Source organism: Amblyomma mixtum, chromosome 2 (genome assembly GCF_055824585.1).
Source record: "Amblyomma mixtum isolate Tamu chromosome 2, ASM5582458v1, whole genome shotgun sequence".
Classification (NCBI taxonomy): domain Eukaryota; kingdom Metazoa; phylum Arthropoda; class Arachnida; order Ixodida; family Ixodidae; genus Amblyomma; species Amblyomma mixtum.
In genome coordinates this window covers 307463276-307697221 of record NC_143013.1, presented here as the reverse complement: position 1 = coordinate 307697221, position 233946 = coordinate 307463276, and the positions used below count along the sequence as shown (strand labels likewise).

The following is a 233946-nucleotide window of genomic DNA, read 5'->3' as shown; positions in this document are numbered from 1 at the left end:
AATGGTGATGATGATGATGATGAATTTCGCCCGCTTCGGGTTCTTTATCGCGCACTGGCATCGCATAGCACGCGCGTATTTCTCTATTTCGCCTGCACCGAAATGCGGACCCGGCCGGGCTCCGCGGTCGTATGCCGCAACCACTAAATCAGTATCACGAACAAAAGCAATGAGGAAGAATCAAAGTTGAGAGGGGACATGACTCTGGAGATGCAAGAAGTACAAATTTATACAATACAAAAATTGGATAAGCCTAGAAGGTCGCTATGGAGTACGGGAGTAATTCCAAAATTAATTGGACATAAAGGTTAGGAACTCACAAAGCGCTATGTGGTAAAACGAAACAATGCAAGAGTGAGAGAGAGGCTGCAAAACAGTGCAGTGCAAAGTGGTCTGTGAGGAGGTACGCGACAATACAAACGGTTTGTGAAAGCGCAAAAGCTGAGGGTTGGCTGTACGGGTGCCAGAGACACGGTCTGAGGCCCGCTGCTCGCTGCGGGGCTGCGCCTGTATTGAGGGGAGTGTGGATGACTTTGTGACCTTGTGGGCTTTTCGGAAATGCACGGTCACCTTGATCGGCGTGACAGGCTACGGCAGAAATCTCTCTAACAGAAAACTCCTTGGTTGACGCTTGTTCGCGTCTGCATGCTATAGGTATTGTCGATTGCCTGCCCATCAGACCTAATATATTCCCTGCAGGTACTGGCGAAAAGATTATCATCAATAGCCTACTATGTATTTATTTTATACTTTTGCTCTATTGGTGAACATAAAATTTCTTCCTAATATTTCGAACTCAGTTTCATCAACGAGAGCTCCTTTAGGTGTAGCACTGTTAGCTGTCTTCTCGCCATGTTCTGTTCATTTTGTAATATGTTGCTATAAAACAATATCTCTCGGGGAAGAGATAAGCTGGAAGTCGGTGACCGTACGTACTGTAATCTAGTTTAGTTGTCCGACGTTTTTTGCCTTGGAACTTTGCTCCCTTAGCCAGGATGTACCTGAAACGTCATGCAGCCTAACGCATGCTTACACGCACAATACCACCAAGTGATGACATTTTCCGACCATTCGCAGATAGCGCGCTTTACTGCAGTGAAGCTAGGCACGCTACCCTGTCGGTTTCCGCACATGGGACCAGCAGCTACACTCATATGTAAGCTTCGTGTGCTGGCTGTAACATATGATACTTCATACCAAAGCATAACCATGACCCGTGATCATGCCTGGGCGTTCTAACTCTAATTGAACCACTGGTGTGTTCTATCATAATCTCACGACGGCGCAAATATGTCAGTGACGCGGATTCTTTATATAAATGAACATTTGAAACATTGGTTACGTCCCTTTAGCACCTCCATCCCCCTTTCTCCGTCTAATGAGGCTGGGCGTCGCTGTTGGGAGGAATGGATGTATGAAGCGGCCATGACTTCATTCGGTACCGGCCGCGGGAATATGCTCTGAAAGACGAAACGTGCGTTTGCGAGACGATCACACGATCTGGCAACCCTAGGAGAAAGGGAGAGAAAAAACTTCAATGAGTGGAAAGGTAGAGACCCTGACCTGATTCGCTACACTGATGGAAAGGGGAAGGGAAGTAAAGACAGAGTTAGCGTGCAAATGTAAGCTGATGACGTCAGAATACAATGGAATGTACAGAGAGGCCCATATGAATGTAAACTCGTTGCTGTTGTTGGAGCTGCCTGATGAGGATAAGTTGTTTTCTTTAATACTAGCTTCTGTTTCTACTCTTCGTTGGTAGTTCCACTTCAGTTGAAGTATTCACCTGCTTCCTTTTTTTGACCTAGTTGATGTAGGCTGAAAAACTGCATTTTCGGTGCAAGCTTTTCTTCAAACCCAGACCAATCGCACCAGGGGTGTTAGTACTATTGGCAGAGAATCAATGCGAGTGCACTGCCCTCGATGCATTCAGCGCTGCCCGCTGCCTGCTAATGGGATTTTCACACACACAAAAAAATATTCAGATTAATAGCGTAATAGTATTTGAGCAAGTGGCGTGATTTTTTTTTTTTTCAAACGTTGCCTAGAGCACTTGCGCTTCATAGGACGCATAATTTACCGCCGTGCTTGCCCTCGCTTTCAATGTTTCATTCGTTGCGTTTTTGTGTGAGCAGCAACAGCTTTTAATCATGAGCAAATAATAAACGCGTTCGGGACAGAGTGGAAGTGATAAAGACAATGATGGTGGTGATTATAATGATAATGACAGTGCTCACAATCGTCATTGAATCGGCGATGTGTGAAAGTGTTATACCTTTCGCTTCACGAAAGATGCCGCTTTGCGGGACTCCGTCATCGATGCTGTCTGCCTTTCAGCGCAAGGTTTATTCCTTCTCGCACGCACGCGAGCACTTCGCGCTAACTTTCACTTTCGGTTTGAAAACACACCGCGGTGGTTTTGCTTTCCTGACGATAGACGACATGCGAAACTGATTGGAGATCCGGCAAAACCTTGTACGTAACTTCCGCTTGCCACCTTGGTTCGGTCGTACAAATGCGTCGTTTGCTTAACGTGCTTTTTTGATGTCGGTGAAGCTATCGTAAATCTCACATGCAGAATTTTAAAATCCAGGCTCCAACAACTTCACTGCATACACCGCTGATCATTTACCAAATGTCGATCCTTTCTTGTTGTTTTGTCAGCGCTAGCATGCTTCTAGCGTCGTCTGCTTCGATTGAAGTTTCACCGTTAGGCGATGGAGATGGCAAGAATCGGCACCATGAACTGCGTAGAAAAGGCAGGCGAATGCTGTGCAGTTGTCCTTTTAATGAGCTTTACGTATCGGTTCAAGCATCGTGCACTATTAGCGCTGTTTTATTTTTAAGAGGGCGAAAATTGGCCTGGCAAGATGGCGAGCGGCTATTTTGGAACAACATAAGGAATCTTTTGAACCAACATTAGAGGGGATATTTTTCGCGTGCTATCTAAAGAAAGAAGGTTAAGGCTGCCTTTAGTTTGAGATATGCTGGAGCTAGGTGAATATTGTCGGCAGATGAACCGGGCAGCCTTATTTTGTGGGGACTACGGCGTCTCTCATAGCCTGAATTGCTTTGGGACGATAAACCCCAATAAAACCAAACCAATCTCTTGTTGATAAGATATAACTGATATGGACTTCATATGAATGAAGCATAATCTAATCTAGAGCGGGATAATGAAGCATAAGCAAGAAGCTTTGTGTCTTTGTTTGCTTGATCAAGTGCGCGACGAATGAAACCGAGTGTTCTCTAGGTTCTGGTTAGTATGTTTTCAGTGTGGACAGTCCACAATAAGTCATGAGTTAGGCAGACACCCAAGTGCTTATAAGAAGCTACAGATTCCGACAGTTTGTTTTTAATTACGCAATTAAAAAGCAAAACTTCGATGCGTTTTGTCAATCTAACGCACTTAGCTTTTTTTTTTGGTGTTAGCAATCATCTGCCAAGCTCGGCACCATCCTTTCAGTGCATGTAGATTGGAGTGCAAGTTCATGCAGTTAGGATAATTATCTAAGGGCGATAACAAGGTCATCAGCAAAGGCGTTGAGGGTAGACGTGAAACGAGCAGAAATGTCATTTATATATATTAAAAATAGTGGAGGTCTTAAAAACGGAGCACTGGGGGACTGCCGAGTTCACATGACCAAGCGAAGATACAAAGCAATCGATAACAGCATATTGGCGTCTCTTGCTTAAGTTATCTTAAGTCCAGGAAATAATATGTCTTTATTGTATCAAGTACATTTGATATATCAGCCATTTAAGAGGGACGCGATCGAAAGGCTTCGCAAAATCTACGAAAATAGCATCAGTTTCTTCACGTTCATGTGCCATGGTGACAACTCGCGGTTATTGCAGTGAGTTGATATTCTGATATTCCCAAGAGCGCCCACGTTGGAATACATGCTGGCTGGGTAAGAGGATCTTGTCTTTTGAAAGCTATTTCACGACTTACATGGATAAAATATATTCCAACAGTTTACAAACAACTGATCTTAACGAGACGGGCCTATAATTATTGAGTTGGTTTTTGTCACCTGATGTGAATATTCACACTACGTGCGCAAGTTTTTGATCATCAGGGATATCGGCATTCTCAAGAAACCACTGAAAAATTATGGTAAATGTAAGGGATCGTTAGTGTACTCCGGGTCATCGGGACGCGGCTGGGAGCGCTCAAAGCGAAGCGTCTCCTTTCTCGGAACGCGGCCGCTCGCGAACGCGCCGGCATGTACGGGTGTCCCCCCACCCGCGGTACCGATTCGCACACGTGCTGGCGCGAATGTGTATTTGTGTTTGTTTTTATTTTTATTTTGTGGTGGAGAGAACGTTCTACTCCGCACATGCTGGCACGACCGTGCGTTTGTTTTTCTGGAAAGGGTGTTACCCTACGGTAGTTGGAGGGCTGACCATGCTCTCGATTAGCCAATGATATGAAGAATGTAGAATGATTGGGTGCTACGGAATGTGGGCCGGGCCTTTAGGGCTTTAAAACTGGGCGCCGGAGCCGGAAGAGGGGTTCTGCGCTAAGGTGAGATGCAACGCATCTTCGGCAACGCCGAGTAGGGTCCTCCCCTAGTGTTGGTCAAATGTTTAGGGGAATCCCCCAAGGTGGAGTAATTTTCTAATAAGGGAGTAATTACTCATTGGCCCTACCATAAGCTCGCCCTACCATAAGCTTGCCGTCCCGGTTAGCTCAATTGGTAGAGCGACTGCTCCGGTGTGGCGGTGGTTCCGGGTTCGAACCCCGGACCAGGACGAATTTTTCTTTAACTACGAAGTTTCTGAGAAAGCTGTATAGCTTTCCTTTGTAGCCGTATGGCTGCGCTTGGGTGGATGCCAATGAGTAATTACTCCCTTATTGGCCTCCCCTAGTATTAGCCAGATCCACCTTTTGGTTGTTTGTCTTTTTGCCGTTGTGCCTGAACTTGTATATTCTGTGTATATTTGTATATAAATCTTCAGTTATTGCCTTTTTCATCCCTGCGTCTGTACTCATCGAGAGACCGTCTCTGACGGAGCACCCCTGGTGCGAAGAGCTTCAGTCCGACTTACCAACCGTCTCTGGCGGTGCACCTGTGGTGCAAGGAGAGTAGAAGAACCTGTGAAATTTACTGTAAATATTAGTGAGATGTAGTGCTATGTTATCTTCATAATTTTAGCAGTGCTGCCATCGAGGCCTAGACTAGGTAAACGCTCAATTGCTTTAGAGATACCTTCAGAGTTGTTGCGTTCACAATTTATAGGTTATGCTGCAAATAAATCTGGAAATAAACAAGAAATACATGCAGGCTCTTCGCATTCAAAGACGCAGCAATAATAAAAGGAGTTGAACTGGTCACAAATTTCAGTTGTATTTGGGTGTCCAGACTCAGACGCTAAATCAGGCAGCTGTTTTATGGGTGCAGCAGAGATCACCTTCTTCTAAAATTTCTCTGGGTTCAACTTCAGGAAATTCGGCAAATCAAGGTTGAAGAATTTTTCTTTCATCCTCGATTTTTTTGCAAATTGTTTAGAATACCTGGTACTACTTTTGGGCAATTTCTGTATTTGCGCGCTTAGCATTCAAATACAGGCGCTTCTTCTTGTTGAGGAAACGTCATGTGTCCTTCGTATAGCATCGTTGATCGCTTTTTTTCTTAGATCATTTTTTTTTTCAATTTATCTCACCAGCCACCTTCTAGGCTCGTCACGATAGTGTACCCAGTTGTTTGAGGCAGATCTATTATGGCAGCGTTTCAAAATAGAACATAAAATTTGTCTAGGTCAGGGGTCTAACCTGTAATATTTGCTCTTTCGCAATCATAGATAGTTTTTGTCTGGGAAGGCTGATTTGGTGTAATAATACGTTAAAAACAATGCGCAACGTGGTGGTTGCCGATAGTACATACACCCATGCTCGGTTTAGAATGCGTTGTAACAGCCAAATCAAGAACCGCATCACCATATGTCGGTGTCATAACAAGTTACGACAGCTTGAAAAATGATAATAAATGCAGATATTGTGATTGGTCTGTCCTCACTGAAAGCGCAGCATCGTTTGTTACGAAGACACATGTAGACACCTTTGATCGCTTCTAGGCTTCATTCAATGCGCAACCTTCTTATATATGCATTTCATCCCCTTTTATTCCTTGAAGCAAGAAACGTCCTAATATATAAAAACACTAATACGTAATTGCCTAAAATATCGATTCAAGCAAGAAGAAAAGAAAAAAAAGTAAAAAAGTGCTTGCCAAGTGCTTGTCACGCCTACAGGAAGCTACGCACCTTTGAAGGAAGAAAAAAAGGACTTTTTTTTTCCCCTCAACGTTTAAAGTCCTAATGCGCGTAGTCAAGTCCTCGGCAGAGGTATACCGCCAAGAAAGGAGGTCAAGGACAATCCTTGCGGAGTAGCTCCGAGGGAGGGACACGCGAAAAGAACAAAAAGGGAAGAGAGAAAGAAAGGAATGGATGCCGCCCCAATGCACGCCCGGCGTCGAGTCAGCGGGGCAGCAGTCAAGACGCAAGAGAGAAGGGCGGAGAAGCAAGGTAGTCTTCGCGAAGGCGACTTCTCTGTGCACTCAGCGATCCGGGTCCCCCCTAATTGACGTGCGACGATCGATACGTCCGGCTGAGAATGGGACCGGGACCGCTTCCCTCCCCTCCACGTTGCTGCTGCAGCTTACGGACACAAGTGCCCTCTCTGCTGTCTGAGTCCGTGTGCCCTGTTCTTGAACACAAGAAAAAATAACAACAAAAAAACGAGTGATAACCTTGCAGGGAGTGCCTATAATAGGGCCGAGTAGCCCACAACAATGCGCTCGGTGGAGACGTCGATCCAGCGCGACCTTCTTTCGTTTTTGTGTCTTCGGTCGTGGTTGCTTGGAGGCCGGCCGTCCTTGGCATACGTATATAGCTGGATTTTTGAAATGAAATTTTTCGGTTTAATGAGCTGGCCATTTGCAACGCCAGAAGGAAGAAATCTGAGGGCAAAACTTGTATAACGCAATGATATAATAGGGCCTTCACCGAGAATTTCTTGATACTCAGTGAGCATAAATTTCTTGGCACTCATTTAGTCGTGCCTTTGGTCGTTCTGATTGTTAATAAATTTCATTCTTAGTGAGCATTGCAAAATGGTCGGCCGCAGGCGCTGCTGCCGTTTTGTAGTACTGTTATTTGTTGTTGTTGTTGTTGTTGTTGTTGTTGTTGTTGTTGTTGTTGTTGTTGTTGTTGTTGTTGTTGTTGTTGTTGTTGTTGTTGTTGTTGTTGTCGTTGTCGTCGTCGTCGTCGTCGTCGTCGTCGTCGTCGCCGTTGCTGTTGTTGTTGAACAGGCATGGTGGTTACTTGAGTTCAAAGGTCTGATGCTGACCGCTGCGTCGGTGGCAGTTTGATGGACGCGAAATATTTGCACATCTGTGTACCGAGCCCTTTAGTGCGCGTGAAATACTACTTGGTGATAAAAATTAATCTGGAACCCTCCATTACAACTTTCTTCATAGCCTTTAAGGTATATATATAAGCCTTGACACATAAAAGCCCATCACCTGTGCACAAGGGAAGTATTGTAATTTCCTCACCACATTCTGCAAGCTGTCTACAAACCACGGGGCTCAATCGCTCCTCAGGAAAAAAAATGGTAAAGATTGTCCGCATATAAGAGCCGACAATATGTATAAAACTCGCAAAGCCCACCTCTCGAAAACTGTTAATCGTGTCAGTAAACAGGGCAGAGTGCGCCGAACACTCTTCTTTTCGAAGGCACCGCGACTAATTCTCTGCAAGCATTTACTTTCCTACCTTTCTATCTGCGAAAAAAAAAAACTCTCAGCAGATCATGCTTTATAGAAGTCAGGCGCCTATGAACAGCAACAGGCATTATTTTCATTTTAACGACAAGTCAAGCGAACGATCCACCTTCCATCACTCACGTCTTGCCGCATCATATTTCGCCTCTGTCTTCTTCGCACTCTTTATTACCACCCCCACCTGAGAAGCGCGAAACAACGACCACAGCATTGCACGCATTAACAACCGCACGTCAGTCCTAAACTCTTCATTTTTTCCAGGCGCAGTAGCGCTGTGAAACTCTCTGCCAAATACCACTACGTCTTGCACTGACCATAAATCATTCCTATACAAACTGAACGCCCACTTTTCATGACGTCAACCTTTTCCGCCTACGTTGCTACCCTTTAGCCAAGAGAATGTCATTTACGTTTCTATATGACATTCATTTTGGGCTAAACTTTCCTCTTTTGGCATTCCGTGTTCTTATATTTATCTTGTTGTCATTTTTTTTCTTTTATAAAATTAACACGTGCGCTTTACATAGCTGTGTTTATTAGATGTGACATTTGGTCAACTAGTGCTTTTCACTCTTTTTTCGTTTTGCTTTTCTTGTTCTGGTCTTTCCTCGCTTTCGGTGTGTTTTTCGTCCGCAGTTAAGTTTTGTTCTTGCTCCTTTATAATGCAATGTCCTCATACATTTAAGGACACTATAAAAGAAATAAATGAAGCAATTCTCGATATCAACATGCCAGTAAGTGCCTGTAAACACATGTGTATAAATTTGTGTCAAATGTGCCAGTAAAAAGGCTTAAAACAGTCAACTCAACTCTGCGATCGTAACGGAAGCACATTGAAATCCTGACGTAAAAATACATCGGGATAGTGAGAATCATGGTGGCTAACTTTAAAAAAAAAAACTGCATTTTCTGCACATAGAGATAGTCTACAAAGCACAAATTTTTAAGTCTCAAACAAGTTAAGCCTATGTATTGTATGCCGGAAACTACGGTGGATGTATTGGGTAAGGACAGCGGGGTGTGCCTGACGGAAGCAATTGTAGAAGAACAATTTTTCAGCATGCCTCTGGCGAATTTCACAAAAGCAGCGTGGCCTTGTCATGCAGCGAACATCACGCGTCTTGAACACGATACTCTGGCTCCGAACAACGGTCTTGTTACGTCGAAGCTAGAGAGTAGCGCTTGTACTCCCACTCTGGAGAATGTCATCCATCACTGAGTTCCCCTTCCACGCAGCCTCTTCCGTCTCGGGGCCTAGGACTAACAAAGGAACTCCCTATTTGCTGTCCAAAGGCTTCGTCGAGTATGTAAACAACCGTCCAGAGACTTTGCAATGGGCAACAATGAGCATTTTTCTGAACGGTGGATTGGTGGGCAACACACAGCGGGGGGGGGGGGGGGGGGGGGGGAGGCTTGAGGGCACACTTAAGTTCCACCTTAAGGGTACGACGCGATAGTGTCAAAGGGTCCTCTTGCCGCATCACCTCGCAGACACGGATGCTGTTCTTTATTTCACCATCACATAACGCTTAACCTACCCTTAAGACTATAGCCAAAGGATCCCTCCAGCGCAAGTACTCTTTCTCTGTCGCCTAGGCTCTGCTTACATGGCCATATATGCGGAATATGTCGTTCTCTGCTTTACATTAATAGATCGCTGGGATTCCTCATACGACTGCAGGCGCAGTGGTGCAGCGGTTATGCTATGCGCCACTTCCCTGCGATGGCAGGTGCTGACTCCGGTGGGGTTTGTGAAACCCAGGTTGCTCTTCCCGAGGAACCTCTCACGACCAATCATTAATAGAGCTGCCACGGTGGGCAGGTTGTCACTTGCAACAGTAGGCAGGTTGCGATGACGTCACAAGGTTTTATCGCCTAGGTGGCGGGCGAGTCACCTGCTTTTCCGCTCACAGCGCCGCTGAAGACAACGCCGGCAACGCCGGATTTTTTCGCAGAACGCGAGCCTTAAAAAAAAGGCACAAGCAGTAACCGTATTCTACTAAGCCTATCATTTGATTCTCATACAGTCAGCGTAAGCGCAACATTGCTTCTTAAGATGCAAACTTTGAGTCGAATTTTGAGCGCAGGAGGTAAAACCAGGAAAAAGAAGACCTACCAGTAAAGCGGCATCGCTCCCAGCCGAGGAAGTCCCAACGAAAGATTGCCCTCGTCAAGAAGGAAGGAAGTCGTTGGTTTCCTTATTTTTCGCGCTAAAGGAGTCGCTAACGACCTTGGTAAAGCTGCGTGAAAATGCAGTTGGCCAAAGCAAGCTTGGGCTCCCACGAAAGTCGAAGGGAGGACCCAATAAAAACAGGAAAAGAAGCGAGTAGAGTTTGCAGGGGTTTCATGGGTGACTTGGATTTACTTCCGGTCTTCGTTTTGCACTTTGGTCATCAACTCCTGACTTTTTCAAGAAGCCTGACTACATGTCGGGCTTTAAGGAGGGAAGCAAAAAAAGAAAGAAATATCTGGAGTGTAGTATGAAGTTTCTTTGCGTGTGACGCGGATATTTTTTTTTTCTGACCCTTTCTACTTAATGATAGAAACGACGAGAGTGGTTGCGCGCAGGATAGCTAGAAAGAAAAAAAAAACAAAAAAAAACTTAAGGGTTGTCTAACCGGGCGTACTAGTACGGCTAAGCTTGCCCATCGCAAAGTATTTGTTAGAAAGAAGCGGAATTTTTCTTTATACAGTTGATGAAAATGCGTGAACGTAATACACCGCTTCGAACGATTAAAATTTTCAAACAGTGCAATAGAGAAATAAAAACAATATTTTATGAACATTTCGTGCCTTTCTATGCAGGTGCATCGTCGATTTCAAAAGTTTTTTTTATTTTTGCATAGCCCGTCTATATCAGCACTTGAAAACGTAATAATACGCTGATTATTTGTCTGTACGTTAATGGCAGCGAACTCGTTAGCTAATTTCATCGCCTGCCGAAATCCGACTGCGTTCTGTAAATTGTTGTAATGCTTTCTGTATTTCTTGCAGTTACTGTTCTGAGCTGCTTTTGTTGCGTCTTTGCTGGCAAACCGTTTCGTTTTTTTTTTTTTGTTCTTAATCAATGCCAAATTAGTCCCGAGTGGAGTGCGCTGATAATTTTAAAAAGATATATTTATGTAATTGATGTTCTCATAGTTGTTATTCACAACCTCGGCTCATTAGTAAACCGCCGATAGTTTTTTGCCCCATGAAAGCCAATTTATAATCAGGTCTTTCGTAAACTTGGTGAATAGGACATTTACAAACTTGCACGCGTGTTCTCACTGTTTAACGAGATTGCGTGAAAGCTCGATTGTCGTTGTTACGAAACAAACATCAGCGAGTTAATGCATGCAGTGCGGCTGGTGACACTGAATGATGTTGGTAAAGAACCGTCTCTCGGCAGCCAGTGTTTTTCAGAATTCGTCCTCGCAGCGCCTACGCTGTTCTTCCGTAAACAAAGAGGTAGACTCAGACCAATTATGCCTAACAGACTACAAATGTGCGACTCTGAAGTAGACTGGCAGCCAGCCTGTACTTGATCAGACAGTATATGTTTGCAGTACTGTGCTCGCTTGCAACACCTAATTCACCATGACATAATTAGTCTAACCTGCCTGGTTCGGGCCGGAAAAAGGGCATCCGGAAGAGTGGATTACAATGGCCACCATCGGCGCTTTGGCAGCCAAAACAGCAATATTAAAATGACTCAGTTAACTGGTGTAGCTATATAGCCGGAAGTTATGAACGCATACCAGAAACTCTTCACAATTCAGTGGCTCTTGGAATGGGTAATTGGTTTCGAAAGTACTTGTATCATTGTACTTTTTTGCGTCAATCAGCGTAAACTCGTTTCGTTGGTTTGTGTGGGCAAAGCGTTATAAAATTTTATGATTCAAGATCTATCATTCTGATGTTTCAACGTAACGGAGGATTGGACATGGTTGTTCACAACAAAACTGTGAAGAGAGCTGGAAAGATGAGCAAGTTGGTAGACCACCGTAAGCGAAATTCAAAGGTTGCGAGTTCGGATCCTATTGGAGGCATGTGGTTGTTTTTCTTCTACCTTCTAATAATTATCGTTCAGCCATAAATAGCAATAATAAAAAAAATATATAAAAACATTATCCTTGCTTGTCTTGGTTTTCTATTAAAGTTAGCTTCCTTCATATGTATGAACAAGTAAAGGGAACACAGGCGTGCCCCGTGTTTCTTCGTCTCACGTGCGCTGTTCTAGCGGTCTTCAAGTTTCAAGCTCTCTCAACACCAGCGATTACAACGTTCAGCATATTCGAAACGTTTCATGCTATTGTCAGTAGAGGGGGGGGGGGGGGGGGGGGGGGCAGTCAACATTGCTGAAGATTTATTTCTACGCCACTGCGTCTTTCCATGAAAGGGGTGGGGGGTCAATATAGGGACAGATCATAGGCCTATATATCTTGGCAATGAATTGTTTTGCGCCACACTAGGAGCGGTGGAAACAAATATCTAACACGATGCGCCGATAGAACGGACCCGTCGTCATTCAGCTCGAAACGCACACTGCCTTAATGCTGGAAAGGTTCACTATTCTTCTACAAAATACGCTCTGTCATCGTTAGCATTTCAGCGAGTCACTAATATATTTGCGGCATTCGCTCGTACAGGCTACAATTAACGCAGTGATTTGTGAGGATCGGAACGATCAATACGGCCTGTCCAGTTTCAGAGTGGTAGCAGGACGTAGTAAAACTTTAATCTCCTGTCTCAAACGACGCCGAACATTAGGGACATTCAAATGATGCGTGCAGAAATGACGTCGCCACAAGTCTGCAAGCTTTATCTCGATGCATTGGCGGCCATTTGAAGCACACATATATATTGGAGTGCTAGAAGATGGAGATGGCTTTCAAAGCATCGAACGGTTATATCTCAACACGCAAAAAGGCATTACGCGCCTTAGGCGCGTCCTCGGTATGAATGTAAGCGCTGAAGTTATTTGCTGCACGAAGATCCCTGGAGACAAAGCTGAAACATCGATTGCCGGGGAAAGCGTTGTATTCGGCACAAAGCAAGTACTTCATTCCTCGTGGTGCACAAATAGGCAGGCAGGCTCTGGGAGAAAGAGTGAAAGTATACGATGTCGCATTTCACCTTTTTTTTTTTCTTTTTCTGAAACTGTATACAAAGTTTTGCACCATGGCAAAATGAAGACTGGCAGGCCCACAATCAGAGCTTGTTATAGCTAGAGACGAATGATGATATTCCTCGCGGAGGCCGCGAATTTCGCTCTGCCGATGACGATGGAGCCCGCACTCGCTATAGTCTTTCTTGAAAAGAATTGCGATCGACTGTCTAGCTCATTTTGTAGCTGTAACGGTTGATTGCCTCCAGTCCAGCGTATCGTTCCTGTAACTCGCTCGCGCTTCTCGTTATACTGTCAGGTCCGCTAAAGGCCACTCGTGCTTGCTTGCTGCTCAGTTACTCGTTCCAGCAAATCCGTGAGAACCCATGACAGCTGTAGCCATTGTCAGCTAATTAGAAGGCGTGATACATCAAGCTGTCCATGCGCAAAAACGCCGCCTCGTGATTTGGTATGGCGCCCATACCCCGTCCAACAAGCAAAAACCGTACACGCGTTTGACAGGGCCAGTTGCAAACCGTCTATACGGCATTCCAAATTCGTACCCTGATTGGCCGATGCAGTCATCAACTTCCACGGCGCTGCGCTGTTTTAGAGAAACGGTTACGGACATCGGGCCTGATATTCTGCCGCGCCAGGAAGCTGCATATATAATGCATGCATGGTGCTCACATGTTTTCATCTCTCGTGAAAAGCGAACCCAGAATGTCTGAATATTTAATGTGAGCAGAAAATAAAAAGCAATGGGCATGGATACGTCAGAAAAAAGAAAGTACAGAGGTCAAAACACATGTCTAGAATGACCGAACTAAGTATGAATGCTGGAGGACTTGAACTAATAATTCACAGTAAGCTCGCTTTGTAGCTTGCTATGAAACGAAAATTGCGTATGGTGGCATGTGCTGCAGCGGCTAAATGCTGGTCACTCCACACAAAACAGAGCTACGCTAACAAACTGATGCTCTTATAACACAACTCGAGCATGAACCCTGCGGGCTGTCATGACTGTTTTAATGAAACTGTAGCAATAAATAGTCGCTGCAAAACTGGAATCTTATTTCCAGTTGCGGTAATCTTACTGTTAACAAAGCAGAAAAAAATGCATATGTGGCGTATAGCTACAGCGTACATTGATGTCTAGCTTGAAGAGCCATTGACTACGCCGCCATTGGACCAAGGAATCTGTCTCACGACTCAAATTGAAAGGAGTAAGGCTTTTTTTTAATCGCGAAAACGCATAACACATTTAATTGTTTTAGTATTTTTTTCTTGAAATGGCAACGAATCATCGCTTCTTGGCTTATCTGCGCTTTTATTATGCACTGAATGTAGAATGCACGGCATATATTTAGATTACTTAGGTTTCATCGGTGTGGCTTAGTTGTAGGAAATGTTTATTGACCAAATGCAAGTTCAGGATTCGTGAACATCAGTTTTGATTGTGAGGCAACTGTGGAATATTGTAAGGTACTTTTATAGAAATACTACTGGTTCTACGGATTCGTAGCAACTTTTTTTTCATCCTTGCTTCGAGCAGTAAAAACTGCCATAGAAAAACAATGGGGAACGTTTTTGACGGCAAAAAAAAACATTAATAGCAAAAAAAAATGGAATCCTGCCGGGGAGATAACTGCGCATATATTGCTCGTTATCGTATAGCCTTGGAATTTTAAAAAAAATTGCGTTCATAAACAATTTCCTTTTCAACATGCACTTGTCCATAATTTCTGGGTATGTGATGTGAACCTCGTGGTTGGAGTCCCTTATTTCTGGATTCCATTGGCCAAAGCAGCAAGTATTAAGATAACTGGTGCGGCTTAGAAAAAAATCTCTGCCTCTCCCGTAAACGAGAGTAGAGTAAGCATGAAATGTTTACGGGCCTAATGTCATCTCGGTGGACACCCGAACCGCACCGTACAGGAAGGGAGGAACGCCAGCACCCGTTCAGCGCGATGCCTTGCCATTTGAACGCAAGGTTTTTTGAGGAAAGGAAATGGCGCAGTAATTCTCTGCCATCTCGGTGGACACCCGAACCGCACCGTAAAGGAAGGGAGGAACGCCACCACCCGTTCGGCGCGATGCCTTGCCCTTTGAACGCAGCGCTTGTCCCCCGGATCACGTATGACAACGAAGTGTAACGTGGCATTTATGTGCTTTTTGCACGCGTTATTAGAAATCGGAAATTATAATTCCGTGCATTATCAAACGCACAGCGACTGATATCTTGATAAACATTGAGAACACTGGCAGCAGTTATTTTTTGTGACTCCTTTGGAGTCCAACCGGCGCTTGCATGCCGGTCGCGTAGGAGGGCTTACAGAGTCTCGTTAAATCTCGTTAAGTCTCGTACGGTGCCCGGATGTTCTCGTTTCAGAGCCCGGATGACGAATTCAGTGCCCGGATGACTGGATTTCAGTGCCCGGATGACTGGATTTCAGTGCCCGGATGATGGCTCTCGGTCTCGGCGTGACGTCACCACACTGCCGACAACGGGGGCTAAAAGCATTTCATGCTTAAAATTCAGTGGGCACTTTGACTGTCTAAAGTACGTAGAGGCGAAAGCGTTTTCCGCACCACTTTGACTGCCTCCGTGGCATTGTTGACGTCACCACCGAATGACGTCACACTTAATTAAGTACTAATTGCTGATTAGTGGTTAATAATTGTTTACGGACTAAATACTAATTTACCGCTAATTAATTATGCTTAAGCTTCGCCTTTAGGAGTGGAACGCGACAGCGTGTTGTAGCGCTGCCAGGGAGTACACGGAACGCCACCACCAGTTCGGTGCGATGCCTTGCCCTTTGAACGCAGCGCTTTTTGAGAAAAGGAACTGGCGCAGTAATTCTCTGTCATCTCGGTGGACACCTGAACCACACCGTACAGGAAGGGAGCAAGTAGGAGTGAAAGAAGAAAAAGAAATATGGACCGTAATGAAGAAAATGAAAATTGCATTCGAGGAAAGGAAATTATGCAGTAACTGTATCACATACTTCGGGGGACACCCGTCAAAACCGTGACGACACTGCTGGCAAGCTTCTGCTGACAACCTTCTGTCGGCAACGATGAGGCATTAAAGGCCTTCGCCTTAATACCGCACATCTGCGGATTTTAGCCTATCTTCTTCATGGTGGAGCGCCAGCGCACGTGATGTGTGCAAGGCTCGCGCAGGCGGCGCAGAGCTTTGGGTTTTCTTCCCCATCTCGCAGCCATCAGCAGAAGCAGCAGAAGCAGGTCTCGCGCATCACCTAAGCCACCGCAGGGCAAGCAACGTTCCGTTTGAGATTGTGGATCGCTCAACTGGACATTACCAGGCATGAGTGAGGGCAAGCGCTCGCCACCTTCGCGGTACCCGCAGTGGAGCCGCCGCATCTTCACCACCGACCGGGAAGAGCCCTCACGCGCCCGCAGAGCTGCCCGAGAAGACGCCCCTTCGCGTCCCCTGATTCAGCTCTCACCTGGCGACACGGAGCTGGATGAAGACCCTGGCACGAGCTCCGGCCCTGCCAGCCGCCACAGCCGCCAAGCTACGCCTCACCAACGCCATTCCCCACTGCTTGGCGACGCTGAGTCGCAGCAATTTCTGTGCAAGCGGTACGAGCAAGGAGATGAAGACCTGGGCTATTTCAACGCCGTGTCGCCGACAGCGGACGCTTTCCGAGAGCCACCAGCACCACGACGTGCGCAGGACCTGGCCGGACTCGGAGACGACTTGGGAGATTCCCCATGCTTCGTGGCTATGGTGTCGCAGCAGCGCCGCCCCAAGTCGAGCATGGATCTTGTGCTGCGGGCACGAGGCGACGAAGTTCCCGACAGGCAGACCGAAGACTTCACGCAGGTGGGAACCGATGCCTTCAGAAGTGGAGCACAGGCGATACCTACTTCCCCATCTATATCAGTCAGCGTGCACAGGCAAATTCATCACGGCAAGCGGCAGCACACGGCCGACTCGCAGCAGGCTGTGCCGGTGGTCGCAGCGCAGAGAAGAACCCTCTCCCCTGGCGGCGGCCCCAAGACAGATGACACTGCGTTCAACGTGCAGTCAACGAGCACTCGAAAGCCTGGTGCGGATGCGAAGGATCAAGCTGTGCCCCGTGGTAAAAGACAAGGCCTCACAATCGACATATCGTTTGCGAGGTCAGTTGGGGTGGACAAGGAAGGCAAGCTGCTCAAGTCCATTTCGACAAACGTCGAAAAAATTGTGGCAAATATCTTGCAACGTCACAGCGAAGACCGGCAGCCTTTTTCGCAATGCGACAGCGAAGGAGCTGTCATCGAAGTTGGCAGCGAAGCACGCGTCTCTGTGGGCGTGACGCTGAATGAAGCTCGCCAAAGACAGCCGCCGTTGGCCACTTCCGCAACCATGCCACCTGACTTAGGCTCACGTGGAGGGATTCCGGCGCCGCAGGACGCCGTAACCAGGCCTGCGGATGAAGAAGGTGCGGAAACAGGTGCTCGCAGTTACGACCTGCAGCCGGTGTCGACACCATCATCGGTCATACATTTAACCGTTGGACCAATACAGCGTAAGGGAGTGCCGCGAGCAGAGGGCACAAGGACACAGAAAGAAGGACCCCCATATGCGAAAACCGACGTGACTCCCGTACCGGCGCCCCGACCGCTGGCAATGAGACCCCCTCCGGAAATCTCCGCAAGAAAGCAACCATTGCCAGGGCAGCCTCCAACAGAACGAAGGGCTAAACCAGGCAAAGAAGCTGCTGACATAATCGCCGTTGACAAGGATTCTTCCGCTAAAGAAGACACTTCGGACATTGCCAAAAAAAGGCGCCCTTCAGCAGAAGGGGAGCCAGAAGAGAGCAAATTTCCAGTTCAGAAACCGGTTCCAGAGGAAAAGGCTCACAAGGATGATGAGATGGAAAAATCAATGTTGAAAACAGAGAAGAGAAAAAGCATACAAGAGGGTAAGAAGGCAAAGCGCGAAAAAAGGCGCCCTTCCGCAGAAGGGGAGCCAGAAGAGAGCAAATTTCCGGTTCAGAAACCGGTTCCAGAGGAAAAGGCTCACAAGGATGATGAGATGGAAAAATCAATGTTGAAAACAGAGAAGAGAAAAAGCATCCAAGAGGATAAGAAGGCAAAGCGCGAAAAAAGGCGCCCTTCAGCAGAAGGGGAGCCAGAAGAGAGCAAATTTCCGGTTCAGAAACCGGTTCCAGAGGAAAAGGCTCACAAGGACGATGAGATGGAAAAATCAATGTTGAAAACAGAGAAGAGAAAAAGCATCCAAGAGGGCAAGAAGGCAAAGCGCGAAAAAAGAGGTCGCAAAGCAAGCAAGGCGTCATCTTCTGAGACAGGAGAACCGATTTCTGGTAGGAAGCAATCACTGATGGCAAAGAAACAAGTTCCTGTAGAACCACCAAAGGACAGTCCCAAGGAGACCGATGGCTTACCTGAGGACGCCGCCGCGATGGAAGCACCGGTCGAAAGAAAAACAGCCACCCAGGAGTCAGCTGCAAAAGGTGCCGACAACATTCAAGAGCACCAGAAAATGGCTTCAAAAGCTGCGGCCGTGAAGGAAGTGGACACTTCGGACATTGCCAAAAAAAGACCCCCTCCAGAAAAAGGGGCGCCAGCAGAGATCGAATTTCCAATTGAGAAACCGGTTCTAGAGGAAAAGGGTGACAAGGATGATGAGAAGGAAAAATCAATGTTGAAAACAGAGAAGAGAAAAAGCATCCAACAAGAGGGCAAGAAGGCAAAGCGCGGAAAAAAAGGTAGGAAAGCTAGCAAGGCGTCATCATCTGAGACAGGACAACTGATTTCGGGTAGGAAGCCATCCCTGATGGCAAAGAAAGAACTCCCTGCAGAACCACCAAAGGACAGTGCCAAGGAGACCGATGGCTTACCTGAGGACGAAGCCGCGATGGCTCTTGCCCACAAAACAGATCAGGCGGCAAAGGCGGCTATGGAAACAAAAGTATCCTCACACGAGCCAGATGCAAAAGACGCTGAAATCGCTCAAGAGCATCGGAAAATCGCTTCAGAAGCTGCGACTGTCAAGAAAACTCGGAAAAAGCCGAAGGGGCTGCAAAAGACAAAAGAGGAGAGTCTCGTGCATGAAGAACTGAAAGGCCAAGAACCAGAGAAGGCTTCCAAGGAATCGGGTGAACCATCCCACAAGTTAATTGAATCATCTGATCGAAAGGATCGGAAAGACCGCAAGATGGGATCGGAAGGGGCCCCTCCTTCTAAAGAGAGCCAGAAAGACGAGGAAACAAAGACCTTATCTACGCACAGCATATTGAAACGCAAAACAAAGAAAAAATCGAAGAAAGGTGACAAAACCTCCAGAGAAACAACTGTTGGTACAGATGAAAAAAAGGCCGTTTCACCATCTTTATCCCCTCTGCCTGCTGCCGTTGAAGAGAAAGGACAAGCTAAAGAGAAGGCATCGCCTGGCGCTGCGGGCCTAAAGGACGTTCAGTCGGAAACAGGTGAACAAACTTCGAAGCGTGCTCAAAAAAAGAAATCTCGCAAAAAACCGGGAAGTCTCGGGATTGATTCTGACGTTGGCCCGCAGCCCGGAAAGAGAGGTCTCAAGTCAGCCGCTGCTAGCAAAGACCTCGACGATTTTCTGGAGGGTTTCGAGCGGGCGCTAGACCCTTACCTGGCGTTGGTAGACATTGAACCGAGCCCACCGCCCGAAGAAGACAGAAAAAAAGGTAAAGGAAAGCGAAAAAGAAGTGTCGTCAGAATGTCGCAACCCGACGTGGACCGCAAAAGGGGAAAAAAGGGTCAGAGTGGAGAAACTTCGCCTGTGAAACCTGAAGACGAAGGCGCAGACGATATTTATGGTGGCGTGCGTATATCGAAGAAAGATATTGAAGCTCTCGAGTTGGAAGCGGAGGAGGAAGCAAAGAGGCTGAAAAAAGAAAGAAAGAAGGAAAAGCGGAAAAAGAAAAAGCGCTCGAAGCGAACGGACAAGCGGGAGCAGTCTATCGACTATCGCTCAGGCAGCAACCCATGCCGCTTCGCCTGCCCCTTACTAATCGGCCTGCTCCTTGCCGGGCTCCTCGTGTTTATCATCTTAAAGCTTCTCTCGTCGCCTGCTACCACCACGAGCATCCCAACTCCGCCACTTACAATACCTCCCAGAACTCCCAGCACGCTGAAACCGGGGCCACCCGGTCCTCCGACTGCCGCTTCACCGCCTACTGGGTCGCCACGTCCCACGTCGTCGCCTACCGCGTCCCCATCGTCACGCGTGCCGCCTGCAACAACCGGGTCGACGGCTCGCACGGCGCCGCCTCCCCCGCAGGGCGTCTACGTCTGCGAAACCGAACAGTGCAAGAGAGAGGGCGCTTACATCGCTACCCTGCTGAGCCGCGACTCAAAGCCCTGCGACAATTTCTACGGATACGTGTGCGACGCCTGGTCGCGACAGAACCCAGCTGGTCCGCAAGGCGTCGGATCGGTCGTTTCTCGAGACACGATGATTCATGACGCGCTTGCTGAGCAGCTCCTGGCTGTCATCAAAAGTGCGCCCAGTGGAGACTTGAAAATCGCGGCTTCTCTGCACGCTTCGTGCTCAGCGCGCCCTGCGCCCGATTCGAACGTCGCCTTTGCTCGGGAGTTGTTCGGCCAGTGGGCCATCAAGGCATGGCCTCTTGGTTCAAGTGCAGACGTGGACGTCAGGAACTTGTGGCAGTTTGCAGGCCAACTCATCCGCGACCTGGACATCAGTGCGCTGTTTACGTTGACAGTGGGCGTGAACCCCACGGGCGCACCCGACGCTGCCATCGAACTCGGTTGCCCTCACTTCCTGTTCGACAAAAGCGAAGAGTCATCCACTGAGGTAGACGAGATGTTCAAGGGGGCAATCGAAGAAACCGTCACGATGTTTGGGGGAGATAACCCCGATCGCCTCGCAAACGAGGTCAAGAACGTGTTTGTTGAGCTTGGCAGGTTGTCTGATGCAAGTCAGTGCCATGGCGCCGCTGGCGCCCACGAACAGTGGACACATGTACAGCACGCTGAACTATATGATGGATTCAAGATGGCCGTCTCTATAGTGTTCAAAGGCATCATTCCGTCAGAAAAAGGGGCGCCGCATATAGTTTTGAAATCGCCTACCTACATTCAGAAGGATCTTGTCAGCTTCGTCAGCAAGCATCCTCCGTACCAAGTGTTCAACTACATGGGCTTCCTAGTGTTCGTACGGCTGGCTCCATTTTTTGCCGATCGGCTAACGTACCTGAGAGGCTTATTTGCCAGAGCCATGCTAGGGAGGACGGTGCCCGACGTAGCGAATTCTAGCTCACTATGCATCCTAGCGGTCGAGTCTCTTCTTCCCAGCTGTTTTTCAAAGGCGTCTGCGATCCTCCGCAACAAGACTAATTCCGGCATTGGCGCGAGGAATGTGTTATCCAGACTTGAAACCATTTTCGGCGCCGAGATCAAGCACCTGTCCTGGGTAGGGGAGTTGTCGGCGCTCTTCGTACGTTACGGCATGCAAACGCGGCCGGTCGTTCAGTTTGGTCCGCGTGCTGGCGCCTGCGCCTCGGAAGAAGGCGTCGACAAGAGCGTCCCTCTCAAGCACTACTACCAGATATCGCTGCTGCAGCAGCAGAAGAAGCTGCAGGCGTTCCTTAACGCTACTGTGGCAGCAAAAGCCCGCGCCTTCGAGTCGGAGCTTGACACCACCGCCGAGTACGACCCTACGCGCCGTGCCATCCACGTGCCCGCGGCCATCATGAATGGGTCGGTGCGCACCAATGAGTCCCTGTTCGCCTTCCACCTGTCGCGCGTCGCAACTCGTCTGTACAGAGCCATGGCGAAGATGTTGATGGACTACAACTACGGCTCCATCCCGGTGCCGGACCTCACAGAGAGCTCTATTCAGCGCCTGGAGGCTCTGCTGGACTGCATCGGAAACGAGTCCACCGTCGCCAAACTTAAAGCGCAGCGGAGGGCGGCGCTGGAGCAAGCGGTGGCCATCCACCTGGCGTTCCAGGCATTCCACGAGCTTCTGCACGTCCGTCGAATCTGGAACCTCGACTTTCGCCTCGCCGGCTTGCGCGACACTTCGGCCGACCAATTGTTCTTCGTCTACCTGGCCCTGGATAACTGCGATACAGCAGACGCCGTCTACCGCAAGAGGCAGCCTGTGGAAGCCTCGAGCGAATTCAGGATCAATATTCCTTTGCGACAAGTAGAGGCGTTCTCGAATGCGTTCCAGTGCAAAAAGCAGCCCAGCTGCAAAATCCTTGGATAAATCAAACTGGAACGCTTTTCATTGTTCGGCTGTATGCACTTAAACAGTCCCAATTTGCTATGAGGATAACGCCCGATCTCTAAGGATCTGAAAAAATAAAACACCTTCCAAAGCGCGGAGAACATGGCGTGATTTGTATGCTAATTTATTTAAACGTTATTCTTGACAAATCTCTCACAATCTGTTCATGACAGCGGCGTCATAATTCTAGTCATGCTATAAAAGAAAAGTCAGAGCTAGGGCACTGAACTGTGTTTTATCACAGCTTGCTCCTTGTGGTCTCAAACGGGAAGACTACGCTGTCTCGTTTGTGTAGACTCTATTTGCCGGTCTTTAGTCGAGTGCGGAGGGGCACCTGGCGAGTACTGATGGGTGGGTAGGCAAGATTACACAGTGAACATAAATGCGTCCCGAAAATGGGGGGTTAGTATGACTCAATCGCGGCACTTTTACACTGAAAATGCCCTCTGCAGTACATGTATGCTGCGAACAACGCCGGAAAGCGAGCTTAGCATATCAAAAATTTGCAACACAAGCAAAGTGAAGCAAAACCTTGATGACGGAAGGGTATAGTCTGCGTTGCAACAATTAAGAAGCAGATATTTACTGCCACCTCCCGGCAAAGCGCGCTGCTTTAGTCTAGGTTTGATGTCCCTAGGCCGACTCCTGAACTGGGAAGTATTTGTGCCGCTTTCATTGTTTTATTTTTACTGTGCTGACATTCATTTGTTTTAAAACAAAGAAAAGCGCAGCAAGTTTTTTCTTCACTTTTTATTGCGTCGCCTAGCGATGGTTCAATCGCTTAATGCCACTGTCACTGAAACGGCTGCACTTATAATTGGCTAGGACGACGGCGTGTGGCTATGACGCTCGCACCTCGTTTTTCGTGTAATGCTTTCAAGGGCTGCCGTATACAAGGATGACATTACTATATGGATCACGACAGGCTCGCTTGGAGAGGAGGAGAATGCGTTCCCCAGTAGGCAACTGACTCTATTCTATGCGCACCGCGTGTGCGTGACATGCTGTGGAGAGAAGTCGGAACTGCACACTGTATACACTCACTCCCGCACGACCCACCACGCCACATGATTCGCCTCAAAGGTCAACGCATCTCCTATATTGACAGGATACGCACCCGAAGGCTCTACATCCGTCACAACCGCAGAGCGGACTTCATGGCACAGCTGCTTCATCATCAAATCCAGACGGTCAGGAACATGCTACAGCGCGTGTCTCGCAGACGACGCGGACTAGGAGAGGCAGAAGTCCTCCTACTGACACAAGCCGTAGCCAATTCGCACCTCTGACCTAGTGGATAGTGGAGTAAAGTGGGGAACGCGAACTTGGAAAAGCTTTTGCCCAGGCATTGAGGCTTCTGTATACAGCTGGCATGGAAAAGAGGAAGCCAGGTAGTCCTTAAAAAGCTACCCCCCCCCCCCCCCTCCCCGGTGAACAAAGCATGCGCTACACATGACGCTGGGACCTTGGCCTCAGTGGTTCCAGTCGTTGTTGTTGTTGTTGTTGTTGTTGTAGCCTACGACAGAATGGCACATACCCACTCTGAGGGATCGGCCAAGAATCGGATGGTAAAGGTTGGTATTCACCTGTACGTAGTAAAGGCAAAAGGAAAGCACACGGGAGAGGAACACCGGGGGGTCTACCACAAGAAGGGCACGGAGAGGATGAAAAAAAAAATCAACAAAACTAAAACAAATAATAATGATAATAATAATCAGTCATTCTGTCGACGAAAGCTTATAGCACGCGCTGGCTACATCTTTTTCTTTTCGGCATGTTACCAACGATGGTCTCGCGGGTCGCTCCAGAGGCTAAGTGTCGCGGCGTTCAGGCACTTTTGTCTTGCGTATTGGACAGGGCGTCCAACGTTAATTACAGCATTCGTAAGGCCCCTTTCGGTGTTTCGAGCGCCATAGCACTCGCTCGCACAGAATGAATGAATGATGGATGGTGAGGAGGAGGGCGATGTCGGACGCACAGTGCGAGTGGCTGCTAGTTACAACCCGCAGCGGGGGAGGCCGAGGCGATGACCTGGTTGTCTTCGTCCAGGTAGCCTCGAGCATTAAATAATGTTATAAGATTGTTGTGTAAGTTTAATAACGTTACAACCCACATTGGAAAGTTATGCAAAAGCTAAAAAGTAACAAATAACGCGTTCCATGTAAACTATTAGTATAACTTTAGAACTAAACATTATGCTATTGCTGTGTTCGAAATTTTATTTTAATGTTCAGTTCGCCATTACAGAATAACATTCTCAATTCTGTTACTATAACTTTCAAGTCGAACCATAAAACAACATTCGCAGTATTTTCAAGCATCGTGTCTCACAACTTTTCCAACTGTTCGTGAAGAAATTATTTATTTTCAACTAGCAGAACTTTACAGTTAAACATCTGAAATGATGCCTGAAATGATTCCATGCGGAACCCAAAAATTTTATGGGACAATTTTGTATGTTGCCAATCCACCCATATAACTTATGGCACCCTTCATGGTTGGCTAAATAAGCTTCATGTCATGATATTTGTTAGGGTGAGTGTGTGAGTTGCATGAATTAGCTGGGGTGTAGTGTAGCACTCGATTGATTGAGTGTCGATCGTGTTCACTGTTGAGAGTTGATTGAAATTTCGGCGGGTCTTGCAGGTTTACGGTTTCATTTCAGCGAAAGTTTCATATATATTGTTGAAATTTTTACTTAGGGTTAGAAACATGTTATTCCAAAGCCCTTTTTTAACGCTTTACAAAGCTAAAAAAAGGGGCTTTAACACCAATGTGAACAAGGGTTCAGGGAGAGCCTCGGTCCGCTAGCAAACGTTTCGACAAAAGAACTTCGACAAGTTCTTTCGTTTTGTTTTGCGTTATGAAGAATCCCGTCTTCCTGCCCTCTCTATACTGTGGATTGACAGTAATGGCATAACGCTGCACCAAAATAAAAAAATAACATCGTTGTAAAATTGTGTTGCTAACCCGAAGGTATCGGGAAACTATGCTGCTCTGCGCTGCCGCTGGTTCAAATCCCTCACGAGGCTGAGGTTTTGTTCTGCAGAATGTGATTTCCCACTGAAAGATTCAGAATATTACGGATAAGTTCGCTCTCATGTTGGCTTGAGATTCGGACGATGTTCGCCCGAGTTTCCCGAATATGGGAGCGAAAACCATTTCAGACTAAATAACATCATCCTGCCTTTCTTCTACCATGCAACGTCACATACGCGGCACTCATGCGAACTGTTCAATGCTGCTAATAATATGGGGAAGAAAATTGGAAGTGCCTCGCCGCTAGAAAACTGTATTGATAAAAGATGGCGCCACCATTTAATAACTTGCAGAAAGTAGCCGCGCGCGACATGTACGGGTGTTGATTCGGAATTTCGTAACTGGTATTATTACAAAACTATGGCGCAACTCCCACTGCACTCCCACTGCGTTATTCATGTCCAGCGATTTTTCTAACTAGGCTTATGTTCGGTTTTCTCTCTCTCAATGGCGATTCGGCGCAGGCTCTCAGGGCATCATCCTCGAAACTCGACAGAGGCTCAATTCGAGTGTCTGCGCGTACTCGAGCGAAGGGTTTTCCCGCTTTGTGTACTTTCGCACGCGTCCCTGTCGACATTCATCCTTGGCACGTTTCTCGTCGCCGCCGCGGCAGCAGCAGTTGTTGAGCAATTCGAGTGGTTAGAGAGGAGACCGCGTCCGACTCGCGTGCGTCCCGACCGGCGCTCCAGAGAGAGGCTCGACAGCCATTGTAGTATAGCACGCGGCCAGCACACTTGCGCCAGCATCGGCCCCTCGCTCCAAGCGCTTGGGCAGAACGTTATTGGGCCGCGCGCGGAGGGGAACGGTCTCTAGCGTGGGCCTCGCTAATTGACGACGAGCTCTCGGTCTGACGCTGCGGCTGCCATTCACCGACAAGATCTTTACGTTTACCTCGCCGCCGGTCAAGCATTAATTCTGTAGTGCAATCGAGTCAGATGGATGGGATGGAGAAATGGCATTCAACACAAACTTGCGCAACCACGTCCGGCTTTCAGATGCGGTGCGCGAGTTTTCAAGGAGGACTCCGAAAAGGACCGCTGTAGTGGGTGCAGCGTTTTAGTTACGGTCTGTCTTTCAGAAGAGACGAGGCTTGGGCATGTTGGTATGACATACTTAAGGAAAATAAATAGCGCACAAGAGAAGACGGGACAAGCGAGGAGACACAGACAAGCGCTAACTTTCAACAGACGGTTTATTGCAAAATCGGGAGCATATATACACATGTCCAGATAGGCAACAAAGAACAGGATCGAAGATAACATCAAAAAGACACACACCCCCTCGACAGCCATCTGGTTATCGTGCCAGATATGCAAGCTCTTTTTTCGACAAATTAACGGAAGGTTCGCTGACACAATCCGGTCCAAAGCGCACGATGTTCGACGCTTCAACAATCTCCCTGGTGAGTTGGTCGCGGTGATGATACAAGATCACAGTATCTTCAAAAATTGGACGGCAAGGAGGGTCGCAGTCACATGTCTTACAATGCAAAGCCAAATGCCCGTCGACACCACCTCTGACTTTCTTCGCGTGCTCTTTTAGGCGTACGTTGAGGCATCTGCCCGTTTGCCCGATGTAGAATCTACCGCAGGACAAGGGGATCTTGTAGACTACCCCCAGCCGACAATGGACGTAGGACTGCCTATGTCTGATATTACAGTCGGGTCTACGCGTTTTGATCGGGCAACTCATTCTGCACAATCTCCCCAGCCTCTCAGGAGCCGTGAACACGACCTTCACATGAGACCGTTGACCCACCTTCTTGAGGTTGTGTGATACCTTATGCATGTAAGGTATCACCGCCAACTTTTCTTTCTCACTTCTATCCTTTTTCTTTTTCCTGTCCTCTGCTCTTTGTTCATGACTCAGGCGAGAAGCTTCCTTCCTTTTGCGATGCAAGCATTCAGCTACCGAAGCTATCACGTGAGTCGGATAGCCCGCGCCCTGCAAACGTGCAACTTGCATGTTTAAACCCTCCTCGAACGTATGCCGGCATGACTTGTCAAGAGCATTGGACAGGAACGAAAGAACGATATTTCTTTTGACAAGTTTAGAATGCGCTGAACTGTACGGCAAAGGGGGCTTGTTAGCTCTGGGCTCGTACATCCAACAGGCATGGTCCTTTCGAAACCGCAGCCGCAGGTCTAAGAACCTAATGCTGTCATGATCAGGCATTCCAGACGTGAAAGTCAACGGGTAAAAACAATCAACAAAAGAATTTAAAATGCGCGTGACAATAGGGTGACTACTAACGAGAAGATTAGAACGTCCGACAAGAGGGTCAGTAAAAACAGACAGGTCAAAAAGAATTAAAAAGTCATCCACATAACGAAAGATCTTTAAAATCTTTAGATCAGTTAGACGCTCAAAAAGAGCCTTGTCACAACGAGCTAAAAACAAGTCACTCAAAATCGGTGCGATGCAGGATCCGATGCAAACACCTTGCTTTTGCAGGAAAACGTTGTTGTCAAAGGTAACAAAAGTAGAAGTAAGGTAAACAGATAAAAGCTCTAAAAAACCATCCGTGCTCACGCCACAAGCATTTTGAAAGTCGACAGCGCCGCTATTGTCGATAGCATCCTCGACGCAAGACAGCAGCCCTTCATGGGGCAACGAGTAAAACAAATCTTTTATGTCTACTGAAAAAGCTGCAATGTTCTTCTGGTCATTTGCTTTGAGGAAGTCAATAACGGCTGCGGAATCCTTGGTTAGGAAAGGATCAATCACAGTGAGGAGTTTCAAATTGGATTGCAGATAGTCCGCAACGCACTTCTGCCACGAACCAGACTCTGAGATAATGACGCGAAATGGGCATTCTATCTTATGCGTCTTAGCCGAGAAAAACATCTCCAGTGTATCTTTGTCGCTATTATCTATGCCCTTAACAACGTTCGTCAGGCTAAGCTTATCGCAGAGCTTTTTTGCCCGCGCCTTCACCTTTGTTAGCGGTACGCGTTTCATCTGCTTGAACACAGTCTGTACAGCCTCAGACGCCTTAACACGAAACAAATCGTGTCCAAGCACAGCAAGGTGTCGCAAGGTGTCTGTGTGCTAGAGCGCTGTAAACTGGAGCGTCCTAAAGTTCGGTTTCAACGTTTGTCGACCCTCCTCAAAGACAACTCGTTATGTGTGCTCCCCGCCGACAAGGAAGGGGGTTTTGCTGTGCTTGGACACGATTTGTTTCGTGTTAAGGCGTCTGAGGCTGTACAGACTGTGTTCAAGCAGATGAAACGCGTACCGCTAACAAAGGTGAAGGCGCGGGCAAAAAAGCTCTGCGATAAGCTTAGCCTGACGAACGTTGTTAAGGGCATAGATAATAGCGACAAAGATACACTGGAGATGTTTTTCTCGGCTAAGACGCATAAGATAGAATGCCCATTTCGCGTCATTATCTCAGAGTCTGGTTCGTGGCAGAAGTGCGTTGCGGACTATCTGCAATCCAATTTGAAACTCCTCACTGTGATTGATCCTTTCCTAACCAAGGATTCCGCAGCCGTTATTGACTTCCTCAAAGCAAATGACCAGAAGAACATTGCAGCTTTTTCAGTAGACATAAAAGATTTGTTTTACTCGTTGCCCCATGAAGGGCTGCTGTCTTGCGTCGAGGATGCTATCGACAATAGCGGCGCTGTCGACTTTCAAAATGCTTGTGGCGTGAGCACGGATGGTTTTTTAGAGCTTTTATCTGTTTACCTTACTTCTACTTTTGTTACCTTTGACAACAACGTTTTCCTGCAAAAGCAAGGTGTTTGCATCGGATCCTGCATCGCACCGATTTTGAGTGACTTGTTTTTAGCTCGTTGTGACAAGGCTCTTTTTGAGCGTCTAACTGATCTAAAGATTTTAAAGATCTTTCGTTATGTGGATGACTTTTTAATTCTTTTTGACCTGTCTGTTTTTACTGACCCTCTTGTCGGACGTTCTAATCTTCTCGTTAGTAGTCACCCTATTGTCACGCGCATTTTAAATTCTTTTGTTGATTGTTTTTACCCGTTGACATTCACGTCTGAAATGCCTGATCATGACAGCATTAGGTTCTTAGACCTGCGGCTGCGGTTTCGAAAGGACCATGCCTGTTGGATGTACGAGCCCAGAGCTAACAAGCCCCCTTTGCCGTACAGTTCAGCGCATTCTAAACTTGTCAAAAGAAATATCGTTCTTTCGTTCCTGTCCAATGCTCTTGACAAGTCATGCCGGCATACGTTCGAGGAGGGTTTAAACATGCAAGTTGCACGTTTGCAGGGCGCGGGCTATCCGACTCACGTGATAGCTTCGGTAGCTGAATGCTTGCATCGCAAAAGGAAGGAAGCTTCTCGCCTGAGTCATGAACAAAGAGCAGAGGACAGGAAAAAGAAAAAGGATAGAAGTGAGAAAGAAAAGTTGGCGGTGATACCTTACATGCATAAGGTATCACACAACCTCAAGAAGGTGGGTCAACGGTCTCATGTGAAGGTCGTGTTCACGGCTCCTGAGAGGCTGGGGAGATTGTGCAGAATGAGTTGCCCGATCAAAACGCGTAGACCCGACTGTAATATCAGACATAGGCAGTCCTACGTCCATTGTCGGCTGGGGGTAGTCTACAAGATCCCCTTGTCCTGCGGTAGATTCTACATCGGGCAAACGGGCAGATGCCTCAACGTACGCCTAAAAGAGCACGCGAAGAAAGTCAGAGGTGGTGTCGACGGGCATTTGGCTTTGCATTGTAAGACATGTGACTGCGACCCTCCTTGCCGTCCAATTTTTGAAGATACTGTGATCTTGTATCATCACCGCGACCAACTCACCAGGGAGATTGTTGAAGCGTCGAACATCGTGCGCTTTGGACCGGATTGTGTCAGCGAACCTTCCGTTAATTTGTCGAAAAAAGAGCTTGCATATCTGGCACGATAACCAGATGGCTGTCGAGGGGGTGTGTGTCTTTTTGATGTTATCTTCGATCCTGTTCTTTGTTGCCTATCTGGACATGTGTATATATGCTCCCGATTTTGCAATAAACCGTCTGTTGAAAGTTAGCGCTTGTCTGTGTCTCCTCGCTTGTCCCGTCTTCTCTTGTGCGCTATTTATTTTCCTTAGGTCTGTCTTTGTACCCGTGTACTGAGCGTACCGGGCAAAACTTCACCGGGCATTCGGACAAAGCTTCACTTGAAAGGTCAGGTGATGTCCTATCAAGAGCTGTAGAATATGCAAAGCCTCGTTAAGTAGGGAGGCGCGGCAAAAATAATGCCTCTCTGGAACGCACGAGGAGCGCAAGTAAAGACACAAAATACAAGATCGATTGCAAGAGAAATGCTTTTTTTCAATTTCCTTTCACTGGACAGAATATCGGCGGTTATAAACAAGCGAAATAGGAAACAGGAAGGATGCATTCTTCACTCTGGTCATAAACATAATCAAGAGTATAATCTGTAACAAACATTAAGCGCACGTGAAAGAAAAAATGCTGCACAATATCAGCGCTACAAAGGAACCTGCACAAATGTCTTGCTTCTTACACTTGACACAGACGCCTTGCCTTTAAGAAAACCAAAAGTTATTTTGAGTTAAAATCTAGTAACAATTGGAAACAATACGCTGAAGTGCCTGCCGAGAGAGAGAGAGAGAGAGAGAAAGGAATTTTAATGTGGAAAAGGTGGCAAAAAGTGCCTGCCGGGTTATGAAGCACCAGCAGACCTCTGTGCTTGAGAAAATGCCGTAAGGCAGAAATCATCTCTTAATGCGGCACGGAGTAAAATAAACCTTCAAGGCATCGACGTCTGCGGGAAACGCAAAGCCTGCCTTGCTTTTGCTTTGGTTCTGTTTACTTTCTTCGAACGTTCGCCACACGTGTCAACTATACCAACATCGCACCCTGCTAATGCGTCACCTTTTCTGAGACAAAGGGATATGCAGGGAATTTCGACACGAGCTGCGCCTTGCACAGACCACATATAAGCTTCCCTTTTCGACCTGTGTGGATGTGTCGCACGCATGCTCGAGCCGCAACCCGCCCATTTTGCAGACCTCCCTCACGTTCGTATTTAAAAGCCCGCTGGCGTCACTGTAGGCAAACACTGGCAATTCTTGCACAGACAGTGCGCGTAGCACTCGCTCGCATTCGTTTCCGGGTTGAGTGTTGTGGTAGGATGCTCGTCAGCTTTCACGTCCCTTTGATTGTAGGCATGCTGGAAAGCACGTTATTGACGCAGGCACTGCTCCATATTTGTGCAACGGAGCATGAAATATTATTGTATACCTCTTCAGGAAGTGTAAACACTGTATATGCTGTTTGTAAGTTTCATGTTCATATTCATCTTGATATCTGTTGTGTGTGTAATTCTTTAGGAAATGTAAGCACTGCATTTCCATGTTCATATTCATTTTTATAGTGCTGTGAGGTCCACTGCATGATGCTGCCTGTAGGCCCCCAGGGCCCAGTCAAGCTGTCTGAGACAGCTTTTTGCCTGGGGGACCCCCAACTTGTAGGTTGGAAATAAAGTGGATTTGGATTTGGATTTGGATAAAAGAAGTCGACAGAGCCAGCATGATGAAATAGCTTTGTACAAAAAGCGCATTCGTTAATGATCATTGCCGAATTCGTTCAGCTGTTATGGTCTGTGCGGTCTAAGCAGTCACTCGAAAAATAGCGCCTCTGTTCTTGTCTTCCGTCATCCGCGCTTATTTTCTGATGGAAAGAGCCTACTGCAAAACTAAAAATAAAAAAATCTTCGCAAATCCTACAAAGTACAGTTAGTGAAAGTTCGCTTTCCGATAGCTAACATTATTTCACTTGCAAAGAAAAATGGCAACAATTCGCAACGCTGTATGAAATGGGGACACGAAAATTTGAATAGAAAATAGCCACGACTTTTACCATGAAAAGTGTGATGTTTAAATGCGGCAGCTTCCCAGACTGACTAAAAGTAACCATTTGTTCGTTACTGGTCAGGGAATTTGTGTACATGTACACCAGTTTTTTTTTTTTCGATAATGTTCTACTTCTTTGTATCTGTCAATCACCACGGATATGCTCTTTCTATAGCCATTAACAGGGCATTCTTATCTGCAACTATGCATAAATAAACGATTATGAAGTCTATACAGACTTCTCCCGGTAAAATTCAGTGCTCTTTCGCCCCTTCATTGTACCTTGAAATTTTCAGCACAAACCGAAGCCAATACAACTGAGCCAACTTTCCTGGAGCGCATTTGCAGACGATGCAGCGCCTGCTGCACACTTCTACATGAATGGCTCGCAAAACGCATCCCAATCCACAAGCTTTAGGATACCATCCACCCCAAAACCAACTTGGTGAAGCCGGGGCACACCTCGGGATGCCGCAGTACTTGATTCTTTGCGATAGGCATCTTTTGCTTTTACTCGGCACCAGCAGGCCAGTGATTGAATGACGCGTACCAGCTTATGGTTGGCTCTGGAAAACATTCAGCCGAGCAAGTTAAAACAACTATTATTAATAGCTTTAAGCGACAACATATTCAGTAATATTATAAATTGATCAACACCACAAAATAAATAAATAAATTGAAAATTCCCTGTGCCCCTTGGTTTCTGTGGTTGTTGGCTTCTCTCATATTTATAACGAGCCCCTCATTCCCCTTTCCTTGTCTGCTTAATTTCTTAACGAGGGCCTCGGTTCTGGCAGCCTTGATGCCTTAGGAAGTATACGAGGGGGTACCCAAAAGAAACCGGACTTATTTTTGTTTGAATTTATTTGTTCACATTTTAAGCACAGACCTTCAGTCTCCTTCAAAGTATTCCCCACTTGCAATGATACGCTTGTCGAATCTTTCATTCCATTTTTCAAAACATTGTTTAAATTCATCTTTTGTGATGCTTGACAGTGCCTCCGTCGTTTTTTTCTTCACCTCAGCAACATCAGCGAAACGCTTTCCATTCACCTATATTTTCATTCTAGGAAACAAAGAAACTAGGACGGGGCAAGGTCGGGAGAGTATGAGGGTTGAGGAATAGGGGTCATGCCATTTTTGGTCCAAAATTGTCGTAGAAACAGGGCTGTGGGAGCAGGGGCATTGCCATCATGGAAAAACCAGTCACCCGACCGCCACAAATCTGGCCGCTTCCACCGCACACTCTTGCCCAATCTTTTCAAAACATCCAAGTAGAAAGCCTGGCTAACTGTCTGACCCTGCGGAACAAATTCTCAATGGACGACTCCTCTCACGTCGAAAAAACAAATCAGCATTGTTTTGAGGTTTGGTTACACCTGACGAGCTTTCTTGAGGCGAGGTGAATTTGAAGTTTTCCATTGGCATGATTGTTGCTTTGATTCAGGATTCGATTCAGGAACACTTCAGTTGTCCCCATAGCATCGTCCTTGTACGTCTTTCCTAATATTTCAAGAGTTTCCATTCAACTTTTTCCGAGCAAAAATCAGAATTTCTCCGGCGCGCGCTGTTCACGAAAATCATCCATTGCAAAAACGACGTTCACACAAAACAGTCGTCACTTTAAAACTCTGCCTAAACTAGTCTGACCTCCTTCAACGACGGCACTCGGCTTACTGACTCTGGAATGTTCGTTCTATGCGCCCCTAGTGGCAAAACGCGGTACCATAGAAGCTTTGCCGACCAAAAAATTTAGTCCGGTTTCTTTTGGGTACCCCCTCGTATGAGGGTTCTCACACAGCTTCCACCCTCGCCGTTCGATGACGTTCTACGTCACATCAGCGGTAACTCAGGACGTGCTACGTCCGCCGCTTAAGAACGTGGGTGGCGCTGGTGAACACTCCCAAGGCTCGGTTATTTGTAAACATAAATACCCCCAAAAGCAGAAGGTTTGACAGCCGTCGCCGTAGCTCAGAGGTAGAGCACCGGACGCGTAATTCGGAGGTCGTGGGTTCGGATCCCACCGGCGGCATGTGGTTGTTTTTTTTCTGCTTTTCTAATCAATTAGCTTTAGGCGATAACATATTCAGTAATATTATAAATTGATCAACACCACAAAATAAATAATTAAATTGAAAATCGCCTGTGCCCCTTGGTTTCTGTGGTTGTTGGCTTCTCTCCTCTTCTGGAAAGTTATCCCGAAATTTAATGCGAAGTCTAAACTCCGCAAGCAAACTTAATGATTTAAAGTTCGATTTAAATGGGCTATATTTTTTTCATTCGCACAATGCTATCTAGGCTGCTGTTCACTTCCAAAACTTTCAATTATCTGTTTGAACTACCTACTAGATGTTAGGAGAAGGTAAGTGACGCCAACCAAGTAAAATACAGGAAAAAACACGACGTTTCGGGACCGGCTCGGCCCCTTCTTCACGGTGTGACTACGGGCGAGCGCAGCTTGGCTTTTTAAGCCCCTGTGTGGAGGACCTGCGGGTCAATGGCCGCAGCCCATGGACGTAGGATGAGGGGAGAGTCCCCAGGGAACGATTAACATTTTCTCGTGTTTGCTGTATGTGCCACGACTCGAGTAGAAGCCTCCTGCGTGGGTTAGCTTCCGTTTCCAATACAATGGTGCTGTCGAAGTCAATTGGGTGGTCACACCCTTCACAGTGTTCGGCCACGGCGCTGCGTTGACGATTCATGTGACGGACGTCCGCTTTGTGTTGGTTCATCCTTTCCGCGAAGTTCTTCGTTTCCCCTATGTACGACGCCGGGCAGACGGAACACGGAATTTTGTACACGACGCCCTGGGCCTTTTCTCTGGGCTGCCGGTTATTTGGGCGGGGGAGAAGGCGACCGATAGTGCTGGTCGGTTTGTGCGTTGTCAGCACCCCTTCTTTTCCGAGAATGCGACCGAGCGTCTCGCTCACGCCTCTCACGTAGGGGATGCAAACACGTTTCCGCTTCTGGCATGCGTCTGAGGAAATAATAGACCGGATTTTGTTTTGCCTTTCTTGTTTCCTGATAATGCGCCGGATGAATGAGCTTGGGTAGCCGTTCTTTTGGAGGTCAGAAATGACTCGGTTCTTCTCCTTCCTTTTTTCTTCACTTGAGGAACATATGGAGTCGGCTCTCTTCAGTAATGACGTCACGACAGATGCTTTGTGCGGGATGGGATGGTTCGAATCGAAATGTAGGTACCGTCCTGTGTGGGTTGGCTTCCTGTGCACCGAGGACTGCAGGCCTTTGTCGTGCCTTGTAAGTAGGACATCCAGAAAAGGCAGGCTGCCCTGCTGTTCATGCTCAACAGTAAATTGTATGGCCGGTTCAACTGAATTTAGATGACTCTGGAGGTTTTCTATCTCTGAGGTTTTCACCACACAAAAGCAGTCGTCTACATAACGGAGGAATAACTTTGGCTTGGGATTAAAGGAGGAGAGGGCCCGGCTTTCGACGTCTTCCATGGTTAGGTTAGCCACTGTGACTGAAATTGATGCCCCCATAGCAGTTCCCGTTGTTTGCTTGAAAAATTCTCCGTTGTAGGTGAAAAAGGTACTGCGCAGACAGAGGTCGAGAAGGCGACATACCTCATCGACGTTGAGTGGAGTTCTCTCGTGCAGCGTTTGGTCGTTTTCGAGTGCGCGGCGAGCAACGGACACAGCAAGGGGAACCGGTACGCAGGTAAATAGCGACACCACGTCAAACGAGACTAGGCTTTCGTCTTCCTCCACGGTAAGGTTCGAGACAAGTTGAAGGAGAAGGAAGGAGAAGAACCGAGTCATTTCTGACCTCCAAAAGAACGGCTACCCAAGCTCATTCATCCGGCGCATTATCAGGAAACAAGAAAGGCAAAACAAAATCCGGTCTATTATTTCCTCAGACGCATGCCAGAAGCGGAAACGTGTTTGCATCCCCTACGTGAGAGGCGTGAGCGAGACGCTCGGTCGCATTCTCGGAAAAGAAGGGGTGCTGACAACGCACAAACCGACCAGCACTATCGGTCGCCTTCTCCCCCGCCCAAAAAACCGGCAGCCCAGAGAAAAGGCCCAGGGCGTCGTGTACAAAATTCCGTGTTCCGTCTGCCCGGCGTCGTACATAGGGGAAACGAAGAACTTCGCGGAAAGGATGAACCAACACAAAGCGGACGTCCGTCACATGAATCGTCAACGCAGCGCCGTGGCCGAACACTGTGAAGGGTGTGACCACCCAATTGACTTCGACAGCACCATTGTATTGGAAACGGAAGCTAACCCACGCAGGAGGCTTCTACTCGAGTCGTGGCACATACAGCAAACACGAGAGAATGTTAATCGTTCCCTGGGGACTCTCCCCTCATCCTACGTCCATGGGCTGCGGCCATTGACCCGCAGGTCCTCCACACAGGGGCTTAAAAAGCCAAGCTGCGCTCGCCCGTAGTCACACCGTGAAGAAGGGGCCGAGCCGGTCCCGAAACGTCGTGTTTTTTCCTGTATTTTACTTGGTTGGCGTCACTTACCTTCTCCTAACATTAAATTTCCCAACCAGACAGACTTCTGTCGAATGTTTTCTTTTGTACCTACTAGATGTACTGTACATGCTTTTTTAATGTTGAAAAGCTTAGTGAATTTGTTTCTTCGCACCTAAGCGCCGAGAAGTAGGCGTCCCTTTTCCCACTTGTATCATTTTTCTCTTCACATTCATAGACGTAAATATACTGAATACCTGAAACGTGCATCCACTAGATTTTTATTTAACGACAAGACATTGTCCGAAATATTATATTCTTGTATGATTGATCGGTGTCTCGCTGCCATACTGTTGGTTCACGTAAGTGGCGCTCCTGCATGCACATATTGTTGTAATGAGGGGCAGCTACGTGAATTCAGTGCTTGACGAGCACACGCTGTTACATCACTGTAGACTTCAGAATATCAGTTTTATGAACTTTTTTCGAACGTTTAACGAAATAATTAACTTTTCCTTCACTTCTCGCTTTCTGAAGAGGTAGAATAATAAGGGAGTTTAGTAAAGAAAGAAGTCAGCCTCTTTCCGCAAGGCCTTTGTATCGAACAAGGAGACGCCAATTATACTTTGAAATACAATGGCGGAGGGACAAAACAATGTTTGAAACCAAAACAGAGTGAGGTGAAGTACAGGGGAGGAGATAGAGAATGGTAAAAGAAATAGTAGAAATTGTCAGAACAAAGAGGAGGAAAATGGCAAGAAAATGAAGAACAAAATTCCCATAGCCAGCACCCCCCCCCCCCCCCCAGCGTAGTTAATATTCATATTCGGATGATCCACACTCCATCTCATTGAAAATCATACTCTGCTTTTCATATCCTGCATTTGTACATAGTGCATACTGCCGCCCTACCCCTATCCTTTCTTCTATCGCTCCCCCCTTTCTTTCTTTCTCCTTGTCCTTTTATTCCCGCTAGCCGCAGCTCAGGTGCTTCAGGTTTCGATGGCAGATGCCGCGGCTAGCACCATCTTTTCCCTCTATATTTATTGTTATTAATAATAAATAGCAACTAACAACAATAACTGTACAAGCTGGCTTTCACCAGCCATGGTCATTCCGCAAGACCGTCCTCAAGTAAGGACGGTAAGCACGATTGATCGGCTACTCACCTGTCGTACCATTAGCTGACGCAACTGGCGCTCTTACGAGCATTGTTATAATGAAGGGGCAGATCAATTAATTCAGGGCTTTAGGTGCACACGATGACTATTAAAGCACTGCATAGGCTGTAGACAGAGATTAAGCACACTAGTAACGCCTTTTATGGTTTCGTACTTGAAAGGAACTCCGAGTAAAGAAGAGCCACACATGAAAGACGACACACACGGGCCTCCGCTGGCGTTTGTTTACATTGCGCTGTTTCTCCGCTGTACACAAAAAGTAAGCACGCTTGCGTCTGGTGGGACGATGAAGGTAAACACTGCCTGTGCTGTACAGCAAACATGCCGCGTCTTAGCGCATGCAAGCACGCATTCCACACAGACAGTAGCCCCGCCTCCAGTGTCTGCCTTTATGGATATTCTCATAACATGCAAGCAAGGAAAGCATGCACCTACCGCCACCCCTCCCCTCTTCTTTCTTTTATGCGAAGCATACTACTTTAGCTACCACTTCAGCCCTTCACCGTGGTTATGCGCCTCCAAATCACGTGATACATGACGTCACAACACGTGACACGATGACGTCACGACAGTAGAGAAACGGGGGCCCACCTCGCGCCGTCGCTGTGGTTGTGCGCCTCCAAATCACGTGATACATGACGTCACACTACGTGACTTGATGACGTCACGACAGTGGAGAAACGGGGGCCCACCTCGCGCCTTCGCTGTGGTTGTGCGCCTCCAAATTACGCGACACGATGATGCTTCGCATTCTCCAGGCTTAACCAAGTTAAGCCTCAGCCTTTTGCTTTTGTTTCTCCCTGACAAATAGTCGGTAGTGCGGTGCATAACATCAATGTATAACACAGGTAGAATTGAGGGAAGTGCGCAGCTGGTACAGGCAGCGGAAACAGAGGAAGAAACACTAAAAGAGCTATAGGGCGCGAAAAAAAATCTGATCCCTCAGGTACTAAAAGCTACAGCGTAAAAATGTTCATTACAGTTAAAACAAATTAGTGCGAATTTTACCAATCGCAGCAGCAAAACGAAGAAAGGTTTTTAAATTTTTGTGGCGTTCCTCCATGCAAACCTCACCTGTTCTGTTTTGGACAATCGCCTGTCACTTTCCTACGCTTAATAACTTGCACCCGTTCCTGCCGGGCCCCTCAGTATAGCCTTTTTGCATAAAACTTAAGAATTCCGGGGATTATTAGTATTGTGCCTTTCGAACCGGTCTTCGACAAATAGAAAGTGGATCCATTTCCAGATATTATGGTCTGCTCTCATATTCAGGTAAAAACAAAAAAAAAAAGGTTTTTTTTAAAACTTGGCCCTAATGCCAATGCATTCGACTTCAAAAAACTGAAGTCAAAGAAACAAATCCGACTGAAAAGCAATGACATTCGTGACATAATATCATAGTACCAAGAAATGTACGAACACGTTGAAAATAAAACGGAGCGCAAAAAAAAAAGTGGGCAATTGACGTTGGCTGGCTGCAGGGAATTATTACTTTGAGGTGGCCAGAGATCAGCCGGCGAGAGAAAGTTGGAACGCAGGCAAGCGGAACGTTCGGAAAGACGCTATGCACTTCAATGCTTGCCAGCAGACAAACCGGGGGAGGAAGAGTGCCGGCGAGAAGTTTGCGGCATGAAAAGAAAAAGTACGCAATGAAACTCAAGAAATGGCTGCTGGGAGAAGACTTCGCCGAACCTTTCCTTTGCAGCATGAAATCAAATCCTTAAAAAAGCTAACTTGGGAGTCTGCAAGGTCAGAGTAAAAGTCACCTCTCCAAATTTCTCCCAAGACCGTGACAAATGACGAAAAAGTAGAACGAAAAACTCCTCTCGGTTTCATATATCATCCGGTTGTCTTTTTTCTTTTTGTCCACTGCCAGAAAAAAGAAAAAGAAAACTTTGCGAACGGATACTTTTAATCCAGTTTGGCCCAAGGGCAAATGGAGAATTGAAGCTGGTTGGTGTTTCAGCCTGCGATCTCTCCTCTCTGCGGGCAAGTCAGTTTATGCAAGTTGATAAAGCTGTTTGCGCTGGTATTGAGGGGCGTATCGATTGACTGTAGAGATAAGTGGAATGATAAACAAAGCCACGGTTCGACGAAGAGTGGTTCATTTCATCTTGTCACCCCAGAGCCAAAAAAATAAAAATAAGTGAAGACTGAGGTACATCTTCGATGTTTGCCTAAACAACTGAAATTTAGCGTTAAAAAATTGTAGTAAATATACGTCATAATATAGAAATGTATTATGACGTAAATGTAAATCTAATATAACTTGAACGTGCTGATATCGCTCTTGTTTACAGACTTGCCAGTCTCTCAAGCAAGCTTAGCTGCATTGTCTCGATAATTCGTTTATTTTTCCGGCGCAATATTTTATCACATATAAACGCTATAGAAAGAACGCATAAGTTGCAAAATATGCAGCAAAAATAAAATGGCTATCAAAATGTGAGCGATGTTTCCTATCACTAGACAAGCGTGGCACTGATACTAACTATATATTTCAAGGCATAATGAGATAATTGTTTCACGTGCATTTCTTTCTGGAGTGGCGTGAGCGGTCGGTACTGCACGATTTGAATTACCTTTGATGTATACGCTGCACAGAAATAAGGAAGGTCCGGCAGAAAATACAAATAAGAGCTAGCCTTTTGTATACAATAAAGAGAGCGGGTCGCATTCCAATAATGTCAGTGCAAATGCACAGCTGTTGTTCATTAGGACTGCAACGATATGACAGCACCGACCTCACAAAGAGTATGAAACTAGGGGCTCTCGAAACACGGACACGGCGATAATTTGGAGTCTTTTTTAATGTGCACTGTTATCTTGGATTTCCGTGTTTTATATCAACTTATGTTCGGAGAGAAGTGGCTCTGGCAATAATTAAAAACAAAATGCCGACCAATCGCAGGGCACCACATAGGCATGACTGGCGTACGGACAACTTATGCCGCTGCCCTCATAATATACTCTTCCAATGAAGTGTGTCGGTACTCTTTACTGTAGGATTTCAAGTAAACATCAAATAATTCCAGATGCTTTATTCGTATCGAGAGTTCGGCACTGTTACATTAGTGTATGTTCCATCGAGCTTTCCGCGCGCATTGATCTTGAACAGCGCCTTCGCTCGACTACTGTTGCAGTCATTTTGACTCAAGTGGTGGTGACGTACCCTTCACTGGTCATTTAAACGGTGCTTAAAGCTTAGCGCACTCGGGAGCATTAGTTAGTTCACTGGCCTTATCGAGAGAGCTAAGTACTCCACGATTCGAACAATATTCAAATATTTTCAGGTATTACTTCACATCTTCAAATATTTGGCGATACCCAATATTACAAATACAAATACAAATACAAATACAAATACCTTTATTTAAACATCAGGGATGTTAGGGGGTACACCCAAAAAGCCTATATGACTGGCTTGACAGAGGGGCGCACCCCCGTACATAAAAACCGGCAGCAACAGAACACGGACAGAACAATAATAAAGACTACAGTGCATAGGTAAATATCATTCAATAAAGATTAGTGAACATCCTCTTGAAATTATAGATAGTTGAAGTCGGCAAGATTAACGCGCAACGCTCAAAGACACTAAAAATGAACTAAGGATAACAATCACAAAAGAAAACGGGATAAAGGAGGAAAAAACTTGCAGTAAGAAAAAAACCGTACCGTTAGGTCCTCAGGGCTCATTGCGCCGATTAAGAAGAATTGGAATTATATGTCGCAGCATTTGACGACCATAATTAGTACGGAAGGATGGCACATACCAGACGTCATTGTTACGCGTTGGGTAGTAATTAGCTTTGGGCCGTAAGTTAGCTGTGATATCAAAGAATGCGTCTTGATTTTTCCGTTTTCTTTCATATCGTTTACTTAGCAATAGATTATATAGGTCGTTAATAGGAGTTACTTTTAATGATGCGAAAAGAGGTTGAGTGTGAGCAGTAAACGGGGCATTTGCAGTGATACGAATGACCTTTTTCTGTATTTTCTGTAGCCTATATGTATTTGACCATGTTGTTGTACCCCACACCAGATGACAATATGAAAGGTTAGATAGAAATAGTGCATTATAAACTAACAGTCTGACACTCAGAGGTAGTAAAGAGCGGACTTTGTATAACATGCCTGTGCATTTTGCAAGTTTCTTAACCAGATTGTCGATGTGTATGTCCCATGAAAGATTGCACTGCAGTGTCACACCTACACACTTTACTGACGGCGCTACTTCAATGTTTTGAGAACCAAGCGTTAGTGCAGGTAAATGTTCTAGTGGTTTGTTCTTAGGTCTAAAAAGTAGAGCTTTAGTTTTGGTAGTGTTAATTTTAAACAAAGATTCAGTACTCCATTCGACCAGTTTGCGCAGAGTTTCATTAGCGTTTAATGTCAAGTCACTAAGTGTTTTAGCCCTAAAAAATATGCTGACATCATCTGCATACATTATATATTTAGCGCTGTTGTCAATGTTCACAATGTCGTTAATGTAGATGTTAAACAGTGTAGGTGCAAGAATACTGCCTTGCGGCACGCCAGAATGAATGGATCTAAAGTGCGATGAAGAATTGTTAATTACAACCCGTTGCTGGCGGTGCTCTAAATATGTTATTAAAAGCTGAAGGAATGTGCCGCGAAATCCATAGTGCTCAAGTTTATGAAATAATATTTGGTGATTTATGGAGTCGAATGCTTTGGAAAAATCCACGAAAACACCGAGAGTTAGTTCTTTTTCTTCAAATGGCTGTGTTGGATAAGTTGAGGCCAAACTGATAAACTGTTGATACCAGCTACCTTGGTAATGAAATATATTTGCCGGGACAGCGAAACATGTGCTGGGTGCTCAATTAAAATATTGTAAAATTACAACAATAGTAAACAGAATATAAACATTACGGGCGGAGTGAAATTACTGCCGAGACTCATTTTTAAGCTACGATGCTTCCAGAAAGCATCAAAGCTTTCTCGTTTAGCCGCACACACTGCGCGCAGACGAAAATCGATTGCAACCCTTTCTGTCGTTTGAAATCTACTCCGTGTTCGGAATTCCTCTAAATACGTGGCACTACGTGCGCGTCAGTCTGTCGCCCTATGCGGATCGCTTGCCGCGGAGGTGGTATTGATTGCGGCTGCCTAAATATAAACCTCGGAGGCTGCGAACGTGCGCGTCCGCCTAACGAGAGTAGCGCGGACCGGTCGGAGGTCAATTTGCCCCCGCATTGCCCGAGGCTGCAGCGGCCGGACGTGACGCTGCGCCGACGGCGAACACGCGCTTTTCTGAGCCTCGGCGCTCCGGACTCCATCCTTGGTCAGCACGCCCCGTTCCAAGTGGATCGAGCGAGAGAGGAAAAAGGAACTATGCCTCACGGGAAAACTCTGGGGAATGAAAATGAATGGGCCGCACGCATAACTGTGTACAAGACACCGTGCACCCCACCTCCCCGCCTCGTCGTCTTCTCTCGTTCCCTTTCGAAAGGTTACGCGGGCGGCTCGCCTTCACATGTTGACAAAGGGGACAACCTGTGACTTTGCATGCTTTGCTAACAGTATATATATATATAAGCCGATGACCTTTCAGTCCTTGACCGTTAGGAGTGGTTGGTTGGTATTCGTTACTGGTGTCGTTATTATTTTATAGTGTTCGTTGTGTGCGTGCGTGCGTGTGTGTGTGTGTGTGTGTGTGTGTGTGTGTGTGTGTGTGTGTGTGTGTGTGTGTGTGTGTGTGTGTGTGTGTGTGTGTGTGTGTGTGTGTGTGTGTGTGTGTGTGTGTGTGCGCGCGTGCGTGTGCGTGCGTGTGCGTGCGTGCGTGCGCGCGCGCGCGCCGCGAGCTGACTGATGCGGGCATAACTTTGGTTTTTTTTAGGTTTAGCCACGGAGCCCAAGAATGTCTTGGTAGAAGGTCTTGGTATAATCAATAAAAACCCATCAGGCGCAAGAATGGCACAGACGGGATGCAAGGCACACCACAGGTGGTAGACTGGCATTATTTATTTATTTATTTGAACATACTGTTGGTCCCTTCTTGGGACTGTTACAGGAGTGGATTTATAAATAACAAGATGCAAGTTAACAACACAATAAAACAAAAGCCAGTAATCAGGTTTAAAAGACAAGAAATCAGCATTCATATGCGGAATCACATCAAATGAAAAACAGAAAACGGAAGAAAGCCAACTCTGGCCTTCAGAACATGTGTTCAAACACGTATCAAAGTATTCATTAATACAATCATACATTTGGTACATAATCGAGTGAGCAAAAAAAGCAACATAAAACCAATACAGACTATGGATGGTTATCAATTCTGGCTTGATGACAAAACTGATGAGACTGCAAGCTCCATGAATTTTTCTAAGGAATTCTGCGCAGTTATAGATTTATCTAGGGCGTTCCATTCCCTTACTGCTCGGGGAAAGAAAGAAAAATAATATGTGTTGTTAGCACAGAAGTATTCATTAATCGTAAAATCATGCTTGTGACGTGTGCCTCTAGAACGGTTAAAACTAATGTAAGTAGCAGGATCCATGTTGAATGCATTATGAGTTTGTTGTGACCCCTTATTGCTTTTGTGTGTCTGCGCCCCCTCCTAACGACCACTCGCATTCCCCTCCTAACGACAGTTCGCATCCTCCTCCTAACGACCACTCAATCCTCCTCCTAACGACCACCGCGTCCTCCTCCTAACGACCACGACAGTTGCCCCTCGTCGCACGCGGTCGCCAGAGGCCCCCCCACGGTGCGCCCCCGCACCCTCCTCCTGTTCTGGGAAGCCACTCCCTCCCGTGGACGCTTCTCCCCTCCCTCCTTTCTTCGGGCGGCCAGCTCGGCTCCTGCCTCGGTCGACGCTGGTCGCACCCTCATCGGCTTTAAATAAACGAAGTCTAAAAGTACCGTGTGCGTCTTTCGCTGCATTCAACACAGCGACCGGACACGACAGTGGCGACGAGAAAGTGGATTCGACCCGCGCTACGCAACGCTATTGACAAGCCATGGCTACGCGAGGGTTTCCCAATCGGATACCAGAATTCAACGGCTCATCGTGGTCATCGTGGGTTGGACGCCTTCAGTTCTACTTTGAAGCTAACAACATCACAGACCCAGCCTTGAAGAGGGCCAACCTGCTGACGCTGTGCGGGGAGCAGACCTACGATACTGTCTGCGCCCTTATTCAGCCAAGCACACCAGCGGCAGTGTCTTACGACGACATCGTAAAAGCGCTGCAAAAGCACTACGACCCAAGGCCATCCGAGGTCTACAGCCGGGCTCGCTTCCAACGACGAGATCAACTGGGAGGAGAAACTGTGAGCGCCTACGTAGCCGCGCTCAAGAAGCTCGCTGCCGACTGCAATTTTGGAACGCTGTCGACAACAGCTACCGGGCAGGAGGGAGACGCAGCTTCTTCTGCTAACACCACCATGCTTCCCTTGGACGTGATGTTACGCGACAGATTTGTGTGCGGACTGAGTGACGAGTCACTGCAGCAGCGCCTGTTCGCTGAGAAGGACCTCACATTCAGCAAAGCTTACGACATCGCCGTTCGAGCGGAGAGCGCCGGTCACCAGCAGAGAGGGATTCGCCGGAACACCGAGCCGGTACACCAGACAAGCAACCAGGTGCGCAAGCCTTCTGTTGTTGTAAAATCGGTCAAAAAGGCACAACGCTGCTGGCGGTGTGACGACCAACACAACCCCCAGGGATGTCGATTCCAGTCAGCCACGTGTAATTTTTGCCACAAGCGAGGGCATATCGAAAGAGCATGCATTACGAAACGGAGACTTGCCAAGATAAAGTCACCTTCCCAGCCTAATCACAGCGTCAACGCCTCAGAGAATACGCCGCTATCTGATCTCCATGGAACAACATCAGCAACACCATCTGTGTTGTACGACCTGAACACCATGAATCTCGGCACGCGACCGAAGATTTTTACAGAAGTAAGCGTACATCACCAGCTGATTAAGTTCGAGGTGGACTCCGGCGCAGCCTGTACTCTGATCAGTGAGGACACGTTCCGAACTTCATGGCCATCTGACGCACCCGCCCTGCAACAAGACGACACGCACCTGCGAACGTGGTCAGGACAGAATCTGCCACTATTGGGCTCTGCCAACGTGCAGGTTAACTACAACGGCCAGACCCATACGCTACCTCTGCTTGTTGTGAAGGGCACAGGATCAAGCCTTCTAGGAAGAAACTGGTTTTCTCCACTAGGCGTGATGATATGCGGTAAACATCAAAACGCCGATGCGCTAAGCCGTCTGCCACTAGACGCAACTGTTGACGAACCATTTCCACCAGGAGACGTTCTGATGTTCGAAGCACTGCCAGAACCTCCGCTTACAGCAGGCACAGTTGCAGCATCTACGCAGAAGTGCGCAGCTCTCCGGCTAGTTTACACAGCTGTTCAACAAGGCAACGTGCATAAACTCAAAGGGGACAACTTCGACGCTTACCGCAGGCGAGCTACAGAGTTGAGCACCCATCGCGGCTGCATCATATTTGGGTCCCGAGTTGTGATGCCGAGAGAACTACGCGCACAAGCTATGTCTCTCATCCACGCCGGACATCGGGGCATCGTTGCAATGAAAAAGTGTGCCAGAAGCTACATGTGGTGGCCTGGCATTGACAACGACATCGAAACAGTGGTGCGAGAATGAAAGCCTTGCCAGAGCAGCCGGAGCGCCCCGCCGAAAGCTCCTGTCCCAGAATGGGAAAAGCCAGACACACCATGGCACACACTGCACATTGATTTTGCAGGACCAATTGAGGGCTGCACTTTCCTTGTGGTCGTAGATGCCTACACAAAGTGGCTTGAGATAAGGCAAATGGGACAGACGACTTCGGCAGCAGTCATTGACAACCTCCGATCACTATTTACAACGTTCGGCCTGCCGCGCAAGGTAGTGTCGGACAACGGAACACCGTTTGTGTCTGCGGAGATCCTCAAGTTTTATCGCGACAACGGGATCTCATCAGTTACATCGGCCCCCTACCACCCAGCGACAAACGGACAAGCCGAGCGCTACGTAGCCGAGCTAAAACGCGCCCTTGAAAGAGATCAGACAGGCTCGCTGCAGCGCCGCCTTGCGCGCTTTCTCTTCAAGCAGCACACGACGGTTCAGAGCACAACAGGCGAGACCCCCTCGAAAATGATGTTCGAGCGTGAAATGCGAACCCAGCTCACAGCCATCCTCCCCGAGCCAAAGGCAGAGACGTTCCGGGAAGAAAAAGCAATTCCGCGCTGCGGCACGCTTAATGAGGGGCAGCGCGTCCTCGCCCGACAGTTTCTGAAAAAGCCACGCTGGGAGGAAGCTACAATTGTCAGACGCATAGGCCTGCGCTCTTGGCTCGTCAACATACATGGCACAGTAGCACGCCGACATCTCAACCAGCTGCGTAGATTTACGACGCCGTCTGAGAGCTGTCCGCCAGCGGAGAGAACACGTGCACCATCTTCCCACATAGCCTGGCACCCCTTCCCGGAAGAAGAGACTTCGCCCAGGACAGACCTAGGAGACACAGCGAACAACAGCCAGCCTACAAGTGTTTCTCCCCCGAGCGCACAAAGCCAGCGCGCCTCCACGCGTGAGCGCCGACCCCCTGCACGATACCAGGCAACTTTCTAAGGGGGAAGGAAGTGTTGTGACCCCTTATTGCTTTTGTGTGTGTGCGCCCCCTCCTAACGACCACTCGCATTCCCCTCCTAACGACAGTTCGCATCCTCCTCCTAACGACCACTCAATCCTCCTCCTAACGACCACCGCGTCCTCCTCCTAACGACCACGACAGTTGCCCCTCGTCGCACGCGGTCGCCAGAGGCCCCCCCACGGTGCGCCCCCGCACCCTCCTCCTGTTCTGGGAAGCCACTCCCTCCCGTGGACGCTTCTCCCCTCCCTCCTTTCTTCGGGCGGCCAGCTCGGCTCCTGCCTCGGTCGACGCTGGTCGCACCCTCTTCAGCTTTAAATAAACGAAGTCTAAAAGTACCGTGTGCGTCTTTCGCTGCATTCAACACAGCGACCGGACACGACAGAGTTAATTGATATAAAAACTTGAGTCTATGAAGTGTTACGCGACTTGATAATGTGTCGAGGCCTGCGCGGGAAAGCAGCTCCGTGGGAGAGTCAGTCCGCCGGTATCTGTGGTAGATAAAGCGAACCGCTTTTCGTTGAACTGATTCGAGCATGTGTACATCTTTTTGCATATACGGAAACCAGACGACGTTTGCATATTCTAAGATTGGGCGGATAAGGACCTTATACGCGAGTAACTTCGTATCTGATGTTGCAAAGCGCAAGGCGCGTTTAAGGAAGTATAAACTACTCATGGCTTTTTTGCTAATATTTTGTACTTGGGCTTTGGAGCTGAGATCGTCAGAAATAATCACACCAAGGTATTTCTTTTCAGTTACTGTTTTAAGAACTTCGTTGCCTGCGCCATAAGGGAAGCTAAGTTTTGTTTTCTTATTTGTGACTGACATCACTACAGTCTTTTCCATGTTGATCACCATTTGCCATGTATTACACCACTGTACGACGTTGCTTAGAGCTGTGTTTAACTTTTCTTGGTCTGCTTGACTGTTTATTTTTTGATATAGCACGCAATCATCAGCAAAGAGACGCACCTTTACATCCACGTGATATGTTATGTCATTTATGTATAGAATAAATAAAAATGGTGCAAGCACAGAGCCCTGCGGCACACCAGAAATAACCGGAACAATGTCAGAGGCATGGTCATTGTATTGCACGTATTGTTGGCGTTCCGATAAGTAGCTGGCTATCCACCTCGTAACGGGACCGTCGCCAAGTATCTTATTTAACTTGAAGTTCAGTTTGGTATGCGTTACACGATCAAAAGCTTTCGAGTAATCAAGGAATATTATGTCGGTTTGGCTTTGGTCGTTGATTCCCTGCGCGAGGTCATGAAAAATTTCTGTGAGCTGGGTAACAGTGGACAAGCCTGCTCTGAAGCCATGCTGGTTATGATGAATGATGTTCTTGGTCTCGGTGTGTTCTTTAAGAAATTTTAATAAAATATGCTCAAGTATTTTGCAACAGGTACATGTGAGGGATATAGGCCGATAATTAGACGGGGACGTTATAGTTTATCGCAAACACTCGCGGCAGTATACACGCCGGTAATCAATTAATTTAAGCATGTACAAGCAAAAAATAGCGAAGACGCGTCGTGGACAGTATATCCCGTGTTTTAATGCAGCTCATCGATCAAATCAGGAACGATTCTTGGGATATTGCCCAAAGTGTTACTCTGTGTTCGGAGTTCCTTCATCATCGCACGGTTCATTCAGTGCGTCTCACCCGCAACTGTGTTTCTGCGCTTGTTTAGCTTTTCAATGTCACAAAGCAACGCACGATTTTCTCCCTTATAGGGAGATCACATCACGCTATACATGTAAGCATAAGCTATATTCCTGACTGAGAGATCGCTTTTATGTGCAAGCGCTACTATGGGCGCATAACCTTGTTTGTGTTGTGCAGTTCATGGCACACGGTGCTTCGATCTCATGAACACCGAGATAGAGACGTCCTTGGGTGTTGAGGACGTCCCATGCGGTAACAGTCCTCCTGAGGAGTCAAGGCGCAGCTGATATAGATGAAGAGGTTCCTGGAGCTTTGAACTGACTGCTTTGTCCCCATTTCAGGTCCCTTCCGTTTGCTGGGAAGCAGACGTCAGCCTTTTTGTGCCTGTGTTCAATAAAAGAGCAAAGAAAGTCATACACGCCGGCAGCTCACCACACTAATGTAACCCCTGCAGGAAAGAGGGCGCTCACATATCTGGACAAGCGGTTGGAGTTCAGAAACAACACAGCCAAAAGAACCCTGGCTATGCAATGTCATAGTACAAAAAGCAAATACACGCTTATAAAACAACAACAGCAGTCTATTTCTATTCTTTTAAAGCACCGGAGACACACACAAGAGTTTTGCTGTTTCGATTGGTTTCAGAATTAGTTTTACCGTGTGAAAGAACTACGAGTCATGCATTCAATTGGAGTACACTGGTTTGTATACCAGCTTTCTCACTAGTTAAAAGGAAAGAACGAAGGAAGGAAGGTGGGAGGAAAGAACGCAAAGAAGAAGAAGGGAGAAGGAGAGAGAAGGATGAAGTAAGGTAGGCTGAAGGGGACCTAGAAATTGTATACGATATTAATTTCTTTTGAACGCTGCGGACAGCTTTTGTATTCGGCTGTACGTAGGCACAAACGGAAAAGGGGTATATGCATGCAATATAAAATGAAAGGACTAATGAAAAAAAAACGCGCTTTCGAAATTCTCAGTACTGTAGTTGTTGCTTTTGTTTGTTTCGTTCTGTTTTTAGCTGCTGTAGTTTGTTCTCGCACCCTGTGCAGTCACGTCCTTTGTCTTTCTCTCCGTTTCCGTCCCTCGCTCTCGGCAATAAGCGTTAAATTTAAAATATGCGCTCGTCCGTATCTCTCACTGCGCCCTGCCTCGCCACGCCTTTTTGAATGAATGAATGAATGAATGAATGAATGAATGAATGAATGAATGAATGAATCAATCAATCAGTCAATCAATCAATCAATCAATCAATCAGTCAGTGAACGAAAGAATTAGCTTTATTTCCCGTCAGAACAAGGGAAGACTGGGACTAAAGGCACAAACGCCTGACAAAGGTACCAGCCCCCTGTCAAAAACAGCTACAACAGCGGTGATAATGAAATCAAACGCATACATATAAGGCACTTACATCTCACACAAAACATTTTTTTCCAGTCATGCCACCTGGCCCAGCGCGTCACTTTAGTGAGTCCTACAGTGCCTGTTAGCGAAAGATGACAAACATGTATTGTTACGCAGCCTATAGGGGGCATTTTATATGATTCCCGAACATATACGCGTTTGATGGATCTTTCCTCAGCAGGCGAACGAGCGTACAGCCAAGCCCACCTAGTCAGCACCACCCAGGGAAGAGTGAAACCTAGCAACAAACCAGATACAACCGGCGATCTTCGCGTGTTCATTCGGAAGCAAAAACCAAGACACGAACGGCAGCTACACGACCTGTCACCGCCAGGATGGACCGGCGTTGGTTCGATCGCGCTCAGCAGAAAGAACTAGCACTGCGGTCTCAGTCCTCGAATGTATCAAACTGTGCGTCGTTTCGGTGGTCGACAACCCATGTTTCGGTGGTCGACAACCCATAAAAGCACCTGGGCCAGATAAGAAAGGCAAAAAAGAGATGCAGGAACACAACATAATACTCGGAGCGGGATGGACAGGCGGAACCAAATAAGAAAGCTGAGATGCCAAGCGAATGCGGCTTAGTTCGGGAAAAATGCTGTCCAAGTACGCAAGGCATCGCAGTGAAGTGCCCGTCGGGACAATCCGGAAGCGAAAGCGATGCTAAGGAACCCGGAATACGTAAGGAAGCCGGAAGGGGTCCGCCACAGGCCATAACCATAACCAGTGGAGGCGCCGCGGAAAAGGACGCACTCGATGCCGTGCGGGGGTGGTGCCCGGGACTCGGCTTTTATTATGCCAGCCGCCGTAATGAAAGCTGATGTCAGCAGGCGGACGCGCACAAGCACTCAAAGCGGTGTAAACACCGTGTCGTGCTTTCGCCACTAAGAGCAGAGTTTGGTGGGCTTTCAGTGCGATGCGCCCACACAGCCTGGCCGGCTTCGGAGCTTTCAAACCCGAGCTTGGCGAACGCGCGTCTCGGCAAAGATTTAAAAGCTGATGAACAGGAGAAAAAAATAAACGCATGGACACGCTTTTTGCTTTAGAAACCGAGGTCTGATGGAGCTCAGACTCTTTCTTGCAACAAGTCCAAGCTTCTGTTCGGACACCGTCTGCGCAGTGGACACAGGTTCAGACCTGAGGAGGCGCGCCCGACAGAATAGAGCTGCTTTGCCGCTGTCGCATATGCAGTTTTATTTCATCTCTTTTTACACATTTTTACTGCGTTAGCAGTATAACGCTCACTGGGCGAAAATACTGCTGTCTGCGCGTCCAGCCCCGACCAACCACCCGCATGCCCACTTCCACAATCCAGTCTTACAAAAATTTTTAAACAGGCTATAGGCTGTCCATAGACTTCTGTCTATAAAGTCTATAGACTCTCTATAGACAAATCCTACAGCGCAGTCTATAGGCAACGAAAATGCTATAGACAGTCTATAGACAATGTATAGATTTATGGCCATACACTGTTAGCAGACTTGTCTACAGACAGTCTATAGACTGTGAATAGGCAAACTATAGGAAGACAACAGAGTCTGTAGACTGTCTATATACCATGTGTATAAGGGCACCCACCAGAAGCCCAAGCAGCAGGAAAAAAGAAGGCGACGGGAATTGAAAGACGCAATGGCAAAGAGATTACTGCAAAAGCAAAAATCTAGAAATTAAACGAAAAAGAACGCTCTTAACGCAGATATGTCGCATCACATCGTATGATCGCTAGTCAGTTTTTATTCTTAGCTGCATACATACATACATACATACATACATACATACATACATACATACATACATACATACATACATACATACATACATACATACATACATACATACATACATACATACATACATACATACATACATACATACATACATACATACATACATACACATATTCTTTATTTCTCTAAAAGAGAAATAACGGCGCTTTTATGAGCAAAATATCATAAACCAGAGAAAGCTTGAGGAGCAGCCATAGACGTAAGCGAGGTATACGTTGTCGATATGTGAAGCGGGGAAGGGGGGGGGGATTTTTTTCTAGGCGTGGACTGCCAGTACAAGACAAGGCAGTGGCTCAAAAAGCCCGAAAGTTTATTGCAGCCTATCCTGTGGCGGCCATGAAAATTTCACGTACAGCATTAATCTCTTTTTTTATTTCCAACTCGCTTAATTTTATCTTATTCCAACTAGAGTTTTAGCATCTTGAAATGAAGTACATGAAGGGAAGCCTAGTCTTGCTTTCCTTGATTGGAACTCTGGATCATTTTAAGAAACCTTTGGTCCTCTTAAAATTCGGGTTAATGGCCTTTCTGGAATATTACGCGTATTTTTCTCGCTAACCGACGTCCGCCATGTTGTTGATTGAGTTAAGCTTCCAGTACGGTATACTGATTGCTTATGATAAATGTTCACATTTTATTTCCTGATTCTCGTGCCGATTATAAAAAATTGCTTCGGCGGGGCAACAATTAATAGGTACGATAGAGAAATACGCTGCTGTGACTTCACGCACGCGCTGCTGAATTTTATTTCAAACAATTTCCCTTATATATACATATATATATATATATGTGTGTGTGTGTGTGTGTGTGTGTGTGTGTGTGTGTGTGTGTGTGTGTGTGTGTGTGTGTGTGTGTGTGTGTGTGTGTGTGTGTGTGTGTGTGTGTGTGTGTGTGTGTGTGTGTGTGTGTGTGTGTGTGTGTGCGCGCGCGCGCGCCTGCATGTGGCACGCGCAAAAACAGGTAATAGTCGATGCAGAATGTAATAAAATTAGTTGCAAGTGGCGCTCTGTCTTGAGTACTTCTGTGCCATGTCTTCTGTTGTTGGGCCGAAGGACCTTTGAAAATGGATCAACAACTGACCTGCAGCACAACCTTACCTTACCTGGGCTGTGTTGCAGCGTTCGTCCGGTCCCTTCTTTCATGCTTGTCCGCGCGTTGCACTATCTATCCTGAATATGCAACAACATGCCGAGCTACAAGTAGCACTCAGTTTCATTTATTCATTCGTGCGATAAAGCGCGAAAGAAGCGTGGGCTCTCTGCGACGCTATTATGGTACCCTCATAGTTGCCCGCGGAAGTATGGTCAGCAGCGTTTGTTCTTTAATAGCGTTTGCAGAAGAAGAAAGGTTAACAATTAGATCAGTCGCAGAAAGCGCTGAACTATGTTAAAAAATGATATCTTCTTACTTTTAAGCGTCTTTACCTCGAAAACGATGCGGGCTGAGGTGTTTGTACACAAGCATATAGTGCATGATGCAGTGCCATTTTCACGGCTATAGCGGCCTTGATGGTGCCATTTGGAATAACGTGGCTGAGAGATCTACATTATGACGGATTAGAACTCCGTGAATTTGCTCCGCACAAAGGAGTGAACTTTTTATCCAGTTTGTTCCTTCCTTTTCCTACTCCCCTGTGCAATGCTACGGCTCTCGGTGGCCTGCAAAAAAATAATAATAATAATTGTTGAAAGGCAGTAATCGTTGCCGCTCTAGCCACAATAATGGAGCGCAGCGTACTTATTGCGTAATGGCTTGCTGTATGCCATGCTCCCCGCTATACTCGGGGACAGCTTTCTGTGGCTATGTAGTGGAAGCTACGAGGGCGAGGCGCAAGGCTTTCGCAAGAGCGCTCTTACCATGCGCGCACTAGCGTCCACTGCATAGCAGCATAGCCACAGAAAGGTGTCCCCGAGTGTAGCAACGATATCCGCGCTTAGAACAAGATGTAGAAACGGCCTCCCTGAAGAAACTCGGAGCAGCACCGCTGCTGCCCTCTCGGGACGCCCTTCACGCCCAGGGAACAGGTAGTTCCGCCGTTCTCCGTTAGGCGACACTGGCGCTGAGGCACGTGGAAACAATTGAACACCTCATAATCAAATGTGATGGTATGCATCCGGATGTCGATGCAGGCACAGTCACTCTTTCTGAGGCCCTAGGGTTTAAATATAACAATGGTCATGTAAATAAATCTGCAGTGGAAGTTAGCAAAAAGCGATTGGAGGATTGGTGGCTGAAAAGCAGAGATGTGGCATAAGGTTAGAATTGTAGGAAACCGTAGGCAAAGGTGATGGAGAATCTTAATGAGAATTGCCAACACAGTAAACAAAAAAAAATAATAAATAAAGAAAAGCTGAGCATGGTGGCAATTGCCACCACCCCGTTTCAAAGGGGGCGCTCCTATCCATCCATCCATCCATCCATCGTCGTACGCGCGCGAACTTTCTTCGCGGAAGCAGCTGACGCATGAACCACAGTGACATACTCTTCCCACTGCAGGTGGGCATTTAACCTCAACGAACTCAATCTCAGCTCAGCCTCAAATAAAGTTTGGTGGACTCACTCAAACTCGACCTCACCATGCGCCCTCACCTCAGTTTTCCATAGGTCAGTCGCGACCTCACTCAACCTATCTCGACCTAATGCAAAAATTGAAGTGATAAATTAGTTAATCACTTGAACGGCGATTGAAAATTCTTCCGACGAGAATCCAGCGACATAAGCAACCTAAATTGAAAGCGAACCCGTTATGATGACTAGACAGAACAATAATTACATTTACATGTGTTTAATTATTCAATATGAAGTGTACCATTGCGCTCAATAATAGCTGCAACGCATGAGCTGTGGCAGAAGCTCAGTTCGCGAGTGCAAGGTCACTTGTTCAGAAAACTGCAGCATTTAACCGTCGCTGCTACAAGGACACTGAATGGTTGTGCAAGCCGGTAGCTCTGCATGAAGGCGCACCGATTTGCTATAAAGCGAAAACATCACTTGCCTCATTTCAGGTGCGTTAGGAAAAACACGTATTCTTAATGAGAACCCAGAAGGTTTATAATGATTTCTACGTTGAAGAGCCTTGCTTACCTACGTCTCAAGCGATTTCTCGAAGGCTCCATGTGAACTTTGCCCGGTCATGAGCACTTGGCCCACGGCCTTTTTTGAAATGAATCGCGGACCAGGAAGTGGGTGCGTGGCGGCCGCTAGTACATGGTAAGGCGCTTTGGTGTTTACGCTTGTTTCCGGATATATATTCGCAAACATATTAGCTTCAATATTTGGCAACTTGCCTCGCTTCTACTACCTCGTATTGGACGCCGCTCTTATCCACTAACCACCTACAGGCGGCTAACTCTGACCTTCAACACCGTAGACTATAGTAGGGTACAACTTAAAACAGTTGGTAACAGTGAGCCACGGTCTAACGGCGTCCTGTATACACCATTTTACGAAGAGCGCGTAGGGGAGGGAGAAATACTCTCAAACACGTGCGCCGCGCGGAACCCCACTGTTGCCGTCCTCCCCTGGGCTGATAATCCGGCGCGCGTAGCGACGTCCGGCCGCTTAGCCACTGGTCAAGCGCGTGTTTGCGTCTGTACAACAAAAGCAGCAATGTTGTACGGAACGCCAACGTCCTCTAGACATCATTGTTTTATTGCCGGTTGCGACATTTGTCAACGAAAGTAGAAAAAAAAGAAACGCCCCCAGTGTGTACGCGCAGCATGTTATGCGAAGGAAAGGTCTCAGCGCGTCTGCGATGTCCATTTCTTCACCGCTTTCTCGCCGGTCTCAGGTTGCATTGGCAGTGGGCGTAGTTGAACAAAAAATACCTGCGCCAACAACAAGCTTACACATCAGCGCTCTTTGTGAATGAAATGCACACAGAAACAAACTCACTGTCTGTGCTTAATAGCGGGCGCGGAACGAAGCGCAGAGCCTGGCTTACCATAACTATACTCTGTGCATAATTTTAAGAGATGAAGCTTTTTGACGTTCTTGGCAAAGCTGTTTTAATTCAACAGTACACGATGCAAAGACAGCACAAATATCCCACAACTTCGTTTTGCCACCCCACATGATCGCCAATATCGGGAGCATGTGGGCATCGGCACCTGAAAAAAAAAAAACAAAAAAGACATTCGTTAGTACACAAATACTAATTTAATTTGCACAGCATGGCATGAATGGAAGCGGCGACACGAATTTTTACCCAACTGCAAAGTGAGCAAAAATGCAGCTACGGCAACGTAAGAAGAAAAAAAAAACACGGTATGTACGTGACGGTAAACTCTGTCATGCATTGTACTAGATTATTCGACTGAAATCAAATCGAATGCACAGTAAAAAAGTCCACTATGCATAACCGCACCAGAGATACATCAAACGCAGCGACTTGAGCAGTGCCCCTACCCGATTGAGATCGGAACTCTCAACACAGGTGCGGCGATTCGGCCTGTCGGTAAGCGGTAATAGCGTTCCATCAGCGTACCAACCTATCGACAGTATAACTAAACATTTTCTGGTATTTGTAAACCAGCGAGTACTGGCGGGAGCGGAGTAGGCAAGAATGCTAATTGCTTTCAGTGAATTGGCTTGTATCGCTCGTAGTACGGACAGTCCACCGCGCGCGAGCGACAGGGGGACCAAATTTCAATTTCATCGCGCGTTTCTCCGAAAACAAACATTGGAGTGATCAGGCGTGGACTCGTCTCGGTCATGTACTCGATGTTGTTTCCGTAATGTTCAATTTGTGAGCGGGGCACTCTGTCGCAAGCTCTGCATCTAAATTGTCACACTCACCATGGCCAAGCAGACAGCGAAAGCGTTCATAATAAACTACTTCACGAAAAACTAGATATTCGATTGCTCTCCGCGATCTTGAGTTTCAACACATTTTTCTTTCGTTTTTCCAACATGCAACATCATACCACATTCGCCCTAGAGGCAACCGGCGACAGAAACTACACGCGTGAACTGCGAGCATGGCACTCACCGATGCTCATCGCTCCGTCGAAGAATGGCCGCCTGCTCCCGGTTGGTTGTTGTCTCTAATAGCATAGCACACACGTGGATGAACACGAGGCGAACCCCCACACACAATTTCTATGCTTGGAAGGAATAAAACGGGCGAAATGACACTACCAGAGATCACACGCTGCTTCGTCTGCAGCCCACCGGCTGCAAATTATCAGCCCACGATGGCGTCGGCGGTAGGCGGCACTCGAGTACAACCAACATGGCGGCGCCCAGGTACCGAAACTAAAATCATGTATAACTCCGCTGGGCAGTCACAAGAGGAAACAAAGCCTGCTTTTCAATGTCTGAATATAAACCAAGGCAGAGACATCAAAATTATGGAGCTGATAATTTCGTCTCGTGATTAGCTTCTTGATTAGGTGACAAGAAAAGCCTTGCTTTACTAGCGGCCTACTTTTTGTCACGGAGGAATCATATTCGGCGATCGTGAATGTGGGCGGAGTTTCGCAGCAGAGTTGATTATATCCAACTACAGAAATTACTGAGGGTGACGGGGGGGGGGGGGGGGGGGTGTAATGTGGATGCCATACACTTCTTTGATTAAGGTTAAGCCGAGAATGCAGCATAATTAATCACCGAAGTATTTGTGAATGAGATACACGCAAACATATCACCTGTATATTTAAAATTTCTAGCTCTATCCGGCATAGGGAGAAGAGGCAGCGCAGATGGAAATTTTACTGCCTTGCAACAACCCTTTTCAGTCGTCTGCGTTCTCCCTCGTTCTTAATACTCCGCGACCATAACGCACTGACCGAGGAGGGTTGTCTTTTTTTTTTCTAATATACAGTAAGCGAATAGCTTCGTTTTGGACGAGTGGCTGTAATTTTTTGTCGTTTCTTGTACCACTCGATCAACGCCCGCCTCTTTGAAAGGACTTTAATGCCCAAGCGTTCAGTAGCGCTTAGCTCGGAAAGCCGGTGGCGATCCGGACACAGATGAGGTATACCGGCGGTCCTGCGAGTAAGCAAGTGTTTGTGCCACGGGACGATGAGCCTCTGGAAAACAACGCACCATCAGCTAACGTTACAAATGCCGAAATTCTAGTATAATTTCCTGTCAGGGCTAGCGTTTTCATCAATTTATTTTTCACCAGGAATCCTGCGATTCTGGAAGCTGACCGTGTGACCGTGTTTTGATAAATATGCTGAAAAAAAATCTTCTTGACGTCCCTTAAGAACCCATGCAGCTCTGAAAACAGGAAGGAAAATACTTCACATTTTCAAACTCTCTATGGTAGGTGATACGGCGGCCATTACATGGTTAAGTAGAAGTGTGGAATCAGACGCCGAAAAACTCCCCCACAAAACGAGCATTCTTCCGACAGTCATCGCGAACACCCAAGACCTCCCGTTCCAGCTCATATCGAGGCAGCTATCCAGGTATCATCCGAAAACGGACCAGCCGGCCCGCCACATTGGCACCTGACACGGATGAAGCTGCAATATTGTGCACCCAATAGCAAAAAAAAAAAAAATATCTTGCTCGCAATACGTGTCCACGAGGGCAGTTGACTCGGGTCATTGCTAAGAGTCATATCTATGCAGGTTATCGCGCCTCTTCTTTTCTTTTTGTGAACAGTGGTTGGCATTCCGCAGTAAACATTGCCTTATCTCTGGCGAGCGAAGAGACTGAGTGAAATAGGTCACCTTCCAGGGTTCTCTTTTCCACTGCGGTGAAGGTTAAACACAAGGGCACTGTCTCATGTCATACGAAACTTGCCATGCGTCTACGTTGCGGTCACCCCGAACGAAGTCATTGATTTTCTTAAAACAAACAAGGACGCCTCTTTTATTGCCCTATTTGATGCCGTGTCTGCATACTGACATTTCTGACATAGTACATCCTTCCGGTCTTTTAATATTTTCGGGCGCCTGTTAATGCCAGCGCCTTATGTCGGCGCCTTATGTCGGCGCCATAGGGAACATAGTAACGGCATTCGCACTTGAGAGGACTTGTACGCTTGCCTGAACATTCGGCAATTTCCCCGGTCATCGCGAAAACCTGAAACACTACATGGACACGACGTGCTCGTCAAGAGACGGTAATGTCCTTTTCCTGGTAGTTTGGACTTGGCCTTATTATTTGTAATGAAGTGGTTCTCTCTTTCTGCCATACATGAACGAATCCGGCAAAATTGTGTGCTCTATAACGAGGCTGAATGACCCCCAGCGCCATTTTACAGATCTGAACCAGTCTGTGAGTACAGAGATTGAGATGCATGACAGCAACAAAAAATTATAGCGTTTTGCAGCGCTAAGCGCTTGCGCCCCCTTTTTATTTTCAAAATGGACTCTCATTAAAATGCGTTCCGTGCCTATTATACCATTTATAACATTTATATATTATACCATTAAACCATTTATAACCGGATTTTGTGTTTCTCCACAAGCAAACGCAGGTGAGGCGTATCCTGTAATGGCGGACAGAAAAATCTGAGAAATTTTTGACCAACGGCAGCGTCATGTCAATAATTCATGTCACGTGTCATTGCGAACGGCAGCATATACTATTCGAAAAACACAACACTATAGTTTATCTGGTAGCAACAGATTTTCTGCGGTGTTTTTGACCAAAAACTTATAGTAAGAATAGAAATTTTTCTAGTATCAACAGGATTATTAGTACTTACTACAGAAAAGTACTACAAACAACTACTACAGAAAAATATTGTGTTACGACGAAACTACAAACTATTTTTTGTGGTGTTTCTAACAGGGTCCTGTCGTTTGTTTTCTTTCGACTGCGTTTTGTAAGGATTACACACGCACTACAAGCGCAAGCCTGCAGGCACCTGTAGAGAGGCTACTATAGTTGTTTCTCTACTGCATGGGACGTGACGCAGCAAACGCACATCGTCTTCCTACCTCCTCGCGCCCCGGTACGTCTTCAGAAGTGTGCCATAAGCCGCTGCGATCACGACAAGGTTACTTCTAAAGTGGCGAGAAGTTTGGAGCTGTACCAGCCGGCCTTCCTTCCACAGAATATTGTTTGTGTCCGCTTCGCTAGAAATCTTTGTTAAAAAAGACAGTTCGATTGTTTAACAGGAAAGTGAAGACTTTTTAAAAGTGGCTGGTGCTCGCTACATCCGGTATTTCATATCATATTTGTTTTTGTTGCGAAAGCAACACTGCTCGAGTCGCCGAGCCATTTCGCGGAGCTCAGGAAAGGCCATACTGCGCGTGCGCGAGAAGCAGTGACGTCACACGGCGCACAGCTGGCGCGCCGCCGCCGCCGCACTCGCGCAGTTGCGCATGCGCAGTAGCGGCGCATAGCTAGCGTTCCGGGGCCAACGCCGCTGCCGCACGCTGTAATCCTCCAGGTTTAACCAGAGCTAAACCACTGCCAATTTTCGTTTTTTTTTTTTAATTAGTGCAACAGTGCCCCTCGCTCTTGTAAACAGGACGTTGCTCTGAAGTGTTGCAAGAGCAACCTAATTCCTTCTTTCTATTGACGATTAATAATAAATACTTGCTAGACAGTTATGTCCGATGACCTTTTAGTTCTTGATCGATCGATTGACTAGAATAAAACTGATGAAACATTGTCTGTCAAGAGTGTAACGGATTTTAGCACTGAATTTCTAAAACGAAAAGCCGCCGCGGTGGTTCAGTGCTATGGTGCTCGGCTGCTGACCCGAAATACGCGGGTTCGATCCCGGCCGCGGCGGTTGAATTTCTTTGGAGGAGAAATTCTAGAGGCCCGTTTACTGTGCGATGTCAGTGCACGTTAAAGAACCCCAGGTGGTCGAAATTTCCGGAGCCCTCCACTACGGCGGCTCTCATAGCCTTAGTCGCTTTGGGACCTTAAACCCCATAAACCAAACCAAACCATCTAAAACGAAAACAACATAAGAGTGGGAAAAAGCGTAAAGGGGTTTGACTAAAACTGAGCATTTCCACAAAATGGCTCACAATAAGGCTGTTTATAATCATCAAGCCACCCAGCTCATCAAAACAAAGGGAAATGCCAAAAATAAAGACAATAGAAATGAACAGCCACATTGTTTTCTCCGGGCTTATCTCTCAGTACGCTCCCGATAATCCACGCTGCCACAAATCATCTGTCAGGGCCACTTGCGCTCCGGCACATTTCACGTCTCACTCGCTTCAGGTAACGCACGGAGCGTTAGTCGAATGCAAGTGGAGCCAGATGCAGCAGCGAAGAGTACGCGACGGGAAGAGCTCTTCAGCGGTATAATCTTCTGCTTAGCAACTATCTACAAATTAGTCAACAAGGACAAACCCCAGCTAAATTACTGTCGTGCCCTTCATCTGTTGGTTACTACAACACAACGTGCGCTACGACACCTCGGGACCTCGGAGGCTCCAAAACATATGCGGAGTTTTCTGCTGCCGTGAGTAGCGGCGACATCCCCGGCGACACTAGAAGGAGTCACCGACCGGGAGCTCTTGTTCATTAAAGGTGAGCCCTTCGCCTGCATGAGTTACATGTGTACGGAAGCAAATTTACAGCGAAAGCTCTATCGGCTACGTTTTCTGGTGTTTATAGCGCCGTTGTCGTTACAGTAGTAGCGTAGTATATCAGACGTAGCAGGCAGGCATAGAAGGGGGTGGCGAAAAGTCAGGTGGGCGGATCAGATTAGGAAGTTTGGGCGGTTAAGGTGGCTGCAAGAGGCACAGGATAGGTTTAATCGGAGGGATATGCGAAAGGCCGTTGTCCTGCAGCGGATGTAGCTAGGCTAATGATGAGGATGTCAGAGGCAAACCGAGAAAGCAAATGACATCAGTATTTCCGGGCCACATGATCATGTTCTCGTCAATGAATAAAGCCCAGGTTGGCGGTCATTTATAAAAGTGAGGAGAATGGTTAGGCTCAACTGTCGATGTCACTTCAGCCTTGGAGTATTATATGTTGATAGGCACAGCCAGCTCGGGAACTTAGAATGTATATGTTAAAAAATAACAAATCTAACTTCTGTTCTCTGTGGCGCTAACTTAAAAGTCCTGTGCAAGTCAAAAAATTCTTTCTGACATCTCTGCTGCTTGCAGACTGGCCGCAGCAATATTCATTGGGTGGCACAGCGCCAAATATTTCGACTCTGCCCATTAAATTATGGCGTCGCTTTTGCGACCTACGCTTACGTTTCAGTTAGTGCACTGCAGAACTCACTACTGCTCTACAATGCAACGTCATAGCACGGGCACGGCGGTGGTGGTGGCGCTGCTGGTCTACCTGTGCGCGGTGCAGCAGGTGTATGGCCAGCATGGCGCACCCGCATCAGAACTCCGAGATGGTCTCAACTACTACAATCACGAAGATATGACTGCTTTTCTGAGGAAAGTTAGCGCAAGCTATCCAAATTTCACCAGGCTTTACACCATCGGAAAGTCCGTACAGGGTGGGTACAACCTACTTTCGTAAGCGATGGACCGTAAAGAAATAAATAAAGAAAACAACGGCTGGCCTCGATGCTCCTTTTCGAACGGTTGTTATATTTTACGACGATATTTAGGTATTTTCGCTGTTCATGCAGGTCAAGGAACCGTTCATATCAGGGCTGCAAATTTGGAGTAAAGGTGAAATGATGTGGTAGTTAGCCTGCCTTGGCCATGTCTGCGTTATACCGTCTTGCCCCCCCCCCCCCCCCCCCCCCCTTCCCCCTCTCCTCCCATTCACCCTTGGGAAACTTCGCATGAGGTAGCAGCACAATAGTAGTATTTCTGCTGCGACGAAAACTTTTTAACATTCCGCCATCAACATGACATACTTATCACGGTAACTTTTTTCCCGCCGGAGGACGGCGGAAATTGTGGGAATTCTTTAAAATTTCATCAAGTTTCATACTTTCCTCTCGCCATGAGCAACAAACGTAATTCGCCGTTCTCGAGCTAACAAAATTGATTGCCTTTCTGAGTGAAATTGACTGTCAACGTAGTGTTGCTTCGTTTCACTACTGCCGCGTAAACTGTAGGGCGTGACCTGTGGGTTCTGCTGGTGACCAAGGACCCCCAGGATGAGCCGCTGCTCAAGCCCAACGTCAAGTACGTGGCCAACATGCACGGAAACGAGGTGACTGCACTTGTGCACCCTTCTCGCTCCGCGCAGCCCTGTGGCATGATATACACGTGAAGATGTACAAATGAGTCAGAACATTTTTTTATGAATAACTACCCTTTATCTGGGACATGTCATCAAAGGACTACGAATTGTCTATCGGCATATGCCCTGACGCTACCCCTTCTAACCACGACCTTTGTCATGTTCCCGAAGCTGCTTTCGCGAAAAGGCAAGAAACGTGGGCCTAAATGACAGTACTATTCTTGTCGGTTATGTTCCCCTGCTTTAGTGACAAGTAGTAGGATGAGAGTAAAGGATGAGAGCTACTCGGCGCCACTAATGTATTGCTGGTAAAGGCAAAAATAAAATAAAAAGAATTAAAATATTGAGGTATTGTTCTGAATAGTTTGAAATGCTGCGAAAAAAAATTGAAAAAGGGAGGGTGGTGAGATGAGGTTAGACATTCCATGACTACAGCGCAACGAACGAGACAAAAAGAAGAAGGACACAGGCAGAGACACAACACAGCGCTGTGTTGTGTCTCTGCCTGTGTCCTTCCTCTTCTTGTCTCGTTCGTTGCGCTGTATTCATGGAATATCGGAACCAACTCGCCCAGCAACTTACCTTGAGGTTAGACAAAACAGAAGGGAGCTATACTCATACTTCAACGTCCATCAGCCGAGGGAACGAGCCCGAAATGGGAACTTGCGAGTTACCGTTGCGTCCGACGCATGCGTAAAATGCTGCGTGCGTAAACTGCATTGCTGCTGCTTTGCTGAGTTGCACCTGGAAGGGAATGAATGAAGTGGACAGAATGTGCTACCTTTACTGCTGGTTTCCAATTGTATCGCTCATAGCTGACGGTCATGTGCAAGCAAGGCAGCAACAAACTCAGTGAGCGCTGATAGAGAAGGGACGAAACAAATAGCCACTATACATACCTCAACGCCATAGCCTCTAGGTTCACTTGTATATAAGGGCCAAGGTCTTGGGTTGCACGTCGAGTTGAACCGTGCTAAAAATTATAATTGCAAGTCATGCGCTTGCTATGAAAGGCGATGGTTACCGGGAACAAATGCAACACGGTTTTGTTGTTTTGTTTCACTACGGTAGTGGAATAACATGACCCCGTCACTCTATGTTGATGTCGCCACAGTGCTACTTGTGCAGTTTTTCGGCCCAAAGGTGCGACGTCTTTGCCCTATGTTCTTATGTTCCTCCTATAGTTCTTCCTGAAACAAAGCACACTGACAACACACAAAACTGACAGACACAGACAAGGCCACGGGGCTAATAGCAACTGTTAGTAGAGCCGTGTCCTTGCCTGTGTCTGACCATGCTGTGTTCCGCTCGTGCGCTTTGGTTCAAGAATTACGTCCAACTCGATAACCAGCCAAGCCTTTCTTCCGTTCAGTGTCGAGGTAGGAGAGCAACATGGCAGTACAATGAGGATCTGCGAAAATTACTGTTCGGCCCACTAGCGGCTTGCTTGTGTTTTGATACACGTATGGAGGGGTTAGGAAACTCGTTTGGAAGAATGCACCCGCTCCCCCGCGTGAGTAACAGCATAGCTGATTCAAGTGCCGACGCTCAGCCGTTTTCTAGCTGCGCGCCGTTATGTCAGCGACATGCACACTGCAGATCTTTGGACCACATAGCTTCATGCAGTTACCTAGAGGGAAAAGAGACGCTGCGAGCCCGACCAACTGTTTTGTTCGCACTTCTCGACATTTCCGCAGTGAACGAAGCGCACTTCAAACAACTTGCACAGTTGGCGGCGCCTCTTTTTCTCGCTATGATAGTTTTATATTGACTAGACCGAACGGGGCATGCGCAGGCGGTGGGCCGACAACGTGGACCCGTACGTGCGCTACCTGCTGGACAGCACGCGAATCCACATCATGCCCAGCATGAACCCGGACGGATACGAGATCGCCAAGGAGGGAGACTGCACCGGAACCCTGGGACGGTACGCGCACCGTGCATGTCTGCTGAATCCATGTGTGCAGTGAACAGGGAGTTAGCTCCCCGTTATGAACGTGTCCACATGTATTAGGTTGAAAAAACTTGCGTCATCGACTGGTTTACTGCACATGTTTGGCTTCCGTTTGGCTTGTCGGGCGGCGCACGAAGGCAATGACCCGAAGGGAGTGACTTCAGTTCCATAGACCTGCGCGCATATCTTCCGTCTTCGTGCGCAGATACAACGCTCGTGGCGTGGACTTGAACCGCAACTTCCCGAACCGCTACAACAAGCAGAGCGGGCAAGAACAGCCGGAGACCGAGGCAGTGAGGCTCTGGAGTCACCGCATTCCATTTGTGCTCGCCGCAAACCTACACGGGGGCGCGCTGGTCGCCAACTACCCATACGACGAATCCCTGAAAGCTGGTACAGATACACGCTCTTTACCACGTTTCTGCTGAACTAGTACTCTGGCCATGAACAGAAGACTGCCGTTTCCGTCGAGGCTTTTTACTATTTTCAATGTGTGCTTCAGCGAAGAGGGCGTTCTGGGCGTGCTTTCGACGTGGCCATGCAGTGCTGTGGCCTATTTGTTGGGCGTGGAGTTGACAATGCCGCTTGTTGCTAATACTCAGTTCTTCGCCACTGTAAAAGTTTGATTACCAACGTCCAGTATTCAGTCTGACGGGTAGCGCTTGCCGTTAACTATCATAATTGTTATCATCATCAGCATTGGTGCTAAGTCCACTGCGGCGCAAAGGCTGATGTCGACTGATCTCAAAACTGTCCTCTCTTGGGCCAGCCGTGGTCCACCAATTCCAGCTTATTTATTGACCTGATCTGCCCCTCTTACTTACTTCCACCCACAACTACGTTTCCATTTAATTAAAATCTATAATTTACTCTAGCAGACCATCGGCTGCCTGCTCGCTGTCTTGACACTGTTTCGCTGCAATGGTGTCGCGCAGGCTGGATGTTCAGCCGCGAGCCAGCGGTGACGCCAGACGACGACGTGTTCAGGCACGTCGCCAGCGTGTATTCCTTCAACCATGCCACTATGCACCGGGGTCTCTCCTGTTCCGCACTCCGGCGCCAGGTGTTCCCCAACGGCACCACCAATGGTGCCGCTTGGTACGCCTTCCCAGGTACACCGTTTGTCAGAAGTAAACGGGCCGCCACGCGCACACGGTCGGAGCTGACTATGAACAGTGCCACCGCATAGCATTGGCCAGTGCCACTGCCACTGCATCCCCTGCATGTGGATGTGCTTTTCTCCGAGAGTTAACTGCATCGACAAAAGACCGCTGCCAACGCTAGTGTATACCGTAGCACAAACAAAAACAAAAATTAAAAAGTTGGCACAATTCAATGACATAAAACTACACGAAACAAATACGTCCAAAATACTGTGAAATCGATCTAAAGAGTTTGATGTAACACGCGCACGCATTCCCACTACCTGCGAAAACGCCAACGCTGCCGCAAAGGTAGTTATGAGTTCCGCGGAGGAGGATAAAGTCAAACTATTGTTTTCACAGCGCTCAAGTGTGCGATGCACATAACTGCCTTTTGTGTCGACAACAGTATTTTTTTGCCCAGGCGGCATGCAGGACTACAGTTACGTTTGGAAAGGCTGCATGGAAGTGACCCTGGAGGTATCGTGCTGCAAGTTCCCGCACCGCCGTGAACTGGCGCGATTCTGGGAAGAAAATAAGAGGGCACTCCTCGCCTACTTGGGGGAAGTGCACAGAGGCGAGTGGCACGACAGGCTGTTGTTGTTGTTTTTGTTGTTGTTGTTTTTCTCGTACAATGGTACATGCCAACACAGGGGGATCGGCCAAGGTTTCTTGCACAGCGACGTGCACTTCATTTTCTTCTCACAGGCCATATGACAGGGGGCGCTTGGAGCTCACGGTGCGAAACAGACTTAAAAGAATTGCAAGAACAAACACATGAATGGCGGGCGCTAAACTGAATACCAAAACGCTAAATGCACGTACATCTCTTGCATCTGATCACCTTAACCGAGGCGGTAACTTTAGGACGTCACTGTGGTCGACAACTATACGAGCATTTCAATTCGAGAAAACCCAGCACGTTTAAATGGTCCTACTTATTTTTTTTTTGTCGCTCAATGCGGCTTGTCTTGCCGACTGGAATGGACAAGCTTGTCAGTTGGGTTTGGTGCATGGATGCCTCACTAGCATTGTTAGTTCTGCGCCTGTCTACTTCTTGTCACCTGTCTACTTCTCTTCTGTGCCCTGTCCCCTGCGTAGGTTGTTTTTACAATCTCGAGTTCTTTATCGCATGCAGAGCGCCTACATACCACGCAATTGATGAATTTTAGCGCTAAATTTCAATGTGTGAGCAAGAATACCCGCGAATGTTGCCTGTGTTCAACGCTGAATCTTGATCTTGTACACAAACTGGCCTCACTCAACACACGCCTGTTACTGAATTTTTTGCAGGACCCCAAGGGTTGTCTAGGAGAAAGTTCTAATCCAGTTCGAATTATGCTATTTTTCTCTTTAAAGACTCTAGGATTGCATGACTGGTGGTATCAAGCATGTAGTGCCAATATTTGAGCAAAAATTGTTGCTTGTAAAGAGTGCAAAAGGAAGGGAAGGGTAAATTACAAACGTCTAGGAGGAGAGCCGACTATGAGACCAAGAGAGAGTGAGCAGATCAGAGAGAAAGCCGACAATCGTTTTACATTAAGTTAAAGAAAAATACAATAACTGGAAAAAAATTTATCCTACTTTGGAATGAAGGCTAGCCATGTTGAGCCCTTGAAGCTTTCGAAATTCTAGTCTGAGTTTCGAGTCGTAGTTATCATTTGTTTCAAGAAGTTTTGCGATAACTCGTGCGGAACTGCTAGGACTAGCTTGTTTATCTCTTCTGGTGTGGTTCCGGGAATTCAGAATGATCCGGAACCTTTCTTCTCTGCGTTCTTTTCACAGGTTAAAATACGGAGAACATAGCGTTTGGGCATTTTCATCTTCAGTCTGGTATGTAGCTCGTGTTTGGGCGTCTCATTTTAATTTTCCTTCATCAGGTGTACGCGGCATTGTGACAGACAGAAAGGGCAAACATGTTGCCGGGGCCTCTCTACGTATCTCGAACCGCGAGATCGGCTTCAAGACGACATCAAGGGGAGAGTACTGGAGGATCCTCAGGCCCGGCCACTACATGCTGGAGGTACAAATACCTCCGCGCCGCTTTGAGCAGATTCACAAGAGAAAACTAGTCGCGAATTCAGGAGTTTATTTTATAGTTTGACGTCGCAGATTTACACATCTTATTTTTTGGCAGGTCTCTGCGCGGGGATTCCACGCGGCTAAACTGGACTTTGACGTGGTCGAACGGCAGATCTCCACTGTCAATGTGACGCTCAAGACCCTACAAGAAGAGCTCGATGAAACCGGACCAGACTCGGAAAACGCAGTCTAGGTCACGAGTTTCAAACAAGCGGTCACGACGTGGCTTTCTGAGCTGCGCCTCTTTGCTGAGGCTGAAAACAGCTCCCTTCGAAGAGGCTGGTTATGGCCATTCTCTTCACTGTCTGTGTGCAGATTTCATTTCTTAATCATGGTCATCATCACCATGACCGGCACAGGTGTAACCCACTGAACAAGGAATGCTTCTCCCAATGGCCTCCAGTTACTTCTGCTTTGAGTTCTGTGTTCCAGTGAAATTCCTCACCTCATCTTACTATCTGACCCACACCCAACCTCGACTTAATTTTCACTCGCTTGAAAGTCACTCTAATAAACCATCTTTTTCTTTTCTGTGTGTTACATCTCTTGCCAATATCTGTTAATGTCACAAATTCGATCTAATTCACTACAGCTGCTGCTGCGAGAAGGAGCAACATCAACATTTCTATGTATTGTTTAGAGACACCGACCTAAAGCTCTTTCCTGCTGTACTATACGAACTTACCTGTAATCGACAAAACGTTTTCTTTTGGCATACTATTGGCGAGAAAACGGTTAGGCTCAGCTTCTGGCCCTCGGGCACTGTGATTACTGGCGGAACAGCTTGCTTTCCAACCTGGGCGCTGCCATATTGTTTCCGGATTACGCTCTCGCTTAGCTTCTGTAGCCGGCCGGCGACGAGAAAACAAAACTTGAGCAGCTGCGTTGTTCACACCAGTGAAAACAAGAAGAAAGCGATGAGCTCATCTGCTGTCGCTGGACACGACCATCGAAGTTCACGTCGCCAAAGCAACCATTTGTCTGTCATTCTCCAAGATTTTTTTGTCGCTCACTTCTAACAGCCAAAAGCAGACGTTTGTAATAAAAACACAGTGGCACCAGATAAATGAACAGATGAAATAACACGCCTTCGGTTTTTTGTGATAGCAGACTTTTGATTTCCAGCATCGCGTGAATGGCAAGATGGCAAGTTGCTGAAGCAAGGGTGCAGCGTCAGAAAATGTTTCAATCATCGAATAATGTCCCCAGCATACGCACCAATAGAGGCTGCGCGCAGGTATGCAGATTTAAATCGGGGTATTCGTTGTACAACAGAAGACAGCGCGCCGTCGGTGGTGACTCTTTATTGTAACAAGGGGGCTCACTATTATAAGAACTCTGACACACAGCGCTGGCATCGTGGCCTACAAGCAAAAAAAAAAAAAAAAAAGCTGGCAAAGATAAAAACCACTAACAGAATACTAACGTCACAAAACCTAGCACTGTGCGACCCGTTCGCTAAGTTTGACTCAGATTTCACTCTGTAGGGACACACGCAAACTGAACCAGCTCTCTCGGCTGTCACGCGATTTCTTATTATCGAGCGTCGAGAGTAACGCGTGATGAGCTCGCAGACAACCTTAGAGGTTCTGCTGGCTAAATGAAAGGCCGAAGATTACCATTACACATGGGCGTCCTCAGAGACGGGGAATTCAAGCGCTTCACAACGCATCACTGTTCCTACCGGGACAACCAGAGCTTTTTATCCATACCAGAGTCAAAAATACAGAAGACTACGTTCCGAAATACGGCCAGCTGATTGGCCAAAATTTGGATACTCCCAGTTTTTCTTGTGGCACATATATCGGTGATATAAATTGCTGAACACCCCGTAGGAATTGCCAGACGCCACCGACAGCAGTGCTTCTCAGCATGCTAGTCTCCCAAGCGTGGCCACAGGAAACGCCCTTATTTGAAGCCGTATTTTCGTAAATGGTAGGCTAAAAGAACTCCATAGTTGAAAACGAAAGCCTCCTACATCGGCGTCTCCCCGGTAGAGAAGTACGTGGGCGGTACCAGCGGCGTCGCTACATACGCCGGGACTCCTAAAACAGCTTGTTTCCAAACACGTCGCACAACGCACGCCTTCTTCGAGCACTGCTGAAGGGAGGCACGACAACGTCGACGAACACAACTTTCAGAGACTGTCCTCGCATTCCACTCATCGATCGCGGTTCGTCGTCAATGCGCCGTGCATTGCCGCAAGGCTGCTTGGTTGTCGTCCTGGAGGTTTGTGTGTCTGCGCGCACTCGTCAGCCGAAGTTGCCGAAGAGGTTCCCGAAGCCGGACTTTATGGAGTTCCACATGGAAGGCGTCCTCTGAAGCGACGATGGCCCCAGGAATACGCTTAATGCCGAAGAGTCCGGGTGCAGGAAGTCTTCCTCGGAGAATAACTGGAAAAATAAGAGAACAAAGCATTTGCAGGAGGGACTTATAGGGGGCTAGCTGTGAACAAGAACTTCAAAAAGTCAGAGCGGGGGATTGAAAGGAGGTCTGTTTAGTTTCCACGTGATACAGAAACAAGTGCAGTACATAGCCAGAATTTGACCTGCTGGAGGAAGACACTCTTGAAACTTTCATGGAAGAGGAAGAATAGGAAGGAAGCTTTGTTTTGTTCGTCTGGACTGTACGAATGCCCTTGATATTTATGTGGGCTTTAAAACTAGCTACTGTAGTGTGCACATTCATTTTTGCAAAATGTTTTCGTTGCCCATTTCTCTGCGTCTTTTCTTCTATGTCTGCCGCCGGTTCCACGATGCGGAAGCCGAGATGGACGCTTCTCTAGGAGGCATCCATTGCTTTCCTTCTTTGGTGACACTATAAGAGGGTGTGTGCACTAAGGCCGAAAACAATACATTCTCTTCTCTCCTATTCTATTATATTATATTATGTTGCAGCCTGTTGTTCTATTCTATACTGTTCCATCTGTGCTTACAAGTAGAGAAAAAAAAACGGTTGCCTGTGCCACAAAACAGATTGCGTGTTTTATAAGCCACAGCAAACCTGCAGCTCGCGCCGTACCCGCGACACACTAGCTCATCTGGGTTAGCCCAAATGCCATTCCTGTCGAGAGGATAATACCCGTTCTTCTGCGACCAAAGCAAACTGTAGTTTGTTCATTTTCCAGTTCGAGACGGGACACAATAGCTTTTTCGACAATGCTGTGGGATCTTTTCAAAATAAAAGCTCGCTACATAGCTCGCACTCACTGAGAAGCAACATGGCGTGTCACTACACCTCATCTCACATTACTGCAAAGCCGAACCGCCTCTTTGGTTCACTAGAAAAAATTACGAACATTTATGAACCTCAAGGAATAAATGCTAATAATTTCTTTATGGCTTAGTACTTTCACCAGTCGTTCCTGCAGCGATGTCACATTCGCCCCTAACTTGTTTTGCAGCGGGGCGCTGTAAAGAATGCGCGCATCAGCGATTTTATTTTCACGAGAATACTATTCGCATGATAGGAAAGTCGTGTGAAAAATGCATACGCCAGACGAAATGTTTTGGTGGTGGCCATCTTCGGGTAAATAGAAATTGTTTTACGAGTCCATTTTTTTGCCGTGTGGGCGTGTGAAACCAGTGGGGCCTCGGTACAGTCAAGCACATCACGCGTCCGACCATACCTCGAAACCGGACACTAAACTGCACATGGAACCAGAGAAGCAGAGGGCGCTCGCAACGTGTGCAGAGAGGAGGTTGGAAAACGGGGGATCTGGAATTTGGAACAAGTGTTGGGCGCCGTTGCAAACTACTGCACTCAGAGCAAAATGGACAGCGGAGTTCATTGAAGGTTCGGTAGAAGCCGTAGGAAAATATTACTTCCTGAAATCGCTATTTCCTCGTTATATTCATTACTTCGTAGTAAACTGTTTCGCTACTGCGAAGTTCGAATGTAATCGCTGTTCCGTAAAGTCTCCGCGTTTCTCCGCGTTAGCGGTTAGCGTAATATCAGTACAAGACACTACTCCCGGTAGAAACTTTATTACCTATACACATTGAAACCAGCTTATAACAAAACGTAGGACAGGCGCAGATTTGTTCGATATATGCAGAAGTTCGATATAGCCGATCCCGCATGTAGAGAACTTTTGATAATAGACCTTTCGTTGGAAGAAAAGTTGGAGGGAAGTAAACAATGGCCCTCTTAGTGCTAAGAACATGAACTTATTGCCAAAGGTGTGACATATCACGATAAAGAAGAAAACAAATTTTTCAAGTTGCTCTAAAGCGATGAATGGTAACTGCACTCTGCGGTGACAAATTAGTAAGAGGTTTACACACTACTGCGCATTTGCACGATCTCAGACTTCCTTTGAAAACACAACGAGGCGAGGCGAGGTATTCTTTAGCGCCAAAGTCAAGGCCATGAAGAGTATATCCCTAGGTCTGCCCCGCTCGCAATCTGTCGATGTTCCTTCCTTACGTCATACCCTTGCCAGACGGGCTCCTTAAATGTCTCCGAAAACCACGTTGATTTGTTCAAAAGCGCATTTGTGCTGCAACGCGGCAAGACTGTTACCGCCTTCGCTAAAAGTGAGCCCCGAATGTGAACAAATCCACCCGAGAGACCTTAGAAACACCGCAGCACCGCTCGAAAAAGTGCCCATCGCAGCGCCATCTAGTGCAGAAAGCTAAAAGCAAACGAAATCAAATCTAAGAGGCTTGTACTTTTCACGGACATTTCAGATGATATAATAGAAGGTTAATACCCCTGTCAAGCGAACAAGTTAAGTGCACTTACGGGGAGTGCGCTCCGGCATCCCGAGTGACACTTTGAGCTTCGCGGTGCTAAACGGGAAAGCAAAGTGCACTCGTAGTAAAAAGAAATGGCGGCACGAAATGAACGGAATTTCTGAAGAGGTCGATGGAAAAGAAACAGGACTCATAATAATTGATTGCTTAACTTAATAGCGCAAATAAAACGAGGTTCAACAGTTTTTAACGTTGAAAAAAAAAATAGAAATAGAAGAAAAGCCAAGACCAGCCAAGACTATCCGGAATTTCGGCAACAAACAAGATGGCGGCGGGTATCAATCACGGTGTCAGTCATAGAGGGTGCGTTCCAATTCTCTAGACGTCTGACAAGAGGTCTAGTGTGACGTCTAGGAAGCCGTCTACATGTCTACATATTGGAACGTGTCTACTTCACGCGACGCCTTGCGCATATAAACTGAACTAACATTTGCGAATAGTTGCACTCCTATGTTCTTAAAAAATCTTAATAAAACAAGATAAAAACGCGCTGTTAGTAGTTTGCTAGTTCTTATTTTATTTTTTTTTTCTGCAATAATGGTGCGTTCATCGCTACCGCCTCAGCAGACGATCTCACCCGCACGATTTCCTCTCGCGCGATTCACAAATATAATCGTAGGTCCACAAAGACGGCTTTATTTGCCGCTAGTTCCTATAAAAATCAACTTAACGGAATGACTGACACTTGAAAGATGGTGCGTCTCCGGGCTCCAGTGCCCGCGAAGATCACGGCTCACTCAGCTCTGACCAAAGTAACGTTGGCTCTGACTGCACCAACTGCTCCGCCATCTTTAGACAGGAAGTTAGCCTGCATCGATGTGGACTTCGGCGAAGCAGTCTTGTTGGACGGCTTCGTGAAAATTGGAACGCGTCTAAAAATGGCGGCTGTCCGGCAAGACGTCTAAGTAGACGTCTACTCGGGAGTATTGGAACGCAGCCAGAGTTTCTTACTACTACCTAGAGGGAAAGCTGGCGGCGCTGCACTTCAGCCAACATGGACGCCCAAAGCATCATGGGGCGGTGAGCTACTTGTTGCGGCACAGTCGTAGTTTTTCGGGAACACAGAGTGGCAGTACTAAGGCGTTTCATTCCGAAAACGTAGTTCGTGTGTGCGCAGACGACTTTCGCGCGAACGCAGTGTGTAAAAGCCATAGTAGTGAAGACGCGACGACACACGACGCCAATAAAAGGTTTTACTCTTCCGAAATGCCATTAAAAAAACCTCTTAAAGTATCTAAACAACAACATTTTTTTTAAAAACATATTTACTTTTAAAAGTGCGCCTGTTAATTACGAAATATTAGTTTTTTTAGTGTTCATCACTTGGCCAATAGGAAAGCTAGTCATGTCTTATTTTAGGCAAACTTTGCACTTAAATGCTTTTCTGCTCGTTTGTTGCAATCATTAGACAAGATATTGAATTTCAGGACGTTTGTAGCTATCAAACAGCTTTATTTTTTTTATTAATTTTTGGCCAAAAGTTACAGTTCCGCAACAAGTAGCTCACCGCCCCATGATGCTTTGAGCGCCCATGGTGGCTGAGGTGGTCACGTAGGGTCTCCATGCAAACTCCCATAGACGGCTTGCCAGCTTTCCCTCTAGGTAATAGTAAGAAACTCTATGGTGTCAGTATTCTAGGCACTATAACTGTGTAGTATCAATGTTGCACCTACAGTCATGGAGGAAAAAAAAACTAAGGAGGGAGCATGACGTCACGCGGCGAGCGTTCGCAAGCCGAGTGTTTTGAAGTGGTTTTCTCCCTCAGTTTTTCGCTCTCCGAGCCGGTCCTTTATGTTTTGATTCCGGTATGTTTTAGTGCGCGTGTATGCGCGACCCGCGGCGCGGGCGTCTACAGCAAGGAAGTTGATCTACAGTTATCTGCCGCGCTAATCGGCGCATGCGCGCGCGCATCGGGGCTAGACTTTACCGCACGCTAACACGTGGTGCGATCACGGGGGGGGACACTCTTTTTTTTTGCTATATCTTTACTTGTTAAGACTAGGCTTCAAGGTTGTCGCCGGACGCTCCCTCCTCAGTTTTTTTTCCTCCATGCCTACAGTGCACCCGTTGCACCTGATCGTTTCCTTGTTTTGTTACTTCGCTTGTAGCTATAACGAACGAATTTTCTCCTGAGAACAGTGTTATAGCATGGAAAATAAAGCTGTAAGTACTTTTTATGCACTATACATATTTTGCTTTTGAAGTCGCTGCTGGCGAGGGTACGCACTCACCCCTCACAGCCCTCAAAGTGTGGTCAGTAAACGCACGCCTAGCGGAGTGCGCTCTTCCGCGAGTGACACTCCACTTAATTGCGTCGTTTAGATGTGGCGAAGTGTACTTACAGCGAGTGACACTCTCCGTAAGGACACTTAACTTGCCCGCTTGACAGGGGTATAATTTTACTTTCTGGGCATAGGCTGAAATTTCTCGCTTAGGCCTCAAGACTAAAATTTTTGCAGCAAAAGCTGCGGCTAGTGCACATGGTGGCCAGAGCGGCAAACGCAGTCTGCGGCCACCAGTCACGAAGTGCAAGGAAACCAGACGCTGGGACAAGAGAAGTCTTATCTTGATGGAGTGGCGGTTAGCTACAAGTCTGACGCATTTAATGTTCAGTCTCAAGCAATGAATGTAATGTTATAATAATGACTCTCCCAAACTGGAGACCTTTCGATTTACACGACTCCCCTGTGCCATCGCTATAAGCTGATCCTACTGTACTCAAGAACCTTTTCGAGGCTTAGACCTATAGCTTTCACGGCATCACGATTTTGTGCAACAGTTTAATTACCAGCCAAATGGGCATAATTAAGACATCAGTGTCGTCTGTAACCACAATTTTAATGTATAATTTGCTAGCTTAGCGCGACAGATGTAATTACCACGCGTACTGGGTCTAATATTCTCGTTTCAATACTTACAGATCACGACATTCGGGAGAACCTATTCTTTCGACGAGAAGCCTGCGGAGAAAAAAACCAGAAGAGAAGGTACAAGCCGTTCTTTCTTAATTACTCCTGATAGGGTTTCCTCCTTATTTGCTTCAAATTAAAAAAACTGAAGACATTTAGTTACTAATTTCACTCAGTGGAAGGTAAAAGTTTGAATTACGATGAACGGCTTCAATGCACCCGTTAAAAAGTTGGCAGACGCTAGATAGTCTGATGCTATAAACTGCGTAAGCAAATGCGCTTGTAGGATGAAGCTTTTTCATCTGACGTTTTTACCTTTGGCCGTATCCCATTGACTAAAGTTGCGGCATTTAATTTCGCTTTACTCTGGCTGGTTTTATGGCTCGCTAATGTTTTTTATATGGTACATACACACGTCGTTACATTTGCTGCATTACACACATTTCGCTTTATTGGCGTGTCGAGTTAGACCGGCTGATAACGCGCGCTCGCTTGGGGGCGTCACTGCGCCCACCTCTCCACCTCCGCCGATGAAGATTTCCTCTCTCGCCTCTCATCACAGGCTTCAGTGTCACAGCCTGCTCCTTCATGACACAGGCACCGTCGCTGGATGCTCTGTTCAAACTATTTCGCATGTAGAACAGATATTTGGCACTGGTGGTAGCGAGAGTATGAGCTGTGTGTTAAATGCTCTCGTTCCCTCACCAACCCTCATTACGTGATACTCAGCAAGAGTACTTAGCTATGATGATCTAGGTCGTTGGTTCATCCGCAATATCCACCTCCCGCGCTGACGTGGTCATTCTACGGAAATAAGTAGGCTGCATTTACCGTGGTTCGTCCAGTTTACACGGATAACAGAAGGGAAACATAAAATTCCTGAAACTCCCCATCGAACATGAGAGCTTGGCTTTTCCAACACAGAGTGACAGGGTGTGAACAGTGGACAATTAGTGAGAGAAGGCGATTATGACAGACATAAGTGGCTCCCACCTTCACCGGAGGACGTCTGCTTGTAGTCATTGGAAGTCCAGTGAAAGTCCAACCCACATAGGCTTGGTGTTACCACCAGCTGTCGGCGATGTTCCGTGTGAAGTGCTGGAGTGTGTGTTAGTGCCGAAAGACCCGTAGCCTTGGCAAGTGGTTGGTGTGCGATGTGCCAAAAGCGGCAACGGCAGAAGCACTTGAACGACGAGGTCAAGCCTTAGCTTCCCAGTCAGACAGGCAAGGCTGGGAACAATCAATTCTTACTTGAGTAAAGCTCGCGCACGGGGCATGATGATTTTAGTAGTATAGTAAGCGCTCTACTTCGGCAGTGGCCAGTCACTGCTTGCTATTCTGTCGTTACCATTTTTTTATTTGCTCTGAGCGCTTAATATGAGCATGGTTACCTATACACTTGCTACAAATTTCTGTGCCACTTTCACGGAAAATGTTCTGAAACCACCAGCAAAATGAGGGCGCGAAAATAATTCAGGTAACAGATGAGAGCGACTAGTTAGTCTCGTATTTACTAGGCAAGATTGTCATGGTTGCATCAACGTATATTTTTCTTCTTTTCAGTCAACTTAGAGCTAAGCGCAAAGTGCGCGCGCTTTAAGCTTCAGCCTTATTTCCAGCATGCTTGGTGTTTCAGTCAAACCGGCAATAAAGCCGGTACCGTCACCCCTGCATCATGGGTGAGTATGGCAATGACCCAGCGCCGCAGCGGTGTAATTGGCACTACAAAGGTCATTGCCGTTCCCTAGGCGTCACACAAACTCCGCTGCGCTCACTCCTCGTGTCAAGTGCTTCTCTCGTTTTCCGGAAGGTTGCTGGTGCCCTTAAGTAAAGGCCACGTAGGAAAGAGACGAAACAGTGGAACAGAGCGTGCGAAGTTTATTAGTGCGACGAAAGTGGAGAACGAAGAGGAGAGGAACAAAGGTGTGCAGAGAAAAACCGACACCGTGTTAATGAGTGCGCCAAAAAAAAATAGAAGACAGTAAGAAGAGGCCCTGTGCCAATGATGTGCCGCTCTTCACTATCGAGCGTGTAAGCGGGAATGACAGTACAATATAGAAAAAGTGAGTATATAAGGGGTGATAAAAAGTGTCTGTAAAAACTTGCGCGCTGCGCCCTTCCATGTCACTTCACCTCCTCCCCCGGCAAACATCGTGGGGGAGGCAGGGAGGAAACGCGAAGTGCATTGCTATGCCCTAAAACGCAGTCAGACATAATAATAATAGACAGAAATAAAAATGGGTGTAGGTCGCTTCAGATGATGATAATGACAATGATGCAGATGAGTTGATGAAGGTGAAGATGCACATGCGAACATCTGGGTATTATTGTGCGTCTCGAAACCAGCGGTATCGGGTCGCATGTAAGCTACTCTTGCAAGGAAAGTTGTACTCCTGCGAGTTGTCCTACTGCGAGTTGTACTCCTGCGAGTCGTACTCCTGCGAGTCGTACTCCTGCGAGTCGTACTCCTGCGAGTCGTACTCCTGCGAGTCGTACTCCTGCGAGTCGTACTCCTGCGAGTCGTACTCCTGCGAGTTGTACTCCTGCGAGTTGTACTCCTGCGAGTTGTACTCCTGCGAGTTGTACTCCTGCGAGTTGTACTCCTGCGAGCTGTACTCCTGCGAGCTGTACTCCTGCGAGTCGTACTCCTGCGAGTCGTACTCCTGCGAGTCGTACTCCTGCGAGTCGTACTCCTGCGAGTCGTACTCCTAGGAGCGAGTCGTACTCCTGCGAGTCGTACTCCTAGGAGCGAGTCGTACCCTTACGAGTCGTACCCTTGCGAGTCGTACCCTTGCGAGTCGTACCCTTGCGAGTCGTACCCTTGCGAGTCGTACCCTTGCGAGTCGTACCCTTGCGAGTCGTACTCCTACGAGTTGTACACTAGCGAGTTGTACTGCTCAAGTTGTACACCTGTGAAGTTCACGTTAGCCTTTGATCGCGCTGGTCGACCATATTTATTAGTCTGAATGACACTCTACATGTCCTATGACCGCAGTAACTTCAAGAATACTGACCAGTTTCCTCAGATCCGTACTTCCGAGAGCTGCGAATATCGTAATCTCATGGAGATTTTCCGCATTTCAAAATATCTACGAACGAAAGTATCACTTCGGTTTAACTTGGAACGAAAGCTCCTACTTCTGAGCTATAGTTGCGGATGTGACCATAAATGCTACCTTATGTCACACATTTCAATATGCATAACTTTTGTACGCAATATTTCTGCGGTTGCGTGACCAGTTTAGGAGGCGAATAACGCACTGAACAAGAAGCCATAACGACTGCTTTCTTGTTACAACATTAAAATCATAATTGTTCTCATGCGCCAAGCAGGATTGCAGCCTCGTTAATATATTTCTCCGCACTTCGATACAATTCGAAATCCCTTACTTTTAGCGAAAAAAAAGCCAACAACGTAACGAGAATTCGCCATGTGGTGTGATTCAGCTTTAAAAAAATACTGTGGGCTGCACGCCTACTAGACGCAGCGTACAAAACGTGAGGTGAGGAGATGAAGTCGGGTGAAAATGAATGCGATGTGGCACATTTGAAGCGCGCTTCGCGTTGACATAGAGAAAGAAAAAAAAGCACAAAATAAAAAAAAGCAGCCCGGTCAGTGGCGCAGATTTGGTGGAAACTCGAACGGGTTGTTATTGGGCAGCGGTAGCGTTTTGAAGCCGTTAAAGTAGAAGCGAGGTGGTAAAGGCTGCGGCGGCGGCGGAATTTGCCTTAGTGCTTCTATTTTATTTTCCTGGGGCGCCACCTGTGATCAGGGTGAAGAAACAGAGAAACAGGGAGAGAGAAAAAAACAAGAAAGACAAGTGTTGAGAAAAGACACAAATAATAGGTTGTTACCCCAGTACAAATATACAAGGTGGGATGACCCAAAGTTCAGCAATTACAAATGAAATGCTTGAAAGCAAGGTGCTGTGGATTTACTTTGCATCTGCATCTTTTTTCAACTCTTTGTTTTTTTTTAATAATTTACAAGTAAGTATAATCAAGTATAATCAAGTATAAGTATCAAGTATAATCTGTCAGAATTTGCCCGATTCTCTTAAATACAAAAACTGACAAGATTTTCTGGGGAAAATCTAAATTTCAAGCCACCACAATAACCTGCTTTCAGGCATCAAACCCCCAGACACTTCGCATCACGTACAAGCATTAAAGGAAGACAAACCCACTGGGCATGCCATGCATGATAACACAGTCGATTATAGCGTATCCAGCATGCTGACATATGCTGTGCTTTTAGTCCATTATTTTCATGCCAGTCCTTGTCCCAAAGTTTGTTGTGCACTTGAGATCAAAGTGCCTTGCGTTGGTGCCAACGCATTGACGTAATCTAAGCTCACGATTGCAGCAACAACCGGTTCAAACAGTACATGTCGTTAAATATCGCATCTGACATCTCCTTCTCCAAATTAAGTACTTGGCTGGTTTCTCTTTCTTTCACTATGTAACACCTTATCATACATGTACACTAATACTGGCGGCATTAAGTATGTGTTCAGGTACACAGACAAAAGCTGAAAACCATGCATGTCCATCGCCTGTGTTCCTGGGCGAGAGTCTGCATTGGCAGCTACCCTGAGTAATGGAAGACTAGGAGCCAGACAAATCCATCGTTCATTAATACGACAACAAAGTATTTACAACAGGCAGCCACGGATCTTAGACGAGAAATATTGCTGCCTAAGGTCTCTTTGGCTCATGTTGTTTCACTGAAGAAACACTGACGAAATAACTCACTGAAGAAATAACAGAGCTGGTTTATAAATCGTACCTCAGCACGTTCGTAATACTGATATCCTCATGAACCAAAAATGAAAGAAATGGGACACTCTCTTTGGTACTTACAAAACGAGCAAAGTTTTAAAGGCAGTGACCAAGCGCGCGCGCATATCAACGCTGCAACCACAGTTGACAGCATTAAGCTCAATAATAAATGGTGTCTAAGAAAAACATTCTAAAGGGCAGCGACGCTTTGCAAAAACAAAACTTAAGGAAATCGCAATTTCACAAGAAAAGACGAAGCCAGCGCAAACAACTTCGCACACCTAGTCACACTTGTTAAAACTATTTCTAGTAGCACTTCTTAGTCCGACCGACTTGGAACAGTCTGCTCATGAAAACAAAGTCTCTGGTGCCGTCTTTCTGAGAAAGCTCGATTTGAAAGTCGCGTTCTTTCTCAACTTTACGCCTTCTCTAGGCGTCGGTGGTGTCAACGTCACTGCGATCTCCAACGCACTGTTTCGCTTTCTGGTTTCTCGCTTAGACACACCATTTCAGTCACTCGTAATACTGAGCTGGTCTACATCGACCGCCTTGGGTTGCGCCAAGACGGCTAATCTCTGGCTGATTGCCGGTCACCCAAACTAGTGACCATGAAGTAGTCGGTATCTAACACACCGTCTTATCCAACGCCCATGCCGTGTCAACGGCCACCGAGGAAGCCGGCCAGTACGAAGGCCAACATTGAGATAGCCAGCAGTTGCGCTTCCACTGAGTACGCTAACGCGCCACAAGCTCCCGATCTGACTTCCATCACAAACACGTTCGCGTGGTACTCCCAGCCAGGACCGGGACCAGGTCGCTCATCGCGACGCCCGTGGTTGCGATACCCTCCCGCCTCCCTGACGTCACCGGCCTCCCTGACGTCGGAGCCACTGCGGCCCTCGACGGGGTCCACGTGGGGCGATGACGTGCCGGTGACGTCACCCGCGGTGACAGCGGGCGAAGAAGGGCGCGGGCTGCTAGCAGCCGTGGTGTTAGTAGTGGAATGACGTGAGGTTCCGTTGCCCGGAGCAGGCGTTACCGTAGGGGGCGGCCCGGCGCTCTGTGCCGAGTCGGCCTCAGGCTGTAGCTGCTCGGGCTCTTCGGGTACCTCGTGCAGCGACTTGAGCGTGACGTTGAGGATGGAGATCTGCTGCTCCAGGACGATGAAGTCCTGCTTAGCCGTGTGGAATCCTGGCGCCGAAACCTGAGTTGTCGTAGAGAACATAGGTACAACTTTCAGTCTTTCGTCGCATGTGTGGCCAGTCGCGGATGGCGTTAAAGGCTAATTCAGAAGCCTAGATCTGAGCTCTAAATGATCAAAATTTTATGCCCCAGAACCATAGACGCCCTAGGTGCTGTCTTAGGAGAGCGTAGTTACGCTGTCTGAGACTGACACTCATTCGATCTCTGGTTTCATTGAGAGGGAAGCCTACCTTACCGCTTTTCATCTACATTACTGACTCGGTCGCGCAAGTAGATCGACAATAATCTATAGTCTACTGGACACTAAATTAGTGCCACTGTAACTGTAGCAACTCTCCCTGACAACTGACACAGTAGAGCACACTGTAGTTCGATATCTTGCCTTTAGTCTGGACATTATGGGCTAAGTACGATGTACACTGCGCAATAGTTCATGGAGAAAATGCAACTGCGAAAACTTGTATTAAATATGTTAAAAAAAAAGCTGAAAGATCGCCTGCGTTTTTAGAAGTGACAATGCTGACATTACAGAAACAGACGAATAAATGAAGGAAATATAAATCTTGCATAAACGAGAAGTGCATTTAAAAAAAAGGACACATTGAACCACATGTTAAATGACAGACAGGCAAAAGAAAATAAACAACCGTTGCGCTTACCGCGTCGCGTCGACTTGCACTTACCATCCGCAACTCCGGCATACGCACTAACACTAGCACCCTGCTGCAGAGCTATAGCAGAGTTCTTCAACAGCACTCCGGCTATAACTCAATGGGTATGCATCGTCCTGAAGGAGCACACTACCGGCTGATATTATTTTGTAGCACTCAGAATCTTGGCGAACCGACTTTTTAAAATTCGTTCACGTCCTTCAACCTCCCGGTTGCCACTTTCGAAACACGTACGAGGTCTCACCAGTTTATGCCTCTACAAAAGCATCTGAGATAGCCCTCCCTCCACAAGACAGCAAAAACCGGGAAGTAGTTGTGGCTGAATCCGCCTTTTTCACAAGATGTGGCGCCCTCTGCTGGGGAGTGGCGAAAACTCGTCTGCTATTGGTTGAAAACAAATGCACGTGGGACACATAGGCGCGATTTGGTTCCACGAGGAGACAGCTGCGCCTGCGAAGTGGCAAGTGCGTGGTTGACACCTACCGCCATCTTTCGCATGTGCCTGGCACTAACGTGAACTGCGCATGCGCAGTAGAAGCTGGCAGATTATTATTTTTTTTTTAACCGGAGGATAAGAGGCGGGCACGCTCAAAGCGACCTTGTGAAAAGGGCGTATTGCAGCGCGAAGTGCAGTTACCTCAAGTGTGTAGCGACCGGGCCTGAGGATCCTCCAGTACTCTCCTCGGGACGTCGTCTTGAAGCCGATCGTGCGGTTGGAGACGCGCAGGAAAGCCTTGACCACTGCGTTTCCTTGTTCGTCCATCACGATGCCTCGCACGCCTGTCCGGTCGCAAGAAAATTACGACGAAAGGAAGATTCAGTTATCTGTCAGTCATAGCGTATACTGCTCAGTGCGTCTATTGGAGGCGGCCACTATTAGTGTTCCACGTCCCGGCTAAATAGCTGAACTTGGATTCGCAAGATGTGGACTGCATTTATTTTCAAGCTGCGAATCGTACTAATGCGATGGCTGGCTGGAGTTCCTGCAATCAAATGCGTTGAATTGAAAGACTCTCTTCATAAAAATGCCCTTTTGACATATAATAATGAACGCTTATTTCTAAATTACATTAGTAATAAACAGATATATGTGAGTTAGCGCACGTCCCATTTACTTCCCTGCGTTGTCTTTTCTGTTACGCTAAAAATTCGGACTTGAGCCATTAGCCAACTAGCCCAGAAGCAAACGTTGCTAACATTAATAATGCTTAACAATGCGGGCCTAACTCCTCACGAAGACATTAGTTCTCAAGCAATAGCTCACTAAGGAATGAACACGTACAGCGGCGATCATGGCTACTGCGCTGACAAAGGAGAAATACAAACATTATTTTGCTTACTGTTCTCCTGCACCTTATTGTTATTCATTCCTTGAGGCGATGCGCAAACTCTCTACAAATGCAAACTCCAGATCTCTATCGCCATCGCCAGATTTTTAAAACGACCTTGTTTTGTGTTGGTTTTTATGAATAACTCTTTTTTTTTTCATTGCGAAGGGGGGAAGTCGCACCGCCCACCTTTGTGCACCTCTCCAAGGTAGGCGAGCAGCGACTGCTTGTTGTCGTCCCAGAATCGCGGCAGCTCACGGCGGTGCGGGAACTTGCAGCAGGAAATCTCGAAGGTGACCTCCATGCAGCCTTCCCAGATGTAGTTGTAGTCCTGCATGCCGCCTGCACAACGCACATGGGCGCATTGTACGCTACTAGTCAATAATGTGCATCACCTGCGCGCTAGACGAACAGTGAGTAACAATCTGGTGAGAGTTGCAAAGCAGTTAGCGCGAGATAAACTTCTAATGTTGGACTTGGCCGTTTTTTTTTCTTTCAGGAAGCGTTTTCTTCAGCCTTTAAGCTGTACCCATCGTGGTGGCTCAGTGGCTACATCTGAGCATAATGACGTGAGACCCAATCCTAGGAGCGGCGGCCGCTTTTCGACGAAGGCGAAATGCAAAAGACGCTCGTGTGCTGTGCTATATCAGTGCACAATAAAGAACCTCAGCTGGTTGAAATTAATCCGGAGTTCTCCACCCTGCCGCCTCTTTCTACACACCTTATTTAACTCCCTCCTTGATACCTTCCCTCACGGCGCTGTTGAGGTGTCTACCTATACTGGTCAATCCCCGGGAAATTTCGTCTTTCCTCAACCATTTTTTTAAGCATAGGGTTTTTCACATGGACTGCTAGAAAAAAAGAGTAATAAAAAGACGTTACTCAATAAATCTTCCCTAACACCGGTTTTGCCACTTTTTCACTGGTCTTTTTAGTGATTAAAACCCTTCGCAGCGAACATCCACAATGCCATCTTTTCCTAGGGGAAGGCAGAGGATATGAGGGGGCTCAGTCCTCTTACTCTCCAAAGCAGCTCCAGTTAGCTGATCAGCTGAGAGCTCCCACTCACTCAACACGGATCTCCACAGTCGTCGCTGTCACTAATATCCCCGTCATTAGATGCCACCGCAATGGCCGGACGGCTCCTCTGGAGTTTCAAGTCATGTTGGTACGTACACGCCTTGCGGACGCCGCTACGAATAGAAAGCACGCAGCGAAAGCGCAAAGTGCGCATTGCCGCGAGGCAGAGCGCACGTACCTGCCAGCGGGTACCAGGCCGCGCCGTTGGTGGTGCCGTTGGGGAACGCCTGCCGGTCCGACGAGCAGGGTGCGCCCAGGTACATGTTGGCGTGGTTGAAGGAGTACACGCTGGCGATGTGTTGGAACACGTCGTCGTCGGGCGTCACCGACGGCTTGTTGTACGTGTGGAACACTGCGGAAGATCGCGAAAGCCGGTCATCACGAGCAGCACAATGCGCGTCGAGAACGCAGACGGGAGTAACGAGTTTTGAGTGCGTCCGAACAACATCGAAGTGGTGTACGGCCAGCAAGCTTTGTTACATAACGCATCGACGTTGCAGCACGTGCAGTGACGTCAGACTGTCGTGCGATTCGTTCTGTTCGCTTAAAGTTCGATAGTAGAAGTAAAACAATTCCGAAAATCGCTAAAGCTGCTTAAAAATCTGGTAAAGGAATGTATCTTTGAGTTTATGACTGAGTGAATGAGTGAAAGCGCAAAAATCCATCAGCACGATGACCGAACCAGTTACAGTGTCTGAGCAATTTAGTAATCAAGTGACAGTGTCTGCGTGAGTAATTTAGTGACTGAGTGTCAGTGTCTGTGTGATCTAGTGAGTTTGGTTTGGTTTATGGGGTTTAACGTCCCAAAGCGACTAAGGCTATGAGAGACGCCGTAGTGGAGGGCTCCGGAAATTTCGACCACCTGGGGTTCTTTAACGTGCACTGACATCGCACAGTACACGGGCCTCTAGAATTTCTCCCCCAAAGAAATTCTAGCCGCCGCGGCCGGGATCGAACCCGCGTCTTTTGGGTCAGCAGCCGAGCACCATAGCCGCTGAGCCACCGCAGCGGCTGATCTAGTGAGTGAATGAGTGGCAGCCTGTGTGATTTAGTGGCTGACTGAGTGGCATTGTTTGTGTGATTTAGTGCGTTACGGAGTGACAGTGTCTGTATGATTTAGTGAGTGAGCGTCTGTGAGATTTAGCGAGTCATATTGTTTGTATAATTTAGTGAGTGACAGGGTGACAGTGTCTGTTTGATTTAGTGAGCGAGCGAGTGACTGAGAATGAGATTGCGTGGGTGCCTATAGTTGTTGCCTGAGCGACTGAGTGGGCTAACTGAGCGAATGAGTGGAGGACTAAGTGGGTAACTGAATCAGCGACTGGTCAGTGACTGAGTGAGTGGCTCAATGATTCAACGAATGACTCAGATTGGCTAGAGGAGCGGTGGCTACAGAAAGCCCGTCAACCAAGTGACGCTTCGCATACCAGCGTTGGGCGAGTTGTCGAACGGGTAGGAGGCCACAACGGCCCCGCCGTGGATGTTCCCGGAGAGCACGAACGGTATCTGGTGGATCCAGCGCCGCACAGCTTCGGTCTCTGGCTGCTGCTGCTGTGTCTGCGTCTTGAAGTGATCCGGGAAATTCCGGTTCAGATCCACGCCGCGGGCGTTGTACCTGCGCGCACAAAGGCATCAGCACCTCAGCCCTCCCGAGAATGCAGTGTTGTGTCGCATACTCTACTTCTTCGTGTCTCGAGGCACCGAGAGCCTTGCCACACAGTTTCAGTGCTACCACACACTTTTGCAGAACGGTGAGGGCAAACAGCAGTTGCGGCCAGGATAGCAACGTCGACTCGTACTGTCGTTTCGATGAATCACGGTCAAAGCTCTTAAGTGTTGCTAATTAGTTTGCAATCAGAACTGAAGGAATTCGTTACTTCCTCCAATCCTCCAAGTATCAGGTCGCATTTCTATTTTCGTTTCATCAGGGCGAAGACCAGTCTCAAATAACTTCAGGGCTGCCTGCGCCCACATCCACAAAAACTGGCAGTAGTTTTATACTATAACAGCAATGTTTTCAATGTACGACAGCTGAAACCCATCAAGGTGAACGAAAGAATAAAATTCATCGGACGCATGTGTCATACCCATGGAGAATAAATTTTACGAGAGGTACATTTTCTTTTTTCTTCGGCGCACGTGAGAATCTTAGTCCCAAGTGACGCTTTAAAGATGAGAAAGTCGTTCTTGAATGCAGCACATTTATCCGCCTTAGATGAGTTTTTACGCTGTTGGTTCTTATGAAGGCGTGAGTATATATGACTCGTCTTTGGCATGACGAAACAAGTTAAGCCACGTGATAAATATGTGGCCCTAAAGCGGAGCCCACAGTGGTCGCGTACCGTCCCAGGGTTCCGGTGCAGGCTCCCTCCTTGGCGATCTCGTACCCGTCCGGGTTCATGCTGGGCATGATGTGGATTCGCGTGTTGTCCAGCAGGTAGCGCACGTACGGGTCCACGTTGTAGCGCGTCAGCAGGTGCGCTATGAGGTACACCATCAGCTGACGGCCCACCGCCTGCGCATGCGCCGTTCGGGCACATGAGGCCGTCCCCAAAGAAAGGGCGGATCAGTGATGTGTTTGTTTGAGTGACACAGTCACTCAAACACTCAATGCTACGCGCGCAATGCTACAGTCACTCAATGCTACAGTCACTCAATGCTACGCGCGCTACACAACTCAGGGTGCTGGCAACCTGACTCAGCATGTCTATGAGCGATCAGTTTTTCAGAGTCAAGACTCAAGTTGGCCTGGATGGTATTTTTGGTTTCATTTTTATGGTCCTTCTGGGTTATACACGGTGTTTATCTGTTTTCGGTACGTAATAATAAAAACGTAAATTGGTATGAGTTATGTAATCATTAAACTAAACTAATGCCACAAATATGCCTGAACGATGTATCCACCCGGCGAAAGAACTCAGCTTGAAAGTGCTGCTCTGTGGTTGTCATGGTATTTTATGAAATCAATGTATCGAACAAAACGGAACACATCGTATAAACAGGAACACGGGCACAAGGATAGCAGATGATGCGCTTAAGGTCACCGTAAAACAATACAACGGAAGAAAAACTATGAAGCATTATTTTAATTTGTAAGTGAGCAACGTGGCTGGCTCTTACACTGCTGGTTTTGTGAAGAAAACTGAACATGAAAACATAAGATTTGTACAAGGGTATTTAGTGCAACATTATGTTGGCAGAGAAGTTTATGAGCTGCTTAGAAATTTACAAGACAACGTAAAGGAGAGGACGAGGTACACACATGCGCTTAGCTGTGTGTACCTCGTCCTCTCCTTTATGTTGGCCTGTAAATTTCTAAGCAACACAAACTTCTTAATCAATGTAAGAAAATGTACACCTATTACACTTCACACGGCCACTTTCAGTGTAATGACCTGGCTTCTCAAAATAAACAGATTCGAAAGTTTTTAGTAGGATCTCCATTCTACGGAGGTATCCATATGTAGTATGGCGAGACAGTTTTGCAGTCGACACTTTCGGAGCTTATATAGCGCAACAACCAAGCCCTCAGGCAGGGACATTTTTTTTTTTTTTTTTTATCGGGAGGGGCCCAATGTAAATTCTTGAGTCGAGCTGAGGAGGAAGATGAAAGGGAGGGTGGCTCCTCTCGGACCCTTGGTTACAAAGCGCCTGACTTAAGCGATTCAGGTGCTCCTCTACGATTGCGCAGTAGCCTTCTTTATTTAACTGTCGTAGGATTTGTTCAAGCCTTCCCAACCAAAGACACTAAACACTATTTACAAATTTCGGAGCAATAGCGCAAACAGGACAAGGGACCAAGAACGAGTAGACACACACTATGAACCAACAAGCCCGAATTTCAACGTTGTTAGAACTATTTACAAACTACAGATGATTACGCCGCAGTGTAGTCATTCGTTCGGTTCTCGGGAGCCAGTATCCTAAAGGCGCTGACTGCGAGGCAGAAAACGGCTTTCGCAGAACTCGGGATTCGGCACAACGAGGCAACGAAAGCTGCGTCCCCCCCAGGAATTCTGGCGAGTTTCGCCGACCCCGAAATGCTGCTGTTCGAACAGCGTGCGACGCTGACCGACACGGAAGCTGCCATTCCCTTCTCCCCCTCTTCCGGCGGGTGAGATTAGAGCCCGACATCCGGGGCCTTTGCCCGCACTGGTCTCCCACACTCGTGGCACGGAGGACAGCGGTGGCGGCGAGGGACGCGCGTTGGTGGAGGGAAGCTTGCCAAGCGTACTGCACGCAACTGCGTCATCACGCTCCGGTTCCGGCGTGCTACAGTCCACGTGGCGTGGCTTAACAGCGATGCGTAAGCACGGCCGCGAACATGAATGAAACGTGGACTTTGTCTAGTAAAGGGTAAACAAAGTACCATCTGCGCTCTACAGCGAGTTGTACAGCAGTGACGCGTGGCTGAAAACAAAACTGATGATGAAGTAAGGCGCAATTAAGAGATGGAAGTGAAGCAACACGAATGAAACTGAGCAGCGCAATTAAGAGATGGAAGTGAAGCAACACGAATGAAACTGAGCACAGAGTTGCTGCGTCGCTAAATGGCGCGACAAGAAACACAATACCCGCATAAGAACGTTAAGGCTTTTTGTACTCCTGGTAGCCGCTACCATCATATAAGCTTCACAATGCCAGTGCATGGTAGTAGCGTGCGTGTACAGGCGCGTTAGAACACAGCGTGCAGGAGAGAAGGGAGTGAGTGCACAAGTAGAGTCACCTCGTTGCCGTGCATGTTGGCAACGTACTTGACGTTGGGCTTGAGCAGCGTCTCTTCCTGGGGGTCCTTGGTCACCAGAAGAACCCACAGGTCACGCCCTGAAGTCGAACGACAGAAGAAAAGCGAAGCAACACCCTGTCAGCCGTCTATTTGAGAAATGAAGATAATCGATCAGATCGCAAAACAAATCTGTCCTCCCTTCTTCTCGCTCGTCAAGCATGTCTACCTCAACCAGACCACTTCAACAAGTGTTGGCAGTGGCAAGTTCAAGGGGAAAACGGAAGGGGGATGGGACCACCCCCTCCCCTCAGAGAGTAATTTTTTTTATAGAAAACCCAAGAAAAACACATTTTTTTTTTAATTCAGAAAGTTCCAGAAATGCACTTCAAGCAGACCCGTTCCCTCCAGGATCTGCCCTAAAATCCGCCCCTGGGCGCGACAGACACTGAAGTTTCTTGAGCCTAACCAGAGCTAATAACGTAGAACTGTACTTTTAGGGGGAGTTTCTTTCAGATGTTGCTCGTTTCTGCAAGTCGGCACCGGCAAGAGCCATCGCGTTTTCCTTTCTTTTTTATATTTAGTGTCAGTATTGCTTGCTGTGCGTCGGCAGCTTACTGGCGACCGTGACAGAATGCAACATAAGGGGACGGAATTGGAGAACATGCTGAAAAATAGGGCGCCGAAACAGGACAATGCTGGCACGACACACACATTCCACTGTGTGTTTCTACGGGAGTCTTTTTTTTTTTTTCAGAATGCTCTCGAAACCGCTGAGTTTTTATACCTCACCTTCCAATCTTTATGATGAAGATAAAAATAAAGATTTTACCTGATGTGATTTTTATCAGGCTCTAACTTGCGCCACGGAATTGAAGACGCACGACACAATGAGCTAGGAACAAACAACTTTTCACCGCTGAGCATTCTAAAAACATCTAGATGACATCCGGTGGCGTGCGGCGACGGCAAGAACGAGCAGTGCCTTTGAAGGCGCCTTGTTCAGCGGAGCCCGAGCCGAGAGCCGCTTTTACCCCAGCAATGCGGGAAGAGATCGAGCCAGCAGTCGCTCTCGTTTCAGATGTCTGAGTCACCCACGTCCGGTGCATGCTCCAATTTCCCACAGTAGCCTGATGCAGCGAGTTCTTTAGAGTTCTTCAAAAATAGTAACCGAATATCAGCGCTCTATGCATACCCCGTCTCACTAGTTCTTGCAGCGGAGCGAAAGCTATACGAGAGCAAGGCGACGACTTCCCCGACTGAGCTGTCGTCACGCTATCACGAGATAGTGTTATCACGAGACGCATAATCCTTTGCCTCGCACTCGTGTAGCACTTATTTCACTTCGAGCAGTTCCACAGACGGCTGAGCGCCACGTAAAGATTTGGACTTACCGCATGAAATGACCTATGGCGGTCGAAAAAAAAAACTGCTTTTTAACAAGGTTGTTGCTATGTTCCTTATTGTGCTAATATTTTACAAGACATTTAATGATCGCCAATTACAGGCCCGTGCAAAAATGCCTCAAGTGTGCCTGATGGTCCATTCTGCAGTCGTCTAGATAAAACAGCGCAACAATGACAGCACGTATTCCTCGCTCCAGATGACGCTCCTTCATGAGTCTATCTATACTATGCGCCTTTTTATGTGACATTATATGTAAGACCATTGCCTCTCGCGCTAACGGGAAATTCCTACACCCATTTGTACTTGATTGCATTGAGTGCAGCGAACCCTCATTGAGGACTGCGGAAGTGGTTCTCCCATTGCCTGGAGCATGATTTCTCTCTACACGGCGTCAACGCACAGACAGTGGACGACGCACCTTGCACGGACTTGCCGGTGCTGTAGAGCCGGGTGAAGTCCGGGTAGTTGGTTGAGACCTTCTTGAGGAAGGCGGTCATCTCGTCGTGGTTGAAGTAGGTGTACTCCTCGGAGCGCTTCTTCCCCGTCGGCGTGCCAGACTGTCCGCGCACCTGCCGCACGGCGCACAGGTAGAGCAGCAGCAGCGCCAGCGCCAGCGCCGACGCGCACAGGCTGCGGGGCTTCATGGTTCCTCCTCCTCCTCCTACTCGTCTCCCTGCGGGGGAAAGCGACAGAGGTCAGCTATAACGACAAACTACTGTTCATTTAAGAATAGAAAACATACTTTACTGTGTCTCATAATGTACTAAACACAAAGAGCGCAGCGGACACGAGATATGGAAAGAGAGACATGAACAGCGCTCAGCCCGGAACATGTCATCTGCTGTGCGACAATGCTTTCCCTTCCCCCTTTCCCTCTTTCCTGGGCACCACAATGAGCCAAGGGCGCATATTTCAGTTTTGCAGCTAAAATGCTAAAAGCCACTATATGCTGAAAGCCGCATATAGCGAGGCGATAATAAGCTATTTGTTTGCTTTTTTGTTTGCAAAGCGATTGTGGTTAGCAACTTGTTTCGCTAGACCAAACGGTTGTCAGATAACTTAAAAATGCATGCACAAGGGTACTGAGCGCTGAAATACGTTAAAGCAAAAATACAGAAAGCCACTATAAATCGTAATGCTGATAAGTAATCTTCACTGCAGTTCCTGGAAGTATAAGTCGTCTAACAGAGTAACTACGAACCTCACACGTCTCTGCCCATGAAGATCGGCTCCACCTTCCAAAACAACACAACGCGTAGCCACGTCCTCATGTTACGCGGACAGTCAGCACCGATCTGGACAAGCGCTCTGGTGGTTGCTCCAAACCGATTAAGTGGAAACACAAAATCGTTAATTCATTTGCAGTTGACCGACGCCCAGCTAACAGCGTTACCAGGAGTGGGCTTGTTGTATGGCAGCAGGCGAGCAGATTGGGAAAATACTGGGACGTCGTCTGCTAGAGCCAAGCCCAAAAGCAAATGATCTTGAAACTGCAGTGGGCACTTCCTCATGCCCAGCTCCTACGTATCGTTTGGTTAAGCAGTAGGTCGTAGCAGGCGCATTCGTAGATAATGACATGATCTCCTATTGAAGCGTCGTATGCCGAAGAGTGATACAGCCACAGTCGTCGCCGCTGCTCGCACGCGCAAACCCGGAAGAGAATGAGGAACGCGGGGCCCCTGCCGGTAACAGTTTGGCGACACGAGAAAGCAAGCACGGAGGGAGGGCACACGCGAGGCAGAAAGAAAGCAGAAGGTTTTGTTGCTTGCTAACAGCACTGGAGGGAGAAAGGAGAGGGCGGGGAAGTGAATACGTGCGACAGCGAAGCTGGCACTGACTGTTTGTCCAAAGCGTCTGTATGGAGACAAAATGGTGGTGACTGGTTTAGGTTTTGTTTAGTGGCATAGGTTCAGTGGTTTAATGGTTTAGTTTAGGTTTGGTCTAGGTTTAGTTCAGTGGTTTAGTGACTGGTTTAGGCAGTGACTGTATGGAGGCAATATGAGGAAGAGTACGGAGTCAGAAGAAGAGGACTGAAAAGAAGATTGCAAGCATGATTACGACAAGAAATGCGGGATATAAAATCTAGAAATATGGGATTTGAACTTTCAGCAAAAGCATACTACGTTTCCAACTCTGCTCTTTTCAGCCCCTTTGGTGATATGCGAATGGCAAAGACGAACGCGAACTCTTTGCGAGTATACTGGTTATGTAACAATGTATGGGCATGCATTGTTCTACGACGAACCTATGATTTCAACTGTAAGAGCCAGCAGCCTCTTCATCTAAAGTAAGACAGATCTGTGAAGGCGCCACAGATTATCAAAGGTTGCGACAGCGCAACTGTCTGAACCCGAAGGGGGGCAGTCAAAGAAACACACATGCAATAATGCCGACAAAAAGAAAAATGATTGACAAGATTTGCGATTAAGCCGTCGTATATTACCAGGCCCTTCGCTGGGCGGACTCTGTGGGTGCGTTCCCCGTCTCTTGGACAACTCCGGCCGACATCCTTTACAACTAATTTTGCAGTGAAAGACGGGGCGGGCCCGCACGGGACAGACAGTGTTCGTGAGGGCTTGTCACGCTGACCGGTCCCGGCCGCTTTCACGAAGACGGGGGTTTCCCCGCAGTGTATATGTGCACCTTGGGGAAGTCCCACCGCCTGACTGCTGCATCCGGGAGTAACGGCGGCGCTCGTGCGGTGGAGGGGAGTATGTTTGTGTACACCAGCGTATGTCAGTGTGTACAAACGTGGAAAGTATCAGGACAAACCGGATGTTCCCTGGGGGCCGCTAGCGTTCCTTCCTGCCGTTAGCGACCGAGTGCGAACGCCAAATACGACAGCATTCCCAGCTGACGATATTTGGTTCATTTTGAGCCGCCACGCAGACATCAGGAACGCTGAACTGCATGCATGCACCAAACTATCCTCCAACAAGCTGTCATCCAACAAAACATTCTCCAGCAAGCTATCCTCCAACAAACATTCCTCCAACAAACTGACATCCATCATACTATCCTCCGACAAGCTATCCTCCAACAAACTATCTTCCAACAAACTATCCTCCAACAAGCTATCATTTAACAAAACCATTCTCCAACAAGCTATACTCAAACATTCCTCCAACAAATTGTCATTCATCATACTATCCTCCGACAAGCTATCCTCCAACAAACTGTCATCCAACAAGCTATGCTCCAACAAACTGTCATCCAACAAACTATCCTCCAACAAGCTGTCATAGAACAAGCTGTCATAGAACAAGCTGTCATAGAACAAGCTGTCATAGAACAAACTGTCATAGAACAAACTGTCATAGAACAAGCTGTCCTCCAACAAGCTGTCCTCCAACAAGCTGTCCTCCAACAAGCTGTCCTCCAACAAGCTGTCCTCCAACAAGCTGTCCTCCAACAAGCTGCCCTCCAACAAGCTGCCCTCCAACAAGCTATCCTCCAACAAACTATCCTCCAACAAACTATCCTCCAACAAACATTCATCTAACACTCTGTCATCCAACAAGCTGTCTTCAAACAAATTAGCCTCAAACAAAACAACATTAATTGCGGTGTTCTTTCTGTTAGTAGCAATTGCAATGCGAATGAGACGCCAGAAGTGAAGCTCGGCAGCGGTGTGTGCGTCAAGTGGCAGTGGCACCTCACCGCAATGCTGTACGAATTAAGGCCAGCCGGCATTATTCGTCCGCCGCTCCCGGAACGAAGGCTTTCGACCATCTCCGCCGAAACCCTCGGCCCCGTCGTCGGTTGAGGGCGAAGTGCGCGACCTCGTGGTCGGCGCGGAAGAAAACCCGCGGTGCGCCCACTCCGGCGCGAGCGCGGCGTGTGTGCATACAACCAATCAGCGGCGATTCAGGTTAGGTCAGCTTCCAGAATGCGTATGCCGATATAAAATCGAGAGCGACCTCAGCCATTCACCGCCGAGACTAGACCGCGTTCGGGCTTTTATGACGCTAGCGGGACGGGTAACAATGCTTCGGAAATGTAGAACAAGAAAAAGGAAGAAAGACCAGGACGAACCGTCGTCGCCACCGCAACTACCATCGTCATCACTGTCATCAGTCTTGCTGAGCACAGCGCAGTACAACAGCCCTCTCTATTTACCCATTTGCCTTGCAGCGGTCCAAGACACCTCATAGCAACAAACTTTTCTAACCAGATTGCACCATCAGAATCTCTGCCGCCGTTACCGCCGGCGACGTTTTCCCTTCCCTGGTGTGAAATCTCTCAAAACAGACCTCATAAAATACCTAGGAGACCTCGTCATAAGAGCCCTCGCGTGGCTGGGAACTGCAAACAGCTGCGATGAACCGCTCAACCTAAGAAGTTAGCTCAACCTAAGAAGTATGAAATCAATAGCCGATATGACAACTACTTCAGACAGGCACATGCAAGTGTAAGAGCCGGCATCTATCGGCAATCAGTCCCGCCATTCCTGGGAGGTGTGCCGACTTGTGCAAGGCGAGAGGCAAATACCGAGAGACAATATTTAGACGTTGGTTCAGCGTTCGGGTCAGCGTAAACGTGCAAGAACAGCGCACAGATTAACACTGTTCCCGCCCAATCGCGACAATCGAATGGTTTTTTTCTCAATCTCTCCGCTTCATTTGGCTTACGTCTGCAAGCTTTCTGAGAAGGAGAAATGTATAGGCAGGAGCGAAGAGGAAACGAAAGATGGGAAAGGATGGATGCGCGAAGGTCCATGTACGATTGATGAACACAAGCTCAACGCTTTGTTTTTTTAAGCTATATGTTTTTAGCTGCAAGCGCCGTGGTTCTGAATCGCGGGGGTGTGCGGTCTGAAGAATTTGAAGGTTGCGCTTAAGTAGGCTTCGCAGCATGCTGCGCCTGTCGTCACTCGGTTACATACGATAATCCTGATTTCACTGCTCGTAAATTCCACCACTCCTGCTCCACGGCGACCAACGCAGGTATCGTTTCCCCGCGGCAACTAGTGTCGTATCGGGCATACCCTATTTGCTGCCGAAGGAAGTAAGACGGAAATGCCTGCCCGTGCACGCGTCGTAACATAAACAAGACAGATGCACGCACGAAGATTACTGCGGCACATGCGTGTGAGTCGGTCGACAACCCGTACGCATCGCGGAGGATGTATGTGAATATTAGTGCAGCGTAGCCAAAGGTACACGAACTGCGTGAGCCGATCGGGGAAAAGCGAACACACACAGCACAGCTAGCGGACCTCACCTACATATCTAAAAAAGAAAGAAAGAAAAGAGGGTGGCTTCGCTTACATACGTATAAGGATGTAATACAAGCGGTTATTGAGGATGCAACGAGGCGATAAAACGCCTCTGCACGCACCATAACTGCGATCAGAACAACATATCTGCAAAGCAAGCGGGCGCTGGAGCGTGAAGCTACGTATCAAACACACTTTTTCCGCCGTCTCAGAGCGCTCCGTATAGTGGAATCCAGGTGGACAACGCTGGCGCGCACCGGCCCCCCAACTCCGAAGCGACACGGTTATCGGGGCATTACGGACGATCAGCGCTTTTGTTCAGCCCCGGCCGTCGACTTTTCCGGCATAGATTCCCACTGCGCAAAGGGGCTTCGCGGAACTGAAGGAAGCAGCAGTAGGAAGAACGCTCGTGCGAGCCCCCCGCTTCCCACCGTGCAACGGTGGCCATACGGCGCAGGAGCAACCTCGAGGCATCATTTCGCGGTGTCCGCACCCTCTCCACACACACGCACGCAAAATCCCTGTCTTCGTCGTCTCCATTTTCTCCTTCTTCAACCCTTCCCTTCCTCCTCCTTCACCATCTCCCCCTCTTCACTTTCTTCCCTTCCTCTTTTCCACTGTCGCCGCCGAATCTCGGCTACTCCGTGCCCGCTCGCTGGGTGCAGATGGTCAGGAATGCCGTCGCACGCACTGCTCTATGCAGCGGGAAAACAACGTCCTTAATCGGGGCTGCGATCGCATTGACGCCCGTTAGGAGAAGCAGATGCAGCAGCGCCGCCGTTTAACGGGGCCACCCCAAACGTGGTCGCGGCAGAGGCAAAGGGAAAGGGCAGTCGAGCACACCACCAAGGGACAGAGACTGAGCATTTTTTTTTCCTCTCTATCTTTTCTCTCTCTCTTTTCTCTTTTTTTTTTTTTTTTTTGCAGCGCACAGCCACCAGCGTTGCGGGTAGGAAAAGCGGCCTTGCGCGGCTTGCAAGCGCGTCGTCGCCCCTCCCATCCCCCTCCGTGCCGACGCAACAGTCTGTGCTTAAATGGGACGGGAATGTGCTTTTCCTTTCGAGCAGCGCTGCGCACCTTCGATGAGCGCTAGTCGGTCTCGCCGCCGGTGCACACTGGTTTATAAGGGCCTTGAAACAGCGGCATCGTTCGAGAGAGGGTGCAACGTCTTAATGCGATTAGTATCACGCGGAGGGATCATGTTCGCTGTCTGCTGCATGTAAGCGCACTTAGCTTCTGATAGAGAGCGACGCTGTGGACGGTCGCTCCGTACTTGTAGCACGGTCTCCGTCGCTCCAGGTACAGCGATATAGACTACATTCCTCCGCGCTGAACACGTGTGGTGCAAGAGAGCGGGGGGGGATGAGGAGAGGAGACGCTGTCTTTTACTTATTTCATCAACAAGCAAAGGTCAATAACAAAGGCAGTCACGAACTGGGGTAAACTCTGAAAACCTGAATGTTGAAGCGAGGAAAAAGTAAAGTCACAAACGGAATTTGCGCCTTGAGATTTTTATATCTTCTTCATGATGTGGCAATGCCATACATATGAGAGAGTAGTCATGTAATAAATTAGGCATAAACGATACATCGTGCTCCTCGCATGGAGCATCTTGTTTCCAGCCAGAGAGGCCAGTTCAGGCTTCACTGCGTGTTACACCACTAATGCTCTCTCACTTGAGTACTTTGTGCTGGCACCTTCTTAAAAAAGAAAAAAAAAAACTAGCACGCAGGACGATATGGCGAGGCCTAATGGCGGCTGGTGCGTTCGGACAGCCATAGTTTTATGGGGCGGCAGGAGGACATCGACACAGCGATGTCTCTAACGGCAACTTCTCCGCTGGGGATACTGCCCTGCATTCACGATGTAACGCCGAGTTACTACTGAACATAGTGGCAGCACTCAGCTATGCGCAGCTACACCGCCCGAATGTCAGAATTTCTCTCAATTTGTGAACTTTGCTTCGCTACCTCCTTTTCTAGACTCACCCTTCGTTCCAGCAACAGCTGTTAACGCCACACTTCCAGTTTACGCGGCGTCGCCGTAACACACCAGATTGGTTGGTGAGAATGAAGTGATGCGCGCATGACATCACGACAACGCAAAACGCTGAATGCTCAGAATAAAGTGACGTCACGCACGACTCCATAGCAATCCGCCGCGTTGATTCGCCAGGGTGGAGTGACGTCAGTAATTACAGCACACTACGCTGATTGGTCAGAACGTCAACCGCTGGTTCGACCAAACACGATGACGTTACTGGTGACGTCACTTGGCTGTTGAAATTGACATTACTACAAGGCTAAACTTCAGATCATAGTGTGCGTGTGCGTGCGCGTGCGTGTTGGGGAGGGGGGAGGAGTGCTATCCCCGTGTAGGACAACGTGTGCTAGCCCTAATTGGACGTTTTATAGGCCCCAGAGAAGCACAATAGCAGTTTGTGCCGCGGATATAGAATCTTGCTCGAGCCCGCCGGTTGAGAGAAGGGACGGACCCGCATACAAAAGCTGTGAGGCCGTACAGTCCGCGAAAGAGAATTCAATGCTATGAATGCAATTTATAGCACAATACACTACAATCGACGTCTCGAGTGTCGGCACACGCAGCAAGATCTAACCAACCTTCAACCTCCGCAGTATGAGAGCGCCGCGGTTAACGGATTCTGCTGTTATGATATTTTACGCCGGCCCTGTCCAGGAGTTTCGTCCGAAGAAAGCGCAGCGCGCGTTCGGGAGAAACGCAAATCCTCAGTCGCCTCTGCGGCGATAACGGCTGCTGCGCAACCGGGCTTCGTCCTGTTTTCTCCGCCGCAGACCCGTTCGCGTCGTTGGCGTCGTAATATATGCGCTCGCGTATCCTCGTTCTCTCGGGTGCCGCCCCAGCGGCCATCGCAGGCTGTCTCGGGCGCCGCGCCCAACGGGGCTTTCTGGGACAGCCGTGCGTCTCCGGCCTTCGACAGGACCCTCCTCGCGGCGGCGGCGGCGGCAGTAGCCGCGAGCCAGACTTCTGCATACCGTGTTAACGTGAATTTAAGCGTCTGCGTTTTTTTTTCTGTCATTTTCATTTTTTTTTCCAAATCATGACCCGCATAGAAACAAAGATCGAGAAGACCCGTTGTACATTTTTAAACATAAAATTAGTGCGCCTGGATATAGGGTAATCTCTGACAGTCTCGCAGAATCTGCGTCAGCACTTGAGAGGCGTTCTATACATATTCTTGTCATAAGTTAGTTAGTTAGGTTATGGGGTTTAACGTCCCAAAGCGGCTAAGGCTATGAGAGACGCCGTAGTGGAGGGCTCCGGAAATTTCGACCACCTGGGGGCTTGTCATAAGTAACTAGCTTAATTGTTGATGGCTGCCATTGGCTGCTGGCTTCTTTCACGTGCTCTTCGTAGCGAGCCCCTCATTCCCTTGCCGTTAAGCTCACTGTAGCCTGTTAGAATTTTTTTTTCAGTCTTACCCTTTGACGTATGTCCTACGCTGAATAAATAAAAAGTATATTAAATCTTCAGAACTTCATTCAAACGTAGTGCGCCACTGGTTATCACGTAATAATAAAAAGAAAACAAAGGCCTGCTGGTCGAGCGGAGTTGTTGCAATAGAAGAGCGTTGTGCCGATTGAACCATGAGCCAAACGGCGTCAGTGTATGGGGGAGGGGGCACCTATAATTAGCTCGTCTCCACTTTCACGACGCGCTGCGAGTGTCGGAGGACGCATGAGACGCAAGGACTTTGCATTTGAAGAAAAATAAAAAACGAAAGAAGGACTACTCTGCCGGAGACGGGCATACCCTGCATGAACACAGTCGATGCCAAACTCCGCCATTTTGCAATGGTCAATGGCCAATTTATGCAGTTTTTTGGCCATTGCATTCTGGTTCTGTACGTCCGATCGTCAGAGGGCTGCTGTTGAAGTTGACTGTCGATAGAGGGCTGCTTAAACTTGAGTTAATGCGGCACGTCGACCACTGGAGGTTCTGTAGACTTAACGAAGCCTTTTGAGTAGAAGGGGCGCCTTCGCGGTTTTCGCCTCGTGTTATGCTTTTGTCCGGGTGGGCATACTTATCAGTTTTCTCTCTTATTCTCTTCGTCTTCTGACTCACACGGCGCACGCGTCTTGCTTCCGGCGCTGTGGCAACCCAGCTGTACTGACCTCTGATAATTGCTCGTGGCCTCTAGGGCATAAAACGCTCTGCTGTCCGCCCTGTCCCCGATGTTTCTTTTTACGACGTGAATTCACCGATAAACGAGACGTCTAGTTACATCGTAACCTCCAGGAACAAACGGGCACACACGCTTAGTGTTCGCTGACAACCGGCTAACTACCGTCTCTTTTCTGAGAAACACCGCGGTGGAAAAAAAATCAGATTGTGTGCGGTTTCACCTGTACTCCATGACCGGTTAGTATAGTTTCGCAATCTATCGAATGCAGTGCCCAAGGCAAAACACAAAGAAACAGCTCAAGAGGAAAGTAGTGAACGCTCCCCTTCTTGCCCTTCTATCGGACGCGTGGGGAAAAGTAGAAAGGGCGAAAGATAATCACAGCCACACCATTCGATTCTGGCTTTCCGAGGCACCTCTGAAGAGAGGTCACTAAAGAAAACCTACTCTCAATCTATCAATGTCACGTTAGGAGCGCCAAATTCGAAAAGTTTGGGCGAAATTTGAGATGACTTTTATTCGCTTTTTCTTTCAGACATCATCATGTGTACCTCGAACAGTAATCCTGGCGTAAGTTGAACTCCTTTCGAGTCGACTGTCGATGCATGACGACCATGACCACCTACAATGTCTTCTGAACCACCCACTCCAATAACTACTCCTCATGTCCATAATACATGCCGGAGTCCGTCGAGTATCAGATAAGCTTAAGGCTTACGGGAATTCAACGCACGCTGTGCTGACTTTAAGCAGCTGCTACTACACCGTTAACGACGTGGTTCTCGCCTTGGCGCTGCTACTTCCCGAGGCCTCACCCACAGACGCTATTACATACTTCGCTGTGCACACAATCGCGCTCCGTGGGCATTCGTTTGGCAATATCCCCGCGTGCCTTCGCCCCTTATCGTCGAATCTGACGGCGACCGCGTCCGTCCCTCGATCACGAGGAGCCCGCTTGTTTGCCGCGCAAAGTCGCCACGGGAAGCTGGCAATTTGTTATGAGAAGGCACGCGCACGCGCGCGGGAAGGGTGAACGCAACTGAGCGACAGCAGCATTGGGGAGGCGTTCAGCCTTGAAAACAAAGGGCGCGTGTGCGTGTGTCCCCCCCCTCTCCCTTCATTTCCTCCTCTCTTCTTCCACCCTTGCATATGCACACGCTCTTGCACCACTCGGTAGCCCGACGGAAGCTCGCTGGTCGCTGGCTTGGCTGGCTGGCTACCCTCGCGAGTTGGCTCGAGTAAAATGCTGCGAGGCTTCTGTCACGAGCGCACACTTCCCCTCAGGATTCCCCTGCGGGGTACTCCCTCCCGGATGCACGCAGAGAGCACGTGTGAGACAGTCGGCTCTGAAAACTATAGATATCATCGCTTCATTGCTATGAAATTACAAGGTCCTTAAACCTCGAAGGCACGTCCACATCTGATGGTCATATTAGCGAGATTTAGCGTATAGGAGACGTACTAGTCTCGTACCGGACGCTGGCTGCGCACGCGCGGTGACCCCGGCTGGCCGCACCCATGCCGGTAATCCGACCCATGCCGGTAAGCGCAGCCGGCGTCCGGTAATCCAGTATACGTCTATGATAATACGTCTCCGGTATGCTAAATCTACCTATTATTGCCTAGTGTACGCAAGGTAGAGTGTATATACACGTAGAGTGAACATATACAGTCGCTCTCAGTATCACCTGCGACAGGCAGACAGCGACCGGGTTTCGTTTCGTGGCAGTTCGACGCACCACGATAAGCTCTTCAGGAAGCACCGTCCTTTCAATTAGCAGCCAGCTGCATCAGGCGCAAAAAACGCACGAGTTATCAGGACTACGTGTGAAGTGCAACGCTAAATGTTACCCTACTGCTGAGACTTTGGCCCGTTCTACGCTGAAAAACGATGTTTTCTCTCACTCACTGTGTATTTTGATATTCATTAATAAAAAACGCCGAGCCTTGATTCAATGATAACTCACGTTCTCTCAGTGAGGGGAAAATACCACCACGCTCCCTGAAGCCGTTCTCTTCAACACTGTTCTCACGACCTGTTGACTTGTGAACGGATGTATCTGACGTCAGCAGCAAAGACGACGACCTGCCGCTCCTACTTCCTCACGGGCTATGACACGGAGCTCGGAAGGATCCCACTGTTATGACGAGGAATCCGCTGGACTGCAGACTCGGTACCAGGGTTCAAGGAATGCTGACGACACGTCCCAGAGGGCGCAAAGTTTTTCCTACAGTAAGATGAAACATGGCTTCGTTTCCATGTTTCATTCCACTAGCATATGCTATCCTTATTTTGACGACTTTTTATTGCCTGTGTACATGTAAATAACCCTCCTTCGATAAAGCTCAATGGACGCTGTAGGTGTTCTAATAAATAACTAAAGCTGCCGCCTTTCCACTGATATGACCCGCGCTATGCAAAGTGCTCCCACGATACAGCTAGGCTGCCTCCTTAGACATTGCATAGTGGCTCTAGTGGCACCCTAAACAGCTCGCCAAACTGTCAAACATGAGAATAAGCTGCCGTTGAAATGAGCATTACAGGCCGCAAGTCCTGACATTTCATCATTCAGACAAGACGGCCGTCGCGGCAATATAGTAGGCCCTCAACGATTACGCTCCGGGGTCACGGAACCAAGCCAAACTCTCGTAATTAACTCTTGGACATCTGCATGCTGCCGCCATCAAGGACCAACTACAGCAAGTCGAGGAATGGGAGAGTTATTTGACCTTGAATCACGCAAAATCAGTTGAAGTCAGGAAGCTTCACCAATATGTGCTTAATCTTATTAATCGCAAGTTGCTTAGACAATGCATTCATGAAAAAACCTCATCTATGGCAGCAGGTTTCAAATTTTTCATCATACAGTTTCAATTGCCTTATAGCTGAACACTTTTCAAGACATTTGAATTCTTAGGCGCGTAGTGAAACAGACATGAACTGCTCATGGCTTGTTCCCACGATCAAAGGATATGTGCCTCGAAAGTATTTTCGCCACGGGGAGCTCAAGCCTGAAAATGCGACTGCGGATAAGCCAAGGAAAAAACCCACGCCGTAAATAGGGGGCCATAAGGAAGCACCCAATCAACGTATACGTAAAAGCGAGCGCGCAGTCATCGGCCTGCCCGGTTGAGGGTCACCGGGCCGTTCAGCGCTGTTCCGCGCCACTGACCCAACGCGAGTCCGCTTGCGCCTCCGCCAAGAATTACTCTGCCGTTTCCACGCTCGGTGTTAAGCGCCCCGCTGTAGTACCCGCGCGGGAACGTCGATGAAAGTGCGGATGCGTCTCTGCGAGCATGCTCACTATGTATGAAGCCAACGGAAAGACAGCTGCGTTCGTGGTATCTAATCGGCCTTCACATACAAGGCTGCACAGAGCTTTGTACGTTCTATCGCTCGAAGCGTCCGTCGCTGCGGAAGCTAGAGAACCAGCGAAGCACATTCACAAGTGTGAGAATGGTTCCTCGTTTGCCATCGCATTGCCTGTCGTGTCGTGTGCAACCGTGGACGATCGGAGAGCCGGTTAAATACTTGAGGGCCAATAATGGTTATGTGAATTCAGCTCATCATGGACTCCAGCTTAAGCTCGAAAACCCCAAAGAAAGAGGGAGAGGGCGCAGTAAGGAAGCGAGCTGCTCACTATCCTTGCTTCTTTAGTCTGGACGCTGAGGGGGAAGTGTGGTCGACGCCCTAATGTGCGATTAATAAGCTGCCCCGGGACATACTTTACCAACACGGAGGGCGCTGCGCCGGCCTGGTGCGGAAGTATTCGGCGGGCTACATCTGAGTGCTCGTAAAGGCCACGCATAACCACTAGCAAGCACGGCGCAGCGGCGAGGAACCACAAGGCTTTGTAGCCTCCACGGTGCCTAAAAGTGTGTGCCTGTTTGTGTACGTGCGCGCCTTATATCGGTGCCCCCAGAGGACGCCGGGAAACGTTGCCACGGTACGAGCAACAGATTTCGACGCATGAATCGTTTCTCAGTGCGTGCGGTGCCTGTTCTTGGCCGGTGCAAAGGTTGTGCTTGGCTTCTCGAAACATACGTCGTTAACTCCATATTTAGCTGCAGCTAATGAGTGTAATTCGAGGCCGTCTAGAGGAGTTTTCATTTCCACCAAATTTGGTGTGCACGCTATCCGCTTGCTCTTTTGAATCTTAGGCCATGTTTTCAGTGGGTGTTCGTGTTAATTAAAGGCATAAAATTCTAGTGACAGAACTTTGTAAAGCTTGCATTCATGTTATCTGTCGTGCGGCATCTCTTGGCTGCGCTTCATGCCAGATTCCCGAGACTTGTGAACCATATAACTGCTGTTCGTGCCATGGTTTATGCGCTGGAAGGGCTGCCGTTGGCAACTATCCTGGTGCACCTCGATAGCAGGCCATTGACACATGACATCACACTGGGCCCCCGGCCAGACTATCGCGAGTCTCTGCAGGCCATTCGGGCTCTACTTAGCTCTTTACATGGCTTAAAGATTATAAATGGTCTCTTTACTCAAGTTACTGCACCAGTACTCGAATGGCCTTGTAGGCTGTAGAGGAGTGAGGCCACGATCCAAGTATCTCATCCTCAGAGAGAGATTCCTGCGTCTAACGGACTTTAAGCCGTCTGCAGGGTCAAGCGCACATCGATGTGTGTGCACTTTATGGCTTCTGTTCTCCCTTCTTTCCTTATTTCTGTTCTTCGGTGCCTCTATCTCAGGCGTAGAACAACCTGACATACGTTGTGATGACATAATGACATTAGAGTAACAGCGTCATGATGACGTATGACAGCCTATGCCTGGTTAACATCCCCAACGTTCATCTCTCTCTTTCTCTCGTATGCAAAGCGAGTCTTGATTCATACAATCTGACCCCTTTGTCAACAGGTTGTATATTTTGGCAACCCTCGGTCCTTAGTGCAATGTGTCCCCCTTCACAGCCCTCTTTTCTCCCCTTTTGCAATGTGGCTGAGTGGCAGGCCAAACGACCATGCCTCCGGCTGACCCATGACCTTTCTTGAACGTTCTTTGGGCGCAAATCCTCTCCGTTCGCTTCCACAACGCCACGTATTCCGCCTGCAAAGCACGAGGACAAGTCCACTCGTCGAAACGTTACACTCGTTGTCCCCCTCCGCCCCCTTCCCCGTAACCTTTGTTCATTTTTTTTTAGTGACGTAGAGGTCGGCAATACAATTACAAATAGATTTATTTAACACCTAGGATGTTAGGGGTGCGTCCTCACATACTGAAAAAGCGGCAGAAACATAGCACGGACAGTACATCGTGCATAGGTTGAAAGAAATTATTAAATAAGTATATGCGCTAGAAATAACGCGAAAAATTGAAAAATCACTGGAAATGCGAAAAAATAACGGTAATAACTAATAATTGGTGCGGATATCTATTCTTTGCCGGAACCATTATGGGTAATGACTTGCGCTAAAGAAACTAGAACCGGACGCACGCTAACGGCGTGATCCGGTCTTAGCCTGTACGCGACGCAAAATGTTTAGTGTCACCGTCGCAACTTCGGCTCGCTGCTTGTGAGCCCATTTCGCGCAGAAAAGAGCCTGGCAGTCTATTTTCACAGTATGCATCCACCATTACTTGCCGGAATAAACAAGCACGAGGTGCTACATTCGACAACCGTTATCGAAACGAGGGAGGCATCTTTCTGTTAGAGGTTCATTCAAAGTCTTTCTTTTACAGCCCTCATTTTTGTCCGCGCGTTTCCTTTCATTTGCATTCATTTGACGAGAGTACGCCTTTAAGAAATGCCTACTGCACTGGTTTATTTTCAGCTTGCGCCGAAGACAGAGCTGCATTTCTCGATTGCTTGTCCTTCATGTAAGCACAGCAGCCGTAAGCAGTATACCGTTTAAATGCGTATCACGCGAAAAGGAGGCGGACGTCGATGAATAAGAAAACGCCCTTAACGGCACCCATTGATGCAGCCGCCCGAGGAGGCCATATATGCGCCTTGTCAGGCTTTAAAATCTCTCTGGAAGCCCAGGTGTAAAAAAAAAAAAAAAAGAAAAAAACAAGGCTGTTCGCGGCCGAATAGATATTAAAAAAAGAAGTTCTTTTGCCGCGAAAACAACACGGCTGAGCGTATATCGTATTTGCGCGTTTCTGAAGCAATAGATGAGGACCTGTTATGCATGACGGGAAAAAATTCTCACAAAGCTACACCACTGAGGGAAAACGTGCATACTTCAGCACCTGTTAACAAGCACCCAAAGAGGCATGTCAAGTCGACATTCAGAACAAGCTGGTCGGGAAAAGGGTATTTTTCGCCGAACAACTCTCGATCAGTACAACGGGTACAGGTATTCCGCCGCTTCGTTTTCTCGCATGTTGTAATAAACCTGTATCGATTATTGATGATTATTTATCGCTCAACATGCATAGCACGCTATACACAGCAGCTACAGCGCCTGTCTGCATGTATATACCGCGCTCCCGCAGCCATTTATATATACCATCCGTAGATTCCACCTACGCAGTTGCACAGGCACTCGCTGTCGCAGTAATATCGCGCAGACAAACGTGCGGCGAATTCGCGTAACCTTCGCATCTATCAGGCGTGTGCGTGCGCGGAAAAATTCAGCGGGTGCTCAGGCGCTTGGCGACAAGCTGTCGCGCAGGTATTCCGCGAGGGTGCGCAGTGTGCCACCGCGCCAACGGATGCCAAGAGAGCGCGCGTGAGCTGGAGCACGCTGATAACCGACCCCTTCGACGCCGCCGACCGAGCGACGTCCTGCCAGAAAAAGCGCGCGCACGCCAACCTAACCCTGAATGCTTTGCGCAGGCAATGATGAGACTTCGGATAAAAGTTCTCAACTTGCAGCATTTCTTCGCTAATAGCCCTCACACACTGCGCAAATATGAAAACCTCGTTGATTTATCGACAAAAAATTGTAATACATCATAACTAAAATGAGCAAATTAGGCTTAGTACAGAACGCATAAGAACAATAAGCCTGTGTTCACATACTGAAGCGCTTGCGTGAAATCAATAGCAAAATTCAAAATCATTCCTTTGTCCGCTGGTGCCGCAGTGCAATTGTTGAAATTTCAGGTTTGTTTCCTTCGGGGGCAACCTTTTGCTGAGAGCGATCTGACTGTGTGCCTTCTGCGTGCCTTGCAGTTTACACTTGCTTTGAGAAATATGTTAGCAAAGGACTGTGAAATACCAGGAGGATTTGGCATCAATTTGGAAGTAGAAACAAACATTATTAACATCTGTACAGACCATGTAGCACGTGGTAAGCAGAGCGTTATAGGTTTAAGAAACTGCAATGAACTCGCTGCTGTGGCTCAGTGGTTAGGGCGCTCAGGTGCTCTATCCCGGCCGCGGTGGCCAAGATTCGATAGAGGCGAAATCCAAGACGACCGTGTATTATACAATGCAAGCGCCCGTTAAAAAGCATTAAATGGCGTGGAAATCAATCCGGAGCCCTCCACTGCGGCTTCCCCCATAGCCTGCGTACCGCTTTAGGACGTTATATTTCATATGCCATACCAAAACGCCACAAGGTTTCCCAGCTCCGTGGAGAAACGTTGGTGGCAGGTTAGTTTGAATGCAAAGGGGACCAAAGTTATTCTTGCTTTCGTTTCAGTTAAATGATAATATTTTTCTTCAGAATATTGTGCCATGCAAAAGCCGCGATGAGATATTCCTTGCAGCCTAACTGTCGCATTCTGTCAAATGAAGACGGCGTGTGCGATTGACGAGCGAATAGTCGTACGATAAGAACGGAGCCATCGAAACTATCACAGGTAACAGGCTACTCAGTAACAAAGCCCAGTAATAGTCACAGTGAACCCGCGTAAACTAACTTCTACACTTGGGAAGTGTTTCTCATATTTCTGAGAATGTAGCACATGTAATCATCGAGCATTAGCAACTGGTTAAGGGAGAAAGATGCCTCATGGCTGTGAGATGCGGATTGCTGTAAAAACAAAAATGATTAATTTCTTGACGGATAGTGTTTAGCGCCGATATTCACTAACAGCAGACGTTTGAATCGAATCAAATAATCCAGATAACTACAACCGGCTGTATCCATAGTTCATCCCCCACCATCACCCAGCCTTCTCAAAAATTTAAATGAAAAAAAAAAAAAAGTTGTAGCACAACCTTAGGCCTAAAGCTTGGGCTAGAAAAACATTCTTATTTCGTAACATCCTGCCTCTGTGCAGCCAGTGTTAAGTGTATTGCAGTAAGGGATAGACTGGAGAAGCGATCTACTTAATCAGCTTTAAACAAATAAACAGCAAAAGCAGAGGTTCATGGAGAGATATTTGACCCCTGGAGATCACTGGGAAATGTAAACGGGTACTTTACGAGCATTCGTCAACGTCGATTTCATAGAGAACGAAGAAATGTTAAAAAAAGAGAAAAAAATCTTAAACCTGCCACTCACGATTCATCGTCCTGTGATGGGGAGGGGAAAATTCCTTCTCTACCGTAGCCGGCGATTCGCGCTCGACTGCGACGGTCCACGATCGACTAGGCCCAAGGGCCAGGAACTTGCCATCCAGGGCATAGAACGCGTCTCCCACAGCGTTACAAGCGTCCTCAGCGGGCTCACACTCGGGCAATGTTGGTCGAGCGCGCGGCCAACGATGCTGGCTGCGAACGGAACACCGCCCCCTCCCCCTCTCCCTCTTTTTTCCTCCTCTCCAACGAACAAGACTGCGTTTTGCGCGCGCTTGGGCGACCGGCAACAGCACAGCAGCAGTAGCAGCGGTGTGTGTGCGCGTGTGTGCAAGCAACGGAAACGGAAGCACGGGTCTTCCGCTTTCTTCCTGTTTATCTTAGCCTCGACGGCAGGACTTCGCAGTAAGTGCCAAGGACGCGAGCGTTTTCGCGATGGGCCGCTGCTGCGACCAGGACGTGCGCGAGAGAGAAAAGAGAAGTCGCGGTTTCGTCATCGTTTCGGCCCGCCTCGTATGCATGCAGTCCCCCGGGAAGGGAAGCGAGCCGGTGCGACCCCTCGGGAACGGAAAAGAAACGAGAAACCGCCTCGGTATTCTTTCTTGTTTGCCTGTTACGCCAGAAAAAGGAACGAGGTCGATGGAACGCGATCGCCTCTTTGTTCGCTGGGTCGAACGCGATCATGTTACGCTCCCCAGGCGCATAGTTTTGTAACACACTCATGGGGGTGTCCGGTAATGAGGTGTGTGTGCATGAGGGCATTACATGACACGTGTTTCGTTTGCAGGACGTACCGTTCGTAGCTATGCGTAAAGCTGTCCTGGTGGCGGTACATAGAACCTCAATCGACCGGACAATGAAGGGTTCGCGCACGGGACACAGCGGACAGTAAACATCGCATTCGGCCCGAGCACGGGCCCGAGCAAAGATGGGAGGTAAACCTGTTCTGCTCTGCGAGATACGCTTGGAACGAAGTGCTTCGAATGACTTGACTAATCGCGCCACTGATACCCCTATAAAAAAAAAACAAAAAAAGATAGCCGCAGTCGCTTACTAGCAGTATTCTCGTAAGTGCGCAACGCCAGATCTTGGGTCTGCGCAAGCAACTTGCTGCAAGCAAATTTTACGATGACTTCACGTCCGACTGAATGTGTGTTATGTACGAATTACGCCCATGCGAACAGTGAACGGGGCGCATGCACGGACGTGATGCATGCGTGATCAGTCAGTCAATCAATCAATCAATCAATCAATCAATCAATCAGTACTAAGATAACCCTAAGCAACTTCAAGAGTTAAGTCCTTCAGAATTATTTACCACTAAGCCTCAGCATGTGGAAATGTTCCTTCATGATCACGTCTCGGCGTCACACCTGCTTTTTCCAGATTCTGAGCGCACACAGAAACGACTGCGCTTTCGAACTATACCAGACTACGTCACCCTTCGTGACTGAAAGAGCGTCGCTTGCAGCGTGAAGCAGCATCCGATAGCTCAGAATCATTACTGATAAACCAACCGCGTCGAACATTTCGGTGCAACATGCGTAGCGAGAAAACTGTGCGTCACTGGTTCAGGCATCCCTATAGTTGGTGCAAAAAGCGGCACCAGGGGGGGGGGGGGGGGGGGGGGGCTACATTGCGTTAATGAGATCCCTGCGATAAACGCGCCCGAGCCACACGAAGACAAAGCCGTGCCAAGGCTTTAAGTGCAGCGCACACAAGGGCATTCCGTCGGCGAGGACGTTGATTGCACATTTGTCCGCTCTTGCCGATCTGTGCAGCCCAACTATCCGCAACCGCGGCGTACGATGCACTCGACGGACGACCTTTTCGTAGCAAGCGATGTGTAACGGATTACGCTTTGCGGCGACCTATCCTGTCTTCAATGACTTTCTTCGCCGCATGTTGCTGCGGAAACCCCGACGATTTGTCTTCATTTTCTACTTGGATGGGCGCGAGATGACCGCTTTGCCACTCTCGCTGCGAATGGGTCTTCTTTCCACACCAGGTCTGTATAATTGAGCACTTTGTCGATGACGCAAGAGGTCGATGCCTTCCACCGCGTCATCATTACTGGAATCGCTGTGTGTACGGACCTCCGTGCGCCTTGTTTGCCATGTAGCCTTGCTGCATTGCAAGAACTTCTTGATCACAAACGAGCCGCGCATTGTGTGTTGGTGCCCCATCCCATAAGAATCGCACGAGGGGTGCTGTGGAAGAACGCCGCTGCTTTTGGTCCTCTGGTCGGCAAGAAACCCAATTAGAGGAGAAGATATTCTTTACCGTCATCCGTGTGACATTTCATGACTGTTCATTATGTACACTCGGGGACAAAAGTATCTGAACCGCGTGCATCGTAAACGAAGCCCATAGCTCTATTGTTAGCTGCCTACTAGACGCCACACTTGTGGAGGTGAAAGACAGAATTTCGACTTTCACCTCCACAACTGTGGTCACCAGCCGGCGGCTAATAATAGAGCTGTCGGCTTCGTTTAAGGCGCACGTGATCCAGATACTTCTGTCCCCGACTGTACAAGTACCAGTGCGCGAACGGCGAGCAAGCAAAAATTGTTGGAACCGCACCAGAAATAGGTTTATGCTTTCTTTTGGGTCCTTTAAGGGAAATTAGAGCTCTCTATTGCGAATGGCGGGCAAGCAGTCTCAATGGCCACGTGGATTGATTTTCCGCATTCATTCATAGTGCAGTGCGGTCACCAAGGCGTCTGGCAAACGTTACAGCACAAGTGAGGAACGAAGTTCAATACAACACGCGTATAGTAATATTATATACAGTCTCTTCTTCGATTACGGCATGTAATCGCCAGTTTCCTCACGTGTGAAGTGACTTTCTTTCTTCGTTGTTGTTTTTTTTTAAATTAAGAATAAACTTTTTCAACAACAACACAGAACTGCTACTGAATTATGGTGATATCATAAAATAACCGTTTGGGACGGGAGAGGAAGAATAGATGTAAAAACGCGCTTCGGAGCAGGATAGAACGGAGGCGGCGACGATAGCACGGAAACGACACCCGGACGCATAAATAAATTAAAACCCGGTGCGGTGGCGTAAACAGTCGCCTGTGCCAGGCTGTGGGCTTTACCGAGTCGAGCTGCGGGTAAAGAGGCCAGAAAGGACGCTGAAAAAAAAAAAAAAAGAATTAGAGGACACAAGGGTACGACGTGATAGCTTTAATAGGTCCTTTCAGCGGCCTGGGGCCCTCTTTGCGTACCACTTCACTGTCACGGACACTGTACTTTCTTTCACCATCACACACCGCTTAAGTTCTCCTCAAGGTCCCTTCCACGCAACTACTCTTTCTCTGTCGCCTAGGTTCTGCCAACGTCCCCATATATGCGGAATTGGTCATTCTTTACTTTACATTTATAAATCGCTGGGAGTCCTCATACCGCGTCTGGAACAGTGGTGCAGCGGTAGAGCGATGCGCCACTGCCCCGACAGGTGGCCGTTTCAAACAGAGCCACCGGTGGAGCTTGTGGGACCCTAGTTGCCCCTTCCGAGCAAACTCTCACTATCAACCATTATTTCAATTCCCTCCTGCCATAGTGGGCACGTTGATACTTTCCGCGGTTGCAGGCCCTTACAAAAATGACTTTTGAGCTTCAGTTGACGCCTTGTTGAGCTCCTGTTGAATCAACTGGAAACCAACATGAACTCAATGCATGTTGAGCCTACCCAACACCTGCTACACGGAATTTTTGTTGAGCGTAGTCAAGAGATTTACTGTTGAGCAATTTCTGTTGGATTTAAGTTGAATCATCTCAAGGCAGCCGTTTCTAAGCCTAACTAAATGAAATCATTTCGACATCCATCGTGTAAACAGAACCTGATCACATTACACATATTAAGAACGCATGCAGCACCCGTTAAAACTCTCATAAACCGCTCAAAGTCATTTTCTTGCATAGAAAAAAGTGCACTATGCTCATTCAGGCATACCTACTTTGGAGGATTCGTATGTGCTCTCATAAAAAAGGGCGCGTAATAAATGCTTTCATTAAGGGTTTTACGAATAAATCAAGGTCGTCAAATAATAGACCGTTGCATATGAACTTCATTACTTCTACTACACATAAAATAAATGAATATTAAGAGTAATAACTGACATAACTTTGCTGATCGGCAGGCCATAACCTGCGCAGGTCCGGACACCCCTGAGTAGGACTATATAAGGGCGAAGCCGAGGTTGCACTAAAGATCAAGATGAACTCTGTCAGTTCTTTCTATAGCCTCGTGTGCAGTACTGTCCCATGCTCTTTATCTGATGGATGTGTAGGATGTGTATGGATGTGTATGTATATATATATTTATATACATATGTGTGGAGCGTTACGTCACAGGGGGTGATGGCTTCACGTTAACGAATATACCGCCGAAAATTGCATTGGTAGTCGGTCCATCTGGTGCAATACGAATGCATTCCCAGGATTTTTTGCTTTTTTACCCCAGCCAAGATTCAGAATGGCGTGTTGATTCACTCCCGTAATTCCAACATGAATTCAACATGAACGCAAAGCAGAAATTTCATTGAGAATGCTCAACTCTAGCACAGTGGCCACTTTTCCAATGAGTTTCAACTTGGCCTCAACATTTCACCAACACTAGCCCATCCTGGTCACAACAAAAATTCAACATGGCGTGTTGAGTCTGCTCATGAGAACTTCAACACTGTCTCAAGAAGCATTTTTGTAAGGGGGTTGCGATAACGTCAAAGGTTCACGTGACCTAAGTGCAAGCTGGATCACCTAATTCCCCGCTCAAAACGCCGCAGACGACGACGCCGGATTTTCTGCAGAACGGTGGCTTAGCGCTGTCGCGTCAACATTTTACGTCAATGAGCTCCTGTGTTTTTCAGAGGGTCTAATTTTTTTTTCCTTTCATAAGTACACGCCTGGAAATATTTACATTCCCAAAGTGTTTATTGCCCTCAGTATTCCATGGCTCTTTTTATTGCCATTTCAAAAAATCTGGCGATCCTAGTCATGCAGTAACCACCGTGCTTCTGTCAAAAGCTTCTGAGCAAAACTTTCATGTCCACATATCTTTGCACATGAATCCAAGACGTGCTTAAAACTTCACTTTTTTTCTTACGGATCTTGTAGGAATGATTCGTTCGTAAGGGCGCGCTGACACGCCTTACTTGGGAGCTGCCACTGCGAAAAATTAACAAAAGCACAATTAAGCCTTGAACGTGCATTTGGAGCACACGTGCACCACAGAGCCCGCTTTCCTCTTCCTGGTCGAAGCTGCTCTTCCTATTTGATAAGCGGCATAGCGCCAGATGCTCGCCGAGCATCTCGAATGGAGCGCGCATCGCCTCGGCAGTTGTTTCGACATCGCCCTGCTGCTCCAGTCCCGGACAATCTGCGCCGAAATCAAACTGCACCGCACCGTGAGGATTGCAGTATAATGGTCAAGACGCGAAGTGAATAGAACAGCCGCCAGAATGTGTGCACTGCGGCAGTAGCATATCGGCGCTCGACTGGGATCTTTCGGGGAGGTCTATCGTTACGCATTCTCGTATAGTTTCATCGTGCGTAGACTGAATGCCTGCAGAAGCCGACCTCTGCCCTTAACGGACGCTAAATGGCACGCGAGTCATTGCAGTGCTCACACACGCCCTGCGATCTGCACGCCACTCAAGTGCTTGTATTATGCCGGCCGAGTACGTCATCCACATTAGAGAAGCCGCTTCCTGAAAAATAAGTGCATGCTGTCTACTCCCGAAGACTGGTACTGGAGGAGAAAAAAAAAAAAAAAGATGATTAGAAAGTAGACACAGGGAGTTGGAGTGGGACATATTGGCTAAGCGACAATTCTGGAGCTTTTCGTTCTTTTTTTTTTAATTGCTGCCAGTAGTAGACACCAGGAAACACTGAACGCTGAGGCCGCCAAGCAAGGTCATCAAGTGGAATAGCGACATCTTCGAATTTCTGTGCGTCGCACGCGTCTCCAAAGACCTTCAGACTCCCCGCACCCTTTGCCATCTGCCCGGCGTCAACCGGTACGGCTTACCGAAAAGAAGCTTCTTTACCGGTTATGACTTCTCTTCGCGGTGCATGTTATTGATTGCTTTTGCAGCAGGGTCATTTATTCTCGCTCACCACGCGACGGCAATGCTAAGAAGAAAAAAAATAGAACCATACGTGAAGTGCAGGAAAGAAGGGTATGTGAGCGAGTAGGAGATCGAAATCTGACACTTCACCGAAGACGACGGGCTGACGAATGCATATAACGCGTGTACAAGAACACACTCCATGTCTTCCAGGTTTTAAACACCACCGGCAATGAGACCTGAACGTAGATCGCTCCGCAGCTGAGCTGGGTCATTTCTCCGTGTCTTAATGCAGGCGGATAGACCTGAACGGCCGCGTGTGGCAGTTGCCATATATCGAGAGTGCAAAATTTTAATTCTCGCCTTCATCGTCTGGCAGTGCTGCATGGTATGCATAACGAAGTCGCATCATTATATCGGAACGCTTTTTCAAACAGTATGCTGAGTGGCTAGATGGTGATGTTGATGATGATGGTCGTTATCGTCTGCTTGCGACAGCCCTCTAAAGCAGCTCAGTGGCAGTCTTGGCCTATACCCAAAAAGTCACGTGTTTGCCAGCTGCTGCAACAGCTTGAAATCACCCTTTACTCTTGCGAATGTTGGATACAGGCCGCGACGTCAGACAGGCGACCATCGCAAGTCATCAAACCTCTTATAAAGAGGTTCATAGGCCCAACGCGTGAACAACGTAGGGCGCCACCAACCCTGTGCCTTGCTTAGTCTCAGGAAACCGTCTTCACGCGCCTCTATCTCTCAGTGTTCCCATTAGCTCTGTACTGCAGGGCTTCCACTGCCCTAATTACCTTCTATCAAAGGTACAGAACCGAAACTTTCCGTCGAGCAGTGCCACTCGACGGCTGAAAGGACAAACTTTGCGGCAAAGGAGCAGACACCATCACAGGCGGCTCTCAACGTCGGTTCTGTCAGGACTTTGTCATATCTAGGACCGACTCTCTCTCATTTTCTCTGACTATACGCTTGAGGACTGAGAGAAGGCGCTCCCTGTAAGCTATTTTTGTTTTGTATTTTTCGTCCATGGCTTCCACCTCGCGTCTCTTCTGCGCGGGCTTCAGCGTCGCTCGTCATTGGTCCGATAGGGAAAGCTTCGCCGGAGTGGTTCGTTCAACACCGGACCCGGTTTCATGCCGAACTCCGAGGAAATCCAAGCCGGGGCATTCCGATTCAAAAGACGCCGAGTAACCGCTTTCTTTATCGCAGCAGAGGTCAGCCAGCAAAACAACTCGGCAGCGTCAAGGCGCCACTGCGTCGGTGGCTCTGGCCGCGCAGAAATGGTGCCAAGCAGTGTAAAATGAAGGAGTGCATGAGATAAAGAACTCGAGATGTCTCTCTTTGTACGTTCCTTTCTATTTTTGCCGTTACCACTTACCGACGATCTCGCGGATGGCAAGGGGAATACCCTTTTCCTCTTTCTTTTTTCGTTTTATCGTCGAAGAGTCTGCGTTCTTATTTATCCATGTAGTACAACTGCTACGGTCGATGACTCCGTTTGACCTCAATTTAACGTGAAACCACGTCAGAACGTATCACGTGGTGATTTAATACATGCGTCTCATTCAGGTTACTCTGAATTAGGACCACCGGAGAATCCCGGGTGAACCAAGAGCGAAAATCACCGAAACCAAAAAAAAAGTAACAATAGCTGACGCTAGAAAACATTGGCGGATGTTAACAGTGAAAATGAAAAGAAAGGTTTGGTTTGGTTTATGGGGTTTAACGTCCCAAAGCGACTAAGGCTATGAGAGACGCCGTAGTGGAGGGCTCCGGAAATTTCAACCACCTGAGGTTCTTTAACGTGCACTGACATCGCACAGTACACGGGCCTCTAGAATTTCTCCTCCGAAGAAATTCAACCGCCGCTGCCGGGATCGAACCCGCATCTTTCGGGTCAGCAGCCGAGCGCCATAACCACTGAGCCACCGCAGCGGCTCCCTCCTTGTAAATGGGCAGTTAAAGATGTAGATGTAGAAAACATCCCTTAAAAGGTGCAAGTTAATTATCTGTCATGTGCATTTTCGAATCTATTGTGGCATCATTGTTAATAGGTTTGGTGTATTGTACTGTGTATTGTTCCTAATATTTATGTGCGTCTATGTTGTTGTGTACGCGGTCAGGGTTACACTGTTGTCCTTTTTCTTTCTTTGTTTTGATGGGGATATTAAGCTCACCTTAAGCCTGATGTTCGCGAAACACACTGCTGTCGTTGTATTCATGGGGCACTGGGTGCTACTTCAAGCTGCATGACGCAGCTTTTTGCCCAGTGTCCCCTTTTTCCACTGTAATGAGTGTGGAGAAATAAACTTTCAATTTCAAAGCCCTGCTGAACAAAATATAGAATCCACTGAGACCTTAGTGTTTATTCAGTAAGTTCATGCCACCTTTTATATTTGGCCTAATGGAACTAGCTTTTCTGTTGTTGAATTTCGCAAGAAAAGGAATCGCGAACATTGCACTAAAAGCTATGCGCTTCAAAACGGCAGCTTTTCGCACTACCCGGAGGCAAGTTGAAGCAAGGACAGGCTGAAACCATTAGTCAGTATTATTGAGTTCTTTCTACTGCCCACGGAGAAAATTCGTTCTTCTGGACAAGTAAGCTTCTTTCATTTAGTTGCGCCCCGAAATCTTCCGGAATTGAAGACTTTCAAAAGTGGTCAAATTTGGTTTGCATCAAAGAAACAGTCATAGTCTATTTTCTTCAAAGTTTCCCTGAAGGACCTTCAGTCGCTGGTAGTTTTTAGGAAGCAATAATATTTTGCATTACGTTGCTTTAAACATACATAACATTGTATTTTACAAAAAGTAACAGTCACAGTTGGCTTTTACACGAACTCCACGCGTCAGCATCTTATTTCGCACAACATCCAAAATTTTAAAGATACTTGCGAAGCTCGTTATTGCTCTAAAAATTCTAAATGTGGGCTACTTCGCGGAGTTTTTCCGGCCCCGGCTACTCGAAGGCTAGCGCACTAGCCGAAAGGTTGCATTAAACGCAGCAGTGCTCGCGCAATGTCGAACGCGCGCGGTTCGTGTGGCTCTAACCTGATCGGGGCTTTATGTCGCGGTCTTCTTTTCCGCTCAGAGAGAAAGGACGGCGCCAGGGGGCAAGATGGAGAGCGAGATCGGGGCGGATGAGGGAGTGCTTCGAAAACGGCGCGGGACTGTTAATGAGCACAGGCCAGTCGTGGACCGCCGCCCCTTGCCCGGCGGCTGTGCGAGAGGGCTCCTTCGTCATCCAGGGATCTGGCCAAGGATCGCCAGGCGATCAAGGCCGCTTCTCCTTGACCCACAAGGCCCGTGACACGGGGTCCGTGTGCCGAGGAGGCACCTGTGAAGTTGGGCCGGTTGTGCACTTTCCTTCACAGGAGGACAGTGCACGATTCTTGGCTAGCGGAGCATAATTCGGACACGGATTCGTTACGTCACTCCTCCGGGAATGCTGGTTGTAACCAGCAGAGACAGCGCACGGTACACTTCGGCCTCCATGAGGTGGTTAATTGATTAATTAATTAATAACCGCCTGTCGTGTCCGGTCGCTGTGTTGAATGCAGCGAAAGACGCACACGGTACTTTAAGACTTCGTTTATTTAAAGCCGATGAGGGTGCGACCAGCGTCGACCGAGGCAGGAGCCGAACTGGCCGCCCGAAGAAAGGAGGGTGCGGAGAAGCGTCCACGGGAGGGAGTGGCTTCCCAGAACAGGAGGAGGGTGCGGGGGCGCACCGTGGAGGGGCCTCTGGCGACAGCGTGCGACGAGGGGCAAGTAGTCGTTAGGAGGAGGACGCGAGTGGTCGTTAGGAGGGGAATGCGAGTGGTCGTTAGGAGGGGGCGCACACACACAAAAGCAGTAAGGGGACACAACACTTCCTTCCCCCTTAGAAAGTTGCCTGGTATCGTGCAGGGGGTCGGCGCTCACGCGTGGAGGCGCGCTGGCTTTGTGCGCTCGGGGGAGAAACACTTGTAGGCTGGCTGTTGTTCGCTGTGTCTCCTAGGTCTGTCCTGGGCGAAGTCTCTTCTTCCGGGAAGAGGTGCCAGGCTATGTGGGAAAATGGTGCACGTGTTCTCTCCGCTGGCGGACAGCTCTCAGACGGCGTCGTAAATCTACGCAGCTGGTTGAGATGTCGGCGTGCTACTGTGCCATGTATGTTGACGAGCCAAGAGCGCAGGCCTATGCGTCTGACAATTGTAGCTTCCTCCCAGCGTGGCTTTTTCAGAAACTGTCGGGCGAGGACGCGCTGCCCCTCATTAAGCGTGCCGCAGCGCGGAATTGCTTTTTCTTCCCGGAACGTCTCTGCTTTTGGCTCGGGGAGGATGGCTGTGAGCTGGGTTCGCATTTCACGCTCGAACATCATTTTCGAGGGGGTCTCGCCTGTTGTGCTCTGAACCGTCGTGTGCTGCTTGAAGAGAAAGCGCGCAAGGCGGCGCTGCAGCGAGCCTGTCTGATCTCTTTCAAGGGCGCGTTTTAGCTCGGCTACGTAGCGCTCGGCTTGTCCGTTTGTCGCTGGGTGGTAGGGGGCCGATGTAACTGATGAGATCCCGTTGTCGCGATAAAACTTGAAGATCTCCGCAGACACAAACGGTGTTCCGTTGTCCGACACTACCTTGCGCGGCAGGCCGAACGTTGCAAATAGTGATCGGAGGTTGTCAATGACTGCTGCCGAAGTCGTCTGTCCCATTTGCCTTATCTCAAGCCACTTTGTGTAGGCATCTACGACCACAAGGAAAGTGCAGCCCTCAATTGGTCCTGCAAAATCAATGTGCAGTGTGTGCCATGGTGTGTCTGGCTTTTCCCATTCTGGGACAGGAGCTTTCGGCGGGGCGCTCCGGCTGCTCTGGCAAGGCTTGCATTCTCGCACCACTGTTTCGATGTCGTTGTCAATGCCAGGCCACCACATGTAGCTTCTGGCACACTTTTTCATTGCAACGATGCCCCGATGTCCGGCGTGGATGAGAGACATAGCTTGTGCGCGTAGTTCTCTCGGCATCACAACTCGGGACCCAAATATGATGCAGCCGCGATGGGTGCTCAACTCTGTAGCTCGCCTGCGGTAAGCGTCGAAGTTGTCCCCTTTGAGTTTATGCACGTTGCCTTGTTGAACAGCTGTGTAAACTAGCCGGAGAGCTGCGCACTTCTGCGTAGATGCTGCAACTGTGCCTGCTGTAAGCGGAGGTTCTGGCAGTGCTTCGAACATCAGAACGTCTCCTGGTGGAAATGGTTCGTCAACAGTTGCGTCTAGTGGCAGACGGCTTAGCGCATCGGCGTTTTGATGTTTGCCGCATATCATCACGCCTAGTGGAGAAAACCAGTTTCTCCCTAGAAGGCTTGATCCTGTGCCCTTCACAACAAGCAGAGGTAGCGTATGGGTCTGGCCGTTGTAGTTAACCTGCACGTTGGCAGAGCCCAATAGTGGCAGATTCTGTCCTGACCACGTTCGCAGGTGCGTGTCGTCTTGTTGCAGGGCGGGTGCGTCAGATGGCCATGAAGTTCGGAACGTGTCCTCACTGATCAGAGTACAGGCTGCGCCGGAGTCCACCTCGAACTTAATCAGCTGGTGATGTACGCTTACTTCTGTAAAAATCTTCGGTCGCGTGCCGAGATTCATGGTGTTCAGGTCGTACAACACAGATGGTGTTGCTGATGTTGTTCCATGGAGATCAGATAGCGGCGTATTCTCTGAGGCGTTGACGCTGTGATTAGGCTGGGAAGGTGACTTTATCTTGGCAAGTCTCCGTTTCGTAATGCATGCTCTTTCGATATGCCCTCGCTTGTGGCAAAAATTACACGTGGCTGACTGGAATCGACATCCCTGGGGGTTGTGTTGGTCGTCACACCGCCAGCAGCGTTGTGCCTTTTTGACCGATTTTACAACAACAGAAGGCTTGCGCACCTGGTTGCTTGTCTGGTGTACCGGCTCGGTGTTCCGGCGAATCCCTCTCTGCTGGTGACCGGCGCTCTCCGCTCGAACGGCGATGTCGTAAGCTTTGCTGAATGTGAGGTCCTTCTCAGCGAACAGGCGCTGCTGCAGTGACTCGTCACTCAGTCCGCACACAAATCTGTCGCGTAACATCACGTCCAAGGGAAGCATGGTGGTGTTAGCAGAAGAAGCTGCGTCTCCCTCCTGCCCGGTAGCTGTTGTCGACAGCGTTCCAAAATTGCAGTCGGCAGCGAGCTTCTTGAGCGCGGCTACGTAGGCGCTCACAGTTTCTCCTCCCAGTTGATCTCGTCGTTGGAAGCGAGCCCGGCTGTAGACCTCGGATGGCCTTGGGTCGTAGTGCTTTTGCAGCGCTTTTACGATGTCGTCGTAAGACACTGCCGCTGGTGTGCTTGGCTGAATAAGGGCGCAGACAGTATCGTAGGTCTGCTCCCCGCACAGCGTCAGCAGGTTGGCCCTCTTCAAGGCTGGGTCTGTGATGTTGTTAGCTTCAAAGTAGAACTGAAGGCGTCCAACCCACGATGACCACGATGAGCCGTTGAACTCTGGTATCTGATTGGGAAACCCTCGCGTAGCCATGGCTTGTCAATAGCGTTGCGTAGCGCGGGTCGAATCCACTTTCTCGTCGCCACTGTCGTGTCCGGTCGCTGTGTTGAATGCAGCGAAAGACGCACACGGTACTTTAAGACTTCGTTTATTTAAAGCCGATGAGGGTGCGACCAGCGTCGACCGAGGCAGGAGCCGAACTGGCCGCCCGAAGAAAGGAGGGTGCGGAGAAGCGTCCACGGGAGGGAGTGGCTTCCCAGAACAGGAGGAGGGTGCGGGGGCGCACCGTGGGGGGGCCTCTGGCGACAGCGTGCGACGAGGGGCAAGTAGTCGTTAGGAGGAGGACGCGAGTGGTCGTTAGGAGGGGAATGCGAGTGGTCGTTAGGAGGGGGCGCACACACACAAAAGCAGTAAGGGGACACAACACCGCCCACAGGCACTTCTAGTCCCAGGAAATCATCTTTTGTAAGCTCGAGGCCTGGTGTCAACTGCACTTTCGTGGTCCTTGCAATCTTTCCATTACAGCGTGTAGAGCTGCTATTGCCACCAGAAAAGGCACACAACGACACTTAGAGGCCCTTCTGTCTCCTTGTATTGAAAATAACTGCGTAGCAACCTTCCTAAGATCTGCTCTTAACACAAAACTCGGAAAACAATGAATGTGCCGGCGAACAGCTTACGCAACGAGAGCAAACAACGCTGTTCCTCGCACGCCGATACCTCGTAGACTATAGTTCGCGGCGCCCAGGCCTGGCGTCGATTTCGTGAAAATTGTCAGTATAGTGAAGGCATGCATATTGGGCTTACAACGTACGCCGCATAGAGAACACGACGGAATAATCAAGGGCTGTTGAGATTCTCTTTCTGCTTCACATCCAAAACACACATGATCTGAGGTGTCATCACACCGAGAGCCCCAATGTCCAACATTTTGCGGCACCTACCGCATCGCCTACGCCCAGCCTTTTGCAACACAGATACCTCCAGATGCCACCAAGATACCTCGGACAACTCTTGATTGTGTTTTAAATTAGTGTAGTGCAAGGAGAAGGGTTATTGATACAGTGCTAGACCACCGGAGTGAGTGTATTAAAATAAGTATTATTACAAGCTCTATCTCTCCCTCGTAGCTTTCCTGACCGTGGAGAAAATGCACTCTATAGCAAGTATAGTTCATAGTAAGCGCATAATGTCAAACGAAATGAAAGTTATCTCGCGGTTTAAAACTCATGCACATCACTGAGAACTTCTTTACCTCTTCTGATGTAGGCAAAAATGCAAGAACTACGTAGCGGATGACAGTTGAAGGAAAGAATGCGTTTTTCCACCGAAAAACATACAAATGCATGTGTGCCGGCTCCATGAACAGAGGTCATAACAGTACTCACCCGCGCACTTGAAAACCCTGCCAGACAAACTGCTTCCCTTTCTTCATTTTCTAGTTAGTTTTAAAAATTTTTGTCCGGCATGACTTTGCCTTTGCGATCCCAACAAAAGCGAACACGCAAACTGTCTTTCCTCTCTGTAGCGAACGAGAGGAGGCAAAAGATATAATGCTCCGTCAGAGCAGCAATTTCTGTTCGATAGTACTGAACAGAAATAGACAGTCTACACAGTTCAATAGGCAGATATACTGTCTATTGAAATTTTTGTGGGGGACTCCACGGGCTACCGGATTGAATTCCCATCGATCAGCAAGCGAACGCGGGTAGCTTCAGTTACACAACGGCAGTGACGCCCTATACTCTTTATATCTTTATACAGAGATCGCCAAAAAGAAAGAAAAGGAAAAGGAAAAAGAGAGAGAACGCCCGGTATGACAAACGAAGCTCTCAGAACGGGCGCCCCACAAATGAACAACTGCAAAATTTACGGCGTGCAAAGAAATGACGCTACCGGCTCACGAAAGGCCTCGCATTAACCCTTGCAAGGACCCTGCACGAACAACTCTTTGTCGGCGCACTTGTACCCGCATCGTCCCAACGTGGCAAGCGCATTTTCCTTTGCCGACATACTAAATAGCTCTTCGTGCGTACTGACAGCCGTGCGACGTGACCGGCATGTGTGCGACGGGGGCGCCGCACGACATGGCGCGGCACATGACGCAATAACGCATGTGCCGTGCAGCGCACTTTAGCACGCAGTTCGTGTCTCGTGCAAAGGCAGAGATTAATGGAGAATATGTCCTGTTTCTACGGATGATACGAGCGCGGCACGGCTGTCGGGTCTGGCGCAGAACCTGTAGTATATACATTCCGCCTATTGTAGAATCAGCGTGCATCGGGCTCTTAGGTGGTCGCTTGTGCAAACACCGGTAGCGCTGCCGTCGCGTCTGGCACGAGTGGGGTCTCTGCGGTTGAATCCTTTACCGGGCTCAGCAACGTTCTCTGAAATCGTTCCTGCTTTATCGACATCGTCTGCGCCGATGATGGAAGACCATCCGGTTAAACGTTCCTCGAACGCACGGTAGCGCTGCCTGTATCGATATCAATAGAAACCGCCCATCGACCTGGAAGCTACGGAACTGGCGCCAACTAATCGGGAGTAATCAAACGCTGGGTTTGCTTGCGATCGGTTGGCGTCCGGCGCACTGTGACAACATGACACCCAAAAATACCTACCAAACATCGATGTGCAAATGAGTTTGTGCTACCGGCCTCTAATTGGATGATACCAAGTTGATTTTCACAACATTCGCAGTCGCAAGTTTTTCAGTATAGCAAGACTGGGCTGCGATGTCCTGTGATTTTTGTCACATCTTAGCACAAATATATTGCCCAAATTTTTATCCGGAAGCTCAGGAAAATTAAAAAAAGGCGACAATGCAATACTTTTCTATAACCAGGTCACCAGAAGTAGGTGGCTATACGTATAATTTGATGGTCATGTTGTGTATAGGCCATACTATAGCTGTAGAAGAAGCAGCTACACACAGTCGTCTACTGTACACTGGACACATAACAATGAACGCTTTCGGCTGTTCAAAATTTAAAAAGTTTGCCTTAATAGTTACGTGTTTTAAACTAATAAACAAACATCCTTATATTATGCGTTAGTTCAGTGGCAATCACAATTTGTGTTTTTGCTAGATACATCAGCTGCATTTATTAATGCGATAGCGTTAGAGGCCTCATCGGTGCCGATGGAGGCTGAATTCGCAATGATTGGCTGAAGGGAAGTGACGTCACCAGCAAGAGCATTCTGATTGGCTGGAGAAAGTGACGCCACCAGACCGGAGCCTTCCCATTGGCTGGGAAGAATGACGTCATTTCTGGTAAAGGTAGCATCAGCTTTTAATGCTATCGCATTGCCAACGCAACGTAATTAGGGGTCTCTGTGAATTTTGTTTTTAGAATTTCTTTTCAAATTACAAGAAACGCCAGCTATGCACTTGGCCTCAGTCTGGTCAGGCGTTGGTTGTGTGCCGTGCGTGCCATCGGGTTCCCTTGACTATCGCGGTGAGCCAGAATAGCAACGAGGAAAGTGGAGCGCAAAGGCGAGATGCCGCAGCGGTTGGCACCGAGACAGTCGCCACTCGGCCGCCCTAATGGTTACTCTCTCCGCTCCTTCGGTGCTCTAACGCTGAAGATGGAAGCGCAGATGGTAAAAGGATCCTGTGAGATGCTCCAACAGGAACTGGCAGGCGCACTTGGATGGGGAGCCATTGTTCAAGGCACAATATAAATTCAAATGGAGCGGCTCGTTTTCTCGAAAGAACAATGGCGGCCTCTAACAATGCCAAGGCCTTCGCAAGGACGAACTGCGGCGGTTTACGCAAGCTGCTACGTTGTGACAGAAGCCTCGCCTCTTAGCGCCTCTTTCAGCCGCTAATTTCGCGCAGGCAAGAGAGTATGCGGAAAAGCTGCCGGATGAAGAGACGTTTCCAGGATCATGAGATCCGGGTTGTATGCGCTCAATGTGCGGTGAGCAGTAACAAAAGGTTTGCGAATACATCCGCGCAACGCTGGCTGAAACTTCACTGATTATATATACCCACGCAGTTTCACTGATTATATATACCCACGCATGGCCGTGCATCATGCCAAGGAGAGAGTTCGCTCTAATATTAGCGTATGAAAACCATCGCACTCGCATCAACGGGCCTCCACTCGTACACGTCGCAGTGACCGAGTCTCCCCGCCCTTTGTAGAGCAGCGCAATGCCCGACGGCTTCCGACGGTTCGATGTCCTCATTATGAAGACGCAAGGACGTCTGCCGCCGTCGACGTCAGCATGGTCTCAAAGCGCGGTCGTTTCCGCGAATGGGCGGCGGCATGCTTTGCAGGACGCACACGCGACATGTCGTGCTCCCGCCGGCCAAAAGCCCGCGGTACAGCAGCACTCTGATCATGAAAGTGGAGCTCTTCAATGGCTGAATGGCTTGGTTCATCGTCCGTCGGATAAAACATCCGGAAACGAGACTGAGGAAATCACCGGGTAATAATTCCCTGTTACGCGCGGCACATCAAGTGGGCACTTATCGAGAGCAAGAGTTTTCGGCATACTGGCGTGTCCGGAAACCGACTCATCTAGTAGGCTATACGCCTATGCTGGGCAATTCTAAAGCTATCTAAAATCATATGTGTATCAAAGTTACCGGATAAAAACTTGAAACGATGTGCATAGTTAGCGCAACGGGGCAGGAGTCGCACTGCGCCATTCTCCATTTCATCTCCCTCTCGAACTATGCAATGGGTCATCGTACAGGAATAAATGCTTTATTAATTCCCCTTCAGTAACCCGGAATATGGCGTTCTGAGGCAGCAAAAGAAAGGAAGGAAGATGAAATACTGAAAGGCAGGAGTGGGCTTACAAGAGTGTTTTAGGTATCCTTTCGTACACACTCAGTGAAAATAATTTGTGATGGGTGGGTTTTTGTTGCGCCCGACTTAAAGGTGCACTGAAGAGGAATCTGAACTTGTCTTTTTGCCGCGGGAACTCGATCTACACGTTCCGTGCTTTCTTAGAAACTGCGATTTATTGCCCTGTGTGGCCGATTTCCCTAATTAAATCGAATTAACGCCCGGTTCCCGCCTTTTTCTTTTTTAATTCTCCCTCGTACGGAGGGCGGAGTCGACCAACGCGTGGAGCGCCTTTCACCCAGTCCCGTGGCGGCTTGCCGCTCTGCCATCGGCGGAGTAATACGTAGTAGTCCGTAGTAGCAAATAGACCGCGCGTATTTTTATTTCTTCGGGCTTATTTTGCGGCTATATTATCTGCGAATGAAACTATTTATTCATGGAAACCTAAAAAACAAAATAAAGCGAAAGCAAAGCCTCCACGGCACTGGGTGAAAGGCACTCCACGCGTTGGTCGACTCCGCCCACCGTACGAGGGAGAATTCAAAAAAAAAAAAAGGCAGGAGCCGGACGTTAATTCGATTTAATTGGGGAAATCGGCCACACAGGGCAATAAGTCACTGTTTCTGAGAATGCTAGGAACGTGTAGATCGAGTTCCCGCGGCAAAAAGACAAGTTCAGAATCCTCTTCAGTGCACCTTTAACAAAATAATGCGAAGTTACCTCGTTGTTAGTCGTCCAACGAGAGAACCTCGGAACGCCCTTACCTATCTAAGGGTTAGCGTTGTTGCTGCGGTGTATACTGCCCATATAACTGCATCAGTCAGAAAAGCCTGGTTCTCTCGCACCGAAAAGAAACGACGCTTAGAAGAAGGTAAAAATATCATAATCCAGAGGATGGAGTCCTGCCACAGAGGATATAGTATGTAGGGCTTAACATCGCGCATCTGGATGTGGACTATGAGGAAAGCCGTAGTGGTCGGCTTTATATGAACTTCGACCAAGTGGTGTGAAAAATGATAGATGTAACTTTAAGAGACGGGAAAAGAGCAGAGTGGATGAGAGAACAAACGCGAGTTAGTGACATCCTAGTCGAAATCAAGAAGAAATGGGGATGGGCATGCAGGTCGTGTAATGCGAAGGCAAGATAAACGATGGTCGTTAAGGGTAACTCACTGGACACGAAGAGAAATTAACTGCAAGCTTAGCAGGAGGAAGCAGAAAGTTATGTGGACGGATGGTTAGGAAGTTAGCGGGAATAAGGTGGCCGCAGGTGGCACAGGGCCGGTTTAATTGGAGAGATATAGGAGAGGCCACTGTCCAGCAATGGGCGTTGTTAGGCCGATGATGATGATGACGTTAATGATGGTGGTGTTCTCCAAAGTGAACTGACACCTCAAACAAAAGAAATCTGAAAGTTATGATTCATGAAAGTACCCATGGTCTAAGAAGTATAAATTTGCAAAGCTTCTCTACACAAGCAGTGCTTTTAGATCTTTGAGATCAGTTCATGCTTTAGAAAGCGTAAGAGTTGCCCGCGCTCTTCCCGACCAGCAGCTATGCGCTGCAGCCTCGACGCCGAGAGCAAAGTGGCTCATATGTTCAACCATTGCTAAGCTTTTCATATGGCTCTATGGCTCCATACACAGCACGGACTGGGACACTATGTTTAATTCCTTTACTTATCCCACCACAGTTCTTGTCTCTATGCACAACGACTGAAGCGACGTCACTGAAGACCGTTCATAGCAACACACCTCCGCTGTAGCCAAGAGTCCTGACGTACGAGGGCAACAAATTTCTGCCGCCAAGATGTCGAGAAGTTTTGCAGAGATGTTGCGATTTTCCCTTTTTAACACAAATAATGTCGCATGGCACGTGACCAAGCGGTAACTGCAAAAGTACAAAAATAATGGATAGCCGCTGCGTAGCCATCTGTAGGCAATCCCTCAAGGGCTTCACCAAACTTTTTGTGGTCTCTGTGTTCACTTAATCGATGGCGTTTGAGAAGACGATTTGAGTTAGTCATCCAGCCAGCCTATCACAACTAGAGCCTAAATAAAATATAACGAAATAACAAAAGTTACGACCACTCAGCAGTGCACAGCCCAGACGATCGCGTGACGTAGAACAGAATACTTCCATTATAGAAGCATCAACAGGTGACGTCAGAGTTCGTTTCATAGTAAACACCATCTGCGCATATTTGCTGCGTAGATCCAGGTGCACCGCCCGTCTTGCTACCGCTAATTGCGAAGCGTCACGGCGGCCAGAAATTGCCGCGTTGCCTCAACGGTAGCCAAGGCGAGGAGGCACCGATTCCTTCGTTCCGAGAAAAACCGTTGCATGTTTTGCCAGACAGCGCTCCGCGGCCGCTTGTGAGATTGCAGAGATTCCCAGCGTATACCTTCCAGACGCCCTGGCTGCCCGTGGATACAGAAACTGCACCGCCAAACCCATGCATGCAATGTACGAAGGGCTGGACTCTCGCGAAGTGAGAAAGAGCGCTTCAGCCGTCACCGCCTCGAGCACCAAGGTCTCGGTGTCACGACGAATGCGTGAGGGCCAGAGATCGAGTGTCCGCAATAACTTCTCCTCGCCAACCGCTGAGGAGGTGCAATTGCCAGGAGCGATCGCTTTCTATGGCTCCTCACGTATCTATACCGGCGAAAAAAGAAAAGGAGAAGCTAGTACACTTCTCCAGTCTGACCTTTCCGTGTAGAAGCAGTTTTTCTGCTCAACAATGATCGATGCGCTCGGTCAGGGCGAATAAGAAAGCGCGCGAAAAATCGCGGACGCGCGGACGGATAAAGAAAAGAAAACGTGAGTGGGGCTTGTATGAGAATAACCCGCACGGACGAGCTCTGCTTCATGCTCGCAATTCAAGAAGCATGGCATACCACGAAGGTTCGCGGCCATTGCCCAAGCTCACGGTGTGGCCGCATTCTACGAGCTGTACCAGATGGTACCAAGCGAGCGTTTCCCTTTCATATACAAGAGAAATCGAAGAACCCAGTCTGGGCAGGTGTCAAGTGCCATAATAATTTCCTTTTGAACATGGATTTCATTATCATCACCCGCTGCGACGAATTACCGATCCTAACCATAAGAGGCGCGCAGTGTCACTTGAAACAATGGCGATTAACGAAATTAATTGCAAGTGAAAAGTCGGCAGGCTGACTTAATTAAGACTGCTTACATATATAGGAATGCGAAAGCACGTCGTGGCTCAAGACGTAGACATTTAGTTGCGGTTTGCGAACTGAGTTTATTTCAGGCGATGAGTCTATTTTTTTCGATGTATGACACCACCGAGACACACACGTGGGCGTATGACACGACTCGGAAAGCTGTACGACGAACGGTTGCATCAAAATTTTGATATTAAAGTCTGGGAAAGCATACAATTGAAGGTGCCTATGTCGTCGGTTCGAATCCCTGTCGCAAGCTAGACTGCAACTTGTCTAGCTTATATAAGCTATATGCAACGAGAAATCGTCCGACACCAACCGGACAGCTGTACTACGAACGGCTTCGTCAGAATTTTGGTACGTTTGCTGTCGGGAAAATTGCCGCGGCATTGATGTCGGCCAGTGGGTAGTATATATATGGGCGAATTAAATGTACAGGATTGCTTTAAGTGGCGGTGCTCGGCTCGCTGTGCGCGTCATGCGACCACTTGATGACGTCACCCTTCGTTGCATTTTTCTTGCCATCTCTGTGATCTTTTGTACCATCGGCGAGCACACACACACACACACCGCCGGCTTTTTTCGCAATGGGACTACTACTGCTTTCGCATTAAAATCGCTACATTCTCCCGACCTGCACACATTATGGCAGGCGAAAGAGGCTCCAAAGACCATTTAAGCTAAGGGGTGGCCAGAACGTTCTGCCATGTTCTGTATTGTTTTCAGTTCCTTGGTAGAGGTCTCTGGCGCTTCCATTTTTCCTTTCAAAGGGCGAATTCAGAAGAGCCATTGTTCACACACACCTGCATACGTTAAACCAGTTCGTGACCAGTTGTGGTCTCATTTGCAGCCGAATCGGCCACAGCTCGGCTAATTCGAGACGTCTGCTCAGCTATCGCGACGCTGGTAATTTCTTCATTGATGAGCTCGTAGGCGCTTTTCGGTCATGAACCGATTTTACACACGCATAAACAGCTATATCCGTCCCCTATATGGATCCGACCATATACAGGTCCCTCCAATATGAAACGGAACAAAGATTGAGCATTCAGTTCATGATTACTCCGTAATTATGCGTGACGAGCATATTCTTATTACGATAGCGTTACAGTTGTCGTCACACCAAAACCCTGCCGATATCCGGTGTCACGAAATTCTTTGATCGGTCGAGAGAGGTCATGTGACCTTGTGACGTCATCACAACCTGCCAACCATGGCAGGTGGCAACAAAATTATTGATTGGTCGAGGGAGGTCACGTAACCTTGTGACGTCATCACAACCGGCCCAACCAACGTGTTGTGGAAATCCTAACCTAGATAGCATTAGAGTTCACGTCAGGAGCCACCCGACGTAACGAGACCACGTGACCCCAAAGAAGTTATGACGTCATAAGGTCACGTGAACCAAAAGGAACCGCTCACAGGCCAATCACACAGAAGTTGCAACCGATTCTGAGCTAAATGTGAAGTCTAATGCTGTCGCACTTAACTCTTAAGTTGACTTAAGCGTCCCCGTAGTTTCTTCTAAATAGTTTTCCTTTAGGCGCATAATAGACAAGCCACTTTTAACTTTATTTCAGAAATAACCAAGAAGTGAGTATTTTTGTGAAAACTGGCAGTTGCCTTTTATATTGGAGGGGCCTGTACATCTCCGCATGGTGACGATCGTGGACTGCAGACATGCAGTTGCCTCTCTTTCCTCCTCTCCCTCCAACCTCGAGATATGCAGGAAGAGGAAAGCAGGATTCCGCGTTACGTGCGCAAAATGTTCAGCTGTGGATCGGCGAGCGGTCAGGCCGCCGCTCCTAATGCTTTTTTCTTCTTCTTTTCAATCCAGCGAGTCACTACGACGATACAGCAGCCAGGAATGCAGTCGGAAGAAAGGAGAGGCCCAGGAAAGGAAATGCGAGGCGGTAAGTAAAGGAAACAGTGAGCGACGGAAGCAGCTCGCAGCGAGACAAAGTAACAAAGCAGCCTCAAAACTCCGTGACGGCCGGCCGCTCATTTGATGCTGCAGCGCTATTTGCGGTTAATCTGTTCGCGGTCCCGACAGGGCACAGGGCTCTCGAGCAGGAAGCGACAAGCCGCCGCGGTTCTTCGGAGTCCTTTTCCGTCCCGGGCATCCGAGGAACAGCGCACGGACATTGCTGTTCTGCTCCGTGCACCATACGTGCACGCTGTATGCTCTGTTTACCAAACAGGCGGACGCGTAAGGAAAAGTTAGGGTTAACGTCATCAGATAGAACGCCACTTCCTGAAACCTTTTCGCGTGCTAGAGTAGTTCATGACTGGTCAGTCCCCGTGGGTGGTGGTGACTGTCGTGGGCGGAGGGGAATCCCGGGTAGGATGTTGTGAAAGGTGGGAATTGGGAAGTTTAGTGAAGGTACTTAGATGTCGTGAGAACTGAGCTATAGTTTCGGTAATAGACCGTTCTAAGATGCGAGCAGTTCCATAAATTTCGCGTCCGGTGCGCTGATATCAGATGCAGCTTCCACAAGTCTAACGCGTTTCAGCTAGACAAACCATAACTTCCGCGCTCTGCTCAGCCAGGCAATGAAGCTATACGCACGTCTTGACGGCACAACAGGGCGCTCTAAAGAAAGCAAGCGCAGTCGCACCCTCTCCGCTTTTCGGAATGCGTGCGCACAAAGGCGTACAGACGCGCTGATATCACACTGAATCTTTCCAAATCGGTGTAGCGTGACGGACTCAGCGCGTAAGCTCTATCTCCTTTTGGTTCCCAGCTTTTTCCAGTGGCTGCACAGTGAAAGGGAAAAGGCTGAGGTGAAGGAAGGACATTTTGTCCCTTCTTAGCGCAGCACGCGAAAGCCTCGGTGCTCCCAGAAAACAACAGCAACGACTTTGTCGGCATTCGACAAAGACGGGTCTTCTCGTAACGCAGACACGGACCGGACTGTCTTACGAGGGCACTGTGCCTAGCTTCAGATTCGGCGACTATAGTTTTGCTAGGACCAAGGAGACAATCCAGTTCTGGGACTACATAGATAAGCTCGTGCTGTAGAAACATAATCATTTCAAACAGCTGTTTCGTCATACTTAGAAAATTCCAATATAGAATGATGTGCGTTTTTTTTTTATCACTGTGTGGATCACTTTTTTTTTTCGTTTGCTTAAGTGTGTGCGTGTCGTTCCGCGAAATGTTAGATGCCATGTTTTGTCATTTCTGAAGGTGGAATTTTTGTTGTTTTGTGGGATTTGCTGCATGTGCATTTTTTCAAGTACCTGTTCCTAGCCATTTTTTTCCCCTTTTCTCTTGTTAACTTGTACCTGGCTTCTTAACTTGTTTATTTCTCTTTTCAGCCGTTTATATTATCTGTTGTAAATTTGTTAAGTTTTCTTTGATGAATCCTCCTCTATGTAATGCCCGCATTGGGCCTTTAGAGTATTGAAATAAATAAATAAAAATAACAGCTATTTGGCAAGGTTGATGGAGAACTAAAGAGTACTGCTTGACGTCATTTCAAACTGTGGCAGTGGTTTAGCCGAAGTCGAACTGAGAACAGGTAACTAAACACTACGTTTAACACTAGGCATTGAAACACTAAACAAAATGAACGAGGAACGAGAGAGCCTCGGTGAGCTAGCCAACGTTTCGACTAAACAATGCAGTTAGCCCTAGCAGCAGAGAGCTGTCCGTATCCCGTGATGCTGGTTCGGCGATGAACGAGGGTTATTTTTAACGAAGAAGTAAAAACCTCGCACCGAAGTGCTCCCTTCTTCGAAACCCCGAGAAAGGGCTAAACACTCCCTCGTATGCGCCCCGACGGAAATGCGAGACAAATGGCTGGAGCAAAAACCGGTCATTATGTGAGGACCGTTTCGCTAATTCACCCCCTTCCCCCTCACTCTCTCTCTTTCTCCCCGTCGTCCAAGAGTGCGACAGCCGGTTGTTTGACGACCTGTCCCGTACAAGCGCAAACTGGCATCCTCGACAGGACGTCCTTGTCACGCGCAATTTCCGTGTACTTCGGGGAGGCGAGTCATTTGGGAGCCAAGCGTCACTCGGCAATGACATGGAAGCCGCTCGGGTTGCCATTCTGCCTCACTCCTGCTGCGAAGCGCTGTAAAAGCTAATAGAGCATGCATCAGCTGAATCGAGGGGTCAAGTACGCGTAAGCAGTTTCGCGCGCGAAAAGGGATCGATCGTGAGCACACTCGCTGGCTATCGTGACCGCGCCGAGAACGGGAGCCGTCGAGTCAAGAATTGCTCTTTAAGTGTAAACGGCTTCTCCGAACTCGGGCCCCGATGAGCTCACGCCGACTCCCGTTAATGGCCGATGGCTAATAGATTTTTCACCGGCCAAAGCAACAACACAGTAGGCTATGTGTGACAAGCTATATAGCAAGGGCTCCTCATCAATTCCGACCACGTGATGCGTCTTTAACGTGCACCAGAGTCCCTATACACGAGAGTTTCCTGTATTACTTTTCGTCTTGCCTAAGGCTAGATTTTCCACAAGGCTGCATGTTTTCGACAGGGCAGAATATTGGAAATCTTCAACAAAAGGAGAAAAGATGACGGGGTGAATATCAAGAAGGCATGAAAATGAAAAAGAAGCAGCAGAGAAGAAGGGCTGAAGGCAAATATAGATGAAAAATAAGACGATGAAGACGAAGAAGACGAAGAAGGTCAAGACAACATGAAGATGAAGAAGAGCGCGAGGATCGGTAATTGCATTTCGTCTCCAGCTCTAGCTATCCACGAGGCTGCACGCTTTTAGCGGGGCGGGGTATACGAAATCTTGAACAAAAGAAGAGGAGAAGGCGTTTCCGCGCTTCGAAGACGGCGTCGCCCGTATGAGCGGTCTTCCAAAAGCCGAAGGGAAAAACCCCCTCTGCTCGCGCCGAGTGTCGACCTTGTCGGCGCGCTGGGAGCGGTGGCGGCCGTCGGGGGATTACTGGGGCATGCGCCTCGAAGAACGGCGCCGGCTCTGCTCCAGTAACGCGCGCACGCGCCTCTGCTGAGATTCATAAATGGCTGGCCCAGGCGCAGAGCCAACAGGTGCTCTTGTACGCATGCATAGCAGGGTGAGTCAACGGGGCAATCGTCCTTGCTCTGAACGCTCTCCTTTCTTTCTTTTCTCGCTTTCTTCTTTCCCTTTCCTTTCTATCTCTCCTTTCAAGTTTACTTTCTAACATTATTCTTTTTTTATTTTTAATCAATGCCTATTCCCGATACACTGTACAGAAAACGAGAGCCTTCTGGTCAATCTAAGCCCATATTGCTGTTAGCCGACCAGGCAGCCCGTCAAGTATACTTCTTCCTTCTTTCATTCTTTCTTTCCTAAGCCTATTTCTTCCTTTTCCCTTTCTTTCCTTCTTCCTAGCTTTCTTTCTTGGTTTGCTTTTGTTGTTTTCATCCATGGTTCGAAGCTGAGGCGCGTAAACGCGTCTTTCCTTTTGTTCCCCGAGGTCTGCACGCGGAGAACCTTGGTCGGCGATGTCGGGGTCCACGTACACGTGTGCCGTCGCCGTCCAAAGCGATTTGGAAGCGATTGCGCGAGGCGTCGAACAAACGAGACTACCGGCGTGTCGTCTTCGAAGTAGCGCGGGCAGATCGCTTTCGGCGTCAAGGTGGCGGTTGCCTCACGGGAAGGCCGAGGAGCGAGCGATACGCGCGTGGCTCCCTTCTTAATCGCCTCCCTTCGGAAACAACGGCGTTGGCTCGGAGATCTTCGCAATCGCTTTGAGCCACAAACGATCCTGTGTAGGGAGTGAGGCCGCCGCCTCCACAGGAGGATCCATGGCGCAAAAAGCAGGGACAAGACAGGACGCGAGCGCTCTTCAATCACCCTTCTCAGCCTCCACAGGGGTGAGAACAAAGCTCCTTCACTTTCATAGAACGACGAAGAGATGACAGGTGAGCTGCGGTTGAAGGTTTCCTAATTTTCGTCTCTCCAAGAACCACTTTTGGACGTAAAATTCCAAAGTTTTGTTCACGTTTTTTTTTTTTTGACGTGCTGCTTCTTTTCTTACATGTGACTCTATATCGAACCTCGTTATAATGAAACGGTTTATAACGAAATAATGGATATAACAAATGAATGACGATTCCCCTTGGAAGCTAGGCCAGCACGGGTTATAACGAAGCTACGGCTATAAAGAAGTAACCACCGGGGCCTCGCAACTTCGTTATAGCGAGGTTTAACTTCATTTTCTTCCTGAAAACAGCTATAGACGAGCCTTGACTTATCATATGAAGGTATAACATTGTTTTTATACAAAAATAATTATGAATAAAATGTCCAGCGCTCAGAGAGGGCACCGAGGCGCATCAACAACAGGGTTCCACAAAATAAAAAAAACGCCGTTGCAAACAAGAAAACCCAGCTGTGATGGCGGTCTTGTAATTTCCTGTCTGATGTGCCCGCCTTAATCCCGCGCACAGGTGCGCAATGTAATTGTTTGGTTCATATGACTGCGATCGTGACAGGTGCGTTATCTCATGTCGGACATCGCGAAGCTCTCCTGTTGCGGCAGTGTCTGGGTTCACGTGGGTTTGGTTAGCGTTGTCGGTGAACACGCCTGAAAGAGAGCGGCGGGTCTAGAAACAGTGATTCAAGTGCCGAAATCCTGCAAACATTGAGGCGAACCACCGGTCAAACATTATAATGGCAGCAGCATACTCGAAGAAACCGATTCGCAAAAATCAGTTTCAACCTACGTTGGACAGATTCGTTCCCGGATTGTACACATACGCACTCCACATAGGTGTCACTCGCCGTGCAGGTAGCCTTTCCGCAAAAAGCGTGGTTGTCTGCACCATTCTCACCGCAAATCACAGATGCGCATTTAAGGTTGAAACAATATTAGATATATCATAACCACCGAAACCACCTGCTCTATCATCATCATCGTCATCACCACCACCACCGCCATAGATGTTGGGGTAACTGGAGAGCAGAGGCTTTTTACAATGACCTACACTGATGACTGTATTGCGTGAGCCTCGGAGAGGTATTTACAGCAAAGTTTCATAATCTGGTAACTCCCATCTGCCCCTCAGCCATCCTCTATTGCCTTTTCCTGTTAATTGATATCCACTCTGACCCTCGAACAGACAATCGCGTGTCATTTCTAAGCATAACATGGCCATTAGCATGATCTCTTCTTCTTACCTATTTAAATAAAATATCCTAAATATCCTAAATTTCCCTTTCCCACGTGTTCTCTCTCTGTGTCTCAAAGTTGCGCCTGGTATATTTTCCTTCCTATCACTATCTGCGCATTCTTTAACCAAGTTTTTAACTGGCCTTTTTCTTCAGCAGTCTTAATTTCCGTGGGTATAGGTGAGCTGATTTCATAACTTGCGATGCAACAAACTGAGTTCCTCCCATTTTCGTCCGCCTTTTAAGCGCTCTCTCGTGATCTGCACGCACTTGCGGACCACATCGGAAAAACAGCAAAGTGCAATGGGATTTCCGTAGCGCCGCACCCGTAGAAAGTGCGTAGCGCTCGTTAGATTACCTCGGTTCTTAATTTGCTCGGAAGGCATTTGACGTGAGAATGCGTTTTCTTTTTCGCATTTTGCCGCTTTTCGATTTTTCTTTTTTCTGAACGTATATATCGAAACGCTCACCCGTTCTAGTCCCGACGTAAGTATCCTGTACCGTGGCCGTCAGTCGCACTATAGTAGACATTATACCCCTTTCTACGCCTGGGGCGCGCTTTTGTAACACGCAAAAACCGTTTTTCCTCGGAAGTACTAAAAATACTCGGGGCAAAGAAGCCGAGTTTGTTTGACTTTCGCGCCGCAGGCTACCCGGTAGAAGGCGCCGCTTCGACGAAAAGGGCCGCTCAAGGCACGAGCCCTCTCTTGTTGTTCGTTTCTTGGTGTTTCTTTGGCTTCTCCTCAGCACGTGCTGTGCCTATGGGCAACTCAACAACGCAGCGGCTTTTCCCCGTCAAAGGACCTTCTTCCAGCCAATATGTTGAGTGCATGAGATGTAGTCTATATGGTCTTTCGTCTCCGTCTTGTCGCGCTTTGAAACCCATCATGAATGTTTACCAACTTGCCCAACTTTCTGCCCTTCTACAATGCATGCGTAGTCTATGGAGGTTTGGAAATGTGTTCGTCTGCATCTGCCGCCACGATACGGCATCCGGGATGTCTAATTTCCCACGAGGTGGGGGGGGGGGGGGGAAGTGTGTAATTTGAAGACGGATTATACTCCGACACGTGTTCCTGGTGCCAGGCCCGCCCCCTACACTCTTCCACATTTCGTGGGGATGTGGGGCCAAACTAAACACTCTACAGGCGGTGAGAGGCGCTGCTGGCCAGCGATGACCTGGAGGACCAACGGGCCCTCATACAACAGGTCGGCAGGGCAGCTCAAGCCAGTGAAGCCCTCGAATGAGGACCCTACCCATAAGCTCGCACAACTTCACTTTAATAAAGTTTACCCTCCTCCTCCTCCAGCCAATGGCGTCGGCCGATTCTCATTGTCCTGCTAGCGTGACAAAGCAGGGAGTGTTAGATTAAAGGGTATAATCCCTTCCCTCTATTGTCGGTGATAGACCCTTTCCCCATTGTCGCGCCGCTCCTTGCATTGTCGCGCTAGCAGGGTCATGAGAATAATAGTGAAAAAGGACTTGAGTCTGGGCTAGTTGGTGTAACATACTGGAAAACAGACAACGCAGACGGCAATGCAGACGCCACGCAGACGGCAGACGCGGCAGACGCGTTCTTGAGTTGTATCCGACTATAGAAGAGTGGAAGCGTCCGAAGATCCTTTTCCTTCACGTTCACCCTGTTATGGCGGCGAGAAAGCTAAGAAATGGCAGCTGGAAGCGAGCGGTTAAATACGGAAAGAATTTTACTGAGAATACGGATTTAACTCTTTCTAACAACGTGTCATATAACTGTAGAGAGCGCTTTGTCCAGGATATAGGCACAGCGTCTGAGTATAGTAGGCCGCGACCTCCAGTTCCAGCAGGCTAATGAAAATGTTATCCAGGTGTTCTGGCCGCTGTGTGGAGTGTACCTTATGTGTGGTCGAAAGTTACAGGTAAGACTGACCCATGTGGGCCTTAGATAGGTTGCACTTGTGCGTGTCTGTGGGTCTTATATGTGTCTCCCACGAATGTAACCAGTGTCCGACACATGCACAGCACAGCACAGGCTAAGAGTAGATACTTTCCCACATACGTGACCCACAACGTCCATATTGCCTACGCGCCAGTAACACGTACAATATTGCCACGTGTGCCAGCCTCACGTAGTCTGATGTTTCAACGCGTGACTGGCTCAGACTGAATCCTCGAGAGCAGCCATCGCGGCACCCGCTCACGTGGCGCTGGCTCACCGGATTGTCATATCACGTTTTCGATTGCGACACACTACGCTGGAAACGGACGTCGTCTACCCAAGAAAAAGTCCCTTATACATCTACAGCTGCAAAAAAAAGTAAGACAGAACGAATGTAGACACGGATGAACAGACGGAAATTGCCGCAAACATCCCGCATTCGGCCAGAGAACGTTGTTTGCGGAGATGATTGCATGTCAACCGCACTCAATGCACGCTGTCGGAAGCACAATCGCTCTGCACTTGTGTCTAACGGTGTGTACGCGGAAATCCCGTTGGCACAAAAGCACTACGCTGGCTATTCGGCAGCCAATACTATGCAGGGGTCATAAGCGGATGCTAGCTAGAGCAAGCCTCGAGGTTAAGGATTTTGTGCGGAAATCAGCGCATAATGAAATTTCAATGTCTGCCGCGGGGACTTCGCGACGCAGCAAGCTAATATAACCTGTCAGTCTAAAAGAAGTACTTAAAACATGAGTTTTCGTTGTGAGTATAGACCTTTTCAAATTTGCCCTTCTTGGCGCAGCCATATTTCCATAAGCTGTGGCAGCAGCGCATTTCAATTTGCCGATGTCAAGCAGTCATCCTACCACGCATGCGCGGCACAGTCCAAAAGGCGCGTGCGTTAAATCAAGCTGTAAACAGTGGAAAGCTCTATACCTTCCACCTTTTGTATCCGCGGGTTGATTCTTTCACAATGCGATGCCAGCCATACGAAGCCTGAGTCTGTATGCTACAAAGGTAGCGTCGCGACGCACCAACAAAAAGGTTCTCTCGAGGCAATTACATACGCCCGGACTGAAGCGCTTTCTTCAATTCAACTCCGGTGACACACCGATCTTTGACTCTATGCGTCTCAGATTCTGGCTGCAAATAGGAGATGGCCTCTCAATTCAAGTGGCTTGAAGCGTTTGCGTGCAGCGCCAGTTAAGGTCGCCAGGCAGTACAAATGTCGATACCGAGCTGCCTGTATGAACATTTGGATAGGAGGACAAGGAGAAACAGAAGCTTCGAGGAATCTCTGTTCAGTAGGGAAGAGAAATGATGGCAATAATTTCTTGTTTCAAAAGACAAGCAGACAGAAAAAAAACATTCATTCCGCTAGTGAAAGCAAGGACGCAGAGCCGCAGTAACCTAATCTAACAAAACCAAACCTTGCTTTCACCACAGCCTTCACGTGGTGGAAGACGGATTAGGACACGTTCCGGAAAATGACTACGGCCTTAGGCAGCCGTGAGATGCGGTAGACGAGTCCGCCCGTCCGCCTTGCCTTATTCTATAGATCTTCCCTTTCAATCAGTCAGTCATCCCGCAAGTGGCGGGAGAGGGAACGTCAGCGAGGAATTCCAGAACTGGGGCAATTCTTAAAGGGAAAGGAAAGAAGTACACGAATAAAGACCACCTCGGAAATGTTTTCTTCGCCACACGGGATATAGAGAGCTTGATGAATACGTCACAGGAAAAGTAAACAAAACGGAAGAATAAGAACACCGCAAGAACCAAGCCTGACATGCTCTCACTTTGTTGTGCCTGCGATCACTCGTTCAGGCTGTGATGTTTGTTGGATACAACGATCAAGAACCAAGCCTGACATGCTCTCACTTTGTTGTGCCTGCGATCACTCGTTCAGGCTGTGATGTTTGTTGGATACAACGATCAATCTCTGCCGACAGAAATTTTTTATCCATTTGCAACACGCACAGTTGGCACACCCCACGCGATCTTTCCTTACATTTGGCGAGACAGGTTTCAAGGAAGTCGTCAGGGAATTTTCATTGCTATTTGCAACCCAACATATGAGTTTTGTTCTGTTTCTGTTATATATATATATATATATAAACGTAATTCGGTTGACACACGGATGCCGGCAAGGCTATGTCATGGAGAAAATGAGTTCTTGTTGAATGAGCACGTCCGATTTTTTTTTTTTTTCGATGCTTGAGCCGCCAAAGAAGAAATCGAAAGCGCTGTTTTCATTTTCCTTTAGTTCTTTCCGTTTCACCCAACCCATTCTTGCGTGTATCTCTGTTACTCTCGTCAGCTCCGGCACGAGCCGCTCCAGACGTTTTACGGGCAATGGCAGGTGCGCTGGGTTCGAATGCGATCTCCTCCGCACGTGTCCTTCACGTCGGCGAGCGTCAGCTGGCCGAGGCACATTCTATCGATTCGGGGCAAGCGCGCAAGCCACTCTCGGTTTTTCGGCAGGTCGTAGAGGAAAGCGCGCCTTTCGACCACGAGTCGCGGGGCAAGAGGCGTGAACTGAAATCGAGCCACGCGTTAATTATTCATAACTAGACAACAATTACGCTCGTCAAATACTCTTAAATCTCTTTACAAAGGAGCGAGGACGGTTCTGATCTGAATTTAATTAAGTGCAGCTCTGGGCCTGCCTTGTTTTCCTGAAGGGAAATGCGAGTTTACAATTCCTATACCAGCCTGCTATTACAGGAAGGCCCCGCGTTTAAAGATCAAGTTTATGGACGAGAAGTCACAACAGAGATGAGACTGCGGAAATAGTTGTATATATATAAAGGAGCAACGTAGTGCGACCGCACCACGCATTCACATGTCTGGTACTCTAGTTTAACTACATACATTTGTAACTTTGCGTTTGCATGCGTGCATCTCAGCATGTATTAATGGTACCCAAGGCTATTGCGTATTATCATGAGTGGAGATGCTATAGGCACACACCTCTATCTTCGAATACATATTACCCCGCCGCGGTGGCTCAGCGGTTATGGCGCTCGGCTGCTAGCCCGAAAGACGCGGGTTCGATCCCGGCCGCGGCGGCAGAATTTCGATGGAGGAGAAGTTCTGGAGGCCCGTGTGCTGTGCGACGTCAGTGCACGTTAAAGAACCCCAGGTGGTCGAAATTTCCGGAGCCCTTCACTACGGCGTCCCTCATTTCCAGAGTCGCTTTGGGACGTTAAACCCCAATAAGCGAAGCCAATCAAGTACATATTCTCCATTTGTGGCAACGTTTTAATAGACGCTGCCATTCGGCCTCTCAGCCCGATGCCTTGGTGTCGTAACCACGCCACGACACGACAGCCGCATTTTGATGGCGGCGAAATGCAAAAGAAAAGCTCCCGCGTTCAGTGCGATGTCAGGCCAGGCTAAAGATCTCGAGATGGTCTAATCTGATCCGGAGTGCTCCGCTACGGCGTCTCTTTCTCTCCGCCTCATTTCACTCTCTCCTTCACCCCTTCCCTCGACGAGAAGCGTGGCTTAGGTGTCCACCTAAAGCACGAAAATAACTGCGCCTTTCAATTCCACATATAACATTTCCGTTTCCATTTGTTTTTCTTCAAAGCACACAAAGTGAGGATGAACAAAAAGCCGCTATATTGCAGAGAGAATGCCAGTCCTGTTCATCACCCACTGCACCATCGCCGGCAAAACGACTGCTTCCTCCTTTTTTTCTGTCCACAAGGGGTTGGGGTTACACGTGTTGAAAACGCAGGCCTGACAATAGACGCTGCAGCCTCCTTCTCCTCCCAGCGCGCAGTCGTGCTCATCAGAGTCCAGCGGCGCCCTTTGGCATTCACATTGCAGCAGGCCGAACGGCGTAGCGGCCTTGTTCGGCAGCCTGGCGCGTCTCCTGTCTCCACTGTTTGCTCACACACGCACACGCACGTGCATAGTGCGGCATCCACAAAGCGGGCCCCGTTTGTTGACGCACCACGCTGACCCACTAAGAGCGGCCGGGACGAACAATGCGCGTCGCACGTGTGCCCATAGCGGCACACAGCGGCAGAGGGGAACGACTCCGCGCGCGGCTGGAGCACTGATTAAAACGGTAAATGTTTTGTTACACTCACTGCTTTGTGAAAAAGCAGCGCCTAGGTTTACTGCATAAAAAGCTGAAAATGTTTAGATTGTAACAAGAACGTGCAGTCGGCAGGCAAGTACGCATGCCCAGAGCATAAGGTCTTCCCGTCATGTGTTACTGGGTGTCGTGAGCAGATGTCAGCAACAGGGACCTAGCCAGGAACGTTTATCACGGAAGGAACGTTAGTGGGAACAACAGTAATCAATAATACAGTCGGTGAATTAATTAATTGACAGATCGATCAATAAATCAGTCATTCAATGAAGTGACCGAACAACACTCAACGCTTAAAAATGTTTCCAATTCAGTTTGAATCTCTGCTACCGGTGCGTTCGAACGAGCAAGTATATAAGAGAGGGTGAAGAGTGCTTTCAACGTTAGCAACTATCTATCAGTGTGCAAAGCAACAGCGCTCACCTGAGCATGTGAATAACCTCCGATCGTATAGCACTGATACTACAATAAAAAAGAAAGCAAATGACTCCAGAGCTCATTCGTCCTGGGAAGTTTTTGTCAATTTGTATGCGCCAGAGAAGTACGAAGGCCAACCGACGACAAGGCCATTTTGAATTCGAAGGCAGCCCCTCTCTCAGTCTGTCTCTCTCCCACTCACTCACTCTCTTCACAGCGAGCCGCCGCGCTCGAATATGCCGCTTTTGCGCAAGCTCTCGCGTACCCGCGCGATCTTTGAATACTGGATGAAAGTGAGTGACGCCAGCCTGGCCGCGTGTCTGTTGTGGTGAGGACGGACAACAACTAAGACACGATGACTCACTCGCGCACACGCGAACGCGCTCGGACACGACGTGGTCAATGCTTCCTTTGCTTGCCTGTCACTGCCGCTAGTCAGCTAAGGAAGGTCTCAGCCCTTACATCAATGCCCTAAGATTTATTATCATGCCGGTCCATGCATCGAAATGTGGCGTTCTGACGAGCCCTAAACACGGAGGTTTGCAGACTGCCTCGCCACTTGCGGCATTCACGTGAACTTCTATAGACTCAGAAAAGAAAACCTGCAGTGCGTCACCGATGGCTCACTGCCGGGCGTATAGTCGGCGCCACTATCTTGCTCACGTCCAGAATTTGGCAGCGCGGAAGCATGCTCGAGATTAGGCTAAGGAGCCAATATGGTTCACTAACCGTACGCAGATATCCACTGTACGGAAGTACAAACTGATGGATCAGCATAGCAGCCTTTGTGAAAAACAGCTCTTTGAAGCACTCGCTGAAACCATGCAGTGACATGGAAGCTACTGGACTGGCGTGAGCTAATCAGGAGGTGAAATTGTAACGCCGTTCACACATCACATATCAGGCTGCCCTGACTGAGCATAACTCACCACTGTTCCAACGTGACCGCGCAGCTAATAACGAGATGGCGATGGTGTCACTCTCGCTAAACAAAGGCGTCCCGACCCCGTTTCTGTGTTTGAGCACCGTACCACTTTCCTCTCGTGCGAGTGCATGTGCGCATACAATACGGTGGTGCAGAATTAGGAAGAGTTATGGGAGGTGCCACCCCGCCGTCATGCCGCCCGGCCGCATTGTTCTCGATGCCGATCCTCCGCGTGAGGACAATGGGACCGTCGGTATACACGCGGGATGGCAAGCGGATCCATCGAGTTCCACCGTCCGGTCCATTTTCTGCGCTCTGCCTCGTCCGGGCTGCCTCTCTGATGATCTCCGCATACAATGAGGACGACTCTCCGCACTTTCCTAGATCTGCTCTCATTTTCTCCCCGTAGCGCTTCTCCACAATGGCATACTGACGACCAGTGTGCGACATTGGGCTTCTCTTGTGCCACTTGTTGCCTTCACTGTAGATGAGCGACGGAAATCCTAGATTCGGCAACCTGTCGTGAAATTAGGCGGTTATGAACATCGCTGTCGCAGAGCCTAGAATAAAGACAGAGATAAACTGTCAACTATTCGGTGAGCAAGAACAAAAATTGCTAATGGCTAACAGAAGGCCAAAGTGTTTACTCGTCAGACTGAAAAGTCACCGCACGACAGCCATCACAAATGCGCCTGTCCCGTAGTATTTTTTTTTTCGAGGCTATTTCGACAAGGTGAACTTCACTCATTGTTTCACATGGCAACCGTGTTTCCATCCCTGTGTGCCTTCATCTTCGGTGAGATTGTTGAGATACACGCAGAATCCGGTTTCCTAAAGAGATCAAACCTCTATATTGCGAAAATCTAGGCTTCAATTTTCAGAGGGGAGGGAGGATGGAATAAAAATAAGCCTGGGTGTGTATGAGGTAGGAGGTATACGCCCCAGTGTCTCTTAAAGCATGCGCCTGGTAAGACACATCATTTTTAATCGCTGCTGTGAGAGTCAACGTCATGATGATCTACGTTACCGAAGCTGACGTACACGGGCAACAGCGGAGCACGCGTTAGCCTTGAAGACAGCTGAAAGATACTCAGACATTCTCAATTGACAACATACGTGCAGTAAGCGGCAATTTATACACCTGCCTCACACACAAGTTTCTTAAACGTCGACAAGTTTATCCGCCAAATTTTTTCGCCCTACGAAGTTGGCGGCATATATTTCTCTCTTTTTTGCACAACGACAGAGCAAACAGGGCGATCCATTTAGATCGGCGCTTTCCGATATTCGCCGAGGAATGGCGGATCCTGTTTCTGTAATGCTGAACTTTGCGGCACCTCATCGCGAACGGTAGCTGCAATAAATTCAAATGTATTCAGCGCACGTTTTCGTCCATCCCTGGCTGTGAAAAATGAACAGAACACGGAGGGATGGTATGTCGGGCTACTCCGCTGTCGTCACATTTGAAACCACGAGCATGCGGCATGTGCTGCACATGAACATCACATGGCGAATACTCTTTACACCCACATGCCGTCAAGCTTGGGGCTAAGACACAGCCATCAGTTTCATCAACAGTTCACGTGTCATGCAGTGACGACGAAAGTCAAATCAGGTGTCCGCCTTCGGGCGTTTTACGCGAAATGAAACAAAAGAAACAAGGGTCAAGAACGGAAAAATTCGTGCAAAAGCGGAGAGAAGGATTAGTCACAAAGTAGTAAAACGCAAATGAAAGAACCGAACTCAGGCGAAAAACTGGCTCTCCAAGAACGAGAGAACATTCCCGTCTCGATTTCGTCCACATGCGTCGCAACGCTCAATGCCGAGTTGGCTGGCAGTTTAAAACAGCCTTGACCGTGTATTACTTTCATGACCATCCGTTTTTCCTCCTGCTTGACTAAGTGAAGAAACGCGTATCTGAAAAGAGACAAGCAATCATGGACATCCGGCCGCTTCAGCCGCCCGAAGCCACATCTGCGCAAATGCCGGAAACTCTAGTCACTGATGAATCAGTTATTGTTCTTTTATTTATTTATTTTTTACAGAACTGAACTGCCGTGATACACACCGCATTCGTCCTTCAGCTTCAGTTTACTGCTCAGCCTTTGTGCAAGGAGGAGCGGTCTCTTTTATTGCTGTATGGCTGCATTTTTTTCGCGAAATCGCGGACCTCGAAGACGTTTTGGACACTTGGTGAAAGGAACATAAACTTGAAGCGAGAGGAATGTAAAGAATTCTGCTAGCGGAAGGAACAGCTGTTGCCATCGTTTCCATTCGGCAGTGTTCACTTCGTCTGAGGTCACCAGTTTATTACGTAAAATGTCAGCATACAAAAAGAGAGAGAGAGAGATGGACCGTGCCATGTGCTGGAAGATGTGTAGACGTTGTTATTCTTCATTCGCCAGGCAATGAGTCAGAGCCGTTCAAGACCCTGTGGCTCCGTTGCCAGTTATGACTAATTGAGTAATTGTTACCCGCTAGTGACCTTTAGCACAACGTTTTTCTTTCTCGATATTTTTCTCCATGACAACGTGTCATGAGGAGCTGATTAGATTTTTCTATCTTACTGTGCCCATTTCAAGAGCCATTAAGAATATGCATGTTTCAAGCTCGTTCTGTGGATGCCAACATATCCTATTTGGTCCCACTGCTCGCAAGTCTCATCAGTTGCAAATACCCATGACTGAAGAAGAAATAACGATGGCAACTTACTGTTGTCCTAAATAACGGCGCTGCAGTGGCGTTGAAAAACCGGTAAAACAGATGGAGACGAAGACACGCGTGTCCATGACATTTAACTACATAACAAAGGTATACATGTTCTGCACACTAAAGACGAATACGCCTATATAGGAATAAAAAGGGGGTAAGATGTCCTCTAGCACACTCCCTTTCATAAAAGGTTGTGCGCTAGAGAACAACTTACTTTCTTTTTACTCCTTTATGTTCAGAGTGTGAACAACTGGAACAACAACGCAGGAACAACTGGTCTCCGTCGCCTATTTTTCTCAGGTGCCGACCAGCGGGAATTCCCCTGAACGTGTCAGAACAGCGAGTTTCCCCATATTCACGCCAAAATCCTAGACCTAAGTCGGGTACATGACAGCCCGCGGTCAATTATTTACCTTTGCTGCGTAACGCAACTGCATTACGCGCGGTCCAAGCCGGTCAGTGCCACAGACCGCACAAGGCATTATCGAGAGACCTACAGCTGCATACTGGAATCGCATTCGTCCTTTACAACCTCAGCATAAGAACAAGAGCAGGACGACTAAGCTCAGCGGTAATCGGTACGAGCGCAAATGTCTAATTGGTATTCGGCCGTGCGTGCTATACAACGCAAAACGAGGGGCGAATAGGGAGTGGCGACTCAAATGAGAAAGCTCTGAATTTTTTTCTTCTTTCTGGCCACAATTTATGGCCGCACCCTCTCCACGGCGAAGCCAGTCGATAACCCTGGGATACCAGAGCGTAGATTTCTACTGACCGAGACGGATAAAAAATCAGGTTGTCGAGATTTGCAGCTCCTCTCCTCTTATAGCATGTTCAATAAGCGACACTGGTGCGCACTGGTGCCAACCGGTGCACTGTTTCATGCTCGATAATTGCACCGGTGCGCATAGAGCTCCACTAAACCGTGGGTCCCTGCGTACCGGCGTACTGCATTGATTTGGGAGCAACTCCGATGCAAGTTTATCGGAAAGCCATTAGGGAACCCACGCGAGCCGTCTTGAACGACGCGTAGCGATCGTCTCCTGCAGACGGTGCAGATCGCTCACATAGGCGGAGTGCGGTCGTACTGGAGTGCTCAAGAGTTCAAGGAGCACCATCGCATCCACGGCACTGAGTGCTCCAAAGCGGAACGGGCAGATTATCTATCGGCGCGTTGCCTTTTGAAACGCGAACGAGACCATTCAAACGCGAGTGCAAGGTCACAAAAATGATAACTGCAGCAAAATAAACAAGCACGGTTCGTTATCACTTTCGAACAGCGCGTCATCGATGTTTAAGCAGTGATAACTGTATAGTCACATCGGCATTTATTCTGCCTAAACAAAATGTCTTCCACTCATATCCGTGCAAACGCCGGACCAGACTGTGTACTGCAGGAATGCATTTAAAGCATTTATAGCTGTGACATGCTGCCTACGTAGACAATTTGGTGATACTGAAATTTCGACTGAGCATTAAACTTTCTACAAAATCACACAATAAATCAGTCACTGGTAGCGCTGACGATAGCGATAATCTTTCTGCCGTCGCAACCACACGTAATATACATAGTACGGTGACACGTAGCCAGGATTTTTTTTTTTTTTTATGTGAGGGGCCCAAGATAATTTCTTGAGTCGATAGAGGGGTGGCATCCTTGGATACGTGCCTGTGTAGTATATATACTGTGCACGATAATAATAATAAAAGCCTACTACAAGGCTCGTCGTCGTCAACTAGCTCGCCTATCCCGTCGTCAACTAGCTCGCCTTTCTCTTTATCATACATTTTTTCACAGCTTGCCACCGAACAACGCACTCATCCGCCCAGCCCATCGTTTATCCCGTCACAGCCATCCCAAAGCAGACTACCCCCAGCGCGCCCATACCACAAAGTTCCAAAAAGCATTTTTCCTCCGTACTTCCCTGGACTGGAACGACCTTCCCGGCCATATCGCTTTTTCCTTTAAGATCTTCAACAATTCAAAACTGCCATCGAAAATCATTTTTTTTTTCATAACTGCCGTACTCCCCGCCCACCCCTCATGTAATACCCCTTAAATGGGACCTTTGAGGACCTAATAAGTGAATGAAATGAATGAATGAAAGGTCACTACACAGGTGCTCTTCTTCTTCTACTAACAATCCCACCCCTTCATCTTCTTTGATGCCAAGTATACAGTGCATTTACAAATATATGGGTATTCGTTACTTTTGGGAATCCAGGTTCCACCCCAAACGCAGACAGCTAGGCGTCAAAAAATTCTTGTTTTAGATCTTTTCACATTGCTGAATGCGTTTCATGACAGCCGATAGTATATCTGGTCTCAAAATTTCACGAGACTGGAGTACTTTACAGGCTACAGGATTTAGACTTTCACAGCGAATGTCGCGGCAGAAAGTGAACATTGCAATGTTCAGTTCCCAAGCAGCATGGGCGATCGGCCCAATATTGGCAGCGTATTGGCAAAGGCCGGTGCTACAAAAGACCAGAGTGGGCCCATCCATTTGCAATATTGGCCCGATTACCTATGCTGATTGGGTTCGTTCATGTGCTCGTTGATTGATAATGAATGTGCGCTTTTTCCGGACTCCCACGGGACACTGCGAACATCCGGGGTCTTGTGCTGAGTCCACGGAGACGGAAACTGCGCGGGCGAGCGTCTCTAGGTAATAATATACGGCCCACACCGCGCATCATAACCCATACGAAGCATCCTTGTGTGCGACTCTGCGTTCTCCCAACCACTCCGCCCATTACGGTTCTACTTGCTCAGCACGACAGAAACCGGAAACGTGGCAGAATGGGAGAGATCAAAAAGGTGGGAGTGTAGTCGCGTATGTCGAAAGAAACTGCAGAATAAGCTATCGAAACCAGGCTGAGTTTCGGCACGCGCTCTTGTGAGCTGCTGCGACCAAACTCACTGGAATACAGGGATGACGAAATGACGGCTCATAAACTCCATCATCAACTCGATCGTCGTGAAAGGAAGTAAATTAGCTACAGGCGATGCTAGCCTAGCAAAGAATGCATGCCGGCAACAAACTGTGTGCCTGAGCGCCGCCTGTATTCAGGAACGGTGCATCCAGAGCGTAAATTGGCACAGCATGTTTACTTAGGCGAGCTAGACGAAGCCGACGGACAGAGGTGAGGTTAGCCCACGACAATAACCGCCTCCAGAAATCTCCATTTGGTGCTGCTCTGGGTTAGAGCCTCGGGCTACCTATACATGGCCCTCTCTGTTCCATCTGAATACCAGCGCTCGACCTGGCACAAAATGGCCGAAGTAGCCAATGTCCTACAACACATCAAACATCATATTACATTTCGACCGACTCCCTGCGGAGTGCATTTCTCGTCACACGATACTTTTTTGTCATACAACAGACTCTGCACCGGTTGTTGGTTTCATGCGCGACATATCCTTTCCTGGTTCGCTTCTACCGTTACTTAATGCGTATACCAGCTCAAAGGCATTTGCAGTCTCCCCACACCGGTGAGACTCAGCAACAGGTACGCGACGTTGTCACACGGCGCTGTTTTGCGCAGAACCATTCTGCTCGCTTAATTTATTAACGAGCTCCCCACACACGTGCACCCTCCACTCACCCTCCGTCGCAAAGTCGAGCCGTCCGCTGCGCGTCGCGTCCGTCCGCGACCACTCCACTCCACGTGCGACACCACACACACACGCACGCACCTTCGGACGGCCGGAGCTGCGGCGGCGGCGCTAGGAGCGGTGCTCTGGTGGTAGCGAGCTGCCGGTGCGCGTGGCGGTGAGCGCAGCGAAGGCCTGACCCGGCTGGCCCAGTGCCCGGCGAACGAGTGGAGTAGTACAGCGCTAGCCAGCAGCCGACGTCGCCCACACGAGGGCGGACGCGCACTTTCACCCGACCGTCCGCCGTCGTCGCCGCCGCGCCGCTGGTCGGCAACGCACGCAGCCGCTCCTTCCTTCTTTACTTTTCGCTCCTTCTTTCCTTTGACGCCGATCGACGCAATGGGAGCGCATCTCGCTCGCTCTGCTCCCGGGGGCACGGCCTGCCTCCGTAGCCGTCTGCGCGCAGGTTCTTTAGCCGCGTAGTTAGAGCGCAGTTGCGTGTGGGCCGCCGCCAACGTCACGGCCTCCTGACCCACGATGCGCGTGCTGCGCTATCTCTTCCTCGCTCGCCCGCACCCTCGGTGTAGATTGGAGGTTGCGCGGCTGCACGAGCGGCCGGCCATCCTCACTTCGGGAAGAGGTGGCTCGCTATACGTTTCGCTATGGTGGGAGGAGTACGAAACCGGCGGTCATCCCGCCACCACTTTGTGCCCCGCTCCTTCATCCATCCCACACCTCTACCAGTTTGCCGGCGCCTGTACCATGTAGCTTTTGTGTCCACGTACCACCGTTCGAATAAACACAATGCCTTGAGCCAATACTACAGCGGTACAGCAGCAGGAATTGTGTTCACCAAGGTGATAGACATAGCGGATATTTGGCACAAAAATTGGTCAGCCTGCCTGGAGTTGGCGCTCGGGAGTCCGTAACTCATTTTCCGCACCGTAGCTCCCATGAATTCTCACTAACGGGGGCCTGCATGGCTTAGAATCCGCCGGTCGCGTGACGGGATACAGGTTCGGTGCGAGCCTGGAAGGCCGGCTTGAAGGACATGAGGTGCGGAGAGCGTATTCTCCAAGTGGACACCAAGGAGACGATTGTACCGGAATTGACGCATTCTTCCGTACTTAAGAGCTGCATTCCGTGAGGCTTTTTTGAAGAAGTGGGGCATAACGTATGTCACGCAAAGAGAAACTCAAGTTCTCCTGTTTGTTGTCGCGGAGGTTGATCGATAGAAAAAAAAAAGGCTCCTCAACGATCTTTCTCTTTCGCCCGGGGTAAAGAAGCGACAGGACAGCTTCCTGGGCTTCCAGGTTATTCTGGGCATGGGGTGTATTCTAACCAGCCGCCTACGTTCCATATGGCAACAGTTGGGTTCTTCGTTGTGAAGCAGGTCAAAGCGGGGATTTCCAGGTACGACATATGACGATGGATACGCCGTTCACCCTTCAGAAAGTAACATTTTCAGGCTTTCTCTGCAAAATAATTATGCGTCTCGCACGAAGTGCAAGTCTTGATCACCTTAGTCCCGCCACGGCGGTTCACTGGTTAGAGCCCTCGGCCGCTGAGCCCGAAGACGCGGGTTGAATATCGGCCGCGGCGGCCGTGTTTCACTGGCTACGAAACTCAAAAGACGCCCGTGTACTGTGTGATGTCAGTGCAAGATAGAGAACCTCAGGTGGACGAAACTAATCCGGAGCCCTCCATGGACTATACGACGTTTCTCATAGTCCATGCGCCGCTTTGGTACTTTAAAGCCTGTATGGCATCGATTACAATGACGGTCGGCTGGGGCAATAATAGGCCGGCTTCCCATGGGAACAACAAGTATCCGAGGCCGATGGAAGCAGTAGGGGCCGTAGGCACGTGGATGGGCACGAGCATACGGGATCTTCATGGCGCCATCTTCTTCTCCCCCCGACCTCTCCCTCATCACCTTCGACGCCCGGCCGCCTGGCGGCGCGAACCCATTATACGCTGCGGGGGGATCACCCGACGCACCCGGACTTCGCGCGCTATGCGCTCTCGTTGCGCAAGGCGGCGAATAATTGAGATGGTGCCCCGATACAGTAGCGGGGGCTCATTGGAATCGACCCAAGTGGCGCAGAACTTATACGCCTGATTATTTCCGTGATAAAGTGGCCGCTCTGCTTTCTTTTCTTCGCCGCATGCATCTGCGACGAAGCGCGCGAGCGGCGATGCCGCCAACGATGGCGTTTTCTCTTGAATACGAAGTCCCTCTTGCCCTATCGCCCGCGCTGTGCTTCCCACGCGCCCGATTCCGACGTTACAGCCGCAGCGGACAACAAACGCTGCGCTGAAACAGAGCGTTCGTCGAGGGTTCGTCACGGACAGTTCGCCGAATCGCCTCGATGTGCGCTGTTCGCCGAGAGTTCGTCTAGGAGAGTTCGCCGAATCACCTTGCTGTGCGCAGATCGAGGATCGAAATACAAAGCGCCGAGGATACATGGAAGCCACATTACTCGATGCGCTTTTGTTGTTTTCAAGCGAGTACTACGCAGGGAGGACATATGACTTTCCTATTCTAATTCGATTCCATTGTGAGCCTTTTCGCCCGCATTGTCTCAAGAGACGCCACTGCCTCCAATATCTACATTTTGTAGAGGCGGACGATAAGAACGGAATAGGATCCAAAAAGGAAAGTATAGGCATATGATACCGGTACTGCGCCCTTCAGCTTCTTCGATGCGCGCATTCCCTTAAACCCCAATAATTAACCAATTTCACGCAGTTTATGAGGAACAGTCAGTAGCGTATCACCTCGATTGCGAACGGCATTAAAGGTTATGTATTTCAGTGAAAATTTCTTGGAGGAGTTGTGCAACTGACCAATTACGTGGATTTGTACGAAGGACAGCCTACTGGAAATAAAAGAACATAACGAAGGAAGAAGATTTTAATAGCTCATATTTGCCGATTAGCATTTTGTCTTGTCAGTTATTCCTCCTTTTTTTTGTCATTTGTGCGCCGCGGTACTTCAGTCTCATACATACGCACTGCCTCAAATCTGGCGCAAAACGTTTTGTCTCCCATTTGCTTGCGTCACCTTATAGCGCTGTCTGCGCAGGATACTTTCCCCAGAATAAACGGAATCGTATTTATGACACGTCTTAATCTAAAACTACTGCGGCCAGTGGAACTGTTCGCCAGACCAACGAGTGTAGTGCGCGCTTTCGACAATATGCAATATGAAAGTGGTCACGTGATCTGGGTGAGCCCTGCAATGACCGCTGTTTTGCATGACGGGTGGTGCCTGGCGAGGATGTCTCTAGAGAGTCCATAGACAGTCTATAGATCTTTTCATCGGTTGAGGGCGATGTTGAAACGCCTCTTCTTTGAACTGCGTTGCAAACCGGTTCCACTACAGCTTCCACCGTACTAGCGCAAAGTGCACACAGCAGTCCAGCGGCCTACGTGGTGGCTCAGTGGTTATGGCGCTCGGCTGCTGACCCGAAAGGCGCGGGTTCGATCCCGGCCGCTGTGGTCGAATTTCGATGGAGGCGGAATTTTAGAGGCCCGTGTACAGTGCGATGTCAGTGCACGTTAAAGAACCCCAGCTGGTCGAAATTTCCGGAGCCCTTCACTACGGTGTCCCTCATAGTCGGAGTCGCTTTGGGACGTTAAACCGCGGTGGCTCAGTGGTTATGGTGGTCGACTGCTGGTCCGTATGACGCGGGTTCGATCCCGGCCGCGGCAGTTGATTTTCTTTGGAGGAGAAATTCTAGAGGCCCGTGTACTGTGCGATGTCCGTGCACGCGAAAGAACCCCAGGTGGTCGAAATTTCCGGAGCCCTACGGTGTCCCTCATAGCCTGAGTCGCTTTGGTACGTTAAGCCCCTATAAACCAAACTAAACCAAACAACAGTCCAGCGGGCAACATGGCGACGTCCACGGAGCCCTAATTGCAAAGGCCTCCCTGAGAAACTTTTGCAAGAGGCGATGCGTAGTCATCGCTATCACTTTTTCGACGGAATGTCTAGGGGCCTTCTTTGGGTGTTCTATTCCCTCTTCGCTCGCGCGTTTATAAAAAGGTACGCGAATGGATGCGAGCAGAGGAGGAGGAGAAGGGAGGTCAGTGGCACTCGCTGTCAGCTCTGACGCTCCCGTCTCGCGCAAATAGGCAGCCGACACCGATCCTCCCTCGGGCGCGCTCGCCTAGCTCAGCCGCCGCCGGTTATGTGTGACGCGCCCTCGGGCGCATCATCTTCGAGACGCGGCGGTCACTGACTGACGTGCGTGCGAACACGGCAGCACCCTGCAGACCCGCGCCGATGATGGACGCGGGCTGGCCGCGTGTGCGTGTACATACGTGCGCACCTGCGGCGCGGAGGCTCCGCTGGCGAAAATGAGGTTCCCGCGATCCTGTCCAATTTACGACGTGCGGGGCCATTGATCGAGCCGCGATGCCTCCTCTGGTGTGTGTGTTTTCTTCCATCTGTTCTCGCTCCTGTTGCCAGCGGCGGCTGAGGCCACCACCATTGCAGTCGCGGCTGTTTGCTTTGTCGTTGTTGCTTTCGTTGTTGCTGTTCTGTTTCTGCTGTCGTAATGGAATGGAAAGCTCGAAGGGAGGTGTGGCCGCAAACTGCGGAGGTGTGGAAAACCAGTCGTGGCTGTCGCCCCGGATCTAATGAGACCGCGGGAGAAGGAGACGGCAAGGGACGCGCGGAGGAATGTCTTGGATGCCGAGTTGGCGGGGCACTGAGGGGAGACTCGTTTCGAAATGAAGACTGCTGGTTTTAATGGGAAAGCATTTCTTGGCCCATCAGTGGTGTTCGTCCGACGAGAGGTCTATAGCCAATCCAACACTAGACGCATAACAGCCCATGCATTGGCTAAACTGAATTAGCAGTCCTTCCTTGGCAAAAAAAAAAAAACTAAATGAAAACAAAAATTTTAGAAATAAAAAACTAAAACGCTTTAAACACGCAAATAAAAATAAAAATATACAGATACACAAAGTAAAAAGAAAAAATTGCAGCGAGAAAGAGAGGACTGGGAAAGGCTTTCTCATTTCAGCTCTTAACGCACATAAGTGCATCCTATAGTTTTTGGTTTGGTTTAGTTTATGGGGTTTAACGTCCCAAAGCGACTAAGAGACGCCGTAGTGGAGGGCTCCGGAAATTTCGACCACCTGGGGTTCTTTAACGTGCACTGACATCGCACAGTACACGGGCCTCTAGAATTTCACCTCCAAAGAAATTCTAGCCGCCGCGGCCGGAATCGAACCCGCGTCTTCCGGGTCAGTAGCCGAGCACCATAACCGCTGAGCCACCGCGGCGGCATCCTATAGTTTTTGTTTGCGAGCGAGGCGCTCTCGCAGATGCGGCTACTTTGTCTTCGTGCACGATGAAAACAATGCACCCTGAACAGTGTTTTTGATGTGTGTGTAACTCACACCTTTACAAACCAATGAGTCCGCAAGTACAACGCACACTCGCTGGCGCGGCTTCCTTATCTCAATGCACTACACTCTAAACATAAAAGAGTAAAAAAAAGATTAAGCTCTCCTCTACAGCGCTCCGTTTTATTAAGGGCTGTGCGATGAAGGACAGCTTACTCCCTTTTTACTCCCATATAGGCGTATTCGTGTTTATAGTGTACGTGAAATTTGCACCCTATAAGGTGTTTTTGATGTCTGTAACTACTGGGTGTTTTTGATATTTGTGTCGTCAAAAACGTTCCCAACTGGTTTTAAGGCGGAAGCCTTTAATGTCTCATCGTTGTAAGCAGCAGTTGTCGACAGAAAATGTCACGCTTTTCAATTGGTGGAAACGGTCGTGACGTCGCAGTGCGCGAATTTCAAACGGGGCCAATTGTACTATGGCCAGTAACCATGCAACCAATTGAAGGGATCGTATAGTGATGCTCCAAGCAAGTGGGACTGAGCTTAGTTAATTGCTTAATTACCCAATTAGCCTAATTAGCTTTACTAGTAAGGCCATATAAATAAATAAAACCGATTAAGAAATTGGTCGAGCTCAGGAATCGAACCCCGGTCTTCGGCGTGAGAGACGAGCATGCTATCCACTCCGCCATGCCAGCTCGATGGTTTGGAATGAACAAGGCGCGTCTAGTGAATACGGTGTCTTCACTCACTCTCATCCTCCTCCATTCCCTTCCGGCGAGGTTTAGGTGTCCACCGACAAATGAGAGACAGATACATTTCCTTTCCTCAAAAAACAATTTACCGACGAGCGAGGCGTAGAACCGAATGGGCGATGGCGTTCTATGAACTCCTTGGCAGCGTTGCAAGACGCTGTCGCGTTCCACTCTTAGGGGCGAAGCTTAACATCTTAACCACACATCAGCGAACACACTTTAGGTGAAAAAAGTGCCCCCCTGAATTTTGTGAGACAGTTACTGCGTAATTTCCTTTCCTCAAATACAATTTTCATTTTCTTCATTACGGCTCCTCGTTATCTATCTTCTTTCACTCCCACTTCCTCCCTTCCTCTACGGTGCGGTTCAGGTGTCCACCGAGATGACAGAGAATTACTGCGCCATTTCCTTTCCTCAAAAAGCGTTGCGTTCAAAGGGCAAGGCATCCGCCGAAACGGGTGGTGGGGTTCCGTGGACTCCCTGGCAGCGCTACAACGCGCTGTCGCGTTCCACTCCTAAAGGCGAAGCTTAAGCGTCATTAATTATCAGTTAATTAGTATTCAGGCATTAATCAGTAATTGACCATTAATTAGTGATTTGTCATCACTTAATAATTAGTACTCAATTATATGTGACGCCACCAGTGCCACAGAAACAGCGAAGGTGGTGCGGAAAACGCTTCCGCCTCTACCCACTTTAGACAGTCAAAGTGCCCCCTGAATTTTTCCATGACATTCTTGACTACTCGATGCGAGCGGTGGACAAACTTTAAGCGAAAGATTTCACTACGCATCAGAAAAAGGAACCCTTCAATATTTCCATAGCAGTACCTTACAATATTCTCACAATTAAACTTGATGTCGAAGAGTTCTGGACATATGCGAAAAAAAAATCAGGTAGCTTCTTGCGTGATTACGTCAACGGCAATCACGCAACTCACACTCAAGTTGAATCGCAGCAGTTGATTACATTTAGCTTAGCTGCAATCAGCTGACGTGACACAAATACAGTAACTCATGCCGTTTCTTCGTTGCGCGTAGGCATCAGAGGGAAATTAGGCAAGCCATCAGTATTACGACGTGTTCATGTGAGCGACTTTTTAGTCAAAGAAATTAGCGTAGACATTCTGAAGAAACAGCGGAAAGCGACAAGAAAGTCCGGAACATGCACACACAAAGCGTTGATTAGCAAATGATCTTTTTTTTTTTAACGCAGAATATAAAAGCGCCGAGAGCAGAACAATAGACGCAGGCTGCGGGCTGGGTTCTGAAAGAGGATATGTTCTGGGTTCTTTTTCTTCAGAATACTGCCGTATCAACTCGCCCATCAGCATGTAGTCATCATCCTCATCATTATCATAATTATCATCGTTGTCTTTTATTTTCATCGTGAGATATATGTGCATAGAATAATCAGCTTTGTACGAGAAGGTTCCGAAGTATATACACTGTCCGCGGGACCTCCTAGCGAACCTCGCAACGAACCAATTCCACTTTAAGGCAAACGAGGAAGATTCGACGAAATGAAAAACAAAGCCAGACTGCGAGCTAGATACCGCATTTTACTGTCAGGTCTAGCTGACCGCGTTGACAGCTATAAACGAGCCGTCGGCATCTCGTTAGTTCTCCACGCTACCGATTCGCTTTCCTCTTGCGAAAGTCACTCCGCGTTTTGTGAAACAAACTGGTTTGTGCGGCCGCGTTTATGGTCTGCACGCATTTCCACGTCTATGTTCGCGGTCAGCCTCTTGTGACGTCGCGTTGCCGTCCACACGACTTTCCTTGGTAGACATTCGCTCTTCCTGGCTGCATACTGATCGTTTCTGTGTCCTACAATTTGGGTGCAGCTGCACGGTGGGGGAAAAAAATCAACTTTAAAGGAATACATTGCTGAATACACCCTTTGCGCATGACCACTTTTTGTAGCTTTTAGAGGGTTCACTCAAGGAGGTCATATTAAAACTTTAATATAACCTCCTAGGGTTCACTGCGCATGCCACCGTTGTTAATGCTGCCATGCACCAGTCAAGGGCGCACAACCCTTACAAAAAAAGTTTTAGACAGTCTATAGAGCGTCTATAGGCTTCTGTCTATAAAGTCTATAGACTATCTAATGACAAATGTCTATAGGCAATACAAATACCTTAGACAGTCTATAGACAATCTATAGATTTATGGCCATACACTTTCAGTAGACTTTTGTCTATAGATAGTCAATAGACTATGGATAGACAAAAAGCAATATCTATAGGAAGTCAATAGAGTCAATAAGAAGTCTATAGACTGTCTATAGTACATTTTTATAAGGGAAGTGCAGTGGTGTTGTAGCTCCATATGGCGCATTGACACTTCAAGTGCTTTCAGAATTTCTGGACAAGTATAGTGCTGTTCATCAAGCGCGCAACTAATAAGGTGGCGACTCATGTCCAACATTCGTGGACAGAAATTTTGAAATTGAAAAACTGTAAGCTAGTGGTGCAGAAATGTTGAAGGTCCATTCTTCTGATATGCAGCAGCATTCTTATGATATGATATATATTGTAGTGTTTCCATCGATCGCATCGAGCAGTCAAGAATGCCATTGAAGATCAGTGAGGAACGCTTCTGACGATAGAAGAAAAATGTTAATGGCGAAAAATTCAAGCCTGCTGACGCGAGATCTGCCGATATATTGATGGTTACAGTGAAAGATTACGATATATGAAAAAAGTTGCGCTCATAAACTTTTTCCCGTTCAAGAATGTTTTCGTGCAGAATTGTTGGGTATGTGATGCGAGCTGTGGTTACCGTTTGCGCCCTGAATATTCCGATAATTTAATAAATTATTCTAACTCAAATGCCCATAGCCACTACGTCAGCTCTAAAAGCGGAAGGGAGGTGGGGGGTATAAACATGGAGGAAGTATGCCGAGCATAAGTGCAGGTTGCGTTTCTGTTGTCCTAATTTGACGTATGTTTGCTTGCTACACTTCAGAATTTTTGTGCGTCCCTCTCAAATAACGACTTAGTCCTGATTGTTAGTCTTCTGTGGCCTCATACGCTGGCGTCGTACTGTGCGAACAAAGTTGCTGGATTTAGGTTGTCTTGGGGGCATGGCTTTTTTATTCTTAGAACATTAAACAAAATTAACGCACCAATAACGTTCCACGAGCACAAATAAAGGTATCCTCTCCTCAAAACAGCTGTATGCGTGCCGTGAAAGACAAGCTATTGTCATGATGATCGCCATAATAATTGCGTTGCGTTGCTTGCCCCAATACAATCGATAAATGGGTGCAACTGTACCTGTAACACTCATCCAGTGGGCGTTTCAATCAACCTTGCACCTATTTTAGGGTTATGAAGGCGCGAGTTGCCGACACATCAAAACGCGTTAATGGTGTTAACTTCCTTAGAATGTATATTCGCCGTGCTCACATTTTCCGAGCTGTAGCCCTAATTTTAATGCGTGTTTCTAAGTTAACAAAACCGCATTGTGACGATGAAGCATATCTCGTGGTTCAATGACCTATAGCGGTAAGCCAAAGCGGAAAGCAAATGAAACGCACCTGCAACTATAGTGTTCCAGCTCAACGTAATCGAATGGTGCTTGAGCACAGTTATGTGCTGTAGAAGTGCCCTACAATTATACAAAATGAGTCGCATAGTCTTTATTTTAAATTAAGTTCAGGTAGGCTTCATGTAACACACCGATGATGTATAAAGGGCAGTGATTTAGCGACAAACCTTTGGCTTTACATCCATTCTCGTAACAGAGATGCAAACAAAAGCAGAGCACGAGCTCGTAGAACGATCTGGCGCAGCTGCTCTGTTTGATAACCGCATTTTCCTTCTCTCGCCTTTATTCAAATGCGCTCCTTTGTCTGCGTTACGTGTGCGGAGTGTATCAGCAGGCATGAATGCTTGTTTGTTCGCATTGTGCAACCATGTCGAACAAGAGTGCTTCTGTTCAGGCTCCAATGCGTCCCTCGTGAACCGATGCATGCCGGTGAAATAAAAGTGACCCCGCGAGTGGGGCATTCGATTCAATGTGGTGCGTCACAGATCCGACTTGCGCACCAGCACAGGCTCGCTTCGCGACTTCAAGCTGGCGCCTATAGTCGGACTGCGTCGTCCTGATGAATGTGGGTCAGTCCAGATGCATAACAGCATCTCTGCACGGCCAGTAAGCGCGCGGAGGGGAGAGGCCGGTGGAGAGTTCACGGCCTGCTGATCGACCACAATGGCCACTCCATGGATGCCAGAGCAGCGAAACAAGGGCCGCTGTCCGGAACCCGTGACCAGCTCATCGGGTGCGCCTCGCGGCGCAGCGCACTGGTCGAGTGCCCGCCTGGCAACGTCATTGTTCGCGCCTGGAATGGCCCTCTTAAGCGAGTCGTGTGTGCGCCACACCGGCGGAGGCCCGTGTGACGCGCACTGTAGAGAGAACTTTGCCCCTTTAAGAGTGTTCTGATACATCAAAACACTCTTGAGGGTGCAAATGCGCCTGTAATTCACACCGCCGCCGCGGTGGCTCAGCGGTTATGGTGCTCGGCTGCTGACCCGAAAGACGCGGGTTCGATCCCGGCCGCGGCGGCTGGAATTTCTTTGGAGGAGAAATTCTAGAGGCCCGTGTACTGTGCGATGTCAGTGCACGTTAAAGAACCCCAGGTGGTCGAAATTTCCGGAGCCCTTCACTACGGCGTCTCTCATAGCCTCAGTCGCTTTGGGACGTTACACCCCATAAACCAAACCAAACCAATTCACACCCTATACTCGTCCCAGAAACGGGTGTAACGAAAGTGTACGATGGAGACTAGTTCATACGGCATGGTTTTGAAACGTCAAACTGCGCAGGAAACAAGACGCTGTAGTAAGCAGACAGAAGTAACACAACTTAAAGCTGGTTTATTGGAACGACGACTCTTTTCTTTTTCAAAAACAATGCACATGCGTGCCAAGCACATAAATCGTACAAACGCACAATCAGATTCACCTTATTAAATCAAGAAAGTTTAGTTCCTCTTGTACAAGTGAATAGCCTCACTGCACACTTGTCGGGGTCGTATATCTCTGTATCTGCAAGTCTTCGAAAATTTGACGACAGTTTTTGTCCTTAGCGCCGCCGATTATCTTTGTACGCTTGAAAAGTGGCGTGCATTTATTGTCACAGGAATGACAGTGTTTTGGCAAATGCTGCCCGCAGTGTGAACCCGCAAAAAAGACGCGCCGCTTTTCAAACGTACAGAGGTAATTGAAGGCTCTAAATACTAAAAAAGCACGTGAAATATTCGAAGCCTTGTAGATAGAGAGACGCGGCTCCGACGTCAGTGTGTTAAAGCATGGCCAATGTGCACTCTTTTGTGACGCTGCGTTAGCGTAAAAAAGAAAGTAAAACATCATGGAATAACATATAGATTATTTCAAATTATTTCATAAAAATTTTTATTACAGAAGCCATGAAAGATACACTTTGGTGCCGTCTGTGCAGGTTGAGATTTCAGCGAGGCGGACATTATTTACATAGGGATGTGCAACTAAAAGACAACTAATTAATTAAATCAACGATCAGCTCTTAAAATTTTGATTTTAATGCACAAAATAAATTTCCAAATTGAAGGCCGTCAACATCGAAGAGAACTCATTCCTAAAATGTCGGAACCGGCATTGTGCTTCGAGATGTCTGACGTGAAGGACGTTCCCTCGAAAACTCGTTAGGCTGGCTTTCCCACATTGCACATTGATCAAGTGGCATCGCTTAAGTTTTGGATGCAGTAAATACTTCTGCAGTTCACGCGTTTCTTGACGTAGAAGGCGCCGACGTTTACTTCCGGGACAAGAGCAAGTGCAGCGACGCCATTTGATGAATGTGCAACGTGGGAAAGCCAACCTCAAGAGTGTTCGAAGACATTCTTTTCACGTTCGATATTCCGAACCAGACTGTGATTCAGCAATTCGGAGATCAGAGGTCAGGAATAGCGCCCCACAGATGAGCAACGGGTACGCCTTAGCAGCTGTTATCTGAAATGGTATCTGTATACGGCAGCCCCGTCAGAGGCGCCCCTTTCAACTTTGAAGAAACAGGTGACGTCAAAAAGCCAAGGTCATCGTGTGCCAGGCACTGTCGGTGCCGATAGCGCAGCTCACATGCAACACCACTGCATGGAAGTGGTGTGGAGTCATTTCCTCAGAATACTTCCTTTCGTCTTTCCGCGCTGTCAAAGGATGCGAATCGACGACCGGGGCAAACTTCCCTTCCGGCTTCCCACGTGCACGATCCCATGCTCGTGAGAGGTTCTCGGAAAGGGTTAAGTGTCAGGCATAATGGCACCTTTTCTCCTGTCGTTTGGCGGAAGGGTAGCCTTAGCTGCTGATGCACCAATAAACCCAACGTATCTAACCAGCTTTTTTCCACCCTCTCCTCCCTTCCCCCTCCCTCCTACTGCCTCGCCAGTACTGGCAGATTAAAACTGTTTCCCCAGAAGAAACTTCATAATAGGTTGGTTTGGCCTAGTTGGTAATGCAGTCTACTTCCTTCGATAGCCCACCACGAACGAAGCCTCAAAAGAAAGCAACGCAAGAGAAAGGAAAAAGTAAGGGGGTGGGAGTCTGGTTTTTGTTACTGCCCCTGACCCACTGCGCTGGGAACCATGTTGCACGTCCACGACTTTCGCGTTGAGCGGTAGCGAAACACTTGTGTGCGATCACGTCGGGATTAGGTCATTACTAAGCTGATACGCGCGCACTGATACGGAGCTCACTTCAGAAGCTGTTTCTCATTGCACGTGCATTTAGGTCTTCCAGACGAGCAGATTACCGTACTCCTCTGTTGGTTGTAACGTTGCCGCGCACTTTCCTCCTTAGATATTTCATCGTTTATCATATATTCGAGACAAGGACCACCGTGGACCAATAGCTGGGATGGTAGTTGGTAGAAAAAATAGGAGCTACAGAAACAGTAAGGCGACATCTACAAGGATCGCTCACTTACGCAGACTTTATGAGCCCACTGACGTTGAATCAGGAAGTTCGTGCAAGGAAGTCGCTTAAGAAAAGGCCGAACGCGGATGGTCGCGCACGGCCTCACGCTTTTCACTGATCGCCGTAACAGAAGCGGTCGCTATAGTGGAAAGTTTTTTCACTTAAATGCTGCCGTTTGGGCACAGTAGTGAATAAAAAGATGTGATGTCTAAAGTTTATTAAAAACATTATTAATATAAACATCAATTTGCTCTTTCTGAATATATTGTTACGTGACGGCAAGCGATGAAGAAAGGACTGCATGACCGATGGCGATGATATGATTTTAATGTCTGCGAGACTAGCACGAGCGCTCCTGCCCATGCCACTGCCCGCTTCGTCGTCTTCTAGTCCGTCACATGACTCGGAGCCACGAAGCGATCGTCCCGATCGCGCGAACTAGAAGAATGCCACAGACGATGACAAGCAGGACGTGACGATGGGCGTGGCAGAACGTATGAACAGAGAAGAGAAGATGAAGGGCTTGCCGTCACGATGAAAGAGATGATGAGCGGGTGAAGCCAGGTCCACGAAGACTGAGGAGCCACCGGTTTCTGGAAGTCAATGTCGAGACCCGTGGACACACCCAACGGCAGGGGCTGGGGTACTTGTTTCTCGTGGGAGTGTCGGTGGTCAATGGGTTCTCTGGTCAGTGGCGGCGGTCTCGGTTCAGTGGGGTCGTAGGTCGTTGGGTCTTCTAGGTTCTCATGTGGGTTCTCATGTGGGTGGTGAGTGGGGTCACAGGGCAGTTGCGGCGGTCGTTGTGTCGTCGTGTCTTCTGGTCGGGGCTTGGGGTGGGGCGGCGAAGAGCGGCGGCGTCGGGGCATACCTGGCAGGCTGGGGAAGCGCCGGGAGGTGCGAAGCCGTGAGCTCTCCACAGAAGACCTCGGTGTACAGCAGGCTCCTAAGCTCCGGGACCGGGATGAAGAAGGTACCCAGCACCTTGCACCAAATGTTACGTGACGGCAAGCGATGAAGAAAGGACTGCATGACCGATGGCGATGATATGATTTTAATGTCTGCGAGCCTAGCACGAGCGCTCCTGCCCATGCCACTGCCCGCTTCGTCGTCTTCTAGTCCGTCACAATATTAAATACAATAACGCCCTTTTCTTCCGCAAAGAGTTGTTGAGGGCGCAACTGTTCGCCTTCAATTGGTTTTTATTCTTCTTTTCATGGGCACCTCCAGTTGCGTTCATTTTTCTTCTGTTCTAAATTATTATTAACTTGCTGTCATGCTGAGGCGGTTACATGTATCACTGCAAGTTATGATCTACCTCCCTCCCTCCCTCTCTATTGATGTTATTGCGAATAAATAATGTTGACGGTGGTAATATAGGATACAGAGCGTCTTCTCGGTTCGAAGGCTTGTTCGATCAGATTACTCGAAGTCAACTTTGGGAGAATTAACTGTTCATTTACAGTTAAAAACAAAACAAATAAAACGGAACGGAAACACAACAAGTGACAAAACTGTTTACAGATGACTGCCTCGCACATATACGTGGTGAAACCAATCCCCGGTTCCCCAAAACAGCCTCTTTTAATCCCTATGACTCCGCCCTCAGTGGGGACAACAACCAATTGGGTAAATTCCCAAACTCAATCAATCAAAGCTAGGAGAAAGGACGAAATAGCAAATGGAAGATACATGGTAAAGAAGGTAAATCTTCCCCATCCAGTACCACACAAGTAATTTTACTCTCCACTAGCCTAGCAAACACCATCGCTTTCCCAAGCTTTTCATATTTACACGCTCATAAAAGACAGGCAAACAGTTTCGTGCCTAAGGTAAACCGATTAAAATGTAGTCATTCAAAAACCTCAGAGACCCTTGCATGCACAGTCAGCGGGCGGGTACATCCTGTCCGAAAAAATTGTAGGGGCCACTTAAGCTCCGCCTTCTGGATATGACGCGATAGCTTTATTAAGTTAATGCCCTTATATGCGGAACTGGTCATTTCAAACTTTACATTCATTGGTCCGTGAGAGTCCTCATGCCACCCCTTACCCAATGGTGCAGCGGTTAAGGGATGCGCCACTGCGCTGTGATGGCAGGTGCTGCACACCGGTGGGGCTTGTGCGACCCAGGTTGCTCTTCCCGAGCAATCAATCATTAATTTAACTGCCGCCTGCCAGTGTGGATAATTTTCTCTCAATCCGGTGGGTATATGTCGTGATGGCCCACAAAGGTCACGTGACCTTTGTGGCCCACCTAGGTTGCTTCTCCGGGGGTGGCTGCCTGGACCACCCTACGCCACCCTGTTTATCGCTCACAACGCCGACGCCGGATTTTATGCGTAACGGAGTCTTTAACGCTGGCGCGTTAAAAGCGCATCTCCAGTGTCTCCACTGGCTGTGCATCTCACTTCGCAATGCATCCGCTAGCGAGCGGTCATTGTCACCTGTGAAGCTGTCGCAGGAACCGCTTGTTGGCGATAAGACATCCCTGAGCGCCGTAAGAAACAACATCCGCAACCGGTGGCGGCGCCGTCGAGTCGGAGCAAAAGGGCGCAGTGCGGATGACACGTTGCTTCCCGCGTCAGGTCGCGCTTACGGCGGGCACATTAACAAAAAGATAATAAATAAAGAAAAGCTGAGCATGGTGGTAATTGCCACCACCCCGTTTTAAAGGGGGCGCTCCTATCCATCCATCCATCCATCCATTAACAAAGGATGACCCCTCCCGGTTTCGTGGGATACTGCTCTCTGCGAAGGAGTCTCCACACACCGCCAAGAGCGATGAACAACACTGTCCTCAGTAGAGGCCTGTCTCTTTGTTCCGCTGCCAAATCTGACGGTCTTGCCACGGAGCCAAAATACACACACGTAAACACACGGCGCACAAAAATGTGGCGCTCGGGGAAAATCAGCCGTGCACATAACACCTCTCTTCGAAGAGTGCTACGCGTATGTAACATACTAAAATGAAGCACACACATACACACAGCTTGGCACATCCGTAAGTGGGATGGTTGTATATATATAGCACCAAAAGATATACATACTTGGTTGCTAGAGATAAAATGCGAAATTGAGAAACGCTTCATTTAGGTAAACATTTATTGCCAGTCGACGTTTCAAGACTATATATATATATATATTCAGAGGAGGTTTAGGCCCCTGACCCACACATTCAGAGGAGGTTTAGTTTTCGATCTTCGCAGGAGAAATGCCTTATGAACCAACCAAGTTGTCGAAAAAGACATTGTTCGCGTGAGACTACAAAACTCTAGACACTGACTTGTGTCGACAATTTCGAAGATTTGGCACTGACATTTGGCTCTGAAGTAACTCCATGGACTGTTAGAGGCCATATACAATGTGCTGAACTGAACGACAGTAGCCCACCTGAAACCCTGCATATCTGTGAAAAAAAAAAAAAAAAGATGGGTTTCCAGGCTGATGTGGATAAAGGAACATCTGGTGTGGATAGGTGACGAATGTAAAAGAGAGATTTCATTAGACGAATCGAAGACTGCCGTGAGGGAATGATGGGAGTCGTTGTAAACGTTGCCCCAAACGCAATTAATATGGACCTCTTTATCAACCTCCCAGGGAGGCTGGAACGTAATATCACGGGGCTGATTCTCCGCTCGTGGAATTGTCTCCTTGACTGAATTCAAAGTACCGTGAGCAAAGAGACAGAAACTGACCGAAGCATTCTTCTATGCTTGTGGAAAATTGGATGAAGAAGAGGACGGTGGACCTTGTGAATTGGTCGAACCAGTCTACTGACATTATTTCAATTGAATATGTTAAGACAAGCATCACGCATCGTCCGAGAGACGAAAAGCCAGCAGCGCCGACTAAAAAGCCGAGAAGGTGATGCAAAAGTGGGGAAATATGGACACTGACAGCTTCCTCGACTCCATGCTTCGGCGGAGTCGGACAGTGATCGACGGAAAAGGCTTGCGTGTGAAGTACTGAGGCATTACGTCATTGTGGAAAGGCACTCTTGAAACTGTCACCTCATTTTGCAATTTAAAAAAAACCTATAACAACTGGTACCATCACACAGCGCAGAAAGCAGTTCGTCAATAAATTTGCAGGGGAAGCAAACTGTCGCTTAATGTGGTGATAAACGCTGGTTGCTATTTGTGTAAAAAATTACACTTTCTTCCTACCAACCTCGAGCGCAAATTTTAGCGCAGCAAAAAAAGTTAAATTAGAAGAAATGAAATCTCATATCTTCTTTTGTTCACCACCCGGCCGCGGCGGTCGCATTTCGATGGAGCCGAAATTCTGAGTCCCGTGCACTGTGCGATGTCAGTGCACGTAAAAGACCCCAGGTTGTCGAAATTTCCGGAGCCCTTTACTACGGCGTCCCTAATAGCCTTAGTCGCTTTGGGACGCTAGACACCAATAAACCATAAATCCATAAACCATAAAACCCATGGGTCGCTTCGGGACGTCCAACCCAACAATTTACAGTTTACAAAGGACGTAGTCAGACTTCATTAAATCGACTTGCAGAGAGGTTTTTACTTTTACACTGTAATTATGGGCAAATAGATTTGAACAAAATACAAAAAAATACAAATACAGATGCAACTGACTCGTTTGCATACATTTAGTTTCGAAATCGTAGTTGTTCCTCTGATGGAATGCCACGCATGCTGAGTACGCAGAGGCTTGGCCATGCGGAGCAAATTCGCGCAGCATTTTTTTTTTAGTGTTTTCTTCTAATCATCTCTCTCTTGACAAGTACACAAGACACCCATAGCTGTGCTACTGCTCGCGTGTACGCCTCGAGTCACCAGTGGAAATTTCGCGGGTGGTTGCGGAATGTGTTTTTTCTACGATGTGAAAAGGCAGAGGAAACACATGCTCGGTTGTGGATTGCAAGAATTGCGACAGAGAGTAAAAGGTGCGGGATGCGGTCGTTTGCGAGCTTCACGAAACCGAACTGCACAAGGAGGTAATGCCAATGTTCGCGCCCGTTCGCCATGCACCCTTTCCGAACGGGCGAATGCAAGAAACACGTTCGCCAGCGCTAGATAGCTAATAAAGAAAGGTTTCGATATTGGAAAATCTGCGAGGGTAAGTGCACAACACAGCCGCATGAAGAAGCTGTTCCGCCACCTAAACCATGACGGCGTGCTTTCAGTTGTTGTGCACTGTGCTGAGACCGCATTGATCGTAAGTTATGGTGCGTGACCATTAGTAAAACGAGCGCCCGAGGCCGAATTAGGAACGAAAAAAAAAAGACGACTTACGCTCCTTCATACGCCTGCTGTTTATTATGCACTGCACAGCCATGCGAGCCGACAACGCTTACCGTCAGTCCGTGTATTACACGCCGTCTTGGTGCTACTGTTCAATTTCGCTCCAAGTAGCGCGGTTTTCGTGGACCGTGTTCGGATTACAGCATTTGGTTTACGGCTGCGGTGCCGGGCGGTTGTCACTTGCTCGCGGTCCATGCGAGACAGTCACTAAAAGTGACTCCGCACGCTCAGAGTGAAGCTGATTAATTACAACCAAAGAGTTCCATGAGCATTTCCATGTCCGCATATCGAGCGTCGTGTACCAAAATTTTTTATATGAGGCTGACATTACTGTGAAATTCGTCCAGCATGAACGCGTGGCCATGCGCGCGTTATAACAATTATATCGCTGAATCCTTCGAAACGATTGCACGCCAGCTTGTGAAGGCTGCTTGATACATGGTACTGCTACCATGATAGTCAACCTTTGTGTGTCTATTTATTTTTGTCGCTTTTATATGTTTAATCAACAAGTAGGAAATATTTCAGGTTTCCTAAGCACCGTTAACAGCTAGTTGTAAACAAATGCATACGATGTGCATGTGAGCGTTTTAGAGCAGTGTCTGCATGCAGGTACAGAATAGGACAACAGCCTGTAAGGCCGCAAGAACATTAAACCTTGCCGTTTTATATAATAACAATAAAAAAAACATTAAGCAGAGCCTTCAGCGCATCCAAAGACAAGCATTCAGGCGATCCGTCCGTTGGCTCGAAGAGGCGGAGAGCTCAGCGGCTCTCCGCGACATGAAGTACGATCGCGTTTTCACGCCTGCAGTGTTCAAATCAAGGTTCTCACATATCCTTCCAAGCTTTGGCCAAACCATAGTTTCGTCTTCCCTCACCTTTACAACCTTATCAGCCGGAACACTGCCTGTCGGAACCGAACCGTCAGACGCAGCAGCCTTCGCGACGAGGCGCGCGCCGAGCGGTCAGGAGGCGAGTAATGGCGGCGTGATCACGTGATCAAAGATGGCAGCCCCCATGATAAGCCGCTGTAAAGCGTCTATAGGCCGACAATTGAAACTGCTCGGGGGAAGGGCCCTCTCTCTCGACAGGGCGACGCCTGCCCGCACCGTGCCCCACCACGCCCGGCTGGTCGCGTTCAATGGCGCGCCCTTGCGACGCCTCGACAAGCAGGGCACGGGGAGCTAGCTGCTCGCGCATATAGAATGTCGGGGATCGCGGCCGCTGCGTCGGCGACTCGTCAACGCTTGCGCGCCCAAAGACGACAACGCGGACCTCGTTCGTCTCGCCACGAGCCGGTGCGGATCGGGCAGGCGTCGCCCATAAAGAAGCCCAGCGAGGCGAGGACTTCGCCTCTTTGTACGTGGCGGACTTTTGTGCAGTAATAATAATGACCTCTGTGCGCTTTGCGAGCATCGCCCACACCTTGATTTGTTTCCCTTTTGTCCTCACCTTCCTCGTAACACGCCGCACGATATAGGGTTGCGCGCGAAGCGGATCTCGCACACCTGCTGTGGGGACAGGTATACGGCCGGAGCTCTAAGATCCCTCCTGTTTCGAAACTCACCACAGATCCTATGTCCATGGAAATGCGGTTCTCTGATTGGTCCAAAACTCGGAGGATAGTTGACTGCCCCGCCACTTTGCGGTACGTAGTTCAACTTCCCAGGGCTGCACAAAATGTAGATGAATAAGAAGCGTATGATATATCCATGAGGATAGTGTCTCAGTGCTGCACAGGTGCAATAAAAAAAATGAAAACGAAAAGTAACGTTTGAGGAAGGTAAATGGCGCAGTAACTCTCTCACTTCTCTCACTCAGCGTGGCCATCTCAACCACGCTGGAGAGGTAAGGGATGGGAGAGGAGTGAAAGAAAAGAAAAGAAAAGAGAGAGAGAGAGAGAGAGAGAGAGAGAGGTGTGCCATAGTGGGAAGCTCCTGAATAATTTCGTCCATCTGGGAATCCTTAACGTGCACTGACATCGCACAGCACATGGGGACCTTTTGCGTTTCGCCTCTATCTAAATGCGGCCGGCGCGGCGGAGGATCGATGCCACGTCTTTTCGTACAGCAGCTGAGCGCCACAGTCAGTAAGCTGCCGCGGAGGGTGATGAGAAAGAAAATTACAGAAAGCTGCTAATGCCAGATGACCTAACTCATGGGCGGGGTGACTATATCTGCTAACTTCTGGAGACTTTAGCCTCAGGTCACGACCGTATTTTTGTGAGGAATTGGCAACCGGTAGGATGCAACAGCCACTGCGCCGCTACCCCCTACAGGCTCGTCACTGTAATGGGACCCTACCCGCCGAAGTTCGGCGATGTGCTCTGCTAGCACAACACGACAGTTCCTGATGCACGAAGCCCATCATAGGAGCAGTTGGAGGAGGCTTTGTACAGCTCATGGTCATGATGATTATAGTAATAATAATAATAATGCTGATGGTGATGATTATGATGAGGTGGCTTTCCCCTTCGCAGCGGGTGGGTGCAACTTTTGCGTCTTAGCCGTTACGTAAAGGAAGAAAGTAATGAAGAGGGAGGACATTGGGAAGAGAAAAAAAAGGTGGAGGAGGAGAGAAAGAGCAGGAGGCAAACCTGGAACAGCGGCGCCTGTTGGACACCTGGTGTGTGTGTGTGTGTGCGCGTGTGTGTGTGTGCGTGCGCGTGTGTGCGTGTGTGCGCGCGCGTGCGTGTGTGTGTGTGTGCGTGCGCGTGTGCGTGCGCGTGCGCATGTGTGTGTGTGTGTGTGTGTGTGTGTGTGTGTGTGTGTGTGTGTGTGTGTGTGTGTGTGTGTGTGTGTGTGTGTGTGTGTGTGTGTGTGTGTGTGTGTGCGTGTGCGCGTGTGTGTGTGCGCGCGCGTGTGTGTGCGCGTGTGTGTGTGCGCGCGTGCGCGCGTGCGTGCGCGTGTGCGTGTGTGTGCGCGTGTGCGCGCGTGTGCGTGTGCGTGCGTGTGCGCGCGGCGCGAGACCTCCTTTTTTGTGAATTTGTGCTTTCTTTGACAGGAATAAGCTAACCCGCAACCTCGTTTTGCCGTATCTGATGTTTTTGCATGAACAGAACTTGTTAGCCCTGTTTCACGTTCTAATTCGTTATTTTTTGATCTCTCCAACTCTATGACCAATGCTTCGAAGTGCACTCTGCAGCAAGCCGATATTTCGTTACGGAGAGGCGAAACACGCGGACCTTTTAATGCGGTTAGCAGACACGAAGCAGCAAAGAAGCCGTCGCAGATATAGCGTCTCGTTCCTTTCCTTTATTGCCTATCAAATGGCGCCTGCCCGGTTTGATTGCTCCGCGTAGCCGGTTTTACGTGAATAAAATAGTCTATATACGGAGTTGTTTATCCTTAGCTTTATCTCATTACGTTCTGTTTCAAGGAGACGCAAAGAAGCATCGGGACAAAAACTTAAGGTATGCGGGCTACAGCGGAGCCGAGTATTGCGTTACAACGGCGACGACGACTGGATAGATGCACGGTGCTGCGCCTCGCGCGTGATGCCCTACTTCTCTCAGTTGCCTGCTCTAGTTGTGTCCGCCACCCATACCCTTGGAAATGAGGTGGGATTTTCCACAATCCCTCTCCAAACCCGCAAGGTTGCTGCAAATTGAGTCTCGGTTGAGACGCATAACACTCGAGGTCCAGCGAAAGTTGCAAAAACAAAGTTGGTTTGTCTGTGACACGGAGCTGTGAGCTGGTGTTGGCTCCTATCTGTGATCACACGCAACGAAAGGCAGCAGTTGTTTTCAGGCACTGTGCAAGACAGTGACGTGCATTATACCTCGTCGGCAACAATGTTCCGTAAGCACTCCCAAATCGAAGACAAAAGAAAAGAAGAAAAGACATAGTTAAATTCAGAATAAGCCCTTGACCAGTCAACCCATGTTTTTGCGGCCGCTTGTGCTATTGCCTGTTGCTTAATCGCGCATCGACCACGGCACTACGAATTCCGGTTTTCACTATCCAATTTCAGGTCGTAGTCAGCCCTCCGAATCTTATAAAGATGAGAGCCTCTTGTCGCGTCATTCATGGTCAGCCCCTACTGAATCCGTTCCACCAGTGTCTAGCTCATTGAAACCTCTGCCGTATATTTCACGGCGATATGAACATCCCCGTGACGCACTTAGGAGATATGCTATACCTGTCGCAAAGAGGGAGTCGCTCCCCGTACAGTACATAAGCGCGTTGCGACAATGGAGACAACGATCTGCTTCGATCCACTCTTCGAGGGCGCCGCACGACTCCCATATCGAGCAGCAGGGAAGGCCTTCGCGAAGGTCTCCGCCACCTGTGCGCTTCTGTTCCGATCCAGTTTTCAGAGCTCCTTGCTCTCCATCTCCTCGTGCTGTGACCCTTGCAGTTAAGCCTCATTATAAGCGTGACAAAAGCTACGCTGAAATCGCTTCGCTGTAACGATTGTTTCCTTCTATGCGTAGTAAATCAGGTTGCATAATACATTTCAAGAAAGGGTGCGTTTTCTTCCTTCTATACGTCACTCTGTAGAGACCATCGCTTTATGTCGAAGTTTAAGTGTTCTCTGGCCGCGCTGGTTTTCGCGAGCACTTGCGTCATACCACGGCTGCGATGGTTAATGCTCTGCCGCGTTCAAATGCTTGAATTGTGAAGGTACAGGGACCCGTCGGTGCTGCTCAGAAGCCATGGATGACGTAAGCCCTGATTCTGAAAGGGAGGCCACGGGTTTGATACTCAGCCGCCATTGCCAGAGTGGGAAATGCAAACAAAAAATTGTGTGCAAAGTAAAGGCGCAGTATCTGTCTCACTTCTCGATGGACACCTGAACCGCGTCCTTTGGGAACCGAGGAAGAAGGAAGCGAAAGAAGGAAGAGAGAAAGAGGTGCCGTGCATAGCTCACGGGCGTCTTTTGCGTTTGCATCCGTGTACTTCAATTTCACGACCCTTTGACGAACCTCCGTGGGCCGCCCATTCTACGGTATACACTTCATAGCTCTGATGGCAAAATTAGTCGAATTCATTTCACTGAATTTACTGTAATTGTACACATTCTCCCGCACATTGTCTTTTTTGTTTGTTTTCTAATGGCTATGTTTTGCGTGGTTTTTACCAATAAGCCATCAGTTTAGAGCTAGCGCTTGTGTCGTCTCCTTGGTCGTCTACGTCCCCTTCTTCCGGCAGCGTCAGGGTCAGCGGCACCCAAAGAGGTGAATTTGCAAGCCTGCAAATTCGCGACCGATCAGCGGGGCAAACTTCGAAGTGCGGGTGTATAGACCTAAAGCGGCGTCATCGGGGGGTCACCGGGCGTCGTAAAAGAGGGCTGAATGCTTAGAATGCTCACTTCCTTGCAACTTTAGTGACTGCTTGCGCCTTGGTGATTGTGCGCCAGGCTATCACGATGGCCGAGGTCACGGGCATGAGCCAGTCACGAAACATTCTTACGAGTTAACTCACTAAGCTATATAGGTTATCTACGACTGAATACGTGTCTTCATGCCACCAGCTGTAGCTTACACTTGAGTGGCAAGAACTGGTGAGAGACCAGGCGTGAAGTTAGGCAAGTGGCACGGCTCAGAAGTTATGTGCACAAGTGCGCTCCGTTCGAGCGTCTGTGTATATCTTGTTGAGGACCGTGCAGCGGAACAATCTTCAGAGGGCGACCTCGCTGCGGGCCAGACCACGTTGGTTCGAAGCTTCCGCGCTGCCTTTTGAGGCGCACAATGTGGTCGTGGTGCGTTGCCCGTCACACCGACGTGGTTGCGTTGGACTTCCCGAGCGAGATCGCGCGGAGCCACGCAGGCTACAATGCGTCCCTTTGTCGCCGTGAAATCGCAGCGGTACAAAACTTCGTCGAGGTTACGTTCCTTGCACTATCGCATGATCTTCTGACGGCGCACCGATAACTCACATGCTGTACAAGCTGGCACAAGAGACGACCTCAGGTTTAAGAAAGGAAGGTAAAAGAAACAGGCAACACCAGGTGTAGAGGGACGCAGCAGACGAAGCGAGTGTCGTCCATGTCTGCTTCGTCATGTTTTTCTTCTTTTTTTTTTTTAATTGTACGTTGCCCTCCACTCTGTCGGCATACGCACCAACCATGCCAACGTGACGTACTATAGACATTATAGACATTATGACGTACTATAGACATTTACGAGTTGGGTTCACCCGTAACAGCAGTCCCTAACAGAAGTGCGAACACACTTAATGCCCAGTAATTGCACAATTTTGCACATGCTTATTACGTCCGCGTGCCTCGTAACTTTGAGGCCTCAAATTTTTCTCAAAAAGACAGATGTAAAGACAAGGTTAGTTCTATTATGCAGCTGTACGAAAACTTTCTTGGAACATATCAGAGCCATAGACTCAGCTCCTTGGATAAGCCTCAGAGAGGACTGCGCGAGCCGATACTGCCGCTACTAAGCGCGATTTTCTAGAACAGGAAGCGTCCTATATTCAGCTCAAGTTCATCATTCAATATATTTAGCTCAAGACCTTTCCGCGAGTTCTGGTGAATTCCGTCATTGTCACTGCGGCAGAGCACCACCTACAGACGATGCGAAATGGCGGAAGCGACCAATGTTGAAGACTGGCTCGAAGATTATGAATGGAACTTCGTCTCCGAGAGGTCCGCGGCAGTCAGTTAGCTACACATTTGGAATATTTGTTCGTTTGTTGAAATTTTCTTTTGTCGTCCTCCGTTGCGCTAAATAAATATGCCTGTGGACGTTCTACAGCGCTACACGCGGTGGCAGCTTGCGTAAGAAGTCCGACACGCAGTAGCCTCCGTTGCAGCGTTTCTTCACCCTTCCGCGTATACATATGCGGAACGACCCCGTTAGATATCTGCCGCATGTCGTTCCGCGACTCCTTCCTCCAGAGACGCTGCTCCTTCGGCCCCCGCCGGCTGGCCTCGCGCCTCTCGATAGCGGCGACGAGAGACGGCGCCCAGATGCGAACGACGCATGGCCAGCGGAGGAAGGAGCGCCCGCGTGTCAACTCTGTCAGCGCAATGGCTGAGTGGGCTGCTCGCTGCGGCTACTCCTTCCTCTGCGTAGGCGGGGATGGGGGGGACGGGGATGGGGGGGGGGGGGGGGGGGGACGCGCGTGCAGAGAGTCAATGCTTGCCCTCGCTTGTTAATCAAATTGAGTCTGCCAAGTTTCAACGCGCAACAGAAGAAAGCTTGCCAGTGCGCCAGTATAGCCTTTGCTGGCTACTAAATTGCGCGCGGCGACACATATAAGGCGTGGAACAGTTAACCGGCAGTCCATTAGGGAAACGTGGTGATGATGAATTTTATGGCGCAAAAGCATCTGCGGCCAAAGAGCGTCATGACGCAAGGTATTTTCGTTTACTCAAGTTGGGGTAAAAGGCCCATTTCTTAAGCATTTCACCCTGAATAAGCCGAGTACCAGGCATGGGGAAGCTTCTACCCACTCTATCACCGGTGGGTACCCGGCGGCACTGGGGATCGAACCTCACACCTCCCGCTTGAGAGGCGGATGGTCAAAACACAAGGTCACCGCTGCGGTCTATAAGGGAAATAGGATGTGCTCCAAGGGAAGGGAGTATTGTAACAAGGGGCGGCAGAGTCAGGCCCGTAGATGGTAAATGTATTTTGCGGCCTGACACGGGACAGGGCTACCTGGACGTCAATACAAGCGGACATTGTTGTGCTCTGTACGCAACCTTTATGATGATGATGACGGAGGTAGTGGTAATGATTATGCCAATGATTATTATTGCGATAAGATGCGTCACGTTCTGTACGCTAGCATTGCTGTGCTTCGCCGTTAGCAGCAAAGCCTTTTTCGCGAAGGTTGGAACAGCCATGTAGCTGACAGTCCAGTTTTATCTGAATCTTACCCTCTCGTTACCTCCGCGGCGACTGAGTGGTTACAGCGTTCGTCTGCTTAACACGAGTTCGCGTGTTCGATTCCGGCCGCGGCGCATTTCGATGGGGACGAGATGCAAAGACGCCCGTGCATCGAAGTGTCGCTGTGTGTTCAAGAAGCACCATTGGCCCCGAATTCATCCGGAGCCCTCCACTACGGCGTGCTTTCAACACCAAGGCGTTGCTTTAGCCTGTAATATGACCCATTAACCTAACCTAATGTATACTTTCGTTTTCCTCTCGGCGCTGCTGGCGAGCTAGAATCTGTAGGGACACGCAAACAAGGCATAGCAGGGTCAGCGCGCGCGATCATCGGCCCATACTCGGCCCATATTCGGTCCATACTCGGCCCATACTCGGCCCGTTTGCTGCCTGTTTGCAGCGTTATCTGCATATCAGCGTTAGCTGCCGCCTTGGTAGCACAACCGCTTTAACCCTCGTCTCCATCCTCTGGTGGGGGCCAGCTTTGGCAACCGAATTCAAACCGAAGACTCTCGCCCTTACTGTGATGCACTCACTCATAGTCTACTGCGGCTACTTGTTTTGATCAGCGGCAGTGGCAGTCATGCGCGACATCATCCTTGAGCTAGTCGTTTCGAAAACCAGCTAGCGCAATCGCCCGTTTACTGTGAGGGTAAACGGCTGACATCATTTAAACACATTTTTTTAAATATTCGTTCCTGAACTTGCTCCCATCTTCTGTTGCGCAAGAAAAAAACAGGCCAGTAGGCGCATATAATTTGCTATGAAGTTAAAGAAGCAGCCATGAGGCAACATGAGCCATGAAGTATGTGAAGTAATTGCAAGAAAAGCAAGCATAGTCCCTGCTGTAGCGTTTAGTGCCCTCTTGAGATTTCTGTATTCGTAAAGGGACTATAAAACAAGTTTCGTTAAATCTGCCGTTTCTTGGTCCCTCCGGGCCTTTCCCTTTCTCGGCACAGACGACGCGTTCTAAATAGGCCTTACTACCAGAGACAGCCATGCCACGTGGTCTCCTCTGGTTTTTCCTTTCAGAGTTGACGTCCACGTATTCAATTACCGCTGTTCCAATAAGCGCACCCGGTTATGCGCGGCAGTTAAGATCTCCAGCGAGCCAAGTGTGTAGCTGCATGGCTCCTTGCGTGCAGAGGATCACGTTTCGCGGTCCCGCCTCACCTGGTGCGATATCGGCGCCATCTAGGAAGAAGAAGAGGAGGAGGAACGAGTCTTCGGTGGCATCGCAAAAACCCGTTCCCGCGTGAACCTTCCTCTCGCGATTCCGCCAGCGCGGGCTCTCGGTCTCGCGCCGCGCAGGCGACCGAGCAGCGCCGTGTATAGTTCTGGTTGGTTGATGGGGGTTTAACGTCCCAAAGCGACTCAGGCTATGAGGGGCGCCGTAGTGAAGGGCTCCGGTAATTTCGACTGCCTGGGGTTCTTTAACGCGCACTGATATCGCACAGTACACGGGCCTCTAGAATTTCGCCTCCATCGAAATTCAACCGCCGCGGCGGGGATCGAACCCGCGTCTTTCGGGTCAGCAGCCGAGCGCCATAACCACTGAGCCACCACGGTGGCATGAGGTATAGTTCTGTCGACAAATCAAATCAAATCAAACGAAATCAAATCCATTCAGATTTACTATAAGGAATTCTTAGGCAAACCATTCCTATCTCTTCTCTTCTTTTCGGCGTATTTAAAATCCCAGTGGGCGCATCCAGCTAGTCAGTAAGGAACTCAGAAACAGAGTTATCGATTTCACTTCTAGAGAAAAAGAGAGAGGAAGATTAACGGAAATGCAAAGAGGTTAAATTCTAAAATTTGCACCCGTCGACGAGGTGGCTCAGTGGTTAGGAGCTTGAGGTTGCTGATCATGGGTTCATTAACGCAGTGGCGCGTACCCAGCAATTCTAGACAAAAGAATTTTTCAACCGGAAAGAATTTATGAGCGCATTTTTTTTTTCATATATTGTAAGATTTAACTTTAACGATCATATTGATCGTCCGCAGATCTCTCCTATTGTAACCTTTAACTTTATCCGCAGATATCTCCTCGGCAGGCTTACATTTTTTTTTTTTTTTTTGCTATTAGCGTTGTTGCTATCCTCGAAAGCGTTCACCGTTGGATTTCTGAGGCAGTCTTAACTACTCGATTCGACCAATGAAAAAACATTAAAAGAAAGATTTTGCTACGCACTGGAAAAATAGACATTGCCTTCAATGTATACATTACAGCATCTTACAATATTTATTCAAAATTTTTGTCCGGCAATCCTGGAAATGACCGTGTTTTGATGGAGGCGGAACGCATGAAGCGCTCGTGTGCAGTGCAACGTCAGTGCACGTTAAAGATCCTCGGATGGTTTAAACGTTGTCCCTCAACCCATGGGTTGCTAAGATGTGTTAAGGCCCGTATACGAACTTCTATAATTTGCGAGAATGGGGAGCCTAACGCGAAGTCCATATATCAGCAAGTGATGCCGCCCCAAGGACACGGACATCATAAGAGACGCACATACGACGCAGAGTGCTTTGTGTGTCTTATGCGTGTCTTTTATGGTGTCCGTGGTTTCCTTCGTGCAACATCATTTATTACTGCAACATGCACCAACTAGTTCGCATCAAGATTCTACTCCGTGCATCACTCTATAATGTCTCCGACTAAGCCCTCACGATAAGACGAAATAGGACAACTGCATCCCACTTGGCTATCAGTACATAAATTGACCGCTCAATTTCTGCCTCAGTTATCAGTTTGTTTGTTTTTTAAGCGATGTTTGTTGCCTCAGGGTATGCTGGATGACGAGGATCCCTAAACAAATGAAAAAAAAATTGCTGAGGCTCAGCTTGGCTAAGCCTGGGGAATGCGAAGCATATTAGTCGCTAGGCTTGGTAATACATGGCTTTCCTTGGTTGAATACTTGGTCATTTTAATACAACCACTAGAAGCCTTCGTCGTGGGGGAAGACAACGGCACGGCTACAGCGGAACGCCGACTAACCCCGAGACGCGCGTTGGGTCAGCGCCTGGATTGCCACGGAAGCCGCGTCTGCCTGCCCGGTGGAGCGAGCGTTTCACCTACACCGAGTGTGAACGCGCGTTCGAAATGCGCGGGAATGCGCGGGTGTGACGGCTAGGAGTCCCACGGCGACGGCGCGAGGTGGAGGCCGGCTCTCTCATCCGATGTCACGTGGTGTGCCGTCACGGTGTCACGTGGTGTCACGGCTAGGGGTCCCACGGCGACGGCGTGAGTGGTAGCTCTAGCAATATGCTTCGCATAAAAAAAGTTCGCTGATCTAATGAAGTCGAGGAGTGAACGATGATGTGGTCCGTGTGTACAAGCGGTGTAAGAATCAGGATTGTTGGGCGAGAGACCCGCTGCCGCCAAGTGCCGAATTCTTGCCGGCTTCAGAGCCGGCAAACCCACAGCCGGTGGTGAATATCGGCCTCATTATTTCTGTTTTCACAGACTGGACACCCGGAGTAGGAGTTACCAACTAATACATCCAGTGGCAATACTAGCACTGGTTAATAAAAAGAGTAACGCGTGGTCTGTCGCCGCTACGCTGTAGACTGCGACCCAGTAGCCTGGAAATGCTGTTCTCTCACTCGACGTTGATTCGCTCTCAGATATTCAGCTCAGGAACCGTCACTGCGGACAGAGCGTTGTCTCGACGCGAGACGTATACCCGCTTCCAGCTGTCTCGTTTCTCTTCGTCTTGCCTCGTCTTCTGCAGCTGGCGATTATGCATACGAGCAGCTAGAGGCGAGATACGCCTCTCTTCAGTTTCCCTGAGTAGCAAACGCGCTCACGCAACACGCATCTCTAACGCCGCTGGAAGGTGAGCTGAACGTGCGTGTGAAAGGAGGGAATAGTGAAGACAGAGCGGCCGATTCGTAGACGGTGGGGAAACTACCTACGGTGGTATAAAGCACGCAAGTGGCAGCCGGCCAGCGTTTCGAAGAATTGCGCACATCCAAGCCGCCGCCGTCGTTCGAAGGCGTACGCTGAGATATTCAGGCGTTCGAAGCTTTCCACTTGATTGACCGGTGAGGAAAGAGTGCTCGCCGGTTCCTGCGATTTATTCTGATCAGTAGCTGCTCGTCTCACGCGGCTTCCTCGTGAGCGGCCCCTCAGTGAAAGCGGCGGTGCAGTGGGGGCCTTCCTGTCGCTTTCTCACTTGTGGGACAAAGGGGCGCGTGTCACCCGGGTACGTGCGATAATGGGAGGAATACATCTCTCCTAGGAATTTATGGCGCACAACAGTGTGATCCACAGAGGATAGATGCATGACGTCTTCGCAGCAGATGACGCAAACATATGCCCCCAACCTGGTTTTGAAGAAACACTTTCGTGACTAGTTTGTCACTCATTGTTACGCTCCCCCCCCCCCCCCTCCCCTTTCCTATTCCGCTACATCTTTCGACCATTTCTCTTTTTCTTTTTTTACCTTTTTTATTACCGCTTGTTGACATTTCTGAACTTTTCTTCACTGTTCCTTCCGCTTCCGTTTCTTGCTTTTTCTTTTTTAATTACTCGGAAATGAACTGTTGCCTCAACTGCGCATTTGTTCCAAGCGTTGTTTATACCTGTTTGTTTATTTTAATGTTGTTTTCTCATTACGGCTCTCATTTGTTCATTACGGCTGTGCTAGACCCTTTTACTATAGCGACACGGCTGTCGATCCATATATATATGTATATTTTGTGCACTGGCTTGTACGTTTAAAAATAATGTTTTGAATTTGACCTTTCCCCGTTCGTTAGTTTTGCGTTAACGACCCTTGCACTGGAAGACTAATTGAATCCTTCATTCAAATTACAAACAAATGGCAACGTGATCGAATAGCGTGCGTGTAAGCTAGTTGCTTGTTTGGTCAGTACATTAGCGATTTCCTATCGCTGTTCACTACTGTATAGGCAAGCTTTATTTCTGCGATGTATGTTGCTGATCTGTGCTGACCGTGCGTCTTGAGTGCTATTGGCCTGATACTCACCTGTTACTTTTTTCATCGCAGCTCTGAGGTATATATATGCATTCGACAAGAAAATAGCAAGAAATTCAGACACTTTCGTTCCCTAACGGCAGTACGTCAGGAATGGGGTCCGACCGAGTACAGAAACAGGGGTACCCACGCAGAAACAAAAGTAGCCAAAGAAAGGAAAGAAAAGAGAAGAAAAAAAGGGCCCTGAAGGGGGACAGCAAGCGAAATGTACCAGTCAACCCTTTCGCGGAGAAGGAAGTCGGCGTTTTCGGAGCAGAATGTGCACTCTGTAACATAGGCGCCCAGTCGAACGGAAGTCCTTGGACTTCATCATCATCACTGAGTTTCCCCATGGCGGCTCAGGAATGGATATTGCGTAAATGGGAGCAGCGAGGAGAGCACGCAATAGCCAAGAAGGTTAAAGCCGTTCAGTAAGAAAGAAAGGTTACATGAGATTTTATTACCCAACCAAGAAGGTAGGGATCAGGAAGGGGCTTGAACAAACGAGCAGAGGGGACACATACGTGATGATATACTGCAGAGCTGTCTATCTGGTACCTTTCGTTAAAACAGATCCTTGGGCAAGTTGGTAACTCATTTTCACCGGAACAGCGCGCACTAAGACACAGACACGAAGGGAGAAACGGCACATCGCCTGGTCTAAAGACGCATGCGTCAGTAGCCCCTCTTTATCGATCAGTTCAAAAGAATTGGCATTTTTAGTGAAGGGGAAATGATAATGTTGTTATCGTCCTTCTTCAGCGTGACATGCATGAATTGACTATGAATCTATGAACGGATGGTTGTTTTCCTTGTGTTGTTGGAACTGTATATATATGCCTCGTTCCAAACAATAAACACCAGTTGAAAGTCAGCGCTCGTGTCTGTCGTGTCTCCCTTCGTGTCCGTGTCTTAGTGCGCGCTGTTCCGGTGAAAATATCTGGTACCGTTGTACCGCAGCGCAGCCAGTGATAAGTATTTCAAGAAAAGCTATAGAAAAGGTCAAATAAGTACCTCCCCTTTCGCCCAAAAATGGAAACGGTTTTCCCAAAAAAATAATGCTTTTGTCTGCATAAAAGTAGTTTGCGTCTTCCTTCCATCCTGATCTCATGACGCATCGTTTCTCCTACGATCAGGGATAATATAACGATTCTATTCAGTTTGGTATACAAAACCGGTGTTTCTTGCCTGTCATAACTGGCCCATGTCCCGCCACATCCTCCTTATCTCACTCCAATAGCTGGTCACTCAGCGCCCCCTATCGTTTCCTTTACATAGGTAACTCTCGCGTTGTCCTTAATCTAATTTTATGCTATTTCGTCAGCTCCCAAATCTTTGACCTCACAAGTAATGGGCACTGGTAGATGCAACTGCAACATATTTTCCTTTAGAAGAATATCGATAATTAAGGTGTCGTTCACAACGAGACAATGCCAACTAAGTGCGCAGCAAGCTTCAACCCATTCCTCTCCTCGTAATTTCTTTCTCGTGGTCTGCATCCGTGGGCGACACTCTTTAACCTATATAAAAGTACTTCCTTGCTGCTGCCAGTACTTCACCACCATTTTTATTTATTTATTCATTACGGTCCTACAGGTCCCCTGTGGGCACTGTAGAAGAGAGCATGTTACGGGCAGCGAAAAGCCCAACTAATAGTTAAATTTGAAAGCTGTTGTTCATTTCCCCGACTGTTGAATACAATATCAGTATTCTTCTCATTTTTAAGCCCGTCGCTCCTCCCATGTGTCACCAACTAGCCCAATGCCAGGCGTTCAATGGTTTCTGTTTTATTCCTATGGCTCGGCAAGTGACCCTCATCTGCCTGGCCAGGTGCCGAACCCGCCACGCCTCTTTGGTAAATGAGCCTTTTGTTCGCGGCTCATTGAACAAACCTCATAAGCCTTCCTGCCTCGAGCACCAGGCAGCGTAGTTTGCCGTGAGCAGCTGCGTGATTCGTGGCATCTCGGCTTCCCAGAACAATACATGGCCGCGTTCAAGTGCGGACAACTTTCAGTGCGTGTTAGTGGTGGGTCTATCACCTTTAATAGCTATGGTATATTTCAATTATATGTCATAACTAGTAACATCAAGAGAATAAGAAGCTGATTCGAATAACCTCGGAGAGTCAACCTCGCCCACAAACGCAAGACCTCGAGCTGTGGATAAAGGCTACCAGCAGAGAGCGCTTAGCCCGTCAAATTCTGAGCGCTCGAGGAGCCACATAACGCTACAACGCTCCGAGCCGCTTTAATACTGTGATTCGCTGTCAAGTTTTAATAAAGCCCTTGAGCTTTACTTAACGATTTAAACTAAAATTAAAATAAATGTGAATGTTTTATGTTTCAAACCAACACCTGCGCTATGCGGCACTCTCTCTGGGTTAATTTCGGCCGATCAAGGGCCTTAACGTTTACGGAAGATATAAGTAGTATGTGAGGAGCGTTTTCCTAATTCGTCTTGGCCGAAGAACGGTTGGGTGTCAACCCACGACGTCTTGAGTTCGAGGTTGTTCCTAGCGGCACTGGCGGGGTGTTTCTTACGTTTCACTGCCGGCATCAGCTCCACCGAAGCGACTTGTGCTTTAGATTTAATTAAAGTACCTTCACTGTATGCCAATCGTATAGCTCTAAAGGCGCTCTCTCACCGCTCGTACAAGCGCCTAGAAATGTTTGTAGCGGGCACCTCCACCGTTTGTGGTCCAATTCAGTGTCGCGAAGATGGTCTGAGAAGAAGCCGTGAGGAGGATGCGGAGGAGGAAAACAACTTTTTATGACCAGTTCAAGGGCCTTGTGAAAAGGAGCACTTGCTCCGCTGCGACCCGTTGGTGGTCCGCCGAATACGAAGGAAGTCGAGCACTCCAGGAGGAAGGGGAAGGATGTGAGAAAGAGGGAGAAGTAGCGGCAGGTGCAGAACGTGCTCTGTACGCGCCCTGATCACCGGAGATTTGGCGCAGGAAGTTGTTTCACGCCGACCGAAGTTGCGGAGCATCAGCGGCGTGGGAGAGTGTTAGTCCGAAGCCTCTGTCTAAAACGCCCACCTCTTCCGCAGGAAAACAATTCCTTTCAGAGTCACGTGACACCTCAGGACCGGTGTTCGGAAGCAGAACACTAGGCAGCAGGTTCGCTACAGTACATATAGCCCAGCCACCTCGCCGTGTCTCGATCTCCGTCGCGCTCATCGCTGCGCCCATACTGCCAGCCCCGTTGTTCGACACCCTTCCCTCTCCTCCCTGGGCCGTTGTTTCGCTTCCGCTGCCCTCGCGAGCGGCGGAGCCAGGCACGCGGTGGCGGCGTTATTTCCGTCTTCAGCCCGGCGGCGGTGCCGACGACGACGAAAGAGCGCGCTAACCGAGATCGCGGCCGCCGCCGCCGCACTCAAGGTCGACCTCGCACGCCCATCGAAGTGGGCGAAATCGAGAGATCGGCCAGCTCGCCCCGCAGCCGGAGGTCTCGGGCGCCGTAATGAATGCCCAGCGCGCCCATGAATGCTTTGCAGCTGGTTGCGACAGGGACAGCTACTTGTATCAATTGCCAACTGCCGTTGAACTTCGTCAAGACGGGACATAGAACGGAAGAAGAGAGAGAGAGAGAGAGAGAGAGAGAGAGAGTGTGTGTGTGTGTGTGTGTGTGTGTGTGTGTGTGTGTGTGTGTGTGTGTGTGTGTGTGTGTGTGTGTGTGTGTGTGTGTGTGTGTGTGTGTGTGTGTGTGTGTGTGTGTGTGTGTGTGTGTGTGTGTGTGTGTGTGTGTGTGTGTGTGTGTGTGTGTGTGTGTGTGTGTGTGTGTGTGTGTGTGTGTGTGTGTGTGTGTGTGTGTGTGTGTGTGTGTGTGTGTGTGTGTGTGTGTGTGTGTGTGTGTGTGTGTGTGTGTGTGTGTGTGTGTGTGTGTGTGTGTGTGTGTGTGTGTGTGTGTGTGTGTGTGTGTGTGTGTGTGTGTGTGTGTGTGTGTGTGTGTGTGTGTGTGTGTGTGTGTGTGTGTGTGTGTGTGTGTGTGTGTGTGTGTGTGTGTGTGTGTGTGTGTGTGTGTGTGTGTGTGTGTGTGTGTGTGTGTGTGTGTGTGTGTGTGTGTGTGTGTGTGTGTGTGTGTGTGTGTGTGTGTGTGTGTGTGTGTGTGTGTGTGTGTGTGTGTGTGTGTGTGTGTGTGTGTGTGTGTGTGTGTGTGTGTGTGAAGGGGGAGGTGTTTTCGTGGTGTCTGCGGAACACCGCTCGCAACTACAAGGACCTCCCAACGTCAGCTGCTGTGTCTTTTGCAGCTGGTACACATCGGGGAAGTCTTCTGTAGGTGATGGACTGAGTGGAAGCGATAGAAGCACGAGGCGAGCGTTGGTGTGGGGAGCTACGTTCTCATCGTATACGCGAGGCATCATTTCCGAGTAAAATCACCCGGGAACTGCTTCGTGTTTTCACAAAAGCCGCCGGTAAAGAAAAGGTCGCTGCGTGTCCCCGGAAGAGCCTGTCGCATGTGTACGCTATCGATTAGAGAAGCGAGACGGGACTACCGCATACTCTCATCTCAGTGTACGTCCGCCAGGAATTCAGTGCCTGCAGACGTTCTTTCTCCTAGTGGAGAGGATGTCTAAGTAGCCTTGCAGTTTCCGGTTCTCCTTTCCCCTGACTCCTTCCTCTCCATCGAGCACGTAACGGCGCACGCCGCCCTTATCTGGAACAGCACGAAGAAGGGGCGCATATCGGAGCACGTCGAGCGCACTCTGAATACCGGCCTCGTGGCTGTGCTGCAGGCGACAGAGTCGCCGCTGCGCACTGGTTAGTCTTTCTTCACCCTGCCGGCGACCCAGGGTGGGGCTGTGGTTAGGGCACTAGGCCGACCCAGCCGAGATTGAGGACCCGATTCTTGGACTGGGTGATTCCACTCAGCGAGGTCGCCGAACACTCGCCGAGCTGTGTACGGATGCATGCGCAAAACTGTCTGTTAACCCTGCGGGACACTGTGAGAATAGAAATCTAACAGGCATGTTGATTGGATGCCTACTTATCACGTGATACCAGTGCTCCAGGCAAAGGTGGTAAAGTTTTATATGGTGCAAAAAGGGGCGCCTCTATCTTGGCGAACTATGGTTTTGGTTTCGGCACCAGCGTCAAAATACCAAATTATTATATATGCTGTTTGTGCACCGAAGCAAGGACTTCGTCTTAATTATTTTATTCGGCTTAATTAAAGGGACCCATGAGACACTCATGGAGCGGATTTTCCTTCAGCGTTCCTTCCAGTCATCCGACCTCTACACCAGACCCCTACATCGGGACTAGTTTATTTGTGAGACCACTCGCCGCACTTCCTGTGTACACTGCAGAAGGAAAGCTTAGCGCACTCAAGTGCGTATCATGGCCAATTAAAAAAAAAATTCAAGAAAAATTATTGCGTCTATACGCTTTTTGAAAGGTGAAATCTGCTGCCCGCACCCTGTATTGGAAAAAAGCTGTTCACACTTGAATTGTTGGGCAGTGTGGACAGAATTCAGGAAAAACTGAACATAACGACACAAGCAGATTGCTCTCTTCCGACTGGCCGAAAAAGAAACAGAGCTCGCATCTGATTGGCCTAGCATCAGAACAGGCTAGGAATGCCAAGAGGGGCCCCACAGTCCAAGAAACGGCGTCATCGGAGGAATTCATTTCGAGTTCCTTGCTTGTTCTGGACATGAAAGTTCACAAACACGACACAAGATGACTTGCAGTGCAGTGACTTGCAGAGATGGTAGATGATAGGCGACTACATTGTCAAAGAACGCAGCACTACAAATGTGGACACGGCTCGGTTACTCGTGATACAGAGCAAAAATGAAACGGAGTTCTGAACGGTATACATTTGGCAATGGTAAGAGAAAATGTTGTCGTTTCAGCAAGAATTTATGTCGTGACAAGAAAGTCGTTCCGAAATTGCGGTAATAATTTCTCTCGTCCTGAATCCGGCTTCGCGACTCCTTCGTATGCATTACCACACGGCCACATTTCTGTCGCTGCAAGAGGCATCCGCGCAGTGCTGTCGCCACGCCGAGGACTTTTGACGCCGTGCGCTATATTGCGAGGTTGCGTTAGACCTTATTTACAGGCTTCTTTCAGGTTACGAATTTTTATGGATTTCGAATGGCTTCTTCCAGAAGGCATGCGCGAAACCCCAGATTGCACTCACTGCTCGCCGTTTCTTTTCTACACTGGGGATTGAGGCTGCTTAGTACGTTCACGACCACTTATAAGGCATCCGGCAGCCACTGCACTTACATTTAACTTCAGCAGCCCAACGGAGACAGCTTACTTAATATATGCATAGCATGAACGCTTGAAATATTTCTCTCCCCTTCTTTCCTTGCGACCACGTAAATTCAGCCATATTGTTTTTCCTTCTCCATTTTCTTTCCTGTCCTAAATGATCTTTATTGCTGTTTTATCGTCTGGAACATTGTTTGCAGATGGCACTGTTGTCTGATTGTTTTCGACGAGCGTTCAGAAGCCTTTCTTACATCGGCCACATGAACTCATCCGTATAGGGTCCTTACGAGTCCTCGTCGTCAGCATGAAATCTTAGCGAAAGGTGGTGTCATCTAGGATGCCCTGCGAAATGTGTCGCTTCTCGACATCGTTGTTGTGCGCTCAGAATTTCGGAGGCGAAGGGTCGTCTTTGTAACAAGAAGCACCCACAGATGGTCCCGGTTGGCATTAGTGGAGTGGGTAAACCTAACTGCTTGTTCGAATAAGCACGAACATTTTGCAGTGCATGGCAGCGGAAGGCAGGGAGAATTATAATTACGTACGGTGAAAGTGCATGCAGAGCGCCTACGTCGTAATAAGCCCCTGTTATGATGTAGTTGAAAAGTACTATACAGGGGTTAGTCCTTCGGAAGCAACTGCCTTGCCATAACTAATTATCCCTCCAATAGCAACCACCTTGGAAACTATACAGCAAAAAGTCATCAGCCGCATTTGATATCCCCGCGACTTAACCGTTCGTTGGAAGTACCGAATTGAAATCGCTTATATCGGAGCACTACAAAGACGAAACAAACAAAAACAGAAAGAACAGGACGAAGTACTCAATTTTTTATCAAGCGCACAAAATATAACGTTACGTGCCCAGTCCAGGCCATGGTGCAAAAACAAAACACAAACAACAAAGCGCACACTACGCAGCAACACGAGTCAAAAAGTAATCACAGACGTAAGACACTTTTGCTGATATAGCCGAACCCCGCGTCCGTCAACAATAACGATGATTTGCTCGCACATTGTCAGCGAACTTTTTATTTCTGTGCGTTTTCGTAATCTCTCGAGCCATCTCGTCTTTGAGCTTCCAAAGCACAAGCGTTTTGCGGAATAACTACGGGGTGCATTTGAATCTCTCTGCATGATCGGGCAAGTGCGTCCTCGCGCCATCATCAAGTGTCCTTCAGCGCTCGCGCGGATGCATCATGGTCTGGACGGCACATGCAACGTTTTTCGCATATATTTTGTACATCTAATAAGGAAAATGTGCAGTTCACAGTGAGAACCACGTCCTGTCCTTCCTGTTTCTATGTGTTGAACTTAGCAAAGCGCAATTAAAAGACAGGGGCATAGAAGAAGAAGCACACAGGACAAATGCTAGCACATTTGTGAGCGAACTTTTTGTTTCTGTACGTTTTCGTACTGTCCTGTGTGCTTCTTCTTTTATGTCCCTGTCTTTTAATTGCGCTTTGCTAAGTTCAACATGTATTACCAACTCGCCGAACTTTCTGCATTGCTTGTTTCTATGTGTTTCTTCGTGGGGCTCCGATGTCATGGATCCCTACCAACTCGCCTAAATTTCTACCCTTTTGTGATCGAGTGGGGTATAACGTTTGTCCGCGGCATGTTCGACCGTGTTGTGGCTTCCCTTGCTTCAAAGCGTTCAATATGTCCTCACAGTGCTTAGCCAGCCTTGAACGTGCTTGAGTGCAGTATGCCACCAGGTCATGCGGTTTAATGTGGCCAACTGGGCGTAGTTCGGAGCGGGTGCTATCATGTAGTGAGAGAAGACGGTACAGCCATCGCTATCGGTTCCTCCCCCCAGAGGAGGCACAAAAGCCTGGAAGTTCTTGCTGTTACCCTCGTCCTCAGAGGAAGTTTCCTTTCTCGAACGGAAGGAACGAATGAAGGAAGGAAGGGAGGAAGAAAGAAAGAAGTAAGGCTACGGTGCGCTCTCCCGCTCTGATCGCTTTCTCCTTGCGATCAGTTTGCACGGCCGTTAAACGATCCGCGACCGTTTTTTTTTTTTTTTTGTTCGCGCCGGCGAAAAAATAAAAGAAGGCTTTTTCAACGAGGAACGTGCCCGGACGCGCGGTTATCAGAGAACCCGTCTCTTTCTCCTTCCCGCCGTTTGTGTACCCGCCGGAGGAGCGCGCACGCGCGCGTCTATATGCAAAGCGACGCCTATGCCGCGCGCCGACTGCTACGTGCGCGAGGTACACCATTCGACCTCGCTTTATCGAGCGATCCACCGGCACGATGCGGATGCTCGACCCACCCTGCACCATGGCGCCTCATATCGCGGAGGCCGCCTTGGGCTACTCTGGTTTTTATTCGTTCTCTCTCTCGCTTTTCGGAATTTACTCTTAATCCCTAAAACGGTGCAGCATTGTGAAAGGTACACCTGGCGTCAGACAATCAGGCCGCGAACTTACAAAACTGTTCGCACCGAAGCACGGTTGCGAGAGGTCGGTGCCTGCCCAGCGACTAATCACCGTAGTCAGTAATCATTATCGTCATCATCGTCATCCATTATGGTACAAAAGCCTTTCCCATTTCAGCAAGACTTTCGTTTGAGCTAGTTGGTTGTAGCACGTTGAGACAAGTCTGGCGCCAACTTCCAACTGAGTTTATTGTTCGAAAAAGCCACTTTATAACCACATGAGCCAAAGATACCAGCAAATATTCAAACAAAAAAAGAGAAAAAAGTTGACTTACCAAACGACAACCTGCCAAAACGACAGAGGCAAGGATTGCAACGTTGGCAATGATCTGCTAAGATTTCTAAGTCCGCTAAGCCCTGTCTTCTGTGTTTGTCTCCGTCTTTTCGCGCCAGTACGCTTGTGTGCAACCTATAGGTCTCTCTCATTTGTCTGCATGTATCCTTGTTTGGCGCTAGCTGCGACCATTATATCACACCGAATTTCTTAATCTTAATCCCACCCAACTTTCTCCCGCTTTCTGCTATTCGGTTTCCATCTCTTGGAAAATCCATTCCGTTACCCTACGGCGGAGCAGCGGTCGTCGGCTCTCCAAACATGGCTCGCTCAACCGACGACGCCATGTATAAAACATTGCACTAGCGTAATAGACGAGGCATAAAAGGGGAGTTCAAAGGGATTACCTCTGCATAATGTTTCAGAAGTCGAATCAATAGCAACCGCATCTATCTGCTTTAGCAGTATACCAGACCATGCGCGCGGGCAAATGGAAAACCATTCACCCACGCGACAATATTCTGCAATCTGCCCCTGTCCGCCCGACATCGGCTCCAGCGTCCACGGCGCTGCACCGTTTACAGCGAGGACGGATAATCGGCGGAATGAGAGCCGAGCCAATCCGAGCAACGACGACCGCGGTTAGAGCGACCTATTCTCTGCTGCCGCGAGGATAATCGTGTGCTGGGACGAGTATAGTTTTCTTTAAAGGAAGAATGCGAGCCGCGAAACCGGGAGTGGAATCCATCCGAAGGACGCGACTACCCAAGGGTAACAAGGACAACACGATGAGAAGGATTTTATAGCTCAGATCGTCTGCGGCCGCAGCGTGCACTGCCTTTGCACGCTTCTAAAGGCGGGGCGCCCATTCCGTCTCGATATATCGCCGTATGCAGACGAAGTGAAAAGATGGCAACGAAGACGTTTGCTACGGTTTTTATATCTTTTCTTGCTTCGGTTTTAGTTTCTAGCTGCAATGCCTACTTGCGAAAGAAGTACTGGAAATTGTTACAGAAACTGGTTAACCGATTTCCCATATCGCCCCCTGTCACCACCTTCTGGAAAAGTAAACTATACCTGATTTTCTCATTGTTTTCTTCATCATTCGAGGTTGATTTTGCAAACTGGCGCTAAGAGAAGCAATTGGGTTCTTGAGTGATATTCCTTACCAGAAGCAAGAACGTATATGGTCTTTTACAAAAGTTCACAGGTCCCTGCAGGCTCTTCAGGAGTCGTGACAAAGGACAATAGGTAAGGCGGGCTGAGCCAACGCAATCCTAGCAAAAAGTAAACTATGTCTCACCCTCTTCAGAGTAAGGCAAGTTGTCCCGCATCCTGTCAAAATGCCTCAAGAAATCTGTCACACGGCTTCGGGGACAGCACTCATACATGGCCTTGAAACTTTGACGCAGCTATGAAGTGAATATCTTGGTTCGGCGTAGCTTTATTATATGCAAGAGCAGTTATAGGCGAGAGCATATTGCCATATATATGCGTTGCTCTAACGATTTCACCTTCTGCACTTGATTTTCGTTAATCCAAACTCTAATTATGGAGAGTTCTTATCGAAGGGAGCCGTTTTTTTAACACATTTCATACTGACAGGGCCGAAGCGCCAGCTTGAATAAACCGGAAATTCGAATTAACGAGATTTCGCTGGGAGCGAGCGAGCGTGGCTATTCTCGGTCCTCGACGCTCTACATAAACACCGCGATAAACAAGAGGCGGCAGACGACATCGACACGGACGCGCTCGCTTAGCACTCATAAAACAACAAAAAAGCGAAAGAACTTAAGGCAAAATAAAAAGAACAAAAAAAAGATAAGAGGGAGCAAGAACTCTCCACGTGCAGTCAACAAAGGTAATTCCATTAGCGGCGGTACGTAACACGCGTGAAACCAAAATTACCCGCTTGCGCAACGTGTGAAGACGACGCCGCAGGGGAACGACAACAGGCGGCGCTGCTGGCACAAGGCGCGCTAAGTTGTGTGCCTCGGGGGCATTTTTTGGAGGCCTCGCGTAGGGGATTGAGGAAAGAGAAGAAATATATATAAAAGAAAAAACGACAGAGGCAGCGCGGTTGGCTCGGGAAAGTCTTGGCGGCCGGACGACGGTGTCATTATATAGCACTCGTTGTGCACTTATATGCGTATACGACGCGGGGGGGGGGGGGGGGGGGGAAGGGGGGGGGGATCGCACCCGCCGCAAGAAAACATGAAAAGCGCGAGCAAATGCGCAGCGACCGCAGTGGCAGTCGCAGCACATCCGTGAAAAAGTGTAACCACGTTCGCTACTCTGCGGTCGGCTCCTTTTCAGTAGCCGTCTATTGCAGAGTGTGCACGCGCAGCGAAACTTGAGGCGAGGCTGTTCAACGGCGAGAAAGCAAAGCACAGTAATTATCCTTTCTCCATCCCTCTATATTATATTGGTTTATGATCTCTCCTTTGCATAGTTGCACAGGTATACAGGTGGATTCAGAGCGGGTATAATAGAAAAGAAAAGTGGATGCACTAAAGGGATGCACGCACAACTATTCACAAAAATAAACACGCACGCGCCAAAGAGCGAGGGAAATTTATGCGCAGATGCGATGCGTCCACGTTTGCTGACGCGACATAAGTGCAATCAAGCTCTCCAGTACGGGGAGCAATGCCCACAAATGTTGACTAAAAAAAGATGAAGAAAAATAGTGAAATACGAGAAAAGCTAGCATGGTTTTTCTTGTGTTGTAATTCACTTGCAAAAGGTTTTTCCATCATGCTTAGGGCATTAGGCAGTTTTTCCTCTTTCCACATTTATTTACAGCCGCAAGGGGGAAAACTGTCGTTTCAGGTCCCATACGGGTCCCGTGTTCCCGATAAGACGAATGGGTAAGGACGCAGTTTCGAAACGTCAGTGTCATTTTACATCTCTTTGTTTATTTGACGTTTGTGTGTGGGCATCTGTAAATAGCTATGCTTCACCCCAGTCCAGGCAGGACTTTCTCGAACCCTAGACCATGGGATGTATCCATGAACGAGCTTAAATCGCATTCGACAATGAGAGCTTCGCGACTTCAATTAAGCGTTGCACAAGAAACTAAAAAAAAGAGTACTTTCCCCGCTCGCACTTGTCTGAATCACATCATTGCAGGCTTGGGGAGAGCTTGGACTTAGTCATTGCTGCGCTTTTTGCAAAACACTGTGTGCAAACAGCGCAAAGCGGTGTCTAAAAGAGGAGATTTTTGAAAGCGGTTCGAAAGAGAAAAAATATGCGTCAGCTTATCATCTACAGACATTATTATTTAATAAACAAATGCCGGTTGTTTTAGTCACCGAGGCACTGACCTACAAAGTGTGACCTATATCAGTAAACTACCAACTTGGAGATAGCTTACTACTATCGGACGAAGCCAAGGGCGCAGATATGACCCATACACCACTCAGTATCAGTTGGTTTTAATCGAATCTTCTCGGCCTTCTAATCTGATGATAACACTGAGGAGGTGTCAGAATGTAAGACATGTTTTCGATGCGATGCTAAAGATAGGCGACTTTCTTGTCCGAAAGCGCGACAGAACTGGTGTTGGCCCAGCGTAAGCGGAGATATGACCAACTAGTTCAGTTCAGGACCTTTGCTTAATCAATCAAGTGGGAAAGTCTTAAATTTAGTTAAGGTATTTCGAATACTACAAAGGCAGTAAACTCGTCTATTGCGCGTCGCATAATTCCACGGGGCAAGCAGAAGCCGGGGCTTTTCGGAGTGTGCAGTTCGTACGAGCTCACTAATCGACGCCAAATTTCTCAAAGGCATTTCCTTCGTTTGACATTGGCTAGTCTCGATCAATGCATACGCGAGGTCACCCACACATTCTAATGTATCTGGCTTGCTGCTCTCGAAAACCGCAGAGGCCTCTGCGCTGTAAAGCGCAAAAGTCTTTTAAGACAATGCCGCAGTGTTAAGACCACATAGGCACGATGAGGGCCAACTCAACTTCATTGCTTCACAGACACAAGTGCTTGGGTGACTGAATACCTCGAACTATTAGCTTTTACCGGGATGGTTAAAAACAAAAGTGACCCAGATACTTTCACAAGGGCCGCTATAAAAGTCAAGTTCGCAAACCCAAACGAAAGGCAGAAGTCACAAAGAGATAGTTAAGTGCAACTGCTGGCACTCAGTCCTCGTGGGCAAAGAAAATTGTGACACCGCGCTGCATAACTGACACGAAGAAATTGATTTCATTTCGCATTGGCCTTACATTCCCCAATTGTCAGCCTACTTTTTAGGTTAGACCAAACCCTGCAAATCAGACTTTTCAAACTATACAAAACATTACTCATAAAGTTCATAGAGAGCCAATAGTTACAGCTTTTGCCGATAGTGCACACGGTTTAAGGCTTTGTACGCTTTTTGTAGACTCCTCTTTTGTGAAACCCTTTCCAAAATAATTCGAATCGATTGCGTGTTCGGTTTAGACCTCCAAAAGAAAATTGTCTATAGGATGTTAATAGCCAATATGCAGTACCTATAGACTTATGGCCCCAGGTGGTCGAAATTTCCGGAGCCCTCCACTACGGCGTCTCTCATAGCCTTAGTCGCTTTGGGACGTTAAACCCCATAAACCAACCAACTATAGACTTATGACCTTATATTCTTCAGCAGACTAATAACTATAGAATGCATGTATTTGTAGCAACGTGTCAAGAATCAAGATCGGTGTCAGGTATGAGACTTCATTGAATCACTCCGTATTGGAACCACGACCTTCAGAATGAGTGCGACGCTCTACAAGTGTCGGTGCACAAAGAAATCAGCTGCGCGCAGGCTTTGCCTATCAAACCATCGAAGTGCGGCGCACACTTCATTGTACCTTCCTTTAGCTCGAAGGCTCCGCATATAGGTACAGCCCACCGCAGCATCACGGAAAAAGCTTTCAGGTCGACTCTATACACTTGCCCCCGACCCTCAAACAGCGGCACTACGATGCCTGCAGAACAATGGACGGTTTCGCCAAGGAAGGCAAGCCGGTATCCGCAACAGAACTGCGCTGCCCGCATACGAATGTGACCTCCCGAACTCGCCGCCCGGCAGGTGATAGATGCATACGTGTGGGCGCCGCATCGCGCCTCCGAAAGCAACGCCTCTGCTCGCTGTGACCGGGGTGCCCATAAACTTAGCCTAATTGGACTGCGGGACGCGCCATCTTCCTCGTGCGAAACGGCGGGTCGGCTGAACCCGGACGTGCAGGCGCACTCCATCAATGTCCGTTCTTTCATTTTGTTTCTACGGAGAGACAAGTGTGGACTACGAGAGAGCAAACCGATGGAGGGCGTTACACACCCGTCGCAACTCTGTATAGTACGCGCCCTGCTCTGGACACACGCTGTGTCTATTCTCGTCTATTCTGCCGTCAGCCAGGTGAATATAGTGTACACGAAGTTAACTCACGGAAGTCTGCTCGCTGCCGTTAGCGCTCGCCCGAGATTGCAACGACGGGAACAAAGTTGTACTTGAGGTACAGTATTTCTATTTATCCGTCTGCCTCACCGAGCCCCTGTAATGTTTTTAATGCATAGTAGCATGCTTTGTAATAAAGTATCTCTCTAAATACTGAAATGTATTTATTAGCCATTATTAATTCTATCAAGAGGGCCCTTATTTGTATGATGTAATTGCTTACTAGGAAGGAATTCATTCTAACGTGGGTCGTGTAGGACTAGCGGAAGCCAAATCAAAACAAAAACTTCCCGCTTAAAAAAAAAAATATCATGTGAGTGGTTTTCATCCCCAAACGCAAAACTGTTTTCATTGTTTTGAAACACAACGGGGCGGAAAACGCGGCATGCAGATCGAAGGCACATACGCGCATTAATTTGCAAGTTTCCCAATGACAGTTCATCGTGCATCTTAGAGAGAAATCCTCGCTGTCTCGCGGAACCTGGCGTCTTTCCCTCTGAGTCTCGCCCGTCGTGGTCCGGCATTCCAGCGGTCAGTTAGTAAAGCAGATGAAGCTACGCGCCTCTACTGGAGCTGAAGAGGGCGTCCGTTGGCGCACGTACACTGCGATATTAACGCCCACTTTTTGTGCACATGCATTAAAATTGCTGTCAAAGTGCGCGATGTGCATCAGATCAATAATGGTGATGGTCTTTCTTTTTTTTTTTATCCGTTTGCGGAGATATAGCTATAATTTTCTTTCGTTATGAAATCAGGCCTGAGCACACAAAAAGTAAAGCAGAAAAACGGCGTGACGACGACTCCGAATAAGATATAAAAGTACCGTCCAGTACTTCTGCACACATTATGTATCCACGCACGAAGGATTCACACGCAGCCCCATACACAGGATTCATGGCAGAATTTCAAAAGCGTAAAACAAAAAAAAAATCTAGTCATATTCAAGACAAAAGCGTATACCACACATATCGCACGTAACACGTATAAAACCACGACTCATGTCAGTGATAGACAAAAGCGAATTAATGTACACGTCTTCCTGTCACTGTTAGACGCATTAGGAGAAATCAAACGAAGGCAACGTGCGCAGTGCAATGTAAGTAGGACAATACTGACAGTGACCGGCTGGTTCCAATATATGCCTCGCCTTCACGACAATGACGATATGGCTTCATGAACATGCGCACGCGTTCAGCAGAACCTAGTGCTGCCTAGCGCATTCTAGTGGTCGAGGAGGAAGAACGTTCTTCGGTATTGCAGTAAGACGACGACGGCTTGATGAGTATAAATAAATGCGTTTTTTGAAGGGCCCGACAACAACTAAACTATGGGTCTGCCCTTCTCTGGGGCCTTCCAGGTTCCGGCACCTTGGTTTCTCGTTGGTCTGCACAGCATTCTCTGTCGCGAGGGCACAGGGATCCCATCAGTGGTGTATCCATTCCGCAAACTTCTTAATGCCCATATAAAAAGCGACTCACTGAGAGCTTGATGAGAGTTAAGAACTGTTCGCTTGCAGCCAGTTCACGCTGTAGGCCGTATATCTTACGCGCTGCCCACAAGACGACAGACCACCGTCGCAAGCGAATACAATGAGCCTGGTATACCAGCTCCTTTCTGCATAACTTCAGCATTGATGGCCGCTAGGCGGAAGTGCGCAGTTAGGCGTCGGCGCACACATAATTGCGCCCATATTGTGATGCGGTCCTCCGTTCTCCTTCAATTATTGCGTGCAGGGCCGGTACCAGGCTGCTCAGCCGTTGGTATTGTCTCGAGGTCTCATTCGCGTAGCAAGTCGAGCTCTCCGTACACGTCTATTTCATGCAACTCCTCTCACAGTGCACTTCCTTGACTTAGTTTATTTTTTCAGGCAAATGCCGACCGAGGGATCGACTGTGCTTATAGAATACCATTAGTCAATATTTTGTTTGTTTGTTTTTGACGTCCAAAAGTTGAATAATTCACTTGTATTCCTCAGTGCGTGACTTAAGGCGCGGTGTATTTAGCTCTGGAACCTGATTTGCATAATACGGGATGACGATTTCCTGCCACCGCAGTTTAATTTCCAGAAGTGACGTAAGCGTGGTCTATAGCAGAACAAGATGGCCGGCCGGTCACGAGAGCGCGTGTGGCAGCGCAAACACCTTAACACCTTGTTCCTCTGGTGAACTTGTGACACCAGGTGGCACAATGGCGAAGAGCACGTTAGAAAACGCTTCGAAGTTGGAGTTCTTCGTGTATGCGCCATGCAGTAATGTCCAGGAAAACCTGACCTTCCCCGGCGCAACACCGTTCCAGAAAACCTGTCACAAGCGCACGCTTCGGTACGAGATGAAAAATGTTGTTCCAAATATATATACCCCGATATATGTTCCCTTCGCCACGTTCGATCCTTTCTGGACTTTCCAGGGCAGTCAACGTGCTCCGTCGAAGCACCACAAGCAAACCGTCGGCACTTTTTTTACTTCAGTGCCGCACGTCTCTCTTTTTCATTTTCGTCTCCTTATCTGTGTCGAGACCGAGAACACAAATTTAACGATCAATTCCCAGCACGTATATATGACGCAGGCTGAAAAGAACAAAAGCTAGTCATAAAGATGTATGGCCATGAATTATTTTAAATGCTCTCTTGGAGTGAACGCATAGGGATGTTTCGAAAAAAGAGCTTGCTCGAAAAAATAAAAGGGAATGGGTGAGGGAGGGCCAGACACCATCCGTTTTCTCTTTTTTATCCTCTATACATTACATGCGTATCTTTGCTGCAGACCTACAGAATTTGGCTACATATGGAAGCCCTTTCTCTACGATGTTGCATTCGGATCGAGAGTTCCATAACGTACAAGAACTCTTGAATGCGTATTCAGTGCTTCTTTCCAATGCCATCGCAGTAAACCCGTGTCGACACTTTAGTTCTTGCGGAGCGCAAAAGTGCTTTGGGTTCGCAAGAATGCGGATCCTTTTTTCCTCTCCCTACTGGGTTTCCTTCCCAGCGTAGAAAACATAGAAAACATTTTCCTTCAGCACTCCATGACTTCCCATGAAATGCAGCCTGCTTGCAGATGAAAAAATGCAAAAAAAAAAAAAAAACTGGAAGGTCGAGTCGCGTGGCCCTTTCGTTGGCGCCCTATGGGAGAGTGGTGAAACAAAACGCGTCTCGGCGCTTCAATTAGTGTATTTGTCTGCGATCCCGTCCCCTCACAAAGAAGTGAACAAGACGTCTAAGCAGCCCGTCAGACAAACAAGGAAATCGAGCGCAAGAAAGGTGATACGACGTCTCGTGCAAACATATTGATTCTCGCTTTCGCCGCGACTTTGCGGCGGAATCCACCAACACCGCACTCAGCGCACTCATCCATTATTCATGAGCCGACACGCGACGCGCACACGCTCTCCGAAAAACGGGGAACGCGCTTCGTATATATATATATGTAGAACGTTCTTTTATGCACTCACCAAGTGGCTCGGCAGATCCGGATTCTCGAACGGGAGCGACCGGCCTGCTTCTTCTTCTTCCAAGTGACAATGACCACGAACGAGAGAACCGGCTCGACAAATCCGCCGTCGATCCGGAGACAATTACGCTGGACGTCCAACTGCTGCTTGCCTGCTGGAACGGGGCCGGCCGCGGAGCTCTCCCGATGTCCGATAATCCGAAACTGGGCGCAAAGCAGTCTCCCGCTCTGTCGTCACCGCTGAAGCGAGGATAAACAAACTAGGGGACACCACGCTGGAGGCAGTCAGACTTGTGAATCAAGCGCGCGTTCTTTGTCGAGATCAGCTCCGCGGGCGCGCGCCGATCTATTGGGGTCTTCGGTCGGGGTGTCCGCTCAACCCACTTCTTCTGGTGGCCGGGAAGATACGCAGAGCACCCCAAAGCAGCTGCGGCCGGTTGAGGAGAGAGTGAGCCGAGGCTGTTTCAAGGTCGTCTTTGTAGGACACGTTTCCCAAAGGCGATTCGCAAGTTGATGGTCGCCCCCGACTGACGGACGGACGGCTCTCCGGGTGCGGGCAACGAACGTCACTCGCCCCTGATTGCTTTTTTTTTTCTTTCTTTCTTTCTGTTACTCTCTGTTCCTTCTCGATTCCTCAAGTGCTTATTAGGGTCGTTTCACTGACTGCCGGAGAAGCAGAGCGCGCCGCCGCGATAACGATAGGCTTGCAATCGCTGCGGTCCTGGAGGTGCAGTTCCCGGCCGATTCGTCTCCAGGGCGATCCACTGCGCCGAGAGACCGTGCACTGGGTCGGAGAACAGAGCGAGCAAACAAACAAACGAGTTATAGAAATATGAAGCACAAACTCGTCTAGCCGAGTGAGTCGCCGCCTACAAATGAGTCCTCGGATGGTAGCTGATGCGATTGTACTAAATGACGCAGTGCTGGATCACAAGATTGACTCCAAGGGCGATGTCCTGACGGGTCGTCGGCCGGAAAGAAATTCCTCGGGGCTATTGGACTGGTTCTTTTTGCAATGTCTCCTGGACGTAGAATTTGTTGTTCTCAGAGCCACGGGTAGTGCAAGAATGACTTGTAGAGACCTTCGTCCGCAAAGCAAGATGGTCGTCTTCCTGGAGCTTCTTGACCGGTACCGTCCTTAGCAGTGTTATCTTTCACTCTGGATGCCGACTTCAAAGCGCGCGCCGTCGAGCCTCTCAATTGCGTCCTCGCTTCTGGAGGCCCTTCCGTCAAGCGCCGAACGAAACCCAGCGGTCCCTGTCAAGCTGCAGCCGGTCGCATCCGCCGCGCGTGCCCTCTGCCAAGACTTCGAACGTCGCAGCTCGGAACCGGTGAGGAGCGTGTTGGAATAGACGCGATGGTACGTCGCCGCAGTTCCTCGGCGCGTGGACGGATGCTGGGACGCACGTAACAGCTGACAGCGGCAGCCGCGGTAGGCAAGGGGAGCGCGCGATGCACACCGGCGTCACCTCCGCGCCGACTGCGGACTTGTGGCGAGAGGACGCTGTGGAGTGGGCCGCTGCGGTGGCCCTACTTTCCTCGGCCGCTTTTTTTGCTTCTTGCTCGGCGCCTTCTTCTCTCCGGGGAGGACCTCGTGGCGCGACGGGTGAAGTAAGCGCACGGGGCGAGAGAAGGGCGGGGGCCGCTCGGTGACCACGTCACGCCGATGAGAGGGGAGCAGGCCTTCGGAGCCACCGGGCCAGCAGCAGGAAAGCGCAGCGTCCCTCGGCTGCCGGCGTCGTACAACGTGCCGCCGCCGCACTGGCGTCGCCGGTATCCTGCTGGCTCGCGCGTGCAGGCCCTCCAGGAGCTCCCCCACCCCACTTGTTGCTGCTCGCCTCTTGTCGACCGCATGCTGCAGCAGACCTTTCCCAGCCTCACCCGCACGTGCCTTGGATGGTCTTCCTTCTTCTCTCTCTCCGCTCCCTTCAACTGAACCTCGAAATTGATTGAGCCTCTTTGTTGGTTTCGTTCATCGCACCCGTGCCTTCCGCGACCCGTTTCTCGATGTAGGCGCACCATTCTGTTCGCGTGCTCTGGTGCAGTCGAGAAAGAGCGCGCGCACGCTTGTCTGACGCGCCAGAGTGTGCGGGCCCCGGAGTGTAGAGAAGAGCATGCTCCTTGCCTGATCATGCTCTTCACGAAACCGTGGACTGCTGCTGAAGGTCAGTTGGCCGGTACACAAGGTCCTACATTGCTGGTGTTTCAGTTTATTCTCGAAGCTGCTGGCATCTGAAGATGGAGAGAGCTAAAATATTCAATATCGAGTCCCAGCTACCAGCTGTAATCACCATCATCATCATGGTCGTAATCAGCCTAAACACGTCGACTGCGGGACAAATGCCTCTCCTAATGAGCTCCAATTAACCCTGTCCGGCGCCAGCTATGGCCGCGTTGCCCTCGCGAACTTTCCCAACGTCATATGCCCGCCCTATTCTTTGGCATCCATTCAGATGCTTGCCTTCCCTTGGAATCCACTCCGTTACCCCGAAAAACCACTAGTATACCTCAATTGAAACGAGGCCACGTGGAAAGTGTAACCACGGGATCACATATGGGGTCACGTGGTTACTGTTTTGGTCCATTTTACCTTCATTGCAGACAGACGCGCCCTTTATAAACGTAAGTAGTAACAGCTAACGCTCTTAAAAACAGAGTGCGCTGTGCTCCGCACACACAGCCAGACCTTGTACACAACTGTTACGCGTTGTGAACACATTGCACCAATAATACAGTATATAGGCACAAACACGCGTGTAGTGTAAGGTCACCAGTGGCATCATACACGGCGCCGTCTAAAGAGCCACGTTATGAATGCGGATTTGTATGCATCGAAGCAAAAGGAGAAATATATAAGGAGCGTACCAAGGTAAGAAAAATAATAATAGACAATGCAAGAAGAAATACCTAAAAGGAAGGTGAACGATAACAAGAAATGAATACCAAATGTGCAACAAAAACGGGAACTAAAGCATCTCCAAGAAACACTCGAGTGCTGGACACTCCATGTCATCCCGGCTCAGGCTATTTTATTCCCGAACGATTCGTGCGAAGAATAAGTTCTTGAAATCTTCCGTTCTGCAAGCAAATGATTTTGTTTCTCGGAATGATGTGATCGCGTTAGACGTTGACTGACGTGTCAGTGTAGTGATCTTTGTTTAGATTTAGCTTGGCGTGCTAGATTAGATCCATATATTTTCGTAACGCCTTCTTATCTTCTTATCTGCAGTGTTTCTAAGTTTGCTCTTTCGAAAAGTAAGCTTGGTGATTGCTGCCATTGCAGAAGTTGTTTGTTCGTAACTTCAGTAATTAAGTTAACGCCGCGTAACTACTTAATGGAAAACTTCGTATGTTGCAAGTGCTTCAAACGCCATACAATAAGTATTTTAAATTAAGTGCCATCTGGCGATAGCTTGAACTACAAGTTACTGAAACTACAATTGCAAATTACGTGTAAGTTTCCGCTTTCTTTGTTTTTAGGCAGCGAGAACGTTGGAAAAAAAGAGCTCCAAACGCCCTCGGTGAGATATAGTAAGGGATTAAGCAGTTCTAATCCCTTGCATGCTCTCAACGATCGCACTTATTTAAGTAAAGCCAGCCGGATCCTTCAGAGCTGAAAGTAGGTTTAGTTCTAAACAGCAAGGCTATCGGAAGTTCTAGACTGTCCTCTCTCCTGAATTAGTCAAGGGTTCCAAGCAATGCCAAACGAACCTTCCTAGGATAACGTCTGCAGACGATTGCAAAATGGTGTCTCCTGCTTTGTATTATTACCCATTTCTTGTCTTAGCGCGTATGGTATCAAGCTGTACCATTCGATTCTGGTACAAGCTGCACATTATGTGTGCCTGTCCACTTTCACTTGGGCATTACAAAAAAGGTAAGAAATCTAAACATATGAAAAATTAGTTGCGCATGGTAGGGTCGGTTCGATATAGCCAGGTTTTTTTTTTTTCTGACTGCAAGGGCGTAATAACTTCTGAGATGGCTGCTACTGTTGCGGTCACAGTTAAAAGGGCTCTTTAAAAGCGTAAAACTTGCATATTTTCAAATGTTTCCCTTATCACCAATTGTTCCCCTCAGGCGGTACGCGCGTAACGTGCGTAACGTCTAAAACCGTATTTTCCGACCGTGGAAGTGAACGCACAACTCGCCTGTGCGCCTCTTAAGAACTTGCGTCTCTCTTTGCCGTTCACTTCATTAATTTAGTTCGGTTTATGGGGTTCAACGTTCCAAAGAGAATCATGTTATGAGGGACGCCGTAGTGGAGTGCTTCGGTTAATTTTAACGCGCACTGACATCGCACAGTACAGGGGCCTCTAGCATTTTACCTCCATCGAAATGCGTCCGCCACGGCCGGGATCGAACCCGCGTCTTTCGGTCAGCAGTAAGCACCATAAGCACTAAGCTATTAATTTCGTTTAAGTGGCAGCGATCTAGTAAGAAATGGTGACAGCTCGAGATGTTGGCGCCCAGACCGAACAGAAAGATCCCTTTCTTGCTCCTGTAACGTCGTGTCTGCGCGTGCGCGTGCGTATTAGTGCTTGCGTTTATTCGTAAAGCCGCCGCGGTGGCTCAGTGGTTATGGTGCTCGGCTGCTGACCCGAAAGACGCGGGTTCGATCCCGGCCGCGGCGGCTGGAATTTCTTTGGAGGAGAAATTCTAGAGGCCCGTGTACTGTGCGATGTCAGTGCAAGTTAAATAACCCCAGGTGGTCGAAATTTCCGGAGCCCTCCACTACGGCGTCTCTCATAGCCTTAGTCGCTTTGGGACGTTAAACCCCATAAACCAAACCAAAACCTATTCGTACAGCTGAAGTGCCTACTTAGTCCCTCGGTGATACATTGTGCGTTTTGGTTGCACGAACATGCAGGTAAAACGAAGAACCTATACACACCCCGCGCTCCACCTGATAGCCACCTAGCGGTCGCTCTAGAAAGTACGCTCGGTACGGCAGTTCATTCAGTCTTGTTTATATCGTACCACTCCATATCGCAGTCCATTCATCGCCACGAGGATGGTTGAAGTTCGCGGCTGCAATTTTTGTTTCCTGCAGTTCCCGTCGATATCTTTTGCTGTGATATGCGCTAGAAACCCTTGTGAAAAGTGAGTAAGCTTATGATGGTGCAGCCAGGCGCCCACCGCGCACGTGCGGCAAATAGTGAGTTGTGACGTAGCACCAGGATCCGCTGAGTTTTCTCCAGTGACTGTGGTCGTCCACTTCGACAGTTCAGTTCGTCCTTTTTTTTCACTCAGCTTCATGTCTGCATCGCTTGTGTCTTTCTGCATTGAATGTGCGAAATTTTGTGCCGCTCACCACAAGGTCGCGCAGGGACATCTACCTAACACACACTGCTTCGTAAGTACATACAATTAATTGAACGTTTCCTATTGGAATGCTTAGTTCTGCCGAAAAATCACCCGCTTCGGTATTCGACAAGATGCATTCGTGCCGGTGACGCATTGCGTATAGCACACAGAGACGATAACCATTGAAACTACGATGCAAACCGACGAATTTCAACTGCTTGACCTTCGCTATATCCTATATGCTTGATAAAGCGCAACTGCATTGGTAGGCAGCAAAAAATAACGTGTGAGAATGCTTTTAACAACCGTCACACAAAGCTAAGTGTACAGTCAGGCCAGAATGAAACGCGAATAGTGCTTGTGGACAAGACAAAATATTTTATGTGTGTATTTTAAGCTGCGGTATACAACTAGCCTGATTCGAGATTCTGGATAAAGATCCTACCGAAGCATAATTCATCAACCGGTTGTGTAGGAATATTTCGCTGCAAAGTGGAAAAGTATGGCATATGCGTGTTGGCGTTTAACTCCGGTCTGACTGTATGTGCCAGGCACTTCGAGCTCAGTGTTTCGTTCATTGGCCACTTCGCCCCACGCCAATATGGCACCTTTTTACTTTGCACTAGACCGATGAAAAGGTACTTGAAAAGCGCCAGAAAAATATGTACCATTGCACTATACAACTGTTTTCACGGTCGTGTTGGCGATAGATAAGGGAACACAGCGTCTCCAGTGCATTTTGTGGCGGTTTAAACACCCAACTATGAGCATAACGCTGCTGGACACACCCAGAAGTTTGTGTCACAAAGCATAGCTGTTGTTGCTTATAGCACGACGCAACGGCCAAAAAATTCCAGTAGAAAGTGAGACATCAGTGTAGGGAACTTACAGTGGGCACCCGGTGCGGCCGGTTCCGCTCCCGAGTTAATTGGGCGAGTGGGCCAGACATGGCTCTTGTAAAACACGCTGTGTTTTGTTCCTTCCTTGTTTGGCTTCGAGCCGTTGAGCTGTTTTACAAGAACCGCTACCAGTGGAGCAGCCGTCGCTTTGCAGGGAGAAGGGCCTGAACAGAGTGGCGATGGGCCGAAGGTATAGCCGCATCCATGTTTTACGTAGAGCTATACAAACTTCAAGACGGAGAACACACGGGGACAGTCCTGTCTGCGTGTGTCGGTTGTCTTGGAATGTGCGACGCCAGGCAAAAAGAGTGAACGCACGCAGCGACTATTCCAACGTCATCATTTTCTTACACGCTATGTGCGTATCTACTTGCCCGTTCACCAAGACAGACGTTTGCACCGTCTGTGACATCCTGAAGTGAGTCCAGTGGAACTTGCTCCCGACAGCATTTTCACAACCACTGCTATGCAATGGCCGCATGATGCTCGGAAGGATGCGCTAAACAGAGCGAGTGAAAGCGATGTCTGCGCCTCATTATCCGCTATGTCCATGAACGACCTTCCAAGAGGCATCGGCCCCACATTTTCTAGTTGATGGCTGCTGCAAAGCTTGCAACAAAAGAAGAATTCAGTGACGCGCGAATGTTTACACCTGCGTGTGCACGCATCCACAGTCCAGATGTTTCTTTTTTCCCCACCGTGGGGTCATTGGTACCGGGGAGGTAGGGCCTTCTCGCGTATGCAAGCGGCGCGTCCATCACCGCGTGCCTCCGCGTGCCGCCATGATGGAGGGACACGCGCCTGGACACGGGGAATGTCGAGCGGACGGGAGGAAAAGGCCGGCCGCAAATACGCAGTCTGCATATGCGTCGTTCCCCCCCTCGTATGAGGACAGTTGTGCATGGTTTTTCCACTGCATAAAAGCACTGCTGCACTGCGCGTGTGACCCCAACTTGTGTCGACCGCGTCACGACGGCAACGCTCTGGGCACGGAACGTGCAAATGCATGTATGCCTCTGCGCGTGCTCCGCATGAAAGAAAGAGGGAAGGATAGAAAGAGAGAATACCGCTAAAACTCCAGGACTACGTTCTCTAGAAGGCGCATTTTAGGTTAGAAGTCAGGTTTAACCACATTCCAAAGAAATCTGTTTCAGGTGCAAGGACCGGTAAAGAGCCTCATGTCTACCGCAAATTTGCCCCCTTTTTGGTATACATAAAACTGCAAGCAACTGTTCTTTGCAAATTTTATGGTTACCTTGCAAAGCGTTATCAGGAATTAAGGACAGATGCTAGATAGCGGCGTATGCCACTTTTTTGGGAGAAGTCGCGTTTTGGTGCAAGTAATCGGACGTGTAGCGTACTGTTTTTGTTTTGTTTTTTTGCACAGGATTGAAGTTCTAGCTGATCTGTCGCATGAGTCGAATATAGCGGCATCTCGATGCCACCCCTATCGTTTGTTCCAAAACCATTCAATATTTAAACAATGGGCGTCTACGGAAACGAATCTTTTGGCGACAAAAACAAGCTTTTTGAAAAATGTACAGCTCAGATCGGTTTTTTCCAGCGGCTTCAAATAGAACAGAAACTGGACTTTCTGCTATTCGATGTCGCGTTTTCCGAAACAGAGAGGAAAATTTGTAAAAGTGACATATTCGCAACACGCGCAGGACATCGCCCGCAAATGCATCTACAAGCATCTTCAGATTACTTCAGTCGAAAGAATTCATCGCCTAGGAAGAAAGAAAACAGGAGCTACTAGACCAGTAATTATGAAATTCTATGATTCCAGGGAAAAAGATAGCGTTCTTAAAAACTGCCACAAACTTAAAGGCACGTCTGTTAGCGTCAGCAATGACTACGCAAAAGATATTGTACAAGTTCGGAGGAATTTGTGGCAGTCTGCTGCTGTCGAACGATCTAACGGACAAAAGGTATCGCTGGTTCACGATAAACTGAAGATAGATGACCGTCTGTACTCTTGGGATGACACTCGAAACGAGCGTTTGCTCTGCCGGACCCAACGTAAGGGTGCTCGAAACACCCACAACGGATCGGAGACAGCAGATGACAGCCATAATGGGTCACCTTCCAGAAGTGAAAGTAATTCATAGCTCAGGATAGTTCTGTTGAATGCTCGCAGCATTCTTAACAAGGTCACAGAATTGGAATTTTTATTGCTCTCAGAGAACCCGCATGTCGTTTGCATAACGGAAACATGGCTCAACAGTGATGTTTCTTCTGATTGCATTGTTCCTCCTGGCTACACAATGCTCAGATGGGATCGAGATTCCCGTGGGGGTGGTGTGGCCATTATTGTGAAGTCATCGCTCTCAGTTTCCACGATTACGAGCGAAATGCCGGAGTCAGTGTGGTGTAAAATTATGTTTTCTGGTGCTGCGTACGTCATAGGAGCAATTTACAGGCCACCGAATACTTCACCCGATTTTCTCGATAAGTTAAATGAGTTTCTTTTCAGTCATGTAACTAGGAGCACCCGCCTAATAATGACTGGCGATTTCAACTTGCCACATATTGATTGGGGATTGACTACGCCTGGGCATACAGAAATTTCTAGCGCGGAAAAATTGCTGGATATTGCTTTCTTTTACAATTTGAGACAAGTAGTTGGACAACCTACACGGATATCGCCTCAGTCACAGTCATTACTAGACTTGGTGTTCCTCTCAAATAATGTAGGAGATATTGAAACAAATGTCACCGATGGAATATCTGATCACAAAATTATTTTCGTGAAAGTGCTTACTTCTGTAAACGCTCCTGCGGAACCTATGATTCGAGTAGAAATCAAAGAGTACGGGAAGGCCGATGATACATCCATCCTGGATTACCTGGAAACTTGTTTTGATGAATTTGAAAGTGCCTCTGAAAATGCATCAGTTGAATGGTTATGGCAGCGTCTTAAAGTTATCATCAGTACTTGTGTCGACCGGTACGTTCCAACTAGAGTTAAGAAAACAAAGCAGCGCAACCCATGGGTCACCAGGGATATCATTCACGCGAAACGGAAGTTGAAAAGATTGCGTAGAAAGAAAGCCGACTTCAACGACATACAGGTTTTACGTCAAAAAATAAAAATGTTGCTATCGGCTGCAAAAGAAAGATTTTTCAATCACACTCTTAGTGGTTTTCTGCGAAATTCTCCAGAGAAATTTTGGCGCTATCTTGATAAAAGAAAGGAAAGAGTAAAGCAGGTGACAGTGGGAGCCGAACTTATTGCAGATAAAACGAATATGGCCGACCACTTCAATAAATATTTCCAATCTGTATTCGCAAGAAACACGAGCCAAAGCGACGCACACGACGAAGCACATTCTCGTGAAACGTCTATCGATGCTATCAGCTTTACTCAAAGCGGCGTGTTTCAGCAGCTGATAGAATTGGACGAAAAAAAAGCTATCGGCCCGGATGGAATACCTACATGCTTCTTGAAACGGTATGCTGAATGGATGTCCTTCTACTTGGTAATTATATTCCGAAAATCACTCGTAACTCATTATCTGCCACAAGACTGGCGCACTGCCATTGTTATACCCGTATTTAAAAGTGGCAATCGCACACTTATGAACAACTATCGGCCTGTGTCACTTACTTCAATCTGCTGTAAGGTAATGGAACATGTTATTGCGAAACATATTATCATTTTTTTGGAAACAAATGGACTACTTTCTGAATGTCAGCATGGCTTCCGTCGAGGGTTTTCAACGGTGACACAGTTAATTGAGACAATACATGACCTTTCTAAAGCTATAGATGACCGGGGACAGATTGATGTTATTTGTGTAGATTTTGAAAAAGCCTTTGATAAGGTTCCTCATGACAAATTACTCCTGAAAGTGCGAAGGGCTGGCATTAATGGAGACATCCTTAGATGGATAGAAGCGTACTTGGCGAAACGCAAACAGGCGGTACGTGTTGACAATTGCGAGTCTGGCTTTTTGGATGTGTATTCTGGTGTACCACAGGGTTCTGTGCTGGGGCCATTGCTATTTCTAGTTTATATCAATGACGTAGTATGTGCAGTTGGAAATTCTGTTAAACTGAAACTATTTGCGGATGATTGCCTCATTTATGCACCTGTCACATGTGAAGGAGATCAGATTAACATTAACCAAAACCTGCAGGCTTTTGCTCTTTGGTGTGAGAAATGGGAAATGAAAATCAACTTCAATAAGACCACATTTACCCATATAACTAACAAACGAAATATAATTTCTTTTCAGTACAGTATTGCAGGTCACGATTTGGTTAATGTTAGTACATTCAAGTATCTGGGGGTGTCAATTTCTCACAACCTAAGTTGGCACAATCATGTCAAAAATGTTTGTGCGGTGGCACATAGAAAACTGTGTTTTCTAAGAGGAAAGTTGGGGAGAGCAACGAAAGATGTCAAACTTTTAGCATACAAATCTCTCATCCGGCCTTCCCTAGAATATGCATCTGTAGTATGGTCTCCTCGGCAGAAGATTCTTTCAACGGAAATAGAAAAGATTCAAAGACGTGCAGCGAGATTTATTTGTTCAAAATACAGGAAAACAGATTCGGTAACGGAGATGTTAAACTCATGTAGTCTAGAAACATTAGAAAAAAGACGTAAAAGGCAGAGATTAAAAATACTTTACCAAATCATACACGGAGAAATTAACATCAATAAAGAAAAATATCTGCAGCCTCCAGGTAGACTAAGCTCCCGCCTTAACCACCACAAAGCAATTCGGCCATACTTGACACGAACTAACGTCTTTCGCTGCTCATTCTTTCCGGATGCTATTGAGCACTGGAATAAACTGCCCGCTCACGTTGCTGAGTCTACAGGTGTAGCGGCATTCTTGAATGCACTTGGGGATTCCGTCTAGGCATGGGATTCCTGCAAACGTGCGCGTAACTGATTGTCAAATATTTCTTTTTGTATAGCAGGTGGCTCTACAGTGATGTGAGTTGTGTTGCGTTTCTATGCTCTCTTGTATTGTATGCTCGAAGAAGCTTGTTCATTCATGGTTATATATGCATTTTTTTCTCTTCATTTTCCCTCCCTGTAATGACCCTCAAATGAGGGTTGACAGTATTCATAAATAAATAAATAAATAAATAAAAATATACGTCTCGCCGTAGCCGAGTGGTCTAACGCTGCACCACACATATAAAGAGATTCTCAAATCGAACCTTCACTACCGCCCTTTATTTATTAATGCGTTAACATTACAAGGGTCTGTCCAAGAGGAAACGACGACCGCCGTAACACGTGGCCCCAAGTCGCCGTCACGCGTGACCACCTCTGAAATTTCCGGAGCCCTTCACTACGGCGTCCCTCATAGCAACTGAGGCTATGAGGGACGCCGTAGTGAAGGGCTCCGGAAATTTCGACCACCTGGGGTTCTTTAGCGATGTCAGTGCACGTTAAAGAAACCCAGGGGGTCGAAATTTCTGGAGCCCTTCACTACGGCGTCCCTCATAGCCTCAGTTGCTTTGGGCCGTTAAATCCCCATAAACTAAACCTCTGATATAACGAACTTTAGATCCAGGTTCCCCTTCCCGAGCAACCTCTCGGGACCAGTCATAATTTAACTGCCGCCTGCCATGGTGGGCGGTTTACTCACAATCTGATGGACAGGTAGCCTGCCTGATCTCACAACGTCACTGTGAAAGGCGAAGCGTTGCTCGGGAAGAGCAACCTAGGTGCACAAGCTCCACCGGCGGCTGTGTTTGAACCAGCTGGGGCAGTGGCGCATCGCTCAACCGCTGCACCACTGCGCCAGGAGTGGTATGAGGACTCCCAGGAATCTATGACTGTAAAGTATAAAATGCCTCAAAACGCATATTTTGGAATTAGCTAAAATAGAATAAGCAGCAACAGAAAATGCTAACCAATTCAAACGATCCACTGAGGATAGTCTAAGAGTCTAAAAATCTTATCTTTAATACAGCCCTTAGCTCCTTGTCATGCGTTAAGTGGGGGTAAAACAAAACTAAACCGCTGTGCCAATTTGCTGCCAATAGTTTACCGCTACTTACGTTACTTATGCGTATCGAGTTCAGATAATGTCTCGTATTGTGGAGAAAACACTTTGCATTGATTTCAAACTTCCGAATTATTACTAATTCTTGTGATGATGCCTTATGCAACACCCCCCCCCCCCCCCCCCCCCCTCGATGTAATGCCCTCACAGCCGCCGCGGTGGCTCAGCGGTTATGGTGCTCGGCTGCTGACCCGAAAGACGCGGGTTCGATCCCGGCCGCGGCGGCTGGAATTTCTTTGGAGGAGAAATTCTAGAGGCCCGTGTACTGTGCGATGTCAGTGCACGTTAAAGAACCCCAGGTGGTCGAAATTTCCGGAGCCCTCCACTACGGCGTCTCTCATAGCCTTAGTCGCTTTGGGACGTTAAACCCCATAAACCAAACCAAACCTAATGCTCTCACAGGCATTTGGGGTAGTGGTGGTGGTGAAAAACATTTATAATGCAATAAATATTTACAGAGAGGTGATTGGGGTAGGCCCTATTGGCCCTTTCCCCTAACAATACTAGGTGGAGCCCCTATTCCGGGGCCCCATTGGCAAGCAACGCCGCCCGCGTCCGGTGAACCAAGGCCTTTTGGGTCTTTAGGTCCTGACAGCCGAGCAGGGCCGCCTCCCAGTACTCTCTGGTGGGGTTGGGGGGGATAGATGGGTTTGACTGACACGCCCAAACCATGTGGAAGGTGTCAGCCACCTCCCCACAGAACTGGCACGCGCCATCAAAGGATGTATTGAAATGTTTAAGCACCGCCGGGCACAGTACAGTGTTAGTAAAAATTGATGGCGGTTTTGCATTGCTAAGCACTGAATATTGAGCGAAAGCAGGTTTTTGGACATCAACACCACGTACATGAAAGCAAGATTGAGGTGTCCACTGATCCAGGGAGCCAGTTGTGCGCCTTTCCTTTCGCAAAAGTCAACGGACTCTACAACGTTGTCAACGCCAATGAACCCAATGAACGCCGGCGGCCCACTTGTTTTGTTTGGTTTGATTTTTCGGGAAAGGAAATGACGCATTACCCGCAGCGGTGGCTCAGTGGCTAAGGCGCTCGTCTACCAAGCCGGAGTACCCGGGCGCAAACGCGACCGCGGGGCCGCGTTTCGATGGAGGCGAAACGCAAGAGGCGCCCGTGTGCTGTGCGATGTCAGTGCACGTTAAAGATTCCCACGTGGTCGAAATTATTCCGACCTCCACTACGGCACCTCTTTCTTTCTTTCTTCTTTCGCTCCTACTTTCCTCCTTTCCCTTATGGCGTGGTTCAGGTGTCCGCCGATATATGTGAGACAGATACTGCGACATTTCCTTTCCTCAAAAACCAATTTACCAATCATTGTGCTGTGCGATGTTAGTACACGTTGAAGATCCCCAGGTGGTTGAAATTATTCCAGAGACCTCCACTACGCACTACGGCAACTCTTTCTCTCTTCCCTCACGGCGCGGTTCAGGTGTCCACCGACATGTGAGACAGATACTATTTCCTTTCCTCAAAAACCAATTTACCAGCTGTCCCATCTTGTTGGACACCCGAACCACGTCGTAAAGGAAGGGATAAGGGAGGGAGTGAAAGAAGAAAGGAAGAAAGAGGAAATTTAAGATTGGTTTTTGAGAAAAAGAATGGGCGTAGTATCTGTCTCAAATCTGGGTGGACAGCTGAACCGCGCCTTAAGGGAAGGGATAAAGGAGGGAATGAGAGAAGATATGTCATATAGCTGCCGCACCTCCACCACTCCTCCACTTGAAGGTCAAATTGCGGCGTCGATGATCTCGGCTTGACTAGACCTGTGTATCTGCTTGTGTTTTATGCGCGCCGCGTTCAGTGGGCGCGTTTAACGTCGACACCTCTCCCAGATCATCTACGTGACTTTGTCTGGAAACTTGGCTGGGCAGTGCTCCCTACTTGTGATCGGTTAGAGCGGTGGGGTGTGTTACGCTCCAGTACCTGTCCGAATTGCCCGCTCCCGGAATCTAATCGCCACGCTACAGTCACCTGTGTTGTAGCGCGTGTCTTTTGGCGCGCGGTTCATGCGGGATTTCGTGGGCAGGGCATTTCGTGCTTCGTCTCCCGCGGCCGCTTCCCCAGCGGCCGTTTTGCTCGCCTGTTAATAGTTGCAGGTCTTTTTAGTTTATGGCGCAGTCGATGCGCCGCGGTCGCTAGTGGCTTTCGACGCCGCGCTGTGTGGCCAATTCTCGGCCGTCTCCGACGGGAGCTGATTAGTTTTTTGTCCGAGGAACTCTTTTTCTTGGGTGAGGAAGAGTTTCTCCGACAATGGTCATGCCCATTTATTTCTGTTAATAACGGTCGTCTTGTCTTGGTTTTTAGGCCAAACTGGCGCTAAGGTGTCCTTTTCAATGTTTCAATGACTAATTATCGACTTTTCGCTCTTCTGTCAATCGGTATATGTGCATTCTTCATTTACATTGCCCATTCCTGTTAGTTACTTAGAAATGTTTACGGTACCTGTTTAATTGGCTCACCTTACATGCTTAATGTCATGTGTTTTTGTTAATGTGAATGTATCGTGTAACCTTGGCATGTGTACATATGTAAATAAATTTTTTCTAAACATCGCGTAAAGAATCGTTTCATCCATTGACGACATGAAATTCGGGCTTGCGCGCAATGAAATCCTGAAACCGAAGCCTTCAGATCACGTTTTCGCAGTGCGCGCTTGTATAGATTTGGCGGGAAGCTTTTGTTCAGATTTCGATTTAAAAGAGCCAATAGCAATAATAAAGAAGAGTAGATGTGTACATTTTTGAAACTAAAGCTCTAGTTTCAGCTGTACCTTGGTAGTGCATGTATGTTTCTGTACGATGTGTTGTATCCGTAATTACGTTAAATTAATTTTATTTTTATTTCGCAAGGATAACTGTATGGGAGGCTCTCTGCGAGGTTTATGGCAACAGGTCGTGCATGATATGTCTTTACCGTAAACTCATGTGTTCAACTGCTTGTCAAAGAGAGTATTATTGCAAATAAGTTATCTATGGTGACGTCAGTCAGAGCCTGAATTTCGAAGTCATGATCGGCTTTTAGTCCGGCCTCCCTAAAACAGCTGGAAGGCATCCATCTGGTTTGCTATTGTCGGACACCACTCAAGTCTGCAGTGGAGCTCCGCCCACAACCGGGACCGCCGAACAGAATCCCTCGGTGACAAAAAAAAAAAAAACACCGTTGCTAAAGCTAATCATGTCCTCAGGAAGACACGGAAGCTAATCAGGAAGACACGGGTTCGATCCCGGCCGCGGCGGTCGAATTTCGATGGAGGCGAAATTCTAGAGGCCCGTATTCTGTGCGATGTCAGTGCACGTTAAAGAACCCCAGGTGGTTGAAATTTCCGGAGCCCTTCATTACGACGTCTCTCACAGCCTGAGTCGTTTTGGGACGTTAAACCCCATAAACCAAACCAAACAAGCTAATCATGAGATGAAATTATATGCTCAAGAATTCTGATGTCTCTGGCTTTCTTGACATAGCCAAACACTAATAAGTTGATTTTGTTCACTGTTCTGGTTCGTCGGTGGAAGAATTTGGCGGTTGGTCGGCGGAAATCGCTTTTCTTTTTTAAGTTGTATCCTACTGTATACTATATAGTCTAAGGTTTTCATTAATTATTCATTCATGCGGTGGGTGATCGGGCAGCTCCTTATTAGGTTGTTGTGGTGGAGAGGTGGCCGGTGGGTGCCTCGGCCACCCAGACAGGCGTTTTTGTAGACCGACAATAGCACTGCTTCCGTGATAAAATAACGTCGCATCAGAAGCACTCTAAAGATTGCATTGCAAAACTAATGGCGACTATGACATCCCAACAGCGATATTTGCACGCCGGGGTTCTCAGTGAATTCTTCAGATTAAAAGTATGCGTCGTTCATTGAAGCGTGCTGGGTAACGTGCGACTGTAACGGGCTGCCCCCTATGGCGTGCACGTAAGAAGGGACTTTCCATCGGCAATTAAGATTGGTGTGAGTGCACGGCTTGGGTTGCTTTTAAATTAGCGAGCAATAAAATGTTACCTTGCCATCGTCCACTTCCTCGTCAGAAGCTACATGTCAGCTCTTACAGCTGCTTATTGGTGGCAGCCTTAAGCACCACACTTGTTTTTCCCAAAGAGTTGCCTAATGCTAAGAAGAAACGCCGAAGAAATTTCCCGTATGTGAAGAGAGACAGAAGAAGAAGAAAAAGTGGGGGAGGGGGGGGGGGGGCTAATCAGAAGAGCATGTCGTTGAACGGTTGTGCCCCTCAATACCGAGAGTCATGGCCTGGCTGTTGTAACAATGAACCTTGAGCAAATATCTGCCGCTGAGGATGGCAAAAAAGACAGCGCCATGTGGCCAGAAGTACTGAATAAATCACGATAAGTGATTCGCAACCTTAAGGTTGCGATGAGCTCGGCGATGTTCCACCCTTCATGGGGAAGAAGTTGAGCTGTTTTTGAAGATTTAACAGGAGGGGGGAGGGCAACAAATCATGTGCAATGGTCTAACAGGCTTCTCACTTCTGAATTATGATGATAACTTTCAGTGGTGCAAGGGCAGCTTTAGCCAAAGAGCGTCATGAGACAACGTGTTTCAGTCTACACAAGGATAGGTCAAAAAACCTTTTACCATTTTATTGGTCCTCTCAGAAAATATAGAAGTAACATAAAATAAAGAGAGAGGAAGACGTGTACCAGGCCAGGGGAAAGCTTGCGCCGAAAGGAAAACCAGTGAATAACTGGCACCATGCACTGAGCATCGAACGCCGCGCCTCCAACATACGAGGTGTATGCAAACCACTTGGCCACTTGTTGCTTCTAAAGCACATCGTATTCAATGTCAGATCTCAACAAAGAAGTTATTGCTTTGAGTCTAATTGTGACTGATGGAGAGAGGAGGGTGTAGTGTTTTTAGCCTGATTCTATTGAATCCTGTGCACGAATTGGAGTATTCACCGCCCCCAATAAGAGGAGTTAAAACTGGTATATGTGTAATAAAGAAAGCTCTTTTTGCCCAAACTTTGGAAGTTCATCAACATGGTCCTGTAGTTGACGAATTAGATTATTTTTTTTTCGTGATCTTTTTTTCGCCCGAATGCATTTCAGAAAGAAGGTGGTTACGAACCCGAAGAAGAGCGCTCAAACAATGAAATAAAATTAATATAGTAATTAACTTTTGCTAGTAAATTATTTACATGTGAAGTGTGAGATGCTTCTTTTCCTCCTATAGAGCAGTCGCCAGCTGTGCTACAGTTTCCCTGCCTCGAGATTACGCCAGTTTCGTTACTTTCACTCGGGTTATATCTGGAACGCCCCGCATACATCTAAGCGGGAGGTATATGATCGGGTTTTGCACGGGTATTTGCATATCTGTTTTCGCTGATTTCCTTGGCGAGATCCATGACAAGTCTACGAGTAAGTGCAGTGTAATACCCCTTGAAAGAGAGACAGACGAAGTCGTTAGAGAGAAGCGGGCCCCCCTCGGGGATCCGGTGAATCACCTACACCAAAAACCGCATTATTTTTTTCTTTTTGTAAGAAACCACGCCTGCGTACTTCCCCTGAATTGTTGTTGTTCTCCGTGTCCCTCTTTCTTTCAGTATTTCTCTCTCTTCTCTTTTTTTTCCTTTCTTCCTTCTTGTTTCTATCGTTACTGGGTCCTAAGAGCGCTTTTTTTTTCTTTTTTGTTTTCTTCAGGCGGGCGACGTTTTCTCGCGCCCTGAGTGCGCACGCTGCCGTACTCTCTCGTCTCTGAGCGGCGGAGCTTCGCCAAATGGGTCCCGTCTCCATTTAGCCGCGTGGCTTTCCCTCCGGCCGCCTTCTGGTTACTATACTGCCCCTCGCAGATGTTCGCGGGAGTCGGCAGCACGAGGAAGGCGTATAGCGTGGGTTTTAACTGGAAGTGCGTGACTTAACACGGTCCCCACGTGGCCCGCATCCGTGTACCACCCAGCGGCAGACTGCCTATACGGCTGCTCCAGGATTGTGTATAACGCTTTGCTGCTTCATAAACTGGAACAAAGGGAAAAGGAAAAAGAAAGCGCTACATGCGGGCACCCCGGCTGCCTCTACTAAAGCGAGAACGTGCAGAACGGGTCTAGGAGCAATGCAGTTAGCGGATCGCGCTCGAAAGCGGCCGTGGTACAAAGGAGGCTTGATATGCAAGTGGCGGATTCGTGGGCAGCTCTTGGATGTGGCGATTGAGGAGGAGTGGGGTGGACGTTTCATATGGCCAGTGTTTTATTTCATTTACGGGCCCCTGAAATGATGTGGATGGTCATTTTACAAAGCAGCTGATCTGTAGGCATGGTCTCTGTGATTACAGTGTCGATCACACTTGTCTAGAGCGCTGGAAAGGTGCCGTTCCGGGGGAATGAGGAGAAATTAAGAAGCAGATATTGACTTTCACTGATAATGCTTTCGCTCGAGAGCAGCTGAATAGAGACGTGAACGCACAGGCACCAGCGCCTTACCGTTAGCAAAGCAGCTGCGAAAAGATTTCTCTTCATTTGCTCCGCAGCATACCGTCCGAGCACTCAAGACAAGTGTGAAGAGTACTGGGTCTCTTTATCAATAAACACCGCCGTGTCGACACAACACTGGCCAAATTGCGCAAGGTGGGGGACCAGGTGAGCCGCATGATCCGCCGGGTTTCCAATAACCGCGGGGGGTTACGGTGCAAAGATGCCTTGCGGCTGGCGCACGCATTCGTAACCAGTCGAGTCTTGTACTCGACTCTTTACCTCCACCTTCGCAAATGTGACGAGCAAGCCCTTGAGGTGGTTATCCGTAAGATCTACAAGCGTGCTCTCAACCTGCCGGTCACAACGTCCAACCAGCGCCTCCTGGGTCTGGGGATGGTCAACACCTTCGTGGAGCTCCGAGAAGCACACTTGACAAACCACTACACAAGACTCTCAAAGACGCCGTCGGGTCGCCGCCTGCTTGCCCGACTTCACATTCAACATCCAACACTGACGGAAGAGCGCGTGCGCATTCCCGAAATCTGGATATACGCCCTGCACGTACGCCCTCTTCCGGCCAACATGACACGAGACGACCATAGTGGCCGGCGCCTCACGCGGGTGGTGGTGGTGAAAACTTTTAATTGCTCAAATAGAGTTTGGGAGCCACAGAGTGGCCCCGCTACATGGTCGGCGTCCCTAGTCCGGGACACCGCATGACAATGTCCCGTCTCTCGCCCGTTTCACCAGAGCCCTTTGGGACTCAAGCGAGGAGCAGTTGAGGAGGGCAGTCTCCCATGCCTCTCTGGAAGGGGTTGGGGAAGGGGGGAGGTGGGGATTTTGAGTACATGCCCACACCATGTGGAAGATATCACAGGTCTCCCCACAGTGCGGGCATCGCCCGTCCGTGTTAGGATCGTAATGTTTTAAGATTGCAGGACAGAGTAGAGCACCTGTCTGCAGGCGCCTTAAAGTTCGCTCACGCTACTATGGAAACAAACGCGGAGTATTTTACACGGACGCCACCGGCCCACACCATGGGGGTTCGTACACTACACAGCCGCAGTCGTCCATCAAAACACCGCAGTGAACAGCCTGACATTCAAAGCACAAGACATTACTCATGCGGAAGAGGTGGTAATCGCGCTCGCCACCGCCGATCAGGACTCGCGGGTCATCATTACCGACTCACGAGGGGCCTGCAGGAACATCGAAAGGGGCTTTATTCCCTATTTGGCATACCGAATACTTCAGAATAGCAATTATCTCGGGGATCCCGCGTTCCGCACAATAGTAGTATGGACTCCCGCGCACACGGGTCTCGAGGGCAACGAAGCGGCCGACGCCGCTGCCCGCGCGCTCACTCTCCGGGCATCGCCCTCACGTCCCCCCGATGCGGACTCCGACCCCAATCCGGCTTTTACCTTCAAGGAAATCATCCAATATTACGAATTCGGCGATGCACCGGGATAGATGCGACATGTGCAGCTGGCGGCGCTGATTAATTCTCCCCTGGAAATGTTTCCCTCAATGCGCCTGTCACATCGGACGCCCGCCTTATGCGGTTGGATTGGTGAGCGACTGGACGTGACAGTGTGTGACGCACGGTTATCCTAAACCCTCACCCCACACACCTACTCAGGAATTACAATTAAGCACTCGGAATGGCGTCAGCACTTCGCACCACCCCTGCTGTCACTGAAATTCCCATTACCACAAGAGTAAACGTCCGTATAGTTCGTTAAAAACTTTGATCGCAGATAAAAAAAAATGGATCAATACTATGCTTCCAAAAAAAGTCTGTCTGTAAATCCATTTCCTCTTTGACAGCCACCCAATTACATCTGACGGTCACTTCGAGAGGAAGGGGGAAATTTTTTTTTGTCTACCTTGCTGGACTGCTTCTCCGAATTGCTGAATGTATTCATTAGGGGCATCAGGAAGTTTTAGTATATAGTTGTATCCATTTTAGTATCCTCACCCCAAGCTGATGCCAAGCTGTTACAGCGCAGCAATGTAGTCCTCGTCGACGAAAGCTTTAATGGACCGTGGTAGCAGCTCCATACAAGAAATGTAAAACACTGTGGCGTCACCTAGTGATAAAAGCTAAAAGCACATGGTGGACGATGCGAAGGGCGCGTTGTTTATCCTCAAAGGGCTCACTGATGAGAGCGTAAACTATAGTAGAGCATGACGAACATTCCAGAAAGTAATAAAAAAAAACACTCTGTACTTAAAACAAATACGCGATATTTTATCGAGATGTGTGCACGTGGTGGGCTGCACTGACAATGGTGAGGTTCACCGACAAGATGGCTTTTTATGCGATTTTCAATGTCAAATTAAAATTATAAATCCTCGTTTCTTTTCTACTGCAGTGCTCAGTTCTTACAATATAAAGCATGATGTTTTCATTTCCGTCATATTCTCATGACACATTTTGGTCAGAGGTCGGTGCCTTTAACGCATGAGGGGATGTGGTCTGTGAGGTGCGTGCGGCTCATGGGCAGAAAGAAAGTACAATGCAGTGAGTCGGACATGTTTAGGGAGGAGGATGTTGTAATTTATTTTGCGCACAGCGTGTGTTCACGGGTTCATGTGGGCATGATTAGGCCTGCCAAGGGATTCCTTCCTCCTCACCCACCCCTCCGTCTATTCACACGCGTCCGTGTGCAAAAGGATGTCCCCAAAATAATTCGCAGCCTTTCTAGGAATGTATAGGATGCCAGGTTTGCTACTGGACCCTGCGGAGGGGTTCTTTCTGCATCGCCAGCGACCCATATCTCTAGAGCGTGGACGGAGCCTAGGGTCTTCACCCGTTCAGAAGCTGGAACCTGCTACTGTGACCCAATACGGGGCACAGAGGCAATGTTCTGTATATTTTTTGACGAATGGCGTACAAGCATCCTGAGCGTTCGCGCGTGGGGCGGCGAGTGACACGAAAGCAAACAAGATATTTTCAGACATCATGTTTACAGATGATGATGAGAATGATTATATTTACAGATAGGCGCTGCTGATGGCTGAGTTGGTAGATTCCGAAACTTGGTTGCTTAGACTGTGGCATTCGTAGGATCTTCATTGTGTGGCGGCGATGTTTCATAACACGATTAAAAATGAAAATAAATGAATTTAAACCCAGCTATCGGCAACAGGCCAATAATGAAATGATAAAAGGCGAGCGACAACATGAACGGTACTCACTTTTTTTTTTTCGCGTGCTTGCCGACAGGAACTGGCAAATTATTGATAAAAAAGAAAAGCGAAAGAAATGAGGTTCAGCGTTTATCCTCCGTCATTGTAGCAAAGTAGACACCGGCCGAGCTTTCCCGCGACACAGTGCGTTTTCTTGCATGGACACTCGCCAATTTTTAAGGTTCGAGCGGAGACAAAACATGTAGTGACGTGTTCGTTAGGCCGTTGGGATCTCGCCAACATCCTTGACTCTATTTCTGTGTGTGCAGTGCTGGCCTTAGCATTAGATCACAGCACATATAAAATTGATTGCAAGAAATCCGAGTGGCGCTAAAACCATAGGCTAAAACGAACTAAATATGGCTGCCTGTTTTCTTGAACTCTCCTTGACCGTAACTGTCCGGCTATAGCAACACCCAGTACATCGTACTGATCGTGGACTGTTCATGTCAGTTTATATAAATTAAGGAACTAACAGCAAGTAAGCCTTTTATTAATTTATCTTCCTTTACGCTTTAGATTTCAAGGTTCGTGAGTATCTTGTCTATCGGTTTTTTCTAGACGTCAAACTTGGCGCTCCTCAAAAAAAAAAAAAAAGTAGAGAGAGAAAGAAAGAGCTTTTCCGCATGTCAATTCTGCGCGTAAATTTAGTATAAATTACTTTTGTTTCACTTACTATCAATTTTGTGATAAATATTTTTTAAGTGTATTGGAAATCATTATTTGTGCGTTTTGTGCGGCTGCAGTTTTGTTACTGTTTCGCTTTCCAACTCGGCCACACTGGGCGGCCACTGCTGCTTGCGCTTGCGGCGTTGTACCGCTGCACTTTCGTTTCGCATTTAGCATTCTTGTCGCTCCACCGTAGAGCTCGGTGAAGTGTCACTTCCTTGCGTCTATTGTGCTTCTGCAACGCTTCAAAGATGACTGAGAATATTTTCCTCTTCGTTCCGAATATCATCGGTACGTAAAAACCTCGGAAACTTGACGTTTGCGATTGAGTAGCGACCAGTTTGAGCTTATCGCACAAATGTGAGAGTTCTGAAGTGCCCCGTTCTCTGCAATCTATGACTTGAATTTCAAGCAACTAATATGTAATCAGAAGTTCGGGCAGACTAGAGGGTGCGGATGTATAGTTGTGATATGGGACACTTATTCCATTTGCTGTTGGTTAAGTAATTGATGCGAACGAGTGTCGGAAACATGAAAGGCGCCAGAAAAATGAAGAAGGAAGGCATTTCCTCTCTATTGTAGTCGTGTTCGTATCTTGACAGTGTTCAAAATATAATGCCTGTTTCTTTCATTGCGGTAACTTATATAGCTTCAATATTTATTGCGCTCGCCAGCTGTAATCTCATTATGCCATCAGGCTGCGCGCCTCGTGCCTCTCGCGTTGACCAGCGTTATTATGTACTATATTTAGGTTTGTCTCCACTCACTGTTTAGAGGTTTTCTACATATCTGTCACTGGCATGTATGTCGTCCCGGATTTTGCAGTTACTATTGCTGTTACTCTTGTGCCCATTAAGCCATGCTGTTTCTGCTGCTGTTCATTCAAGCAGCCTGATGTCTTCAGCGTTAGAAAAAAAAAAAGGCTGATAAGTAAAGACCTGTGCTGTACTTTGTCAAAGGAATTGCTGCAACCTTTGCAGCTGATATGTACAGTGAAGAGAAAAGAGTTCTAGTTGCATGTGGATGTCATGAATGAGCAGTTCCTGTTCAACTGAATTCATTTTTTACCTCGCAGGATATGGCCGCATCATATTGGCGATCCTGTCATTTTACTTCATGCCCACACACTGTCTTGCTGCGTCTATCTGCTATGGAGTCAGTGCATTTCTGGATTGCATTGATGGGCACGCTGCAAGGATGTTCAACCAAAGTAAGAAAGCACATGTAGATGTCTCATCACCTACAAAGTACTTATATTGGAACTGCTACACTACCTTTGCAGGTCATCAGCATCATCTTCTTGTTCTTGTTCATTTGTGCTTCATACTGAAGTGACACAACTAGCATTTTCTGCGGCCAAAATCCACTACGGCGAATGTAATAAGTAATGGATTTGTTGGCCCTTGTTTAAAAGTTTACATGTGGCAGACTGTTGGTTAAGATAAACTGGCTGCCCTAGCAAGTCATTTGCGTGCAGCTTAACCCTTTATAAAGCACAATCTGTATGTCTTACACGCACACAAATAATAAAATTGTTCTCAGAATGACTCTGGGAATTGAATGACATAACTTTAAAGCTTTTTAGACCATTGATTTTGTATAGAAAAGGGGTGCACAGTTGTACCAATTACTTTATAAAAATACCTCATTTGTGATACACATCTGTACTTTAGTCTTTTGGACTTATAACTTGCAGTACAAATAAAAATTTCTTTAAGAAGTATTATTAGGTAGTTGACACTTGTAAAAACACACATAACACCAAGGAGGCCTGTTGGCAAAAGGTAAAAACATGCTGAATGGTTTATTTGCTCATCTTCTAGTATAAAGCACTCAAAAATATGGTACCTTTATGCTCTCTTTTCCATTTTCCGACACTTGAAGCATATCCCAGTGTTGTATAAAGAGATAAACTACTGAAGGATTCACGAGAGCATGGCTTGCCATAATAGATGTATGTATCAACCAGCTACCATTGACTAGTGATCTGCTACACCTCTATCTTGTCAAAAATTGTAATAGCAGAATAGCTTATTTGCTTGTCGACGACTAATGGGCAATGAGCCTAACAAAAAATGCGTGAAATAAAAAATCTGATAAGCTATTTGATGTCCTAATGCTGAGAGTAGCATTTGCAGGGAAATCACAGTGACAGGGGTCTCCGTTTGAAGTGTGCATACAGTATTGTCCTTTGAGAATGCTGCGACAGTCCACTGTCAGGTGCTTTTGTTCACCAACGAGTGCTTTAAATGCCTCAGTGCCTGCATTTAGTTGTGGCTGGTAAGCAACATGCTGCTGGCTAGTAAGCTTTGTGCTAGGCTGCTAGCCTAGTGTGAACGCTCTGCCTGCATCACTGCCCGCTTCGTCATCTTCCTAGTCAGCAACAACGTGAAGCTTTCACGACCTTGATAAGGAGCAATCCCACCATGCTAGCCAAAAATTTTGTTCCTCTTCCCACCAACCGCTCCCTGCTCTGCACTATAGCCCCATTACAAATGTTCTGGCACATTCTCGTGCAATAGCCGCCGCGGTGGCTCAGTGGCTATGGTGCTCGGCTGCTGGCCCGAAAGACGCGGGTTCGATCCCGGCCGCGGCGGTGGAATTTGTTTGGAGGAGAAATTCGAGGCCCGTGTACTGTGCGATGTCAATGCACGTTAAAGAACCCCAGGTGGTCGAAATTTCCGGAGCCCTCCACTACGGCGTCTCTCATAGCCTTAGTCGCTTTGGGACGTTAAACCCCATAAACCAAACCATTCTCGTGCAATGTCATAAGAACATGCAAAGCACAAGACTTATACATTTATATTTATAAATAGGCTGCCTTTGCTGGGCTTTTTTTGTCTCTCTTAACAGTGCAGCGATATGTACTGGTTGTGAGTTGTTGATCAGGAAACAAACAAATGTTATGACTAGATGTTCATTATGTGTTGCGTAAAAGTGAGCTGGTTTGCCTGTGTAGTTCTGGTAATTGAAGATTGCAATAATCGCTGATGTAAAAAAATTTGTGCTCTATTTGTTCTGAATTGTACATGTTGTGCCCTCTGAGACTAATTCAAACCCATATCAAACCAATAAGTGACCTATACAGCAAATAAAGAAAAATTTATTAGGGCAATATAACCTTGTATTAGAATTTTCGCTAGGTTACTTAGTAAACAGCGCGTTACTCTCTGCACTTTGTGATGCTAGAAATATCGCCATTCATCATTTCTAGTTTACAAACTCCATGCTTCCTTTCTTTCTTAAGCACAAGGGCTAAAAAAGTTTGTTTCGTAATGTGTAGGCTAAGGTTGTCACAATGACAAACATACACGACCAGATTTAATGCACCGCTAAACTTTCAAGTTGGAAATGCTGTTGAAAATGTTGACGTTTTCCTTTTTTGGGGGTGGGGAGGAGGAGTGCAGACTTTTGTGTTCAGGCTGTTCTGCACTGTATATGAATGTTTCGTATGCAAGGACAGCTGTTGCACATTCTCTGCACACAGGCACCAAGTTTGGTGCCATGCTCGACCAGCTCACGGACCGGTGTGGCACCATGTGCCTGCTGGTGGTGTTGGCACAGTTCTACCCTGGCTACACCTTCTGGTTCCAGCTGAGCATGGCCATTGACATCGCCAGCCACTGGCTGCACCTGCACACGTGAGTGTTCCCCATCTGAAGACATAAGTCTCTCTCTTGAAAGCCCAAGCTGCATGATGACTTACACTGTTTACATAATACACCATGCTGGTGTGGGTGTGCCTCTTTCCTTTCTTCAGCGTGCTGTGTATTTTATCCATGAAAAATACTCTTTCTGTCATATGCTTGGGCAAAGTAAGTGTGTTCTGTGGTGACTCACCTTATTCAGCTTCTTTGTCTCTTATGCTGAAATGTTGTGCAGGAAACATCTTAAAGGGACACTGAGGAGAGCACTATTAATATTTTTTTTATAGTAAAATCCGATAGTTCGGCATGTCATGGCTTTGTTGCCACTTGGCCGGCAGCGAAAGATGCATTTATTTCTAAGAAATTTGGATTCGAAGTTGAAAAAGTTTTTCCCGCCGCTCTGATTCAAACTTGGGATTCGTCTATGACGACAGAGGACTAAGAGACGTGAAACATGACGTGCACATGACGTAACGCAGACTCCGTGATTTCTGGCTGCCAGCAGTGCGGCCTAGCAGCAGCCGAAAAGAAAGCTACCGCCGGCCGCACGTTGAAGGCATCTATCGGCTATTGCGGCCGTCGCTACAGTCGCTTCGATTGCGTTTGCACTGGCGTTTTGCCAGCGTTACGATGGATCTCGTTCTCGAAGTCGTCAACGAAGTTCTCACAAATAGACACCTTTAGCATACCGTGTACCTTGTTACCGCTAGCGGAATACCGGGAGCCCGCCTACCGCCGGAAAATGGGCGCTGATTTGTCCCGATGCTTCAGGAGCGCGCGTAGCAGCCGGGCACGTGGCGCCATCTGGCGACGTCAAGGAGATTTGCGCATGCATTGGCTGCGCCTCAGTGATGCATGGTTTCTCGGTTCCTGGTGTTGCTAGAACCATTCGTTCTAGCAACACTGTTTTGTTCTATGATCTCATCACGCTTGTACTTGCGAGTTTGGCCTGTGGCGGCGATACCTGTATTTTGGTTCTTGCTCTTTTCTACGTTACAAGAGCTTTGTTGTCAGTATGAGTGGCGTTTTTGTAATCAGGAGCTGGTATTCTGTCGATACAAGCCAACTTCAATTTCTCCTCAGTGTCCCTTTAAGAGCCGTGTTTTTCTGATTCCACATTAGGTGGAGATATTGACTTTGTCTGCACAGAGAGAATGCAGTCGAACCCAACTGCATTAAACTATTGCTTGTAATGAATGACAAGACATAAAATGAGAAGTAATTATTGCTTTTTGAACTGTACAAGACATAATGAGAAGTATTGCATAAACACTTTGTCCCTGTGCATAAAATTTCTTGTGGTAGCTATTTCTTTTCTTGTTTTATATTTGATATAACTTGGCTTGACTGTAATAGCATCATGTTAAATATAATTTGACATGGTCTGTGCTCATTACTTTTTTACAAAGAAAGAATGCCCTATCGCTTATGTAGAAATGTAACACGAGCGACTTGGTTACTGTGTGTGATTATCCAGAAGCAAATTGGTTTTCACGCTTGCTATGTCATACAGTGCTAAGATCGCTGTGTGGTTTTCGTTACCTTTGCACAAAAGCATATCCTTGCTGAAAACATACTGAAGCTCTGCAGGCAATTCTTGTTGTTGCAGATTGTCGCTTTTTTTTATGAGACTTGCAAAATCTGTCTGTACACCTATACAGTGTTTTGATGAAAATTTTGGTTGGCTAAGCCAGTATGCCTCCATACATCATTGATATGCATGTTATTAATGAAGTTCTATTTGGCTTAATTCTTTCCGTTACCTGAAATGCTGAGTCACCAGTGCCAGTAGTTGAAGAGTGCTGAGCTTATTGCACTAATAAAAAGACTAATGTTCTCTTACCATGTTTGCTTCAGAGGAGGGTCATTGTCACTTTTGTATTTGCCTCATGGGTGGCAGTATTTTCTTTAACCAACATTACCAAGATCTTTGGTAAATATAGCCCCATATTAAAGGGCCCATTATTGCTTATGAAGCTTGTATATTTTGAAAAAATTTTTTAGATCCCTCCTGTCTGGAAAGGACAATCACAAGAACTTGGACTCTGCTGACAATCCCATCATGAAGCTGTACTACACCAACAAGGTACATTGCTTGTGACTCTTCTATTATGGACTGTTTGCAACAGGAACTTCATTTTTAAAAGTTGCCATTTCTCCTACACACTGCCTGTGGATGGCCAAACATCAGCCTTCATTTATTTGAGGGGCTCAAAATGCTTTTTAGCTCGCCCTTGTGCTCGTGTCCTTGTATTAAGTGCTGTCTTGTGTGCGATTCAGAGGACGGTGGATGGGCAGTCAGCTGAGCATGAGAGATGTGATACAGGCCAAGCATGAGAATTATTAATTACCCTCTAGCATTTGAAGTACACATTTTAATTGCAAGAAGCTTAAGAACAAAGGTAAATTTTTTTTTTTTTTAGTGGTGCTTGCTCACTGTTCTCTCACTGGCTGTCTGCTGAGGAGCATGACCTATCTCATGGGGGACTGTACCATATGATGGTAAATGATTAAGCTAAACAGAGTGGTCAGGTATTTTTTATATTAAATGGTAACATATTGGTTTTACAAGAGAGCAGTGCATATTATTTTGGCTCCTGTCAAAGCCACTTAATGACCATGCTGTTCATAACTTTGTTAGCAGTCCTTTCCCTCAGGCAGATCAACTCATTTTTTGAGTACAGTGCAGAGGTTGTTTAGTGCATTTCTTTGTTGTTTGCAGTAGTGTATTTTTTTCTTCGCTTGTAACTAATCCGCTTTCTTTTTGCATGAATGCCCTCAGGAAAGATTATATATTTTTTCTTTATTTAGAAATACCCTGCTTTGCCCAGGGCACATTAAGAGATAGATTTACAGCATAGCAAAGAACAAATCATTAATACCGCACACTTGGTTACCAGTCACTTGGTTCTACTCTGTCACAGTTCGCACAAGAAATGAATTGGCACGAAGATAATTAGTCCTAGTCTAGCAGTCTCGAATTTTGTGGTTGTGATCAGTTCGTTTAGATATGTGATGCAGTTGCTCTATGTAAATATCTTTAATTCCAGTCTTGTGTAATACTCAGAATAACAATTTCAGATGTAGTTTTTTGACAAATACCAACTCACTTCCAACTCACTTTGTACAGCTTTCTTCTCAACAGTGCCACCTTAGGATGAACCTTTGCACTCTATTCTGTATTCACTCAATTTGATCAATCGGGGTTTTCTGGAGTGGTTCCCAAACACAACATGCATGCTCTATAAACAGTCAAACCAAGGAAACAGAAGCATTTACTTTTTTTTTTTTTTTAAGGTAGTGTGGTGCAGATTGCAGGTTATTCTGAATGATATTTTGCACTCTGGCTGCTTTTAGAACTACAGCATTTACATGGGCATTCAATGAACGGTCAGCTGAAAACGTCACACTCAAATATTTATATATTTGATCAACAGTGTTAGTGTCCAAGAAATACCTAACAAGCATCTGTTTTTTCTTTCTTTTTGTGAAGGACAGAGGGACACACTTTTTGAAATTTAGTTCCATTTGCCGTTTTGCATACCATGCAACAATTTTTTTGTACACAATACACTCATCGGGGAACAATTGTAAACAAAAAGTAATTCCTCCAGAAGTGTCACTGATGTTAGCTAAAGATATTTTTTTTTCATTCCAGCCTATCCTGTTCTCAATGTGTGTGGGAAATGAAGCATTCTATGGGGGCCTCTACCTGCTGCACTTCACTGAAGGTCCCGTAGGTGAGCACAACTTTGGTCCGACTTGTCTGTCAGCATCCGTCTGACCTCAATGCCGCACACATGAAGGATAGCTGTTTCAGCTAAATGAACCATGGTGAGCTGGCAGCTCAATTTTGGAAATTTGTATGTAGTAGTCTTATCAAAAGCATTGCAGGAACAAGTTGGATGATGCAAAAACTAAGCCAAATTTGTTTAATTTTATTTCAGTTCTGTATCCCTCAGCCTTATGTTCAGTGCTGTAAATAAGTACGAGAATGTGTAAAAGTGGAACGCAGCAAACTAATAATTACTGGGCAGTTCAGTTTTCAAGGTTTAGGGCACTTTGCAATTGTAATCTTACTTATGCACTTTACTTTTCATTGTGTATGCTGCTCTAAGTCTGCTAGATGTGACGGTTGACACAAAAGCTGCACAGTATTTGTAAAGAATGCACAGCAGTGGAAACTCTGTAGTAATGTTGCAGATGGCTGAGCACCCCTCAAATGTTGGCGACATCTGATGTGGCCAAGGGGACACTTGTGCCCATGCACTGGTGCTTGTGGTGCTGTTCCTTACCACACAGCATTAAGCTTTTAGCAGTGAGCGGAGACAGTTTGAGGCCTGTCCAATTACTCCATTTTGCTATCACTCCCATAGGGAAGCATAGCATGGGAGACTTGCATATTACATCACCAGATGTGTCCGCAACGTGCAACTCCATTGCTACCTCTTGTTCGTGTGTTGCTCTCTGGTCATCTGCTCGAGCTCACCCCAGTGGGGAAGCTTCTACGCCTATGTGCTGATGTCCTGTGGCAGGACCTTGACCTTCATGGTTTTGTGTCCTTTCCAGTGCTTGGAATGGGTCTCTTCAGACTGATGACCCTCGTCAGCGCCCCCATAGCCATCGCCAAGACACTGGTCAGTCTGCTGCAAATGCAAATTGCTGCTGTGAACCTCGGTGCCATTGACGTCAGTGAGCGAAGTAGGCACAACGAGTGAGCCGCCATTTTCCAACCGACGCGTTGATGCCACCACAGCTTGGAAACGGTCATGTCTGGAAGCCATGCTGCCAAGAAGAAACGCCCACGTTAACCACAGTTTGCTCGGCCTTGCCATATTTTGGTACCGACTCGACGAACTTGTTGCTAAATTCTCGTCACCATTTATTGTTGTTCAGTATTGACTTTCGCAAGCACCTCGAAAGCTCTAGTAGTGGCACGAAGGCCCTGATGTTTGTGCCCTGTTCTGATTTGTTTTCTAATTTTAAGCTTTGTCACGAACCTTACTGCCACCAAAGAGAGCGATGAGAAGCTTGTTGCATGAATACTGCGTACAAAGCAGTGTCAAAAATACTGCGAACAACAACATCACGCTATAGATGCGGAACGGCTGTGTTATAATTGTGACGCCAAACTATGGTACTTTCATTGTTACTTCATTTGAATGGTGAAACTCACTTGCAACCACTCATGTGCTGCTGCATCAGCTGTTTTGTATTCCTGATCCTGTTAGTGCATTTTATGTGGCATTATTTTTATGAATTGTACAGCATTGCCAAGCAAATGGTCAGAAAGGCTTGTTTTGCACTCGTCTTCGTTGCGTGTCGAGCACTGCAGCATGCTCGTGTTAGACTGGAAAGCCATTGTGAAGTTTTCAAACACACTTTGCCTCTTTCCTGCCCAAATTTATATTATATTCGATAGAATTTATCCAGCCCATGGGGCAATAGTTTAGTGTGCACAGTCTCGAAGGGACATGGCCATCTTTTTGTATTATTGTGTTTTTGTGTCATAGATATGTAATTGTTCATAGCATGCCAAGTGCTGGAATTGTTCAGTGGCTCCCTACTGCTACAGCTTAGCATTTCCAAAGTAGGAAGTAAAAATGAAGCGACTAAAACGAGCTGTCTTACTGCAGGTTTGATGGCACAATGAGTCTCATTATTTAGATGGATGGTTGAATAAAAATTTAAGCACCTCACTAGCTAAGCTGCAAATAAGCTGGAACCACAGCTTCTTCTGTACATGGACATGGGTGCCCATCTATGCCTTGGTCACCTTATTTTTATGTTGTGCAACTTTCATGCATTCCTTCTAATTGTGCAGAGCCAAAGGCATGCCTATTAACAGTGCTTGACCTGCACAGAGTATTATGAGGACACTATCAAGCAGGTATGCTTATTAAGCGGGTTTAATTTTCTGTATTTCATGGAGCCCAGTTTTTCAGCTTCTGCTTAAAGCATATTTGCTTGTTTTTGGCTTTACATTGTTTTGTAGCTTTATTCCAGCTGGGCAGCTTACTTATTTTGGGCATTTTTTTAAAGAGACGTTGCAGTGAAGTTTAGTGTGTCAGTGTTTGTGACCCTGTGTGCATTCTAGTCTGTCTGTACCCTCTTGCCTTTAATATTTACTTCTTTGCTTTTCCTAGAGCGAGGGAAGCAAGGAACATCCAGAAATTGTGAAAAGCCAGCATGTAGTTCTAAGTGTTGTCAAGCGTTCACATACCTTCATTCTGCATTCCAAATTTTTGGTGGCTGCAGTCAATGAGGAGCTTGTAGCTTTTGTGATTCACGGCTTGTGGGTCCACAACGTGTGTCCGTGATCCCATAAAAACAGAGCAGATGAAGGTTCTCCCTTTGTTTGAAAGTGTGCATTTACTGCGGTCTCAGAGGAATAACTAGAGCGCAGTGCCTCTCTATATAGTTGGCTCGAAAGAGATGCATATTTCCATCTGTTCTTGAAAGCTGTTCTGCACGGATTGCATACAGTAGTGAAGCGCATATATTCTGTTTGTGCACAATCACCTTTAAAGCCGCACATATTTTTCAGTTCCTTCACTGTAACGGTGTAGCATGACTAGGCTGTGTACAACAAGGTGTCAGAGGTTTCCTACTACTACTGCTAAAACCAGTGGGCTTACTGGGTAGTGTGTTATGTGTGCCCATGTCCTGTGTGGCTTTTGTTGGTTTCAAGAAACCTTCTGGCCATCTTTCCAGTTTTATAAAATATCACCGCTGGTTTAGCAAAAGTACTTAGCCGAAGTTGGTTGCTAGTCTTCCTCAAACTTGGCAAGTAGCACTTTGCAAATGTCGGATTAGTTAAGTGTTAATTTAAAGCAAATATTTAGTGTGAAATTATTTTTGTTTTGGTCCTGTGTAAGCTTTCTTTCCATCAATGTCACATAATTTTTTCTTGGTCCTTATTGACTGGGAATGCTACTTGCTTTGTTTTATGGGCTAGAACAGCACTGGTATTATATTTATTGCCTTTAACCTACACCCACATCTAGCACAAGCTATACAAACCGTGTCAGCATTCATAATTGTTAAGTGCAGTGATGTGGCGAGACTATCCACTGGTGTCTGTCTTGATTGTTACACTCTTGTGCAGCTTTCATTTTATGGTTACTAATGTACGCACTCTTGAATGAACTAACTTGGTTCATAGTGTGATCATGCTATTGCTCTGTGGACCTGTGGTGCTAAATTACCTGCGCTCAAGCTAACCTTGATAGTGCAAGCTCTGAAACATCAGCAACTTTCATACTACTGGTTTCTCCGAAAGTTAATTCTTTGTACATTGTGTTTGAGGAAATAGCAGGCACAAAGGCTTTGTATGCCGTTGGTACATCATGACTGCTTAATATACAGAGCGTAGGTTGCAGCATTGTGTTAGACTTTTTGTACTGGAAGATTACTGGCACAAAGGGCTTACATACAAACTAAATGTTTATGATGTGGTGCAAGGTGCCAAAAATGGTATGCTGGTACATAGGAGCAAAGCGGGGATGGAATTACAGCTGTGAAATAGTTGCACCTTGAAGGCTTCACAACCTGCACTTGCCAATAGTACTTCAGTGTGTCAATGACTTCTTTTTCTGTAGCACACAGAGGAGCCTAGGAACACTCCTCAGATTGTTACTGTGATGGTTGTCTGTCATTGTTGCCCTGCATAAGTTGTTCATTGTGAAATAAAGTTTGAACTGCAGAGCCTCATCGCACACACTTCAGTTTGCGGCCACCCAAGTGACTCAAGAAGAGCTTTTTCACCTGGGATAATTCTCCCACTGAATTCATTGTCAAGAAACACAGAACACAGGTTATATTCAGCTCATTCTCTCACTTGCAGAAGGAATAAAACGAGCTCTGAAGGCAACTGGAACAACAGCATGATGCCTTAACAGTATGTTCAAAAAGATGCTTGAAGGCAGAAACGTGTGGTGCTATTCAGGCACCGTGCCTGCACTGAACCGTGTCAATGGGGCTATCTTTATCTGTAGCTATACTGACTGTACTTATCTGCTATACTTGCAGCTTGCAAGTGCAGCCATTTTGTGGGAATAAAACCCTCATAAATGAAGGTACGTAGTATCCTAAAGCATGCTTTCGATACTAAATTTCTAAGTGTAGTGGGAAGTCTGTATCCTTCCCTTCTTTGCAGTAGGCTTGCCAGAAACGGGTTGTGCTTGCAAGAAAACTGCACTTTGAGATGTAGAAGTCTCGCTGTTTTGAAAGACGCGGCCAGAGGACTTCTGGACTGAGAAGCTCTCCAAGGTAAAGACTTCCACTG

The 233946-nt window shown here is 48.0% G+C and overlaps 3 protein-coding genes and 2 long non-coding RNA genes across 9 annotated transcripts; 3 read left to right on the top strand and 2 right to left on the bottom strand.

Annotated features, from left to right (window-relative positions):
* Positions 1-61053: 61053 nt before the first annotated feature.
* Positions 61054-68970, top strand: LOC149364869 (carboxypeptidase D-like). The gene is made up of 8 exons (XM_089568765.1): positions 61054-62562; positions 63136-63289; positions 65059-65190; positions 65423-65610; positions 66153-66329; positions 66784-66936; positions 68240-68382; positions 68497-68970. The coding sequence occupies exons 1-8, from the start codon at positions 62277-62279 to the stop codon at positions 68632-68634; spliced, it is 1371 nt and encodes a 456-aa protein (XP_089424891.1). The 5' UTR covers positions 61054-62276; the 3' UTR covers positions 68635-68970.
* Positions 68971-69730: 760 nt separating this feature from the next.
* Positions 69731-77820, bottom strand: LOC149364868 (uncharacterized). The gene is made up of 2 exons (XR_016289229.1): positions 77101-77820; positions 69731-70834 (listed from the first exon to the last, which is right to left on the bottom strand). It is a non-coding gene; the product is annotated as an uncharacterized LOC149364868 (long non-coding RNA).
* LOC149364867 (uncharacterized) lies at positions 75420-118583 on the top strand. The gene is made up of 3 exons (XR_016289230.1): positions 75420-75557; positions 76119-76185; positions 118285-118583. It is a non-coding gene; the product is annotated as an uncharacterized LOC149364867 (long non-coding RNA).
* Positions 77966-200976, bottom strand: LOC149364866 (carboxypeptidase D-like). Of its 5 annotated transcripts, XM_089574812.1 has the most exons (10): positions 109097-109322; positions 91720-91974; positions 89898-89995; positions 87514-87686; positions 86599-86786; positions 85350-85523; positions 84281-84433; positions 83401-83543; positions 81929-82093; positions 77966-79870 (listed from the first exon to the last, which is right to left on the bottom strand). In XM_089574812.1, exons 1-10 carry the CDS (start codon positions 109101-109103, stop codon positions 79721-79723), a joined length of 1506 nt encoding a protein of 501 aa, XP_089430938.1. In that variant the 5' UTR covers positions 109104-109322; the 3' UTR covers positions 77966-79720. The 5 variants fall into 5 exon arrangements, with proteins under 5 accessions (XP_089430938.1, XP_089430937.1, XP_089430940.1 ...); XM_089574811.1 differs by lacking the exons at positions 77966-79870; positions 109097-109322 and adding an exon at positions 199473-200976 and having other exon boundaries at positions 80119-82093; XM_089574814.1 differs by lacking the exons at positions 77966-79870; positions 109097-109322 and adding an exon at positions 150581-150807 and having other exon boundaries at positions 80119-82093.
* A 21155-nt stretch (positions 200977-222131) lies between these two features.
* Positions 222132-233366, top strand: Pis (phosphatidylinositol synthase). The gene is made up of 6 exons (XM_089574808.1): positions 222132-222303; positions 223088-223222; positions 225500-225653; positions 227664-227745; positions 229318-229399; positions 230229-233366. The coding sequence occupies exons 1-6, from the start codon at positions 222264-222266 to the stop codon at positions 230375-230377; spliced, it is 642 nt and encodes a 213-aa protein (XP_089430934.1). The 5' UTR covers positions 222132-222263; the 3' UTR covers positions 230378-233366.
* Positions 233367-233946: the final 580 nt, after the last annotated feature.

Coding starts and splice junctions, on each gene's coding strand:
- LOC149364869 (XM_089568765.1), top strand. CDS start 62,277: ATGGCGTCGCTTTTGCGACCTACGCTTACGTTTCAGTTAGTGCACTGC. Junction 62,563..63,135: donor CATCGGAAAGTCCGTACAGG/GTGGGTACAACC, acceptor CGTAAACTGTAG/GGCGTGACCTGTGGGTTCTG. Junction 66,330..66,783: donor CGCTTGGTACGCCTTCCCAG/GTACACCGTTTG, acceptor TTTTTTGCCCAG/GCGGCATGCAGGACTACAGT.
- Pis (XM_089574808.1), top strand. CDS start 222,264: ATGACTGAGAATATTTTCCTCTTCGTTCCGAATATCATCG. Junction 225,654..227,663: donor CACTGGCTGCACCTGCACAC/GTGAGTGTTCCC, acceptor AAAATTTTTTAG/ATCCCTCCTGTCTGGAAAGG. Junction 227,746..229,317: donor AGCTGTACTACACCAACAAG/GTACATTGCTTG, acceptor TTTTCATTCCAG/CCTATCCTGTTCTCAATGTG.
- LOC149364866 (XM_089574809.1), bottom strand. Junction 89,996..91,719: donor CACCGGCAAGTCCGTGCAAG/GTGCGTCGTCCA, acceptor GTTCGACTTCAG/GGCGTGACCTGTGGGTTCTT. Junction 87,687..89,897: donor CCAACATGCACGGCAACGAG/GTGACTCTACTT, acceptor GCGCATGCGCAG/GCGGTGGGCCGTCAGCTGAT.